Source organism: Castor canadensis, chromosome 5 (genome assembly GCF_047511655.1).
Source record: "Castor canadensis chromosome 5, mCasCan1.hap1v2, whole genome shotgun sequence".
Taxonomy (NCBI): Eukaryota; Metazoa; Chordata; class Mammalia; order Rodentia; family Castoridae; genus Castor; species Castor canadensis.
In genome coordinates this window covers 98,830,272-99,118,629 of record NC_133390.1, presented here as the reverse complement: position 1 = coordinate 99,118,629, position 288,358 = coordinate 98,830,272, and the positions used below count along the sequence as shown (strand labels likewise).

General features: G+C 38.8%; 4 protein-coding genes, 1 long non-coding RNA gene, 1 other non-coding gene and 1 pseudogene across 15 annotated transcripts; 5 read left to right on the top strand and 2 right to left on the bottom strand.

Moving 5' to 3' along the window:
• The first annotated feature begins 47,005 nt into the window (after window positions 1-47,005).
• Samd7 (sterile alpha motif domain containing 7) lies at window positions 47,006-60,494 on the top strand. Its single transcript, XM_020167690.1, has 7 exons — window positions 47,006-47,106; window positions 48,444-48,568; window positions 52,991-53,069; window positions 54,343-54,971; window positions 56,127-56,248; window positions 58,239-58,349; window positions 60,318-60,494. The coding sequence occupies exons 1-7, from the start codon at window positions 47,006-47,008 to the stop codon at window positions 60,492-60,494; spliced, it is 1,344 nt and encodes a 447-aa protein (XP_020023279.1).
• Window positions 60,495-64,173: 3,679 nt separating this feature from the next.
• On the top strand, window positions 64,174-64,875 carry LOC109689034 (phosphatidylinositol-glycan biosynthesis class F protein pseudogene; annotated as a pseudogene).
• Window positions 64,876-99,883: 35,008 nt separating this feature from the next.
• On the top strand, window positions 99,884-123,969 carry Sec62 (SEC62 homolog, preprotein translocation factor). 2 transcript variants are annotated; one of them, XM_074073811.1, is made up of 9 exons: window positions 99,884-100,029; window positions 106,998-107,106; window positions 107,898-108,003; window positions 113,181-113,385; window positions 113,632-113,724; window positions 116,269-116,329; window positions 118,447-118,566; window positions 121,026-121,463; window positions 122,084-123,969. In XM_074073811.1, exons 1-9 carry the CDS (start codon window positions 99,994-99,996, stop codon window positions 122,164-122,166), a joined length of 1,251 nt encoding a protein of 416 aa, XP_073929912.1. In that variant the 5' UTR covers window positions 99,884-99,993; the 3' UTR covers window positions 122,167-123,969. The 2 variants fall into 2 exon arrangements, with proteins under 2 accessions (XP_073929912.1, XP_020023278.1); XM_020167689.2 differs by having other exon boundaries at window positions 121,026-123,969.
• A 36,940-nt stretch (window positions 123,970-160,909) lies between these two features.
• Window positions 160,910-208,688, top strand: Gpr160 (G protein-coupled receptor 160). Of its 3 annotated transcripts, none has more exons than XM_020186655.2 (3): window positions 160,910-161,305; window positions 199,732-199,837; window positions 202,638-208,688. In XM_020186655.2, exon 3 carries the CDS (start codon window positions 202,711-202,713, stop codon window positions 203,722-203,724), a length of 1,014 nt encoding a protein of 337 aa, XP_020042244.1. In that variant the 5' UTR covers window positions 160,910-161,305; window positions 199,732-199,837; window positions 202,638-202,710; the 3' UTR covers window positions 203,725-208,688. The 3 variants fall into 3 exon arrangements, with proteins under 3 accessions (XP_020042244.1, XP_073929910.1, XP_073929911.1); XM_074073809.1 differs by lacking the exon at window positions 160,910-161,305 and adding an exon at window positions 161,376-161,539; XM_074073810.1 differs by lacking the exons at window positions 160,910-161,305; window positions 199,732-199,837 and adding an exon at window positions 199,855-199,992.
• On the bottom strand, window positions 163,222-180,459 carry LOC141423299 (uncharacterized). The gene is made up of 3 exons (XR_012448045.1): window positions 179,826-180,459; window positions 165,293-165,377; window positions 163,222-164,566 (listed from the first exon to the last, which is right to left on the bottom strand). It is a non-coding gene; the product is annotated as an uncharacterized lncRNA (long non-coding RNA).
• A 288-nt stretch (window positions 208,689-208,976) lies between the features above and the next one.
• Phc3 (polyhomeotic homolog 3) lies at window positions 208,977-282,811 on the bottom strand. Of its 7 annotated transcripts, XR_012448043.1 has the most exons (18): window positions 282,769-282,811; window positions 280,206-280,368; window positions 273,840-273,995; window positions 272,553-272,630; window positions 256,046-256,204; window positions 253,032-253,130; window positions 247,829-248,075; window positions 242,107-242,978; window positions 241,762-241,809; window positions 237,357-237,510; window positions 232,721-232,971; window positions 229,094-229,253; window positions 224,913-225,027; window positions 222,644-222,776; window positions 222,321-222,552; window positions 222,015-222,145; window positions 218,797-219,117; window positions 216,592-216,725 (listed from the first exon to the last, which is right to left on the bottom strand). XR_012448043.1 is itself a non-coding variant. In XM_074073803.1 (16 exons), the coding sequence occupies exons 1-16, from the start codon at window positions 282,780-282,782 to the stop codon at window positions 216,571-216,573; spliced, it is 3,036 nt and encodes a 1,011-aa protein (XP_073929904.1). In that variant the 5' UTR covers window positions 282,783-282,811; the 3' UTR covers window positions 208,977-216,570. The 7 variants fall into 7 exon arrangements, 5 of the variants coding, with proteins under 5 accessions (XP_073929904.1, XP_073929905.1, XP_073929906.1 ...); XR_012448044.1 differs by lacking the exon at window positions 218,797-219,117 and having other exon boundaries at window positions 216,588-216,725; XM_074073803.1 differs by lacking the exons at window positions 218,797-219,117; window positions 222,015-222,145 and having other exon boundaries at window positions 208,977-216,725.
• A 1,687-nt stretch (window positions 282,812-284,498) lies between these two features.
• LOC141423792 (small nucleolar RNA U13) lies at window positions 284,499-284,602 on the top strand. Its single transcript, XR_012448599.1, has one exon. It is a non-coding gene; the product is annotated as a small nucleolar RNA U13 (small nucleolar RNA).
• The last annotated feature ends 3,756 nt before the right edge of the window (window positions 284,603-288,358 follow it).

The window sequence follows — 288,358 nt, the reverse complement described above, 5'->3', positions numbered from 1 at the left end:
TCAACAAAGCAATTAAAAGAAAAAAGTTCCCAATCAAGAAATTGCAATGGCCTGAATGTCTATATCCCTCTACAATTTATATGTTCAAAACCTCACCCCTGTGGTGATGGGAATTTGGGGGTGGGAATTTTGAGAGATGCTTTCGTCATGAGAGTGGAACCTTCATGGATGGGGTTCATTCCCTTATACAAGAGACCCCAGAAAGGTCATCTGGGCCTTCCGCACTTCTTCTCTATGTTTCAAGACACAGAACATCTGCTGTTTGTAATTCTAAGGAAGAGGTACTATGTCTTCACTTTTATTTATGTATGCATATTTACATATGAAAAATATAGTTACATTGATGGCTTTTGAGGAGGGAGGTGAAGAACATGGAGAGAGGAAAATCACTGGAATTTTGACCCTGTGACTATATTAATGTTTACTCAAAGTATAAAATAAAATTTAAATTTAAAAAAACTAGGAATACTTACTTTATTTTATGGAATGAAGAGTTGCCCAATTCTAGAATTGCAAATAAAGCCAATTAAGATCTTTAAATTTCTTTTTTTTAATTAAAATTTTTTTTTAATTTAAAAAACAATACAAGTCCAATTTTCTTTCAAAATACCTCCCAGATATTTGGTTCCAGATCCAGAGCCTAACAACTGAGATTTGATTGTTGCTTTTTTTTTTTTTTTGGTGGTACAGGGTGTTGCTTTTTTTTTTAATAATTCATTTTTCTCTACCAGATAATAAATTCCTCGAACAAAATGACCACCTGTAGTACTTACAAGCAACGTCTTGGAGTGCCCTGCAATACTCAAGACAGTGCTAGGCAAAAGCAAATCCTCAATAAAAATGTGTTCATTAACTGGTAAGTCTGTTCCCAAGGAACTCAAATGATATCACTGAGCCTACTTTCTGTAGCAAGTTGCTTTTTGTGATGAAAATGCATAGGACTGGACCAGTAGGGTGGTCCAGTGGTGGTCAGCAAAGAAATATCAAAACAAACTTTTAAAAGATTTGGTATTTTACATTAAAAATGATTGAAATAGTCATCACGGGAAATATAAGTCTTTTGCTGGATTCCCTACAAGTATTTTCTGGTTTTGAATTGTTTTTACTTGTTTTTATAACACTGTCATCTTTTCAAGGCTGGGGTTTCTAAAAATTGAATCCAGTTGGAAAATCAAATGACATGGGAGATGTACTGTGATGATGTTATCTGCTTGTCTCTATTTTTGGATAAATCAGTGAAGCTGAGTGCTGGTAGAAAAACCATTCAGAATCCCAGTAAAGGCATTGGTTCAATATCATATAATTGAAGATCTAACCAACCCTCCTTTCAACTAAAGGACTATAATTTAGAAAAAGAAAAAGAAAAAAAGGCCTCCCACTCTTCCGTGGTGCTGGGGATGGAACCCAGGGTCTTGAACATACTAAGCAAGTGATCCACCACTGAGCCACACCCTCAGCCCCTACATAAAGGCTTTGGGGCTCCTCCTTTCCAATTTTTATCTCTAAACTAAAGTTTAGATCTTAAAATTGATCAAGTTTTACTTTCAGCAAGAGGTGGTTGACATTACAAAAGCAGGGGTTAAGTATTAGAACAGGAAAAAAAATTCAGTAGCAAAAATGATTTCCCATCATTTGAAGAGGCTATCACCCAAAAGTTTCAGAAGAAAAAAATTTATTTTATTCAAATTTGCTTTCAAACTTTTACAAGAGAGATAGGGAGTTGTGATCATTTAAAAACCAAGTGCAATTCTGAGTTTTGGTTGTTTTAGTGAACAGAAGACAGTTATTTTGTCGGAAACATCAGAGTTAATTTTTATTTCCAGATACATTGACAACAGGTTCAAGGCATAAGCCACTGCTACTTCCTACACCACCCTACTTCCTGATGTTCCATAATTTTCTTAATATGTTTCAGAGTTACCGACAACCACAGAAGTTTTTTAGATAGTTATTAGAACAATTTGATAATTTTCCTTATGTTTTAAACTGAATGTCACAAACACACAGCAGAAGAGCTCTGCTACTTGTGATGGGGCAAAGTCTTCCCTTGAGTCTCTGTGAGTTTGTCTCAACCAGATAAACAAATCTTTCTTGTAGTATCCCATGTCATAAACATTTGTTTATCCTTTAGCTTTATCAGCCTAGAAAGACAAGGAGAAAGTACTTTTTCTTCGTAATCTGCTTTATCAATTCTTTCTAAATAAAGTGACTCCCTTCTTGAAGAGAGTTGAACTTTTCTAATTTCAAATGTTTCCTTCTCAGAGAGAAGATAAATATGATCCTGTTTCTACATCTATGAAGCCAGCCTCATTTGACTTCTCTTCTGAACAGTTTCCCAACTTGGGTCTGCTCACCAGATTGCTGGATGCGTTGAGGACCTGGTTAGGGGCCAGAACACTTTAGGAATCTCGGCTGTTCTCAGGCCAAACTCTTGGCAGGAAACCAGGCCTTGTGTTCCAGGTCCCAGTGCCAGCGGCCAGCAGCCTAGTCTCTTTTATGATGGCTGGCTCCTCACCAGAAAGGTGGGGCTCTCTGCCATGGCCAAGATTCCTCCTTCTGCTCTGTTGTGTTGGCTGAGAGAGCTGTATCCAGTGACCTCCTAAGAGGCTATCATTTCAAAAACATTTTTTATTTCATCTTGGTCTTATTATTTAAAATTTCTATTTGGGGGTATTTTATTATGTACATAGCCTATTAAATCATAGGACATACATGTAACATAACTAGGTGAACATAGAGAGGAAATTCATACTTGAGAATATTTCTGGATGGAGTTTTCCAGTCAAAAAAGTTTGCATGCTGCTGGCATAGGAGCTAAAGTTCAAGAAAGGGTCTCTGTACCCTTTTCCTAAAAGCATTTTAAAAGCTTACATCCAAGACTGCAGAACCAACTTGAAATATCTCCAGGTAGAGATATTTGAGTATTAATATAAGATTAAGACATTAAATACATTTAAAATCCATGAATTCATAATGAAATTTTAAAAATAAATTCATTTGTCATCTTTGAAGAATGTTAGTGAACCAACTAATTATTCTGAAAAGAATCAAGCATTGAATTGACTTTTCTGTGTGAATTGTCCCATAGGATACTGTTGTGGTTTGAATGTGTCTCCCAAAGTTCATGTGTTGAAAACTTAATCCTTAAATTCATATGTCAACAGATTTGGAGGTGAGGGCTTTGAGAGGTAATGGGGTAAAATGAGGAATGACACACTCATCCCATTAGTGACTCAGGTCTCCCCTCCCTGTTGCCACGTGATGTCTTCTGCATGGGCTCCAACAAGAAGGAGCCCACAGCAGAACGTAGGTCCTCGATATTGTACTTCTCAGCCTCCAGAACTATAAGTAATAAATTTTTCTTTATAAATTTTCCAGTCTGTGGTATTATCATAGTAGCAGAAAATACGTGAATACTTGATGAAGGAAGATTTCTCTCTCCTCATACGCACACACATACTCAAGCAATAATAGAAGTACACTGTCAGCATTTGGCAACCTCAAGTGAAATAAGATCTAGCTGTGACCATCGATAACTACTAGCAGGGCAGAAGAAAGATAACTGGTGTGCCTCCTGATGGAAGATCTGACACTACCTTCAAAGCAGTCTTGCCCAGAACTCAAACCTGATTCAGATCAAAAATCTAACTCTATTAACCAGGTTTGGGAAAAGAGGAAAGGCTGGGGCATATGTTAGCAACACCACAGGAATACAGTAAGCCAAACCAGACTGTGGAGAGGACTGACAAGAAAAATGATCTGCTTTCTTTTCTCTATTTCAAGGAAAAAGAAGAAGGAGGAACCTATAGCTTAAAACAAACTCAGGACACATTAACAACATGCAGCTCATAGACCTTTTTCGATTCTCATTCAAACTAACTTTATGAAAAAGTAAGAGACAATCAGGCAATTTGAATACTTACTAGACAACAGATGGTAGCAAGCATTGTTAAGGCTTTTGGTGTGCTCATGGCTTCACGGTAATATGAAATACTTTAGGTGAAATAATATCTTAGCTGGAATCCAGTGTGGGGGAAGGAAAAGTCACATGTATAAACGAAACAAGAGCAGTCATGAGCTTGTGATTGTTGTCACTACATAATTTGTGCTTTCAAGTTCATTGTTCTAGTCTGTCTCCTTTAGTATATGTTTGAAATTATCCATAATAAAAAGGTTTTTTTGGTTTTGTTTTGCTTTGCTTTGGTCATACTGGAGCTGTGAACTCAGGGCCTCACACTTTCTAGGCAAGCACTCCACCACTTGAATTATATCTCCAACCCTTTTGCTTTTGTTATTTTTAGAATAGGGTCTCACGTTTTTGCCAGAGGTGGCCTGGACCTTGATCCTTCTGTTTATGCCTCCTGCTTAGCTGGGATTGTTAGGACCCGGAATCCTATTCCCCCAAGAGACAGAGAGCCAGGCGTGAATGCAATCTACAAAGCAGAGTTTATTGGGCTGGCTAGCCAGGGTCGAGCTCCCACACGGACACGCAGGACCAGTTAGGAAAAACACGACCCTGACCCTCTTTAGGGGAAATCTTATATAGACCGCGGTGGCGTGCATATTTTCGTTATCAACATTGGGCAAGCAGGCAGAGCACATCTTGCGCGTACCTCACATCTTGCACGTACTTCACATCTTGCACGTACCTCCCGCTCACATTCCCCACATTCTATATGCCCTAACCGAGCCCTGCCGCATTGCTTATCTTATCTACATGGGGTGTTTGGTACTGGTTTCTCCAACAAGGGGGTTGGGGCCCGCTGAGACCTCCTATTCCTTTCATTCCCCCCTTTTCTTACGGCCTAAATTGAGGAATCATTCTCAAGGGGATGAAGAGCCTGATATTGTTGGCAGAGGACCAGAAGTTGGATAGTATTAATTCGACTTTTGACAAAAGTCATAAGTCGGTTTAGAATCCAGGGTCCTATGGTAACAAGTAATAGGATGATTATTATTGGCCCTGCCAGTGCAGATAAAAGGGTAGCCAACCATGGGGACTGGTTAAACCAAGACTCGAACCAGCTTTCCCCGGCCTCTTTTTCTCGTTTTCTTTGTTCCAGGCTCTTTCGAAGTTTAGACATGGAGTCACGAACAACTGAGGTATGGTCAGCGTAAAAACAACATTCTTCCCCTAGAGCAACACATAGTCCCCCCTTTTGGAGGAACAACAAGTCCAAACCTCGTCAGTTTTGAAGTACTACCTCAGACAGAGAAGTGAGGGATTTTTCTAGGTGGCTAATGGAGGTTTCTATTCTCTCTATATCTTCGTCTATGGCTGCACGCAGCGAAGACATCCCTTTCTGCTGGGTGGCCAAAGAAGCTATGCCGGTTCCTGCTCCCGCTAACCCTAGGCTGAGTAGGGTAGCAATAGTTACTGCGGAAATAGGCTCTCTCTTTTTCCTTTTCTCAACCATTTTTGTATTCCAGTATGAATATAGACTCTCTTTTGAATGATAGAGGATGCGGGGCAGCACAGCCACTATAACACAGAATTCTTTAGAGCTGTTAAACACCTTAGTTGATAGGCATGGGGTGAGTCCAGACCGCGAGCATAGCCACCACCCATTGTCCTTTGGAATTACCCATTTAATAGCATTTTCCCAGGTAGAACTGGCGTTAATAACAGTACATAAGTCCCGTCTGTTCTTTGGCACTTTTCCTAAGCAGGTTCCTTGGCCGCTTACCTGCTGTATGGTCAGACCTCTCTTACGGTCTCCCCAGGAACATTGAGTAGGGTTTTCTTCAGATGAGGTATCGTGAGTGGTGTTTAGCCCTATTGCCTCATAGAATGGGGGCCTCACATCATAACATAACCAACAGGAGTTAGTCATGTTAGGGTTGGTGTGGTTTAACGTCAGGAAGGCAGCACCCACTAGCTCCCAGAGGGGGTCTTTAGATCCGGTCATGAGACTGGGCCTCACCAGGGGAGGGCTGGTTTCTGATGGTCTTGGAGTTGTAACATTAGCCCGGGCTATGGTTGAGGGAAGGTGATGAGCTGTGGAAGGTCGGGGAGGTGGCTTTACATAGGGTGGCCTAAGTACCTTATTAGGGCCTATTGTTAGAGTAGAGACTGGTTGTCGCACACACCGCAAGGTAAAAAGGGCTCCTGGATGATTTGTTTTGTAGAGTCTGACTCCCCAGGATTTACCCAATTCCCAATTCGTTGCCTTTTTTCCTAAATCAGTGAAATTTATCATAATGGGATTACAATTGGGGGGAGTTGGGCATCCCTTATTTATAGGTCTAGGTTGGTGGTATGTAATGCCAGATTGAGAGACTCTACTTAATTGAATAAGGTCCCCCTGTTTGGGGGGTGGCCACCATATATCCCCTGAGCTCTCACAACCCCATGACTTACAATAATAGTCTGCGATTCCTCCACATTTTTTTCTGTGGTTGGGTTGGAGAGCGGGGCAGACATAGAAGTAACTTTGGCGCAAATCCCATTGTCCCCTGCCAGTGAATAAGGCCCTTAAGTCAAAGTATAATTCTGGGAACCAGGTGCTGGGAGGGGTCACCTTGGAGGTCTGGTTAAGAATGTCTCCTGTGGATACATCTACAATCATCCAGGTCAGGTTAAAAGGTTGATGTGGATTTGTATGCCCCCAGCAAGTGGTGGACAGGGTTAGAAAAAGGAATAAAGTTACCGAGGTCCAGTATGAAGTTTGAGTTTGAAAAAATTTTCCTTGTGGTGGGACACCCTTCTTGTTGGCAGGAAGCCTTTCTTCATAGCTACCAGATCTGCCGGTCTGATGTGGGTGTAGTGGACCCAGGTGATAATCCCATTCTAGGAGGGCTGTGGAGCATCTGGAGTGTTCTCGTTTTTCGGAGCATCCCGTATCAGCCGGAGCTTGAGTGGGTTTGTTGGATGCTTCTGTGCAGACCAATTTTCCTGTTTTTTCTCCGGAGGGTGAGCCCGTCTTACATGGGAATGGTGTACCCATGCTGCAATCCCGTCGACCTTGAGGGTGGTAGGGGTAGTAAACAGTACAACATAAGGTCCTTTCCATCTAGGCTCTAGGGTTTTGGACTGATGTCTCTTAACCCATACCATATCCCCCGGGACTATGCCATGCTCCATGTTCGGGGTCCTCTCTGCAGTATGGTACGCTTGAATTAGGGGCCATATTTGTTGTTGTACTTTAGCTAAAGCCTGTAGAGTAACACGATAATTTGGGGCCAGATCACCTAGTCTCGGGCTTAAGGTCCTCTGAATGATGGGGGGTGGAGCCCCATACAGGATCTCAAAGGGAGTTAGCCCGTGGACATATGGAGAGTTCCGGACCTGGAAGATGGCTAAGGGAAGGAGCGTCACCCAATCACCGCCAGTCTCCAGGGCCAATTTGGCTAAGGTCTCCTTTAGTGTCCTATTCATCCTTTCCACTTGCCCTGAGCTCTGGGGGTTATATTCACAATGTAGCTTCCAATTGGCCCCCATAGTCTGGGCTAGTCCCTGCAGGACTTTACTAACAAAAGCCGGACCGTTATCTGACCCAATTGCCTCGGGCACCCCATATCTGGGTATGATTTCCTCTAGCAAAGCCTTTGCCACTACCTGACTCGTCTCCTTCTTTGTAGGAAAAGCCTCCACCCAGCCTGAAAAGGTATCTATGAATACCAGCAAATATTTGTACCCAAACTTTCCCGGTTTTACCTCAGTAAAATCCACTTCCCAACTTCTTCCCGGAGCCCCCCCCCCCCCGTTCCCGAGTACCTGTATGGTGCCCCTCCCTTCGTCCTGGTTTCATGATTGTGCAGCTGGCACAATCTTCCACAATTTGGCGGACTGCTATGGTCTGGTTCGGAAATCGGAGCTGCGCAGATGTCAACAAGTCTAGTAATTTTCTCCGCCCCAAATGGGTGGACTTATGTAAGTTAGCCAACAGGAATCATCCGAGTTTTTCAGGCAGAATTAACTTGCCTTCCAAGTCGCTTTTCCATCCGTCTTCCCCTTCTCTAAAGGGGGAGTGGGCTCTCATCCAAGTGAAATCCTCTGTGGAGTATTCTGGTCGGGGGGGTAGCGGAGGGAGCTCTGGGACCGGCACGTCTATCGCCGCAACCGTGGAAGGTTGCCCTGTCTCCATGGGAGGACTCACCATTGCTACTCTCTTTGCTTCTTGATCTGCTCTGTTGTTACCGACAGCTTCCGGCGTCTTGGCAGACTGGTGGCCTGGGACATACATCACTGCCACTGCCTTCGGTTTTTCCACTGCCATTAATAGACGCTGGACTTCGGCTAGGTTCTTTAGATGTTTTCTTTCTGCTGTGCGGAATCCTCTTTCGCGATAGATGGCCCCGTGGACATGGATGGTACCGAAAGCATAGCGGCTATCGGTGTAGATATTGACTCGCTTTCCTTTTGCCCTCTCCAGGGCCTCTGCCAAGGCAATTAATTCCACTTTTTGGGCTGATGTTCCGGGTGGGAGGGCGCTGCTCCATACCGTATTTCCTTCTTGGTCGACTACAGCTGCCCCTGCCCTTCGGGCTCCATCTTGGAAAAAACTGCTTCCATCCGTGTACCAGTTTAATTTGCAGCCGGACAGGGGGGTATCCTTTAGGTCAGCCCGTACCTGTGTAACTTCAGAGAGGAATTCTTTGCAGTTATGGACAGGTGTCTGCAGTTCCGGGTTAGGCAACAAGGTGGAGGGTTCAGGATTACGGGATCTGTGAATGTGATCCGAGGGGAATCCAACAAGAGCCCCTGGTAGTGGGTGAGCCTGGCATTCGTCATCCATTTCCCAGGGGGTTGTTTAAGGATTCCCTCCACCGGGTGAGGGGCCGTTACCCAGAGGGCCTGTCCAAAGGTTAGTTTATCGGCTTCTCTCACCAGCACGGCAATGGCCGCTATGATGCGGAGGCAGGGGGGCCATCCTGCCGCTACTGCGTCTAATTTCTTGGAAAAGTATGCCACTGGTCTCTTCCAGGGACCTAGCTGTTGGGTCAAGACTCCTTTGGCTACCCCCTTTTTCTCATCTACAAACAGAGTGAATGGTCTTGTAGGATCTGGCAAGGCTAAGGCAGGGGCCTGCAAAAGAGCGTCTTTTAGCTGATCAAAGGCCTGTTGTTCTCTCTCTCCCCAACTCCAATCTGGAGCTTCTTTGGTGGCCTCATATAGGGGTCTGGCTATTTCCGCAAATCCTGGAATCCAGAGTCTACAGAACCCCGCGGAGCCCAGGAATTCTCTCACCCCCCTAGTGGATGTCGGGGATGGGATAGCCAGAATAGTCTGTTTCATGGCATCAGTCAGCCATCTTGCCCCATCTGCAATCCGATAACCCAAATATGTCACTGACCTTTTACAGATGTGAGTTTTCTTGGCACTTGCCCGATACCCCAGCTCACCTAATTCCATTAGCAGGTGTTCAGTAGCCTTGATGCACTCCTCTCGGGTTTCTGCCACTAACAGTAAGTCATCAACATACTGTAATAGAGTGACTCGTGGGTGGCTCCAACGAAAAGGTTCCAGGTCCTGGCTCAGGGCCTCATTAAACAGGGTGGGAGAGTTTTTAAATCCTTGCGGCAGTCTGGTCCAAGTGAGCTGTCCGGATTGGCCCCCATCTTCTTGCCATTCGAAAGCAAATAGCGGCTGACTAATTTCTGACAATGGAATGCTGAAGAAAGCATCTTTCAAATCAAGGGTTGTATACCATACTTGCGAGGGGGGTAGGTGGCTGAGCAAGGTATAGGGATTCGGAACGGTGGGATGAATGTCCTCCGTCCGCTCGTTTACCTTTCGTAGGTCTTGCACAGGCCTATAGTCCCCGCTTCCCGGCTTTCGGACGGGGAGCAGAGGAGTATTCCAGGCAGACTGACAAGGCCGCAGTACTCCTTCCTTTATTAGCCTGTGGATATGAGGGGCTATGCCTCTTCGGGCCTCCTCAGGCATAGGATACTGTTTCACCCGAATGGGGAGAGCAGAAGCCTTCAATTGTATAACTACGGGCGGGAGGTGTTTGGCGAGGCCGGTTCCCGCAGTCTCTGCCCAGGCCGTGGGAAATCTTTTTACCCAATGAGTCATGTCCCCTCCTGGTTCCTGTTGACTCTCAAACAGACGATGCTCGTCAGCCAATGATAGGGACAAGACATGAATCGGGCTCCCTTCTCGATCAGTCACAATTATTCCATCTGGTTCAAAATGGATATGGGCCCCTATTTTGGTGAGTAGGTCCCGTCCGAGCAGGGGAGCGGGGCTCTCAGGGACAACCAGGAAGGAGTGTGTGACCTAGTGTTTTCCTAAGTTCACCTTTCTTTTGGTAGTCCATGTACATAACTGTGTACCGGTGGCCCCCTGAACAACACTTGTTCGTGCCTTGTTCAAAGGTCCATGTGCCTTGTTTAAAACCGAATACTGGGCGCCGGTATCCACCATGAACCCCATCGGCTTCCCCTCCACATGTATTGTTACCCAGGACTCGGGGAGGGGGTCTGAGCCCCGTCTCCTTCAGTCCTCTTCTCCGGCTAGGAGGACTCTGGCCTGCTCTACTGCTCGTTCCCTTTCCCTGTTTTCCCCCGGTCTCCTTCCAAACCCTCTTCTTCCCTTTAACTTAGGACATTCTCTCTTCCAATGCCCAGTTTCCTTACAGTAAAAACAGTGTTCCTTATCCGGGGTCCTGGCGTGGCCCCCTCCCCTGGGTTGGTCCCGGACACCCGCTAGGAAAATACGGGCCATTTCTCTCTGTTGCTTTCGGTTTTCCTTAGCCTGGAACTCCCGGTCCTCCTTTCTCAATTTCTCCTGGGCCTCCCTGTCTTCCTTTCTCCGTCTTTCCTCCCTTTCTTCTGGAGTTTCCCTAGCGGTAAAGACCTTTTCCGCTACCTGTAGCATTTCCCTTATAGTCATCTCCCCTAAGTTTTCCTGTTTATTGAGTTTTCTCCTAATGTCTGGAGCTGCCTGATTAATGAATGAGAGTACCACAGCAGACCGGTGGAGGTCCGCCTCAGGGTCAATAGGGGTGTACTGACGGTATGCCTCATAGAGGTGCTCTAAGAAACCGGCCGGGCTTTCGTTTTCCCTTTGAACGACTGCTTTCACTTTTGCAAAATTGGTGGGCCTTCTAGCGGCCACTCGGAGACCGGCCATAAGAGTCTGGCAGTAGATCCGAAGACGCTCCCTACCTTCTGCGGTCCCGAAATCCCAATCAGGGCGGCGTAGGGGAAAAGCCTCGTCTATGGCCGGTTGGAGAGTTGTGGTTCTCCCATTATCCCCCAAGACGTTCTTCCTCGCTTCGTTGAGGATGCGCTCTCATTCCTCTGTCGTAAAAAGAGTATTGAGCAGCTGATGACAGTCATCCCAAGTGGGACGGTGTGTATGCATGATGGACTCCAAGAGATCTATGAGACACTTGGGGTCTTCAGAAAAGGGCAGGTTCTGCATCCTCCAGTTATATAGATCACTGGAGGAGAAGGGCCAGTACTGAAACTGTTGCCCTCCTCCCGGTCCCCCTTGGCCCACCGTCCGGACTGGAAGTGTAGGGACAGTTTCCTCCCCCTGTGTTGATGAGGAGGGCCCGTCTTCCCCTTCCCTTTCCTGGATCCCTCGGGGGCGAAGTCTTCGACCCATTCCTCCTCCTGCTGCCAGTCCTGTTGAGGAGGATGAGGAAATTTCCTCCTCCAGGGCACTGGCTTGGCTAGGGGGAGTCATATATGGAGGCGGCCGATCTTCCTCTGCCCCTGAGAGGGATGGGTAAAGGGGGGAACTCTCTGGTAAGACCGGAGATGGTGAAGGAGATGCCCTAATTTGAGGACCAGTCAAGGTGGGAAGAGGAAGTTTTTCCTCCTCCTTTATGACCAAGGCGGGCGTGACTGGGGTTTTAGCCCCGGGGGCCGAACTGAAGGGGTGGGTCAGAAAACCTGTTAACCAAGGGGGAGGGTTCCTCACCAGATCCTCCCAAGCCAAAATGTAAGGAACTTGGTCTGGATGGCCTCAATTGTCTGGCTGAAAAATGACTGCTTTAACCTTAGTGATCATGTCTAGGGAGAGGGAACCTTGAATGGGCCACCCGACTCCAAAGGTGGGCCACTCTGTAGAACAAAAGGTGTCGAACTTACCTTTCTTGATGACCAGACCTGCATTTAAGGCCCTTTCTTTAACTTCTGAAAAGTGAGAAAGGATCAAAGACTTTGGGGTTGTTTGTCCCTGTCCCATTGTGGAAGGAGAATCAAACACCAAGACAGAGAGAACAAAAAGGGTGAAGACAACAATAATTCCACACACACAAAACACTCTCCAGCACTCGCTCGGACCGGTCCTTCTCTCACACTGGTGCGCACCCCATTCAACCTCCTCACCATCCAACTGGGATATCAGGCCGAAAGGCGTCCACTTGACAGGTGGTCGGTCGACTAGTTCAATTAGTTCTTCACCTGGCGCCAGGGTTCCTAAAATGCTCGAGCCCAAATGAGAGGAAAGCCTCTCCCAATAGGACCCTGTGGTCCTCCTTGCGAGATTCCCAGAATGAATCTCCCTGGGGATTGGCCGAATCCCCGCCGCGGCCCAAATGGAACACTCAAGTTCCTCCAAATGAGGGTCTGGGATCCCCTCCCAACGCCTAGGACTTGGGACCGCCCCTGCTTTCTCGCAGGCAGGTTCTGTCTCTCGAGAAAATGGAATCTCGGTGGAACCTCCAAATGTTAGGACCCGGAATCCTATTCCCCCGAGAGACAGAGAGCCAGGCGTGAATGCAATCTACAAAGCAGAGTTTATTGGGCTGGCTAGCCAGGGTCGAGCTCCCACACGGACACGCAGGACCGGTTAGGAAAAACACGACCCTGAGCCTCTTTAGGGGAAATCTTATATAGACCGCGGTGGCGTGCATATTTTCGTTATCAACATTGGGCAAGCAGGCAGAGCACATCTTGCGCGTACCTCACATCTTGCACGTACTTCACATCTTGCATGTACCTCCCGCTCACATTCCCCACATTCTATATGCCCTAACCGAGCCCTGCTGCATTGCTTATCTTATCTACATGGGGTGTTTGGTACTGGTTTCTCCAACAAGGGGGTTGGGGCCCGCTGAGACCTCCTATTCCTTTCAGGATGACAGGTACATCACCATGGCTAGTTTGTTTGAGATGAGATCTCCCTAACTTTAAAAAGGTATTTTTAAAGGCTCATGCCTAGCCACTTTCCTCCAAAACCATACACCAGAGAATATATTCTTCAGAAATAAGAGTTTGAAATCCTCTGGTGGACCCAGCAACAAAACTAGATCACGTGGACCTGTGAACCTCAGCTGTAGTCTCACCTCTGAGGAAAAGCAGAAAAAAGGAGAGGCAGTGTGGTAGTCTTGGTCATTGCCTTCTGCAGGACTTCCATTCTAGAAAGGGAAATCCCACAGTGCTTAGTGCTTTAGATTAAATATTTCATGCAGGAGCCATCAAGTGTCCTGTGTCTAGTTTCCTGGCATCTGCTAAGGCCCGTTCTCCTTCTCACCCCACTTGACCTCTGTAGGACTGGCCAGGGAAGTTGGTTGGAATTGGGTTCAGTGGGTGCCATGATTAAAATAGATTTAAAAGGAGATGACCAAGTTAAAACCCAATTTTATGGGTCATGTTGTTTAAATCTTAAAGGTTGCTAGGCAAATATTCATCAAATGAATATATGTACATGAAGTGTTTTATAGGATTTGGGGAGAAGGGGAAGACATCACTTGAACACAGCTCAGACACAGAATACCATGTAAGGGCATAGCCTCATCATAATCATGGGAATTGCCATTCCTTTGGTTTTCTGATATTAAACTAAATTTTTTCCAATACCTTATGATCTGAGAGATTTGGTCTACCATAACAAAGTACTACAAACTAAGTGCTTTAACAATGGAAATTTATTGTCTGTTCTGGAGGCTTAGAGTTCAAGGTTAAGGTTGTGTCTGGGTTGGTTCCTTCCAAGGCCTGTGTCCCATGCCTCTCTAGCTTGTAGTGGTTTCCTGGCAATCTTCAGTGTCCCTTGCCTTGTAGATGAATCACGAAGATTGCTTTCTGCATGATCACATGGTGCTCTCCTATTTGCGTGGCTATCTCCAAATGTCCCCTTTTCATAAGGTCACCAGTCATATCAGATTAGAACCCTCTAATAAACTTATCTAACTTGATTACTTTTATACAAACACTCTATCACCAAGTGACGTCACATTCTGGGGTGCTGGGTATTCAGGTTTAACATACAAAAGGGAGCGGGCACAATTCAACCATGACACTGACCTCCCTGACCTTGAGGACAACTGCTCTAGTTTAAACTTCCATTTTTCCAAGCAAGTTACTTGGCTGTGAGGCCCCAAGCTCTCCTCCTTTACCTGCAGCCTCCAAAATAGCTTTTGTGCTCTTGCTCCTGAAGTTTTCTCACCACTGCTGGGTTAACGTCACCTGTTCTGGCCCTGGGGAGCCAAATTTGTGATTGTTACTATCCTATTACTATAATTTTGTTCTCAGCTTTGTCTTCTTTTCACTGCATAATCTGTGAACCTGAAGAAGAATACCTCCCTGACAGCCTACAGTGTTTAGCTTATACTGGCTCCTGCATTCCTTGGGCCTTCTTCCACAGGTAGCCTGCTCCTTTCAGGAACATGGGATGTGTTTCCCTGCTCTAGGAAGATGTGGACAGGTATCAGAGTAATTCTCTATTGCCCTGAACTCTTCTGCTAGGATGGGTTCAGTTTTTCTTCTTTCTTTTAAGTCATGTTATAACTCTCATTTCAAGGTAACTTGGTCCCCTTAAATTGGATATAGCCTTCATCACATTTTCACTTAGCATTCATCTCAATGCCCTAAGAGTTTGTAATTTCACCCAAATTACTACCCTCTTTTTCCAAGAAATGAAGTCCTGGTAACCTACCATTGTTAATGGCAAAAGGTATTTCCAGCAGATCTTGGTTCTTACACTCTAGCATGGAAGACTCCAAGCAGGACACAAGTGTAAATGGGGTTTATTAAATGTTAGGGAAATACAAAAGGGAGCATGGTGGACACGGGTAGAGTCTGCCAGCAGAGAGAGTGTGTTTTTCTTTTTCAGGTGTTTTTGAAATTTACACTAATCTTTGGGAAGGGAGGAACCAGGAGAGTCCCATCCAATAATCGATGAGTGGGGGGGAGTGTTGGTGGGTCCCAGCCAGGTTAGGGTGGTCTAAGCCCTCCCTGGGCAACCTGCATATGAGTCCTGAACTTTCCCTACTTTTAGCCTCCCTCACCATGATATTCAAGATTTTTTTTTCCCCATGGCTGGCATGCAACCAGGTGTCCACTAGTCCTCAGTATATGAGAGTCACCAACACCTAACCTTCATCCCTGCTGTCTGGACTCTGTGACCTGAGCCTGCATTCTTAATCACAGTGTCGCCAATATTCCAGCCAGTGAGATGACAGCTACAGGCTCCCATTCCTTTAGCTAAAGAGTACCAGGCACTGCTAGCATTGAACAGGTATACTCCAGGTCACAGACAGTAGTAACAGAAATAATTACATGCTGAGAACTCAAATGCAAAAAATGTAACGAGGGGAGATAGGGCTAGGGACAGAGAACCAAGAAAAGGCCTAGACGTTCCAAAGGCGCAGACCTGGGATGGGAGAGTGGGATGGACTAGAAGGTGAATGGAGTGAGTTCTGCTCTAATCCACTCAATACCAATCTATGAATGGAGTGAGTTCTGCTCTAATCCACTCAATACCAATCTAAGGCAGTGTGAGAACAGTGAGAAGCTTATGAAGCCAACCAGATATAGGTTCAAATCCCAGTTTGAACTGGGATTTTCCTAGCTCTGTAAGTCTAACTATATCTTTGCCTCAGCATCACAATAGACCTAATGAAAGCAATAAGTCTGTTGTGATAAATACATGAGATAATGTACAACAGGTACCTGGCATGGGATTTAATACAGAGTAAGCACCCAATCAATGTTAATTATCATTATCATTAATATTAACATTAAATCCAAGGGGCCTTCTGCTCTGTTGAAGGAACAAAGATAACCCCTTTGCCTTAGCCATCTGCATGTACGGACAAAGAATTTCTTCTCTCTAAACTCAGATTAGCATCTTCAGGCCAATGTTATTATGCCAACACACTTCTCCCAAAGGCTACAACAGATCTCTTGAATTTCTTCAGCATTTGGTAAGATGGGGGTACATTTTCCAATTATTACATTTCTTAATCACCCTCTCTTTACACTTTAACAATTCAATGTAATATGACTCGCTCATCAATTTCACCAAAGCAAAACATCCACAATACTAGAATTCTGTCTCAGAAGCCATGCTGGGAAGGACTGGAATCAGAAGCACTTTCCCTGATGGAGGGCCTTTCCCTAAGCAGCCTGGTCCTCAGTGAGTAACAAAGGTGAAACTCTAGCTGCAGCCTCTTGGTGGAAAGGCTGTTGCCATGGTTTCTGAAGCAGGGGTGAGGCAGAAATACCATCGTACATGGAAAAACATAAGACTTCCTCCTCTGTTTGTCTTCATGCATTTTTAGAGGGCTAACAAGGACATAGAAAATAGGAAAAGCCAGTGACACGAAAAATTGAAAAGCTATTTCTCTTTTGTCCAAACAGAAAAACTATTTATTTTTCTGTTGTGCTTAAAGAATTCATAATTGACCCAGAAAATCAGGTGCTATACCAATAGTTGCTTATATTTTCGATTGAGTGCTATTTTCTTGACACATTGGTTTAGGCTCATGCACTTGGGGCCAGGTTGGCCCAGATCTTGGGGTTCTCCCTGGATGTGTGTGTGTTGTGGGAGGGACTTAAGGAAGTCATGCTCCTTGGTTAATTATCATAGTGACCAGCTACAGCTTGGTTTTTCCCTCTGCAGCGTGTTTCTTTTGCCAACAGAAAGAGCCTGGGTTTATGGCCACAGGGTGTGGCACAAAGCACATGACTGTGACCAGGGCTTGTTCCTGTTACGTTAAGAGGTGGGGATACCTTATCACTTTTTGTGAATCTTGGCTGCATTTTTTTTTTTCAGTAGAGACCCAAGAGGGAGACACTACAAAAAAAGGAAAGAAGACTCATAGAAAGGTGACTCACCTGTTCCAGTGTGTGTGTGCTGGAGGATAGGATATGTTATGTGCGCCAGACTGCTTTTCTTTCAACACATCCCAGATATGTTTTCAAGCACTTCATCTCTTCATGGTTTCCTCAACCTTGACTCATAATCATGCAGCGTTTAGAACACGTTCCTTTAGGGGATGAGTTTTAAAACCTCCATTCTGAACATAACTCTGACATGAAGTAGACAGGAAAGGAGGCACTAAAATTTTGCTCAATCCCCCTGGCGTCTCAACTCCAGTTCTTGGGACTAACCTCAAAGACATGATTTGTTTTTCATTATTATCTTTTCCAGAGAATATCACTGGGTAACTTTAAAATTCCCCTCTAAGCCACATGTAAGGCAAGCACTGCCCTTCATTGCTAGACCATTCTATTGCATTTTGCAGTCACCATTATTTCAGCATCATTTCATCTCTTGCAGTGCTAAGTGACTTCAGTGTGCCTGTACTCTAGGCTGGCACCTAGGGATTCAAGAGGACATACACCCTGCCCTATGGACAAAATGCTCTCAAGGAAGGCAGGAAGGCCAACCAAAGAACCACTGCAATGATGCAAAGGTTGTAATAGAGGCAAAAACACTGATTTCAGGTCAGGCTTGATCCCACGGCAATGATTCTCACTCAATTGAGACCCAGCACTCCGTTCCTGGAACGAAGGTTTTCCAGTACCCACTTAACATCCTAAAGTGAATTCATAAAAAACATAATCTACCACATACTTCCAAAACTCAGAGAACTTGAAGTTCAGTGAAAATATCTATATGATAGTATAATGGTAGATACATGTCAGTAGATGTTTGTCCAAACCTGCAGATTGTATGAAAATGGAAACATGATACCTATTGAAATGATTCTAAGGAGGGGGTGAGTAAGGAGGATAATGGAGGGGGTGAATTTAACTAAAATATATTGTGAGCACTTTTATAAATGTCACAATGTACCCCCAATGCAACAATAATATGATAATAAAAGTAAAGAAACAAAAGAGTGAACTTTAATGTAAATCACAGACTTTGGATGTGTCATTGCAGGTACATTAATTATAATAAATATCACTCTGGTGGGGGATGCTGGTAAAGAAGGTAGCTATGCATGTGCAAAAGATAAATGGGAAGTTTCCATACCTTTCATCAATTTTGTCATGAACCTATAACTACTCTAAAAAAATAGTATTAAAAAAATTAAGGTGTGGGGGGTGTGTAACTGAAGGACTGAAGGACAGACTACAGGAAGTCCCAAAAGGGCGATAAGTGGTTAAGGAGACACTTCTCCTTCCCTAGGAAACGCCTGTTTGCATTTGAAAGGCATCTCCACCCTCAGGCAATGCAAACTAGGCTATAAAACCCCACTCCCCACCCTGGCCCAGGGGATCACCGGTTTCTGGGTCCCCCTGCATTCTCCAATATGCAGTCTTTCTCTTCTCTTTTCTCCAACTAAATTCTCTGCAAATAAAATCTTTTCGACCTCTGCTGTTGGAGTCTGCCTGTGCTTTCATTCTCAGAGCAGGCTCAAGAACCCTGAGCATCTGAAATTCCTGTGCTTGTCATCCGTGCATCATAACAAGAGGTAGAATGCTTGCCTAGCAAGTGAGAGGCCCTGAATTCAATTCCCAGTACCACCAAAAAGGAAAGAGAAGAAGGAGAAAAGATGGTAAATCTAAAAAAGGGACCAGGTGTGGTGTCCCTTGCCTGTAATCCCAGCAACACAGAAGTCTCAGAGGTGAAAGAATCACAGTTTGAGGCCAGCCTTGGCAAAGTTAGTGTGAGACCTTATCTGCAAAACAAACTAAAAAATTGAAAAAGACTGGAGCCATGGCTCAAGTAATAGAACATTGCTTAGCAAGCAAGAGGCTCTGATTTCAATCCCTAGTACTGCAAAAATAAAGAATAAACAGATTTAAAAATCACAATAATGCTCTAAGTGTAATACAAAAGAGAAAAACAAGAAAGGTAATCTAAAAATAATCATATGCATTTTAATATAAAAACTCCAGCACAACAAACTAAAGATAGGTGAAAGTCAGCCACCCATCCTACTTGTGTTGAATGTTTCTTTAAAAATTGTTTATATTACTTTATAAATTTTTAATATATTTCAATTCAATCAATGGAACTTTTAAACTTTTTTTTGGTGGTATTGGAGTTTGAACTCAGGACTTTTCATTTGCTAGGAAGCCACTCTACCACCTGAGCCATGCCAACAGCTCATTTTACACTGGTTATTTTAGAGATAGGGCCCTACTTTTTGCCTAGACCAGTCTAGTCTAAGCTTGTAGGCCAAAAAACAATTTAAAGTCTATGCTGCATTGACTTCAAATTATTTAAATAATTAAAGAGGATTATTTAAATAATAATAGGAGGATTGTTAACTTGCTATTTTAGTCTTCCTGCTGTAGCTGTAATGATGGGTGTGCTGCACCTCACTCACCTTTTTTCTCTTGAGATGGGGTTCCATGAACTATTTTGCCTTGGCTTACCTGGAACCATGATCTTCCCCATCTCACCCTCCCATTGCCACAGTTCCCAGCTATTAGCTGAGATGGGGACTCACAAACTTTTTCCCCAGGCTGACCTTGAACTGCAATCTTCCCCATCTCAGCCTCCCAAGTAGCTAGGATTACAGTGCTATGAGCCAGTAGCACCAGGCCTTTTTTTTTTACTTTAAAAACAAATTGACATTTTTTAGAACTGGACCAGATTAATTTATTTTTCACGGTAGTATACAATGAAATTTTAGATAGACAAGACAGAATATAGGTATATAGGTGACAGATAGATCTAAATAGCTAGATCATTCAGTATAAGAACCAATAACAAAAACTGACACATGCTGATTTGATGACTCAAATAGTATGAAAGGCATTGTCCCTGATGAGGTGATTGCTTTTGTAATAGTACAACTCTTAATAAGGTTTTGATACACAGATGACACACACAGGAATTTCAGGTGCTCAGGGTTCTTGAGCCTGCTCTGAGAATGAAAGCACAGACAGACTCTAACAGCAGAGGTCAGAAAGATTTTATTTGTAGAGAATTTAGTTGGAGAAAAGAGAAGAGAATGACTGCATATTGGGGAATGCAGGGGGACCCAGAAACCGGTGATCCCGTGGGCCAGGGTGGGGAATGGATTTTATAGTTTATTTTTGCATTGCCTGAGGGCAGAGATGCCTTTCAGATGCAGACAGGCGTTTCCTAAGGAGGAGAAGTGTCTCCTTGACCTCCTGCAGTCTGTCCTTCAGTTTGGGACAGAAGAAAGCAATTTTCCTTCAATTTGTATCAAAGTCAAATACCTGGAAAACTCATTGTATACCAAAACCACACAAAAGAAGGCTTTGTGTTTCATGTAGAGTTCTGTTTAATCTGTGTTAATTATAATTCATCTTCATGAATTCCCAGAGAAACACCTTAAAATCATGTGTGAGGCAATACAGTTCTTTGCTGAGCAGGACAGTGCACACATTGCAGGCTGTGCCCTATCTGTGGAACCATCCCTTAAAGCCCATAACATTCTCTAAACAATCAACCAACTAAAATTCTTTGTAGGTTTCTAAAACACCTAGGAAGGAACCATCATCCTCCAGTGAGGACTCCTGGTCTTAAATTTCAAGTCAAATAACCCGGGTTCAAGCTTGACTTTCCACATGCAAAATGGAGCAAGACCAGTGGCTACTATGAATGATGTTATGATGATAATATAATGCGGAATGTTTAGAGAGTAATGACCATTTGACTACTGATTGATGGCCACAAGTAATGCTAGGTTAGGGAGGGAAAGAGGCCCCCAGGAGTGATTCCCAATATACTTCTTTAAATATTTGAAACTCACAGTACTGCCGTTTTCAGGGGACAATGATTAAGGAAAATTCTTTGTCATGGCATGATTTTTCTGTCTCATTTTTTGAATTTAGTGTTTGTTAGTATTTCTTTCATTGATTTCAAAAAAATAAAGTATTTACAAGAATTATTTTCAATAAATTTCAAAGGCTGTGGAACACTACTGCATGATATGGAAAATATAATACTATTCCTCTGCTGTGCAGGTGGAAGAACACTTTTATAAAGGGGAGAGCTCTTCAATTTATTTGTTCCAAATCTTTACAAATATTGATAAGTCGGTGTATACAAAAGTTGAATGAATATAAGAATTAGCAGAATACTTGCTTTAAAATATTCTCAGGCTCCTTCCCAGGAGTCTTGTTCTGGCAGTCTTTTTGCTAAGTCAATTTCAAAATTCAGTGATAACAGCAAATTTTTCTGAGTGCCTACTATGCCCCAGGCAAGCCTTTTTTTTTAATGTTTAAATTCAGTTAAATTAGAGCATCTGTTTAGCAAGCACAGGGCCCTGAGTTCCACCCTCATCCCCATAAAACAACAACAGCAAACAAAAAAAGAAACCATATCAGATCATTGCCATAATTCTTAGAGGCTGCTACTAATGTCATCTTTATATTAAAGATGAGTATCTAACCAGAGAAAGGCTAAGATGGCAGAGCTAGAGAATAAAGGAACCAGATGTGAGCCATGCAGCCTGGCTGCAGAGACATGTTTTTATTACATTTCCTGCTCTACATTATATACAGATACCTTAGGCTGTGACTTGAACAACTTCTTCATATCACCAAAAGCAGATGAAGATGATGCTCAGTTTTGCACATTTGGTACTATGTTTAAGATATCATTTTAAAAAAAAAGTATGACTAAAACAATATGAGAGGAAAAAAGTGTTGCTATTTTTTTTAAAGACCAGAACATTGGCCAGCTGTGAGACAATTTCAACTGACCCAATATACATGTAATTAGAATATCCTAATGAAAAGGGGAAAATAAACAGTAGTTGAGGAAGTAATGACTGAAACATTTTCCAAAACTGAGGAAAATTACAAACCCAACAAGCTGTGCTCACATTAGCAGCACACACACCAAAAATTAGAACCTAGAAACCTAATGAGCCCCAAATACAAAAAGAATGGACAAAATTAAGCCAAGGCATATTATAATCAAATTGCCTCACATGAATGGTGAATAGAAAAAAATTTTAAAAGTCAACCAGAGGAATAAAAAGACATTATATACATATTATACACGGAGGAACACAGATAAGATTGACAGCAGACATCTCACTGGAAACAATGCAAGCAAGAAACAGTGGAATGATACATTTAAAGTATGAAAAAAGAACAAAACCGTCAATTTAGATGGTTAAATTTGTCTATAAATTGTTCAAATTAAATTGTCAATATATTCAGTGAAAAAATATCTTTCAAAAATTAAGGCTAAGTAGAGAATTTATTCAGACAAACAAAAGCTGAAAAAATTCATCACCAACAGACATGCATTATAAGAATTATTAAAGGAATTCCTTCAAGCAGAAAAAAAGAGCCTTAGAAATTCAGGTCTCTCAAAGGAATGAAGGTCACCTAAGAAGTTTTCATGAGTGAGGGTGATGACTCACGTCTCCTTGACCTTATTGAGATCCTCGAGCATTGTACTACTTTGTATATGGAGGTAATAATAAATCTGCCAATGATGACTAATGCGTGTGTTCTCCAGCTATCTCAAATTCAATTTTGCCAATTTTAGTAAGGCTGATCTTAAATCATCCCTGAAAGGTGTAGGTGACCAGCTTGGAAAAAGCCCAGTAATAGACTGCCACTTTGAAGTGAGCTCAAATCTTCTCTTTTTGATGTCAATGAAGACAAACTTTTGACTTGAATGAAGGCAAATATCACTGAACAAACATTGCCAGAAGAGGCATATTTCAATACCAGTGTAGGTTCAACCATTTTCACAAGCTCAGCTTCATCACCAGCATCTTTATACTTAGGCTTTGAGTGTTCTAACTACACCAGTGTGACCCTACATGTTATAGTGGTACTATGTTTGGATAAGTATCTCCCAAAGTTCATATGCAGAGGCTTCACCCTCAGGGTGGTGGTTTTGGGAGACGGTGGAACCTTTAGGAGGTAGAACCCTAAGTGGAGGTCCTTATGTCAGTGGAGGTAGACTATCAAAAGGGATGTGGGACCCCACTCATCTCCTCTCTGTCTGCTTTGTGGCCCAAGATGTGACTACTCACTCTGACACACTCTGGCACCATGATGTATCACCCATACCAAAGGCCTGAACCAATTTGGCTGCCTAGTCTTAGTCTTGAACCTCCAGAACTGTGAACCAAAATAAACCTCTCTTTACTTCATAAGTAGACTGTATCAGGTATCTTATTGCAGTGACAGAAAGCTAATACAACCGATGACACACAGGCCTTTTGGAGCTTTATTTTCAAGAAATACAGTAGATATACAATGTGATAGCATATGGAAATCAGTGTTCCCAGCCAGAATCTGCTTCACAGCAGTCACAGTAGTGTTCCTGGTCAGATATACTATTATAGTCTATTTTATGTTGTTTAACAGAATACCTGAGACTGGTGTGTTTATGTAGAAATGAAGCTTGTTTTGGCTCATGATTCTGGATGTTGATATCTGCTTAGCTTCTAGGGCAGGACTTTACTGCTTCATCACATAGAACGGCAAACAGGCTCATGCAAAAGAGATGAAACAGGAGGGGCAGCCTTGCTACTAGCCCACTTTCATGCAACTATTCAGTCTCATGAAAGCAAGAACTCACTCACATGAGAAAGACATTAATTCCTTCATGAGGACCAGCCCTCATGATCCAAACACCTCCCAACACTGCCACATTGAAGAATTAAGTTTCTAACATGAACTTTGGGGTGACAAACTCAAACATATGGATATAGTTAGTTGGTTCATTTGGTAATCAGCCTTCTATGATGACTTTTAATAATGTAGAGATATCTCAATTCACATAAAAGTGTGGTGGGTAAGCAGTCCCAACAAATGGGAGTGGGGAGCTTCTGGCTCATAAACAGACTTCTAATGGCAACCCTTTACCTGGTACCTATAGCTCCAGTCCAATAGCATAGCCTGACTGCAGACAATCTGTTAGTCCAAATTTTCAAACATTTTTACCTACTCATATAATCATCCTATAAAGTGGTCTTACACCAAATTCAAATAAAGTTCCACTAATATCCATGAAAAGTCTACCCAGCAAAATATATTCACTGTGAGCAAGCAGGATGTACAGTTACACTTTACAAGACAAAGACTCTTTCTTGCATTTCCAAACTCACTTCAGTGCTTAGCAGTTAGTCCATAAATTTTGTGAACAATATGAGTTGACAGACACAAGAAAATCAGGCAGTGAGCAAAGCTAGGGGCACTGTCGTTCATTCTCCCAGGGCCCAGTGAAATCCTTATTCTTAGACACGTTTCCATCAACTCCAGATTAGTACACTACAGTCAAACCATAAATGGACAACTTCTTCAGACTTTACCCACTGCAACTCTTTTCAGAATATAGCTTTTGAACTGAAATGCTTCCAACATGTTCAAGACCAACCAACCATATTCTAGACAAATGCAATCAGAATTCCACCTTCCATTTACATTTTGGGCTGTTGTTTGCTACCTGTGGTAGCCAGTAATTATCTACCATACTTCATCTGATTGTTAGTGGGCAGGTGTCTTTGAATCACCCCTCTCCATTCTTACTTCCATTTTCCTGGCACAGCAGCACCTCTCAAGGAAAAACTGGCATCACCTTTGTGGCCTTACTGCTTAGCATGTCAGGGACCAGCTGACTCTCTGCTATCAGTTCACACAGCTCTACTGTCCATCCTAGGCTTAGGTCTGTGGTTCTGTCTCCCACATTGGGATCAAACTTTACCAGATAGTAGCTGACCCAGTGAAACAGCACTGCAGTGCCAGCCAAAGTATCTCATTGTTTCAGGTTTCTTCTTTAAAATCTACCAGCACCTTCCACAGCACACTTGGTGTAGAAACCCAGCAATATTCTGTCAAATACTATTCCATTTATCAAATAAATATTGAAATGATTACAGAATAAAATATATATCTAGTGGAATATAATTTTCATACTATGCTCTCCCAATTTATTAACATGATTTTTGGTTTATGAGTGCCTTTTTGTTAATTAAAATTTTATATTCAGAGCACACACACACACACAAACATAAGAAAGACACATAATTCAAAGCAAGATGGTCAACATATTCCTCTGTATCTAATATTCCCCATTGTTTTAATTTTTACTGCTAATGTCATGGATTTCTTCATGAGCTTTATCTACACAAATCTGTTCTGCTTCATTCCTTCAGGAGTGAAGAGCTTGTTTCCTCTTTATATTTTACAGAGCTACTGCTATAGCTCCCTGGCTGTTTGAATAAAGGATGATGACTGGAGATTCCAGGCACTATATTGTCATAATTTTCATCTGAGAAGATGTCATAGCTCAGATTCAAAGTTCCTAAGCACTATCCTGATTTAAAAGCACCAAGATAAAATTTAAAAGACCTTTAAAGTCTGTTCAAAATATCATGTTGGGAAAAATGAATATTCACATGCAAAAAGTATAGATGGACCCTTGATTTACACCAGACAGAAATTAATGCAAAATTAATCAAAGATATAAATATAAGAACTAAAACTATATAACCATCAGAAGAAAACATCAAGAGAAAGGTTTATGACATTGGATTTAGCAATGATTTCTTATATATGACTCCAAAAGCACAGGCAAAAAAAGTGAAAAGAGATAAATTGGGCTACATCAAAATTTAAAACAACTGTGTGTCAAAAAAATGAAAGGACATCCCATGGAATGAGAGAAAGCAAATGTTTTCTAAAATTATATATTTGATAAGGGATTAATATCCAGAACATAAATATGTATATATAAAATTCTTACTATACAACAACGAAATAGTTAGAGAGCTTGAAAGAGATTTTTTCCAGAGAAAATATGAACATGCTCAGTAAGTCCATTAAAAGATTCTCAAAATCACTAATCAATGTGGGTCAAACCTACAATAACATACCACCTTGCACACAACAGGATTGCTATTGTTTAAAAAAAGGGGGGAAGCAGAGGGCAAGGGACAGAGGGAAGAAATGGCCCAAACAATGTATGTACATATGAATAAATAAAAAAATAAATAAAGAGGAAGCAACCCTAAAACAGAAAATAACAAGAGTTGGTGATGATGTAGAGAAATTGGGAGACTTGTGCCAAGTCTCCCAATTCTTTAGCAAGAATGTAAAAGGATGCAGCTGCTGTAGAAAGCATTAAGGAAGTTCCTCAAAAGTTAAAACTGGAATTCCATATGATCCAGCAATCCTACTTCTCAGTTTTACCCAAAAGAATTGAAAGCAGGGTCTCAAAGAGGTATTTGTGCATTCATAACAGCGTTACTCACAATAAAGGTAGAAGGGACCTAAATGCCCATCTATGAATGATATGAATGGAAAAACAAATGTGATATATGCACACAATGGAATCCAGCTTTAAAAAGAAACTTCTGGCATGTCCCACCCAACATAGATGAACTGTGAGGGCATTATGCTAAATGAAATAAGTAGTTACAAAAGGAAAAATACTGCATGATTCTATTTATATGTGGTAGCTACAGTAGTCAAGCTCATAGATAAAAACTAGAACAGTGGTTTCCAGGGATTGGTGGGAAGGGGGATATGGGGAGGTGTTGTCTAATGGGTATAGAGTTTCAGATATCTGAAATATTCCAGATAGCTGATGAACAACTATGTGAATGTGCTTATTACTGAACAGTTCAACCGAAAGTAGTTAAGATGGCAAATTGATGTTATTTTGCCACAATTAAAAAAAATATTTCATGCCATGTGGCCCGCAATAAAATGGTTCATCATTTAGTAATAAAACATTGGCATCTGAGGTGCTTTGAAACAGGACACACAGCTCAAGCCAAGAGTCAGAGCACTCAGCTGGAGAAACAAGAGATCCCAGGGGCCACCTCAGATTTCATCGGTGATCCACCATACAGGAAATGCAATTATCTTACCTTCTCAGGATTTGATCAAATGCTATTACCACCTTCTAAGAAAAACCAGCTGTGAGTGGGGTAGTAGTTATAAAACTGCAGAGGCCCTTTACCAAAGAGAAGGTTTCAAGTAAAGAAAAAAATATTACCATTAGTGTCATTATGCTACTTCTATAAACATGGTCACACTGTTAAAAGGAAATCTGCTTAACCTGCCTGGGTTACTTATCTATTAAGGATAAGCCTTTTGTCACAGCAAGTAATATTTAGTTTCCAGAAACCATCTTTAAAAGCCTGCTTTGTACAACTGTTGAAGTCTATCATTACAAGGATTTATTTTTGGCACTGGATCCTGGAACTTTGGCTAATAGCAGTCAACTGAGGTAATTCTAGCTTAATTTTGCAAACGTTCTAATGGCAGTAAAATATGTAACTCATAAATTGCAATGACAACTCAGTCAAAGAGTTCAACTGTCTGTGGAGACATAAGATCATGGCAGCTGAGGTTCCTATTTTTCATAATCATCATTTGTGGGAAATATTTTTATTGTTTAGAGAAATGCAAGTTCTTTTTGGAAACAAATCCCTTTACAGTTACTATCTACATTACAAATATGTATTCAATTCCAGAAGCTCAATTTCAGATGCCTAGATTCAAATTCCCTGGAGGATATTTTATGCTGTGATATTTTTCACCAATAAGCCACTTTTACTAGATGTTATTTTGTATTAACACAGCACTTTCTTCAAAAAAAGGCAGCATTTCTATCAGTCTCCACAAAAACCCTATGAGGTTAGTATTATTCCCATTTTACAAGACAGAGAGACCAAAGTACAGAGAGGTTAAGTGACTTATCTGGGGTCACAAATTTGTAGTGAAAAGTATCTTTAAAAGAAAATGTCAAGAGAAGTATGAATTCTTTCTACTGCCATCAAGGGAAGAAAAAAACCTACACTGATGGTTGAGGCCACAAGACCCATCTGGTATATTTCTTTCCTGCCCTTTTCCTAAAGCATCTTGGTTCTTGTCTTAAGTAATCTTCTAAAGGTAAAACTTCTGATATAGATGTCATGTGATTTAGAAATGATTTACAATCTTTACTTTGAGTTATAATAATTCATAAAAAGTTTTATTCTGACGTACAAACTATGGGATGGCCATCCAAACAAACACGCACATAGGTAAACAACAATCCACCCCACTGATAACTTGAACTTGCTCGTCATTTTAATCACAGCTTCCTCTTTCTAGATAAGTCACTTTTCTTACTATACCTGTATTTTTTCCCTAAACCTAACCTTATGCTTTTTATAGAGAGTTTCTAATGAACTTCAAAATGTTTGGCTTAGATCAACCTGAAGTAAGAGTAAGAAGTAAATTTTGAACCCTCCTTCCCCTGACAATCATACCATGAAATGTGACGTGCATGTGACTGCCATGGAACTCAATACCAATGCTAGACCTTGCTCTAATATAAAATTCATCTTGGCTTTTCCTGCACGTTTTTAAAATTATGCTGTGATCTTGATGCCAAAGAAAAGATTATCAACAGTTTTAATGATATTTTTATGATGCTTTTAAATGATTTTTAATGATGCTTTTAAATTAATTTGTCTGTTTGAGAATAAAATATCACTTCTTCCTGTTTCCTAACCAAGTTTCTTTTTTACACTTTGTTAATTATTGCTCATGCTTTCCTTTTATGTTGCATCAGTAGTAAACAAGGTAGAGTGGGAGAATCAAGCAGCAGAAATAAGGGGACTGTGCAAAAAGAAAAGATACAAATTATAAACTAGAAGCAAGAACAGTGTGCAACATTCATGGTATGTATGCAGCATTTTACGGCCATTTAAAGGCATTAGTTAAAATTAAATATTTTAAAGTAATTTTGAGTACTAATTTCATTACTGCAAGTCCATGACTTCCTAAATCTTAGTGATTATTTTTAATGGGGCTATTAAAGAAAGTGAGAAAGATTAAAGAAAGTGAGACAAGCTCTGGAGATTCCAAAATTACAGCTAGAGGGAGGAAGCAGAAAGTGAGCCTACTATAGTGACATCTTGGACAGACACTGGAGACACACTTTGCAGGCAAAATCACCAAGAAGAGACAAAACTTTGACCCCTCCACACCTCTAGCCAGCGCAGAGAATCTCCACTTCACATTAAACGGAGAAACAAGGAGGGCCCACAGGCTGCCAGTCGCCTGTGCCCACATGGCTTGGGAAGATGTGGACAAGGTGAGCTTTGCGGTACCATGGTACTCCCACAGACAAGCCTGGGTCAGAGCAGCATAGACCCCTGGACAGACTGACCTCCACCCGAGGAAAAAAGAGAAACTGACTAATAAGCAATAAGAACAATAAAGACATGCAGGAAAGATGGTGGGGAACACTGAGCGCTGAAGATTGGGGGAAGGGAATCCTTCCCAGGACTGTAAATAAACAAGCCGGGTGGCCGGAGATGCTCTGGCGGGAGCAGGGCACGCGCCCAGCAACTAGGAGAGGGAAAGCTTGAGAGGGAGGAAAACTCCACAGGAGACAGGGGCAGACCCACTTCCCAGGTGAACTGTAAACAAACATGGAGGCTGGCAGGAGCAGCAGCACCACCCAGTAATCAGGAGCAGGAAAGCTTGTAAAAGTGGCGGTAGGAGGAAAACTGCACAGGAGAGGGGGGAAGACCCACTTCCCACATGAACTGTAAATAAACACACAGGCCTGAGAAAGTGGCTGCAGTGTCACCTTCCCCAGTGTGCTTGGAAAGGGGAAAGCTTGTAGCAGAGGCTCACGCACAGCAGAACTCCAAGTAAACAAAGCCTGCAGGGCCAGGTGAGTGCTAAGCTCACCCCTGAGATCTGCATAAATAACGCCTCCAGCAACAGCAGGCTGACAGCAGCGGACAGGCAAGCCACAGCCGCAGATACCATTCTCAGAACTGTCTACAGACTCTTTTTTTTTCTCTTTTTCTCCCTACCTTTCATGAGAGAACAACCAAATTACACCTGCATGCTGAAAAACTTACTGAAACTGTATTGCATTTGAACTTGGGACACTTGGTGGGGTTTTTTGGGTGTGTGTGTGTGTAGTTTTGTTCTATTTTATGCGCCCCCTTTGATGAGACAACTACAGAACAACATCTGAGGCACCATCTCCAGAAATGTAGACTGACACAGACACCCAAATTATTAAGACTGAAACTTCATTGCATTTGAACATGGAGGTTTTTTTGTGGTTTTTTTGGTTTTTTGGTTTTTTTTTTTAAATTTTCTATTTTTCATTTTATTTTACTTTATTTATATATATATATATTTCTTTCATTTACTTATTTTTATTTTCATTCTTATCTTTTTTTTTTTTTTCAATCCTCTCTGTCTCTCTAATGCCTGTTCAGCTTACGGTCGATTAGTACACTAACACTCCCTGTTCATACCTTTGAAACTTTCTTGTTTGATTCCTTGTTCTGTTTTCTCCTTCTTGTCTGTTTATTTGTTTTTCCCTTTTCTTTAACTTCTTGCTTTCCATCTCCACTCACCCTTCCATTCTAAATATCACCATTGTTATTATTACAAGCTAGAAAATACTTAACTGCACACAGTAGAGGGACAGTAACAACACCAAAGACAATGATGGGAAGACAGAAAAAACAAGGAAACCAGTTTCCCCACAGCAAAAAATTAGTACAGGAACCAGAGGGGAATGAAGAAAACAGATACTCAGATCCAGACTCCAATAAAATGAAGATAAACTATGCCAAAGGACCCAATGAAGCCCACAAGAATAATTTAAAAGAAGACATACTACAGGTACTCAATGAGAATTTTATAGAGATGATACTGGATAGGGTCAACCAAAATGTACAGGAGACACTTAAAAAATTCCAAGACAACAAAAATAGAGAATTTGAAAAAGCAAAAGAAGAAATAAAGGAAACCGTAGAAGCACTGTATAAACACCAAAGTGAAAGAGAGAACATGATGAATAAATGGATAAATGAACTCAGGAAAAAAATAGACAACATTAAAGAGGAAACCACCCAGGATATGGAAAACCTCAGAAAAAAGAACGAAACAGAACTGCAAAACAAAACGGAAGGCCAATCCAGCAGAATAGAACAAACAGAAGACAGAATCTCAGAACTTGAAGATGAAATGGTAATTAAAGGAAAAACTGAAGAACTACTAATTAAACAACTCAAGACCTGTGAAAAGAAAATGCAAGAACTCACCGACTCCATCAAAAGACCAAACTTGAGAATCATGGGCATCGAAGAAGGAGAAGAGGTGCAAGCGAAGGGAATGCGTAATATATTCAACAAAATAATAACGGAAAATTTCCCAAATCTAGAGAAAGATATTCCCATACAAATGCAAGAGGCCTCCAGGACACCAAACAGACCAGATCAAAATAGAACTACCCCACGACATATCATCATTAAAACAACAAGTTCAGAAACTAAGGAAAGAATATTGAAGGCTGCAAGAGAGAAAAAACAAGTAACATACAAAGGTAAACCCATCAAAATCACAGCAGACTTCTCAACAGAAACATTAAAAGCAAGAAGAGCGTGGGGTGAGATCTTCCGGGCACTGAATGAAAATAACTTCAACCCCAGGATACTCTACCCAGCAAAGCTATCATTCAAAATAGATGGAGCAATAAAAGTCTTCCATGATAAGCAGAAACTAAAACAATATGTGACCACAAAGCCACCATTACAAAAGATTCTTCAAGGGATTCTGCACACAGAAAGTGAAACCCAACTTAACCATGAAAAGACAGTCAGCACAAAACCACAGGAAAAGAAAAAGCAAGACAGTAGAGAGTAACCTCAACTTAGGTACACACAATCAAACCTTCAAACAACTAAGACAAATAAATGACAGGAATCATCACATACCTATCAGTACTAACGCTTAATGTTAACAGACTTAATTCACCCATCAAAAGGCACCCCTTGACGAAACGGATTAAAATGGAAGATCCATTTTATATTTTATATAAAGAATGTATTTTATATAATTTTTATATATTTACATATATTTATATATATTTATAATTTATATAAATTTATATATATATGTAAATATATAAAATATATATAATTTATATAAATTTATATATATAAATATATTAAAAATATATAATTTATAAAAATTTATATATATAAATATATCAAATATATATAAATATATATAAAATATATATAAAATATAATATATTTATATTTTATTTATATTTATATATTTTATATTTTTATATTTTATGTAATATAAAATATATATTATAATATAATATAATATATAATATGATATATTATATATATTTATATATAATATGTATATTTATATATAATATATTTATATTTATATATATATTTTATATATTTTATATAATTTTATATAAGAATGTATTTTATACATTCTTCTCAGCAGCCCATGGAACCTTCTCCAAAATAGATCATATCCTAGGGCACAAAGCAAGTCTCAGCAAATATAAGAAAATAGAAATTATACCATGCATACTATCTGATCACAATGCAGTAAAAGTAGAACTCAACAACAAAAGTAAAGACAAAAAACATGCAAACAGCTGGAAACTAAATAACTCATTATTTAATGAAGATGGATCATCGATGAAATAAAAGATGAAATTAAAAAGTTCCTGGAAGTCAATGAATATGAAAACACAACCTACCGGAACCTATGGGACACAGCTAAGACAGTCCTGAGAGGAAAGTTTATAGCCATGAGTGCATATATTAAAAAGACTGAAAGACCCCAAATCAATGACCTAATGATACATCTCAAACTCCTAGAAAAACAAGAACAAGCAAATCCCAAAACAAATAGAAAGAGAGAATAATAAAAATAAGAGCTGAAATCAACGAAATAGAAACCAAAAAACCATACAAAGAAGTAATGAAACAAAAAGTTGGTTCTTTGAAAAAATAAACAAGATCAATAGACCCCTGGCAAACCTCACTAAAATGAGGAGAGAAAAAACCCAAATTAGTAGAATCAGGAATGCAAAAGGGGAGATAACAACAAACACCATGGAAGTCCAGGAAATCATCAGAGACTACTTTGAGAACCTATATTCAAATAAATTTGAAAATCTTAAAGAAATGGACAGATTTCTAGATACATATGATCATCCAAAACTGAACCAAGAGGAAATTAATCACCTGAATAGATCTATAACACAAAATGAAATTGAAGCAGCAATCAAGAGTCTCCCCAAAAAGAAAAATCCAGGACCTGATGGATTCTCTGCTGAATTCTATCAGACCTTTAAAGAAGAACTGACACCAACCCTCCTTAAACTGTTCCACAAAATAGAAAGGGAAGGAAAACTGCCTAACACATTTTATGAAGCCAGTATTACACTTATCCCAAAACCAGGCAGACACCTCCAAAAAGGAGAACTATAGACCAATCTCCTTAATGAACATTGATGCAAAAATCCTCAACAAAATAATGGCAAACCGAATTCAGCAACACATCAAAAAGATTATTCACCACTACCAAGTAGGCTTCATCCCAGGGATGCAGGGGTGGTTCAACATACGAAAATCAATAAACGTAATAAACCACATTAACAGAAGCAAGGACAAAAACCACTTGATCATCTCAATAGATGAAGAAAAAGCCTTTGATAAGATCCAACACCATTTCATGATAAAAGCTGTAAGAAAACTAGGAATAGAAGGAAAGTTCCTCAACATTATAAAAGCTATATATGACAAACCTACAGCCAGCATTATACTTAATGGAGAAAAACTGAAACCATTCCCTCTAAAATCAGGAACCAGACAAGAATGCCCACTATCTCCACTCCTATTCAACATAGTACTGGAATTCATAGCCAGAGCAATTGGGCAACAAGAAGGAATAAAAGGAATAGAAATAGGTAAAGAAACTGTCAAAATATCCCTATTTGCAGATGACATGATCCTATACCTTAAAGACCCAAAAAACTCAACTCAGAAGCTCCTAGACATCATCAATAGCTATAGCAAGGTAGCAGGATATAAAATCAACATAGAAAAATCATTAGCATTTTTACACACTAACAATGAGCAAACTGAAAAAGAATGTATGAAAACAATTCCATTTGCAATAGCTTCAAAAAAATCAAATACCTAGGTGTAAACCTAACAAAAGATGTGAAAGACCTCTACAAGGAAAACTATACACTTCTGAAGAAGGAGATTGAGGAAGACTATAGAAAGTGGACAGATCTCCCATGCTCATGGATTGGTAGAATCAACATAGTAAAAATGTCGATACTTCCAAAAGTAATCTACATGTTTAATGCAATTCCCATCAAAATTCCAATGACACTCATTAAAGAGATTGAAAAATCTACCGTGAAATTTATATGGAAACACAGGAGGCCACGAATAGCCAAGGCAATACTCAGTCAAAAGAACAATGCAGGAGGTATCACAATACCTGACTTCAAACTATATTACAAAGCAGTAGCAATAAAAACAGCATCGTACTGGCACAAAAACAGACATGAAGACCAGTGAAACAGAATACAGGACCCAGATATGAAGCCACACAACTATAACCAACTTGTCTTTGACAAAGGAACTAAAAATATATGATGGAGAAATAGCAGCCTCTTCAACAAAAACTGCTAGGAAAACTGGTTAGCAGTCTGCAAAAAACTGACACTAGATCCATGTATATCACCCTATACCAAGATTAACTCAAAATGGATCAAGGACCTTAATATCAGACCCCAAACTCTAAAGTTGATACAGGAAAGAGTAGGAAATACTCTGGAGTTAGTAGGTATAGGCAAGAACTTTCTCAACGAAACCCCAGCAGCACAGCAACTAAGAGATAGCATAGATAAATGGGACCTCATAAAACTAAAAAGCTCCTGTTCATCAAAAGAAATGGTCTCTAAACTGAAGAGAACACCCACAGAGTGGGAGAAAATATTTGCCAGCTACACATCAGACAAAGGACTGATAACCAGAATATATAGGGAACTTAAAAAACTAAATTCTCCCAAAACTAATGAACCAATAAAGAAATGGGCAAGTGAACTAAACACAACTTTCTCAAAAGAAGAAATTCAAATGGCCAAAAAACACATGAAAAAATGCTCACCATCTCTAGCAATAAAGGAAATGCAAATTAAAACCACACTAAGATTCCACCTCACCCCTGTTAGAATAGCCATCATCAGCAACACCACCAACAACAGGTGTTGTTGCGAGGATGCAGGGAAAAAGGAACCCTCTTAAACTCTTGGTGGGAATGTAAACTAGTACATCCACTCTGGAAAAAAATTTGGAGGCTACTTAAAACACTAAACATTGATCTACCATTTGATCCAGCAATACCACTCTTGGGGATATACCCAAAAGACTGTGACACAGGTTACTCCAGAGGCACCTGCACACCCATGTTTATTGCGGCACTATTCACAATAGCCAAGTTATGGAACAGCCAAGATGCCCCACCACTGACAAATGGATTAAGAAAATGTGGTATCTATACACAATGGAATTTTATGCAGCCATGAAGAAGAATGAAATGTTATCATTCGCTGGTAAATGGATGGAATTGGAGAACATCATTCTGAGTGAGGTTGTTAGCCTGACCCAAAAGACCAAAAATCGTATGTTCTCTCTCATATGTGGACATTAGATCAAGGGCAAACACAACAAGGGAATTGGACTTTGAGCACATGATAAAAGAGAGAGCACATAAGGGAGGGCTAAGGATAGGAAATACACCTAAAAAACTAGCTAGCATTTGTTGCCCTTAATGCAGAGAAACTAAAGCAGGTACCTTAATAGCAACTGAGGCCAATAGGGAAAGGGGACCAGGAACTAGAGAAAAGGTGAGATCAAAAAGAATTAACCTAGAAGGCAACACACACACACAGGAAATTAATGTGAGTCAACTCCCTGTATAGCTATCCTTATCTCAACCAGCAAAAACATTTGTTCCTTCCTATTATTGCTTATACTCTGTCTACAACAAAATTATAGATAAGGGCAAAACAGTTTCTGCTGAGTATTGAGGGGGTAGGAGGGAGAGGGAGGGGGTGGAGTGGGTGGTAAGGGAGGGGGTGGGAGCAGGGGGGAGAAATGACCCAAGCCTTGTATGCACATATGAATAATAAAACAATAAAATAAAAAAGAAAGTGAGACGATTTTAAATTAAGGAGGTTAAGGAAAGCGACAGTGAAAACCTCTGTTTATTTCCTTTCTCACATTTAATTTCCATATTATTCTGCACTTGTACAATTGTATGAGCAAGAGATGAACCAACGTTCACTGATGTAATAGAACTTCCATTATAGCAATAGTATTTTTCATAGATATGTTGATATAAAGTATGGTTATTATTTCAAAGTAAATTATTTCTATAAGCAAACACCCTCATCAAAACAAGGGTTATACCAAATACAGTCTTATGTTGATTGTTGGAAGCATTATAAAATTGCATATGACAATTTCAGTACAATATATTTAATGCTACTATATTTTTAAAAAGTGAATCACAATCTCATTGAGCTAAAGATTTCAATTTTTATTATTTATTTTTGTCATTTCTTGAGACAGGGTCTCACTATGTACCCCAGGCTGGATGGAACTTGTCCTCCTGTCTCAGACTACCAAGTACTGGGATTGTAGGCAGATGTCACCATGGCTGAAGATTTCAATTTCTTACAATTTGAGTAGATTTCCATGTTCCTATGTTTCTTTGGATCATGAATAATCACCACTTGCATCTAGACAATGACAGGTACAAAGGCAGAAGGGATGTTTCCTAGTTTTTCTTTGGAAGACTTTTGTTTACATAGAAAAAAGTGTCCTTGGAATCAACTCTGTTACACTCTATTTTCATATTTCCATGCTTATGTTCTAGAAAAAGAGCTCTCAACAGTATAGCAAAAAGTAATTTCAATTACATGTTGGGTCATATATGTGTATGTATCAAAACAAATGATAATATAAAATAGTTATGAAGCAATCTTGATTTTTTAGGGTATCCTTATCACATTTAGAGAAGTCACCGATGGTAAATCAGAAAGAATTTTAGCAATAAATAAAATAGGTGGCGATGATATAAAGATGTGAAGGGAAGAAAAAAGCCTTTTCTTCTACCTCTGATGGCTCAGAGGTAGAGCCAGGAAGCTATTGTTCCAAGAAGGAAGAGGGTAAGAAATGCAGTCATGAAAGGAGCTGGGCAGGACTGGCTTTGAGTCTCATATTTCCTTTTTTGCCTGGTTGATTAAGATATTTGTGTTTAAAAGTAGACTTTGTGAAGAGACAATAGGTAACTTGATTCCAGATCATTCCCTTTGGTTAACAAATCAGATGCTAGCACTAGAGGTCTCATCACAGCTGCACATAAGCCTTAGCATGTCTGGAGGACAGTAGCCAGCCCTCAAAATCCAGAGGAGCCAAAGGTTCTAGAATGCAGGAGAGGGGAGCTGTGTTAGGTGAGCAGAGGGGAAAGCTTAGCCTAGGATGACTCTTGCCCCCCATCTCATGTGGTTTCCTGGAGGAAAACATCCCAGCACTGTGTCCTGGAATAGCCTCCAGTTGCTGAGGCCAGGCAGAGAGTCAGCCTGGCATGGCTTTCTGGAGTGACTCTGAGTAGTGTGGCAGAACTTGGGCAACATAAAAGCAGCAAAGACTACCTGCGAATCTTGCTAGGGTGGTCACCAAGGTCAAGAAAAGAGTAGCCCTGTGGTCAAAAATTATAGTGAGGTCCACAAAAAACCAGGAGATGAACATGTATCAAGGCCAGACCAATGTCCTCAACACAGCATGACACTGAATTAGCAGAGCGAATCTCCTGATGACCAGACAGAGTCTCCAGCCTGAGGCACCACCAGGAGAGCCAAAGGGAAGACATGGTCCCTCCGCAGTCTCTCATAGTCCTCTTCTCACCACCCCACCATAAGGACTTGCAGGTTCTTCCCTAACTCATGTGCCACCTTGGGGAAGAAAGGGAGATGGAAAAGTTCCAAAGGAGACAATATAATCCTGGAAGAGACTAAGTTATCTGAGAAATGCTGTCTCTTTCTATTATTAGATAGGTTTGAATTTACTTAGAATAGATTAACCATAGTTTCCACACCTCTTTTATCCCAGAGAGTAAGACTTTTGAGGGATACTAGATCTGTGACAAGAAAGTATAAAGACTTTTCTTTGTACTGATTATGCAGTGCAAATTTTTCAGCATTCCTGAATGGTTACAAGTAATTCCCAAGGTCATTGCTGGTAATCCCCAAGGATAAATCGTCTCTGGTGGTTGATCCTTACCTGTTTCTCTCTTCTTGTGGAGCTTTCTACAAAATAGCCAGGGCCCGTGATCTCCCCTTCTCCTTTTGGCAATCATCACTTTTAGAGAACCTACTTCCTGTGGGGAGGGGTGTCTGAGAGAGACTGGAACAACTGAGGTTGAGGAACAGTAGGGGTTCGTGGCACTGATTATCTTGCAACCACTGTGGGAGAATTTCAGTATTTTAACAGTCATAGCATAGCCAGACTAGCATGTACTAACTGAACAGTAGAAGCTCCCAACTCTTCTCTCACACTTCTAATCACAGGCTTAGCCCCTCTGGAAGCTACTGTTTCTCCAAGAATAGATTAACCATAGTTTCCACACCTCTTTTATCCCAGAGAGTAAGACTTTTGAGGGATACTAGATCTGTGACAAGAAAGTCCCTCCATTCCACCTGCCAGACTTCCTTCCTCATAGCTCTACCCTTATAGCAGGAGCTGGTGTGGGGAGTAAGAGAAGTAACACCTACAAGTGGGGATCTTGGGAAGAAGATGAAGCCATAGATACTTTCTGGTTTTAAAATATTTGTTTGAAGGAAGGCCACAAATTTGGTCCTGAGTTTCTTACTAAACAATGCAAAGAAGATTTTGTTTTGGCTTTTTTTCCCCTCAGGAGAAAGCTCAATTATCTTTACAATGACAGACCAGGAAAGATCTCTCCCATGGGGCCTCAACAGGAACAGCTGAAGGACAAAAAGTCTTTGGATGGTTTCTCCCATCAGCAATGTCAAAAAAAAGTTTTTTCTTGTCTAATAGCTAACATTTAAAAGTAATCCAAGTACTTTGTCTGCATTGTTGCTTTCTCTTCTCAAAAAACAGGCAAATAAGCAAACAAACAAAAAAAACTCTGTGAGGCTCTTCTGAGATGAAGACACTGAGGCTCAATAACCTTTCCGGGTCACACAGCTAATAAATGGGGCTGGGACTTGACTGCTAGTCACCCCAGTCCCTGCTGTTGAACGCTGCTTTATGAACAATGACCCTACCATGAATACAGCGAGTTCTTATTATGAACTTAACAGCCAGTGGTAAAAATCTGTGTAATCAAAGGAGCATGTTTTCTTCAAACTAGAAGCCTAAAGCATTACTGAGCATTACTTGCAATGCAACTTCAATTTTTGATATTAAATTCTAATTTTGTAGATATCCCTTATTTTGTGCTAGTATCTAACTAGGAACCAAAAACTATGGATGTTCTTTTTTGAAGGATGCAAATGTGTGTCTAGAAAATAAAACAGGCCATATTTTCAAAATTCTCTTTCCTATAGGTCACAGCTCTCACACAGACTATGAAGGGTTTTCTCACTGTCTGTGAGAATTAAAGCAGTTGTTAGTTCTAAAAGTTGCTACCTTAAATAGACTATTTTTTTGTTAAATTCTGCAACTCTGTGGAAAATAACTTAGATCTTTTTTTCCCTACCTGACAGTGGAATTTTTCCACTCAAAGCCTAGTGGAAATATGAAATCGGTTGTAGCTCTACCAAAGAAAAGCATGTTACTTATTCACATAGTATTCTCCTTTTGTGTCAAATTGAACAGAGGTATTAAGTGAAGGCCCACAAAGCATCTTAAAGGCTAAGGAAGGATTATGCCCGAGGCTAAACTCTGAGACAGGTTTACTACCCTGCAGTGCACTTTCCTTGGGCTTAACATCTTTTAGCCTATCTGGAGAGGATATCTGAGGAAAAGTTTTTGTCATGAAATAGAACTAATCAACTTATTTGAATTCGTATTTAAGGCAAGGTTAACCTTCATTTCGCAGTTTAGGAAACAGTGGTCAGCTGTGGTTCCAACCTGCTCCTGAGAAGTGTCTGCAGGTGAAGTACAGCCGCGCCCAAACCAACCTTTATAGAAATGTAAGTATACAAATCTACACGTTGATTAGTCCAAAATTAAGGTTACTTGCTCTTGGTAAAATGTTACACATATAAAATGACATTTTCATCTTGAAAAAGGATTAAGTATCTATAAATTTTATGGACTCCATTACAAACAACACGTTAACACTTAAGTGATTCCTTGGCTGAAGTTGCTAAAGAGTAAGATGATATACCTCTCCTGCCAAATAAATACTGCCTGACCTTAACTTTTGGTGTTTTTTTTTTTTTAAAGTGAAAGTAAAAGGAATTTTGTTTAAGATAAAGTCAGTTCAAAATTATGTGTAACTTTTTGAAGTGTTTTATTATCTTCCTGCCTCAGAGTGTTACTACTATACTGTTTTGTTTTGTTTTGTTTTGTTTGAGACAGGGTCTCATTATACAGCTTAGGCTGACCTAGAACTCGCCATCCTCCTTGCCTCTGCCTCCTGAGTGCTGGGATTACAGGCATGGACCACCACACCTTGCTATGCATTATTATTTTATTGGCTTCCCGTTACTGTAGATAACTACATTCTGAAAATGTCATATGGACCATGAAATAGCAGACTAGAAAATTTCAGAGAAACATTGAGGTGCAATCAATAATAATCATGAAAAAAATCTAGGTTGATATTTCTTAATTCATTCTCTAAAACTATCTACCTAAAATAGCTAATATTCAGTTCAATTATGAGTACTTCTAGAATTGCACTTTATGTACAAATTTAGGTATACTTGACTTTGCTTCTTCAATCTTTTGAAGAAAGTGAACATAATCTACACAAACTGTAGTGGCACATTAATATATTAAATCCGAGTAGAAAAAAATTTTAATTTCTACTTGCATAAGATGACAAAGTTTTACCTTTTTTCATCACGTTATGCATGTACCTGGAACTTAACACTTTAAGAAGGCATGGATGTGTGTAATGACAAAGAGCTTTCCAGAGTGAAAGAACCAGGAGGTAAGGGCACAGCACACACATAACCATCTGTCTTCAATAACACTTTCCAGGGTATGTGCTGAGGTGAGATGCATTCAGAAAGGTGCTAAAGCATATGGCTTTAGTAAAAGTAAAATATAGTTTAGGGTTATTGCCACGTGCTTCAGTATTCACCGCCTTTGTTGCCATGGCCTTTGTTGATAATACCACTTATCACTGGAGTGACAACTCTTTTGCATTTATACTGTGCTACTTTAACAAGAAAGACCTATTGTTATTTAAAAGCGAAATTAAGTCCTAGCTGCCTTCTAAAGAAGACTGCTAGTGGCATAATTCTAGCCAATAGAAAAAAAAAAAAAATCTCTAAACTTATTCGTGCCAGAGATGGGTAGGGTAAGAAGATGTGTGGAGTCCCAGAGCAGAAGGCCCCTTCAGGTGGTGCTCCTCGGAGTAGACTCTGGGGAGAGAAGCTAAAGAGTGGGAGGAATTTTTAGGGGGTTCTTTACCATCTAATCTAGGAGAAGGTCAAGAAAGTGGACAAAAAGTCAAAGCCTGAATTGTTGAAATTGCTCAAGAGACTGTTTAACAATGAAGTCTAATGTTGTTTTGATAACCTCCTCCTCCATCAGCCAAGACCTTAACAAAGTGGGCTATGCACTTGTGCAAGTGGTTTTAGTGACTGTTGGGGAAATGGCCTTCATTCTGAATTCATATAGAGCAAAGAGGAGGGAAGTGAGCTATGGGGTAGACCAGAAACCCCACAAGAGCAAACCCTTAGAGCCAGGGTGCTCATAAGATGGGTAAGTATGGGCAAACGCCTTGCTGAGCATGTCACATGTGTGCTGAAAGTGACCTCAGTCACTCAGATTTTAAGAAACAATGCAATTTGTCCTACTACAACTGACCATAATACACATTTGGTTTGAAGAGATCTTAAACGTATAATTTCATCTACTTGAAATAAGTATGTGGGCTGATTTTAGAATTTCCTTGTAATCTTCTCAGGAAATACATGCATTCACAGTTAGATATAGTCAAATATTTTATGCCAACTTATCCATCTAGTCTTACCTCAAACTCCACTTCAATTAACAAATGCACTTTGGGTGATAATATAATTGTTCTTATTTTATATAATTATCTTGACATGATTTCCTTGTTGGATATAAAACTAGACTTTTCATATTTTAGCTATAGCTCTGAAAAGTTAGCATGATCTCTATTCTCCTAGCTTAATTTCTCTCCTAAAAGTATTTAATAATGTAATGCTTTTAGGCAGCTATCTTAGCTTTCCTATTTTTAAAATGATTTTCCTTTTATTGTTTTTAAAAACTGAAAATACAATTAAGGAAGTATGAATTACATTTAGCATCAATATGCTTTTCAGAACTCACAGTTTGCTTAGAATAATGAATATGTGAAGTTACTGAGGATTATTTCATACCTTGAATAAAAAATCCTTCAAGGATATCTAGCACTAATTTTAATTTAAGGATTTGTATTTATTTTTCTCAGAATCATGAAAGCAGTTAATTCTACTGATCTATTTCTCACATATAAAAACTTAGTAGATACAGAAGTTATTAAAAAATTAATTCAGTGTATATAATCATACATGCAATGTACACATGCATGCCCATCTATCTATATACAATCACAGGATTTGTCAATGCAAATGGCAATGATTTTAATGAGTGATTTATATTACAATCAATGGGAGACAAGTATAGTCAAATTGGCACCTGGCTTCTGTGTACTGGGCAGGCATTGAGCAAATTGCTGATGTGGCAAGGGCTTTAGTTCATGAAGTGCATATCTGACCGCCACTGCCCTAATCAGTGGAGACAGAATTAGTGCTAGCTAAGTCGTCTATGTGCTGTGGGAAGGGTTTGTTGAGGGTAAGAGTCTGAAGACAGAGATTAAGGAGTCTTCATCCTCCTAATGTGCTGGGCATCCAGGATTACAGCTCTGGGTCAGGAAAATCCACCTGAGTGCAGACCTAAGCACCAGCACACTCCTGCCCTGGGATTACCAGACACGCTCTGCACTTAAGACTCATGCCCCAAGCTACCCTTTCACTCAAGAGCTTCTCCTCTGCTGCAGCAAAGTGACCAGAGCTCACAAGTTGTCAACATGTGCCTAAAATAGACAGAATATGCTGAAAACGTGAACTTTATTATTTAAAGAGTCACAGGCTGATCATATGTATTAGCATCACCAAAATGATGGTTTGGGAGCAACAGAGAGAGTTGTATGTATCTAACTAGATGACGAAAGGAAAGAACATTTCTTTGCAAGGGCTCTGGCTGTATTTGCTCTAAAATAAAATTTGGTTTAGGGTAATGTAATTACTATGTTTGATACACGACATTATACTTTTCATGGTGAATATATGACATTACACTTCTGCCAAAATCCAGAGACTATACACCAAGCAGGAGCCCTGATGTAATCTACAAACATGGCTGATAATAATGTCAGTGTCAGCTCATTGATTGTAATAGATATATACTCGAGTCCAGGATGTTGATAATAGGGTAGGCTGGCCATAGGTGTGTAGGAAGAGGAATGTATAAGAACTCTATTCTGTCCACTCAGTTTTGCTGTGAATGTAAAATTGCATTAAAAACATATATATATATATATATATATATATATGCACATAGCTTGGAGCATACAAATGATAACAGGAATAACATGAAAAAAAGATGATGCTTTTCTTTTTTAAAGGAAGTCTGGGCACCAATAGATGTGATAGTGATAAGTAAATAGGTACTTGTTCACAAGTGCGAGGATGAAAAGGCACTGGGGAAGCCAAGTGGAGCTCAGAACAGTAACACACAGGCATTGCAGGTGTCAAGGACTTACTGTCATTCCCAGGATTTCCATGATATAGTGACATTTCCATAAGCACTGGGAATAGTTTGCATTCTAGATAAAAAATAGATAACTGATTAAGAAAGAATAAACACCACATCAGAAACATAGCAAAAATTTATAGATGAGGTGTGACTCAAAGGGTAGATCCCCTGCCTAGCCAGTGCAAAGCCCTGAGTTCAAATCCTATTACCACCAAAAAAAAAAAAAACTGGGTGGAGGGCACTGGAACTGTGGCTCACTGGTAGAACACTCGCCTAGCATATGTGCTATTGCAGCCAATGGACTTTTCAGAGCCTCATAGAAATATGCCTATGCCTGACGAACCTAGCACTTCAGAACAGAGGCATTTGTGGTTATCTAGTAGAATGACATTAGAAGGTAATGACATCACCTCATCAGCACTGGACACTTGCTGCCCATCCCTGACACCTCCTTGGGCCCCTTCTGAGTTTACCTGCAACTGAGGTCACCTTGCTTCTTGAGGTGCTTCTCTCTGCTTCTCAGCCTGAAGGTTTCTTCCTGTATCACAAGAGTTCCTTGCATCCAGCACAGGCATAGCTAGATGTGATAAAAAATTGTGCCCTCAGCCAATAGCCAACAGAAATCAATGGGTACATGATCACCTTTCTGTCCTTCTTTGGGACAGTTCTGAGGCATCTACCAGAAAATTTCTTACAGGGTCTTCAGCAAGGCTGAACCCTGGATGTCTACGGTGGTGACATCACCTCTCCCTGGCTCTTCCCTTCCTGCCTCAGATCCCTAACTCACTCTCATCAGCTTCCTCAGACTTGGGCTCAAAACCTGCTTTCGGGGGAGTCCCAAAGAAAGACTGCCTCCTTTGCTTGTAGTGACTCCTCTCCGTGGAATTCCACAAAGGTGACAAGCTGAGATGGGGTGGTCAGCTTCCAAGAAACTCTTGCTCCTCTCCCTTTCTTCCTTCTCCATTTTCTTCCCTCTTCCCTATAATTTGTCTTCCCTATAATATAAGCGGAGCACTATATTTTTAAAACAGCTTTATTAGGAATAATTGATACAAAAAGACTAGACATATTTCAAGTGTACAATTTGGGGCATTTAGATGTATATGTGCACCTGTGAAACCATCATCATAATTGTGATGATATTGAGACACATCCAACACCTCTCAAAGTTTCTTTGTGTCCCTTTGCTTTTGTTTCTTTATTTTTCTTGTAAGAACCTTAACATGAAAACTGCTCTTTCAATTTCTTTTATTACTTTTTTAATTTTTATTTTGGTGGGACTGGGGCTTGGAGTCATGGTTTCATGTTTGCAAAGCAGGAACTCCTCTGCTTGAGCCACTCCTCCAGTCCACTTTTGCTCTAGCTATTATGGAGATCAGGTCCATAAACTATTTGCCTGGGCTGGCCTTCCTTCCTTTTTTTTTTTTTTTTTTTTTTTGTGGTACTCAGGGCTAGTGCTTGAACCTTGAGACCTTATGCTAAGTGATACAAGCCAGTCACCACAGGACAAACACAGCACTTGTGAAACGTTCCCAGACAGCCCAACTTACAGAAGCAGAGACTGTAACAGTGGTCACCAGAGGCTAAAGGATGGGGAAATGGAAAGTTGCTAGCCACTGGTATAAAGTTCATTTGTGCTACATGCATAGATTCTGTTTTTTGCTACACAACACAGTTCTTATAGGATTACATTATAACAACGTTACAAATTCTATCTCACTCATGGATGAGTTCATACATCCTCTAGAGACCATTAATTCATGACACAAAGCAGAGATCAACAAATGAACAAATAATGTTTCAAAGTGAAACACCATTTGTGTGCCACATTTTTCTGTCAGGAGGAGGGTTGAAGGGCACCAAAGCTCCTCTGAACTCAAGAGATTTCCAGTTGCAGGGCAGTGTCCTCACCAGAGTCCAACCCCACAACCAACCCAGCCTGCCTTCTCCAGTGGCATTCTCACAACAATTTGCAGGCACCTGGCAGATGTTTTTATTCTAATCATGGCTGTGCTATCCCTAAACACTCTGAGGCCACTATCAGAGAGGCCAGGTCTCACAGAAATACAGTAACAATAAATGACAAAAAAAACCTTTACAAAAATAAGTGAATGGCTGAAGCCAGTGTTTGCCAATGCAGCCCACGGACTTAAACTTCCCATTTGGTCAGTAGGTTTAAATGACCTGAAGCAGAAGTTAAAGAAGTAAATACTGTTATATTTTTAGTTTTTTGAACCGTATGAATGAATTAAATATTTTAAAAATTAAATCGAATGACACAAGAAAGGAAAGATCACTACAATGTAAAGTAGAACATTTCCTTCCAGTTTCCTCGCTTCACAGATTTTTTAAGTGACAATTGTAGAAAAAGGAAAAGCTAAAATGACCTGTTTGACTAGTACTTGTTCAATATTTAAAGTTGTTCAAAGAATATTAATAATTAACAAGAAAATATAAGGCAAACATTACCCCTTTAACAATACTCCCTTTTTTCCGATCACTAGGTTAAGAAGATACAGTGTATGAATACTGCATTTACAAAAGCTTGTATATAATTTGGCCACTTGTTCTGATTAAGTAGTCTCCTGCAGTCAGCCTGAATCTGCCCTAATTAGATATGTTTTAAGCCATTAAGAAGATTCTTCCTCCCCATTTTTTCTAATCTTATCAACTATATAGGAATAGTTTCCCAAAGATGAACATATGGGAGAATTTACTCATTTGTAACTCTGGAAATATAAGAGTCAAAGTGAGTTATAAGAAAGGAAACTGGTGTTCTGTTCCTGGAATCTTGGAGGCTGGTTTAACTGTGGCCTGGGACTGCCAGTGGACTGCAACAAATTCCAAGGGCATATTATAAAACTCTGAGTTCTACAGCTGTACGTGAGCACTTTCTATGGAGGAGCTCTTTCTATAATTGAAAACTTGGTGTAGCTAGACTTCCAAGTGTTGTGAAAATACAAGAAGTTTTCACTGTGTTCAAGAAGAATTTAAATAACGTACAAAAAGTAGAGTTACTTGTTAATGTACCTATCTGGTTCTTTTTAGAACTTCATCAGAGGCAAGCAATATCGATGGCAAATCCGATGATGTCTATGAACCCTTTATTGACAGCATCAGGGCAGCAGAGGATCCCTCTGGTACCCTCGTCATTTGGACTTCCAGTTGTGGACAGGTATTTCTCTCAATACAATAGCGCACTCAGAGTCCACCGAGGGTACAGATAATGGATAATCATTAAACTTTGGAATGCTGTTAACCCCAGTGTTGTTCTATTGTCTAAAGTTATCTCAGTGAACTATGACGCAGTAATTCAAGACACTGCTGGCCTCACCTTCAGGACTTCTGTTACCACTTTCCCTTTGAGGCCTGCTTGACTTGCTCACTCAGAAAATAACCAGAGAGCATTTCTGATGTGACAAACACTGTCAGGTGCAAACACTTGTGTATTAGTCTCCTGGGAGACTAATAATAAAACTAATAATAAAACAGCACAGACTGGATGACTTAAATAACAGATATTTATTTTTCTAGTTCTATAGGGAGGAAATCCAAGATCAAGGTGCTGCCCAGCTGGTTTCTAATGGGGTCTCGCTTTCTTTCTTAAAGACACGCACCTTCTTATGGCCTTTCCTCTTTGTGCATATGCAGCAAGATCTCTGGAGTTTCTTCCTCTTTTTAAAAGGACACCAGATTAGAGCCCCACTCTTCTGATCTCATTTAACCTTAGACTTCAGAAGGGCTTACCTCTAAATACAGTCATAATGGAAGTTAAAGATTAAGCATATGAACTTAGGGAGAAATAATTAAGTCTATAACATTTGAGTGCCCTGGAATTCCTATGATCAAACACTTCTCTCCTTTCACTGACAGTGAAATTATAAGTATTTTGATTGCATACTCTGGCAGTATTTTATCTTCTCTCCTTCGGAACATTTTTCTTCTTCTTTTTTTTTTTTTTTTGAGATACTGGGGTTTGAACTCAGAGCCTTGTACTTGCTAGGCAGGAGCTCTTCCACTTGAGCCACACCTCCAGCCCCCAAATATTTTAGCATTCTGAGGACAAAATGAGATCCACTATTTATTCCTGTTCATGGAGGGTGAACCATAAAGTTGAACTCTGTGAGAACATGGAAATTATGCCAAATAAATAAAATTATTCATCATTACGTTCATTAAATAAGAACAGAGTTTGTGGTCAGAAGGAACGCTGGTTTGAAAAATCAGAAAATGGTTTTGATTTGATTAGATCTTTTTTTTCCCCCAGATATCCCTAAAACTTTCCTTTTCTGCTTTCTTTATTTTGTTACTAACTGGCCCAATCCTTCCTCCTAATCTTTCTCACCATATTTCTACCCAAACCAATGAAGACTGCAAGACATTTGTACTTCAGTTTGGAAAGAGATAATTGAATTCCATATGGCAATTTTAAAAAATCTTACTGCCTGAGCAATGGAACTTGTATAATCTCCATCCTCATTTTACTTTATTTTGTATCTTTTTTTCTTCTAGAGATGCCTTGTCTTCCACGATAGCTTCAACTGACCCAAGGCAGTTTTGTGCTTCTTCCCAGTTTGGATCCTCAGTTCTACCAAATGCAAATATGTCACATCTGTTATCCGGTCACATCTACTCAGGTATGAGTAATAGATGTTTGGCTTTCATCTATGCAGCCATGAGATTAGGATGACTGTGTTAGGCTTCCCATGGTTCTACTGCTAAATGCAGCAGAACGGTGTGGTGGTTATGCTTGTAATTTCAAGTTGCAACCTTGGTTCAAATCATGGTGCTACCAATGTGTAGCCATGTGTTAATTGCTTAACTCCTTTAAATATCAATTATTCATGAATAAATGAAGAATTGCAATATTAGCATCTGTCTTATCTTATTCATAAGGAGTTGATGAGGTTATGAGGACAGGAGATCTGAGAGTTACAGGGTTTGGAACAGTTACCATTTGGTCTGGATTGGGGATATAGCTCAGTGGTAGGACATTGCCTATCATGTGTGAGGCCCTGGGTTCCATCCTCAGCACTGCAAGAACAAAACAAACAAGATTTTAAAAATATGGCCTAATAGGAAACGTGGCTTTTATACTGACTAAAAGGGGAAGATTTCTAGGAATTTAAACAAAAGAGTGTCATGGTCTGATTTAAAGTTTATTAGGATCATTCTGGCTTCTGAGATGGGATCAAACTTGATAAGATCAAAATTCTAAGGATAAAACGATGGGAATTGATGGGATATTAGGATAACTAAAAAATTATGATGGCAAAGCCTTGGGTGGCAGTAGGAATACCAAGTGTTTGGATTCTGAAATTGCCTTGATAATAGAAACAACAGGATTTTCCCATTGTTTGGATGTAGAAAGTAAAAGAAAAAGAACCTTCGAGAAGGACACCAGAAGTTTTGATCTGAGTAATCAGAGGTGGAGTTAGTATTCTTTTTTTGAGGAAGATTGTGAGAGGGGCAGAGTTCTTAAGGAGGGAGAACTACCAGAGCTCAGTGTGCTCACATTATATTCGAGATGACTAATGGACAACCAAGTAGAGATGTCAAGAAGAACCTGAAGATCAGGGAGGACTTCTGAGAAAATTTAAAGATATACTCTAGGAAGTCTTCAGCATAAATGAGATTGGGTAAGACAACCCAGAGCTTAGTATTCAAAGGAGGATAACTGGGACACACCAACAAAGTCCAGAAGATAAGGAAGAAGGAATAAAGGAGAAATAGATGGCAAACCCAGCAAGGTAGGAGGAAACCTAGGAAGTAAACTGGCCTGGAAGCCAAGGGAAAGAAGTGTTCTAAGGAGAGAGTGAGCAGCTATGTCAAAAATACCACTCAGAGAGCAACTGAGATGAGGGTTAGAACATTGTTAGGTTTAGCAGTATGCAAAGGGCATCCATGATTTGTGCGTGTTCTGGGGATCGAACCTCACATGTGCTAGCAGTGCTCTACCACTGAGCCACATCCCCAGCTTTATCAGTGAATCTTGAAAAGAGCAGTTTCAGTGGAGTCATGTCAGTGGAAATGACTGCTGGAGTGACTAGGAGGTGAGAATTTCCTCACTACATTAAAGATCAAGCTGGTGCATCTGATCTCCCCAAAACCACTTCACAGTTCCATCAACTTCTAATAGAGAGAAACAATGTGAGTGGAAAAACCCAACACAAAAAGAAACATGATTTGTGTTTGGACCAGCGAAATGACTGGCCAGCCTGGATTTGAGCATGTTCCCTCCCACAGGACATGGATCCATTTAACCACACTGGGGGTGGAATCCATGCAAGGGTCAGATCCAAAATTAGACTCACCCAAAGGAGTGAGGACTGAAGGAAACTGTGCCTACAACAGATTCTGGATGGAAGCCCGATCTGGCAGGCAGACCCCAGTAATCTGTGACCCAGGATTTTAGATAACAGGTTCTCAGACTAATGAAACAGCTCCATTACTGACTCAGAGTATCACTTGTGGTGACTGGGAACCCAGAAATTGACAATATTTGGATATATAAATAGGCAGGCTGCCTACCTGTCCTGGAGGCATTGTTCTGGTGTCCCTTCTCATGGCTGAAATGCAAGCAATAGCAAAGGCAGGATAAGATCTCAGACCTACAGAAACAGCTACTAAGTTAGCAAAGTAGAAATTAATACAGAGATCTATTTAAAAATTGGTAGCGAGTGGATTAGTAGTTGAACCAGCATTTAAGTTGATGTTTGCGTATTTGGGAAATAGAAAGAACCCGGAACATGTTTGGTGAGTCCATATTGCAGCGGGCCCTAAAATCCAGGCAATTAGTATTGTGCCCTCTCCCTGGGATTTCCCACTTGGACTTTTTCTGTATCCATGGGCAGCATGCCGTGGGTTGGGATTTCATGCACATCTAAAAGGGAATGTCTTGAAGTCACTGAACTATAAAAACAAGACCTTTAGCGTTAGAGGATTTCTAGAGGTCATCTCATCTAACCTCTTGAATTTTATAAGCAACAACAAGCCTCATTTAAAAACAATATTGTATGGTTTATTTCAAGCTAGGTTACTAATAGGAAGGTACAAAGTGAGTGTAAGAAACAGGTGTTACTCACATGATGCTTACTCTCTTATCAGGAAGAACAATTTACACAAACAAAACTGTCCTTGAACAAAACTATGCTCGATAAGTACAATGTGTGTGTTTATCCCCGTTATAGCCTGTAAACCTAGGATAGTCTGTGAGGCATTTGTGCAAATAAGAGAAGGTAAGGGCTTAGAAATTTTTACAGTAATTTGATGGGGTAATTTTATACCTGCTAATCTAATAATTTTTAAATTGTGCTTGTATTTGTCCCTGTTTTCATTTCAATTTCATACAAACTTATTTTTTACATTTTTATAAAGTATTGGCTCATGTTGAATTGGCAATATAAAAAGAAAAAGAATTTAAAACTAGTCCTTCACCATGATGGTTTTAAAAACACCAGGATAGACTGTAAGCACATTTGGGGTCAGAGAATGAGTAAATCAATATAGCATGAAGTTACCAGGTAAGAAAGTGTCTTGAAGTCAGGTGTGGTGGCCCATTGGAGGCAAGAGGATCTAAGTTTGAGCCACTTGGACTAATAGTGAATTCGAGGCTGGCCTGGACTACATAGCAAGACCCTGTCTCAAAAAAAGAAAATAAAGAATAGAGCCTTGAAATCTGGTGATGCTGCTGCTGTTATTTCAAGACATCCTGGACTATCAACATGAGCAAGGATGTACTTGCTGCCCAATTCCATCACTCTGGAAAATGTGTTTTACCACAGACATTACTGTATAGTTTACATAGAGAACTTTATAGAACTCTACTTTGTTCACTTAAATCCTCATTGCATTAATTTCCTGGGAATTCAGTAAATAAAGAACCATTCTTTTTTTTTTTTTTCTGGCAGTACTGGGGTTTGAACTCAGGCCTTTGCACTTGCTAGGCAGGCACTACCACTCAAGCTACACCTCCAGCCCTTTTTGTTCTGGTTATTTTGAAATAGTTTCTCATTTTTTACCCAAGCCAACATGGACCACAATCCTATTTTACACTTCCCACTATAGCTGGGATAATATGTGCAAGCCACCACAGCTTTTTTCCATTAAGATGAGGTCTCACAAGCTTTTTTTTTTTTTTTTTTTGTGGTACTGGGGCTTGAACTCAGGGCCTTCACCTTGAGCCACTCCACCAGCCCTTTTTGGTTAGGTATTTTCGAGATGGGGGCTTGTGAACTATTTTCCCAGGCTGACTTCGAACCGTGATCCTCCTGATCTCTGCCTCCTGAGTAGCTAGGATTATAGGCATGGGCCACCAGCACCCAGCTTCACAGGCTTTTTTGCCTGGGTTGGCAGGGAACCTTGATCTTCCCAATCTCAGCCTCCCAAGGAAGTATTCTGTTTTAAGAGAGTCAATTAATTTTTGTACAAAAAAAACCTATCAATTTTTATCCTCAAAATCAAAAAGTCAAAATGGGGTAGATGCTGGTTAAAGAGTAGAAGGTTTTAAGTTAGGAGAAGCAAGTTCTGGAAATCTATTATATAATATAACTGCAGTTTGTAACAATGTACAGTATACTTGAAAATTGCTAAGGAGTAGATTTCAAATGGCTTAGCCACAAAAAAAGATAATATGTGAAGTGTCAGATATGTTAATTAGCTTGATTCAATCATTGCACAATGTATACATATATCAATATACTACATTGTACCCCACAAATATGAATAATTATGTAAGACAGAAAAAAGACAGACCAAAGATTCACACAGGTCATCTTTATCCTTTTGAATTATGGTAGGAAAATGTCACCAATCATGATACCCACAATTAAAGAAAAGAACCAGGACTGGAGGTGTGTCTTAAGTAGTAGAGCGCCAGCTTTGCAAATGTGAAACTCTGAGTTCAAACCCCAGTCCCACCAAAATAAACAATAACAAATTCAGTCTAAGACACTGTGCTCTTCTTATTTTTCGCAGATACTTTAAAAAATACTTTTACAATGTTCAAATGCATGCTTTTAATTTGTTTGTGGGCTGGAATGGTGGTTTTGTTTTTTAAGGTTGGGGCATTTTACCACCTGAGTCCATAAAGGCAGTGACCAGAAGAAATGAAATGATTCAGAGGCATCATACTGCCAGGTAACTTAGCAATGCTGTTGTATTTATTTTCTATTCATTCACTTGTCCAGTTATTAATTTGTTTTATATATAAATGGAAATATAGCATATATTTATAATTATATATCATATAATTACATTAATATTCTACTTATATATGTTTATATTATATATTTATAAATTATGTATAACTATATGTACATATATATGAATATATATTTATTCTATAAATATATTTATATTTGTATGTATTTATTATATAAATATATTTGTTTTTATCTAAATATAAATGAATAGATTATATAAACATATAAATAATATGAATATATATAACAAATTAATAAAAGAACATATGTGACAAATGGATGCACACACACACACACACACACATACCTGATTATTTACAGAATGCATTTCAGGTAGATAACAAAAAGAAAATATACAAATATGTATACAGGTTAGTTAATGATAAAAGCAAGATTGAAAACCACATAGTGAAACTAACAATGGTATTAGTCTACACTGTAATAGTTTTTCAAGGTCCCATAATTGTAATACCTAGCTGTGATTCCTCTGAAATTCATATTGTCATATCTGTCTTAAATGACTTCAGTTCTGCCCAATGAATAGGACCCAAGTTTGCCAACCCCAGTTTAGACTACATCGTCAGAGCCCAGACAACCCCACATCAGCTCAACAGTAGCCTTCAGCTATAGCAAACAACCAACAGAAAGAAATGGATAACAATAATGACGGGGGTATGGCTCCAGGGAGAGAGAGGACACAGTCACTTGTCCTATCCCTGAATCCTAATGGAGTTCATGTGGTGACCAATAAGCAAGAAAGGTGAGAGAAACTCTAGCAAATCTTCCCCTTCAGCCACTTGGATTGATTTATAACCATTTAGACTGTCACTGACTACTGTCATTGACTACTTGAGTCTCACTAAAATCAGGATGATGGGATTAAAAACCTCCTCCTAGTGATTGAATTTCTTTGAGAATTAATCTCTGGCAAGAAACTACGCTGTGCCTCATTACTCCCATTCCTCCCATATTTGCCTTAGTGACTATCCTTGGACTTCCATTATGAATTGTAGCCAAACCCTTCACCTACAGATCTTCCTCCAGTCTCCTTCCCTCTGGCTTTCTGGGATTTCCTATTTCCACCAAACAAACTTGAGATTATCAGTGTGAGGACACAGGAAAAGCAGAGGTGCTCTCTTAAGGAAAGCATTAAAATTATGTTTTGAGTGGTTTTCTTGTGTTCATTAAGCAGATTGTTTTGGCTTTAGGGCAGAAATGGAGCTGTATGCTGTTTACCATCAGAGGAGAATGGAAAAAGTTAATCCCGAGGGAATAGCCAGCCTAAGGGGACCATTCCTCCATGGTTTCAGTGGCCCAGCTGGCCCAGCAGCCTACCATGGCAGGACCCTGCTCCCAGCCCGTGACCTGCATTTGCACAGAAGCACCATGAGAAACCTTCAGGGAAACCCCATGCTGGTGGCAACCAGACCACCCTTTATAGAGAGCTGGGGGCAGAAGTATCACCATCTCAGAAGAGGCACAGGGAATCAGAAACCTCTCGAAAGTGATACAGAGAGCTCCAAAAGTCAAGCAGAAGAAGAAGTCTTAGGCCAGATGCATGCAATTCCCTATGAAGAGGAGGAGTATGCAAAAGAACCAGAAATTGAAATATGCAGCAATCAGAAGTCAGGTGAAACCAATGGAAAGTCAGCCACAGCACTGGACGATCCCTGTGGAGAGCTCCAGCCCCTCCATAGAAAACCCTGGGGAGTCCCAGCCATTCCTCTGGAGGCAAAGGCCTGGGATGATGGGAAGGAGAAGCCTTCAGAGCAAGGTTTTGAAGACTATGGTGAAAAGAATGGGGTTTGCCCTCCAGTTTCCCACCCACCTCTGTCAGGTGGGTGTCCAGAGGCCAAGGGCCAACTTCACTGATGGCAGATTGCCAAATTCTTACCTTATTATGTAGGGAACTATAACCACCTTCCTGCTTTTTATCCTTCTTTTTCTTAATCTTGTTTAAAATGACCTGTTCTTGAAGTCACTTTATTATTCCAGTTCTAATAAGCCTTATCAGTGATACTAGTCACTATTTAGAGACCTTTCAACAAAGGCTGAGCAGATATGAGGAAGTATAAGGAAACTGCCAGATTTTTTAACTAAAATTTTAATTTTATTTACTGTTAATTTAACACAAAACCAAGGGGATTTTTCTCCTTAAAAATATGAATTACATGTCCTTTATATTTAAGTGCAGAAAAATAAGCAATTAAACAAAAGCATTACCTTTCAGGGTCCATTACTGTTGTGTTATTGTCTAATCTAAAACTATTAACAAAACCCACCCTCTGAATAATGTCCTAGAACTTCCTTAGAAAAAACTATTTTAAAACACAGAGATTAGGGTACACCTAATCTAGTCACTTTATCAACTGCTTCCCTACAAAGTGTTGGCCATTTTGATGAAGTACCTATAAGCCAGGTGCCAGTGGTTCACACCCATAATCCTTGCTACTTGGGAGACTGAGATCAGGAGGATTGAAGTTCTAGGTCAGTGGGGGCAAATGGTTTGTGAGACCCCATTTCCAAAATAAGCAGAGCAAAATGGACTGGAGGTGTGGCTCAAGTGGCAGAGTGCCTGCTTTGCAAGCATGAAGCCCTGAATGCAAACCCCAGTCCCACACACACACACACAAAAGATGTAGCTATATTCTTACCTCACCTAGAGAGCATGACCATCACAGAATATCACAGACCATGTAAGCATTAATGAGCAGAGTGAAATCCACAGGGCTGTTGGAATCTGGGAGATGGAGTGAATCTGGAACTTCTTTGTTCACTACTAATAATGCCAAGGATCCTGTCAGAGGAAGAAAAGAAAGATGGTGGATAAACTTTTAGAAAATACCTCCCTGTGACTCTGAATGTCTTACAAATTGGCTTTAGAAAAGGACCACTCTGAACATTCACATAACCGAACATAAATCTATGCTCTTAGTTCCCCCATTTTCCTGGAAATTTTGTACAACAAAATAATTGCCTTTCCATCTTAAAGGAACACATGCACTGGTTGCAAGAAGGGAAAATCTTTCTTTGGATGAAGATATTCAGAAATGGAGCGTGGACGATGTGCACACCTTCATTAGAAGCCTTCCAGGTTGTTCAGACTATGCCCAGGTGACTTAAGAATTTCATAAAATTAAAACAGCTTGAAACATTGCATATTGAAATTAATTGCATAATGAATTTTGTGAAAATTTCATTTTGACCCCAGAGAGAATTCCTACTAATTTCTCCTTTTTATGTCATTGTCTCCCCTGAGACAGGTGCCTCTGGTGAGCGTGGGTCATGTACCCACACCTCAGTGTCAGGGGAGGCAGGGAAAGCCAGTGTCTGGCTTTAGTTTCTGTCCCATCAAGACCCTTGAAAAGTGGAAGTTCTTTCAAGTTGCAAGGAGGATCTGGGGCTAAATATCCACAAAGAATGAGAAAAGTCTACTCTGTTCCCTTTCATGTGTGTAGCAAACTTTTTTGTAAGATTCTTCTTTTTTTTTGGTTGGACTGGGTTTGAACTTAGTAAACTTTTTTGGAGCACATACTCTGTATCAAAAGTTTGAGGCTATTCATCCTAAATAATGGAAATGTATACTTCATTCTAAAAAGAACACAGAGTCACTAGATCTGACAATAAGAACTTGTTTATTAATTTATTTACTTATTTATCTACCTTGTGGTACTGGGGGTTATGTGTGCTAGGCAAGTGCTCTCCCACTGAACCACATCCCCAGCCCTTAATTATTTTCAAATTCTACTTTTATGCTGTAACAATGTATATAAAAATGTGTGTGCACATACACATAATTCAATCTGGTAAATGCACACTACTTTTAAAAATTAGGATGAACTGTTAAGACTGTTGGAAAGAAAATTATCCTCACTCATATTAAAATTGGTGACAAAAATCATAGGTTGTAAGTTTTTGAAGTTTATGTCAATGACACATTTTCACATACATAGGTCATTTGTTGAGTGATTGCATAACAATTCTAATCAACAAAATGCTTACTAAATCTGGTATCATCTTTGATTTACTTCATAAAGGAAAAGAAACCAAGCAAAGAGCATCATGGGTAAAATATATCATAATTGGTTTTTTTCAGGTTCTAGTTTTGTGAGATGTTTCTCTATACTTTAATGCTGTTAATTTTTTTCCTTTTTTTTTCGGTCTGTTTATGAGAACCAGGGAAAAACTGTACAGAGTACTAAGAGACTGGCTTCTGATGCCAGAAAGTACAAATTCAAATCCTGGCATTTTCATTTTCTGCATGTGCTAATTGGACAATTTGCTCCTCTTATCTTTATGCCTCATTTTTTTTACCTGAAAAATGAAAATAATAGAAATGATATATTTTCATATGATTGTTTTGAGCATGCCATAAGAAAGGGATAGAAGGCACAGTAGGAACACTTCGGTGAAAATCACGGCCCCTGAGGAAGAGGTCTCTGAAGTGAGACCTGACAGTGAGGAGAGAGGGGGGCAGGAGGGAGGTAAAGGAGGAACTTCTAGGTGAGGGCAGAAGTCAGACAGAACTCAGCCCAGCTGGATTTTGAGGGTAGTTCCCAGTGACGCAGAGGGCCAGGGCCAAGGTGGGAGGAATGAGGACAGGAGACAGGTTCCTGCAGTGATAGAAGGGGCCAGGTCCCAGGGAGCCTTGGAGACCCAGGGACCGACTGTGGATTGTGTGTTTATCCTGGAGGCGGTGGAGGATAATATGCAGGCAAGGCATGATTTAAATGTCTTATATTCAGAAACAACGTCACTCAGGTTGCTTTGTGAAAATGAGCCAAATCTGGAGACCATATCTGAAAAACAAACTACAGCAAAAAGGGCTGGGAGGCTGGCTCAAATGGTAGATTGCCTGCTTAGCAATTGTAAGGTCCTGAGTTCAAACTTCAGTACTGCCAAAAAGAAAAAAAAAAGGCACAATGCGCCACTGGAGCACAGAAAAGTGGGAAACTAAAGTTTTGAAGTTTTGTAAATTCCTATGTCATCCTCAAGCAGTCTTAATGCTTCCTCCAAAACTAAACTATTATAGAACAAGAACTTTAAAAAAAAAAAGAAAAGGACATTTGGAGAAAGGTAACTAACACCTTTCATGTTTCATAAGGTGTTTAAAGATCATGCAATTGATGGAGAAACTTTGCCATTACTCACAGAGGAGCATCTTCGAGGCACCATGGGACTGAAGCTAGGGCCAGCACTAAAAATTCAGTCACAGGTATGGTGAGTACACATTAGTGGTATGAAGCTTAAGAGAATTATGTTACTTGTAGCTGCATAAATGTAAATAATTCTTAGCCTCTTTGTTGAACTTTTCCCCGCTGTAACTGGGAGCATGATAGAAGTAAGGGAACTTCCTTCCAAGTGCAAGGCCCTGAGTTCAAACTCTAGTACAGGAAAAAAAAAAAGGTGAAAACATTGGATCAGATGTTGGAAGGGAAGTGGTACACATACTAGGTGTAGCAGGAAAGGTGTGGTGTGCTGGCAAATGTTCAGAAATTAGATCTCTGTTCATAACAACAAAATGCACCCCAATTAGTAGTATTTGCTAATTTCTATGATGTCAATTATTCCCACCATGACTGACAAACTTCTAATGTCACTGAATACAGAATTAGGAAGGGACCCACATTTATTGCTGATTTCCCTCTATCCCCACTAGAAAGCAAACTCCATGACAGAAGGGACTTTTATCTGTTCTGTGGTCTGATGCATCCTTAAACATGCAAGACCCATAATAGGTCAATAATTATTTTTTTTAAAGAATGAGTTTCCTAAAAGTGAAACCAAAAAGCCACAACTAATTTGTCCCAGAATTTATACAGAACTGTACCTATTTGCCAGAAACTAAGATTTCAGAACATCCTTCAAAAACCATCTTATTTGTCTGAGAATTTTAAGGTTAAAAAGATTCTCTCTAATGTAAATACTGTTTCCATTGGTCTTTTTTTTTTTTCACCTTTTCATTTTGGAATAATTTTACAGACAGTAAAGTTGCAAAAATGGTACAAAGAGTTTATCCAGCTTTTCCCATGTTAAGATTTTACTTAACATGGTACATTTGTTAAAACTAAGAAATTAATATTAATGAATTCATTTTTAAATGATTTCTTTTTCTTTAGTGAGGATACTATATCTCTTGTCAGACTTACAAGGACAGTTTGTGGATTTTTTGTTTTCAAATCGAGTTTTCTTTGGCTTCAGTTTGTCGCTCGTTTTGGGCTCCTTCACAAAGCCCAACTGAACTATTACACAGCAGGCACCATCTCCAGCATAAAAGGACAAGGCTCACAGAGGGTGGGGGAAGGCCCAGTTGATGACAGTCATCAAACAGGACAGTTAGAGTCTTTGGGATTGGAAATGGAAGCAACAGTTTTGGAAGGCTCTGAGTAATGTCTGAAAGTTCCAGAAGGTGAATAGGTAAGAGTTCATCACTGGATAAGATAATAAGGTCTCAACCTCCAAAATGGAGACTGAGGACAAAACCACATGATTTTGGGCATGGTCAAGAAGAAGGAAACCCATGCTCCAGGACCGAGACTCAGAAAATGGATCTGAACTGGGGGCGTGTAAGGAAAGGGGAGAAGAATGAACATTCCTGGGAGTTGGGGACTCATATATATTATTAGAATGGAGGCAGCTTTGGATTTGAGCTATAAAAAATACGGCCTAGATTCCATGCAGGGTCAAGTTTGTAGCAAGGGCAACTGAAGCCCAAGTGGTTAGAGTCAGGACACCAAGTTCTAGATCAGCCTTACTTATGTCTTACTGGTGATTATCTATATGCTGAAGTTACTTGGTGAATTCTGGCCTCAGCCAGGAGAAGGACTGGTTAGCTGTTGGTGGAGGTGTGGTGGGGTGTCTGTGGAACCTCTCGTGAGACCACTGGAGAAGGGCAAGGTGAGGTGAACCTGGAGTTTACACAGCAAAGGCAGATGAACAACAGCAGACCCAGGAAAGGCAACCGGAAAGTCAGAGCCACACTAACAACCAGGTTCACAGCTCTAAGCACCACCTGACAGTGAGAGAAAGAAAAAGCCCACCACATGCTAGAGTTGTGACCCCCCCCCACAGGTATATAGATGCTTTATATCTGAAATCACCTCAGCCTCCTCACCTTCTGTGGTTAACACTGGGTTATTGAAGAATTCACAAATTAGTTACAGCGATTATTTTGTCTTCAAAGGTATCTCAGCATGTGGGAAATACGTTCCACAAGAAAATTCCTTCACTTCCTACCCACACAAGACAAGCATGTGATCAACCAGAAGACACATCCCCACTTTTGGATTTTGATTCCTGGAATGATACATTGAGCACTTCTTGCTCCCAGGATATAATAATTCCTAAAATAATTAATTGAGAGGGCATGAAAAATTTTAAACCCTCAAGGAGCAAGAACAGTCATCATCAGTTTTCCAAAGAGTCTACTATATTACCAAGGGCTTGTGAGAGCTTCCCAGAACCAGAAGGAGTAGGCCTCACCCCTATCAGGGCTGAAGTGACCTAGCACTGAGGGGCTGGAGGATTGTACTTGGAAGAAAACAAAGGAGAAAATTTGCAAACAGTAAGAAAGCTACAGAAGAATGTTTTTGTAAGGAATTTTCTGAAGAAGCCAGAGCTTACAATGAAAAAATAGCTTCTTACTTCTCTTCACTCATTTCCCATGCCCCAACCCTGCTGGAGACAAAGGCTGACATCTGAGAAGCTGAAGAAAAAGGTGGAGAAGCACACAGTGCAGAAGGGACAGGCTGACCACAAGGTCTCCTCCTTCTTTTATGACAGGCAACCTCTAGCCTGAAGTAGACTAGGAAAGAAGAGAAGTAAGTTCCAAGTGAGATTCTGTGTTACCCAGGACTAGGTATTTTGTTTCTAAAATGAAACTATGCTATGACTGAAGATGACTGGAGGGCTCTTTATTTGACACGGAGATGAAAAACCTCAGATTTTACCCAGGGGGTTGGGAAGCACGTTTTCTCTGCATAACAGGTTTGAACTGGCAGAAGGGAGGGGAAGATTAAAATGGCTTTTGCATGCACTCTATGGAGCCCCACTCTTCCAAATTAATGTTTGACAGAATGTCTCTGAAACAACATAAAAGAAAATGATACCAATTTGCTCAAGATGGGGACAGGCTGACATGGGTATGAGGAAGACTTCTTGCTACATACCTTCTTGAACGTTTTGAAATTTTAACTATGAGAACGTGTTTCAGTTTTTTAAATTTACATTTAAAGTGAACAAACTGTAGCAAGCAGTCTCTCAGGTAGCCACAACAATCCCTCTTCCTGTTATTCTTATCCTGTGTAGTCCCTACCCCCACCATGGACTTACTGAACCTTTTCCGAGTGGAGTACAGAAGACATGGTGTGTAGGGGGTCACTTCTGTGGCCCCTGTTTGATGTTCTCTGGTACTCTCTTTGGATTGCTCCATCTTGGAGAAACCAACTTCTGTGTCTCCAGGCAATCCTGTAGAAAGCCCACATAATTAAACTTGGCAGTGGCTCTTTGGAAACCTGTCAACAGTCACAAACTGTTCAGGTACATGAAGGAGCTATAGCTCCAGCTCACAGCATGGCAGCAGCTCATGAAAGACCCTGAGCCTAGGGCTCCCTGCTGAGGCATTACTCCTAGATCCGACCCACAGAAACCGAGGCAATAAAAGGCCAGAAATGTGTGGTGCTTTCAGTCATGAAGATTTGGAGTAATCTGGTTCACAGCAATGAAGGACTAACACAAACAAATAAATTGCACTTACTGAACACAAATAGCACGCTACGTTCACTGTTTGATCTGGAAGGTGGGCTTTTGAAGTCATTTCCCCACAAGCCATGCTTGCTTAGTGGAGCTTTCCTTTCCTGTCTTCTATGATGAAGACAACAGGTTTTTTGTTTTTTTTTTTCTAACATACAACTATACTGTACATCAACTGTGCTTGTAAATTGGTACTTCACTCTCTTGGTACCTTTGCTGAGAGACAGGAGAAAAATAATCCTCCTAGACTTCAAATTGTATTACTTTTGTTTAAGATGATAATAAAATAATGAATAACATGTGTCAGGATTTTAATAAGAATAATGTGAAATATACCTCACTGTCTCTTTTCCTCTTTTTATTCCTCCAATCCTCAGTGTACAGAAGAACTATTCTGCCACATGAAATTTTACCTGCTATAATTCTTAGCTTTCAGAAGTTTCATAAAATGTCCACTGCAAGTTAGCAGATGCTATGGTGAGGAAAAAAGAGTAAAGCCTAATTAATATTTTTAGTGGGAAAGGGATCATATGGTTCAACCCATATGATGACTTTTCAATTCCTTATTTCTGCTAAATAAATCAATAGAGCTGGTAAGTAAATCATTTGAACAGACGTATCTCAATGTTGCTTTGAGGAAACCGTTCTGATATGTCATCCTAACATGTTATTACCACCATAAAAAGCACTATGCTTAATTTTAGTTCCTGCATTTAAAAAAGGAATCAGAAGACAGTAACGGAGGCTCTCCACAGCTCTCAGAACTCCTCCCAGAAACAAGAGGAGACTGAAATTTCTTGTTCATACCAACATCACTTACCTTCCAGGTTAAAAACTTTTTTGAACAAAAGAGGCAATTCAGTAAAAAGGATGATTTTGTAGGGTGAAATTTTTACTTACATCTTCATATAGAAAAAGGTTTTAACTCTTTCTCACATTCGAGACTACTTTACTCTCGAATATGCTCTGTAAGAGTACAAGAGGCTGAGAATATGGTTCAGTGATACAGGGCTTGCCTAGCATCCACAAGGCTCTGGGTTCAATCCCTAGCACAACATAAAAAGAAAAAAAGAATAAAAGAAAATTGTAACAATTTCAGAAAACCTCTCTTTTGTTTGAAAAACCAATCACAGTACAACTGCTTGACAAATAGGGTATTGTGACTTACGAAATATTCTGTTTTCACCGATTGAGTAACATTCACATGATGGAACACTGTGCAGCTGTTTCCTCTGTGGAAGGATTACAGCTACTGAAAAGAAAAAATAGAATTTGAATATCTTTCTCTGGTCCCCCTAAAACATAAAGGACTTAGGCAATGATCATAAATGGCTGCTAACATCATAAAAAGAGAAACAACCAGACACCATGTGCCTCCTGATGGAAGTCCATGAAAACCCATGTGAATTGTCTTACTCCACTCTTCCAATATTTTAACCTAAATTTAATTAAACCTCTAGACCCAAAAAACGATTTAGAGAAAATACAGGGAACAGAGGAACATGTTAAGCATTACCAAGTTTGTGAAAATAGCAAAATCAAGATTGTGGAAAAACACAGAGTAGAAATGATCCAATTTCCTTCAATGAATAAACTGCAAGTAAAAGCAGAGAAGGGAAAGAAAAACGTATAGATTAAAAAATTCTTAAGATTCAAATCATACAGATGTAAATGTTTTGGAAAAAGTGGTATCAGTCACAGAACACTGTGAATATGATTGATACTACTGAATTGTATATTTGGAATTGGTTGAAATTACGAATTTTGTGTTATGTATTTTATTACTATCAAAAAGGTTTGCTGAGCATAGTACTACATATCTGCAATCCCAGCAATCAAGATGCTAAGGCAGGAGAAGCAGGAGTTCGAGGACAGCCTGGGCTATACCTAGTCTCTGGTCCTTTCTTCTCTCTCTATTTCCTATCTACCATGAGGAGAGTACCCTCTGCCAATGTTCCTGCCTCTATAATATTCTGTTTCACCATGGACCCAGAATCAACAGCGTGCCAAAGACTATGGAATGAAACCTCTGAAACCATGAGCCAAAATGAATGATACCTTCAAGTTGTTCTCACAGGCTTTTTGGTCACAGCTACAGAAAGGTAACTAACACGAAGCCAGCCAGCCTGGACTGGTCTTTTTTTAAAGACCCTCTCTTTAAAAAAAGTTTTAGACTGGGCATGCGCCTGCGCGAGGACCATGGCAGCCGGGAGCGCCTGATGGTGAGAGGCAGTAGCCACGCCCTTCCCTTCCGTGAGTGGGAAAGTTAGATAGCCATTGAAAACACCATGAAAGATGCAGATAACAAGAGGCTTCTGTGCACTCATCTTTTATGCTTATTTTCAGTTATCCTAAGCATCTTCATTCCGTCATTCTTCTTGGAGAACTTCTCAATATTGGAAACACATTTGGTGTGGTTGTGCATCTGCTCTGTTTTTGTAACCACTGTCAATCTCCTGTTGTGTTTAGTAGTGAAACCAAATGTATCCTCTAGAAGAAGTTCATTATCATATAAGGTAACCAGATTTTTGAAATGCTATATCTACTTTTTTATGTCTTGTGTCTCCCTTCATGTGATTTTTGTTCTATATGGAGCACCACTAATAGAGTTGGCATTGGAAACCTTTTTATTTGCAGTTATTTTGTGTACTTTCACTACTGTACCTTGTTTATGTTTGTTAGGACCAAACCTCAAAGCATGACTAAGAGTTTGCAGTAGAATGGAGTTACATCGATTTGGGAGAACAGTCTCTAGATCACAACCATTTCTAGTTTTGTAGGAGCATGGCTTGGAGCATTTCCTATTCCACTGGATTGGGAAAGACCATGGCAGGTATGGCCCATCTCCTGTACACTCAGAGCGACCTTTGGCTACGTTGCTGGACTTGTTATTTCACCACTCTGGATATACTGGAATAGAAAGCAACTTACATACAAGAACAATTAAGAGGAAGCAAAGGGAGAAGATATTCTTTGTGCAGATTCCATAAGGACTTGTGCAGAAATGTATATGGTCAAAGCCAAGCAGTTCCATTTACAGCACTGGTTTTTTTTAATGTAGTTTAAACATGATGTGATTGTAGCTTTTTAAGTTATGAAACCCCTGAGAGATTGTACCTTCTAGTCGAAATAAAGTATTTATAATAGAAAAAAAATTTTAAAAAGTTTTAATTCAAATCACCCAATGCAATTATAGAACTTATTTGGATCCTTACTAAAATGTAATGTAAAAAAAATGAAACAATTGGGAAATCTTGAACACAGCCTTGGATATTCAAGGATAGTTAAAATTTATTGTTATTTTTAAAGAGATGATAATAGTATTATAGATTTTTTAATTCTAATTTTTTAGAATTATATGCCGAAATATGTACTGATACTATATTATATATTGGGTCTGGGATTTGATTTGATCCTGCCTACAATCTAAGAACTTAGCCTGTTATTACTTTATGGAGATGTGCAGAATGCATGAGACTCAGATTAGAGACAATTAACGTTATCACTCATGACACAGTAAGTAACACGGACATCACTATATGTGTGTTGGTCCTTCTTACCCTCAGATGCTACAGGGACAACCCAGATGGGCACAGAGGATGCCTACACATAGAGGGAGTTTGCTTCACAGGTGAAGAACACTGAACTTTAGGAACCCACCATTTTTACAGCAAGCAATAAGCAAGCCTGCTCTTTGTCTTGGGGTGCAGGTAGGGGTGGAAGAGAAGGGAAAATATTTTACCTCCTCTCTTATGATTACTAACTGTATAACCAACTCTGAGAAATGTCCCTGGTAGAAGAACAGCCAGGACCTTCCAGTCTTGGTCCACCCAGCAAGGGTGTGGGAACAAAAAAAGACCCTAGGAAGAGTGTCTTTCCCAATCATAACCAATTTGCTTCCAAAATTCCATCAAGAATGGAGACTGTAGGTAGGTCCTTAGAAGTATGGGTGAAACAAATTTGGTCATGAGTCTATACTTGTAGGAGCTGGGCTTTTTGTTTATTTGTTTGTTTTTGTTTTTTTGAAGCCAAATCCATTTATTCAGCCAAGCAGTTAGTTACAAAAATATCTGTACAAAGCATTCACAGCCTGCAGAACCATTTAACCATGGGGTCCTCCATTTCAAGCTGATCAAGTGGCCTCTGGTTGGCTGTCATCCAGTTTGGAGAACTTCTAACTTCTAGATGCTGCTGTCACTAACTCCTAGCATGTCCTGTTCCCACAAGACTTGGGCAGCATATAGGCTGCTATGTGACCAGAAGTAGTTCACTCCAGTGCTTCAGCACCCTCCTCACCACCATCTGAAAACTCCTCGCTCAACTCTTCCTCTAGGAAGCAGCTTCTTGTGACAGACTTCTGGATAGCTTCCCACTCCCCTTCATCAGTGCAGTTCTGCAACAACATCAACAGTTGTCTCCTGTTGTACTGATTCAAGAAATTCTGACTTGTTCTAATTGTACCTCCCCCATGTCATGTGTTAAAGAAAAACAAGGATAGCAGCGTCCTTTGTTCGCCAAATATGTAATGAAGGGAAAAGCTAACCACACAAGCTGATAGAATCCCTTTCGGCATCGGAGCAGCACTATCCCAGAGTAGGCACTGAGGTATCGAACTGTGCTTGAACCAAACTGTGGCCAGCCTGCAACCAGGAGGAGCCAGGTTCTGCATACATGGGGTTTACTATCCTTTTCACTCTGCGTTTCTATGTGTTTGAAATTTTCCATAATAAAATTTGTAAAATTTACTTACTAAAGAGTGATCAGGCTAGGGATGTAGCTCAGTGGTAGAGCACTAGCCTAATATGCAAGGGGCCCTGGATTTGATCCCCAGTGCCACACACACACACACACACACACACACACACACACACACACACACTAGATAGATAGATAGATAGATATCATATAAAATATGTATGGATACAAACATTTTAAGTAGAATATTTTAAAATACATATTTGATGTTTAAAATACATTTTAAGGAATATTTTACTCTGATCACTAATACTAAAAATATACTTTAAGCAAATGCAATTTTCTGTTTTGTTTTATTGAGACAATATTTCCCTATGTTGCCCAGTCTGGCCTGGAACTCATGATTGTCCTGCCTCAGCCCCTTGAGTGCTGGGATTACAAGTATGTGCCATCACGCCCAGCTGCAGTTTCTCTTTATGGCAAATATGCACACGGTTTTCATTACACGTATAAGAGAGATCTGTTTTGTAGGCAGCTGTAGTCAATTCATTATACTTGTCTTGCCCCTTTTCTGGAAGATGAACCCCTCTTTACATAAATCAACACAAGGTCCCAGGTCTTTGATGTGTCTGATAACCAGCCACAAGATGTCATTGTGAAGCTGTGAGAAGTTAATCTCCCCAGTAAAAGGAACAGTTTACTTAAACATCACTGGTGCTTGTCTGAAAAAACTCTGAATGCTTGCCAGCTATGCATATATTTTTTGAAACTGCTTTTCTAATATATTTCACCTCCCTCTTAGGCTTATTCCCCAATAGGTGATTTTTATTTTACTAGCTGGAATTTTTTTTTAAAGTTTACTAACCTGACCACCGAGCTTAATTAAATTACTTATTTCATAGTATTAAGAAGTTAACTCATTAAAACAAAATGAAAACCAGGGCCTCAAATATCTTGTTACTATTTTAAAATCTCATTACCTTCTCAGTATAGATTAGCCCTTATTACTTGGTGGGGAATAGAGAGATAAGCTATAACTTGTAAGTTTTTAATTATTTTCAAACCATTTTGGGGAAAATTAAGCAACTCAGACTGGGAATATAGCCCAGTGGTAGAGCACCTATCTAGAATGTTTGAGGCCTTGGGTTCCATTCCAGAACTAAAAAAAATACTATAATTAAGTTCAACATTCTGGAGTTCTTAGACTAACCTTTACCCTTTTAACACATACATTAGCCCAGGTCTCCTTTTCAGTAATTATAGATTGTCAGAAATAATTAGAAAACTGTCAGCTCTTCAGTAATGCTGCTCAAAAATCTGTCCACCCAATAGACATGTGCTAAGAGCCTATGTGCCGGGCTTGGTGCTGCCAGCTAGGGATGAAAGGTGAACAGTGCAGATCCTATCTTTGCATTTATGGCCCAGGAGTAGAACATTTATTGTAATTACATGTTAAGCCAAGTTTGAAGAAAAGGGGTATCTGATGATACTCAAATCTTGTATCAGTCTACTTCCTGTCAATCCAATCCCTCTCAACATTCTTAGGTCTTTGATAAATAACAAAATGTATTCAGTCATCTCAGACACCCTTCTGTGTTCTTATTTGGGAACAGCTAGGTTTCCACACTTTTTTTTTCCACAGTTGCATTCTATATAAATAGCCTATTTCACTTAAAAAGGGTGAGAAAGTTCCAGAGAAGGTGATGAGCCAGCTGTTATAAGAATCCAAAAACCCTGTTACTTAACTGTATCTCACCTGGCTCCCGCCTAAGAACATACCTTGGGAAGCACAAAAAGAAATATGTCTCTCTCTGGGAATCAGCAGCCCACTTTAGATGGTCCTGCTCTGCAGCCTCAAATCTCCATAATCATCACAGATCCCATCATCCCACTGCCCTTGCAGAGACTGCTCTTCACTGAATATCAGACATGTGACCTGGGGGGCTGTGGCCCACACAGGAGCCCATGTATCTGTGTCAGAAGAGGACCCTCCAAGCAAAGCAGCATGTGCAATACATTCTGCTTAAAACAAAAGCAACCTGGGAAATTTTCCCTCCCAGAACCAATAACCCAAAACCGAAGTATAGCCTAACCAAAAGTACCCAGGAGAGAGGACTGTCAAAGAAAAAGAAAAAGAACCAAGAGAATGGAAAGCAAAGGAGATGTGGTCCTAACCTACTGGTGTTCAGCTTCTTACCACCTGTGGTGGTAAGAGTCAGGGATATTACATTACCTATCTACCACCCAAAGACAGGAGTCTTTTGAATTAATTCTAACCACCAAAAGGAAAAATAACACTGACTCACCCTTACCATATAATCCGTTCTGGAATAGACATTCTACCTTGGCTCTTAGGAAAAGAGGGAAGTTTTTTATTGTATGCCAGTGAAGGTGAAGAGACTGTGCTTTGGATTCACCCTTTCTAGTCACACCCCCAGAAGGTCTCTTGGCAGATGGAAACATGTCTTTGGCTAATGGTCCCTCCCTTTTTCCAGCCATGTTTTCCTAAAGAACCCATCTTTCAAATCTCCTAAATGAGGGCTCTGAGTTCTTGCTATCTTTCCCAAGCAAGTAAAGTCATCCCAAAGACTCTTACCCAAGGTCAATCAATTCTATTCTTGGAAGTCTCACCAATCTCACTGAGTAGATGGATATTCCTCCTTATTCCAATGACCTGCTCAACAGTGGATATAGCTACATCCTTCCTCCTGCCTCTTGACACCAAAACCATTTGGCCTTTACATTCTAAATTCATAGTACATCACTTCCTAAGCACTTCTATAAGATACCTGCCCTTTCTCTTAAATCATTCAGTTTTCTTATAATGGTCCCAAAGTCTAGGGGAAAATATACAAATGACTCCTCCTCTTTCCTCAAGGTCAAGGCCTCTTCAGATATACACAAGCTATGAATTAAATTTAAAACATGGTAATGAAATAGACTTTATTTTACATCTGTAATCCTCTTGGCTTCTTCTATCTGACTTAACCTTATTCCTCAAATTCTCTTTTTTTAGGCATTTCTAAATTTTTATTCCGTACTGTTGTAAAGTTATTTAATTAACCTAACTCAACACATTGCCCAATATCCCCATAAGACAGAGTTCAGTCTTATCATAAACCAAAAATCTGTTTCTCTCCTGAGATAGCTTGGGTCTTCAGTGCTTTGGATCATAGACTAGAAATCATTTGACTTCTGTCTGAAATGTCTGTCCTTTTCTATGGGTTAGGCTGATAATTTGCTAAACGGTTGACCTGTTTTTTGACATTTATGTTTATGAGTAATCCAACGAGTTCTGTACAGGAAGTACTCTGTTTGCTGGAGTTATTTCAAATACAGAGCTGTGCTTTGCTTTGATAATAGAACTCATTGCAGTTTTATTTCACCTGCAAAACAGAGATTACAAGTGTTTACAGAAAGCACTGGTACAATTTGACAAACAGTAGTCAAGAACAGTCCCCGATATTTTCAGGACTTCAATTGAGGTCCTCTCCTTTAGCAATTCTTTCTTTTCAAACATACACATGTGTTTGTAGGTCCCCAAACACTAAAAAAAAAAAAAAAGGAAATAGTTTCCTCCAGAACTTTTGATCTGTGGTAGTTTTTTTCTTGTGAATGAGATGATGACCAGGTAGTTAACTGCTGTATGAAATAACTGTCCTAGTTTAATAATGGGCTTTAATACTCAGGGTTTCCCACAAGGCCAAGCTGACTGTGCTTTCTGTTAACACCAATGGCTTGTCACTGAACCACTCATTTAATTCAGCAAGCAAATAAATAAAGATTCACAGCAAGGGGAACAGAATAAATCAGAGAACTTCTAATTGTATAGGTCACCTGAGAAGGTTATCGGCAATTACAAAGGACAATTTTAAATGGAGCTAAATGACAACATTTTTAGTCCTTGAAGCATAAGGAAAGAATCTTTTTTCCAGGCTTCAGGATTGTTCTCATACTAAAGACATAAGAAAAAAATCATTATTTACTAGTCTTTGCCTATATCCACCAACTTTTTGGGCAAATGGCATCCACAATAAGTATCCTAAACACTGCTTTCTTTACAGAGAACTTTCCTTTTGTTTGTTTGTGGGTACTGGGGATCAAAACAAGGCCTCATGCATGCTTGGCACACTACCACTGAGCTCCACCCTCAGTCCTAAGATTGTTCCAAAGTGAGTGGTTTAATTGGGCTACTTCTTATGAAATATTAGCACTGAAATCTTTGAGTCATAAATTAGGGTTTTATTTTAAAATGACAAAGGGTAATAAGAGCTTTAAAAAAAGCCTTGCCAGTATTAGTATATAAAAGAGGTGACTGAGTCTTGGTAGATGCTGTGAAATATGCCCATTTTTATGAAGATTCAAACATTTTTCATTAACATTGAAATCTTTGCTCTAATAACTAGGTATTTAGCCCTTGGTATTGAAGGGGAATTGGTTCTCATGGTATCCATCAAGGTGCTCAAGTTCCTTATATAAAATGGCACGGTATTTGCATATAACCTACACTTCCTCCTATATACTTTAAATCATCTCTAGATTACACATAATACCTAATACATTACAAATTGTCTTGTAAATTGTTAGTGTAGTGTATTGTTTGGAGACTAATAATAAGAAAAAAGTCTGTACATGTTCAATGTAAAGACAAATTTTGTGAATATTTTTGAGCCACTGTATGTTGAATCCTCAGAGGGCTGCCTGTAGTTTGTTCGATTATCTTGTTTTAGGGTGGTGCATCAGTAAGAATGTTCTACCATGAAAATGACAGAAAAAACCCTATTCAAACTGGCTTAAACCATAAAGAAAACTTATTGTAAGTGGTAACCAAAAAGTCTGGATGTTTAACTGCAGGCAAGACTTAATCTAGTAGCTTAAATGATGTCACCAAGGGAATCCAGTTTCTCTTTATGCTGTGTTCCTTGTCTTCATCTTCAAGTTTTATAGGAGTGACTTCTAAGCAGACTCTCAGGGTAATAAATGTAGCAGTCCAAACCAAACATTCTCAAATTGCAAAATAGAAAGGAAGAGCACATGTCTCTTCCAACACACTCAGAGTCCTAGGAGTCAGTCTGATTCACCGGTTCTTTTGGCCCTGTGCCCAATCTTTTGGCTCTCCTATAGTCAGGAGGGCTAGATAGACTGATTGGTCCATCCCTGAAAACTGAATTTTCTAGAAAAAAATTTAGAGCCATAATTTTGATTTTCATTTATGCCATCTTATCTTTTGATTGAGGGCAGAAACTATGACTCCTAAATTCTCTGCATTATTTCAAAGCATCCCCAAGAACAAATGCTCAAATTTAATTGAGTGATTAAACAATTTAAGGTAATCATTACATGTGGTAATGATTGATCATGGTAGTGACTTATTTATTTGTGAACTGTTATCTTGTGTGCCCTTTGTGAGATACTGAATTAGGATCATAAGATGATAACTGTTATCCATGGCTTTTCCTGGTCCTTTTCCTACTTCTCCATCATGCTCAGTGTCCAAGAGACTGACTTCACTGGACTGCGTCAGATAGCCCCCTTCCTCTGGCTTCCACTCAGATTCAGCTCTGAACTTGTGGGAGTCAACAAGTGGAGACCTTGGAAGCAGGAAGAAAGAAAGAGGGAATACTTATTCTTTGGTTCCCTCCCTGCTTTCCAAGGGTGGCTTTCCTCATGATGGCCACAGCTCCTATCAGTGTTGGCCCTCTCCTGCAACAACAGCTATACTCTCCCAAGTCCTGGATTCTGGGAGACCAGTTCCTCTCCTAATCCTTTCAGGCCTAGATATAAGATGGCTCTTGCCATTGCTAGTACTTGTTGGTTTTCCTTAATCCTCCCCATACCTGTGTCTAGATGTCCTTCACTATCTCCTCAAATACTTCATTTAAGTGTGGCATTTGTGCCCTGCTGGAATCATATGCACACTATTAGAAAGTCAGCTCAAACAGGCTTAAATCACAAATGGAGTTTATTGAATCATGCAACTGAAAAATATAGACATCTGGCTTCAGGCCAATACAGTGGCTCAAAAGATGTCATCAAGGCTGTTAGAACTACAAGGGATTTCATTAATCAGATTGTCACCTTGATTATAGTCTAATTAATTGTGGATAGATGAGATAAGAGGAAGTTTTCTTCCATCCCATTTAGCAGAATTAGGTACATTAAAGAAAGAGAAAGGTAGTTTCTGAATCCTATCTTGGCATCTGTAAACACTTGAGACAAGTGAATGAGAACTTTCTGAGACCAAAAGCAAAAACTAACTCCATTGGAAGAATCTAAAGAAAAAAAAATGGTCCATCATTTACATCTCTGCACATCACTAACTTCATTTCTCACGGTAGGTAAGGCAATCTGCACCAAGTAGACATTTAGTAAATTGACAAATGATAGAGTTTTGGTTTTTTGGTGGTGGTGGTGATGGTATTGGTTGGATCAGGGCCTCACACTTGTTAAGCAGGCACTCTACCACTTGAGCCATTCTACCAGATCGCAGAAAATAGAAAGTCCAAACAAGCTCCTTTTTTTCTTTATTTCCCTTTTCTTTTCTTTATTCAGTACTAGGGTTGAACTCAGGTCCCCCAACTTGCTAGGCAGTAGGTGTACTACCACTTGAGCCATGCCCCCACCCCTTTTTACTTTAGTTATTTTTCTGATAAGGTCTGCATTTTTGCTAGGGGCAGACCTTGGACCACCATCCTTCTACTTAAGCCTCCAAAATACCTGGGACCATGGGAATGTGCAACCATTCCCAGCAGGACTTTGCAAGTACAAAACCCTTCAACTTGGAGCCAGATCAAGGTTTGAATTCCAATTGGATAATTTTATTTCCTTAAACCCCCACTTTCTAATCTGTAAAATGAAAATATTGACCTACGATCTATGAAACCCCTAGCAGTTAATATTCTATGATAAATTTATCTTCACACATACACCTGTGCATATATGTGTGTTTTGTGTGTGTGTGTGGTTTTTTTAAGTGAAGAAAGAGACAGGAACTTTGTCTTGAAGTGCTGGTGTGCCAAAGTCTGGTTTGGTTTGCTTATGTCTAAGCAGTGAATATCTTATAGGATATCTGTGTCTAAGTTGGGAAAACTGAAATCAGGAAACTCAATAAGGAACAACAGAAAAACTGAAAACAGTCCTGGATGGGTGTGCTTTTATTACTCTTCAGTTAGACTCTCAAATGATTGTTGTAATTCTGTCTGACATTCCCTTTCATGTTTCATGACTTTATGCTTTGTTCTGTCATTTCCCAAACAATCCCCCATTTTCAAGGTTATAAGCAGAGAATGGCTCTTTGCTCACTTGTGAAAAGTGACTTGTTAGGAGAACTTAACAACTGCAGCAAAAGAAATCCTGGCAGCAAAACATTTGAATGGGAAAATGGCCGACAGCTCGAGCATCTGGGTGGAATGGAGCAGGACTCACGCCATCCACCCACTCTGCCCACAAAGCTCAGACACACTTTGAACCCCACCCGGATTCCTTGAGAGCATTTAGAAATGAGATGCTTCCCTCCACTCTGTCTCAGCGGAGGGCACCTCAGGGAGCCAACTTGGGAAAAGCCTGCTCCTAGGAATCTTGTCTACTCAAGGGCAAGAAGGCTTTAGAGGTCCCCACACCCAGAGTATCTGCTTTTCCCAAGTGACCAAACAGGACAGGTTTGTTCCTTTCTGTTAAGGGTGACATGCCCCCACTCTTACTCATTTCTCTGGTTTGGGACACTTTGTGCCTATGCTAGGACATCCCTGTGCCAGGCCTGGCTGGAAGTGCTGTCTTTCTTTCCTCAAGTGGAGGCCAGTCTTCTGACCCAGTTGTCACTGCTGTGACTACCAGTTGAATATGTGCCAAACTTTGAGCCCTCCGGTTCCTGCAGTCAATGGGCTGACTACTGTTCACACCGTGGTTGATAAAGAAGCCCTCTTGTCTTCAGTGGTCCTGGCTGCTGTTCCTGCTGTTCCTCACACTATGTTTTATATTTAAACTTTATAGTACCAAAAAATTAGGGCATATGGTTATATGCCTCAGAAAGGAACACAGCAAAAACCCTCTGTTCTAACCCAGTCCTGTAGCCACTAAATGCCCTCCTATAAAAAGCAAGAAATGTACATCTCTTCTTTTTCAATTCCCTTTTATGCTAGTCAGCTTTCTGTCACTGTAACAAAATACCTGACACAGATTACTTATGAAGGACCTTGGAGGTTCAAGGTTCAAGAAGGGGAGTGGGGGAGCCCCTGGCGAGGTGGGTGGCAGCACATCACGGCAGGATGACATGTCAGAGTGAGCAGTTACTTCTCAAACTGGAGCAGAAAGACCTAAGTTCCTCAGTACCCTTGGCAGGCATCCCCCCAGTAATCTAAGGACCTTCCACTAGGCCTCACCACTCAAGGTCTACAGCATCTCCTAATGCTACCACCCTGGGAGATGTTGCCATGAGCCTTCAACATGTGGCTCTCTGGGGGACATTCATCCAAACCATAGCACCCTTTTAAGTAAATGTTAGCATACTACACTTAGGATTTTTTCACCGAGCAAAATATCTAGAGGTTATTTCACACCACTATAGTGTAGCAGGGAGGAGAATCAGAAGAAAACAGACTAGGACTGAGTTCTGACAAAGTAGCAGGGAGGTAGGGATGGCATAACAGAGAGATAAAACCTGAGGAATCTGAGTGTGGAGAGGGTCATGTAGCACTGAGGAGGGGGAAAGTTACATAGCACTGGGGTAAAGTAGCCTATAGAATTGAATACAACCAGGTATGGATTAGACCTTGCTTTTTGCTTCTGTAACCTGCTTGCAAGGGTATATAAGGGGAGACCCTTTATTCTCAGGGCTCTGCCTCTGGACACAAGTCTGCTGGGTCTGTGCTGGCACAATAGAACATTGCTTCCTGCTAAACTGCCTCAGTGTCCCGTAACTCAGTTTGAGATTCCCACAACATTTCCTGGGGGCTTGTTTGCCAGGATTTTGGAGATGGTGATTTGTCACCTCCCTTGTTGCTGGTGAGCATCACCCCCACTTTACACCCTCCTCCCCCTTGTGGGAGGAGATACCACCAGGCGCCAATGGACAGTTTGATACAGAGACGGGACTCATCCTCCCACTAAGTTGGATGAAGGACTTGGATATGCAACAGAATTGGTGAAGCACAGGAACCAGTGAGGGTAGGGGAGCAGTGCTCATCAGATTAGTAAGAACCCTGGTTTGAATTCAGGCCTGTCTCAGGTGGCATAAGGGGAAACTGATCACCTCCCAGGGACCCTCCAGTAACCCTATGTGGGGTGAAACCAGGTGTCTCAGGTTAAGGGAGCAGGGCAAAAGTGTGTGAGACACCTCCGAGAGTTAGGGGGGTTCAGCTTTTCCCAGGAAATAGCCATAACTGAGGTTAAGGGGTGGGTAACAAAATATTCAGTTCCAAAGAAGGAAACTCACAGGAGAACAGATGCATTATCTACCATTCCATCAGATAGCCCTCTGGGTAAAATTTAAAAGTTTTTTCTTTTTTTGAGAGTACACTCCAATTTTGTTTGTGTATGTGTCAATTTGTTTAAAGCACTGGGCAAAATTTAATTTGCTCCTGGAAGTTCAGTTCATCTTATGTGCACTTAAGTTGACATTTTTTCTGGCATGCTTAATTTATAAAACGTGTGTGTGTATATATGTGGAAGCATTTTTAAAATGGTTCTTAAACTGCTGTTATATGGATAATGTGATACTCAAGGTAACAAAAAACCAGGGTGTTCATTTTAAAGATCTCTGTTATAAATTGTTTAGGCTTTTTACACATAAATACATAAACATCTTGAGAATAGTTCATATTCTAGAGTCAATGTAAAAAAAATATTATCCTGTTCTACTGCTACTTTTAAGAAAACGGGAGCTGGGATGTAGCTCTGTGGTACAGCACTTGCCTATTATGCACGAGGCCTTGGGTTTGGTCCCAGCACCAAAAAAGAAAAGACAAAAAAAAGAAAATGAGTTTTCAAACTTATTTCAATCAGGTCTCACTAGGATATAGGCATTCAGTGGTTAGCACTTTGGCTCAGACTAGAAAGAAAAAGGGTGCCAAAGTCTGTAGCAGGAATGTTAAAATTTGGGTAATTAAAAATTGACCTTAGCCTGTTTCATTCTGTCATAAATAAAATCTGGGATTTAATTCTCTCTTATAATATATGGGTCTATTAACAAATGGGCTTTCTATGAATTGTTTTTATACAAAAAATAATTTTAAGGTTACTTTTTTTAATACAAATATAAGGTTCTAAGTTAAAAAGGTTTATGAGTTATTTTCAACAAATAAAAAATATATATAGTGTATTAAGGATATGGTTTTTTAAAAAATAAAAGATTAAAAAATACTTTTAAACAAAAAAATAAAAATAAAAACAAGCTCCTCCAGAAGATACAAAATAAGTTGTCACAATGGTACAGAGTAAGTTGTCATAAAAAGATGGAGCTTATAAATGCTTATGTAAGTGATTAAGTTAACTAAAATCCAGTTACATTAAAGGTTTTGTAAGGTCAAAATTTAATGTACTGATGTTAAACTAAAACTTCATTCTATAAGCTCATAACAACAAGTTTATCTTAAAAGTATTATATTGTTCTTGATAACATTTACAAAAAGACTGTCTTAAAAATGGTTTTTGATTTGTCAAGACAACTGTCAAGTTTTTGGTGCTAAAGGTTAATCCACAAATTTGTCAAGACAGCAAGAGTTTATTAAAGCACAGAGAGGCAAGAGGCAGCAGAGGACAGGGAGTGCTGCTGCACTGATATGAGGATTGAGACAGATTGACTTATGAAAAAAAAAAAAAAAAAGCCAAAGTGCACCATCCAGATAAGGTTAAAAAAAAACAACAACAACTCAAAAAGGAGCACTACACTGGAGGTCAAGACCGCCAGTCTTTATTGGAGTCAACAGAGTGGAGATGTTAGTTCTACTCCTTCTGGATGGCAGGCCGAGGAAATTTTTTGGCCTGAGATGTCCACATTGGGCCTGTTATTTTAGGGGGTCTCCATTGACTACAGGTTGGTGGGATCCTGCTGTATGCCATGAGCCATCTGTTAATGTTAACAATCTGGGATGTGATCCCTTATCAACATTCGAGCCATGATTCTTGGTCAATAGGTTGCCTAACTCCACACTCAGTTTCCATAAATATTTACCTGATTTTTGTCAGGGTTTTGACTACTAAGGTAACCGAGTCATGTTCATTTAAAAGTTGGTTTATGTAAAATTTTCTAGATGACCTCATGGTTAAACTGTTGTCTTGGGTAATTCTAAAGCAGTCGATACCCTATATGCATCTGTGACTGGACTATTTGGGGTCACTGACACTGTTCCCTCCCCCCCACTTGATGAGAAAACCGAAGGTTTTAACTTCAAGAACAACTAAACTAATATGTATATACAACTTCTATAGAGCTGTGATGCTGTTGCTGGTTCCTCTATACTAAATATATTTATGTTTTTCAAGTATATCAAGCTTTCTAAAATATAAAATTCAGATAAACACGGTAAAAAAAAGTTACTGATACTGATATACTGTTCTGTTTGTTACTAAATTGCCCATCAAAATTTTAACCATGGCTCCTTTAAGTTTTTGTCATTACAGTTTACAATGAAGTCCATAAAAAAATGACTCTAATAGCTACTTATGTGCAACCAGGTTAACTTTTAAGACATCTGCTTTTGTTGGATTTTATTTTGTTTTGTCCTTGTATAGAAGCCCACTGCCTAAGAGCCACTTCTTCTCAGCCTCTTTGTAGCTTAAATTTGGCCAAAAGGGTCTAGTTGGCACTGACTCCCACACGATCTGCTCATTACATTCCACCCCCTCAACATGGGACCAAAACCAACCAGACAAACAAAATCTAGGAAAGATCAAATCCTCACAATGAAGAAAGAAAATGACCAATTGAGAAAGATCTTCAGTTACTGCCATACCACCCACCCTGAATGTGGCTGATCTTGTCTCATCTCAGAAGCTAAGCAGGGTTGGGCCTGGTTGTTAGTACTTGTATAGGAGACAGATCTTCAGAGGAGACTGCTCAGAGACAAGCAGTTTGGAGACAGGGGGGAATGCCATCAAATGGAGTCACTCGTGACAGACCTCTCAAAATAACCAAGGCTGAGAGGATTGAGGAATGGTTCTTATATATGTGTGGCTATCTGGCAATAAAGTCCTTCCAGACACAAACTCATATTTTTAGACAGGGTATTCTACTTAAATAGAGATAAAATAACTATTTCTACTGGCTCTAGACATGTCCTTTGATACTTAAAGATGGTAGTTTTTACTTTTTTTAAACAATGTGTTTTCTTAGACATATGTACTGATAATATATTGCTGCTATGGTAATTCTACTCAGTTTAAAAAAAAAAACCAAAAGACATTGTCTGGGTAAAAAAACAAAATGTCCAACCATTAAAACCTGATTGGAGGGGCCCTTTTGTTATTATCTTGTCTACTCCCACTGCAGTTAAAATAGCAGAGATTGCTCCTTGGATCCACCAGTCAAGTCAAGCTAGCTTCTCTCAAATGGGAGTGCATCCCTGATCCGGCTTCACCGTGTAGGATCACCCTCCGGAACCTGTTCACCTTCCCTCGGCAAGACTCCATTTCCCAGGAAACAACAGGGGACCATGAATAATGGGACAACAGCCTTGTTCTAGACACCCCCGGATGCTGACTAGTCAATGCATGGCAAAAGTTTGAGGAATCAACTCTCCAATGGGACAAACAGACTGTTTTCCATACTAGTTATTTCACTGTAATGCATTGTCACCCCTTGGCTGTATCTGCTGCTGTAGTTCTCACCCAAGTCATCACCATAGGTTTGGCAGAAACCACCCTTGCTGTTTGGACTCATGAAGAAAAGTTTTTATTAGCTCTCTTCTATCTCTTTTGGGCAAGATGCATAGCTACTGTTTATTGTTACTGATATGGTTTCTCTTCATGGTCCCAGAGCCCTCAACCTGTGACCTATGTATTGCATACTACTTGGGCAGGAAGTGTTGTCACCAGGACTTTGCTCTTCCATACTTACTATTCCTGTGCAGGCTCTGTCATCATGCACTCACAACCATACCACCTATCTAGTGTGCTCCCATGGGAATCAGCAGATCTGCTTCAACTCCTCTTTACTGCCCTTGGGAGCAATGGTTAGAGATCAGGAACATCCGCAACCCTGGGAACCTTGTCAGCTGCACGCAGGTGTTTAGCCCTGATGAACCAGTGTCAATGTTCTTTGATGCATGTGCGGCCATAGACCAAAGTGGATGTGGAGGTGTAGGCTGTGGCTGTAGGGATCTAGCTTGGGAGAGAGCCTATATGTCAAATGATAAGTATATGTGCCGGGGAGAGAACTCTTGGTCATTGTGATGATGTGTGTTCTTATTGTTGTCCTTACTGGGGTTGTGTTTCATGGGCCACATGGCAAAGGGCAAAATAAGCAGCCCTCCTTCACAAAGGGATAGCTACCCCTGACTGCACCCCTAGCACCTGTAACTCCATAAATTTCACTATACTTAAGCCATCTGATTGGACACAGGGACATTTAATTAGCATAAAGATAGATGGAAAGGGCCTTAACCCTGAGACTCTGATGCACCTCAAATTAGTAACTGTTACCCATGACAATTCCTCATACCAAGTTTTTCACTTCTTTTATGAGGAGATGAGGAGTGAATTTTCTGTCTCTAACAAAGCTAAAAGTTTGTTCCTCTCACTGGCTGAGTCTATAGCCCAGACACTGAATGTCACTTCATGCTATGTTTGTGTGGGGACCAACATGGGAGACCATTGGCCTTGGGAAACAAGGGAGCTGGACCCATGGGAACCTTTTAATGAGACTGCTTTCCCAAAACACAGGAAAGGCATCTGGCTGCTAAAGACTTCCATCATCAGGAATTACTGTATCTCCTACCTAGAAGGCCAGCTCTCCACCCCAGTGGGAGATTTAACTTGTTTAAGACAGCAGTTTTACAATGACACTGCCCAAGAGACACAATGGTGGGGAGCTCCAAACCACACAGAACCCCAGCCCCACCCACTGACCAGCTTTTCTAATTTCAGGAAAGCTTGGGCAATCTTACCGCAAACATAGATTGACGGGCACCCAGGGGGCTATATTGGATCTGTGGGAAGCAAGCTTATAAGGTGTTAGCTAGCAGCTGGTTTGGGTCTTGCATGCTAGGCTCAATCAGGCCATCCTTTTTCTTGCTTTTCCTCCAAGAAGGTAAAAAAAAACTGGGAGTCCCCATATATAAAGAAAGATTAAATAGACAAAAAAACGGGGTGCCTTACAAATTGATAATTTAAAAGATGATGAATGGCCTCCTGAGCAAATCATCCAGTACTATGGTCCTGCCACTTGGGCAGAAGATGGGCCCTGGGGCTATCACACCCCTATATATACACTCAACTGTATCATCAGGCTGCAGGCTGTTGTTGAAGTTATAACTAATGAAATGGCCAGAGCTCTCAATTTGCTGGCAAAGCAAAGTACTACAATGTGCAATGCCATCTATCAAAACTGCTTGGCTTTAAACTATTTACTTGCTTCTGAGGGAGGAGTTTGTGAAAAATTTAACCTGAGCAACTGCTGCTTACAGATTGACGATAAAGGAAAGGTCATAAAAAAATCACAGACAGAATGAGGAAGCTTACCCATGTCCCCATCCAGACTTGGAGAGAATGATCTGTTTGGAGGGTTTGGAGGATGGTTTTCTGCCTTAGGTGGATTCAAAACCCTGATAGGGGCAATGGGCCTGATCCTAGAAGCATGCTTAATACTGCTCTGCCTGGTTCCCCTCGTGCCATGGTCTACCAGTACTACTATGGAGGCCATTATAGAAAGAAAAACGGCTACACATGTAATGATGCTTTGGAAATGTAAACCCCTGGATCAAGATGATGCACTTTGACCCTAGGTGGGTCCAAGCATCAAAGGGGGGAATAATGTAGCAGGAAGGAGGGCCAGAAGAGAATCAGACAGGCTGTGTTCTGATAATGAGGCAGGGGGAAGGGATGGCATGGCAGAGAAAAAACCTGAGGAATCTGAACATGGAGAGGGTCACGTAGCACTGGAGAGGTAGAAAGTTACATAGCACTAAGGTATAGTAGCCTATAGAATTGAATATAACCATATATGGATTAGACCTTGCTTTTTGTTTCTGTAACCTGCTTGCAAGGGTATATAAGGTGAGATGCCTTTCTTCTTGGGGTTCAGCTTTTGGACACGAGTCCACTGGGTCTGTGTCGGCACAGACCTTCCTGCTAAACGCCTCAGTACCCTGTATCTCAATTTGAGATTCTTGCAACAATAGCACTTCCTCACTCCTTTTAAAAGCTGTATAATGTTTTATGTATGTCCTTACCATGATTTAACCAGTCCTCTGTTGATAGATTTTATTGCCCTAACTCTAGAAACACAGTATTACACAATGCTAAGACAATGAGTAAGAATGAAGCTCCCTTATTGTTAAATATAAATGTAGACTTGTTAAAATTTTAAAGAGTTTCTTTGAGCAAAGAACAATTCATGAATTGGGCAGCACTGAAGCAGAAGAGTTTCCGAGATCTTTGCTACTGTGGTGCAGGCAGTGAGTTCAATAAACTGAAGCAGAAGACAAAAAAAATGTTTTCCTGGTTAAATACAAAGACCCCCCCCCCCTTAGAAGTCAGGGCAGCTGCTGACTGGTAGTTTTATTTTACAGTTACATTGGTTTCCTTACATAGAAACTTCAAGCTCTGGAGCCTCTTGACTAGCCTCCCAATGAAACATTGTAAACATGACATTGTTATCTAAACCACAATAGTAAGTCATTCTCACTTGCTCAATATGTATAAAAGGCCCAGTTTTTAATAGTGTCCCTATTTGTAGAAATTCACTAGAATCTTTGAGGATCTTATATGTGCCCATGAGTGAGTCACAGTAATTATTTGTCATTATTTGGGGTGAACTGGACTAGCTCCAGAAAGAGCTGAAGTGAAAAGTTATCCCAGAAGCCAGTGGTCTAAACAATTCACCCAGCAAGTGAGAGGCAGAACACTTGTTCTGAGGTACACTGGGGTGCAGCACCACAGGGCCCATGGCAAGGTTGCTTAGACTTGAAGTGTTATACCATTTATTCATTAACACATTAAGCAACTTTTGCAGAAGGTCACATGTGCTGCCGAAGGCCACATTGAGGTAAGATACTTTTCTTCTTCTTCTCTTTCTTCTTCTTTTCTTCTTCTTCTTCTTCTTCTTCTTCTTCTTCTTCTTCTTCTTCTTCTTCTTCTTCTTCTTCTTCTTCTTCTTCTTCCTTCTTCCTTCTTCCTTCTTCCTTCTTCCTTCTTTCTCCTTCCTTCTTCTTCAGCACCAGGGCTTAAACTCAGGGCCTACACCTTGAGCCACTGCACCAGCCCTTTTTTGTATTAGGTATTTTCAAGATAGGGTCTCACAAACTATTTGCCTGGGCTGGCTTCGAACCGCCATCATCCTGATCTCTGCTTCCTGAGTAGCTAGGATTACAGGTGTGAGCACCAGGCTGATAAGATCCTTCTTGCTGTCATGTCCCACACTGTTCTTTCCAAAATTCTGGCCTCCACAAGACCACCCCAGTCCATCAAATATGCTGTTTATGCCCTCACAGAAGGCAATGTCTTTTTCTTAGAAATATGTTCACCTGTCATGTAAGGCAGTGGAGGCAAACAAATCATTATAGAAAGATGTTTCCTAAGCTCTCTCCACAAGGATACACAAGCTCTTTACCAGATCCCTGAAAAAGGAAAAAAGAAAATAACTCTGCTACAGAGATGTCACAAAAGGGAGCTGTTCTCATTCCATGGGGTGGAAATGCCTTACACAAAGGTCACCATGGTGATGCTCATCCACAAAACATTCCTAAGTGATAGTCTCTAGGAGGTTAAGCCCAGTTGAAAATTTAATTTAATAAATAAATAAAACTCTTCCCTGCATTAATGAATGTGAAAGGAATGATGGAAGTAGAAAAATCACTATTTGGCAAACACTGCAGTAATAATTATTTAGGCAGAGATGATTAATGGGTGTTAAAATTAATAGGCAAACGTATAATGAAAAAGCAGACCATTGACATAGTTTCGAAGCATCGTAAGATGCTTAATCATTTCAAAGGACAGAACAGTAGTTTGACACTGGTGAATTCTGGCCGCTAAGTGATCAAACCTGATCTTCCTGACAGGACACACAGAAAAGCACAGTGCTACCTCTATGATATTCTTGCCAAAATGCATAACCTGAATACAATTATGAGGAAATAGCATACAAACCCAAATTGAGCAACATTCTAGAAAATAACTGGCTAATAAACTTCAAAGACTCCAAGTCATGAAAGACAAAGAAAAACTGAGGAACCATCCCAGAATGAAGGAGACCAAGGAACCAAGACAATTACAAACAATTCCTGAGTTTGAACTGGATTCTGAACAGAAAAAGGACAGAAGGGATGGGGGCATGTCTAAAGTGGTAGATCACTCACCTAGAAAAAGGACATTAGTAGGGCAACTGACAAAATTTTTACTTAATAATTTTGTGTCAACGATAATTTCCTGTTCTGGAAATGGTGCTGTAGTTATATCAAACAGTAACACTTGTACAAGCTGGGTGAAGAGCATATGGGAATTCAGCTATATATTTTTTGCAACTTTCTAAGTAAGTCCAAAAATATTTCAGAAGGAAAAGTTGGAAACAATTAAAATTTAATTTTAAAATCTGCAGCTGAGCAGAACTCTTATTACTGCAATATTGGTATGTATAGAGAATGAAATCCATATAATTAAAAGAAATACGTTGAGATGGAGGTGTGGCTCAAGTAGAGAGTATCTCCCCAGAAAGTGTGAGGCCCTGAGTTCAAACTCCAGCACCACCAAAAACCAAAACTTAATTCAAAAGAAATAGCTTTCTCTTGAATTTAAGACCAACTTCTTTGGTTAATCACATGTAGGATTATTTGGGCATTTTTTAAAATCACATTTGAAACTTCCAGCATTTATTTTATTAAAAAATAAAAATCAAAGGCAGGAGTAACAACTATATGTGAAAGTAATCCTGGTCTGGCTTGGTAACAATGTGAATAGGTCTCTTCTGGAGACTGTTTTATTATGACAACTGAGCACTAAATATGTACTCCTTTACATTGCCAATTTGACATGGGGTAGAAGAAGAATTTGCCATTAGGCAGATGAAAACTCAAGACCCCCAAATCCTTTTCCAAAAGAGGGATAGCTTAGGAAATGAATCTAATACTATTTTTGCTGTTTGCCCTGATATAAAGTATTTCAAATGCATTGTATTAATTTGCCAGGGAAGCTAAAACAACTGCACACCTCAGAAGTAACATATGGAACAAAAACAAAGAACAAAGAAATCTTACATGTCACATAGGTACATAAAATGTTATATTTTAGCATTTTCTTATGTAGATCCTCAAGTAAAAATAATTGAATAACTAGTAACTTTAATTTGATGGTAGACCCATAATTACACTCATACCAGCCTCCAACAAATGATTTGGATAACTATCTAAAAATTAAAACATCCAATATATGCATTTACTGGCCTATTATTCATTTCAGAGACCTATCATTACTGGATACCAGATAAGTACCAGCACATGAACCCAAGAGCTGCTAGAAAAACCACATGAAGCCTCTGGAAGAAGGAAACGATGTTAGGGTTTTTCTGCCAATCTGCATGTGAGGTCCAGTTCTCTAGAAGGCTAATTGCAATTTTCTCATTCTCCACCTCTGGAGTAGCTGGGACTACAGGCCTGAGGCACTGTGCCTGGCATCAGAGAGGTTTTCATTTTAGAGATCTAGCTTTGACAAACCTGCTCATTTGCTCTCAAGTTGCTGGATGAGAGGTCAGTCGGGAGAATGGATCTTCACATGTCTCTGTTCCCAGTAAGTCAGGAAATCAGGCAAAATAACTGATTCGTATAAGCTCTCTTCTTGCACAGGCAGTGCCTCCTTAACCAAATCTAAGAGTCACTTGTTAAATTGGTTGTCTAAAATTCCATAGAGGACTATATAGATAATAGAGGCTTTGGGATATAATGAAAGCATCCCTACAGAATTTTGTCTGTCTGTAATTTTGTATGTTTTGTTTATTCTATAAGTATTTTATCTCACTAAAGTTCCAGAAGATGAGGACCATACCATTTTCATCAACTGCTATTCAGTCATCAACACTCATTTACTCTGAGCCAGGCACTGGTAGACATTGAGTCTGTGCTGCATATGATGGAAATAAGGAGCCTATCAAAACAGGACTTCACACATCACATAGCTTATTGCCACACAAAGAGAATTTTCTTGGATTTACAATGCATAAAGTGAGGGAGAATAACCTGAATAAACCTCTCACAGAGTGCACTGGGTAGATGAGATGTATAAACCACAGAGTGGGTGAGTTCCATAATTATTTAAATCCAGTGGCTCAATTAAGATGAAAGCAGGTCTCTGTGGAAAGTCAAGTCAAATTAAAGTTTAAGATGTACCTTTGTATTTGCCATTCTTGAAAGAAGCTGGCTTGACCAAGGCAGCAGAGATCTTATGTCCTTCATGCTTAAGGGCAGTCATGGTGTTAGTAGCTGAGCCTCTGAAGTTCTAAGGTCTGTCATAGCTTGAGTTCACCATCTTCAGAGAAGCAGCCAGTGGGGTGTAGCCCTGTCATGGCCTAAGTTCTCAAAATGTGAGTCAAACACTTGTGTGTTTGTATTTTGAAGTTTGATAACATTCTCGAGCAGAGTAGAAGGTCTCTACAAGTCCTAATATACAGGATCCAAAAGGATGTCTACTCTTAAAATGTAAAAACAGAACAAAACACCAAATCCAAAACAAAAATATCATGTAGCAAACCATGTGAGGGTTTGGAATCATTTCAAAGCTACACAAGAGACTGATAAAAAAAAAAAAAAACCAGACTCGGGCATGGTGGCAGTTGGGAGGCTGAGGCAGGAGGATCACAAGTTTGAGGCCAGCCTGGGCTACATAATGAGACCCTGTCTCAAAAAAAAGAACAGAAAAATAACTAATTATAATGTAAACTTTATAAACCATCACAAAAATTTGTACAAAATGTTGTAGGGACAATTGAATCTGCTGAAGAAAGAGTTCAGACAGCATTTCACTGTGGAGGTGACATGTTACCTGCCCCCTTAAAAGATAGGCCAGGTACAAAAAAGAAAGGAAAAAAAAAAAATCAGGAAACATGTGGGCATGAAAGCACGTGATGAGACAAGAGAGTGGGGGTGGAGAAGGGTGGCCTCAGGTGTCAAATGTATGGTTCCCTATAAGGGTGGAAAGATATGAGTGCAGGAGATTACTCCAAGGAAAACATAATGAAGTTGAGTCTGGTCACCTGGCTCACAGAAGACGGAATCCTAGAGCTTCCTTTCCCTGCTTCCTTCCCTTCCCTTGAGTTCTGTCTGGTTCTAGTCAGATGCACCAGTAGGATATCAAGAGGATGCACGTGATGAAGAGGCCACCTTCCTGCTGCTACTGGCTGTCAAGGTCACAGAGACTGGATTTTCCTATAGCATTGTTGATTTTTGTGTCCATCTGTCCATTCTTGATCTTTGTGAAATGAGAGCAACAGTGACCATGCTGCCAACAGCTTTCTGATCCTGGCTTCCTGGCAGTTGAATCAAAGCTCTCCTAGCAGTTTCCTGAACTCCCTGTTTCTGTGAACTCCTGACTCCCCAAAGATAGAAGTGTTTTGGCTGTTCCGCGCTACAGAGTCTGGCGGTCATTCACGCAGGCCCAGCCTGAGCCTGCTCCTCCAACCTCTTGGCAGTTTTGGAATTATCTCATTCCCCTAACTAAGCCCCTTCCTTATGAAAATGTCTTATTAGCTTCTCCTTTTTTGCACTGAATCCTAACTAATATAGAATAAAACTAAGGAAATCATGAGAACCCTATATGTGAATAAGAATGCTATTGCTAACATTTCTGTTTGAAATGACAAAATAATTACCATTTCATTTAAGAAGACAGTGATTTGTATATGTTCTTAGTGTTTTCATATATGTATTAGTATGTTAAAATTTATGTTATAGTTTTTCAAAAAAACTGTCGTGCAATGGTACATAATCACTGTGTTTTACGTCATTTCTTGAATGTTAGACTAAGAATCAACTTATTTTAAAATGTTAATTCAATTTACAAGTAAAATTAGGTTTATTATAACTTATATTAAATATATTCTGTATTGAATTTATTTTCTTTTGTGACAATAAGACTAAATCACTAACATTATTAACCACGTATTTTTAAATATTTTTATTAAAAACCATGTTAAAGAGAACCAGGCATGGAGGTACATGCCTGCAATCCTAGCACTTGGAAGGCTGAGTCAGGGGGATTATGAATTGAAGGCAAGCTTGGACTACATAGCAAGAAGAGATCTTGCTATATTAAAAAAAAAAAAAATACACAGCCAGGTGCTGGTGGCTCACACCTGTAATCCTAGCTACTCAGGAGACAGAGATCAGGAAGATCACGGTTTGAAACCAACCCAGGCAAATAGTTTCCATGACCCTGTCTTGAAAAAATGCATTACACACACACAAAAAGGACTGGTGGAGTGGCTCGAGGTGTAGGCCCTAAGTTAAAAAAAAAAAAATCCTGGCATAAAAAGGTTAGTCCATTTCTTTAGCTCCCTATAATTTTTTTCTTTTTGATTTTTGTCACACACATACATTGAACATGTAAAATGGACCCAGAGAAGTATTGTTCAAAACAAAAAACTGAGTGTATCAGCTTCCATATTGCATAGATCTGCTCAGTGTGAACATATTTCTGTTACCTACTTGCACCTGAGACAGCAGACCCTGCAAACTGAATTTTTTAAGTCCCCTGTCCCATTCTTCAGTTCTTTGTTTAGCACAGCATGGTAATGATCTTTTAATTTACAAAACTATTTCCAAAGGAATCTAGGATAAAGAGTTTAATTCTGTACTCTATAAAAGAAGGAAATGATGAGTTTTAGAGGCAGCCATAAGAGAAGTGACAGAGCTCAGAGACAAAGAGAGAGATTCGAAAAGGTGGGGAATGTTCTAGAAAGAGGAAAGGGGGCATGCAAGTAGGCAGAGGTGAAGTATGGGGAAGGCCTACAGGGAACTCTGCTAGCAATAGCTACCATGGGGTACTCCGACTTGGCCACCATTGAGAAGAGGAGTAGAAGGACCAGAATCCAGCAAAGGAAACTGAGAAGACAGGAGGTAGGAAGAAAAGCGAAAAGCTGTGAGGTGTCATGAGAGTAAAGAAGAAATACCCTAAGTTCTCGGATTTAAATATCATTTACACACTGGTGACTCTGTAGGAGAAGGAAAGCATTTCCCATACCTGCTGAGGTTGTTAAACAGAGACCTGTGACTTACACTGACAGAAGACAGATTAACTGAAGAAAATCACACGAATTTTATTTGACATTATATATTTACTGTTATGGTTTGAATATGAAATGTCCCCCACAGGCTCACATGTTGAATTCTTAGTCCTCAGCTGGTAGCACTGTTTTGAGGAGGTTCTAGAAGCTTTCCAAAGTGGGGCCTAGTGGAAGGAAGTAGGTCACTGTGGTGAGACTTTGAAGGTTATACCTGGTCCCCACTCCCTTTCTCACTGTCTGCTTCTCCTTTGCCACTCTCCCTCTTCCATGATGTTCTGCCCAGGTGCGTGGAGCCCAGTGACCACGGACTGAGCCCTCTGAAACCACAACAGCCTTTGACTTTTTTCCTGTTCATAGTGACAAGAAATCTGACACAGAAAATGACCCCAGAGAAGTGGGGTCATTCTGAACCATGTGGTTCAGAAACCTTCATAACTAGTTTACAGAGGAATTTGGAAGAGTTTGGCAATATGGGTTAGAGAAGCCCTAGAATGCTGTAAGCAGTGCTTACTGAGCAATTCTGGTAGGAGCTCAGAAAAACAGAATGACTACAGGAATGTGAAAAATGAAGGTTAAGCCAGGAGGTTTAAGATGGGAGCAAGGACTCTGTCCAGAATTGAACTAGAGGCCATTCATGTGACATTCTGGCAAGGAATTTGTCTACATTTTGTCTGTGTCCTGAGTCTTTCAGTGAGAATGAATTTAAATGTAACTGACTGTAGTAAGCCCACTTTATTCACAGATTTATTATGCATAGTCCTGACCAAGAACAGTCAAAAACATGATAAATAAAAAAATCAAATTTCAAAAACAAAAATTTTTAATTCCTGCATTCATCACGTAGCTCGGTTGATAGGGAAAAGCTCTCAGTCAGTTTCACAGTATTATCTGGTATGTTTAAATTGTTGTGTGATCTGCTGAGTGTTTCCCTGCTCTGAATTTTGTGAAAATCTGCTTCCCCAAAAAAGCAAATGGTATCCAAAAAGCAAGGTAAAATATGTGCTTAGTTTAAATAAAGTGAAAATTTTAGATTTGTTGAAAGGGAGCATTGAAACCAGAGTTTAAAGCCCTGCTCCCAAGGTTGCACATATTGGGTCTGGCCACTTGCCCTGATACACCAAATAAAGAGCAATGGTGAAGGGCAGAGAAAGGAGGTGAATTATGTGGTGGGCACAAGCACACTCTGGGAAAAAAGGAAAAGTAGGCACTTTATCCCATCAGGGGTATAGACGTGAGCTTTCAGTTTAAACAAAGAAAGAATTAGGAGTGAGATGTATGCACACTTAAACTGTCCAGTCACTGTGTGGCCTGGTTGATCATATTTCAGTGCTGGTTCCAGGAGGGGTTCTGGAAAGGTTGTTCTCGGGAGAAGCTGTAATGCTGTCATCATTTGAGAGGAACAATCTGATCAGGATATGCAAGTCATTGTTACTCTGTCCTGCAGACCAGGGTTCTGCTATTCCCTTCCTTGGGGATAGTTTCCTCCATCCCTCATTACAAAGATGTTGTAATCCATCAGTCCAGTCCTTCCTGGATTCCAAGGTGATTGCAAAGTGATTGCAGTAGAGAATGGCTCAGAGCAAAAGTCATAGACGCAAAATGAGGACAGAGATGCCAAGCTTTTCTCCTGTTTTTAGTTATTCCTGGGACCAAGTAAGGAGTCAGTGTTTTTCAGCAAAAACAATTTCTAAGTATCTGTTTTAGCATGTTTTAGCAGAAGTTGGGTAGCATTATGGAAAAAAAAATTAATCAAGCATCCACAGTGTAGTATTGAACGCTATATAATTTGAGCATTTGCTGATTTTCTTCAGTGGTAGTCTTCTTGGAACAATGTGCCCACGGATACCAAGGGGCAACTGTAATTAATTTGGTGAGGAATTCATGGTATTCAGGCTTGGCATGGATATTGCTGGCTACTTTTAACCAGAGAGAATCAGCAGCAAATAGCAGAGCACAAAGTCTTGAAAACCTTACAGTTTGGTCAGAAAAGCCTGTGTGAAGTTGGAGCTAAGGAAGAAAAGATTTCTGCAGATATTTGTACCCATAAAAAGAAGTCAACTACTTTGCATTGGGACAATAGAACAGATGCCTTGAGGGCATCTCAGGAATAGGCTAGCTTCCATTTTTAGGTTCAAGTGTAGGAAAGAGTAAAATAATTTGAAAGACCTTCCCCTAAGAGGAGAGTGCCATTGGGTAGGGTACCCTGCTTGCAAAGAACAAGCTAGGAAAGTGTTTCCAGAGGATTCCTTTCATTGTGCTCAGCATCCAGGCACTCAGATGCTGCCGCCGCTTGGTCCAAGTGGGTCCGGTTACTGCTCGAGCTGGCAGTAGACTTTGGCATCATCCACATGATGCTGGCTTTGCAGGCATGCAGAATCCAAGAGTTACCGGTCACGTAGGCTTTACCCAGATCTTAAAGGCAGGCTTAGCAGGCCAGGAAAAGTATGGCATGGTCAGAGTCCCTTTACAAAGCACATGAGAGGGTGATGCACGAAGCTGTGAAGGTGAAGCCTAAGCTGCAATGGAGATCCCAGGATGTTGGAGATGCCGGGAATGTGGACCATCTGCCAAGAAAATCCACAGCAAGGAATGGAGCCAGCCCAGGAGAGAGGCCATGTGGGTTGCAGACAGCAAGACCATGGGCTGTCTGAACCTGTTGGAGCTCACATCTTGATGCCATTGCCCTAGATGCAGGACATAGAACTACAGGATTTAGTGTTTGCTTTGCTAGGTTTGGGTTTGATTTGGTCCCTCCCTTTCTCCTATGCCACATTCATCCCATTTGTAATGGAATGTTTGTTCAGTGCTGTTGTGTATTAGAAGTATTTAGCTTGTTTTTTACTTTTACAGGGCCTCACAGCTAAGAGTTGCCTTGAGTCTCAGGGGAGACTTTGAATTTTGACTTTTGAACAATGTTGGAACTGTTAAGACTATAGGGACTCTTGAAGAAAGGCTGAATATATTTCGCATTATGATATGACACAAGCCTTTTGGGGGCTAGGAGTGGAATGTTGTGGTTTGGATATGAAATGTCCCCCACAGCCATTTGCTGGTGGGTCACACCTGAAATTCCAGCTACTTGGGAGGCTGAGATCAGGAGGACTGTGATTTGAGTTTAGACCAAGCATAGTTCTCAAGACTCCATCTCCAAACTAACCAGGGCAAAATTCGCTGGAGGCATGGTGCAAGTGGTAGAGTGCCTGCTTTGCCAGTGCAAAGCCCTGCGTTCAAACCCCAGTCCCACCCCCCCAAAAAATAATGTCCTCCTTAGGCTTATGTATTTAATGCCTGACCTCCAGATGATGATGCTATTTTGGGAAAGAGTGAAAACTTTGGAAGGTAGGGCCTAGTTGGAGGAAGTAGGTCACAGTTGTGGGGGGTGGGGGGAGCTTGAAGGTTATACCTAGTTCCCAGTCCCTTCTTTGTTCTCTGTTTCCCGTCCACCATAAGGTCAACAGTCTCCCCTGCCACATACTCCTGCCACCATGATATTCTACCCAAGCTCATGGGGCCAAGTACCATAGCTCCTCTTAAACCGTGAACCAAAACAAATCTTTCTTCCTTTACGTTGTTTCTGACAGGTATTTGGTCACAGTAATGAAAGAAGTAATATGGTGGTTTCACAGAAAAGAAGTGAAAACAGTGCCCTCATTCAAACCCAAGCATCAAAATAAATAATATTTATTTGTTGAAATATGAAAAAACAAAGAAGTAGTCTATTTGGAGGCTTATATATCACCTTAACAAAGAGTGATAAATTATGGAGAAATGACTAAATAGAGGAAAGGGGCTTCTAAGAGCAGCAGGCAAATTGTAGGGAGGTAAATATATGAGGTTAGACAGTTATTCAGTGAGGTTTGTTTATACAAGCTCATCTCGGTGGTGCCTCATAACTGATTGTAAGGGTTGTTTTCCTGGTTTAGGGGAAGGGAAGAGAAGGAGACACCTTCTGAAAGAAAATTTATATCCTGCTTTTGTAAGCAGATAAGAGGAAGGCAAACAGCTCTTCCAATCTCTGCCTTTTCTCAACTGCTTTTAGGTCAAAACATTTATTGTGTCACATGGCGTATTATGGGGTGACATTCTGACCCTCTTCAACTCCCAAATTTCTGTCTCTAACCTAAACCTCTCCCTGAACTCCACTTATCATGTAGCCAGTCACACATTCAACATCTCCACTTAAAGTGTTCATTAGATTTTTCAACATTAACACATCAAAATCCAAATTCCTGTTTCTCCCATACTAAAACTTTCCCAATCTTACCTTTCCCATTTTAGTAAAGTTGCAAATCCATTCTTCCACCTAGTCAAGTCAAAAATCTTAGAGTCATCCTTGATTTCTCTCACATTCATAGTCCCATTGGCTCTAGTTTCAGAATATATCCAGAATCCAAGCTCTTCTTACAGCCTCTACAGAAACCTCCTCCCACATCTAAGCCACCATCATCTCTCATTTATTTGCTGCTAACAACCTACTAACTGAATTTCCTTCCTTCTAACCCTGCACCTCTTCCCATGACTTATTTCCAATGCAGAATTAGAATTATTTTTATTTTTTATTATCATATGGTTGTACTGGGGTAGTACTAGTTTAAAATATAAGCCATATCATGCCACTCCTCTATCCCTAATCCATCTTGACACACCTTTTAATAGCCCCATTTTACTCAGAGTGAAAGCCAAAGTCATTACATGGCCTACAAAACTCTGTAAATCAGCCTCATTTCTTTTCTGAACTTAACCCCTAATTTCCTCCCTCTGTTAAATCTTCTTCAGCCACTGACTATTCCTAAAGTACACCCTGACTTTCTCACATCTGGATTTTTGTAAATGTTATTCATCCCTCCAGAAGTGCAGTCCCCTCAGTTACCCACTGGGCTTATTTTCTGTCCTGCATGCCTTTTGGGGTCAATACCCCTTCAAAGAGGAGCTGTTCTGATTATTTCAGTTATAATTATACCCTTCATCCAACTGCAAGCAATTCTTCTACCTTGCTTTGTGTCTCTCCTAAGCTTTTTAATATACTATATAACTTGTTTCCTGTATTTTATTGTCTGTTCCCTTTCCCTAAAACATAAGCCCAATGACAGCAGAGATGTTAGCCTCTGAATCACTAGTATATTGCCAGTGTCTTCAACAAGAACTGGTAGTAGGCCCTCAATGAACAACGAAGATATCATTTTTAATTTTTTTTTTTTGGGTGGCACTGCAGTTTGAATTTAGGGCCTCACACTTGCCAGGCAGGTGATCTTACCACTTGAGCCATTCTACCGGCCCCCTCAAAGAACAATGAATGAATAAATGTAACTCCTCTTTTTCTTAAAAACCTTGAGTAGAGTCTCCTATAAGTGATAAATTATTTTGGCAAAGAAAAGGAAGAGAGACCAGGTGTGGTAGCTTATTCCTATAATCCAAGTTAATAAGGAGGTCAAGATCAGGAGGGTCGAGGTTTGAGGCCCTTCACCAAAAATTAGCAAGAGCTCATCTCAACAAAATTATCTGGGTATTGTGGCTGTGGTCACAGTTACACCAGAGGCTGCAAGTTGGAGGATCCTGGTCTGAGGCTGGTCCTGAACAAAAACACAAGACCCTGTGTGAAAAACAAGTCTAAAGGGCTGGGGGTATGGTTCCAGTAGCTGAGTGCCTGACTACCAAGCACAGGCTCTGAGTTCAAACCCACATCCCAAATAAAAAGGAAAGGAAGAAAGTCAGATCTCCTCATTTGAGAGAGAGCTAACAGTCAAGTGATAGCAATGAAGTTGCAAATTCAGAAGGAAATCAGAGCAAGGGGTGGCTAGGAGAAATTCCCCACTGCCACCATCAAACATATAGATGGGGTGGTGGGAAAGGGTTTTTAAGGAGTCCAGAAATGTGGCAGCTTATATGTGCAAACATTACCCATCACTCATAGTGCTGTGCACATTAGGGAGTCATGAGAGGGTTTTAAACACGGGAGTAGAAGATGATCTGGAGTATACAGAGGGTAGAGCTGAGAACAATTAGGAGGCTGTTGCAGTAATTGTTTGTGTAAGTAATAAAGACCTATTGAAGACAATGGCAATAGAAATGAGGAAGGGAAGAATTCCAAACATCTGAGTTGCCTAATCAATAGGACTGGTGATTGATGTTTGGGATATTTCCAAGGTTTCTAGCATTAGTAACTGAATAATAAAGTAGTTATCAGAGTTTTTTTTTTTTTTAATGTAGTGGGACATTGATGGCTCATCCACTGAGAGTGGGAGGATTGAGGTTCGAGGCCAGCCCAGGCAAATAGTTCTCAAGAGCCCATCTCCAAAAATAACCAGAGCAAAATGGACAGAAGGCATGGGTCAAATATTAGAGTTCCTGCTTTGCAAGTTCAAAGCCCTGAGTTCAAAGCCTAGTCCCACCAAATAAATAAGTAGTAAAAAGGGGAAGGTTTTGCTAGGGAAATGGGTGATTTTTAGTTGGTATCTAATGGAGATATTTAGAAGAGAGCTGGAAATAAACACTTATATAGTATTTTGGAATTAAACTATACGGACTTTTCTGTTTTTGGTGGCACTGGGGTTTGAACTCAGGGCCTCATGCTTGCTAGGCAGGTGCTCCACCACTTGAGCCACTTCGCCAGCCCAGGAATTAAACTATAAGCATGAATGAAATTCCCACAATGAACAAAGAAAATAAGCTGAGTATGGAAGCATGGTCACCAGGCACATTTGAGAGCTAGGCACATGAAGAGAAGCCAAAAATCAGAAGGAAGAAGTGACTACAAGTTGAGTATCCCTTATCCAAAATGCCATAAATGTTTCAAATTTTGGATATTTTTGAAAAATAGAATATTTGAAAAAAGAAAAGAAAAATAGAATATTTGCATATTGGTTTCAAATACTCCTTGTGCACACAGCCTGAAGTTTTTTTATATAATAATTTTAAGTGTGCCTGCATTTTTTCCACATTTTATTAGTACTTATTAATTATACAATATGGGGGGCTTTACCATGATATTTACATACGTGCATATAATGTACTTTTGATCATATTTATTCCCTGTTGCTAGTTTTTTTTTCTGGTGGAATTGGGGTTTGAATTCAGAGCTTTGAGCTTGCAAAGCAGGTGCTCTATTAGTTGAGCTACGCCTCTAGTCCATTTTGGTCTGGTTCTTTTGGAGATGGGGTTTCATGAACTATTTCCTCTTGGGTTGGCCTTGAACCTTCTTCCTCTCAAGTAGCTAAGATTACTGACATGAGCCACCAGCCCTGGGTGGTTTTTTTATTATTTTTTACCATCCCCCCACCCTCCTCTTATCTTTCTTGCAATTTTTAAAATCGGCTTCATTGTAACTTGTTCATACATATATATGTACAATGTACTTTGATTATATTCTTTCCCAGTCATTCTCTTTCTCCCTCCCATTGGTTCCCACCCCCCAAAGACTCCCCCATTTACACTCATATTCATTTTTTCTTTACATGTAGCTTCTACATGTGAGAGAAAATGTGTATTGTGTGTGTCTTTACAGCAACTCATCACATGAAATCGGGTGTGGAATTTTTCATTTATATCATCATGTTAGTGCTCAAAAGGTTTCAGATTTTGGAACATTTTAGATTTCTGGATTTTTGGATTAAGGATGCTCAACTTGTAATTCCAAAGCCATTTTGGCATGCAGAGCCCAGTGAGCAGGCCCTGCAAAGCCCAGAGGTAGGAGGTGGGCAAGGCAGCAAGATCAGGGGCTTAGCCCTCTGTGCAGCTTCCCCTCTGTCCAACATCTGCTTAGAAGAGATATGGTTAAAACAAGTGCAATTTTAAAGCCAAACAACAGAAGGTGTTTCATAAGAGGTATAGACAGGTGAGGAGGTTCCATCCAGGCAGCTTCTCTTCTATATATGAATCTTTAGGGTTTAATCTTCTGCTATTTACATTTTGCCCTAGCCCTGTCATTCTTGCACTCTGAATTTTTTTTCTAGATTGACTCTTGAAATGCTTTTTTAAAAATAAGAAACTAATTATCACAACTGAAATATTGGTATCGATTTTCACAGATATTAGACTGTTGCCTGCTGAAGTCTTTGAGGAGAGGTTTGGCCTCTGTTAGAAAAAGATGAGAGGGGCTAAAGGCATACTGTATACTGTAAATGCCAAAGATGGAGAGAAAGTCAAGAAGCGAATGATCAATATTGCCAAAAACTACTTAAGATGTTAGCTGAAAAGAAGGATGTGGAGGGAGGTAGGAACCAAATTACTGTAGTCTACACAGTGAACAGCAGTGAGAAAATGGGGACAGTAATCAAAGCTCTTCTGAAGATTAGGTAAGGCAGCACCTTGAGAGGGACCCATTGTCCACAAAGGATTTCCATTCCTCACCATAGTACTAACCTAACACTTTCCATCTAGTAGCATTCAGAATCTACTAAATGAAATAGTATTTTCATCTACAGATTAGCTGTCCTATGAAACAGTCCAGTGTTTCCCAAATAAAACAACATGAACCAGATTCATCATCATCTTTTTTTTTTCATTTTTCTTTTATTATTCATATGTGCATACAAGGCTTGGTTCATTTCTCCCCCCTTCCCCCACCCCCTCCCTTACCACCCACTCCGCCCCCTCCCTTTCCCCCTCCTCAATACCCAGTAGAAACTATTTTGCCCTTATTTCTAATTTTGTTGTAGAGAGAGTATAAGCAATAATAGGAAGGAACAAGGGTTTTTGCTGGTTGAGATAAGGATAGCTATACAGGGCATTGACTCACATTGATTTCCTGTGCGTGGGTGTTACCTTCTAGGTTAATTCTTTTTGATCTAACCTTTTCTCTAGTACCTGTTCCCCTTTTCCTATTGGCCTCAGTTGCTTTAAGGTATCTGCTTTAGTTTCTCTGCGTTAAGGGCAACAAATGCTAGCTAATTTTTTAGGTGTCTTACCTATCCTCACCCCTCCCTTGTGTGCTCTCGCTTTTATCATGTGCTCATAGTCCAATCCCCTTGTTGTGTTTGCCCTTGCTCTAATGTCCACATATGAGGGAGAACATACGATTTTTGTTTTTTTGAGCCAGGCTAACCTCACTCAGAATGATGTTCTACAATTCCATCCATTTACCAGCAAATGATAACATTTCGTTCTTCTTCATGGCTGCATAAAATTCCATTGGGTATAGATACCACATTTTCTTAATCCATTCATCAGTGCTGGGGCATCTTGGCTGTTTCCATAACTTGGCTATTGTGAATAGTGCCACAATAAACATGGGTGTGCAGGTGCCTCTGGAGTAACAGTCTTTTGGGTATATCCCCAAGAGTGGTATTGCTGGATCAAATGGTAGATCGATGTCCAGCTTTTTAAGTAGCCTCCAAATTTTTTTTCAGAGTGGTTGTACTAGTCTACATTCCCACCAACAGTGTAAGAGGGTTCCTTTTTCCCCGCATCCTCGCCAACACCTGTTGTTGGTGGTGTTGCTGATGATGGCTATTCTAACAGGGGTGAGGTGGAATCTTAGCGTGGTTTTAATTTGCATTTCCTTTATTGCTAGGGATGGTGAGCATTTTTTCATGTGTTTTTTGGCCATTTGAATTTCTTCTTCATCTTGGGTGGGGAGAAAGTTTAGAGGAAATAAAGACATTTCATGTTCTACATTATATTTTGGGTTAATTGATAAGAATCATTACTTCTTTCTTTCTGACCACACACATCCAAATTACAGATCACAGAGGGGGAGGAAACTAAAAAGCTCCCTGAGAGCAGAATAGCTTAGTCAAGAAACATCCAAAGCTTAGCTTTCTTACTTTATAAAAAGATGCTACAATTTTCCATAATTACATATTCAATTGCTATTAGGTTAGATATATAGGAAACTTGAAGAATTTCAAAATGATGTATTGACAACATAACATTAAGTGATCACTATATTGTGTGATCTCAGTTTGGGGAAAAGGGAAATATGTGAATTTAATATACATATGTGTACACACACTCAAAGTAGGAATAAATACTAGATGAAAACTGAAGTTATTAACAGATCGAAGTGTTAGAAATGAACTTTTTTTTTTCCTGCCTCTTACTTTTCTGTATCTTCCACAACTAAAAATGTTTTAAAATCCCTACAAACTCATGGGCATTTGTATTTAAGCACTTATTAGCCATTTAAACGCCTACCCTTTGGTCTAGGAGACTCTTAACAGTAATCCTAACGCTCATTCCCCAGACTTGAGTTGCTGCGGTCTCTTTCATCCCAACTATTCAGAATCCTTCTCCTTTTCATCTTACTTACAACTTTCCTGGATTCTCCCTGAATTCTGGATTCTAAAGGTGACTTTTGAGGCGCCATCTGGGAAATGAAAAAAGTTTTGTTTTTTAAATGAGTATTGTACATTGTCTGAGAGAAGACCATTGACTTGGCTCTCTGCATTGGATGAGTCCGTTTTTAGCTCTTCCCCTGAGCTGCCTCGGTCCTCCTATCTAATATTCTTATTACTATTATTATTATTGGTGGTTCTGGGGTTTGACTCAGGCCCCTAGGAAGGCGCTCTGGCACTTGAGCCATGCCCCCAGCCCCGGCTTTCACATCCTTTAGGTGGAATTTCATGAAATTGAAATAAGGTGAGGAGGGACTCGGGGGTTCGTTACAGAACTGCCACAGGTGGAGATTTCTCGGACTCCTCGGGCCTCAGTCACCCCTGCGGGAGCGGCCGCACCCCAACCGGCCCACTGACTCTGCGGGGCGGGGCGGGGCCGGAGTGTGTATTTCGGCGTCCCGGGTGACTCAGATGCTCGGTCAGGCTTGCGAACCGTGGGCTCTGCCCAGAGCCCGGCTCCGTGAACCACTTCTCGGCCTTCTCGGAGTCGTGGCGATTCTCCAGCTGCCGCAGCGCCCGGGGCGCGCGGAAGCGCGAAGGGCCAGCACCGCAGGGCCAGCGCCGCGGGCTGGTTACATAACGGGCCGCGAGACGCGCTCTCGCGAGGTTTCCGCCGCCCCCTCCTCGCTCCACGTCAGGAGGAACCGGGCGGAGCGGCCAACATGGCGGAACGCAGGCGACACAAGAAGCGGATCCAGGTAGCGAAGTCGAGCCCCGGGGTAGGGGGCTTCAGCACGCTGGAAAGTGGGAGAAGCGGGGAAGGCCCGCTGAGAGAGGGAGCCGGGGGGGAGGCGGGCTGGGGTTCTGCAGCGAGGCCGCGGGCTGCGGCGCCGTGAGGGGCCTGAGGGGGGGCGGTGTTGGCGACGGCGGAGGTGTTGGTGGGGCAGCCGGGGAAGGAAGGAGGCGCGGCGCTCGGAACCCCGCCGGGGCCTGCGCTGGGGGGTTGGACGTGGACCCTCGCTCTTGTCAGCCGTCCCTCCGCCTTAGCTGTCCCGAAATCCGGGCCACCGCCATCGGGGTAGGAGGAGGCGGAGGACGGACCCCGAGCCGCCCGTTCTTTGTGCGCTCTGATGGCAGCAGGGGTGGGATCGCGATGTGGTCAGCTGCCCCGGGGCCCAGGCTGCGGTCTCGGGTCCATCTGATGTTCCGTGGCGGTCGCCTTCCTTTTTCCCCTTCGCGTTTTTAACGAGCGTCCAACTTAGAGCTCGCCGGCTCCCTTCCAGGCGACACGGTGTAAACAAACACAAGCCCTCTGGTGCTGCAGGAAGCCCGTGGCGCCCAGAAACCTTTCGCACGCCGAGTGTCACCCTCGCAACCCGCACCACACCCCTCCCTCGTCCGCATGACTGTCACTCGTGCATTTCTTCCCGGCGGTTTTCTCCCGGTTGTCATGTTCGCTGCCCAGAGGATGAAGTATGCGAAAGGTTTTTTCCCTCCGCATGTTTATCAGTGGCCTCATCAGGTCATGAGCCGAGAAACCCCAGGCGGCCCAAGTTAGTAGCATGTAGTGCGTTGTCACACATACGAGTCACACGTTGTTGCACCCAGCGGTGCCCTTCTGTTCCTCCCTTGGAATGGGTTTTTTCTACTTCCGTCTCTCCATTTTTTTTTTTAAATGTTTATGTGTTTTTGAGCTCTCCACGTTAAAGTTGGAAACTTTTAACTACTGTGAGAGAGATACCAGTGATCAGTAAATTTGCAGTTTGGCAAAGTAACAAAACAATTGTGAACAGGGTACAGAAGGGAATTAGAAAGAAGCAAATTCCACGTTCAGGCAGGTCTTAAAACTGGGGTTAAGATCAGAAGTTTTAATTATACGAGTCTTAATTTTTCTAGGCAGTGTTGGTTTGACATGCAGGGTCAGTATTTTATTAGGATTCATCTTGAAATCATATTTGTACTTACTGCCGCCCCTTATTTACACTTAACAGTACAATTTTGTACCCCTTCATACACAATACAGTTTCAAATGCCCTTTAATATTGCTGTAAAACACAGTTCACTTTTGGAGTAGCTGCTTATCTTTCATTAAACAGAAAGGTAGGGACTCCAGTGGTAGTGGCCTCAGTACTCCAGCTGAGGAATTTTGAGCAAGTTACTTTTTGCTTCAGTTTCTGTATCTGTAAGAGGAGGTGTTTACTTTAAAAAAAGAAAAACTCTTAGGGCTGTACAGTTGCTCTGAGAACAGTAGGTGAGGTTAATGACATTAAAGTTATTAAAATTATTGAAAGTGCCTGGCACATAGCCTTTTCTTTGTCCTCCTCCCCCAGGATAAAGGATTTAGTTTGGATTATTTTGGTTTTTGTTTAACACTGTTTGATAAGCTAGTGAATTGTTAACAGCTCTCTATTCAGTAAATAAATCTTTGGATTGTAATATGAGGAATGGCTATTTACTTTCTATTTATTTGAAGATCTGATTGTTAAAAATCAACTTGCCAAACTGCAAAATGAAAATAAATTATTTTCCCATCCTCAAAGTTTTCTGTAGGGCTTTGCAAAATATTTGTAGGAAATTTTACACTGCTCCTTTTATGCAGTGTAACAAATTTACAAAAATACACTGTCCTAGGGAATTTCTCACTTTTTTTTTTCCTCCAGAAGGATCAGAAACTACTATATTGGCATCACTTGAAGTAAAAAGATCAAATGTTCACAGTTTGTTACAGAAAGGATTCTGTTGTAGTAGGCCTTTAAGGCAAAAGGCTTTACTGAGTTTCCTGTCATTTTGCTTGATGTTTCATGTTTAGAAAAGTTTTTTTTTTGTTTTTTTTGTTTTTTTTGTTTTTGAGATACTGGGGTTTGGACTAAGGGTCTCATGCTTGCCAGGCAGGCTCTCTACCACTTGAACCACTCTGCCAGCCCTTATTTGTGTTGGATAGTTATTTTTGTTTTTTTGTTTTTTGAGGTACTGGGGTTTGAACTCAGGGCCTACACCTCGAGCCACTCCACCAGCCCTTTTTTGTGACAGGTTTTTTTGAGATAGGGTCTCACAAGCTATTTTCCCTGGTCTGGCTTGGAACCACAGTCCTTCTGATTTCTGCCTCCTGAGTAGTATTACAGGTGTGAGCTACTGGCTTAGAAATGATTTTTATGTTAAATAGATTCAGTAACCTTACAGTTTGTACATTGGGGAAAACTGTTTGGTACAAACAAATAAACGTAAGTAACTAACTCATTTGCTTTTTCTAGTACAGCATAATTTCAGATCTGGTGTTACGTCAAAGTTTGAAGCAAAGGAATTATTGTCACATTACTTTCTTGGACTCAAATTACTGGTGACTGAAAACCTGAAGTTTTATGACAGGTTTTCAATTGAGACTAATGAAACATTTGAAAATAAAGACTTTTAAGTTATTCAAGAAATGCAGTTTTGCATATCTTTAAGGAAATGTAACTTTGTAGATTAACAGTGTGCTGCTTACTATGCATTGATTTAAAATCCTGGTATCATGAAATTTTGAGAATTGAAAAGGATCTGGTAGAATTTGTTTGGACTTGTTTTTCACAAATTCAGTCTGATATAAAAGTAGAATGGTGGGCCTAGAACTTACTGATCTCACTCAATACCCTATTACATTCCTGAAAAACCAAGGTCCAGTGAGGCTATGTGACTTGACCTAGGAATACTCATTAAAATAATAAAACTAGGTTTCCACCAGTCTTCTAATTCCCAATTAAATATTGTTCCCACCTCACTACTCATTAAAAAAAAAAGGTTGTTCTGAAATACTTTAATCCTAAATTCTTTATATTAATACAGACTTAATAAAGATGACTTGTCCCTGCTAAAGGGAATCATCCCATCTTGTATTCTGCTTATGTGTACAATAACCAGTTTTGAGTTTGGGGACATTTAATTTACTATATTTTAGAACTTTTATAACCTCCATCAGTTATTTTTGTTACATCTATCTGTCTCCCTGGCAGTAAAATCCTGACATATCACAGGGCTTAGGTGCTTAATTTTAGGAAAGGAAAGAAAAGAGAAAGTTTAGGGCTATTCATCAAGATTAAGTCTGACTTCTTTTCTGAGGAAAAGAAAAGGAACCGACGAAACCAGTGCTAAATTGGGAGCCCACTCCCACCCCTGTGCCCCAAGCTTCAAGGAGGGCTTTGTAGTTACCTGGCAAACCTACCACTACATAGAGAATACAGTAGAAGTGAATTGAAGGTATTACAGAAGGATACTGCTGTAGTCAAGATACAAAACTGTGTGACTTTGAGCAAATGATTTATCTGAGGTCCTCTTCCTCTTTCAGATCTTACTCTGTTAATCTAAAAATGTTTTATACTGCTTGTTTGTATCTTTGTGTACAAATTCACAACTTACAAACTAAGACTTTTTCTTTTTTGTTCAACAATTAGTATATCAACTCATCTTTTTTTATTGTATATAGTTTTTTAATTCTTTATCAGAAAGATAAATTTTCTGTAAAATTGAAACCCATGGCTTAGTCTGGATCTAATACTTTTTTCTCAAAAAAGTAATGGCTAAAATAATAGAAATTGTAGCCTCTATTTCATCAGAGTAATGGAGTGTTGACACATTTTTAAGTAAAATATTAAATAAATTTGTTCTAACCAAAATTTTAATTTTAAAAATTTTGTATTGTGATTTGCAGCAGCCAGTATAGTATTTGAGCAAAGAAAAGCAGTCCAACCTAAACTTTTGGTCCTTAGCATCCTCATTTGAAGACAGTTGTACTCATTTATTGAGCTAAAAAGTTCTTTCATTTGTTTCAAAGTTGACAGACTAGTTTGACTTCATTAGTTGTAGATGCTATTATTCTCTTGTTAGAAGTCTAGGAAAGTTAGGAAAATATTACATTCACATTAAGAGGGAACAAAGAAGGGAAGTACTACAGTCCCAAATATAAATAAGAAGGTAACACTGAGTTATGCCCTCGTTAGGCTGCAGCAGGGGCGCTATAAAAATGGAAAAAGACATTATGCAGGATCTCCTGTATATATATTTGCAGGTACTGTTCTATAATGGCCTTTCTGATCCCAAAACTTCAGCAGACAATACTAATTATTTCATTTTCATTAAAGACAGTCTACAATATGGGTAACTATTATAAGTTACCCATACTTTTAAGAAAGTACTAATGGACAAGTAATTCTGTGTCTAGTTGGAAAAGATTCTTCAAATTCCATGACTCCTGAGCTCATCTTCTGTTCATTGTTGCTCATTACTGTCTTTGCTAAGGAGGGTATGTGGTTGTGGAAAAGTTGGTTAACTTGAAGGTAATTGTCAAAGTAAGATTTAAAGTTTTTGCAAAAAATAATGGTATCACATTTCCTATTCTATAATGTAGAATCAACTTTCTGTTTTTTATGTATTCTGATATTTAACCAGATTTACATGTGATGCCTTGATCAGATTAGTAATTCATCTGTGACCAGTAAATGGTTTAATTGAGCATTAGTATGAATGTTGCCTAAAATTACAATTGTTCTCCAGATTCATCTTCCTCCCAAATAACCTTTTCTGGTTATTGAAAGACTGTCCTTTCTATTGGCCAACTTAGAAATCTGACTTCTTTTACCTAACCATTTCCTACCCTTTATCGTTGAATACTATCTATTCTGCATTTGAAGTGTTTCAGATACCTACATTTCCTTCCTGTTCTTAGTCCAGTATCACATCATATTTATTGTAAATATGTCTTCTAAATAGTTTCCCTGCTATATGTGGGAGGTATTCCCAATTTGTCCTATATACAGACACCAAAATCATGTTTAAATCTTTGTTCTGTTCTATTGAAAAGTCACTAATGGTCTTTCTGCTATTTACAGGATAAAGTCAGAACTTCTCAGCCTGCCTTTAAGATTCTTTATTCTACTTATACATATTCAAATTCCTTCTGCTTTGTAACTGGTCTTTATTGGAGTAAAAATTTCACCCTCATTCTCAATCACAGTGTTCTTCATTCAAGTTATTCAAACTTGTTTATCTTTCATAATCCAGCTCCTTCCTTTCTAGCTGTTCCTGTCCACATGATAACCTCATCCCTACTTTGAGTACTTATAAAATATTTTTTCTACCATTCCTTTGGGAAAAGAACAGTTGTTGCTTTAGATAGTTACATAACAAAGTATATGTATCATGCCTAACAGGTGTTGGTATTATAGCACCCAAAGGTTATAGGATAAACACTTAGGAAGTATGTCTTTGATTAAATGGTTTACATTTATTCTGACTTGTCTCCCACAATTTTCATTCAAGCCCATTCAATAACAGTTAATTAGATAAAAAACATTTAAATTGACAACAGATGTATCAAGTGAGGAAAAAATTAAACATATATGTATATGATTATAAAATAGAGTTGGTTTCTATAAGCCATTGTAGTAGTATTCTCAACTGTTGTTACTTTTTCAGCTGTACGAATATATAGGATATTTACTAATAGATGAAGCTCCTTAGAAGTGCAGTATATTACACAGATGCGGTTAAATACTAGCATTTAACATAAAATATCAACATATATTAATATATTTTAGCATGGTTTTAAAAATTTGTAATAAGAGAACTTGTAGAGTGGCTCAAGTGGTAGAGCACCTGCCTAGCAAGTGTGAGAACCTGAGTTCAAACCCCAGTACCACAAAAAAAAAGAAAAAAAAATTGGTACTTTTCACTTACTAGCTGTGTGGAAACAAATTTTTAATGTGAAATTTTCACTTTTCATTATGTTAAGTATATTTTGTAGCTAGGCCTCAGATCAAATCATGAGGAATCTTGCAGATGTTAGTGAACTTGAAGTTTTAAATTTTGCATTTGCAATTTTTTAAGATTGTTTTTCTTTGGTACATATTTTTATAAATGAAAATCCAGATACATAAATATTTGGATTTTACAATTGTCTTCAGGTTGAGTAGTTTTAATTTTTATTGCTAAAAATAACCTACAGGTGATAGTAGCAGAGTATATAAGAGAAAAATTGGGAACAGATACAGAAGGAAAGTGGAAGAATTCAAGCAGCCTTTCCAAAACTACTCTGTCAGTGCACTTCCATTAATGACAATAATAATCTTTAAACGACATAGTAATGTCTTGGTTTCTGCATTTCTTTTGTTTTCTTTCTTTTTTTGCCTGAGTCTTACTGAGGAAGAGAAAGTGGCCAAGTGGGAAAGGTGTCCCAGAACAGTATATAGTATCTGCAACCATAGGGGAAAGAGAGGGGAGTAAATAACATTCATCAGCATCTCAGTAGTTCTTGTGACTATCACATTGAGATAGCTGCCTTTGGTTAATTTGAGAACGCTCATAGTCTCTTGTCCATTGATCAGGGCATATATCTTTGGTTGTTGTTATAACATTTATTTATGGCACCTGTTTCTACTTACTTTGACATTTAGGCAACATCTTTTAAAGTATTGCTTTGTGTCTGTTAAAAAGCAGTGATGGTAAACTTGTTCAAAGTAGTTACACTGGACAGACAGCTCAAATACCATATAGTTGAGGCCAAGAAGCCGGCAGATTTTGGCTCTATCAGTTTGTATTTGATTTCATTTTGTCCTTTGTGTATGTTACTGAGTCTACTCCAGAGAAGGCCTATACTTCACTTGAAAAGATTTACAGAACAGATTTGTAAATTATTCTTCAGTGCATGAATTTCTCAAATAAATGATCACACTAAATTAATATTCTTACATTGCAGGAAGTTGGCGAACCATCTAAAGAAGAGAAGGCTGTAGCCAAGTATCTTCGATTCAACTGTCCAACAAAATCCACCAATATGATGGGTCACCGGGTTGATTATTTTATTGGTAGGAATACATCAGTAAAATCATATTAGTGTATATATTAAGGACTCCCAGGTGTGATTTTTGAAGCTGGGCAATGGGCATACAGCAGTTTATTGTCCAATTTTAAGATTGAAAATGTCTGGAATAAAAAGATAAAGTGCTTTCTAATTGCATTAGTTGGAAAGTTTTAAATAAGATTTATTTCCAGTGTTCAAAAGTACTATCTTTTGTTCTGATAGTATATGTACTTGGAACTAACTAAGAGCTCTAATTCTTCACATCATCCACACAACCTCATTATAAGTTGATGTCATCTACAATATTGCCCCAGAGTTTAGGAATAGGGGTTGCATTTTCCTATCTCATTAATTAAATTTGAGCTGCCATTATCAAGAAGAAATTCCTTATCAAAAGTAACTTTCTTTAGTTTATTATGATTTTGATGTTCATTATAAGTTTAGAAAAAATAGATATATGAATCTATTCAAGTATAATATATTTTGCTGCTTAGTGACAAAAGTAGATTGTTCACAGCTATTCCTCAGTGAGTTACAGTAAAACTTGAGAATTTTCATTACTCTGAGGGGAAAAGGAAAGTTTTGCTTTGCTTATCTTGATTATTTGATGAACACAAACATTTTGAATTTTTTGTTAAGAACATTTCTCCATTAATCTTTAATTCATATTTTTGAATGCCATTTATTTCCAGCATTAGACTTTGTGTTGTCAGATGTTGAAATTTACTTTATTAATACTATTTAGACATAAATTCCCATGTATACTAAATTTAAAATAATAAATTTCCTCCTTAGCTTCAAAAGCAGTGGACTGCCTTTTGGATTCAAAGTGGGCAAAGGCCAAGAAAGGAGAAGAAGCTTTATTTACAACCAGGGAGTCTGTGGTTGACTATTGCAACAGGTAGGATTTCTTAGCCAAGGATAACATAATAATTTAATTTCCTCATAGTCCTGAAGCTCTTTACCTGTTTTCATCGTGACATGTATTAATGCTACAACAGAGCTCCAACATAGCTTTCAATGTAACCTGGATTGCATCAATATCAATGGAAATGTGTTTGCTTAATTAGACTAATATTTCTTAACCATGTAATTTTTGTTTTACTACTCTTGTATATTTGCCAGTGGTACTGAACTGAAGGATCAGCAGTAAAAATCATATACCAGTATATACAGTGACAATAAGTTCTTCTGTAGAGCAAATAATCAAGGAGTTTTTTCCCATGACTTTTGCAGAGATTCCTGTTAGCCCTATATACCTGGTATTTTAGTGCCTAGGCTCTGAACCAGAAACCAGACTCCCCCATTTTTAATGATTGCTAATGTTGTAGCCCTTATAAAATTCAGGCAGCTGCACCATCTGCCTTGACTGTTTCTGAGGGTTTCAAGATGAAGTACTGATAATTTGGGAACGTACACATGAACTTTTCTTTGCAAAACAAACTTTTGACAGTGAATGGTGTACCTAAAACAAAAATAACCTTCCACTTAGCAAGAAATGTGCTGGGTTTTCTTTCCATTTTTTCCTTTGGTTTACTTAACATTTGTTAAGCATACTTGTTAGTAGGTGTTAACTAAATTTCGTTTTCATGACATTAAATTTGAGATTTTAGATTATGTGTTTGACAGGAAGGCACACTAATACTGTGTTTAATAGCACTTAAAGGATCAGCCATCTGAGAATTCTTTTAAAAACCACTATTTTACAACCTGAGTTCTTAATCTGTCAGGTTAAAGAATTATCAGATACTTCTTAAAACTCTTAGTTGCCCAAAGACTAGAGATGACTCATGGCCAATTCAGAAAGAATAAGTTTCGTTACTGGGTTGGGAATGAGCTAATAGTGGTGCAATTGTTTCTTGCCATTTATAACAATTTATCTAATTAGAATTAACTCCAAAGCTCAAACTTCCCTGCCTGCCTCAAAATAGGTTCAGTTTTTTACATGTGTAAAAATCAAGAGGTACTACCTACAAATGCAGAAACTGAGATGTGGAGAACCTTGTTCGAGGTAACAGTGAAATTTGAGGTTCTAATTACAATAGTCTGGCTCCATAGTCCACACTCTTTGACACTGCAGTACAACTATCTCCTCCAATAATATAATGAAGCATTTGATGAAGTGAAAATTAAAATTGAGTCACCTGGCAGTACTATTATTTGGAATATTAAATCTATGAGCCCAAATCTCTGGGGAGAACAGCCAGTGTTAGACAATATTTTGTGGCCTTTCAGGAGCCTTGTTAATGAAAAGCTCAAAAGACCTGCATACAGAGAATGTCCTAGAAACACACTTGTTTTTCATTGTATATGTTATTTCTGTTCATGTCAGGTTGTTTGTGTCTTCTCCTTTCTGCACTAAAATAAAGGAGCAAAGGCTACCTAAAGGTTTTCACGGCCTCTTCGAAAAAAAATTTTTGATGGCAGTGGGTTTGAACTCAGGGCTTCATGGTTGCCTATTCTAGGCAGGTACTCTACTGCTTGAGCCATACCTCCTCCAGCCCTTCTCAGCCACTTTTGATACAACCATAAGTCCTCATCATACCCAATCCTTGTGATTCCTGCCCAATCATAGAGAAAACCACAGTAAGACTCTTAACCCAGTTTCATTTGCTAAAACAACTAAGTAAACATGATGGAGTCTAGGGGAAAATGTGAGAGGAAAATACAGAATAGTAACAACAATATTTTCTAATGTGATCTATATCTTTTATGGCAATTTCACATGAACTCTTCAACCTGTGTCCATGAGACTTTGCATCACCAACTCCCAGTAGTAATGTCCTCCTCACTGTTGTACATATGCTACACTTACTCTCTCTTCTGGTCCGTGATCTTAACCTTTTACTCTCCCTGAATGGTTCTTCTGCCTCTAACCTACCTATCTCTCATTACAAACATATCCCTCAAGTTCTACCATGTAGTCCCCAGATCCTCCAACCCATTTAATCTCTATATCTAAAGTTCTGACTTGTCAGGTTAGTATCATCCAGTTTGTCCCTTAATGATTTTAGAATTCTTATATTCAGCCAAATCTGAAAACAATTGTAGGACTCTTTATACTTTATTGTAACTCCATAGAAATTAGGACGGTGTGGATTCATAAACTCACCATTGCTAAAAGTCCCTAACACATGTTGGGCATTCAGTAAATGTTTTTTAAATCTAAAACAAAAAATTAGGAAAAATACAAAAGCAATATAAAGGCTTCTCACAAGCTGTTTTTAAGCCATTTATTCAACATATATTTCTCAAATGCTTATTATGTTACCAAGCCCCAGAAATAGAAGGATTACTGTAACTTGCTCCCTACCTCAAAACACATTCTAATCTATTAGGGAAGATTTATAACTAATAACAATAGTTGGTGACGCTGTCAAAGATGATTTCATAGGGAAAGTGTTTTAATCAAATTTTGAACTATAAATAGATAATTACCCAACAAATGAGAGGAAAGGGCATTTTCCCCGGAAAAGGCACAGCACATACTAAGAAAGGGAAGTGTGAATAGTTCTGTGCAAATGTCACAGGGCTTTGTACTATGATTTGTCCTGTAGCACACATTTAAAACTAAGTAGAGGCTTTGATTTTTATTACAAAAGTTAATGTTATTGTCACTTTTCTGGGCATAAAGTAGACAGTCTCTAAAGACTCATCTTCAGGAACAGGTCAATGGTTCTACATATTACCAATATGTTTGTGTTTCATAACTACTAAATGAAATTGAAGATTTTGCCATAGAGATTATTAACATTTATTGAGTACATGTGTGCCGGGAACTATGCTTAACAATCTGATTTTCATTTAATACTAAAAACCCCTGTGTTACGGACACCCTATCTTGGAGTACCTATCTGAAATTAGGCAACTTGCCCAATATCACCTAGCTAATTAAGTGGTAGAGGTGATATTTAATCTAATTATCTACCTAATTTGATTAGAAGTTAATAATCAAAAAAAAGTTAATAATCTACTTTTCTTTCATGAGTGTGGAACAGCTGTGCAGGAAGAGTCATAGAACGAAGATGTCCTACTGGTTCTATCCCCTTCTGTATCTACTGATCTGGGAAAAGATTTTTTCTACTTAAGTTCAGTGGGGGTTTTTTCCTTAAATTATTTCTTTATTAAGAACAGTTTTTTCCACTAAAGTAAATTTAAGAAAATTGAAGATAAAGACATTCTAAAGTAAAAAATGTAAAGCTCCCCTTCAAATTTAGACACTCCACTATTAAGGCCTTCTATTCATAAGTAGTTAAGTCATTAAAGTCTCATTTCATGTTTTTATTTGTTTACATATGTATAAATACATGTGAGTGTATCAGGTATTAATGTGGTAGCATTTCGGGGGGCCATTTGAACAGTTGCACAATTCTGTGCTAAATAGATCTGAGCAAATGTCACAGACATTCCTCATTTGGATCTATGAGGAAGAGACCAAATGAGGAAGAGTAAACTAGAAGTTTGCTCATGGGGCTTGAACTAACTGGGCAGCAGAAGGAAACCTGGCCAGGCAGGTGAAGTATAAATGCTCCAGAAGACACACACAATGACCAGGAAGAACTGGTCATCTGGACAGGAAGGAAGCATGTAGTTAACAAGTGATACTATTTGCTAGAGCAAAGCATAAGTAGAAAGATTGATGATCACCATTAGTAGACACAGATCATGGCAGTAAGACCTGGCTTCTAGATTGTGTTGTAGTGGTTGTACATTATCAAGGCAGGAGTGAAGAGTCAAAATAAGAACCTTGAAACTGGAGCATGAGATTCAAGTGGCTTACAAATGACAAAGGTAAGGGCAGGCCAGTTCCTTGGGTAGGATTGTAAGGCTAGAGAGGAATTAGCAGCAGCACAGTTGACTTAATTTGAGATCAGCTGAACTTCTGAACTTATCAGACAAATGAATAAAACAAGAATCTTGCTCTTAAGGAGTTTACAGTCTATTGAAAGAACAAACATCTAAATTATGTAGTAAGCTACAGTCTAGGAAAGAGCAAACAGATATAATAAATTGTATAGTAAGCTAGGAAATAAGTGCTGTGAAGAGGAAACAGGAGAAAGGATAGGGGAGGTTAGGTTATGTGAAGGAATAAAACACAAATTTGGAGAAAGGACATTCCAGGTGAAAGGAACAGCCTTTGTGATTGTCCAGATGCTGGGCACAGTATCTCATGCTTATAATTGTAGCTGCTCAGGAGGCAAAGATCCAAAGAGTTACAGTGTCAGGCCAGCTGAGGAAGAAAGTTCTCAAGACCGCATCTCAACCAATAAATTCCAGGCATGGTGGTGCCCATCAGTTATCCCAACTAAATGGAGAATCATAGTCTCAGCCAGCCTGAGACTGGTATAAATGTGAGATCCTGTTTGAAAAATAAAGAGGGTTAGCGTGTGGCTCAAATGGTAGTCTGCTTAACAAGCACACAAGCTCACCAGTACCACCAGAAAATTTTTAAATAACTGTTTAAAAGAAGGAAGAATGGTATATTTAGAGAGAAATTAGTGAAATTAGGAATACATAGTGTTTTGCTAAATAAGTTGTACAGTCTTCAGATTGATCTTTTGTGAGAATCCTTAGAGGTCAGTGTATTTAATTATGCTTTACTTAATTTAACATACTCCATTATAGTTGGCAGGCTAAATAGTTGAAGTACATAGAGAAAAAAATATCCTAAAAGACATGAGTAGGATCAATCAGATTATGGACACACTTAATCTGTGAATATTTCCTAAACTTTTTCTCTCTACCTAATGCTAAATGTGGCTGAGTCTTAATTATTAATTACTCTTAATGACCCTCAAGAGAAGCTTCATGTGGATAATCCCAAACATGAATTAAATAAATTGAAATTTGCTGTTAAATCTCACAGTTTTGACAACTTTTATATAATCTAATTAGCTATAATGTTTTCTTGACTTACTGGAATTGATTTTTCCATAGGCTTACTAGTTGTAATTTTCTGTGAATTGCCAGTTTATCTCTTCCTTTGCTATTTTATTTGAGTCTTGATATTTTTGGTTTTTATTCTATTTCTGTATAATTGGTGAATAATGTAATGTTATGCTTTTTTTTTTCACCAAGGCTTTTAAAGAAGCAATTTTTTCATCGAGCTCTAAAGGTAATGAAAATGAAATATGAAAAAGACATCAAGAAAGATAAAGATAAAGGAAAAGCCGAAAGTGGAAAAGAAGAAGATAAAAAGAGCAAGAAAGAAAATATGAAGGAAGAAAAGACAAAAAAAGAAAAAGAGAAAAAAAAAGATGGTGAAAAGGAAGAATCCAAAAAGGTAAATTCAATTAAAATTAAGTAAAAATTTAAAAACCAATGTATTCACATGTTCTCTGCCAGCATATGAACATATTTAAAATTTTAATCAAGAATCATTTGAGATAACCTTGTTAGGATTATTATCAGTACCACAGTTGAGAATTTTTACTTGTATTACAAATAGAAAAATTTGACTATGTGAGTTTCATACTAATTTTGCTTTGTTATAAGTGTTATTTCTTCTACTCAACTTATGTTTTTATAGGAGGAAACTCCAGGAACTCCCAAAAAGAAAGAAACTAAGAAAAAATTCAAACTTGAACCACATGATGATCAAGTTTTTCTGGATGGAAATGAGGTAAGATTATATTAGATTAGAGTAGATTATGACTAAAAATCCAGTTTTTTTATAGAAAATTTTAGAAATATGTTTGATGCCCTCATTAAGAAATTATTTAGGTAAATCTAATCATGCACTTAAGTGTATAAAAGCTACTCTTTTAAAAAGTCATTTTCTCTGAATTTGTACTTGTAAAAAATCAAAATTAGATTTGAATGTGTATGCGTTATAGGAAACCTGAAATAGGAGTGGCTATTTATAAAATAGATGCTTTTTCTGTTTTGTTTTGTTTTGTTTGTAAAATGCTCATAACTAAAGTTGTCTCATGGTCCAAAATAACTACCAATCTTATATGTACATTCAAAAAAGGAAGAGAGTGAGGAACAATACTTCCTTTTTAAGGACCCCCATTTGTAGACACTGTCCAGGAGTCTGGCAATTTCATTTCTGTTTGGAGGTTCCTGGCCAGAATCTAGTTACATTGTCAGGCTTATCTAAAGACTTAGAAATGCACTTTTTATACTGGGTGGTTATTTTCCCAGCTAAAATGCAACGTTTCCATTACTATCAAAGAAAAAAGAGCAGAATATTTAATGGGGAGCATTAACTGATCTCTGCCTCTTAAGGGGCATGAAATTTTCAAAATTACATGATGCTTTGCTCAAGGAAAGCATTCTTTCTTTTTCTGACAGCATTCTTTCTGAAAGAAGGAGAGCTTTCTTTGTACCTTCTTTTGTAACTGGAGATTTGTGTGGTGGTAGCCTTCCATGAAGACTGCTTAATATAGTCACTTAACCAACACAAACACATTAGCTATATACTAGCTATTGAACTACTACGAATTTCAAGACATACTTTCTTGCTGTACCTATGCTAAAGTACTGGCTTCTAGAGTTATGTGTTTCAAATTCTGGGAAAGCTTTTAAAAACAGTATGTACTATAGACTCTTTCAGATGCAGTTGTACGAGAATCTCTAGAGTAGAAGTCCAGGGTGGGAGGTGTGTATCTGTGTGAAGTATCCTCAGGTCATTCTAATAGTTAGTAACTTTGGTTAAGAACCACTGCAATCAATAGAAGACAATAGTTCTTTCTTAAAGTGAGAGCTCAGATACCTTCAGATAAGCATTGTCTATCAGCTGTATGCCAGACATTTGTATAGATGCTAGGAATAGCATGATAAATACAAAATTCTCCACAAAGAAGTTCTTACAATCTATCAAAGACACAAGCATTTAAAGATGTTACTGTATTACATTATGGTGAGCACCAATGGTGCAAGAACACCAGTTACACATGTCTAATTTAATCAGGTAGGATGAGGAGGATCTGGAGACTGGATAGTTAAGCCTTAAAGGCGCAGTGTACCAGGAAAGTCTTATTAGGAGAGGAAGTAGGCTGAACAGTAGCTTAGGTGCTTGCCATCCTGAAAAGGCTCAAGTTTATTCTATAGAAAGCACCATGTATTCCAAAACTTGTAAAGATGGGAAGTGTCTTTTTAATGTGTTTTTTTAGAATAGCAACTAGCAGAAGTAATGTGTGTACATGATTCCCAGGGAGAGTGTGTAGCACAAAATCAGGATTGAAGTGGGAACCCCAGGTGTTACGAATAGAAAGACCAAGTTAGAAAGATGTTAAAGAGTTCTAGTCAAAATAGAACTAGAAAATGAAAGAGTACTGTTATTTATAGAAACTAAGACAAAACTAAGAGCTTTATGGATGATGACTGAGCATAGTTCTAATCTGAATGTTGTAGTAAAATTCTGTTGTTGTAAAGTTATAGCCTGATAAAAGTAAATCAAGGTTTTTTTGTTTTTGTTTTTGTTTTTTTTTTTGCAGTACCAGTGCTTGAACTCAGGGCCTACACCTTGAGCCACTCCACCACCACTTTTTGTGTTAGGTATTTTCGAGATAGGGTCTCATGAACTATTTGCCAGAGGTGGCTTTGAACTGCAGTCCTCCTGATCTCTGCCTCCTGAGTAGCTAGGATTACAGACCGGCGTGAGCCACTGGCACCTGGCCTAAGACAAGTTTTGAAGCAGTAGCTTCCTGCTTAAGAGTTGTAAAGCCTCCATAGAGGAGTGAACAATGAAATTATATTTTATAATGTTCACCAAGCATGACCTTTAATAATGGTTCTTTATGTGTTGTCAGTCAGAGGGAAAAGGGCAGAGTTCCTGGGTCTCCAGTATGGCTTGGCTGGAATGTATCTTAACCATGTTCTTAACTCAAGCTAGTTTGTCATTACATTAGGAACAAAAGGGTTGAAGATTGCTGGTGTTTAGATTTGTTCACACATGAACAAATTGTTGAATGCATATAAGTGCATATTAAGTACATTACAGAATTTATAATTTTTTATAATCATTTTATAACCAAATGGTTGCCAAAACAACCACTATTACAAAGGAACAGTATTTGGAATTTGTTTATCTTACTTTGAAAATAGTTCTCATATGTTAAGAGGTTGGTGACTGCTTTAGAGGACCTAAAATATAGAATTAAACTTTACTTTCTTATATGACTTTAGAACTTTTAAATACTGAGGTTCTTGATTCTTCTAGGTTTATGTGTGGATCTATGACCCAGTTCACATTAAAACATTTGTCATGGGATTAATTCTTGGTAAGTAGCAGGATATAAATAGTTTTAAAGTACAGTCTGATCACTTCTCACTCTCTGGGCTAAGATCAAATGTAAAGTACAGTCTAAAGTCAGAATATAAATGATAAACTAAGAAAAATATTTGCAACATTTTTAAAGATCTATAAGAGATTAACAACCTGATAGGAAAGTGGTAAACGTAGCTCATAGGTAAAGAAATACAATGACTAATTATCATGAATGATAATCATAATAAAGTAAAACAATGATTAATAGGATTACAAAGTTTGCATTATCTTTTTTTAAATGCATATACCCAGCAGTTCTACTTTTAGGAATTTATTCCATATTTATCCATTTTGTGCATAGAGTTCACAAAGTGTATGCATTTACATGTTACCTACTTTAATCTCAGTCCTTCAGATTATATTGAAGAGGGTAATATAGCTGATAGCTTTCAGATTTTTAAATAATTACAGCTTGTGGTCCATTATTTCCACTTAAAAGAAGTCATTCTATTACGCTTTTTATTTGTTTTGGAGATCAGACCCTGAGCCTTGTGCATATTAGACAAGCCCTCTACCACTGAACTATGTCTGTAATCACACTTATACAAATGTACATGTACAGGGATATTGGCACTATTACTGTCTTTTATAGGTTAGAAAAACTTATTTAGAAAAAAATTCTTTGTAGTTAGTTTTAATTATATATAGGCAGTCTCTGGAAATACAAATAAGCTTAATAGTATTTAACTTCTAAAGAATGGAACAGAATTTGGATGAAGACTTGACTATACCTTTTGGTTCAGTTTCTTTTGTTTTGTTTGGTTTTACTGGGTATTGAATTCAGGGCCTTGTGAAGCTAAGCAAGTGCTCTTATCACTTGAACCACACCCCTAGCCTTTTTATTTATTTTTCTTTTAGGAGCACTGTCGTTTGAACTCAGGTCCTCACACTTGCTAAGCAGGCACTGTACCACTTGAGACATTCTCCAGCCCTTTTTTGCTTCAGTTATTTTTCATCTAGAGTTTTGTGTTTTTGCCTGAGGCTAACCTCAAAAACACAGTCCTCCTACCTATACCCAGCTGTATAGCTGAGATTATAGACATGAATCACCATGCCCAGCTCTATTTTGTTTTTGAGTCTTCAGCTACCTTTAGCTAAACTGGCCTCAAACTCGAGATGCTACTACGTCCTCTTTCTAATTAGCTGAAATTATAGATGTACACCAATATGCCTGACTTTTGGTTTGTTTTTTATTTGGATTTTTGAATATTGGTATGTATTTCTCTAAGTTCAGGAGGGGCTGGAAAAGAATGATTTAACAAATAGGAAAAAAGATACTAGTTAAAATAAGCTTGGTCAGTATGATAGAATCCCATTCAAAATAACTTTTTTTTTGGTGGGACTGGGGTTTGAACCTCAGGGCTTTGTGCATGCAACATAGACACTCTGCTACTTTAGCTACACTTCTAGTCCATTTTGATCTGGTTATTTTGGAGATGAGGATCTTCTGAACTATTTCCCCTAGGCTGGCCTTTAAATTTAATCCTCCAGATCTCAGCCTCCCAGGTAGCTAGGATTACTGGTGTGAGTCACTGGTGCCCAGCTCAAAATAACTTTTATGATAAGAGTTGAAACTCAGTTAAATCCAAATTGCTCATGTCTATCAATACTTACAATGTACTAGTCACTTTACTAGATATTTTACATACAGTGTCTCCTTTCATCCTCACAACATTTAAGAACAGACACTTATTAAATACAGGTAACTTAGCTTCGAAGGGGTTAATAAATTGCCCACTGTTATTTAGCATATACATAATAGACCTAAAATTTGAATCCTGTTCTTACTCTAAAGACCTAATAATCATACTTCTAGACAATTCTTTTTCCTAATTAAATGTAATTTAGACTGAAAATTCTATCCTAGTTTAAGAATAGTATGAAATGTTAGTATTCAATGTTAGGTTGAATAATATGAAATTGTTCATAATTGGTTGTTTTTTACTTACAAATGGCAATTTTTTGTTCCACAGTCATCTCCCTCAAAAACATGCTTACTTTTATTGCAACCAAGCCATTTAAATTTTCATTATAAAAGTTTTCTGTATAACTTTGTCATCTTTGTTTCAGTGATTGCAGTAATAGCAGCCACCCTGTTCCCTCTGTGGCCAGCAGAAATGAGAGTAGGTGTTTATTACCTCAGTGTGGGCGCAGGCTGTTTTGTAGCCAGCATTCTTCTTCTTGCTGTTGGTAAGTATCATCATTTGTAATACTGACCTTAGTAAGGTAGGTTTCAAGCAGATGGACTGTAATCTGGAGCATCAGTAAAGCTTAATAGCAAAATTAATATAAGTAAATTAAGAAAAAATATAGGTAAATTAAGAAGACTCCTAATTTCTGGGTCAAATTCCCAAACCTCAGACTAAATTAGATTTGATCTATTCTGAAAAAGAATTTTCCATTTTTAAATTTATTTTTTATTGATATTATGTTTGATTACCAAATCATAATTGTATATAGAGAGGGTACAATGTGATATTTCCATACATGTATACTATGTAGATTGTTCAAATCAAGTTAATTACCATAAACTTCACCTTTCTTACCTGCCATTTTTTATGGTGAGATATTTGAAATTTGCTCTCTTAACTTATTTTGAAATAAGTTACGTCCTTATTATATCTTAATCCGAAAATAGGTGTGTATGCTTTAAAAATCAGCTACAGTGTGGACTTGTGGCATGACTCAAGCAGTAGAGTGCCTTCCTAGTAACCCTGAGGACATAAGTTCATACCCCACTACCACCACACAAAAAAAAGTTAGCTACAACGTGGATTTAATATTTTCGTAGTGGTGAATCATGTACTACATACATATAAAACTTTAAAGCATTTTTGTATTTGACTTAAAGCAAATTCAACTTGTATTAAATATTTAAAATCTACAAATGTACCCAGTAAATGATTCTAAACAATTGATTTGCTGCTTTAGGGAAAATCAGTAATTTTCATTCAGGTATCAAAGTAAATCCTAGGTACATTAATGATTTAAATTTTTTAAGACTCAAATGGGAAAATATAAGTGAATTTTTTTCTTTTGTTATATCTCTAGATTATTGGAATCTTTCATAATTAAAAAGCAGTGTAAAACTAATAATCAAAAAAAGAGCTGGGTAATCTCAGCACTGAGGAAGCTAAGGCAGGAGGATCGCCATTTCAAGGCTCCATAGCAATTTCCAGTCTGGCCTGGGCTAGATCCTCAAAAAACAGCAAGAATAACAACAGAAAAAAGACTAAAAGATTTGGATCACATAAGAATTTAAAAACCCTTTTCACATCAGACAAAATTGAGTTTTAAGAACAAGCAACAAAAGAACCAGGTTCTATTGCTTAGGCCTGTAATCTCAGCTACCTGGAAGGGTTAAGTAGAAGGATCATGGTCTGAGGCTACCCTAAACAAAAAGCATAAGACCCATCTAAAAAGTAACTAAAGCAAAAAGGGCTGAGGATATGGCTCAAGTGGTAGAGAGCCCTCAGTTCAATCCCCAGTACTGCCAAAAACTAAATAAAAAATAAAAAAATTTATCTCTACTCTTAGAAATATATGAGAAACTGAATGTTAAATATAGGCGAAGATGTGAGTGCTCTTTCATCTCTAGAAGAGAGTTTAAAAAAACGATTAATACAAAAATGCTCATATTTGTGAACAATAAATCATGATGAGATTTTTTTTTTTTTGCCTATTAAGGAGATTTTTTTGAAATGTTAATACTTAAACAACAGGAGAATTTGACTAGATGGAAATGCATCCACATGTGAAGAGTGGGATACTTATGATTTTAATTTTCTTATTTATACTTATCTTTTTTCCAGAAGAAAACATGTTACTTAATGGGGAGGGGGGAGGAATAATTATCTTTTTCACCAAGTCTTAAGAATACTTCCTTATAAAAGAAAAAAACAGCACACATGCTATTGGCTTAACATGTGTTATTAGAGAACATAATTAATTGACTAAGATTTATCTGAACAGTGTGCATGTTATTCTCAGATTCTATAATAGATAATAGATTTTAATTTTTATAAAATGTTACTCCTATAGACCTAAATAATTTCTCTTTGTACATCCTTCATTCTGGGCATCAAGATTTCCTTAGTTGGTGCCACCATCCACGGACCCATGAGTTCATCCAGCATCTTTCAGTTCATCTTCATTATGGATCTCCTTTTGTCTCTGTAATCGCTAAGTGAGGGTATAAGTACCCTACAAAAGCAAAAATATCCAGAGTGTAGGAAAGCAATGGTGCAGCTCTGCTCTTTTCTTTTTAAAAGGCTTCCTTATTCTTCACATTTTTTTCTTTTCTTATACCATGATCTTATGAATGCTTAAGTTTCCAGCTGATTGCGAGTTTAACATCTCAGAATGTATAAATTACAAGTCTGTATCCATGAAGCAGCAACCAAATGAAAAGAATGGAAGTAATGTTTTTTTGAGAGTGCCGTTAACAGTATGCTCTTAAGTTCAGAGGAGAATGCTGTATTCGTAAAACATTGTTATGGCTACTACACTAGTCAGGATTTAAATATTCATATTTGACTTACATGAAATGTGCAAGTAAAGCTAAATGTTTTCCCTTGCTTTGTATTAGCAATATTCTCTGCTATCTGAGTCAGTGCTTGTATTCCATTAGAGAATTTTTCTTCCCACAGCTCGTTGTATTCTGTTCCTCATCATTTGGCTCATAACTGGAGGAAGGCACCACTTCTGGTTCTTGCCAAATCTGACTGCAGACGTGGGCTTCATTGACTCCTTCAGGCCTCTGTACACTCATGAATACAAAGGACCAAAAGCAGACTTAAAGAAAGATGAGAAATCTGAAACCAAAAAGCATCAGAAGTCCGACAGTGAGGAAAAGTCAGACAGTGAGAAAAAGGAAGATGAGGAGGGAAAAGTAGGACCAGGAAATCATGGAACAGAAGGCTCAGGTGGTGAACGACATTCAGACACAGACAGTGACAGGAGGGAAGATGACCGATCCCAACACAGTAGTGGAAATGGGAATGATTTTGAAATGATCACAAAAGAGGAACTAGAACAGCAAACAGATGGGGATTGTGAAGAGGAGGAGGAAGAAGACAATGATGGAGAAACACCTAAATCTTCACATGAAAAATCATAACCTGGCTAATTTTGGGACTGAATAAATGCAAGAGGTTGGATTTTCTATGTTGGCTGATCATCATAATGTATACATGGCATTTGTAGCATCCTTTAAATCCATTTACTGAAGTGCATTTGACATGCAAGCAGTTAGAGTCAGTCGTTCATTTTATAGAATATTGGTACTATTCTTGGTACAGTCTAAAGCCATTAATAAGTTTTATCCGTTTGATAATTTTCTAGTAAGTAGGTCTCATTCATTTTGATAGATGTCAAAGATGCATTTTCCACATGACATTTAGATTAAGGGCATTTTTGATAGTTATACGGCTTTTTACTGTTAGACTAATCAAAATAACTTTAAAAAGAATAAAGAAACTCCCAGCATTTGAGATTATGCATAGGTATGTAGCCATTTCACAGTTTCTTTAGAATGAAATGCTTCAACTCATTATTCTCGATAGTTATGCCTTTGTTTTTCTTTATAAAATTATACCAGGAAATTTTAAGATTATGGGTTAGCAGTGATCAAAAGCATTTTGTGGAAACAAACCAACTAGTAGCAGTGCAGTAGCACTTTTAATTTAGCTACAAATTCTCCTTTTCCAACTTAGGAAATCCAAACTGAATTGTATGTTTTATTCTGAGAAAGATGGTCATCTCCAGCAGAGAGTAAACAGCATTGATTGAAAGGTGATGGCTCTTCTTCTTTTTCCCATCTCCTTACCGTAACGTAAAGTGTATTCTGTACATAATTTACAAATAAAATAAACATTTTATTTTAATTGTTACTTATTATTTAGACATTTCTCAACACTTAAATTTGTACAATTAAGACCATGTAAGGGTATGTTTTTTAGAGAAATGGAAGTTTCAGTAATCCACAGAAGATCTGTGATCTTTCTACAGCAGCTTCAGTTTTGTGCCAACATTCCATGTATTTGAATATGAGTAAAAACTGATCCTTATTAAATAGGAGCAGACTTTAAAGTAGCTATTTGTATGCCTTAATGTTCATTTTGATTTATTTTAAATCTTCACATTCAGAAATGGGGTCCTGTATTATCACACCAGGAAGTACTGCTGTGAAAGGCAATTTACTGTTCTAAAATAAATTTAAAATAAAGGCTATAAAAGAAAACATAGAGAACCATTAGACTCTAATTGTTTGAAACTAGTTTTACTGTTTGATTTTGTCTGCATACCTTAGTTGCAAATCTTAGAAAAATCTTGTTTACTGATGAGCATAATCATTCCTTGGCATTATATTCTTGCAAACTGGTAATAAATGTTAAAGGGCTTTCCTTCAGTCACAGTGAGAGCATTTTTTTTGTAGAAGAAATAGGTGGAGTATATCAGACTTTGTCTTTCTTTAGGCTTTTTTCCATCTAAGTGTTTCACTAAAGATGTTAATTCTTCTAATTGTGAAAAAAATACATATTCTGTATATTGATGCATCTGATTAACCATGGCTCAACTGCTGCTTTGGAGTATTCCCTGTAAGTGGACAGAAGTGTGGCTATTTGATGTTAATTCAGTACTATCCAGGCTGCAGTCATTTTAAGAGTTTTCTCTTAGCAGATACTCACTGATTTTAGTGCCTGGGTATTTTCCCCTCACATATGGAGAGCTTTACGGCTTTATTTCCACAGTTAGGATAAGTACAATTGTAGCTTCTGAGTTTCTAAATCATCAGTAACATTAATAACTACTTTAGGGTTATGAAAATGGTACTGAAAGTGTTTTTGGAGAAATAAACTGGGTTTTCTTGACCTTTACTACTATGGCAATACCCAGGCACTCAATATTTATCTGAAAGTTCTTTATAACATATGTGTCTAGTTTTAAAGATGTGGTGAACACAGATAGGAAAGAAAGTCAGCTTCTTATTGATGTATGTGGATTCTTACAGAATGTTAGTACAAACTATAAATATTTGGTGATCCCTGAGGGGAAATGTCTTACTGTGGTTAGAAATTGAGTTAAAAATTTCAATTTAGTTTCTGTTGTACTCTTCAAGGTTAGATACTTTAAACAAATAAAAAATCAAAAGGCTGCCTCTGTTACAGTCCTCAGAAGAGTAGATGGCTGTCTTTGTTGGCTAACATAAATGTCCTCATGCCAGAATATGGAGAGTTGTTTACAATAGTGAGATTTTTAACACAGGAGAGAACTTTAGTTTGGTATACTGTTATAAGTAGGAGCACAAAGCTTTTTAGAAAATGTAGGATTGATTGTGGAGTGAGTATAAATTCGTCTCCTGAAGCAGGATTGATTTACCAAAAGTTTAAGTCCAGGTGATAAGAAAAATTCTTATGTGAATGTTCTTAAAGTGAATGTATTAAATAGGGTGCTTTTTCCTTTTCCCTCCCACTGAAATCTTTGATTTTCAAATTATAAGGCCTTCAAGGTGATGTTAATTGAATAGATTGATTACTTACGAATTATCACTTCAGAAAGTAATAAATTTTAATATATATTACATTGAAATTATATGGTGGTGATGAACTTTGGTGTTTTCTCCCTTTGTGGTTTTACATCGTGAGTACTAGTTAGCTGCTAATTTGAAAAGATCATGTCTTCTGTAAATTGAATTATCTTTTTTTAATCTTTATTATGAATTGAAAAACAGCATATACAGTTGATTCTCGTTGTTCACTGTCATCATGTTTTGTGAAGTCACTGTGAACATTAGCCAGTACTGAACAGTTGCTTCTAGGGGGAATACAGAGCTAGGTTTCTGCAAGCTTCTGGTCACATTTTCATCAATCTATATGTAAATGTAGCTTTCCACTTTAAAGATATTTATATTATTGATTCACTAACATACTAATTACCAGCCAATATCACTGTAATTCATGCCTAAATGAATTTTTTTTTGTGGCAGTACTGGGCTTTGAACTTGGGGCTTCTTGGTTTCTATACAGGCCCTCTACCATATGAGCCACACCTCCTGCCTTTTTTTTTTTATCTCTGGTTACTTTTGGGGATAGGGTCTTTTTGCCCAGGCCAACCTGGACTGAGATCTTCCTATTCTAGGCTTCACACCACTGGAATGACAGGCACACACCATCATACCCAACTTCTTTCCCTTAAGATGGAGTTTTGTGAACTTGCTCAGGCTGGCCTGGAACTGTGATCCTCCCAAACTCAGCCTTCCGTGTAGTTTGGAATGACAGGCTTGTGCCACTGTACCTAGCTATTGGTTGAGATAGGGTCCTGTGAAGTTTTTGTCCCCACTGGCCTGGAAGCACCATCCTCCCAATCTCAGCCTCCCAAGTAGCTAGGATTACAGGCATGAGCCTCTGACACCTGGTTCTGAATGAACCTTTTCTAACATGTTATCCATAAGGCAAATCATATTTTTGCACTTTGGCAACACAACAACGCTTCAGTACTACTGTTTAGGACCATTTTAAATAATAAATATACCAGCAAAAGTGAAAAAACATGGTATTAAATAGACAAAAAGACACTTAAAGTAAGAGATCTGGAACCAGAAGACCCCAGGTGAGAATGTGTGTATTGGGAAAGTCATTGTGTGCTGCTCTGCACAAGGCCTCAAAAGCAATGCAGAAATTTTAGGCAAATTTCTAAGTATGGAATCCAAGAATATAAAATCCACAAAAATAATGAAGTTCCAACATATATGTATTCTACAGAATATTGGATTTATTGCTCAAGAAGTGCCAGAATTTGAGTAATATTTTAAATACCCACTCTCTCTGCAGGTAAGTAATTCTTAATTATTGTGTAGTAGCTAAGTCAGCTTTTATTCTGTTACAGCAATATTTTGGATCTTTGTTCATTCATTCAGTAATACGAACTTTATTAGGCACAGCCATGAATAAAAATCATTTTGTAATCTTATACTATCAAATAGTGTGGTCAGTCCTGTGGCAGGATTTCCCAAATATGTTAAAAGTCCCTTAATTTTCCCCCTCCAGCTACCCTCTGTTCTTTGCCCCCTGAGGCTGTCCTGAATGGACCACAGGAGTGGACTCCTATGCCCCCTGACTTCTGAGTGGATTTGGCTCAGGGATGTTCTAGCCAGAGATCTGATGATGATCATGGGGTTTTCTTGCCCCCCTTTGCTGCCTCCACAGTCCAAAGTCACCATTTCTCCCAAATTTCCTTTTCCCACTGAGTTGCTATGCCTGTACTCTTTCTGGTCAAGGGTAATGTTAATTACGCTACTAGCATGGCATTTCTGCATTACATTTCTTCCACTACATGTCCCCATTCCTACACTTTTGTATAGTATTGATTGTCAAAGTATCATCTGTTCCTGTTTGGAACCAACAAACCACAGGGAAACAAAGGAGGAATTTATCTCGCCAGATCCTTGTCATCAAACATTAGGAAGGAACATATAACCTTACAAAGCATGCCCTAAGAGTTTTGATAACTGGAATCCTATTCTACTGGATATCTATGCAGATAACTGCACAAGGAAATGAATTTACATCTGCCTTGCAGGCCCTTAAAACAGTGTCTGCAGCACACGTTTGGAAGTTTTTGAGCAGGTCCAAGTGCACTTACTCCACATTTCAAACTGAGCCCCAAGACCCTCTGAGACTTTAATGATAGAGCTTTTCCACTTAACCGTAAAATTGCAACATGAGTACATCTCTTCTCAGGTTGTAGTTTTAGGATTGTGGGGAAGGCCTGTGATCTCTTAGCATGACAGAAAGGGCGGGTGGGCGCCATTTGCCTAGAATCAAATCATCACATTCGAGTCTCATTCATTTCAACTTCTTTGTGCCATGGACCTTAGATTAATGTTTTTAAATGCAAAAAATGAAATGTGTGAGATTACAAAAGAAAACAATTCCACAGACTTATAACCTATCAGAATATATTAAATTCTGATAGAGCAATATATGTGTCTAGAATCTAAGAGCTGCCATGACACTGAAGTAGCATAAACAACATTACTGATATCTCTACACCAATTGAGAAGTGATAGGGAAATACCTGATTTCTAATAGTGACAAAGTATGACTTTTATTACTACAGCTATAGCTGAGGATTGTTGTCTGCACTTATAACTGAAGAAAAAAACTACATTTCAAAATCCTTTTTCCCATCCATGTTCACATACTGTTTAACTTCCATCCTTAAACCACTTAGAGTCTATGGACTACAGGTTCACAATCTCTTACCTAACTAATTAGATCCACCAACATTTCAAAGAGGACTATAACACTATACTCAAAAGCCAATAACACTTAATTTACATAATTTAATATTTAATACCCACATCTCATGCCTACTTCATTAGCACAAATCAGCAAGCTATGCATGCTTTGTAAGGTTTTGTTTAAAATATCTTCTAGATAGAAGGGGAAGACTTTCGTAAAAACTTTTAAATGGGAGACGCAGGGCAGGATCTTACCCAGAGGGAAATTATTTCTGTCACTCAGCAACATTTGTGAAGCAATTACTATGTGCCAAGCATTGTGCAACCACAGAACCCAAAGAGCTAGTTCAGTGAGAGACACAAGTACTCATGCAAACAGTTGCAACAGAGTGTTGTGTTAAAAGCATTGATTACATGCTTCCTCGATCCCATAAATAAGTGCTCAGCCTAGACTGGTACGGTCCAGAAAGGCATTCTGTAGAAGTCTCATGATGTGGAAGGATGAGTTGATGTTGGCCAGGAAAGAATAGAGCCAATGTAGCAAAATGTGCAAAATAAGAACATATGAGCCTGGCATGTTCCTGGAACTAAAAATAGTTCAGGTGCAGCTGGAAAAGAGGAGTGTGGTGAACAAGACAGTGGCAGGTCAACACCTAGAATTCCTTCCTTTGGAAAACACTCCTTCTGTAGCTGTCCTCATACGTTCTTGACTGGCCTCAAGAAAGAGTGCCAGTTCAAGCCAGGCCAATCCAAGTCCTCCCACAAGTCTGAAGTCCTAAGGACCACATAGGCCTAAAGATGCCAGCAGCTAGGTTGCTGTCACATGAACAGAGCCAGTCTAGAAACAAAGCTGACAAAAAAAGAGAACCAAGGGATGGATCAGGAGGATAAGGCCATCAATGCCATGACCTAACGCCACCTTTGAATTTCTAAATCTAGCCCTGCTGAAGGCCACTCTGGGCTTTTCAGTTCCAGGAGCCAACAAATTCCTCACTTTCACTTATGGTATTTTCAGTGACATTTCCGGTGTTAGGTTAGGAATGAGCGATGACTGACTAGCACACACAAAAATAAGTAGAACAGTGACACTGAAATACCTTTGGAGGGTATTGACTCAAAGCAGGAAAGTGACACTCAGATGTGCATCTTAGGCTACACCAACCAGATGGAGCGTGGTGGGCTGGTCTTGTTTTATTTTTTGTGATTGTAGTCCTCCTGCCTCAGTCTCAGTCTGATCATTAAGTCCCCTGAATATTTCCAATCATTTTTAGTTTTATGCATTCTAACCACAATTCCCCTCTTGTTTTTTCTTTATTTCAGAAAAACCAGAAAATGCTTATAAGCAAAAATAAAACCGAGCTCTGTCCTCCAGAGACAACCACCAATGGTATCCAATAACCTCCACTGTGTGGCACATGGACGTGCGTGTTCACTGAGGTGGGAAGACAGATTAAATAGGCTCACAACACAGGAACCTCACTCTTCGAATATTCAGAAGTTGGTGATCTGGAAAAAGAACATTATGCATAAAGCCAAAGACTAACTTTTTCCAGAAGAACAAACCATTGGCCAGCTAATACTTTTATATTATATTTCTGCTCTATAACTTCAAGCTCTGAAACAGGAGCTTAAATTAACCTTGGACTAAGCATATGACAAATCTATGGTGCAGACTATGCGTTTCCCATTACAAAGTGCTCAATGATCTACACAGGGGATTGGAAGAGAGGATTTCATGATTAACTTGTATCTTCCCTTTTGCAATTATGGCATATCACACTGTAAAGAAAACATAAAGCTCAGTAACAAGCAAATTCATCTACAGCTGAGGACGAGAGCAATAAGTACAGAAACGGTCTGCACTGATATAGTCTGGGCGCTGTCTGCTGGATGTCATGGCTGAAAAGAGCTGTGGGATGTTACAAAAAGCCAGGCAGACTGCCTCTCCATCCCTGCTCTCTAGTGGTAAATTCTCTGCAACTTTTGCAAAATTGAAATTTTGATTCTTAAAAACTTTTTTCTCATTGGCTTTTTTGGAGGGTGGCACTGGGGTTTGAACTCAGGGCTTCATGCTAGCCAGGCAGGAACTTTACCTCTTGAACCATGGCCCCAGCCCTATATTTTCTTCTAACCTCACCCTCCATACCACCCCCAACTCAGTCTTCTTCCAAAAGACTGATGCAAACGTGACTTAAAGTACATATGCAAAAGCCGGGTGTGGAGGTTCATGCCTATAGTTCCAGCTACTTAGGAGACTGAGGCAGAAGGATCACCTGAGTCCAGGAGTTCAAGGCCAGCCTGGGTAACAGAACAAGACTTTGATTCAAAAATACACACACACAAACTCACATACGCTCTGAAGATGTCTAGTGCTTCCCTCAGCTTCCAACCAAAGCTGTCAAATAGCCCTGGGGAGGAACGGGGAGTTTTTGTTTTAAGGGTTCCATCAATGCCAGACCACAGGTATATGCAGCTAATTTCCTGATTGAAGAAACCATCTCCCAGCAAGTCAGTGCACAATTTCAGCCCTTCACCACCTCACCTTCTTATTCCACGCCATACCCAAGGGATGGCATGATCAGTAGGGACAATGAGATGCCATTGAGAGCCCCAGTGTAAACCACAGTGCTTTTTTCTCTGCAGCACTCAGTAGGCAACTCATCCTGAAGCTGGGAGATGTGACCCCATCCGTCCTTTCTTCATTCAGCCAATGTGTATTGGCAGTGATCTAAACAATGAAAACACAACCTCGAGGAGCCCCTAGTCCCTACCTCCACACAGCCCACAGTCCAGGGAAGACCCAGGTCCTGTACTCTGCCACAGAGGGACATGAAGCAGGGAGAGATCATCCTCTATCCCCATGGCTGTCACCCCTGCCCCTGAACGCTGGCAGCCTCTGAGCTTAAATAAGCCCAGTGCAACTCAGAACCCTGCAGGTGCTAGAGACACGGCCTCTGAGAGACAGCGTGAGGGAGGAGTGGGTGGACATATAGCCACATCTGCTATGGCGTCTCTTCCCCATGTGATAGGAAGGCCTTTCTGGAGTGAGCAAACCCAATGAAATAGAACTGTTACTTATTGGAGTGGCCAGGAAAGGGACACAATAACTCCTTGGCCTTCTTTATTTTAGAGGCAGTCAGCACAGAGTCCTAACATCCGGGACAGTATCAACTAAGTATTCCATTTATGTCTTAAATACCTTGTGTTTATCACAGTGAAAGTTAAGCCAGTGTAAAATAAAATTATAATTTCAGGATACTTATTTTATTTACTCTCTCTCCACCTGCCACATTGCAAAGAGGAAGCAACATAAGACATTGTTCCGTGTAGTCAAGAACAAGTCTGTTTCTTTCCTGTTGGCTTTTTTTTTTTTTTTTTGGGTGGGACTGAGGTTTGAACTCAGGGTTTTGCACTTGCAAAACAGGTGCTCTATCATCTGAGCCACACCTCCAGTTCATTTTGCTCTGGTTATTTTGGAGATGGAGGTCTCACAGACTATTTGCCAGGGCTGGCCTCCCAAGTAGCTAGGGTTACAAGTCTGAGCCGCTGGTACCCACTGGCTCTTCGCTCTTGCTACAACATGCAATTGTGGGAATTGTTTTTATTTCTGATATATTTGTGCTGTAAAGCTCACGCCCTCCTGCAGTAACACTGCTTCTCCCTGCAGATTAAGGCAGCCAGAGACCAGAGGGTGTTTGGCTTCAATGTCATGTGCAACTAACTTCCTGTTATTTTCTAATGTTTGGCACCTAGCATGGCGTAATTGGGTAATTACCTAAGAAATATTAATGTTTGTGTGGTGCTGATTTTGTTTCATTAAAACATTTGCAGAAGTTCAAACATATAGAAGCGCTAATTGATTTTGTTTCCATTGTAATTGTTTTTGGGTACAACACACGCACAGCTAATTTTTTTAAATAAACTTTAAAAAATTAGAGGTGGAGATTGGGAGGATTGTGAGTGGCTCAAAGCCACCCCAAGCAAAAAGTGAGTGACACCCCTATTTCAACCAACAAACCAGGTATGGTGGTGAGTACTTGTAATCCCAGCTATGCAAAAGGTGTAAGTAGGAGGATCGTGGTCTGAGGCCAGTTCCAGGTGAAAAACATGAGACCCTATATGAAAAATAACTAAAGCAAAGAAAGGACTGGGACATGGCTCAAGTGATAGAAACCTGCCTAGCAAGTGTGAGGCCCTGAGTTCAAAACCCAGTACCACCACCACCACCCAAAAAAAAAAAAAAAGTGTAACATACCTAAAAACATGTGCACAGATAATAATTGTAAAGTCAGTGAAAAAAAACCACAGTAACCATCGGTCAGACCCAGAAGCCCCCATATCCTTCCCAGACTCCCACTGTCCCCTTGCTACCATGCCCATTTTTGCCACCAAGGGTTAGATTTGCCTGTATTGAACTGCACTGTAAATTAATCATATTAAGAACTTTTTTGTATATTTTTGGTTTTGCAGGGCTGAGGCCTGGACCCAAGTCCTCATGCATGCGAGGCAGGCATTCTATTTCCGAGCTATATTCCCAGCCCTTCTCTTGCATACTTTTGAACAGTGTGACTTTCAGCATTGTGAGACCCGTAGTGTGTATGGCAGCAGTTCCTTCATGATCTTGGGACCGATGACTAATCGGTCTCTGGATGGCCGTGAGGGTCCCCACAGACTGGGGCTCCCAGTTCACCTACATTTCCTACCCGCCTCATCTACAGGGGATTCTCAAGGCCACTGTTGTCCAGGAGGGTATACCTTGCCTAGAAAAATAACTTCCGTCGTTAGCCATCGTCCCTCCTTCACTGTAGGTTCAACCAACCTGCTGAGCGCCTTTCCTGTTTGGGTCCTTGTGCCATGTTGATGTGTCAGGGAAAACAGTCCCAGCCATGGAGCAGCTCATAGCAAAAAGTAGTAGAAGACTGGTTCACAGATGACACAATCCAAGGACGTAACCTAAGTAGAAACAGGAAGAAAGATACAAGGTGCTTTGGGAATTTTGAAGTCACAGAAAATCACCCTCATTTGAGGAAGGAACCAGAAAAAGGCTTTGAGATAGCGTTGAACCTTGAAGGACCAGGCAATCAACAGGATGATCTGAGAGCAATTCCAGGCCAAAGCATATCCTGAGAAGAAACGAATAGAGTTGGGTGCAGTCATACACCCCTGTAATCCCAAAAGCTATCGAGAAGCTGAGACAGGAGGATCATGAGTGTGAGGCCAAACAATAGAATTAGGACACTTGTGGCTTAACCATAGGGGATGCTGGGGACTGAATCTAGTAAGCCAGGCGAGAATCATACTGCAAGTACCTTAAATGTCACAGTAAGGAAGAAGTTTACTCCAGTGCTGTTTCCACTGGTTTTTAAAACATGTTCAGAACTCCCCTTTCCAACAACTCACTTCTGTCCACCCTGCTTCTCTCTTAAGTGTCTTTCTCCCTTCACTGCTAGTCCCTTTTAAGAATTCTTCTTGTCACTATAATTAACCCCTGGCATGCAGGCTTCTCTACCCAGTGTTCTGCTGAAGTCACTGTACATCTCAGAGTTCTTGATTGCAACAAACTGACCCAGTTCCGGCAAGAGGAAACAGAACTGGGACTTACTGGGAAGGATGTTGAATGACTCCCAAGACTGAAGAAGAGGTTGGAAAAGTAAGCTTTGAAATTGGGAAGGAAGGGAGAAACATGGCGCTGTGAGGGCGGTGTGCACTGAGTCCTCCCAGCACCCTGCCCGGCTGGACCTGAGCCTTTCACAGTCAAGGTCTCCAGCGGGAGCATCCTTCCGGCTGAGCTGAGTCATGGCTCTGCCTCATCTGGAGTCAGGAAGAACTGTGTGTCCGATTCTCAGATTTTTAGTGAGGTAAGGTCCCCCAAATCGAAAGGCTTCAGAGCAAGTCCAAACTCTCCAGCCTCCAAGCCAAGCAGCCTCTTTCTTGCCTCCACCCCACTTTCTCCATTGTCCTATTGTCCCTCCCCAACAGCCACCAAATCCCTTACCTCCCACCCTCTTAAAGTCTCTTCTTCCCCCAGCTTCTGGGAAATGGCTTTCTGCTGCTTCTTTCCTTTGTCCTTCTCTATTTGCTTCTTAGTGTTGGGGCTCTCCAATACCTCCGTTGGTCTGTGCTCATTTTTTACACTACCTCGGGTGACTACAGTCCTGTCCTTGGTTTCAAATGGGACCTTAAATCTTCATGAGCCTAAGTTCCATGGTGCCTCAATATCAGCCTGTCCCAAACAGAACTTTAGTCTCCATCTCTGAAGTCACAAAGACCTTCTAGAAAGTCAGTCATCTTCAGTTACTATGTACATCAGTCACCAAATTCTAGCCATTCTCCCTCAAAATGATCCCTTTCGTTGCTGAAGTTTTTAAAGTCTCTTGGCTCTGCATTCTGCTTCCTGGTAAGCTCAAGCCTTTGCAGGCTCAGGAGGAGGGTGGTGGCAGGGGCACTGAAGTGGGGTAGATGTGGGGAGACTGAGGAAAAGGAGGCTAAGGTGGGTGGTGTATGCAGGACAGAGTTGAAAACAATTCCAGATTTCTGGCCTGAGCAAGCAAATAAGCCAACAGAAAACTGTGGGCTCTAGAAAGGGATCTAGTTTTGAAATCTAGAGCCAAAAAGTGTTCCATTTTGAACATGTTGTATTTGAAATGAGACATCCAGGTGGAAATTTCCAGAAAGTCATTGACACAATAATGTACAGTTGAGGGGAAAGGAGACAATTAGAGCCAACAGTGTTGGAGTGACAGATGAAACGTCAGCTGATGGATAAAAATTAGGAAACTGGTTGAGATTAACAGCCAGGAGATAGAGAGAGAGGACCAGTAAGCCAAGAGTGGATCCTGGAACCCCGCCATTTTCTTGTGGACACAGAGCCAAGGAAGGCAGACTCACTGGGAGGCTACAAGTGAACAGTGGGGTTGGTGCAGCAGCCAGCGCCTTGACCTTGACAGTTTTGCAGGTGTCACCTGAATAGCACACTGAGAAAACTCCAGGGATCACAGGTACATTTTGGCACAGCAGGGGGTGGCAATGGGAAATCACAGGCCACAGTGAACCAGGGTGCGTTCAGAAAGGTGGATACCAGGGAAATTTTCGGAGGCAAAGTGAGGAGGATTACAGTTATGTGATTTTCAGTTTAATAATAATTTGCAATTTATATAAAGTATTTGGACACAATGATCCTTGGCCACAGGGATGGAACAATGTGTGTTAGCACTCAGAGACCGGCTCCTGGACAGACGCCATGGCTGAAGTTTTCTTTGTGCCAGGCTGTGGTTGTGGCCGGTTCTTGTTGCCAGGCATACAAGCAAGCATCTGAGGTTCCCTCGAAGCCTCCTGCCATTATTGTCATTTTTGTTGTCATGAGAGCTGGACACAGCAGTTTCATTTTGATTCTGACAACTGTCACAGAGGTCAGTGTAGTGCTGGCAGGAGCATTTCACAAAGCTGGGAAGAGTCAGACAAGACTCGGTCAGACAAGAGTCAGGCCAAGGACAACTGGACAGGAAGTGGCCAGGTGTGAATGCTGGCTGTCACAACGCTGGCTGAGAAGAGAAAGAAGGAATGGGGCTCAGCTGAGGGAGAGCAGGACAGCGGCCTTTCTCTCAAAGATAGGAGAATTTGAATTTGTTCAGAGTGAGATGGAGAGCATGCGTGCATGAAAGAGAGGGAGGCCTGAGGGAGAAACTGGAGACACAGGAAGGAGATGGAGTGGGTTTGACCAGTGGACCTTGTCAGAAGATACAAGAGGGAACCTAGAGTTCTATTCACTGATGTCTCCATTGCAAGGATCTTTAAAAGCATTTTCTTTTTTCTTTCTCTTTTTTAAGTTTAATGTTTCTATGTATTCACATGCTTCAAAAATTATAAAAGGTGGAAAATCTCCCTTTTGGCTGGGTACAGTGGCTCATGTCTATATCTCAGTTGCTTGGAAGGTGGAGATTGTGATTCAAGGTCAGCCTGGGCAAAAAGTTAGCAAGATCCCATCTCTACCAAACAGCCAGGCTCAGTGGTACACATCTGTAATCCCAGCTGTATGGAAGACATAGGGAAGAGGATCATAGTCCAAGGCTGGTCTGGGCAAAAACACAAGATCCTATCTGAAAAATAGCCTAACACAAAAAGGGCTGGGAGCATGGCTCAAGTAATAGAGTGCTTGCCTAACAAGTGTGAGACCCTGAGTTCAAATCCCAGTACTACCAAAAAAATCTCCTTTCTCTCCTGTCTGCCTAAGTTTTTCCTCTCATTTTAGCCTCCCATAGGCATTCTTCTAGAGTTTCTTTATGCATGTATAATAAAGTAGAAATACAGGTGCTTATTTTCACTGAATCCCTTTCCCACTCCCTGCTACCTTTTTTAAAACCCAAGAGCACATATCATGCCCTCTGTGCTGAATATCACGTTTGTCACTGTATGTTTCCCTGCCTATAATCTGGTTCAACTGCCTGCTCACTATCGTAATTTCCAGGCATTTCATCATTTAAGAGCAGTAGGCTGGACAATAATTGGTTGGAACTATTAGCCAGTTCTGGTCTTTTGTAGATTCCAAATTGGCTGTAAGAAGGACAGCAATGCAAACCAGCGTCATGAGAAGGCAGGAAGCAACCTCATTCTGCAGCGAGTGCCTGGTTGAGGGGTGGTGTGGGGAAAGTGTGAAGAAGTGTGTCTTCGGGCAGAAAATGGGCAGGGCTACAAAGCTGAGAGTGTCAGGAACTTGGGAACCTGGAGGACCAGGGTGGGAGAAGAAAATGTCCCCATCAGCCAAGGGCCACTGCGAGGTAGACCACGGGATCTGCAGCAGAGATGTCAAACGTCTTAAATGTCTCTCTCCCACTCTCAGGACTGCCTTGAAATAGAACAAACAAAAGCATCAGCTGCCTATGTGGAAATGTTTGGGTGGGGAAAGATTTACTTGAATTGAATTTGGGGCTCTGAATAAGTTTAAAGGATGAAGTATTCATTTTAGTCTTTGTAACAATAATACCCACCATTCAGGGCTTTCAAAAAAACCAGCCTTGACCTCAGATTTGGAGATGAATTTTTAGATGAAATCCTAAAAGTGCAAGCCATGAAAGAAAAAAACTGGTAAGGTGGACCTCATTTATAGGAAAAACTTCTGCTCTGTCAAAAGACACTGTTAATAACATGAAAACACAAACCACAGACTGGGAGAAAATATTCCCAGAGCACCATCTGATAAAGGACTTGTATCCAAAATATGCAAAGGACCCTAAAACTAGAAGAAAAGAAAAAAAGAAAACTAGTAAGAAAAGAAAAAACCCAATTTAAAAATGGGCAAAATGCAGACACCTCAGCAAAGAAGACATACAGACGTGGCAAAAAAAAAAAAAAAGCATAGGAAAAGATGGTGCCTGCCTTGTCATTAACTAAATTCTCCCAAACTAATGAACCAATAAAGAAATGGGCAGGTGAACTAAACACAACTTTCTCAAAAGAAGAAATTCAAATGGCCAGAAAACACATGAAAAATGCTCACCATCTCTAGCAATAAAGGAAATGCAAATTAAAACCACGCTAAGATTCCACCTCACCCCTGTTAGAATAGCCATCATCAGCAACACCACCAACAACAGGTGTTGGCGAGGATGCGGGGAAAAAGGAACCCTCTTACACTGTTGGTGGGAATGTAGACTAGTACAACCACTCTGGAAAAAAATTTGGAGGCTACTTAAAAAGCTAACTCATAACGACAAAGGTTTGCTTTAGCTTGTGCTCCTGGAGGGTCCAGGCCATTACCAGCTAGTCCCACTGCTCCAAGTCCGTGGCCAGTGTCTTCCTGGACAGAATGGGGGTCCCTGCACATGGATGAAGAGCACTGAAAATGGTGCAGCCCAAGAGCTCCTGCTTATCCCTTTCCAGGCTGTCTGCTAAGTTATTTTCCTAACAGTGCTGCGGAGTTAGTGCCTTTCACTCTTCTCTCAAGAGAGGAGCTTTCCAGTGAAATATGGCCACAGTTTGAATGCAGAGGCAGATGGGAGACTCCAGCTTCCCTCTATTAAGCCAGTCAACAGATCTTTTTATAAATAGTACACTTGTCTCACAGAATTTTTACCTTGAAAAAGTTTCCAAAAAGACATTTATGTTAACATGTAATGTCTTTTATTGTTCTGTTTAAAGCTCTGTTTTTTATTTTCAGTTTTAATTTTTGAATGAGATTAATATTGATCTAATTAATTCATCTAAACAGAGCTCTTTGACATTCTAATTTTTAAGAGAAGTTAAGGGGTCCTGATGCCAAAAAGTGAGAGCTGCTTTTCTGGAGCAGCTTAATATTAAGAGGTCTTCACTAAAAACAAACAGAAAAACAAAAAAAAGTTCTTTGCTAAAACTCACTGACGGCAGACCACTGTAGCTCATGCCTGTAATCCTAGGTACTTGGGAGGCTAAGATTGGACAGATCACGGTTTGAGGCCAGCCCAGGCAAATCATTTGCAAAACCCCCATCTCCAAAATAACCAGAGCAAAATTGACTGCAGGTGTGGTTTAAGTGCTAGAGAGCCTGCTTTGCAAGTGCAAAGCCCTGAGTTCAAACCCCAGTCGTACCCAAAATAAAAAGCTGACTAGAACCTTTGTGGTAAAACAAAGGAAGGAAAAAAAAAACAAAAACAAAGGAAGGTTTCAGAAATGGAGGCAGGATAAGTAGGACCAGAAAATGCCAGCAGGAGATTAGACCACAAAGGAGGAGGGCTGGGGTTTGAGAGTTTGGCTCTGGAGTGTAAATCATTCACCTGCTCAGCGTGGACCCGTTGACCCTGGCAAACAGAATTGCCTGGAAACTTTGATTAGTAATTTGAAACCCAGATAGGATTGCAGATTACAGTTACATTTAATAAGAGGCCACTTAAATTGCATCTGGCACTCAGAGACACAGTCCAAACCCTTTGTGGCATCATTTGTCACAGTTACTTTTCTGCCATCGTGTGTCTATTTTGCTTCTAAAGAAACTGCAAACTTACAGAAGAGAGAGTGTAAGTTTGGACTCGGGAGCCCTGGAAGCAAAGTCCTGCCTCACCCACCTCCAGGCAGAAATTGCTGTGTGAGAGAGCTCACCCATGTTAAGCCTGCCCAACAGGCGGAGCTGGCCTTAGAAGCAGCTGTGTGCTGGACAAGCAGCTCCTGTACTGTGACTTTGAGATCGGCTCTCACTGTGTGACTCCCCTTTATTAATTCCTGGTTCTCCAGCTTTTGCACAAGTCATGGAACCACTCAAACTTTTATAGTAAACTTCTTTTCATCTTCCAAAAATGGCTAAGGGTTCCAATTTCTCTACATTCTCACTAACGCTTGCTGTTCATTCCTTTTAATATAATTTTTATCTATTTTGTTTTTTAAATTGAGATTTAATTCAATTATAAAGTTTCCCCATTATTACCAAAATAATAACTCAGTTTTTTTTAATGTATTCACATAGTTTATATTCCTATTTTATTCCAGAACATCACTTTAAAAAAAAAATCTACCCGGGTAATCCTATTTACTCAGGAGGTAGAGATCAGAAGGACCAAGGTTCAAAGCCAGCCCCAGGCAAATAGTTGGAGAAACCTTAGCTCGAAAACACCTATCACAAAAAAAAAAAAGGTGGGGGGGGGAAGGGAATGGGGGGTTGTGGAGTGGCTCAAGGTATAGGCCCTGAGTTCAAGCCCCAGTACCACTAAATAAATAAATAAAATATTGAAAAAATCTATACCCATCCGCCCCTACTCTGTCTACATGAATTTGCTTATCTAGAAGTTTCATATAAATGGAATCATTTAAGATGTGGTCTTTTGGTTATTTTGCTTACCATGTTTTCAATATGCATTCATGCTATAAGCAGAATCATAATTCATGCCTTTGTATTTTGTTTATTTATTCATCAATTGATGAACATTTGGATTTTTCACACTTGTGGTTACTCTTTTTTGTTTTTTTGGTAGGACTGGAGTTTGAACTCAGTACTTCCAGCTTGCAAAGCAGCAAAGCAGGTGCTCTACCACTTGAGCCATGCCTCCAGTCTATTTTGCTCTGATTATTTTGCAGATGGGGTCTCAAGGCCCAGCCTGGCCTTGAATCATGATCTTCCTGATCTCAGTTTTCCAAGTAGTTGAGATTACAGGCAGGAGCTACTGGCACCTGGGACCACTTTTGGTTATTCTGAATATTGCTATGAGCATCCTTGTGCAAGTTTTTGTGTGAACATAGCTTTGTGATTCTACCTAGGAGCAGAATTTTTGGGTCACAGGGTGACACTATGTATAACTTTCTGAGAACTGGAAGACTGTTTTCCAAGACAGCTGCACATTTTTTTTTCACTACCACCAGAGATGAATAAAAGTTCCTGTTCATCCACATTCTCACCAACACTTGTTATCATATTTTTTTCCCTGCCTTGGGACTGGGGTTTGAAGTCAAGGCTTCTCACTTGCAAAGCAGGTGCTCTTCCACTTGATCCACACCTCAGTCCATTTTGCTCTGGTTATTTTTGAAGATGGGAGCCTCTTATTTCTCCAGGCTGGCCTTGAAGCTTGATCCTCTTGATCACAGCCTCCCAGGTAGATAAAATTACTGGCATGAGCCACCAGCACTCAGTTATTATCACCTTTAAATTATTTTTTCATTATAGCCATCCTAATGGGCATGAAGTGATATCCGATTGTGGTTTTGATTTGCATTTCCCGAAGGATGAATGCTGCTGAGCATCTTTTGTTGCACTTACTAGCCATTTGTGTTTGGGGATTGTTGTTGTTTTTTTGGTTTGTTTTTTTTTTTTTTTTGCTTTGCTTTATTTTATTCTGTGATACTGGGGATTGAACCCAGGGCCTTACACACACTATAGGCAAGTGCTATACCACACAAGCTATGTATCCAGCTCTTTTGTTTGTATTTTGTTTTTGAGATAAAGTCTTGCTGACTTTGCCAGGACTAACCTACAACTTGCAATCCTCTGGTTCCTGCCTTCTGAGTAGCTAGGGTTGCAGGCATGCTGTAGCATGTCTGGCTCCATTTGTGTATCTTCTTTGGAGAAATGTCTATTCAAATCTCTACTCATTGTTACACTGTGTTACTTTTTATATGATTGGGTCATTTGCCAGTGTTCTCTGGTGGGATTAATATCCATTTGTTCACGCTGGTAGCTTGCTTGATAACACATTCTTTACTGGCACTTCCCCTTCTGTCTTAGTTTGGTAAGGCTGCAGTAACAAAGTGCCACAGGTCAGGTGATGTAAAGCACAGAAGTTTATTGTCTTACAGTTTTGAAGGATGGAAGTCTGAGGTCAGGATGTCAGCAGGATGGGCTCTGGGGGCCTTGAGGGAGGGATCCATTCCGTGCCTCTCTCTAACTTCTGTTGTTTTCTGGAAATCTGTGGCATTTCTTGGCTTATAGTGTAGCAAGAAAGAGGAGGCCAGAAAAGAAACAGGCAGACTGTGTTCAGACAGGGGGAGGGGTGGCAAAGCAGAGAGATAAAACTTAAAGAATTGAAACATGAAGGTCACATAGCACTGGGGAAATGAAATAGCCAATGGAGTCACATGCAGCCATATGTGGGGTGAGCTTTGCTTTTTGCTTCTGTAACCTGCTTGCAAGGGTAAATAAGGTGAGATCTCCTTGTTCCCGGGGCTCAGCCTTTGGATATGAGTCCTCTGAGTCTGGACCAGCACAATAAAACATTGCTGCCTGCTAATCTGCCTCAGAGACTCCTATCTCCGCTCATAATTTCTGGCAACATTACTTGGGGGCTTCTCTGGAATTACAGGAGACAGTGAGTTCCCACCTCCCTTGTCACCAGGGTGCATCCCCAGGACTGCTGGGAGGAGATCCCACCAGGAGCCAGCAGACACCTTGATCCCCAGAGGGGATTCATCCTCCTGGCGAGTCAGGGCAAGGGCCTTGGGTTCACATAGGACCCCACTGAGGTGCAGGAACCAACTTAGGATCACTGCTCTTCATACTGGTAAGAACCTGGGTTCAAATTCCAGCCTGCCTCAGGAGGCAGAAGGGGAGATTGATCACCTCCCAGAGACTGCTAGTAATGCCTGTTGGGGTGAAGCCATGTCTCTCAGGTTTAGAAAGCAAAACAGAAGTGTTGTGCCATGTGAGAGTGTATGAAAATGTGAGCCTGAGACACAGCCCAGCTGCAAAGTGAGTGAGGAATCCCAATCCTCGGTTCCATGGTGAACTCATAAGGTCAAGGGTGAGCCCCGACAGGGCCTCCAGTCTGGGGTTTATACAGACTCACTAAGGTCAAAGAGTTGCCTAAGTCCCCAGGAGGCGAGAGGCAGGAGACAGAAGAAGGGAGTGCTTTTCCAAAACCCCTCCCCCATGTGTCTATCTTGCCATCTGGTAATGGGAGGAGATGGGTGGAAATCAGAGTAAAAAACACTCCCTTGGAGTGTGTGGTTAAAAACTTTAAAAAGGGATTTTAGTGGAGGCTATGGAGTTAACACCTAACAAACTCAAAGTTCTTTGTAAAATAGATTGGCCTGCTCTTGGTGTAGGATGGTCCCCCGAAAAGGTCACTAGATAAAACTATGGTTAATGAAGTTTACAGAGTAATTGTTAAAAAAAAAAAAAATCCTAACACCCAGGAGAATGGGAAAAGCAAAGAGGCTAAAATTGATCTTCAAAAACCAGACTCTGTTGTTTATTTAAATTCAGATGGCAATTTATTGGGCAGACTGAGGAGAAATCAGAGTCTTCCAGTCTTGATGGTACCTTTGGTGCCCCAGTTTGCACATCTCCACCCAAAATGGGCATCCTGAAGGAGGACTGAGGCTCAGTACTAACTGAGCTCTTACAAACATTGGCACATGAAGGATGGACTTGCACTGATACATAAGATCTGGTCAGACTTAAAAGAAAAGGAACATTGCAGAAGGGTTGTGAATGTAGAAAGGGGGAAGTGGAGAAATAGAAACAAAATTGGGATGAGGTCTTCATGGATAAAGTGAAGAGAGAGAGAAAGGAGAGGGAGAGGGAAAAGAGAGAGAAAAAAAGGAAGTGTCATAAAATGTTTGGAGACAGAAAAGGATGAAAGGTTTAATACACTCCTTCAGTTGAGTTTTTATGTCTTAAAAGTAAATAGAAAACAATTTAGGATTATTAAAATATGCCAGAAATACTGAGCTTGCTGGCACCTTTACTTCTAAGGAGCATACACAGGGAGAACTTACCTAAAAGGGTTAAAAAAAAAAAAAAAGAGCAACTTTGACTATTGCTGGTAAAAAAAAAAAACTGTTCCAAAAAATTGGTATAATAAGCTTGGTTTGATATTGAGACGGTCATGAGATGTTTATGTTTCCCTTGGTAATGGCTGGTCAGATTATGCATCCATCTAATGGTGTGCTCACAGTGTGTGTGTATGTGTAAGCATCTTCAAAATGGTTCTTAAACTGCTGCTGTAAGTTAATATGATACTCAAGGTAACCAAAAACCAGGGTATTTGTTTTAAAGATCGCCGTTATAAACAGCTTAGGCTTTTTACACATAAATATGTAAACATCTTGAGAACAGTTCTTATTATAGAGTTAATGTAAAAATTATTACTCTGTTCTATTGCTACTTTTAAGAAAACAGGTTATTAAACTTATTTCAATCTGGCCTCACTAAGATTCAGACATTCAGGGGTTAACACTCTGGTGTAGACCAAAAGAAAAAAAATTTAAAAAGAAAAGGGGGGGCCACAGCCTGCAGCAGGAATATTGGAATTTGGGTAGTTAAAGAAATGACCTTTACATATTTCATTCTGTCATAAATACAGTCTGGAATTTAATCATCTCTTATGATACATGGGTTTGTTAACAAATGGGCTTTCTATAAATTGCTTTTATACAAAAATAATTTCAAGGTTGCTTTCTTGTTTTTTCATACAAATGTAAGGCTCTATAGTTAAAAGATTTTATGAGTTATTTTCAACAAATAACAAAAATATATAAAAGGTATTAAGGATATAGTTTTTAAAAATAAAAGATAAAAAAATACTTCTGGATAAAAAAGATTATATATTTAAAAAAAGGATAAAGACAAGCTCCCCCAGAGGGTACATATTAAGTTGTCACAAAGATACAAAATAAGTTGTCATAAAAATATGGAGCTTATAGATGCTTATGTGAGTGATTAAGTTGACTAAAATCTAAGAGTTACATTCAAGGTTTTAATGTACTAATGTTAAACTAAAACTTAATTCTCTAAGCTCATAACAAGGCTATCTTTAAAATATTGTATTGTTCATGATAACATTTGCAAAAAAAAATTGTCTTAAAATGGTTTTTGTTTTATCAAGATTACTGTCAGGAATTTTTAGTGCAACAGGTTAATTTACAAATTTCGCAAGACAACAAGTTTATTAAAACACACACAAAAAAACAAGAGGCAGCTGAGCACCGGGAGAATTACCGCACTGATATGAGGGTTAAGATAGATTTTCTTATGTAAAACCAAAGTATACCCTCCAGATAAGATTTTTTAAAAATCTCAAAAAGGAACACTACAAATTTGGAGGCTACTTAAAAAGCTGGACATCGATCTACCATTTGATCCAGCAATACCACTCTTGGGGATATACCCAAAAGACTGTGACACAGGTTACTCCAGAGGCACCTGCACACCCATGTTTATTGCAGCACTATTCACAATAGCCAAGTTATGGAAACAGCCAAGATGCCCCACCACTGACGAATGGATTAAGAAAATGTGGTATCTATACACAATGGAATTTTATGCAGCCATGAAGAAGAACGAAATGTTACCATTTGCTGGTAAATGGATGGAATTGGAGAACATCATTCTGAGTGAGGTTAGCCTGGCCCAAAAGACCAAAAATCGTATGTTCTCCCCCATATGTGGACATTAGATCAAGGGCAAACACAACAAGGGGATTGGACTTTGATCACATGATAAAGCGAGAGCACACAAGGGAGGGGTGAGGATAGGTAAGACACCTAAAAAACTAGCTAGCATTTGTTGCCCTTAACGCAGAGAAACTAAAGCAGATACCTTAAAGCAACTGAGGCCAATAGGAAAAGGGGACCAGGAACTAGAGAAAAGGTTAGATCAAAAAGAATTAACCTAGAAGGTAACACCCACACACAGGAAATCAATGTGAGTCAACTCCCTGTATAGCTATCCTTATCTCAACCAGCAAAAACCCTTGTCCTTCCTATTATTGCTTATACTCTCTCTTCAACAAAATTAGAGATAAGGGCAAAATAGTTTCTGCTGGGTATTGAGGCGGGGAGAGGGAGGGGGTGGAGTGGGTGGTAAAGGAGGAGGTGGGGGCAGGGGGGAGAAATGACCCAAGCCTTGTATGCACATATGAATAATAAAAGAAAAATGAAAAAAAAAAGGAGCACTACACTAAAAGTCAAGACCTCCAGTTTTTATTGGACTCAACAGAGTGGAGGTGTTAGTCCTACTCCTTCCACGTGTTGAATGGAGGGAATTTTTGCCCTGGTATAGCCAGATTGGGCCTATTATTTTAGGGGGGCTCCACTGATTATAGGTTGGTGGGATCCTGCTGTATGTCATGAACCATCTGTTAATGTTAGCAATCTGGGATATGATCGCTTATCAACATCTGAGCCATGATTCTTGGCCACTATGTTTCCTAACTCCACACTTAATCCCCATAAATATTTACCTGTGTTTTCTGGTGATTTTTGTCGATGTTTTGACTACTAAGGTAACTGAGTCATGTTCATTTAAGAGTTGGTTTTATGTTGGGGTTAACAATGAGGACAGCCATGTTAGGACTAGGCACCCTCCCCCCCAGCAGATGGCTTACTTTTATCTCCTTGGATAGATGCCAAGGGCAGTTGGGCAGACAGTAACCTAACTACAACTTATCTTTCTTGGTTGCCCAGCAACAATATCCCTTAGTGACCTTTCTGGTACTATATCTAGCCCAAGCCTGTGTATGGTAATGGGCTCTAGTTCTCTTGCTGGGGTCTCCCTCCATGGGGCTCCTGCCTAAACAATAAACCCTGTACTAGTGTTTGAGCCATCTCTCTGCCTCTTCCATGCCTCTTATTTTCTAACACTTTATACAAAACTTTCTAGATGACCTCATGGTTAAACAACTGTTGTCTTGGGTGATTCTAATGTAGTTGGTACCCTATATATGTCTGTGACTGGGCTATTTGGGTTTACTAAAACTATTCTTTCCCCCAGCTGATGAAAAGATCTAAGGTTTTATTTCAAGAGAGCAACAACTAAACTAATATGTATATATAACCTCTATAGAGCTGTGATGCTGTTCCTATATATTAAATATATTTATGTTTTTCAAGTATATCAAGCCTTCTAAAATACAAAATTTAGATAAATGGTAACAAAATACTGTTCTGTTAGTTGCTAAACTGTCCATCAAAGTTTAAACCATGACTCTTAAGTTTTTGTCATTACAGTTCTGATCCTTCTGGGGCATTTACAATCAAGTCCATAAAAAAAAGACTCTAATAACTACTTACATGCTAACCAGATTTGCTTTTTAGACATCTGCTTTTGTTAGATTTTGTTTTGTATTTTCCTTGCCTAGAAGCCCACTGCCTAAGAGCCACTCCTTCTCAGCCTCTTTGTTGCTTAAATTTGGACAGAAGGGTCTAGTTGGCACTGACTCCTACCTGATCTGCTCATTATTCCCCCCACCCCGCAAAGTGAGACCAAAACCACCAACCAAACGAAATCCAGGAAAAAGCAACCAATCAAGAAAGATCTTCAGTCTACGGCCATACATCCTGAATGCACCCAATCTCTTCTGATCTCAGAAGTTAAGCAGGGTTGGGCCTGGTTAGTACTTGGATGGGAGACAGATCTTCAGAAGAGACTGCTCAGAGACAAGCAGTTTGGAGACAAGATAAGAATGCCATCAAAGTTCAAATGGAGTCACTGGTGCCAGACCTCTCAAAAATAACCAAGGCCGAGAGGATTGAAGAAATGGTTCTTATACGTGTGTGGCTATCTGGCATTAAAGCCCTTCTAGACACAAACTTGTATTTTTAGACAGGGTCTTCTACTTAAATAGAGACAAAGTACTATTTTTACTGGCTCTAGACATGTCCTTTGATATTTAAATATGGTGGTTTTAACTTTTTTAAACAATGAGTTTTCTTGGAGATATATATATAGTTACCAAGGTGATTCTACTCAGTTAAAAAAAATACTGTCTGGATAAAAAATAAAATAAAATATCCAACCATTAAAACCCATTGGAGGGGCCCTTTTGTTGTTATTTTCTTTACTCCTTCTGCAGTTAAAGTAGCAAAGTTTGCTTCTTGGATCCACCACAGTTTCTCTTGAGTGGGAGTACATCCTTAATCCAGTTTCACCGTGTAGGATCACCCTGAAGAACCTGAGTATCCTCCCTGGGCAGGACGCCTCTTCCCAGGAAACAACAGGGGACCAAGAATGGTGGGATGACAGTCCTACTCTAGTCACTCCCCAGAAGCTGACTAGTTAACGCATGGCAGAAGCTTGAGCAGTTGACTCTCCAATGGGACAACCAGACTGTTTTTACACTAGTTATCTCACTGTAATGCATTGTCACCCCTAGTTTATATCTGTTGTTGTAATTCTCACCATAATCTTTGCCATAGGTTTGGCAGAAACCGTCCCTGCTGATTGGACTCATGATGAAAAGTTTTTATTTGCTTTCTTCTATCTCTTTTGGAAAGGATGCATAATTACTGTTTATTGTTACTGATTTGGTTTCCCTTTGTGGCCTCAGAGCCCTCCTCCTGTGACCTATGAATGCATACTACTCGAGCAGAAAATGTTGTCACTAGGATTTTGCTATTCCATACTTACTATTCTTGTGCAGGCACTGTCATTGGGTCATGCACTCACAACCATACCATCTATTCAATGTGTTTCCACAGTAATCAGCATATCTGCTTCAACCCCACTTACCACCCTCAGGAACAGTGGAAAGAGATCAGGAACATCCAAAATCCTGGGAACCTTGTCAGACTCACCCAAGAGTTTAGCCCTGATAAACCAATGTCAATGCTCTTTAATGCATGTATAGCCATAGACAAGGGTGGATATGTACGTATAGGCTGTGGCTACGGGGGCCTAACTTGGGAAAGAGTCTATACATCAGATGATAAGTATATGTGCAGGAGAGACAACTCTCGGTCATGTGATGATGTAGGTTCTTATTATTGTTCTTATTGGAATTGTATTTCATGGGCCACATGGCAGAGGGCCCTCCTTCACAGGGGGAAAGCTGCCCCTGACTGCATCCATGGCACCTGTAACCCTGTAAATTTCACTGTACTTAAGCCATCTGATTGGACACAGGGACATGTAATTGACATAAGGATAGATTAAAAAAGGCCTTGACCCTGGAAGTCTGATGCACCTCAAATTAATAACTGTTATAATTTAATCTAAATATCTGCTGTTTACAGATTAATGACTTTAAAAAAAAAGGTTGTAAAAGAGATCACAGACAGATTAAAAAGCTTGCCCATGTCTTTGTTCAGACTTGGAGAGAATAGAATCCCAGTGACCTGTTTGAAGGATGGTTTTTTGCTTTAGGTGAATTCAAAACTCTGAAAGGGGCAATAGGCCTAATCCTAGGAGTACGCTTATATTGACCTGTCTGGCTCCCTTCGTGCTATGGTCTATCAGGACTATTATGGAGGCCATTACAGAAAGAAAAACAGCCGTGCATGTAATGATGCAATGGAAATACAAACCCCTAGATCAAAATGATGCTCTTTGACCCTGGGTGGGTCTGAGCATCAAAGGGGGGAATACTACAGCAGGAAAGGGGGGGGCCAGGAAAGAAACAGACTGTGTTCTGATGATGAGACAGGGAGGGGTGGCAAAGCAGAGAGATAAAACTTAAAGAATTGAAACATGAAGGTCACATAGCACTGGGAAAATGAAATAGCCCTTGGAGTCAAATGCATCCATATGTGGGGTGAACTTTGCTTTTTGCTTCTGTAACCTGCTTGCAAGGGTATATAAGGTGAGACCCCTTTGTTCTCAGGGCTCAGCCTTTGGACATGAGTCCTCTGAGTCTGTGCCAGCACAATAAAACATTTCCTGCTAATCTGCCTCAGCATCCCCTATCTCAGCTCATAATTTCCCACAACGGTAGGCGTATCACCCCAATCTCTGCCTTCATCTTCACAGCATTCTCTCTTGTGTGAATGTCTGCACCAAAACTTCCCCTTTTGGTAATGACACCAATCACATTGGATTAGGAACCCATCCTACTCCAATATGGCCTTATCTCAGCTTAATTAAATCTGCAACGACCCTATTGCCAAATAAGGTCACATTCTGGGTTGGGGGGAAGGGCTTCAACATATGAATTTGGGGAAGGAGAACACAATTTAATTTATTGAGATCACTGCTTAATAAATTACATGCACTCAAATCCTTATTTCAGAGCCTGCTTCTAGGAGAACCAAAGACAAAACAGAGAGGAACAATCAGAGCTTTCAGATTTAAATGCCATCGGTATTTCCACATCCTCTGGCTGCCATCTTCTGACAGAGTGGACACCCCAGTGACAGTCACTCTTCTTAAAAGCGCCAAGGATTTGGACTGGAATTTTTACTTGCTTGGCTACTTTTCCCAAGAGTTTAATATAGCTTGATAAATCTGGGAATGAGTTTCTTTCAATCAAGCTTTTCAGTCTATGTGGTAACATTTTCAACTCACAAAGAAGCACTACAGATAAGATAGGTAGTTTAGGAAGAACGAGTTTTGCAAAACTATGTAGATTGGCTATGAATGCTGTGTAAAATTCTAGGCGGAAGTTGGACACACCACCAATGTCAACCACACAAATTAGTTTTGGACTTCCCCAAATATGCCAAGCTCTCGCAAGTCTTTATGCCTTGGCCGGGGGAGTTTTCTGTCCCATCTATGATTCACAAACTCTCATGCTTCCTTTAAGTCCCAGATCAAATGTCACTTTTTTTTTTTTTGGCAGTACTTGGGAGTTGAACTCAGGGCCTCACACTTCCTAGGAAGGCATGCTACTGCTTGAGCAACATCACGAGCCCTTTTTGCTTTATTTTTCAGATAGGGTATCGCTATGTGCCCAGGCTGGCCTGAGCCTCAATCCTCCTATTTATGCTTCCAGCATGGCTGGGATGACAGGTGTACACCACCACACCCAGTCAGTGGTTGAGATGGGAATCTCACAAACATTTTGCCCAGGTTGGCCTCAAACTGCAATCCTTCTAATCTTGGCCTCCCAAGTTGATAGGATTACAGATTTGAGCCACCGCACTTTTTATTTTGAGTCATTCCCAAATTATTCCACTAAGAGTGAGTTCATGGACAGGCATGAGAGTTATCAGCCCAGAAAGCATGGGGGCCTCTGCTTCCTGGTAGCCATCTTGCCACATGGTAGAGCTGAGAGTAAAGCCAACATGGAGATGGGCAGAGGCGAGAGGGAGAGAAGCAAAGTCCCGGAAACATCCTCCAAATCTCTGGATCAAATTACGCCAGTTCTTTCATAGCTCAGTGGCACGTGTAGACGACAGGATTGCCTTGACAATATTCTTACCACTTTCAATAGACATTTCTATCCCTTGGTATGTCATGGCTTCATCACTTACCAGCTACGCCTGTAGTCCTAGATACTCAGGAGGCAGAGATCAGGGTAATCATGGTTCAAAGCCAGCCCAGACAAATAGTTATCAAGGCCTTATCTGGAAAAAAAAACAAACCTTCACAAAAAGGGGTTGGTGGAATAGCTCAAGGTGTAGGCCCTAAGTTCAAACCCCTATGCCACAAAAAAAAAAAAAAAAAGAAAGAAAAGAAATTAAAATGAGACCCTTCAAACCCTCTGTGTCAGTTTTCTATGGCTGCTATAACAAATTACCACCAGATCAGTGGCTTTAAAAAAAAATTATCCTCTTACAGTACCAGGGAAGCCAGAAGTCTGAATGTACCTCGTGGGACTAAGATCCTGATGTCAGCTGAACTGACTTCTCGAGATTGTGGAGGAGAATCGATTTCCTTTTCCAGTTTCTAGAGGCTTCTACATTCCCTGGCTCATGTCCCCTTTCTTCTATCTTCAAGGCCGCCCCAGCATCACGACAAATACTGCTTCCATCACAGTCTACTTCTCAGACTCTCCGGCCACCCTCTGTCACTTACAGGGACCTGTGGTTAGAATGAGTCCCCCTGGGTAACGCAGGGTACCTCCTCATCATAAGGTCCTTCATTTTTCATACCCACTCACATCCTTTTGCCATGAAAAGTGACATATTGGAGGGTTTGGAGATCGAACATGGACCTCTTTGGGTAGGAGCGTTGTCCTGCCTCTTCATTTTTTTCCTTGCTGTCCTGTCTATGGTGCCATTTAACAATGTCTAAAACCCTGTCCTGAATTCAATTAGTTTTTCTTCTTTCTTTTTCCCTTCCTTCATTTAGCAACCATTTTCTTATCACCAACCAGGGGCTGAGCACTATGCAGGGAACATGGGATACAACACTGTATCCAAACTCTACCCTCAGGGTTCTAGCAGTTTCCTTGAATCACCTTGTTACCGGTCCAAATTAAATGAACTGGCTTTTAAGAACATTGCAAGCAAGGAAATCATAAAAAAGATAGTTCCCACAATCCACCTGTGCTGAGTTTCTACCTTAAACATTCCTTAAAACATTCTCAGACTCAGCAAGAAGAGTCACCAAACATGGAACGCTAACAATGAAGAGTGGCCCAAGATTTGAAGTGGTTTTACAGAGAGTAAGACTGCCTTTCCCTAAGTGGGCACTGTGGAGGTCAATTATACCTTCACCCAGAGGCTCCCACTGTGGACTTCACCTTCACCTTTGACCTCAATCCCCCCTCTCCTTCCCTCTCCCTTTCAAGGAGAACAGCAGCTTTCTGCAAAACATCTGAACTGTTTCTTGGCAATCATTCCTGTCAGCCAGCCTCAGGAAATGCTTAACAAAACTCTTGATCCCCAAAGAGTCCTTATCTTTTAGAGATACACACTGAAATATCTCCCAGTGGTATGATACGATGTCTGGGATTTGCTTCAGAACAAAATATGTGAGAGAAGTGGGTTGGGCACAGGTGAAACAAGACTGTGGCGAGCTAATAATTGTTGAAGCTGGGTGATAGGAACACAGGGGCTTGTTATCTTAGTCTCTCTTTTTTGCACATGTAAATTTTTCCATAATAAAAAAAGTTAAAAGGGAAAACGTTTCACCATATGGCACTGAGACACACTCAGCATTTGGATATATTTTTCTGCTGAAATACTTGTCTAGATTTTTAATACATAAATACATACTGGCAGTCATTTTCTATAGTCACTCCAGTCAAAGCAAAGAGGACTAGGTATCTTATCTTCGGTTGTTTTAAAACAATAGTGGCTGGTCCTGTCCTCCAGGGAAGAAATGCATAACACTCTGGGCCATCATTCTAGTAGCTGGATTTAAAGAGCTAAAGACACCATCTGGGGAAAGATATCTTAATTTGATTAGGAGATAATTGTGACTCTTTGCATGGAGGTGACGAACCGGACTAACCTGTCTCAGAATTTTCATGTGTTCATTTCCTGGCAGAATATTAGCATTAGCTTGGTCTCATGAAACTGGTTTTCAGCCTCATTGCAAACCTGAGAGAACATTGTGAAATGGGTAGAATTTTGTTGAAAGGTCTTCAGCTGAAAAGTACTCCTCTAATATTTTTTTCTTTTGGTGGCACTAGGATTTGAGCTCAGGGCCTGATGCTAGCAAAGTAGATGCTAGACCACTTGAGCTACATTTCCAGTCCCCTTTGTTCAATATTATGTAAGAAAGACCACAAGCATTAGAGCCAACAATTTGACTTGACTTTCATCTCAATATAAAATAACACCTACTTTGCAGGGATACTGTTATAGCTTGAATGTGAAATGTCCTGCACAGACAGACTTATTCCCCAGCTGGTGGTGCTATTTTGGGAGGTGGTAGAAACCTTCCTTAGGAGGTGGGGCCTAGTTGAAAGAAGCAGATCACTGGGGAAGTGCCTAAAACCTATACCTGATACCCAGGCTCTTTCTCACGTTCTCTGCTTCCTGTTCACCATCAGGCAAAGAAACTTCTCTGCCACAGACTCCCATGGCCACCATCATGTTCTGCCCAAGCTAGGGAGTCCAGTATCCAAGGACTGAACCCTCTGAAACTGTGAGCCAAAGTAAATCTTTCCGCCCTTGTTTTTCTTAGTTATTTTGGTCATGACTGTGCAAAAGAAACTACTGCAGACACTCTGAGGGTTATTGATGACATGTAAAATGCTTCTCTCATAACCCAATTCATGTGAGCCTCTTGTATTTATAATTGATTTTTCCTGTTCACTCTGCCCACCTCTCCCACACAGTGATTAGTACACAGTAAGAATGCAACAAATGCTTGTTGAATTAAATTAAACCTTAGATGGTAGATAGAGTTAGTGAGACTATTCCAGGCTCCTCTCTTGGTAGGTCACTTGGAACCTATTCATGACATCCCCATCTTCCTCTTCTCACATTTAATCAATGACCAAGTGTTGGGGGGGGGGAGGCATTCTGTGATCAGCAGACTCCCAAAGGCAGAATATGTGGGTGTAAATGGAATTTATTAAAAGTTAGGGAAGGGAACTACAAAAGGGAGCATGATGGGCACAGGTGACATCTGGAGGCAGATAGAATGTGCTTCTCCTCTCCAGGTGCTTTAAAAACCTATGCTAACCTATGGAAGTGAGGAACCAGGTGATTCCCATCCAATAATCAATGAATGGGGAGGGACATAGTTGGTTCCTGGCCCAGGTGAGGGTGGTCCCTGAGCCAAAGCATGGTTAATCTGAAATGCAGTATTTTTCTATGAGTCCTGAATTTTCCCTAATTTTAGCCAGGCTCACAATTGCTACCTATTCAAGTTCCCAGCATCACTAGAATCCATTCACTTTCCTTAAATTTTGCTTCTACCCCAGTTCCAGATGTCATCTTCTCTCTGACCCCATCTGTAGCAAAGGCTGGTCTTCTCACATCTCTGCCTATCTGTGCCTTTTCCCCTACAGCCCATTCTGTAGGGGAGATACAGTACTGGGGTTTGAACTCTGGACCTTGTGGTTGCTGCCACTTTAGCCATATCACCAACCTTTTTGTTTTGGTTATTTTTCAAAGACAGACTCATTTTTAATACCTGGGCCAGCCTCCTATTTATGCTTCCTGAATAGCTGGCTTGACAGGATCACACTACTGTGCTCAGCTTTGCATTGGTTGAGAATGGGGTCTTGTGAACTTTTTGAATATTATGCTACATACGTACATATGTACAACCTGCTCTCAAGAGGTAGGTCTAGAAGAAAGGACAATCACATATTTAAAGATCAATCGTGCTATACATAGAAGCTAGAATGTTTAATTGGCCTGAGAAACTGTGGACAGTTGAACTACTAAGAATATGTTTTGGTTTTGCTATCAAAACTAAAATAAAACAGCACCTAATGTTTACTGGCTTCTTACATTGGGCCAGGTTTGGTGCAAAGCATTCTTTACATATGATTTCATCCTTACAACACCCTTTGAGATGTGCCTACTGTTCCCACTTTACATGTCAAAGAAAAACTATTATGGCATTAAAACTCTGAAGGGACTCTTTTTAAGTCCCCCAGTATCTGAAACCAGGAAGTCTGACTCCAAAGAAAGGATTCCTCCCCTCAGTGCTGCATAGTGTGCTTTGAATAGGAACGGTCACCCACAGACTAATGCAAAGCCTTAGTGCCCAGCTGCTGGTGCTATTTTGGGAGGTGGTGGAAACTTTAGACGGTAGGGCCTAGCTGGAGGAAGTAGGTCACTGGGTTATAGCTTGTTTCTGGCCACTTCCTCCTGTCTCTCTTTGCTTCCTGACTACCATGAGGAGAGGAACTTTGTTCTGCCACACACTCTTGCCACCATGATGTTCAGCCTCCCCACAGTTCCACAACAATGGAATAAGCCCACCATGGACTGAGTTCTGAAACCAGGAATCAAAATAAATCTTCCCTCTTTTAAATTTTTCTCTCAGGTATTTGTCATAGCAACAACAACAACAACAACAAAAAACTAGCACACAGACTAACAATCTTTAAGTACTACTTCAAGGAAAAAATAAAACAAAGGACACTCTTTGATTCATTGTGTTTCTCAGTTGCCATCCTGGTTTCAGAAATATGTGTTCACACTTTCACAAGAAAACAGCAAATGTTGAGAAACCTGTTACTGATAAGGTTAGGGGCCTACAGACCCAATGCACTGATCATTCAGTTTAGATGTTGTACCAACTCTTTCTATTCAGAGAACTAAACTAGAAATTCTCAAGTGGCAAAGGTACTACCACCCATGAACTCTACTGTGCTTTTCTCATTGTTCAGTGCATCTTGTCTGCTTACCTCCTACACATGGATTCCTTCAAGAGGAAATTTATCATATTTTATAAGGGAGAAGTTGTGAGGGTAAGTTATATGTATAGAACTTAAATCACAAAAAGAGTCTAGCCAGGTGCCAGCAGCTCATACCTGTCATCCTAGCCTCTTGGGAGGCTGAGATCAGGACTGTAGTTTGGCCAGTCAGAGGAAGTAGTTCAAGAGACCTCAACTCCAAAATAACCAGAACAAAATGGACTGGAGGTGTGATTCAAGTGGTAGAGAGCCGGCTTTGCAAGCACAAAGCCCTGAGTTCAAACTTCAGCCTCACCAAGAAAAAAAAGAGTCTATACTAGTTATGCATATTTGGAAGTTTGCTTTAACTTTTTATTTAAAAACTTCAACCATATACAAAAGTATATCAACTAGTATAAGAAGTTTCCATGTACTCAATTCTCTGCTTCAATAATTATCAACAAATAGCCAATATGTTTCATTTACATTACCACTGACATGTTTGGGAATAATTTGAATGTTATGTGCTGTAAGTTAAAAGTAAATATATGGGATCAACAGAATAAAAAAAAAACATAACTTGATCAGAGAGAAGACAGGAGGACTGGGGTAGATACTGGAGATTTTATCCAGGCAGACAGTAACATGCCATATGATTGTGGACAAGGGGAGCAGAGTGGTGGTACATCCTTGCGTATACCAGCTCTCTGTATAGTTCTTTCCACACCTGTTCTCTCCCACCACAATGGAGACATTTGTTTGTGGCTCCACATGGCTTCCCTATCTTACATAATCCAACAGAATGCCCTGGAGCAGTACCACTCAGCTGAAATGTGATTTTACATTTTCCTTTCCTTTTTTCTTTTTTTGAGATAGGGTCTCAATGTAGCCCAGGCTGGCCTGGAACTTGCAATCCTCCTCTCCCAGCCTCCTGAGTGTTGGGATTACAGGCATGTGCCACCACTCTAGAGTGATTTTACATTTTCTAGTGCCACATTTTTAAAAGTACAAATGAAATTAATTTTAATGATATATTTTATTCCACCTAATTTGTCCAAAATCTGATTCGAATGTCATCACTATAAAAACTGTTGTCAAAATATTTTACATTCTTTCTTTTGCACAAAGTCTTTAACATGCAACATGCTTGTTATATTTACAGCATATGGTCTAGTCTTTATGTGGACTTAATGATGATTTGTAATTCCTGGTTACTCTACTGGGCAAAATAGTCCTACAGCAGCCAGGACAAGGGAGTCAACTGCTACTTTGCAATATGTCTGAAAATATGCAACTAAAGACTATTGGCAAAAGGTGAAAAAGAGTGCTTATGTACTGGGTTTCTTCAGCAAATCTACTAACATGAACAAGGGATGCCAATAATAAAAAGGTTAGACAAATTCATCTGCAAACAAGGAAATAGCTATAGCCTCCAAAACCCAGGCTGCAAGAAATGTGGCTGTTCAGATCTGGACTAAGGTCACAGTGAGGAGAAAGTATGTTGGTGGTTCCTCAGAGGTTCTTGATGTAAGCATGGTAGAGTACGGTGGCTCTAGGCATTCATATCCTGGTCCTATTATTTGCAAGCTGTGTGACTTGGGCAAGTTATTTAAGCTCTCTGTACCTTAGGTTCCCCATCTACAAAATGGTGATCATAAATCCAGGATGGGTCTAAGGACTGAGTGAAGTGAGACATGTCAAACACTAAGAACCATGTTAACCTTCCATAAATGTTAACCATTAAAAACAAAATCCAAACAGACTCAGCAGCTGCAGAATTGTGGAAGGATCGGGAGGAAAGTGGGAACTGAAGAGAAGGAAGATAAGGTTGGTAACACAAATGAACTTATGAATCATTTTTATTTTCTCTGAGGTCTAGAGTCCAACTTAGAGAAGGTGCTTGGAGGAAGAAGGAAACGAAAAAATTAAACCAAAACTGGCCTTGCAAGTGCCAACTGGAGTCCTTTAAGCAAAGTTAACCACAAAATCACTAGACCAAACACCCATGATCTTGGAGTCTACAGTGGCTACCACCATCTCCTATGTGGGCAACTTGCCCTCCTGGAGGAATCTGTCCTGTGGAGAAAAGGCCAACACAGATGATTTGGGGACAGTGGTCTGAGGCAGTATCCTCATGTTGAAGCTGCCAGTTACTTCAGCTCATTCCATTGAGCCTTTCCAAATAGTTTTTGAACAAAAAAATCCAAAGGAACTAGACATACTGTGAGTGTTCATATAGAGAGAACAGTCAGCTTCAAGAATGCAACATGAATCATGTACAACTAAACAAATGACACTTCTATAAGAGTGTTTAAGAAAAATATTTCATTCATAAAAAACTTAAAAGGAACCTATACTTTCTTTGCAAAAGAACTTCAGGAGGAAAAATTACAGAGCAGAGAGGAAGTTAGCCAGCATCAGCCAGGAAAGAAATATTGTACAACAGTAAAACCACTTTCAAAACCACAATAGAGGCAATCAGAAGTATAGATATATGTGAGGAAAGAGTCATGACATAGCAGATCAGCTTGAGAAACTATAGGAAGCAGAGCTAAAGACAAAAGGGTGACTATTTTTAATAATAAATTATATTAGAGTAATGCATAATTTGATAGATATGAAGCAAGAAAGAACTTAGAGAAAGGGGTACTCTCTAAATTACTTGCAAAATCTGGACAATTAAGGGACAATTCAAGATAAAAAAATTAAAGAATGGGAAAGATGTTGCCTTAAGGGATTATTGTTGAGTGCTGACTCAAACTAAGTAAACAACAGCAAGAACTATAGCTAAGAGCAGAATGAGTTGCAGGATGGACACTGCCAGTGTAAGCAATGAATGGATGGTCTACCAGGGCAAGCTGAATGGGTGGCCCAAAGTCACCAGCCAGACAATTTCACTGGAGCAGCCATGGAGGTGTGACTGTACATTGTTCCTATCTGCAAAGGCATATCTGGCTCTCTGGTTTGCCCAGAGAGTCTATGAACTTCCCTCTTTATAATTTACTGTTTTGCTTAAACTAGCTAGAATAGATTCTTTTGTTGATCATTGAGGCTGACTGACCAACTGCTCAAATAAAACATAGGAAGAATGCCTGTGGTCAAAGTGTTAAATGTACGATGCTCATCCACAGTTGGTAGGAATGTTGTCTCAAGCTTTTCAAAGGGCAATTGGGCAGTTCTAAAAGCTTATCTAAACGCACTTTGGTCCGCAGCAAGTATTTAAATATTGTGTTGGGTGCTAGAGACATTACAATAAACAAAACAACCAAAAATCACTACCCTGTTGAATCTCACAGACTGGGATGGTAATTATACATATAAGAGACAGTAGATTAGAAAGTGCAAATTGAAAGGAGAAAGCAAGGAAGGGGACAAGGAAGTTCCCTTTCTAGGCACTTTGTAATCTTGAGAACAGAGGTCAGGGAAGACTCCTGTAAGAACTGAAAAAGGGAAGGGATTAAATTATGTGTTATACAGAAGAGAGCGCCCTTCTCAGAAGGAAGTAACAAGTGCAAAGGCCTTGAGGCAAGTGAGAAGGCATTGAAAGGCTTTGAGCAGAGAGGGGATGTCATATGATCCACATTTTCATCTGACTGTTCCAGCAACTACATTGCAAATGTGTTGAAGGAGGACAAGGGCAAACATAGGAGCCATTTGGAAGGGCATTCCAATAATCCAGTCAAGAGAGAGATAATGGCTTGGACCAGAGGGGAAGCAGGGGAGTGAGGAGATTATGTAAGGGGGCAAAAGCATAGGGACAGAGATGTTCAAGGCATGTAGTTTGCAATCAAGAGAAACCACACATGCCTAAATGTCCAATAATAGAAGATAGGTTAAATATACTACAGTATGTCTACTTTTTAATTTTTTTACTTAAAAGCTTCTGTACTGACTGAAAGCATGTATCAAAAAGCTAGGTGAAGGCTGAAGCTGTAGCTTAGTGGTAGAATGTATGCTTAGCATGCACAAAGCTCTAGGTTAATCCTTAGCACCAAAAACAGACCCCCCTAAAAAAACCCTCTAAAATAACAATAAAAAACTAAGTGAAGAATATTATTTTTAATGCTATTTAACTCCCACAAAAACATGTTTCTAGACCACTAAAATACCTTCTTTGGCAATTAAAAATACAAAGCTAGAATCACTGACATTAGAATTTTCTCACTTAAAAAGGAACTATGAGCCAAATAGAAATATACAACTTTACCTGTCAAACTAATATACTGTAATAATTCGTGACTGGTGGAAACAAAGCATGTGCCTCTGTCCTTTTCCTTTTTTTAAAAATGTTCTGGGAGAGCAAATACAGTCAATGAAATGAAGAAACAGTATGCCAAGCAAAGGGTGGTTTTTAATGAAAAAAGACTGAGTTTGCTGTTACAAAGAATCTAAAATCTGAACAGGCAAAAAGATTTGTCCAAGGAGTGAAACTGGAAAATGAATATGTGATTTTCAATCTACATTTTTGCCAGGGAACCTTTTGGTGGAGGCTGCAAGCTGATAGATTAGAATTAAATCATCATTTATTAATCATTCTCCATATGCCAGGCACTACATGTTGTGTTTTGAGGATAGCTTCTACTTTTACAACACATAATCCAATTTCACCAATTTGCTCACAACCACTAGCTAACACAAACAGAAGAGCTGAAAGCCAAACCAGGGTTGTCTGGTACCAAAAATCATCCTCTTTCTGCTAAAACACCTGTATTAGATGGGTGGCTAGATTGGTTTTTAGGCTTTTCTTTGGAAAGAATAGTGAATTTACTAGGGTTACATTCAGTTGCATGTAATAAATCTTGACCATGAATATCTTAAACAAGAGGGTTATTTTCTCATATAATGAAAAAATCTGAAGCTAGGCAAGTCAGAGTGAGTGCTTTTCCTACTCTCCTGTTTTTTTCCTGTGGCCTAAGATTACTGCGCCACCTCCAGCTTCACAGTAGGAAGAAAACAGAAGAAACAGGGCATTGCCTTCATGTGCCAGCCCAGGACTTCCCCTTACAGCTTATTGGCCAGAATGGTGTCACGTGACACTTGTTTCTGCATCTCATTGGTCAGAATCATGTGCGTGTCCACTCCAGCAATGACCTCTGGGAAAGCCAGCACATTAGCTTGGCAACCTGAAGGAAAGCTGGGTTCTCTTACAAGTTAAGATGCTGAGATTACTGAGGTGGCGTTAGTAGGGTCCACCCCATAAGGACATCTGAGAAATCATAGATGTGGCAGGAAAAGCATAGTCTCAGAAGTGCTACTGCATCGTGGATTTCCAAGGGCTTTGGGCGCCACGGCGATTGATGAATTTTGCTGCAAGGGAGGCAGGGAAATGTAGTGCGGTCCAAGAAGCCGTGGGTTCAGCCTCAGTTCTAATATTATAGAAGGGCAGAATGGATATTGGGAAGCGATGAGGGTCTCTGCCACAATCCCTGCTGCAGCTCCCGAGATGGGTTTCCTCTGGGGACGATCCCGCTGTGCACAGCCATCCGCACAGCTCTAGGCGGGAGAGGTCTAGGCAGCTGTTGCTAGAGGATTTGAGGATGGAGGGAGAGTAGGGGGCACATGGAGATACTTGGGGGAGCTGCCAGCATTTGAAGACAATTCAGCGTTTTGGATTATACTGGAGAAAAAAGGCATTGAGAGTGCAGGCTGGCTCCTCAGTCACTTCATCCCAGCCCTGTCACTGGCAAGGAACCTCTCCTTCCATCCCGGACCTCATTTTCCCCTTCTGTAAAGGGGAGGAATAACACCACCTCGCAGGATTGCCGCGACCCTAGTTTGAAGGATGGATGTCCAACTCCTGTTTTACAGTATACACTGCACGGATGGCGGCTGTTTTAGGATTCTGATCTGCACTATCTCTTCTCCCGTACGCTCTCTCTCTGCAACACAGATCAATCTGCCATTCGTCTGTGACAACATGCACTCTGCATGGCTCTCTGCCTCTTGCTTTGCCCAAGGCGGACTCTAGGCTGGAGCACCTCGGGTCCTGGTGAGCTTTGTAGTCTTTCATGGTTCAGCTGATCTCCCCCTCCTCCAGGATGGCTCCTCTGACCTGGGGCGAGGTGGGGTGTGAGGCCACTATTCATTCCCCTGGCAGCCACCCTGACTTCCATCAGGCTTCTTACTGCCACCTCCGGCCATTTCTGAGTTTCTGGCAAGGCCAGTTCAGACTTTCTGGGCGGGAAGACAGGCCCTGGTCACCCTTTGCTCAGGGCTCTGCTTGGAGAAGAGGATGAAGAAATTGTGCTATATTTTAAAGTTTAAGTGTCTAACAAGACGTAGATGCTCAATACTTGTTGAATTAGCACTGTGAACACAAAAAATGCATTGCAATATGAAGGTGTTATTTGCGTATTTTTATTTAAAAAATCAGACTTGATGGTGCACCACTCTCGGTTACTCAGTGGCACACAACTTTCAAGTTCTGTCACCCTGTGTGTATCCTCCTCTGGACACAACTGCCGAGTGTCAACTTGGGAAACTGGTTAGGGAAGAGAAGACTCCCTGTTTGCTAGGGACCTGGAGAGCTCGTCGGGCTGGGGCAGGGTCCTCAAGGCCTGGCACGACGGGGAGAGGGTCTCAGTAAGCCCCTCTTGCCAGCCTGAGTTCGCTCAACCCAGTCGCTTTCTAGTCGTCTAGGGATGGCGGCCTCCGTCACCTCTCCACACTTAACCGGCAGGGGGCGCCCATGGCCTGACTCCAGCCAGGGGCCCAGACGGGGCGTGCGCACTCGAGGGCACTCGACGGCTTTTGCCGTCCGGAGCCAGCTAAGCCGCGGCGGGGCCCCCCGCGGGGTCTCCGGCGTGGTGCACTCGGGGCGGAGCGAAGGTGGGCGGGGCGGACGCGCGACCCCGCCCCTCTCGGACAGCCACGGGGGCGGGGCGCGGCAGGTGTCCGGGCGGCGACCTCGCGGTGTCGGGCGGGGCGCGGGGCGCTGCAGACGTTGAGTGCGAGCTGCGGTTAGTAAGGACCGGGTGGAGGCCGCCGGCGTGCCCGCCGCGGCTGAGCGGTCCACGGCCACCGCCCCGCGACTGGCTTCCCCGACCCGGCGCTGGGCGCGACGGGAGAGGGTATCCATGACAGGAGTTGGGGTCGCTGCTACTCAAGGCGCCAACGAGTGCGGCCACGGACGCGCGAGCCTCCCTGCTTGAGGGTGGGAGCCCGAGGAGCCCTGGCGACAGTCCGCGGTGGTCTGGGGGCAGCAGATCCGAATGGGGTGCACACTCACCACGCCCTCTCCTTCCCGGGAAGCCGGTGTTTAAGCAGTGAGAACCCGTGGCGGTACAGAAACGCCCGTGTGTGATTCCTCGCTCTCCTTCCCCGCACACAGGTGATTGTCACGTGCACACGCGCGCGCGGTCGTGGGGATCGATTTTGCGTCCCCAGTTCTGACCTGGGGCCATGGCGATGGCGCACACGCGTGGCAGCGCTGCTGGTTCTGGAGGTGCTGGTGGTTCCTCCTGGACCAGCCCAGCTGACTCGAAATTCGCTCTAGATGACCTGGGCCCGCCCTCGGGAGCTCGGTGGTTGAAGCAACTTTTCTCACCTGCGCAGGTGGTGGCAGGTGGGCCCCAGCATCCGGGAGGCATCCACACAGATAAGGCGGCGCCGGGGTGGGGGGGGGAAGGGAGCGCACCCGCTGGGTTCCTCGCTTGTGCAAACGATGGGGTAAGGGGCGTGTTGCGCAAATCCCAGATAACTCGCACTGCCTCTAAGGACTCGTAAGTGATTGCTTGCCTGTCTCGTGTTTGGCAAGGGCAGACTGGACTTTGTTTGTGGCATCCCCAGGAAAGAGTTATTAGTTATTGGGAATTGCCAGTGGGGATCGGCTTGGCTGCTATGAGACTCCAGGACTGGTAACCCGTGATATAAAAGCGATTTAAGAGATACAATTTGTGGACGCTTTGGAAAAATCGAGATTACGGAGGAAATTTGTACTTGTTTGATGAATATTACCTTTGTGTTAGTGACTGTAGTCTTTAAAAAAAAAAACCTTTTGGTTACTGACGGAAATTGAAATTAAGTTGGTGGCTTGCTTCAAAATAATACAGTGTGTGGAGCTCTGCTAACAGAGCAATGAGGGAGCAAGATGAGAAACTGGCCATGGATTAATAGTCGAAGCTAGATGATGCGTTTGCCAGTCCTTACCCTGTTGGGCATATTCTTTTAAAAGTAGCAACACTGCAGCTTTTTGTGCAGAAGGTAGGTTTGGCACACTAGGTGAGTCTAGACTTCAGGCCTTCCACAGAGCCTCGGTTTTTGTAAATTGGGTGTCAAGGCCACCTCTCCAGAGGGAGAAAAAGATGACTTTTTATCCCTGAGTACTGACTGATTTTGCTCAAAGTGCAGAAGGTGTTTGCTGAGGGTGTCAGAGCTGAGTGGATCAAGTTGATGCAGGTGGATGCTGGGTCAGCTTTTTCCACACAAAGGGTATTAGCAAGCCTGTGGGTTATGCTGCCTCCAGCCAGGCCGGTTGGGTTGTATGAATCGTGTTAGCAGTTTTCCCCAGTTGTCCAAATCCCTTCCAAGTTACACTCATCAAAAAGCAGGAGCCATGCCTGGGGGCTCAGCTCAGCGGTAGAGCACCTAGCTCCAGGCCCTGGGTTCAATCCCCAACACTGAACAACACCAAAAAAGTAGCAAGCAGATGTGTACACTTCTGGATCTATTGTATATGTTGAAAGGTTTACCTAACAGCAGAGGATAAGTGGAGATCTACTTAATGTTCAAAAAAAGATTTGTGTTGTTTGTTTTCATATCTACTTCAGGGATTGTATAATTAATTAGCAAAGAACTGACTCCTAAAATTTTTTGTGTGGTGCAGACCATTCTTTTCCAAGAACTCTGCTTGGGGGAGGGGTAATATTTATCTACTCCAATTAATTTTTTCTCATGATTTATCTTATAATTCCTACTCCATCTGTCATGCTTTGTTAATTATTTGTAAAAGTGTTCTGAGACAGGACGCCTTTGAAGTTCAATGCAGAGGAAGGGGAGGCGTACTCCTGAAAGATAAACCCACAGTTTTAGTAGCTTCATTGCAACTGAATCTAATGCCTCTTTGATTCCAAAAGAGACTATCTTTTTTTTTTTGGTGGTTACTGGGTTGAGCTCAGGGCCTCACGCTTAGTAGGCAGGCACTCTACCACATGAGCCACTCCACCAGTCCAATTTGAAAAGAAAACAAGCCAAATAAATTATAGCTGTGACAGGTAAAAGTTGAAGTGTGAGATGAATCCACTCATCCTAGACCTTGCTCATGTAGGTTCACTAGTGTAAAAAAAGTTGTAAAGATTTTTTTTTTCTTTTTGCACTACTGGGAATTGAATTCTAGCCTGGCCTCAGGTTTGCTAGCACTCTACTACTTGAGCCACACCCTAACCCTTTCTGCTTTAAGTTTTTCAGATAGGATCTCTCCATAACTGTGCTCCTGCTGGCCTCGGATCCTCCTACCTCTGTCTCCTGTATAGCTGGGATTACAGGCTTGCACCACCAGCTAGAAGTTGTAAAGATGTTTTAAGATTCAGTTGAGGAATACTCCACAGCATGTCCTACTTCCCCAGTTTCACAGCAGTGTGTGGGAAAAATATTTTCAACTTTCATGGTTGAAAATATCATGAGGAATTCATGGTAGTCCTTCAGTGAAAATGTTTGGCTTATGGTTCATTTGTCTTTATAGGCATAAAAGAAATATGCAACTGTTAAGTGAATTTATTTTCTACCTCGGTTTTCTCTCTAGTTCCCTAAAATAAGAGTATGGAGAAACTTGCAGGCTCTTAAGTGACCAGGCAGGAACCTAATGTTGCTTCCTCTCTTGGATGATGGAGTTGTACTCTGGAGAGTTAATTGCTAAAAGCCATTTTAAGGAATTAGCACAAATGTGACACTATCTTCTCCCCACTTTGTGTTATTGAAGGGGGTAAACACATTAGAAAAGCAAATTGTTCTTTTTTTGACCTAGAAAGAGAGGAATGGGTGTTGGTATTCTACATTTGTAAGCACTCTGCTTTCTGCATCACCTCACTCCTTCTGTGATGTGGAGTGGTAGTAAGGCTAGTTATTTTGGCTTTTAGCAGATGGGAACATTGAAGTCTAAGGAGGCTAAAATTTAAGTCATTTCTTTAGCGGTATGGCAGGAAATTTAACATTTATTGTGTTTACAATAGTCTTCACGTGTTTTTTTTCCAGGGGAGGGGAGTTGAGATAGGGTCTCAATTTACAATCCTACCTCAATCTCCCTAGTGCCAGGATTACAGGTGTGCACCACCACACCAAGTCACATATTTTTAATGCTCACAAATCTCTCTTGAATTAGGTATTCCAGCCTTTTTTTCCGATGGGAATTGTGATCGGTTACTAGTTTGTTTGAGGGCTTGCAGCTAGTAAAAACAAAGCCAAGATTCAACTTAGCTTTGCAGGACTCTGCAGTACTTTGAGCATCTTCAGTTGTATACCTTCAGTAGGCACCAGGGCTGCACACCCAAGAGCTAGTTAGTGCAGGCAAACTCTTTCACCACATCCTGACTGGTGACTCTGGAGGCGTGGGCCACATCCAACCAACTGAAACACGTGTGATCAGGCCAGAGTAGAACTGAAAAGAAAAAGAAAAAGAAAACAGCCTGTGTTGAAAGTCAAATATTCTGCCCCTAAGAATTCTGGAGGGCAATATTGGAACTGTGTCCTTTAGGGAAGGGTGATGCAGTCCAATTCCCTCTCATCTCCACTGCTCCCTAAAATCTCCCCTAGTGTATCCAAAAATGGGATAACCAAAGATAGGTTGAGAGTCACTTGTCCTTTGAGGAAATTTTGATTTGCTACCCTTGTAGTACAACAAAAATGGAGTCCATGATGGGCAGGCCTCAATAAGGAAAAGGAATGCTTCCAAAATCTGCACCATGAACTCTTTGTAGGTGGATCTTGTGCACTTTGAGGGTTTCCCAGGATGTCCCATAGGGATGGGATCCCAAGAAGTCCACCCTCTTTAAGCAGCCTGACTCTGTGAGCCCCAGGATTCTAAGGTTGTGCTTCATCTCTCTGGAGCTACTCTGAGCTGAGTCACAGCCACCTCAAGAGTCTCCTGTACTTATAAAGGTGCATTGTTCCCGTTCCTTCTCTGCCCGCCAGCTACTGCTTATGATAAGTCTCCTTCTTCCACACTGCTTATGCTTAGCCCTTCAAAAGCTCCGTGGAGATAAGTAACTGAAGTGCCCCTGTACAGAGCCCACCCTGCAGGGGTTTCTGCAATGGAAGTGCAAGGTGGCCTCATTTCCTCATCTTGAAACTTTCTGGTAAGGGTCACAGGGCACATTTGCCTCACCTCTGTATGTGTCTGGAGTTTCATCACAGTTGAAGTTCTGTTTAGACATTCATTTCCTTCCCCTGAGTCCTCAGTGTTCACAGCCCTGTGTTGTTGTTGCAGGGAGGGGGATGAAAGGAAGAAAAAACAGAAAAATTAACCTGTGGAATAGTTTTGAGGAAAGGTTGTTTTGAGAACCTTGGTACTAGAATTGTCAGTATTGGTATGTATATGCCCCAGTGTGATGAGAACCAGCAAGGGCTGTCAGTGGAATGCCTTGTTTAGGTGAAAAAAGTAAGTTGGTAGGCAAGTGTGTTTACACAACACCAGAAAAGCCAGTTGATTGGATAGTTTCAGTATAACTCTGGGATTTAAATTTGTGGTGTAAAGTGGAGGTAATAATAATGCCTGGCTCAATTATTTAATGCCGTGAGGCTTGAATAACATATCAGGAGCCTCTCACAGTGCCTGTGGACTAAGATTTCCTGTGACTTCACTGGTGACAGGGACATTCCCCTCATGATGCTAGAAAGGAAAGGACAGGGTGAAAGTGCTTTCCAGCACTGACCACTGACCTCTGTGTTTTGAGTGAGCTGTGTGCTGCCATGTGGTCTTTGGTAAATGTTCTTCTCCGTGACAAATGCTAACATGTTTGTTTGTGCATCAGCAGCCTTGGAATTGATGAGAACTGTGCCTGAGCCCTTTGCTTTGAACGCAGGGCTCTGACTCTGTTGTTTCAGGATTAAATCCTCTCTGACTATGAAGGCAGCAGAATCCTGTGGCATTCGTGTGGATATAAACTCCACTCTATTGTGGAAGAGGAGGCTGGTGTCTGCATGGAATAAGAGTTAGGCACAGGAACCCCAGATGGGCCACCAGCTGGCAGGGGTTTAGGGCAGGGTCCTCTAGGCATCCAGTACCTTTGGTGTCCACTAGGGATAAACCTACCTCATAAGAATGTTGAGAGGTACCACAAGAGTTTTATGAAATCCTGACACAGGCACAGTGAAGGACTTATCTGACTTGCCCTGCAGTGGTAAACTCAGTACACATGCACTGGAGGGTTTACTTTTCAACTTAGAAAAATAATATTGATGCTATTAACTGATATTTACTTTTTAAATATTTAAAATGCTTTACAGTTTTTACAAGGGCTATCTAGCCAGATATAGTGGCTCAGGCCTGTACTTCTAGATACTCAGGAGATGGAGGATTAGGGTTCAAGGCCAGCCCAGGCAAAAAGTTCTAGAGACCGCATCTCAGCCAAAGAAAGCTGAGCATGGTGGCATACACCTGTCATCCCAAGTACATGGGAAGTGTAAATAGGAGGATCACGGTCCAGATTGGCCCAGGTATAAATGCTAGATCCGCATTTGAAAAATACCAAATGCAATAAAGGGGTGAGGGTGTGGCTCGAGTGGTAAGTGCCTGCCTGGCAAGCACAAGGCCCTGAGTTCAAACCCCAGTACTCCCCTCCTCACCCCCAAAGCCTGTCTAATTGATGTAGCTTTCTATTTGTCATCATTTGTTTCTGTTGCCTTTTGCTGCCTATAAGGAGAGGTATAAGGGTCAGGCCAGAAATGAGCCCAAAAATGCAAACATGGAATGGCTTTATTCTATATCATCAAAGAGGTAACATGAGTTCTTATTCCTTATGCTTCTAAGTAACTATAAGAAGTGGTTGTCTTCTGGGGAGGGAAAGAGAGAGATTGATAGCTGAGGCGTTTTGTGGAAGCTGCAGCATCCATTGTGTCCAGGGAAGCTGAACAGAGAGGTAGTAAGTCCCCCTCCTCTCCAAACAGCTGAGCAGAGGTTGATAGCTCCTGCCTTGTTTACAGCTGTTTCCCAGACCTATTCAGCAAGGGGTCAGGGAGGAGGAGAGGTAGTAGACTTTGAATTCTCTTTCCTCCTCCTGGCCAGGTGGTCTAGAGAGAAATCCTATGGTTCCTCCCCCACCCCCCACAAGCCTACTTCTTTCTCCCCAAGTCTTGATTGGTCTTCTCTTTTCTTTCCTTCATCTGCCCCTTTCCATTGGTATCCTTGCTTACTAGTCCTAAAACTGCCCTCCTTCAACTTTATTGTATCCTAGAAAGTTTAAAGGGGAAAGAAATCTTTTAACCCTATATGATGGTTAATCTTGATGGAATTGAGAGGTACCTAGGAGATTGGTAAAGCACACTTCTAGGTGTGTATGTGAGGGTGTCTCCATAGAGACAGTTGGCACATGGGACACCAACTAAAGGGAGAATACCTGCCCCACTGGTGGGCAACACCATCTAATAGACTCAGGGCCCAGATAGAACAAAAGCTGAAGGAGGAAGCTCACCAGTGCTGGCATTCTGTCTTTGCGGTCTCTTTGTTTCATGTCCATCGTAAGGTGACCATGGCCTTCCTCCCTCAGCCAACCCTACCACCATGATGGTTCTGCCTTGCCACAAGCCTAACAGCAATGGAGCCAGCCAACCACTGATTAAAACCTCTGAAGCTGTGAGTTAAAATAAATCCTTTCTTTAAGTTGATGTTTCCAGGTATTTAACACAGCAACAAAACCTGACTAATATCCCCCATCATCCAAGGATTCAAAGGCATGAACACTTTGGCATATTTCTTTCCTGTTTTTTTTTTATAAACTTAATAAGTTTAGCATTTTATAAGCATTTAATTCATTTTATATTAGCATTTTAAAATACTTTAAAATTTATCATTGTATTTTCCTGTGTCTTTAATAAACATTTTTAATGACTAGATGTCATTTCAGCCTTTTTCAGCTGTTCTCTTAAAATGAGAGGACTGGTATTGCAGCACAGTGGTAGAAGCCCTGGGTTCAATTCCCAGCCCTGTAAACAATCAGAAGAAGAAAATAACAAAATAAGAGAACAAGGTGGATTCATGTTTTTAGTATTATGAATCATTTTAGGTTGAATTATAATAAACTTTTGAACCCATTTCACATTATTCAAGATAGAATCCTGTAGTCTAGCCTCCTTCACCAGAAGAATAGGTAGAGTCAAATATAATAGAGTAAAAAGTTTGCTTTCCTATAAAAATAATCAGTTTTCCTTATGCAAAATATAAGACAGTATACAAAGTAAATACACACCCATATTCCCACCAACCAGAGATGGTCGCTGTTGGTGTAGCTTAGTTCTGTCCCTCTGGGATGCCATCTATTGTCTTGCTTTTCTGTATATGGACCAGCAGCAGGGGTGTTATCTGGGAGCCTACTAGAATGCAGAATCTCAGGCCCATTTCAACATATTGACCAAGATCCATTTTCTTATGACATCCATGTTCAAGGTTGAATGTACTGGTGTGCAAGGCCATGACTTTACCAGTCACATGTAGCATGGCATTAATTACCTCTCATTTTTTCTACTTACCTGATGTTGGGGTAATAGTGTAGGCACCACTGGTTTTCAACTGCCCTTTTGTATCATCAACTATGAGGATAAGCACAGGCTGCCCTCAGTAACCCTGATTCAGGAATCAGCAGACTCTGGGAGGCTGGGGGAATTCCATCATTTCTGCCTTTGAGAGGCTCTGCTTTACATGACTTTATCTTGCTTCTGTCATGGAATATCAGTGTTTTCCTGTACTTTAATTTTTCCCAGAGCTTCTCTCTCATGGCCACATGTAGTTCAGCTACTGACTGTGTCATAATTCATTTGACTCATTTCCTATTGTTAGTTGTTTTGATTCTTTTGGGGGAAAGGTGTTTTGTAGACAGTTACAAGTCTGCTAAAATGAGCTGCTCCAGCAGTGGTTCCTTCCTTCATGTCTGATTAGTTCCTTGAAATGGATTCCTGAAATGCTGATCTTGGATCAAAAGGTGCAAACATTTTAAACACTCTTTAAAATGTAGAAAGTACTGTAGCACAGTACCCTCCTAGCCCTGGGGAGTATAGTTTATAGACAAACTCTGGGAGCAGGGCTTATTCTTCAATCACCATCACACCTGCAGATCTGGCTTAGAGCAGACTCTGAGGTGGCAGCCTAGGGGGTGGGAAGGGAAGGGGAGTGATGGAGAGATGGACAGCCTGTGGCGGCAGAATTCTTTCCTCCTAGGCTGGGCCCTGAGTCATAATAGATGCCATGGACCGGGTAGAGGCCTCCTTCTGGGTGTGTCCCACAGTTTAGCCTTTCCTCCCAGTGCCCATTTTCTTGTAGGAAATGGAGCAAATGGGCCTGCAGTGGATGGAAGCTAGAAATGACTGACGTTTAAATCCCAAATCCACAGAACACAGTTGCCATCAAACTTGCTTTTGCTTCTTAGGTAGGAGACTGTTTAGTTATCTAAACTTTTTTTTCCTCAGGAGAAGATCAGGAACCTTGTGTTAACTATATTCTGGAAGTTATGTTCAGATTCTTTCATAAAGAAAAAGTGAACTATCATCACTGCATCTGTGATTTAAGTGTGGTTTGAATTTGAATACCTGGAATATATTCTTGGTTCTCCATAAATATTCTTGGGATAAATGAGTAAATGAATTTACAGAAAATAAGTGAGTTTGTGTTTCATAACATACATATTAAATATATTTTATGTATGCCACATGACATAGTTAAAACATTTAAAACTGAGTATTAAATAAATTGTTTGACATACTGTGATGACCAGATAGTCACACAGATAGCAGACACACATACCTTGTAAGTGTGATTAATTGGTATTGTGTTTGTCTTGTAGTGTGTCTCATTTTGGGGGTAGGCATTTAAAAATGTATTGAGGGGCTTGAAGCATGGCTCAGGTGGAAGAGCACTTACCAAGCAAGTATGAGGCCCCGAGTTCAAATCCCAATACTGCCCAAAAAAATATATTGAGGTACATATTGGATAAATTCACAGATTGTAAATATTGAGTTTTGATAAATCTATGTACCATGTGATACATCCCTGTCAAGATACAGAATGTTTTACTCAGCCAGAGGGAATAATGACGTGGTTTGAAGGCAAATGAATGCAATTGGAGAACATGATGTTAAGTGAAGTAAGTCAGGCTCAAGAAAGACAAAGGCTGTATGTTTTCTCTCATACATGGAAGATAGAGCCAAAAGATAAACATAAAAACAAGCATGATCATATCTAGAACATATGTAGAACATGTTTGTAACAGTGGAACTACTCTATGAAACTTGGGAACAGAGGGGAAGGAAAAGAGAATGATAGAGCATCAGTAATATTGCATAAGATGTGAAGGTAGAAGATACAAGGATGTGTACAGAAAGCTTTTGAAAAATGGGGGGGTGGAGGTAAAGGGGTAAGGGAGAATAATGGAAAGGGTTCAATAGACAAGGTAAAGTATACCCACAAAGGGGATACATTGAGAAACCCCTTTGAACATCAACTTAAATGTTAATAACAAAAGACAGGACTGTAAAATAGGTACAGTGTGGGAGCGGTACCAGTGGAAAAGGGAGAACAAATGAAGGAGATTAAGGTGAGAGTATATGGTGGATGGACTTCATATACTTATATGAAACAGAACAAACAAACCTCTTGGAGTTGCTTTAAGTGGGGTGTGGAGGAGGTTGAGGGGGAATGACGGTGGAGTGATCTAACCAATATAGATCAATATAAGCCTAATTAGAATTGTCACTATGAATCCCCATCTGTATAATGAATATATCCTAATAAAAAATCTTATAATAAAAAAGCAAAGAGGAAAAAGAAAGATACAGAATGTTTTTGGCTATTGAAAGTTCTCTCTTGCCCCTCTGTAGTCAATCTGCCTGCCTCAGAGACACTTGCTGTTCTGGTTTCTAGCACCAAAAACGAGCTTTGCCTATTTTGAGCTTCATATAAGTGTGGAATACAATATACAGAGAAGAACAAAAGTGGCTTCCTTTGTTCGACATGTTTTAGGTATCATTCCTGTGATTGTGTGTTTCATTCTTTGAATATATTTTAATTTATCCATTCTCCTTGGACCATTTGAGTTGTTTCTAAGTTTTAGCTCTTATTAAGAAAGCTATAAACATTCCTGTATGCATCTTTTTAAATAAACTGTTTTATTAAGATACCATAAAATCCATATATTGTAAATTCATAATCCTGAGATTTTTTAATTTATAGATATGTAGAGCAATCACCACAGTTATTTTTTAGAACAAGGATTTTATTCATTCATTCACCAATTGATGGGCTTTCAGATTGTTTCTGGTTTTTGGTTACTATGAATAATGATGCTGTGGACAACATAATGTTGCTATGTATAAGTGTTTGTATGGACTTTATATCTTTTGGATAAATTTGTAAGAGTGTAGTTATGGAATCATATAACTTCTTAAGAACCTGCCAAGCTATTTTCCAAGAGTGGCTGTACAATGTCAGAATCCTAGCAACAGTGCATAAGGGCTTTGATTTCTCCACATTCTTACCAACATTCAATAAATTCTATGAGTTGTTTTTATTGCACCCATTCTAATGGATGTGTATTGGTATCACACTGCAGTTTTAATTTGCATTTCCCTAATGACTACTGATGCTGAGTACCTTTCCATGTGCTTATTAGTCATTCATACATCTTCTTTGATGAAATGGCTAGTTAAATCTTTTGCTGGTTTTTAAATTGGATTGTTTCAAGAATTTAAAAATATATAGTCTGGATATAAATCTTTTATTAGATGTATGCTTTTTACATCTGTTCTCTAATGTGTGGCTTGACTTTTTATTTTCTTAATGCCTTTTAAAGAAAAGTGTCTACCTTAAATTTTGATGGTTTAAGTTATTGTTTTCTTTTATGGTTTATGTTATTAATATCATATCTAAGAAATAGTTGCCTAACTCATACAGTCCTTTCATGGACATGTACTTTAGTTTCTCCTGGATAAATATAACTAGGAGTAGAGGCACTGAATTGTAGGATAGGGGTATATTTAAATGTCATACTTCTTCCAGAGATTGTGCTATTTTACATGCCCAACAGAGGAGGTAAGGGTATATTAGTCAGACTTCTCATTGCTGCGATAAAATACCCAAAAAAACAAAGAGGAAAGATTTATTTTAGTCCATGATTTCGGAGGTTCCAGTCCTCAAGTCACTGGCTCCATTGTTTCTGGGGTATAGGGAGCGAGTACATGACGATTGAAGGGAATGGTGAAGCAAAGCTGTCACCTCAGGGTAACCAGGAAATAGAGACAGAGAAAGTATGAGGCCAGGAACAAGACATACCCTTCAAAGGCACACCATTAATGACCTACTTCCTCCAACCAGGCCCCACCTTTCACAGTGTCCATCATCTCCATGTAGCACATGAAATTGTGACTCTGTCAATGGATTAGTCCACTGATAAAGTTGGAGCCATCATGATCCAGTCACTTCCCGAAAGACCCATCAGCTGACAACCAAGCCTTTAACACATGAGTCTTCAGGGGATATTTCAAATTCAAACCAAAACAGAGTTCCAGTTGTACATCTTTTCCAGTAGTTAGTATTGTTTTTAAAATTGTAACCATTCTGATGGATGTGAAATTGCATGTCAATGTAGTTTTAATTAGCTTTTTCCTAATGATGAGTGATATCAAGCACATTTTTGGGTGCTATTGACTATTTGTACATTTTCTTTTTGAAGTGTCTTTTAAAATATTTTGCCCTCCCCCCCTTTTTTTTGGTGGCACTGGGGTTTGAACTCGGGCCTCACACTTGGTTGGCAGGTGCTTTTACTGCTTACTCCATTCTGCCAGCCCCTGCCCCCATTTTTGTTTTGAGTAATCTTTTTACTATCATCTTTGTATATATAGTCTGGTAGTCTGGACACAGTTACTTGTTAGGCATATGTGTTGGTAATATTTTCTCCCTGTTTCTCACCTTTTCATTTTCTTATGATGAATGGGAGATTTTAATATTAATGAGTCATCTTTATCAGTTTTTTTCTTTTATGTTTTGTGCTTTTGGGGACTTGTGCTTAAGAATTCTTTACCTACTCTAAGGTTGCAAAGATACCCTTCTAGCTTAGCAGTAAGATGTTTAATTAGAGCTACCTATCACTCAGCAACTCTTCCACAAACAAGAACCAAAGTAACAGAAGTGAGTGACCATGGGAGAACAACACTGGAAATTAGCCAGACAGAGACTAGAACTTTATAAGATTCTGAAGCCTAGGATATCATGATAAAAGAAGCAAAAGTATCCTGGCATCTGCCACTCCAGCTTCACAGCTGGAGGATGGAGAGATGCCCCTTTGCAAGGGTAAGAGTAATAGACTCCCAGAAACTCTCTCTATGAGAATGCTGGCAATCCTTGCTACTGGAAAGTTTGACTGTCCTCACAAGATTGCATCCCACTTACATAAGTAACCTGAAATCTGCCCAGTAGCCTTGTTTTGGTAAAGGATCTCACATCTCCCATTGAACCACCCCTTTTCCCGGATGCTGTCATCAGGTGCTATCTTGAGAAGCAAGTTATTGCTTGAATGTGGACTGGTCTGAGGATCAGAAACACTTGCATATTACCATCTCTGGGACTTCATAGACATCCCATGGCACTGGCTAGGGGTACCTACCTCATAAACCTAAGTTGATTGAGCAGAGTGACTATAACATAAGCCACTGACTGCCCTGCACTATGGGGGACAGTGTTGCAACATGGTGGAAAACAGAGGGGTCACCCTCAAGAACCAGGAAATTGGGATACTTTCCCTCTGAGGGTAGCTGGCCACCAAGAGTGTGGCCAGCCAAATGTGGACTTGCACAAGTACCAGGACCAAACGCAGGTGATCACATGCTTCCTGCCACCCTTCCCTGCTGCGATACACAGTTCCCAGTTACTGACAGAGTGAAGAGGGAACATCGTAGTTACCACTGCTGTCCTACCTATGCACACACTTAGGGGACCTCAAGCAACTCCACGGATCTATCTGTGACCTGTCCCTAGGTCCACACAGCCAAAGGGACCCCTTAGAGGAAATTTTCCCAGCTCTAGCTGTAGTCTTGCTCCTAGATGTGCACTGCCACTGAAAAGGCAGAGAGGAACACCAGTGTTCCTAGTACCTCCTGAATCAAAGAGGTTCTTGCTGCTGCCCTATCCATGTACCTTATCTGACCATGCACTGCTGTCAGGAATGGGTATGAGTACCACAGACTGGGTGCTGTGGTTCCTACTACTGCCTCCCCCTGTGCAGAGTCTGGGTCCATACCACTGACTGGTCAAAGGATAAGTACTTCCAGCCCATCACCACTGCTGGGGACACCAATGGCAGAGATCCTTCTAGAAGCAAAGATAGCATTAACAGGGCCTGAGAAAATCTTCGTTGCCTGAAAAGGCCACTGCTCCCATTGTAGTAGTAGCCATACAGTAAGCATGCCATAACCACTGCTGTCTACAATCATACCTGCGTGAATTGCTAGAATGTCCCCATTCTTGTGTGGCCCATAGAGACAGTGGGTTTCTTCAGCTCTGCTGCAATAGACACTGTACCAAAAGTATTAATCACAGACAAAGGAGCTAAGGTGCCCAGCTAGAAACAAAGCCAACATTGCACCAGTACCTCAAGACACATCGTAAGGAGAAAGCTGCTTATTAAGAAGACCACCCTATCAAAGGAATAGAGATATCTGAGCCACCAAATTCACAAATCTCAATGTAAGAGTACAAAAAATATGAAAAAGTGATTTGATGTTTCCAAAAGAACATAACTCTCTAGTAACACAGAGTCCAAAGAAACGAAAAAGGGATAAAATGACTGATAAAGAATGATTATTTAAAAAAAAAAAAAAACCTCAGTGGGAGAGAACACAGACAAATAGTTAAGGAGATAATGCAGGGTATGGATGAGAAATTCAGGAGAGATTTTGAAAAAGAACCAAACAGAATGGGAATGAAGAGCTCCATGAATATAAGACAAAAAAAACTTGAAATCATATCCTGTATCTCTACTGATCATAGTGAAATAAAACTATAAGTGAACAACAAAAGGAATTTTAGAAACTATACAAATAAATTCCTGGAGACCAAACAACACACTCTGAACATTGGGTCATCAAGAAAGTTAGAAGGGTGACTGAGTTTTTCATCCTGACAATCCTGTCCAATGGTATTTAACATAAAAAAATAAAACTTCTCAAACAAAATTTCTTGAAACAAATGAAAATGGAAACAAAACTTCTGGGATGCAGCAAAAGCAGTACTTGGAGGGAAGTTTATAGCAAGCATCCCACTGATGCTTCTCAAGAACTTAGAAAAGCAAAAACAAACCAAGCCCAAAATCAGTAGAATGAAAGAAATCACAAAGATGAGAAATAAATGAAATTGAAGCATATGAAAACCAATAAGTAAAATTGACAAAACGTTAGCTAGACTAATCAAGAAAAAGGCCCAACTAACAATGAAGAGATGTTTCAACCAATATTACAAAAACCAAATGATCATAGTGATTATTATTAAAAAATACATAGTAGACCCTTAGTAGACCATGGGTATATGATTCCCAGGAGACAGCTGTTGAGGAAAAACTGCAGATGCTTAGGATGCATAGAGCTCAGTGCTGTACTGGGGATGCTTGATTCATTTTTCCCATAATACCACCCAGCTTCCACTAAAGACATGCTGCCTTTCAACAAATCTAAAATATTTCACTTTATTGCTTAAATTAAGCATTGTGCCCCTTGTTGCTTAAGAGGATGGTCATAACTTTTACTGTGATTTTGGGTACCATTTGCTTCTTGGTAGCTACATTTTCACAAAATTAAGGGCAGGAAAACACCAAGCAGATCACATAATGATTTAAACTCAACTGATGGTACCACTGGAGTGACTTAGAACTTCTCAGCATCACTTGTGTTGCATAATATGTGTGTGGCAATTTTTGTTTTGGGGATTTTTATTTTTAAGAATTATTTTGACTGCACATAGTCAAAACCACATGTAATAAACCCACCAATAAGATAGGCTCACTGTAGCTAACAAATTGGAAAACCTAGAAGAAATAAATATATTTCTAGGATACATATGACCTACCAAACTAAACCAAGAGGATATAAAAAACTTGGATAGACCAATAACAAGTAATAAAATTGAGTCTGGTAAAATGTCTTCCAACAGCAACAAAAAAATCCAGGACCACATGGCTTCACTATTGAATTGTATCAAACTTTAAAAGAAGAACTAATACCATTTCCTCTCAAACAATTCCGCAACATTGAAAGGGAGGGAACCCTTCCAAACTCATTCTATGAGGCTGCCATTAATTACCCTGTCATGAAAACTATAGACCAATATCCCTGATGAGTATACATATAGAATTCCTCAACAAAACACTATCAAATTCTACAGAACATCAAAAAGATCATTCACTGTAGTCAAGTCTTTTTATCCCAGGGATGCAAGAATGGTTCAACATACAATAATAAATGTGTCAACACAATGATGAATAAAAATCATATGATCATATCAAGAGATGTCCAAGAAACATTTGATAAAATTTGGCATCCCTTCATGATAAAAACCCTGAACATATTAGGTAGAGAAGGATCATAACTCAGCATAATAAAGACTATATATAACAGACTGACAGCAAACATCATATGTGGGAAAATTCTGAAAATATTTCCTGTAAGATTAGAGACAAGAGTGTCCACTCTCACAGTTTTTACTCAGTATAATACTGGACATTTTAGCTAGAGCAGGTAGGCAAGAGAAAGAAAAGGTATACAAGTAAGAGAGGAGGAAATCAAATTATCTCCATGTGCATGTGTAGATGATATAATTTGATACATAGAAAAACATAGAAGACTACTAAAAGACTATTAGAAGTAATAAATTCAGTAACGTATCAGGACACAAAATCAACATTCAAAATCAAGGCCAGGAGTGGTGGTGCACGCTTATAATCCCAGTACTCCAGAGGCTGAGGCAAGGAGCATCTTGAGTTTGAGTCTAGCCTGGGCTACATAGTGAATTCGAAGCCACCTTGGGTTTCTAGATCTTTTTGTTCTGTATTTCATCCTTGACCCTGGTTCCTAAGACCTTTCTAATTTCCTGTGTAATAGTAGTATCTGACAGAGCTCCGAAATCCTTTGGATTCTTTTTGTTCTGAGATGACTCTTTGTGGGCACCTGAATGGGAGCTGGTTGTCAAGGTAGCTAAGTATGTGATTAGATGATTAGAACTTTCAGCCTTACTTCTGACCTTCAAGGAGGGGAGAGGCTAAAGAAGGAGTTGATCACTGGTGTCCAATGGTGCAATCTGTCATGCTTATGTAGTGAAGCCTCCATAAAACCAAAAAGGAGAGGGTTCAGAGAGCTTCCACACTGCTAAACACGAGATGAATGGAGGGTAGCGTGGCCACAGTAGGCATAGAAACTTTGCACCTCTTCCTGCGTGCCTTGCCCTATGTATCCCTTCATTTGGCTGTTCTGTGTGTGCTCACAGCGATAATCATAAGTAAAGTGTCTGAGTTTTGTGAGCTGCTCTAGCAAATTAATTGAACCTGAGGAGTGAGACATGAGAACTCCTGATTTACAACTGATTGGTCAAGACTTGTGCATGCAGTTTGCCTCTGGAAGGTGGGGGACAGTCTCATGGGACTCAACACTCAACCTGTGGCATCTGCAGCTGTCTCCAGGCAAAATTGAATTAGAGGACACCCAGTTGACCACTGAAGAACTGCTTACCCTGTGGGGAAAAACTCCAATGCATCTAGTGTTAGAAGTCTTGAGTGGAGCACAAGAAGAGGGGAAAAAAGTTTTTTCTTTAGAAATTCCCTTCGTTATGGGCATGATGGTACACACCCGTAAACTCAGCAGTTGGGAGGCTACGGTGGGAAGGTCATGAGTTTGCAGCCAGCCTCCACCATGTGGCAAGGCTCTGTCTCAGAAAACAAGGCAAGACAAAAAGAAAGAAAGGAAAGCCTCTTCCTTTCCGTAAGACTAAAGGAGATGATAGCAATTGAGAACCAGAAGGCAACTCTAAATTTGGACAGGCTTTGGAAGGCAACCTCTTCTGTACACGTTTGTTAAGTAGTAAAGCCATGTGTATTTGAACAGTTCTGGTGATGTTCAGTCACTAGCTCCCAAACTAACACTTCTGGTTTTAAACAACTCCCATTGTTATAATCCTTTCACTATCTCTTAGGATTCCTTTTCCCATATTTGTTGACTTCTTTATATATATTTCGATTTAATGCTTCAGTCTTAAATTCTGCTACCTGAATGACTAGTTGTAGGTAATGAACTCCTATCTCCTTAATTGAGAACATGGTTTGATTGCATTAAATATGTCTTCCCACCAAAGTTAGGCAGGGTGAAAACATGCATAGAATTTTCAGTAAATAGGACAGTCACTTTGTAAAGGAGGGTCATGTGAAAAGATACATCACTGTAATATTACTTGCAAGGAAACCTAAGGCATTGTCTGAAAATTAATGGTAGCACTATGGAAAAATAAATATCAGTGTGACCTAGTTTCTTTTTTATTTAAAGAAATTTTAAGGATTTGGAGGAAGCAAGGCACATATATCTTAAATTTCTTCATGCCATTGACTAAATTATGAGCACCTTGTCATTAACCCCAGGGAAATATAGTTTAGCTCAGATGATATCATAGGTGGTGAGAAGGTCATACAGAGACATTATCAAGGGTATGGTGCCACTGTGAAGTAACTCATCACTTAATCTTTCAGGTCAGTCTGGGGCCCACTTAATCTATTTTAATCCATGGTTGGTAATGTGTTAGTGTATATGCTTTTTTGTGTGCCAGAAACAGAAGTCTAAATTCTAGAAACAGATGTCAAAATTACCCAGATAAAATGGGTATTTCTAAATTGGACAGAAGCAAATAAAGGTAAATTAATTTTTTAAGTAGGAAGTTCAAAGTGAAGAATGATTACCTTTGTACCTATTCCTGGTGGAAAAACCCCTGGGCCATTGTACATCACAGGGAGTTGCACCATCACAACAGCTCAATGTAGGTATGTGCAGAATGCTACAGTTTATAATCAGTGCTCCGCTTAAGAATATATGAGGCCAGCCAAATGATGCAATGAAGTCATCTTATAAATTGCAATATTAAGACTTACAAGAACTGTGTTTAGGTTAATGACATGTTACATAAAGAAGACATAAAACTTATGCAGGGAGCTTCGGGAGAGAGCAAGACAAATATTTAAATTTAGTTATCTAGTCAATATAGTACAGAAGTTCAGACTTAGACACCTAGCAAAGGTGTTTGTACCAGTCAGCTAAGTTTGGTCTTTTGCTCTGTAGACATGGGAATTACAAATAGGCAAAGAGCAGCTCCTTAATGCTGGCAGCCCTGAGCCTTTGATTGCCAGAGGCTTATAAACTAGCCTTTTAAAGCCAGAGGTTTACAGCTGTCAGCCCTGAGAACCAGAGAACTCCAACTCTAGAATTCAAAAGCAAGAGGCTTATTGCTCTGGGCCTGAGTGCCAGTGGCCAGCACCCTGCAGCCAGTGTTGCAGCTTTGAACTTCTCATGTCGGGAACCTTAGCTCATACCCACTCTAGCTGATTCAGTGGCTCCCTGGAACTTTTCCAGTGAGGGTTTGCAGCTTCTTCCCAGCCTCTTGCCTTCTGCAGCTTTGGCTCCCCATTGTCTCTCACCTTCTTAGCATTTCCAAAATCCTTTGTAGTCTCCAGGGGCTCTGACCTGGCCACTCTGGAACTCTTCAGTTGCCCTCTAGCTGCTGCTGCTGGGCATGCCTGAGGCTGGCAGCCCAGGAATGTCTGTTCTTTTGTGCAACCAGCTCAACCCACTCCACAAGATAAAGAGCAGGAGCAGGCAAAAAAAAGAACTACTCGGAGAGGCTCTGTTGGGCCTGGTGTTGAGATACACTGGGGAGTAGTGCGCAGGATTAAAGTCTGCCAGACTGACCTGAGGAGAATGAGGCCAGCACTGCTTAATAGCTGTTATGGGTTGAGGAGGTGCTCCTCCCCAAACTGGAGCTGGGGACTGCTGCCATGAGGTCCAGCTCAAGCTAGGCAGGGTCATCTAAAGGTCATCTGAAGCTGTCAAAGGTGAAGCAATGGCCGCCACAGGGCACTTGGAGCTGTGGTGACTAAAGTAGAGTCTCCTGAAGTAAAGTTTGGTTGGATTGGTGGCCATGACAGCAGTGGCAGTTTCTGGGACTAGAATAATCTCCTCCAGGGGACTGAATTGAAGTTTCCTCTGGGAATCTAGGCTAGATTGGCATTTCCTGAGCAGCTATGGTGGTGACAGCTGCCACACTGTCCATGAAAATGGCAGCGCTGGAGTTGTGGTTGGTTGCTGCTGGACCGCAGGAGTTTTAGCACTACTGGTCGTAGTCCTATTGTATCTGGCAGGCAGCGACAGTGGTTCTGATCTGTCCTCCATCTCAGCACAGCATGGGCAACTGTGGTGCATAAGGTGGGAGGGCTCTGAAAGCTGAAAGAAGTTAATCAAACGTCTGCAGTTAAGCTGCCTGCTGGAAGTCGAGTAGTCCAGTACTGCACCCTCCTCCCAGTCAAACTCAAGAAAAAGACTAGGAAGGATGGATTCTGGAATTTGTGGGGACAGTAGTAGAGCTTGAGGGACAAAAAGCTGAGTCAAGCTGCTTTCCTGACTCGGGACTGGGTGTGCAGTATCACCAAGCTACCACAGCTGAACAGCACACAACACCATTTTAAGATCAGGAGAAAGAACTGAAAACTACCTGGGCGTGGGAGACAGGAAAAAAAGCAGTCTGAAACGCTTACTCAAAATGAGCTTGCAAACCAAAACTTTATGTGAAGAAATGTAGTTTAAAGGTTGTTCAATGAGCTAGACATGAATTTAGTGTAAGTGAAATAAATAGTTAGAACCGTGAGCCAAATTAAATCTTTCTTCAAGTTGTTTATATCAGGTATTTTGCCACAGTGATGAAAAAGTTAGCAGAAAATTGGTACTGAGAAATGGAGTCACTGCTCTAACTATATTCTAGGGCTTTCTAGCTCGCATCTCCAGACTTTTCCAAATTCCTCCCACAATCCAGTTCCCAAGACTTCTGAACATGTGGTCAGGTAGTGAACAGTAACTGGGCATCCGTGTGACTGGGCACAGTGTCATAGTATGTTAACACTGAATACTGAATGAGTTAGTAGACTTTTTATCACTGTACCAACTACTTGAGAGAAACCTTTTAAAGGAAGGAAGGGCTTTGTTTTGACTTATAGTTTCAGAGGTTTCAGTTTTGACTTATAGTTTCAGAGGTTTCAGTCCATGGTAGGTTGGTTGCATGTTCTGGAGATGTGGTTAGACAGTATCTGACCATGTAGTTCAGAAACCTTTGGAAGTAGTTTGTGGGAGGAATTTGGAAAAGTTTGGAAATGCAGATTACAGAGTCCTAAAATCTTGTAAGCAAAGCTTAATGGATGATTATGATGGGAACTTAGAAGACTAGAATGCTAATAATAATGTAGACAGAAAAAGACTGATCATGAGATTTCAGATGAAAACAAGGACTTTATTGGGAATTGGACTAGAAGCCATTTGTGTTACTCACTATGGCAAAGAACTTGTCTACATGTTGTCCGTGTCCCAAGACTTTGTGGGAGGCTGAATTTAAAGGTGATGAACTAGTTAATATGTGGAAGGAATTCCAAGGCAGCCCAGCGTTCAGGCTATGGCATGGTTAGTGCTGGCTGCTTTCAGCCAAGTTTACAGTGAGAATTGTGAGTAAAAAGAAGAGCAGAAAGGCTTGAAAAACTTGAAATTTTCTGTATAATTGGGGCCAAGGAGAGCATGGCTGCTGAAGAGACTAAAAAGAAGCTAAGTACTTTTTGTACTGGGACAACAGGAAAGGTGCCTTGAGGGTGGCTCAGGAATCAGAAAGACTCCACCCATCTCAGACTCAATGGTATAAAGGTATAAACTCATTTGGAAGATTTTCCCTCAAAAAAGAGAGCAGGGTCCACACAGAGCTACCTAGGAAGTTGTTTTCCCAGAATTTATTTCAACCTCTTAGGCACTTGGAGGCCAATGTGGCCAGCCCTTGGTATCATCCATGTGATCTTGGTTTGTACACACAGAGAATGCAAATGTTAATGTGTCTTGGAAGCTTCCACCCAGATATCAAAAGAAAGTCTGAGAGGCCAGGCAATTTGCAACATCTGAGCACTTGTAGGCAGTCCCTGAGAGGGTAATGTGTGAGTGTAAAGTCGAAGCTGTAAAGGAGACTCCAGGAAGTTAGCAATGCCAGGAATGAGGAACATCTGCCAAGAGCAACTGCAGCAATGAGCAGAGTGAGACCAGGAGAGAGGCTATGTGGGCTCCAATTGACTGCAAGCCGTATGCATGTGTGGCTGCAAGGGTGTAGGACCGGGGCTTCCCTAGCCCTTTGGAGCTCACATCATGGAGCCTGAGAGTCTGTGTCCATGGCAGTCTCAATGGTAGTGCTTATTCTTCTGCTCTCTGGACCACATTTTGTGTAGCAAAATGTTAAGTCATTTACCATTTATCCAGCTTCTATGTTTTTGTCCTCGGAGGTTCATGCCTTTAAAACAAAGTGAGGAAAATTTTCAAACATCCATACAAATAGAATAACCATTCACTGATGGCCCATCCTGCCTCATCTACACTTAACTGTACCCCAACATACACACTGTATTATTTTGAAGCAAATTCCAGAGGACGTCTCACCCGTAAATATTTTAGAATATATTTTTTAAATAATGACCTTATTAGTGTCTTTAAAGGTCTTAATCTCCAAATATAGTCACATTCTGAGGAATTCAGAGCTTCAACATCTGAATTTGAAGGGAAGAGTTCAGCCCATCACATCACAGTACCATTATCACACCAGAATTAAAATTTCTTAATATCCTAAAATTTCTAATTAATATTCGAATTGTCTTATCATACTTTGTTTCAGTGAATTCAAATAAGTTCCATACATTGTACCTAGCTGATATAGCTTAAGTTCTTTAATCTTTGTGGTGTTAGAATGTATTGAAGAAACACATTGTCCTGTACAGTTTACTTCACCCAGTGGGATGATTTAACACTTTCTTCCCTTCCTCTGTCTCTATGGTAAATCTTTAGATTTCATTGGGTTCAAATTTCTTGGCAAGTCTGCTTCATACTTTGTACATATTGGTATTCCATCTCCCTTGGATGTTACTATGTTAGTGTTGGTGAACATTGGCTAACTCCTTCAGAACGTCAAAGGTTGAAAACACTGACTTTTTAATTTTATCATTCCTTATTTACTTATTAGCTAGAGTACTTGTATAAAAGTAAATATCCCCTCACTATTTTGTCTCCAAGTGGTACAGGTAGTACAAGAAAGTTAGGAATTTTTTTGTGGGGGGGGTAAGGGGGTAGGAGGTCACTAGGATTAGACTCAGGACCTTGTGGTTGCTAGATAAGTGCTCTAATACTTGAGCCACACCCCCTAGTACTTTTTTTGCTTTTAGTTTGTTTTGCAGATAGGGTCTTGTTCTTTTGCCTCTGGCCAGCCATGGACCACAATCCTTCTACCACTGTCTATTGAGTAGCTGGGACCACAAGCATGAACCAATATGCTTGGCTTTCTGAGATAGGGTCTTGTTAACTTTTGCCCAGGCTGGCCTCAAACTGCAATCCTCCTAGCTCTGCCTTCCAAGTATCTGGGAAGGAAAAATATTTCTTTTCCCAGTATTGTCCTGTTTAAAATAGTGAGTTGGTTCCTCCAGTGGCACAAATTAGGTTTGCTTATTCATTTTAGAATCAGGTAAAAACTCAATTTTACTGTTATTTTATGGAGTTGTGAAAGAGAACAGAGATAAATGTATTTGTTTTTTAAAAAGCCACCTGTCACTGGAAGTTATATCCTAATTTATGTAGCTAATTTCCTATTATCTATCGAACACTTAATACTAGGTTTTCACTTTTATACCTAATACTATGAGGTAAACATTCTTAATTTAGTAAAACACTCATTTTCCGTGTGCAGTCTGATTGGGTTGGTCTGTTGAACTACCAACCCAGTCCAAATAGAGAACATTTTCATCTCTGCAAAAAGTTCCCTGCTGTCAGCCTGCTCCCAGCCTGGCACCAGACTCCACTGAAGGGCTTCATGGTCTTGTGGATTAGCTTTGCCCGTTTTGACTCCCTTACGATCACAGTCTCCGAGACTGTGTACTCTGCTGTGTCACGCTCTTTTGGCTCAGTGTTTGAGATTTATTCCTGTGTGGCATGTGTCAGTCCTTTATGATGAGAAGTCTTCCCCTGTGTGGACATATTACAATTTGTTTATCCATTTGCCTATTAATGGATATTTGGAATTTCTCCAGTTTGGGACCATAGTGAATAAAGTTCCTACATGTTTGTGTACAGGCTTTTTTGTAGATAAATATTTTCATCTCTTCTTGGAAAAATAACTAGGAGTTGGGACCATTGGGTGAAATGGTAATTGAATGATAAACGTAGGAAACTGCCAAACTGTTTTCCTAAGTAGTTGTGCTGTTTTAAGGAATGACTGAGAGCTCTAGTTGACTTCCTTGCCAACAGATGTATTGCCAGTTTTTGTTTTTGTTTTTGTTTTTTGGTGACACTGGGGTTTGAACTCAGGGCTTCATGCTTGTTAGGCAGGCGCTCTACTACTTGAGCCACTCCACCAGCCCTATTGCCAGTCTTTGTAATTTTAGTTTTTCTAGTGGGTATGCATAGATACCGCATTGTGATTTTTTTTATTATTGTTGGCTGGGGGTACATTGTGGCATTTACAAAAGTTCTTACAACATATCAAATACATCATACTTGAATTCCCCACCCCCATCATTCTCCTTTATCTCCCCTCCCCTCATTCCTGGAATAGTTTCAACAGGTCTCATTGTCCATTTACATACATGTGACACAGTATTTACACTATATTCACCCTCCTTCACCATTTCCCAACCTCTTCCCTCCTCTCACTGGTACTACCCTCTCCAGGCAGAACCTGTTCTGCCCTCCTGTTCTCCAAGTTTGTAAAAGAAAAAAAAGTGTCATTTTTTGTTTCTTTAAGATAGCCATACAGGGAGTTTTCTTGTGATATTCCCATGTATATAAATATTATAACCCGAATTGGTTCATCTCATGTATTTTTCTCCTTTCTACTTTAGTCCCCTTCATATAGTGATCAACAGGTTTAAAAATTCTATATTCATTCTTGTAGAGAGAGTACATCAACCATATTCATCTTCTTAACTTCCTTCTTTAACCTTCCCTCTCTCATATGTGACCTCCCCTTAGCGTGACTTGTTTTTTACAATATTGCTGTATTTATATTAGGTCTATATTCCACATATCTCATTATGATTTTCATTTTCATTCCCCTAATGTGTCTGTTCAAATATTTTTATCATTTTCCTTATGGTCTAATTGTCTTATTATTGAGTTGTAAGAGACCTTTTATATTCTGGCTCAGCCATTTATCAAATATTTATTGTATTTTCCCCCAGTCTGTAGCTTTCCATTTCATTTTCTTAACTGTTCTTTCAAAGAGAAGTGTGTCTTTTATGAAGACAAATTAATCAGTTTGTATATGTGCATGCACATGTGTATACTAAGAAATCTTTGCCTACTGAGGTGGTTTATTTTAACTAGTGTCCCCCTCAAAGTGCCTGTCCTCTCAGAACCTGAGAAGGTTTGGAAAAATCTGTAAAATTTGGGTTTTTGCAGTTGAAACTAAGACCAGATCATACTGGGTTAGGGTGAACTATAAATACAATGATTTATACAACAATTTGAGACACACAGGAAAAAGGCCATATAAAGATGGAGGCAGAAATCTGCTTTATCTTCCATAAGCGAAGGAGTGTTAGGAGCCACCTGAGGCTGGAAGAGACCAGGAAGGATTCTCCTCTAGGGACTTCCAAGGAAGGATGGCTCTGCTTACATCTTAATTTTAGACTTCTGGTTTCCAGAACTGTGAGTGATTACATTTTTGTTGTTTTAAACCATGTAGTTTAAATTATACCCAGTGGTAATCTGTTATACTATACTAGGAAGCTAGTATACCTAACCAGGATCACAAAGATTTTCTCCTGTTTTCTGGAAATTTCAGTCTTTACTTCTATATTCAGTCCTATGATCCCTTTTAAGTGTATTTTTGTGTATGGCGTAAGGTAAGGGTCAACGTTCATTTTTTTACTCCATATGGTTAGCTACTTTCCAGCATTATTTTTAGAAAAGACTATTCTTTCCCCTATTGAATTGCCTTGCACTTTTGTTGAAAATCAATTGACCATAAATTTGTGGGTCTATTTCTGAACTCTCTTCTGTTCTGATGATTTATAGGCTACTATAAAAATGGAATGCTAATACTGTCCTCTGTATTTTTATCGTAAGTCTTAAAATCAGGTTGTATAAATATTCCAAATTTATTGTTCTAAAAAATTATTTTTGCTCTGCTAAGACCTTTGCCTTTCATGTGAGCTGTAAACCAGTCTGCCAGTTTCTACAAAATAAGCTTGCCAAGTCTTCCAGACCATGGCTTTTCTCTTCGTTAATTTAAGTCTTCTGAAATATTTTTAAGTTTTCAGAATACTGTGCTTAAATGTACTGTGTCAGTACAGTTTTATCCCTAAAGCGCTTCTTATTTTTGATGCTATCGTACATTTGTTTCCTTTTCCAGTTGTTTCTGGTAGTTTACAGAAATTTGATTTCTGTTAACCTACACCTTGCTAAATTCACTTGTTAGGATTAGTACCCTTTATTGAGGATTCCTTAGATTTTCTAAGTACATGATCATGTCACCCACGAATAAAGACAGTTTTACTTCTTCCCCGAATGTGCCTTTGATTTCTTGTTCTTTCCTATTGCACAGGGTAGGACCTCTAATGAAATATTGAGTAGGTGTAGAGAGTAAATATCCGTATTCCTGACCTTGGGGAAAATGTCTCCTCTTCCATCACTCAGCATGAGACATTAGACGTAGGTGTTTCAAAGACGCTTCTTATCTGGTTGGGAAAGTTTCCTTTCATTGCTTGTTTGTGAGCTTTTATACTGCTGGATTTTGTTAAATGCTTCTTCTGCATTTATTCAGATGATCACATAGTTTTTCTCCTTCATTCTGTTAAAATGATAACTTACATGAATTTTCTGATGCTAAACTAAGCTTGTACTGGCTATGATGGATTACTCCTTTTATATATTGATAGATTCAATTTCCTAATATTTTCTTAAGGATTTTTGCCACCATCATAGGGATGTTGATTGATTGAGATTCTTTGAGATAGGATCTCACTATATAGCCCAGGCCAGCCTGGAACTTGCCATCCTTATGCCTCAGCCTTCCAAGTGCAGGAATATTGATTTAATAGGATAGTTTGCAGGAAATTTCCTTAGGTTTGGTGTCAGGGTAATTCTAATCTTGTGTAATGAGCTGGGAGCTGTTTCCCTCATCTGTTCTCTTTAAGTTTGGTCCTTCTTCCTAAAATGTTTGGTAGAACCAATCAATGGAGACATCTGAGTCTAGGCATTTTCTTCAAGGGAATATTTTAAATATAACACTACTTTCTTTTTTAAAAAAAATTTATTCTTGTGCCAGGTGGGGGTACATTGTGGCAATTATAAAAGTTCTTAAAATAAATCAACTATATCATATTTGAATTCACCCCTCTATTATTCTCCTTTATCCCCTCCCCCCATCCTGAAATAGTATCATTTTTCCATTTACATACATTTGTACACAGTATTTGCACTATATTCACCCTCCCACACACTTTCTCCACTTCCTACCCCCTCCCACTGGTATCAACTCCCCAGACAGGACCTGTTCTGCCCTCCTATTCTCCAATTTTGTAAAAGAAAAAAAAGTGACATTTTTGTTTCTTTAAGATAGCTATACAGGGAGTTTTCTTATGACATTTCCATGTATATATGAATTATAACCCAAATTAGTTTATCTCTATTTTTCTAATATCTTGGTCCCCTTCTTATGGTGGTTTCAACAGGTTTAAAAATTCTATATTCATTCTTGTATAGAAAATGCATCAATTGATACTACTACAGGGTGACAGACATGTATCTAGTTTCAATTTCTTGCAGACGGGTAACCACTTTTCCCAGCAACATTTGTTGAAAAGGCTGTCTTTTCTCCATCATATATTTTTGGCACCTTTGTCAAAAATGAGGTGGGTGTAGTTGTGTGGATTCATATCTGGGTCCTCTATTCTGTTCCACTGGTCTTCATATCTATTTTTGTACCAGTACCATGCTGTTTTTATTGCTATTGCTTTGTAATAGAGTTTGAAGTCAGGTATTGTGATACCTCCAGCATTGTTCTTTTTGCTAAGTATTGCCTTGGCTATTTGTGGTCTCTTGTGTTTCCAAATGAACTTTAGGGTAGATTTTTCAATCTCTGTGATGAAAGTCATTGGGATTTTGATGGGAATTACATTAAATATGTAGATTGCTTTCGGTAGTATAGCCATTTTTACTATGTTGATTCTACCAAGCCATGAGCACGGGAGACCTTTCCACCTTCTGTAGTCTTCCTCGAGCTCTTTCTTCAGGGGTTTGTAATTCTCCTTGTAGAGGTCATTCACATCCTTTGTTAAATTTACTCCTAGGTATTTGATTTTTTTTTTGAGGCTGTTGTGAATGGAATTGTTTCCATGTGTTCCTTCTCAGTTTGTTCATTGTTGGTGTATAGAAAAGCTAATGATTTTTGTAAGTTGATTTTGTATCCTGCCACCTTACTGTGTCTATCACCCTGTACTAGTATCAACTCAAAATGGATCAAGGACCTAAATATCAGACCTGAAACTCTGAAGTTACTACAGGAAGGAGCAGGAAATACTCTGGAACAAATAGGTATAGGCAAAGACTTCCTCAGTAGAACCCCAGCAGCCCAGCAACTAAGAGAAAGGGTGAATAAATAGGACTTCATAAAATTAAAAAGCTTCTGTACAACAAAAGAAATGGTCTCTAAACTGAAAAGACCACCCACAGAGTGGAAGAAAATATTTGCCAACTATACATCAGACAAGGGACCAGAACATACAGGGAACTTAAGAAATGAAACTCTCCTAAAATCAATGAACCAATTAAGAAATGGGCAACTGAACTAAATAGAACTTTTTCAAAAGAAGAAATTCAAATGGCCAAAACACACATGAAAAAATGCTCACCATCGCTGGCCATAAAGGAAATGCAAATCAAAACCACACTAAGATTCCACCCCACCCCGTTAGAATAGCCATCATCAAAAGCACAATTAACAACAGGTGTTGGCAAGGATGTGGAGGAAAAAGGAACCCTAATCCACTGCTGGTGGGAATGCAAGCTGGTACAACCATGCTGGAAAAAAAATTTGGAGACTTCTTAAAAATCTAAACATAGACCTGCCATATGATCCAGCAATCCCACTCCTGGGGATATACCCAAAGAATGTGACACAGGTTATTCCAGAGGCACCTGCACACCCATGTTTATTGCAGCACTATTCACAATAGCCAAGTATGGAAACAACCAAGATGCCCCACTGTTGATGAATGGATCAAGAAAATGTGGTATTTATACACAATGGAATTTTACTCAGCCATAAAGAAGAATGAAATCTTATCATTTGCAGGTAAATGGATGGAACTGGAGAACATCATTCTGAGAGAGGTCAGCCAGGCTCAGAAGACCAAAAATCATATGTTCTCCCTCATATGCGGACTTTAGATCTAGGGCAAATGCAGCAATGTGGTTGGACTTGGATCACATGACAAGGGGAGAGCACATACAGGAGATATAGGAATAGGTAGAAAACCCAAAACATGAAAACATTTGATGTCCCCACTCCAGAGGAACTAATACAGAAACCTTAAAACGACAGAGGTTACCATGAGCAGGGGATCAGGAACCAAGGTAAAGATCTGTTAGCGTTGAATCAACATGGGTTGTAACACATGGGTACACAAAAGCAATGTTAGGAATCTCTCTGTATAGCTATCCTTAACTCAACTAGCAAAAATGCTTTGTCTTCCTTATTATGCTTATGTCAATTCTTCAACAAAATTAGTGTTAAGGGCAGAACAGGACCTGCCTGGAACTGAGGGGGGTGGGAGACAGGGTGGAGAAATGACCCAAACAATGTATGCACATGTGAATAAATGAAAATAAAAGAAAATAAAAAAGAAAATGCATCAGCCATGTTCACCTTCTTAATTTTCTTCTTTTACCCTCCCCCTCTCATATGTGACCTCCCCTCATTGTGACCTGTTTTTCATGATATTGCTATATTTGTATTGGGTCTGTATTTCACATATGAGAAAAAACGTGGCTTTGGCCTTGTGAACCTGGCTAACTTCACTTAAGACGATGTTCTCACGTTCCATTCATTTACTTGCAAATGACAAAATTTCATTCTTCTTTGTGGCTGAGTAAAATTCCATGGTGTATAAATACCACATTTTGTTAATTCATTCATCAGTAGTGGGTCATCTTGGCTGTTTCCATAACTTGGCTATTGTGAATAGTGCTGCAATAAAGATGGGTGTGCAGGTGCCTTTAAAATAACCTGAGTCACATTCCTTTGGGTATATCCCTAGGAGTGGTATGGCTGGATCATATGGCAGTTCTATTTTTAGTTTTTTGAGGTGCCTCCATACTGTTTTCCATAGTGATTGTACTAATTTAATTCCCACCAACTAATTTACAACCACCAAAGGCTTCTTCCTCCACCATCCTCACCAACATTTGTTGTTGGTGTTTTGATGATGGCTGTTCTAACAGGAGTGAGGTAGAATGTTAATGTGGTTTTGATTTGCATTTCCTTTACGGCCAGGGATGGTGAGCATTTTTTCATGTGTTTTTCGGCCCTTTGGATTTCTTCCTTTGAAAAGGCTGTGTAAGGTTCTTTTGCCTATTTCTTCATTGGGTCATTGATTTGGGGGGAGTTTAGTTTTTTGAGCTCCCTGTATATTCTGGTTATTAATCCCATTCTCTTATTCTGTGAGCGGCCTCTTCAATTTAGGGACCATTTCTTTCATTGTGCAGAGGTTTTTTAATTTCATGTAGTCCCATTTGTTGATCCTTTCTCTTAGTTGCTGAACCACTTGAGTTCTACTGAGGAAGTCACTGCCTATGCCTATTGCTTCCAGTCAGGAAGCAGGCCTGCTCTTTCCTGTACTAGCTTCAAGATTTCAGGTCTTACATTAAGGTCCTTAATCCACTTTAAGTATCAATTTAAGGGGTGTACAGGGTGAAAGACATAGATATACTTTTAGTTTTCTGCATGCAGATATTAAGTTTTCCCAGCAACATTTATTTAAGAGGCTGTCTTTTCCCCATCAAATGTTTTTGTTGCCTTTGTCACAAATCAGGTGGGCCTAGCTGTGTGGATTCCTATCCAGATCGCCTGTTCTGTTCCGCTGGTGCTCACATTCATTTTTGTGCCAGCGCCACTGGCTTCTTTATAGAGGCATTTCACAGCCTTTTCTGAGTTAGTTTTGGCAGTGGCCAGAAGCTTGTGCTTCATCACAGTTACCCCAGCTACTGGAAAAAGATGCTCAAAGCAGTTGTTACCCTTTCAGTGTTTGTAAGATTTGTACTGAGGTCCTATTTTTCCTAATGTTTATAGTTTCTTTCTTAGATTGGCTAGAAGTTTTTCACTTTATTGTCTTCTTCCCACCCAAAAGAACCAGGTTTGCTTCACTAATTTTTTTTTTGGCAGTCCTGGGATTTGAACTCACAGCCTACACCTTGGGCCACTCTGACAGACTGTTTTTTGTGATGGGTTTTTTCAAGATAGGGTCTCACAAACTCTTTGCTCAGGCTGTCTTTGAACCACGATCCTCCTGAACTCTGCCTCCTATATAGCTAGGATTACAGGCTTGAGCCACCAGCACTCAGCTTTTCTGTTTTGTTTTTAATTTCACTCATTTCTGCTCTGTATTTTATTGCTCCTTCAGCTTACTTTGTGTTTAATTTACTCTTAAGGTTTAAATTTAGGTCATTGAGGGACCTTTGCAGATTACACTGGTCCCTCTTTCCTGGCTTTCCTCTGCTTCCTGACTATCAAGAAGTGAAGAATAGCTGGTGGAGTGGCTCAGGCTCTAAGAGTGCCTGCCTAGCAAGTGTGAGGCCTTGAGTTCAAACCCCAGTGCCGCCAGAAAAAAAAAAGTGAAGAATGGACTCCACCACGTGCTTCTGCAGCCATGATATTCTACTCAAGGCCATTGGGCCAAGAAACCATGGATTGAGCCCTCTGAAACTAGTGAAGAAAATGCCAGATTCTTGCCTGGAGTATTGTCTTATATCAGTCGATGTCTGAGAGCAGTAAGGAGCCACATTATCCAGGAGAAATCTACAAAGCGTTCAGTACCATTCTAATCTTAACTTGGCAGGGAGGGAAGGAAAGCATTTTTTAAATAAGGTCTAGATTTCCATAACTTGTCACCTTGAGATCCAAGCCCATTTGGGTAACATTTACACATTTGTAGTGCTTCCCCTTGGTCAACGTGTATAGCATCTCATGTTTCACTTTTAAAAGTGAGATTCTGATTTTCTGCATTGTTTATAATGTACCCACCTAACACCAGCAAATACATTGACCTAAGATTATAGTAATAAAGAATAAATCTACGGACTTGCAGCTGGTTTTAACCAACATTCTCACAATTTTTATAAGCTCTGGTGCTGATCCTTTCATAACAAGAATATACCCGCTTACTGTGTGAGAGGCTCAGTAACTCTTTCAAGACCCAAGGACATCATTTAGTAAATGACTTTTGTTTCTTTTTCTTTTTTTATTATATTCATATGTGCATACAATGTTTGGGTCATTTCTCCCCCCTTCCCCCTCCCTCTCCCCCATTCTTCCCCCCTTCCTTGCCCCCCCCCCCCCGCCCTTCGCTACCTGGCAGAAACTATTTTGCCCTTATCTCTAATTTTGTTGAAGAGAGAGTTCCAGTTTTTTTGGAAATAATTTCTATTTTCTTATATTTGCTGAGGCTTGCTTTGTGCCCTAGGATATGATCTATTTTGGAGAAGGTTCCGTGGGCTGCTGAGAAGAATGTATATTGTGTAGAAGTTGGATGAAATGTTCTGTAGACATCAAGTAGGTCCATTTGATCTATTGTATATTTTAGATCTAGGATTTCTTCATTGATTTTTTGTTTGGATGACCTATCTATTGATGATATTGGGGTGTTAAAGTCTCCCACAACCACTGTGTTGGAGTTAATATATGCTTTTAGGTCCTTCAGGATATGTTTGATGAAATTGGGTGCATTGACATTGGGTGCATACAGGTTGATGATTATTATTTCCTTTTGGTCTATTTCCCCTTTTATTAGTATGGAATGTCCTTCTTTATCTCTTTTGATCAATGTAGGTTTGAAGTCTACTTTGTCAGAGATAAGTATGGCTACTCCTGCCCGTTTTGGGGGGCCATTGGCTTGGTAAATCTTCTTCCAGCCTTTCATCCTAAGCCTAAGCTTATTTCTGTTGGTGAGATGGGTCTCCTGTAAGCAACAAATTGTTGGATCTTCCTTTTTAATTTTGATGGGGGAATTAAGTCCGTTAACATTGTGTTAGTACTGATAGGTATGTGGTGATTCCTGTCATTTAGTTGTCTTAGTTGTTTGAAGGTTTGATTGTATGTACCTAAATCGATGTTACTCTCTACTTTCTTGCTTTTTCTTTTCCTATAGTTTGGTACTGCCTGCCCTTTCATGGTTATGTTGGGTTTCAACATAACCCTTAAAGAATCTTTTGTAGTGGTGCCTTTGTGGTCACATATTGTTTTAGTTTCCGTTTATCATGGAAGACTTTTATTGCTCCATCTATTTTGAATGATAGTTTTGCTGGGTAGAGTATCCTAGGGTTGAAGTTATTTTCATTCAGTGCCCGAAGACCTCACCCCAAGCTCTTCTTGCTTTTAATGTTTCTGTTGAGAAGTCTGCTGTGATTTTGATGGGTTTACCTTTGTATGTTATTTTTTTTCTCTCTTACAACCTTCAATATTCTTTCTCCAGTCTCTGTACTTGTTGTTTTAATGATAATATGCTGTGGGGTAGTTCTGTTTTGGTCAGGTCTGTTTGGTGTTCTGGAGACCTCGTGCACCTGTATGGGCATAGATGTCTCTAGATTTGGGAGACTTTCTGTAATTATTTTGTTGAATATATTACACATTCCTTTTGCTTGCACCTCTTCTCCTTCTTCAATGCCCATGATTCTCAGGTTTGGTCTTTTGATGGAGTCGGTGAGTTCTTGCATTTTCTTTTCACAGGTCTTGAGTTGTTTTATTAATAGTTCTTCGGGTTTTCCTTTAATTATCATTTCATCTTCGAGTTCTGAGATTCTGTCTTCTGCTTGTTCTATTCTGCTGGAGTGGCCTTCCGTTTTGTTTTGCATTTCTGTTTCGTTCTTTTTTCTGAGGTTTTCCATATCCTGAGTCGCTTCCTCTTTAATGTTGTCTATTTTCATCTTGAGTTCATTTATCTCTTTATTAATCATGTTCTTTGTTTCACTTTGGTGTTTATACAGGGCTTCTATAGTTTCTTTTATTTGTTCTTGTGCTTTCTCAAATTCTCTATTTTTGTTGTCTTGGAATTTCTTGAGTGTTCCCTGTACATTTTGGTTGACTATATCCAGTATCATCTCTATAAAATTCTCATTGATTACTTGCAGGATTTCTTCTTTCAGGTTGTGCTTGTGGGCTTCATTGGGTTCTTTGGCATAGTTTATCTTCATTTTGTTGGAGTCTGGATCTGAGTATCTGTTTTATTCATTTCCCTCTGCTTCCTATACTAATTTATTTCTGGGGGGATTCTGGTTTCCCTCTTTTTTCCATCTTCCCATTATTGCCCTTGCTATTGTTACTGTCCCTGTACTGTGTGCAATTAAGTATTTTCTAGCTTGTAATAGTAACAATGGTGATATCTAGAATGGAAGGGTGAGAGGAGAGGGAAAGCAAAGAAGATAAAGAAAAAGGGAAAAACAAACAAGTAAAAAAAAAAAACCAAAACAAACAACAACAAAAAAAAAAACCAGTGTCAAAGAAATAAACAGGGAGAGATAGTGTACTGATCAACAGTAAGCTAAACAGGCATTAGAGAGACAGAGAGAGGATTGAAAAAAATCCCCAAGTTCAGATGCAATAAAGTTTCAGTCTTAATAATTTTGGTGTTCATCCTCAGCCTCCAATCCTGGAGATGGTGTCTCAGAAGAAGTTCTGTCATTGTCTCATCAAAGGGGAAAAAACCAAAAAACAAAATATCCCAAGTTGAAATGCAGTACAGTTTCAGTAAGTCTTTCAGCATGAGGTTGTAGTTCATTCATTGTCTCATCAAAGAAAGAGAAAAGGAAAAAAGAAAAAAAAAAGGTTCTAGAGACAGCTCTGTGAATGTCTATCTGAGGCTGTGGCTCACCTGCCTGCTGCTGTCAGCCTGCTGTTGCTGGAGGCTTTACTGACTGCAGATCTCAGGAGTGAGCTTAGCACTCACCTAGCCCCTCAGGCTTTGTTTACTTAGAGTTCTCCTGGGTGGGAATGCCACTGTTACAAGTTTTCCCCTCTCCAAGCACACTGGGGGAGATGGCGCTATACCCGCCTTCTGTGGCTGGTGTGTTTATTTACAGTGCACATGGGAAGTGACCCTTCTCCCCTCTCCTGTGGAGTTTTCCTCACACAGTCACTTTTACAAGCTTTCCCGCTCTTGGTTTCTGGGCAGGAGCTGCCACTCCTGCCTTCTCCACCCAGCGTGTTTATTTACAGTTCTGTGAGGGATTGCCCCTCCCCCCCCTTCAGCACACAGGGTGCCCCACCCTTTTTGCTATGTGTCCTTTTTTGTTGTTGTTTATTCAGTTTGATTTTTCTCTCTTTTTTTCCCTGGGTAGGGGGTCAGTCTGTCCAGGGGGCTATGCTGATCTGGCCCAGGGTTGTTTTTGGGAGCACCATGTGCCACTTAGCTCACCTTGTGGTCTGCATCTTCCCAAGCCATCTGGGCGCTGGTGTCTGGCGGCCCGGGAGCCCTCCTGGTTTCTCCATTTAACGTGAAGTGGAGATGCTATGTGTGGGCTGGGGGTGTGGAGGAGTCGGAGTTTTGCCTCTTCTTGGTGGTTTTTCCTGTAAGGTGTATCTCCAGTGTCTCTCCAAGATTTTACTTTAGGAGGCACGCTTTCTGCCTCCTCCCTCTAGTCGCCATCTTGAAGGACCAAATGACTTCTTTAGTGCTCTAAATTTACCTTAGTGCCCTGAAAGACATACATTAATCTTTAGAACATCCATGAATACATACATCAGAAATAAAATTTCCTTAGAATTCTTGGCTCAGAACCTTATGAAGCTTACATTATTACACAGAAATTTCTCACTGGATTTTATTTCCCTAATTCCTAAGTATTGCCCAGATTCAAGGCCTGAAAAAGAAAGAATTGAATTCCTAGAGCAAGAGTAAAGAGAAACCCTAATTCATAAATCTAATTGCATCATCAGAATCATTCCAAACGATTTACTACAGAAACAGCATCCTTTAATCATTCAAGGAAAATGCAGATAATAGTGACCATCAACATTATGGTTGGGATTTGTTGACTGCTGGCCAAAAGAATAACCATCCATGACTTAGCAACCTAAGAGGAAAGAAAATTTCATCAATTTAGTCTGTAGAGCACAAGATGACATGCTCTAGGAAGTCCAAAGAAACCAAGAAGCAATCTCATATGAGCACAGATCAAATGTGATAATGAAAGACAATGAATATGGTAATGAAATGCTATTGAAGGCAAGAAAAGGATCAGTAGAAATAAACTATTTTCCTTGGCCTAATGCTACCTAACAGAAACAAACTCAAGTCTGGAGGAGCCATCTTTTCTCCTTGTCCTGTAAAGCTAGTAGACCTTAATATATTCTGGGCACATAGGCTGAGCTTAATATTTGTGAGACTCAAACAATTAGGTCATTAAATTCAGATGACTGTAGATGATAAATATATGAAAATCAGAAGAAAGTACAAAAAGCAACTAATTTTTGCCAGTTTTCTTATATTAGTACTATTGCTTTTCAAAGTTATTTTTCTCCTATCGTTTTTTATTCTGATATTATAACTAATACAAGAGGTTAAAAAAACATTTCAAAGGATACAGAGAGTAATATGGTGTTATGTTAATCAGGATAGGCTATAAATAATGATCACAAAAACCTCAGTAGCTTAATGCAATGATTTTTTCTCATTCTTTTTTAAATTTTTTATTAGGATATATTCATTGTACAGGGAAATACATTGTGACAATTCCAAATAGGCTTATATTGTACATTGGTTAGCTCACTCCCACCATCTCTCCAGACTCCCTCCTCGCCCCACCTAAAGCAATTGCAAGAGATTTCTTTGTTCTATTTCATATAAGCATATGAAGTCCATCCACCATATACCTTCATTCACCTTCTCCCCTCCAGTAAGTACCCCACATGCACACCCACACTGTACTTATTTTACAGTCCTGTCTTTCGTTATTAATATTTAAGTTGATGTTCCAAGGAGTTTCTCAACATGTCCCTGCTGTGGGTGTACTTTACTTTGGTACATTCAGCCCCTTCCACTGCTCTCTCTTACCCTTTTACCTCCCACCCCTCATTTTCAACAGCTGTCAGTACACATCAGTTTATCCTCGACTTGCACAGATGTAATATATTTTGATACTGTTAACTCTATCATTCTGTTTTCCTTTCCCTCTCTGCCTGAGTTCCATAGAGTAGTTCCACTGTTATAAACATGTTCTACCTCTGAGTTTGTATACGATCATGCTTGGTTTGTGTATGTGTTTATCTTTTGGATCTATCTTCTACATATGAGAGAAAACATGTGGCCTTTGTCTTTCTGAGCATGGCTAACTTCACTTGACATGATGTCCTCCACGTGCATCCATTTACCCTCAAACCACAAGTCATTATTCCTTATGGCTGAGTAATACTCCATTGTGTATTTATAACACACATTCATTGTGTGATGAATGGATGATGATCCATTCATCAGTTGTAGGGCACCTCTGTTGTTTCCATAGCTTGGTATTGTGAATAGTGTTGTGATGGACATCAGTATACAGGTGTCTCTATTGTATCCTGACTTACATTTTTTTGTTGTTTTTTTTTTCTTTTTTTTTTTTTTGCAGTAGTGGGGCTTGAACTCAGGGCTTTCACCTTGAGCCCTTCCACCAGCCCTGTTTTTGCTTTAAAATATCTCTGGGAAGATACACAGGTAGCTGGTTGCAGTGTATCTGGGGATGTGGTCTGGACTAGATAGCAGTCTGCAGGGTAGGGTACTGAAGGATAGAGAAGGATGAGTAACTTCCACTGTACCTGCTTCAGTAACTCGTTTTCATCACAGAACTTATATAACCTCTTGCTAAAATGTTTGTTTTCTGTGCATTTGGGTTTTTTGTGGGTGTGTGTGAAAGTGGGGTTGAAGGGCTTCATGCTTGTTAAGCAGACACTCTACTACTTGAGCCACTCAGCCAGCCCCAAATCTTTGCTTTCTGTATTAATTTTCTATATGGAATCTATTATGTGAATGAATACAAAGCATCTATTATCAGAAAGTGACATTTTTCACTGAATTTGGATACATATCATCAAGCAAGAACTATATGTCTCAAGAATTTGTATTTACCTTTTGGAGGAGTAAAAATTTATTACCAATTAAGCAGCTAGTCATGGTCTCTTGTGGGGATTAGTAATCAACATAGTTACTCTAATTTCTGTGGTGTTTTAAAAAGCTCTTTCATACATAAATTGGGTCCCTTTCTACATTGCCAGTTGTGAGTTGAGCCATAATTAAATAACATATATTTTTCGTGACTATTGTTAGAACTAAGTAAGAGGTCTGTAAAACCCTGACAAGGCTCAATTAATCGTGTCTCCTAGGCTCCTTCCATTCACAAGGCTCACAGACAGAGCTGCAGCACTAATTCCATTTTCTCCACAACAACAAATCAGAGGTTAATATTGACCGTGCTTACCTTCCCACCCTACTGCTCAATGCACATGGTCTCACTTGACCTTCCTACGATTGCACATGACATAATACTTGCAGTTATTAACCCAGTTTATTCTCCATTTCATGAATGCAGAGAGACCTTCCCAGAAGCCACATGATGCTGTGGCAGGCACCTCAAAGGATTCAATATAAATGAAAATCGGGTTGTCTGCTGTTAAGCCAGACACTGAAGCAATTTGGGAAATGTGAAACAATGACAGTTTACTCAATAGTATCTTTGTTTGGGAAAATATAGTAATTTTTTCATTTTAAAAATGTTATTTTTAGCATACAAGTGTCAAAGGATCCTAAAGTAAAGCCACTTTGAGAACTGCTGGTTTAAGACACTGAAGCCTGTGGGTGAAACTTCTGTGAAAAGCAAGATTTCTTTAAACATGCACCATGTCATGTGTGCCCTTCTCTCAGCATCTTTGGTGGAGTTTCAGTCCAGACCTCCTCCTCCTCCCTGTGATCCCACAGAAAGTTAGTTTTTCTCAGCAGTGATCTGGAGACAGTTAGCTATATGGGCTCTGCTTATTAAGATGGCTATTGATGATGGTTATTTTTGTTTTCTTTCACACAGAGGGAGCTCACGTGGTATTCTGGCATGGTAAAATGAAATGCAAAGAAGCAACAGTAAAACTGCAAAAAAAATAGAAAGTTCACTGGTGAAGAAGACCTACTGGAGAGTAAGTGTGTGCTTAAGAACTGTGTTATAAACCGTGTTTTGTTTCCTCCAGGCCCTGCTCATGCTTCCAAACTGGGCCAGATCACAAAGCAAGCCCATGACAAGATTGATGTCTTGAAAAGTACTTCCAGAATTAACTTTTAAGTCACATATGAGGTGTGTGGGTTGATTCATAAGTAGTTAAAAATTATGCAGGAAAAAGACCATATTTTATAAATCTCTGAATTCCTGTAACTACTGTGAACATTTTTCAAGGGAACATTTAAGACAGGTAGCTTACCAAAGGATTTTTGTCTTATCCTGGGAGCCAATTTAAAGAACAAAATATTGGAATTTTGAGTATTTGTAGTGGTGTGTGGCTGGAGGTGTGGCTCAAGCAGGACAGTGCCTGCCTTGCAAGTACAAAGCCCTGAGTTCAAACCCCAGTACTAACAAAAAAAAGAGTGAAACCAAAATGTAGTGGTGTATGGGAGTTGTGGGGTACATATATAAAATTCCCTCATGTAAGAATATCTAAAAATAGTTAAGAAAGTGTTGGTTTTCACAACCATAGTATTCAGGAACCAAAAATGACCATAAATCTGATTTTCCATCGTGCTCCCTTTTAACTGCTTGTTCTTGCCGCCGGTTGTATGTCTTCCAGCACTGTGATTGTCTCACTACTCCATTTCCGCTGTTCTTTCACCCAGTCCTCTTCTGAAGAGGTTCTTGGTTAGGCCTTGGTGGCTGCAGCTGAGCCCCCTACCTCCTCTTCAGAACACCTGTGGCGATCAGTGATGAAACAGGAATTTGGGGACCATTCTTTGGATGGTGCCTACTTAGCTTTTAATTTGAGTATGGATAAAAGTTATAAAGGATAATGTTAGATACAGAGAATTTTCTCTTGCTTCTCTTATCCTAAATACTCATTTTTTTAAAATGACCCCCTCATTCCCATTTTAAACCAGCATTTGCTGGTTTAAAACTAAGCCTGTTTTTTTTCTTGGCCCAAGGAGAACTTTGTGTGGTCTGATTCCATCTTGGCTTCCTTATCTAAGCAACACCACTTATGTGGCCAGAGGCATTTGTTAAGTTGACAGCTATGTTTCTTTGTCCTTGTATGTTGAATCTGGATTGGAACTTCTTCAGATAGGGTCAAGTTAAACTGTAGCATATCCAAGTATAAAAAGAAAACCTTGAGCATAGGAAAGTGCTTGCTTGGCTGGTTCTTTTGTACCTATAGTTATGAAAATAAATACTGTTATTTTTAAAACTCTCTTTACATATGTGTGTACAAATAGATTATATCTTAGTGAGTTTATAACCCAATATATTTATGGCCCTGAGATAGAATTTAATCTGTCATCAGCACTGATAACTTCTCTCACTCTTTTTTTAATCTTCAGTCTCTTCACCATTCATCCTTGAAATTGTTCAGTCATCAGTGATCTGCTTTTAGGGAAATTCACTTCTTTCACCTTTCAGACATAATAGTCCCTTATTTTATTCCTTAATGCTTAGGAAATATAGAAGACCCAACAAGTACAGTTCTACCATATTGATAACTTGATGGGTACCATTTTAATCTTTTTATGCATGTGTAATTTCTTATAAAAATTATTGGATACATAATTTTATAACCTATGTTTAACATATTGTAGAAATTTGACTTTTTTATTGTGACATTTTAACAGGTAAAAAAATTCACAAGGCTTAAAATTTAATGAGTATAAAAAAGTTACAGTTTTCACTAGAAAACTGAAACTTCCTCCTACATTGACAAACATCTTTAATGACTACATACACCTTTATAACTTCTATATGATGTTCCATATCATTATGGAACCCTTTTAACCCATCTCAATTGACATTTGTGGGTGGGTTTGTTGTTCTTTGTTGTTTGGGCTTGATTTTGTTTCTTGGGGGTTTTGATTGCTTATTTGTCAGGTTTTGGGGTTTTTTTTCAGTGCTGAGGATCTAACCCACATAGCCTTGCATGCATGCTAGGAAATCATTCTATCACTGAACTACAACCCAAGCTTTTTTTAAAGGATAAATTTCTGGAATTTCCTTCCCTTCCATTCTTTCCTGATTTCTTCCTCTGTTGTCTTCTTCCATTTATCCTCTTTTTCCTGCTTTTCCATGCATTTATCACCTAAGCCTCAACTTTGCTTCTTTACCACCTTCTTGGTTGTTTTTGGTCGTGGGGAGCAAGCCCCGGGCTGTCATGCTAAGGTTCCTAGGAGTCCTTCCCTGTGTTCTTTCTGAAAGACATTACCCAGAAGATCCATCTCTTCCTTCCTTCCACTGTGTTCCCATTATTTCCAGCTGAACCATCAAGTTTTCTAGCTTCAGCAAAAGATACCTAGACCAAAAAACGTGAAAAGTGCTATTCTAAATTTCACTGCCAAAGGAGTCACAGCAGGACTAAGATAAAAGCAATCAGTGACTGTTCTCAGTGTTACCATCTGACTGATATTTTAGACATGTGTTTTGGCTCCAGTAGATATAAGTATTTATATCTTTTACAAGTTGTTCAGCGTTGTATTTAATATAGCAGTCATTTACGTATATAACATTTTGATTTAAAGACCTCAGAGTTCTGGACCACTGGGTCTCAGAACTAATTCTTCATCATTCTTGATCATATTGATCTGTATTCTATTAAGTGTTATGAGAAATGTAATTCCTATTTATATATTCATTATTTGGGGAAATGATTGAATTAAATTAGATTTTTTTGAGAATGTTTGCTGTGTAAAGTTTTAAAATAGGGATAGCATGAAGATAACATCAAGGTTTTCTTTTCACTTTTTTTGCAGGGATGGAAAATAAAGTGAAGCAGCGTTTTATCATACATGTTTCAGCAGGTTGGCTTGAAGTTGAACTGAAAATATGACAGCTCTTTCTTCAGAGAACTGTTCTTTACAATACCAGTTCCACCCATCAAATCAGCCTCTAGATGTTAACTGCATGTTATTCTTGATCATACTTGGGAAAATATTTTTAAATATCCTCACACTAGGAATGAGAAGAAAAAAAACCTATCAAAGTTTTATGGAATATTTTTGCATTTCACTAGCATTGGTCGATCTTTTACTTTTGGTAAACATTTCCATTATATCCTGTTTCAGGGATTTTGTACTTTTAGGCATTAGGTTTACTAAATACCATATCTGCCTATTTACTCAAATTATTTCCTTTACTTACGGTTTTTTGCATTATCCAGTTTTCCTAATAGCTTGTGTAGATTATTGCTTGAATTTCTCAAAAACCACAAAGCTTTCATCTAAGGGTCAAAAGTTATTTTATTTCTTTACAGTAATTTTAATTTGGATTTCAGTCCTTGCTTATGTTTTGGGAGATCCATCTATCTACCAAAGTCTGAAGGCACAGAATGGTTTTTACCAATGTCCTTCCTATGTCAGCATTCAGAGTTACTGGCTCTCACTTTCTATGATGGTGATTTTATTTGTGGCTTTTATAACCTCTTGGTCAGAAGTTATTACCTTGATACGGGCTATGAGGATAACTTCCTATGTGAATGAGACTATCCTGTATTTTCCTTTTTCATCCCACTGTAGTTATACTGTGAACTCTAAAAAAACACTCTTACCCAAGCTCATTGTCTGTTTTCTTGGTACCTGGTTACCATTTGTACTACTTCAGATAGTCATCCTTTTGCTGAAAGTACAGATTCCAGCATATGTTGAGATGAACATTCCTTGGCTCTACTTTGGCAATAGTTTTCTCATTGCTGCAGTTTACTGGTTTAATTGTGATAAGCTTTATTTAAGAGATACTGTGTTACTTATTGATCCATTTGTCAACTGGAAATGCTGCTTCATTCCACTTATAATTCAAAATGTTGAGCAAACTGAAAAGCCTGTATCAATAATAATTTGTTAAAACAGTGCCATGTTTAAACTAATTAAAACTACAGCAAGAATTATAATTGTACAAATGGGAAAGAATGGCAACTCAGGGCATACCAAAAAATGTCTCCCTAGCTTTTATAACCATGTGTCTTCTAGGACTTTATTATTTACTAAATAGTCCTAAAACAATGATGCCAAGAAACTTTTCTGCCTGTTTAGGAATACTGTATTAATAATATTTGTTGTTAATACAAAAGTGAAATAATTGTGTTAACATTTGGCCATACTGATGTTTGCTTTACCCAAAAAAACTACTGGATGCAAAATGTCAAGTAACTGAGATTTCACTTCCACCTTTAAAATATGAACTTAAACATTTTATCAAAGAAAATCAAGAGCATTTTCTTGAAATACTTGGTATAAATTTAGCTAGTTTTTGAATGTGTGTGTGTGTGTGTGGCGATACTGGGGTTTAATTCAGGGCTTCACATTTGTAGGCAGTTGCTCTAACTTGCGCCACACCTCCAGCCCTTTTTTTTTTGCTTTAGTTACTTTTCAGGTAGGGTAGACTGCCCAGGGGCAGACTCACACCACAATTCTTCTACCTATGGTCTCCCACAAAGCTGAGATAACAAGCATGTACCACCAGGTCCAGCTTGGTTGAGATGGGGTCTTGTTAACTTTTTACTCAGGCTGGCCTTGAACAAGGTTCCTCCTTGGAGGATCTTCACCTCCTGAGTTGCTGGGATTACAGGAGTGACCCACCATGCCTGGTTTCTCTGTTCTTAATACAAATATTCCTGGCAGAATAGTTTCAATAGTTGCTCACCTTATGGAATTGAGAGTAATGACCTAATCTCTTTCCATGGAATACCAGCTTCATTTTCAGTTATCACTTATGCATCACATATTTGCATGTCAAATCATCATTACATTAGCAACATTAATTATCTCAAGGTAAAGTAAAAGCTTCAGCACTGCTGAGGGTTTGGATTGGACTGTTGTTTGTTGTAGGAGGCTGCTCTGTGCACTGGAGGATGTTTATCAGAATCCCTACCCTCTGCCCATTGGATGCCAGTAGCACCTCCTTCCCCAGCAGTGACAACCAGAAGCATCTACACAGCCAACTGCCCCTGTGGGTGGCCACAGTTGCCTCCAGTTAAGAAACACTGACATAAAGCAATGTGAGTGGCAGAATGATCTGAAGTTGCTTTATGAATTAAGCTCCATAGATACTTTGTTCACCATTTACATTCATTTTCATTCATGTTGCATGAATCCAAACAAAATTTTCAAAACTGGTGGCTTTTACTTATTTTTACATCATGACCTATGTACTTATTCATTTATGTATGTACTTAAGTGTATATGTCATACTACTTAGCCTTACATGTTATATAGATTACTTTATTTATAGTGTCAGTTTTTAAAGTACTAGTTGTGGCACTAACAGTAACAATGACTTGAGAAGTGCTTTCTGTGTGCCTGGCTGTTTTAAGAATTTTACATGGAGCAACTGATATTTAATCCTCTCACAACTCTCTGATACTGTTATCCCTGCCTTACAGATGAGGAAAGTAAAACATGAAGATTAAGAAATCCATTTAAGAGCACAGAGCTAGTGATTGGGGGAGGTGAGATTCAAATCCAGAAGTCTGGCTCCACCCAGAGTTCATGCTCTTTACCACTAACTATGCTGCACACACACTTAGTCCCACTCATTGTTTCTCAAAAGAATGCTTTCAGAGTCAAATGGGAAGAAAGTTGATTCCTAATTGTTTTTCACTTGAAAATGTACAATGTCTGTGGCCACTTACTTGAGCACTAATCACCAAAAAGGATGAGCTAGAAAATGCTGCTGGATAATTAGGAATTCTTTGAGTTGCAAGTACAGGTGAAGCATCCCTAAGTTGAGATGCTCCAAATTCCAAAATACTCTGAAATCTAAAACTTTAAAAGTTTCAGATCTTTGGATTAGGGTTGCTCAGTAAAATCTATGCAAATATTCCAAAATCAAAAAAACCTCTGAATTCTAAAAAGCTTCTAGTTTCAAGTATTTCAGATAATACACTATCTATAATAACAATCCAGCCTGAGCCATTCTAGGAAAAAGCTGGACATCGGACAGATGACATAGTAAAATCTCTCTGGGATATCCGTCTTCATTTGCTCACACAGTGGCATTCTGTCTGCCAATAGCCCAGGACTTTCATTATTCCCATTTACAGCACCTTCTAGCTTCAGATATAAAAATTTTAGGAAATGACTAGCCTAACGCAAATCATACACCCATTCCTGTGATCAGGATCTGTTAACAGAAGACTGCAAGGAGGGGAACTAATTACTACATTGCATGGTGCAATACACCTGTGATCCCAGGTAGGCAGGAGGCATAGATAGGCTCTTGGGGCAAGACCCTATCTGAAGAAAAACTGAAAGCAAAGAAGGGTTGAGGGTGTGGCTCAAGTGGTAAAGCATCTGCCTAGCAAGCATGAGGCTCTACGTTCAAAAACAAGAAGCCAGGTTCTGGTGGCTCATGCCTGTAATCCTAGCTACTCAGGAGGCAGAGACCAGGAGGATCGCCATTCGAAACCAGCCTGGGGGGCTGGGATGTAGCTTGGTGGTACAGCGCTTGCCTAGCATGTGCGAGGCCCTGGGTTTGATCCCAGCACCAAAAAAGAAAAGGCAGAAAAGAAAACGAAGCCAGCCTGGGCAAGTAAGTTGTGAGACCCTATCTCGAAAATACCTAACACAAAAAGGACTGGTGGAGTGGCTCAAGGTGTAGGCCCTGAGTTCAAGCTCTAGTGCTGTTAAAAAAAAAAAAAAAAGTTTGTGAAAATAGGAATAAATCACATTGTTGTATTAAAAAAAAATGTAAACAGAGATCCAACTGTATCCAAAGTTTATAGAAATAATACTTGGTTCAAGTGAATAGGGTGTCTAAACATTTTTGAATGTCCACAGCTGGCCCCTTCACTTCAGTTTTCCCTCTGAATGTACTGCCTGCCAACTGGCCATACAGTGGAAACAAAAAGTAATATATATATATATATATATAATATAATATATATATATATATATAATATAATATATATATATATATTTATATTTATTTATGCAGTACTGGGGTTTGCACTCAGGGTCTTCACCTTGAGACACTCCACCAACCCTATTTTTGTGACAGGTTTTTTCGAGATAGGGTCTTGCAAACTATTTGCCTGGCCTGGCTTCGAATTTTGTGATCCTTCTGATCTCTGCCTCCTGAGTAGCTAGGATTACAGGAGTGAGCCACTGGTGCCTGGCTTATTTCGAACCCCTCATTAAGCATTTTATTTTACTTAGAAAGATTTCCCATATCTCATAAGCTTAAAAAATTTCAATAACCAGCCAAAATAAAACCCAGGCTTTTATTTGTAAAGAAATGAACTTACAACTGGTCTACAATATATTATTGTAATATAAACAATATAAATAAATGAGCCTACAGGCCCACTAATCTTCCATCCAGACCCACAAGAAGCAATGTTACAACAATATTCTATGTGAAAATGTGCAGGTAACAAAGGTGCAATTACAAGCAAGTTTAAGCAGCAGAGTATAAGGTGCTTTCATTTAATAGTTAACGTTGCCATCAACAAACATTTTCTCATTTTATTTCACCGAATAGACACAACAAATAGAAAAATCTAAAATTCATACACATGCTACTTGTCAATATGAAAGTGCTTTCTCTTTTTTAAAAAAATACACCAAATGAACACTTTTTTACATAGATCATGATGTGCTCTTATAATGTAAAGATAACTTCATTTTCAGGTTATACATTTTAAACTGTAGCTATGGAGACCAGTTGAGGAATTCTAATGCTAAGAGCACTAAAACTACTTCATTTGCTATTAGGACTCTCATACAATACTCAATGTAAAGAATACCTCTATGTATAATTTGAACCTTTTTTATGTAAAGATAAATTTTTTCTTTCCCCTTGGTGACACTCCATTCACCCTCAGTGGGTCACCAGTGAGGTGTTAATAATACGAAAATCCTACTTTAGAACAATGGGAGGGACAAAAGAAAGAATTAAAAATGTGCTTAAGGCATAAAAATTAAAGTTATCGCAACCATTCACCTTTATTAAATTAACAAAAATTTAATAAGCACAAAGTAGTACTAATTAAAACGCCTTTTCAGTACTGGCAGTAGCTATCCTTGTACACCAATTTGCTGTCTATAACATTCAGCCTACACTACAAGTGTAATCCTTACTTCGAGGATAGTTTTTGGAACTTTCACTCCCCTTACCATGGGAAAAACAGAAACACCAAGCTTTTGAATGAGGTGACTGGGAATCTTGTCACATTAAATATCCAAAATTACGCCATCTGTGCACACTCAGTTGACTTTTAAAATTTTAAGAATACAGGGCTAGGTGTGTGGCTCAACTGTTAGAGCGCCTGCCTAGCAAGCATGAGGCCCTGAGTTCAAACCCCAGTACCACCCGCCCCCCAAAAGGTAGTTATGCAATAAATATTTTAACAGCGTAAAATATTTTAAAAATTAGGTATCCTTAAAAATTAAAACACTTTAAATAATTTTTAATTATAACCATGGAACAATTTATAAAACCCAGACTATCTGGCTACTTAGATGTTAGTGGTCCTTTTTTTTTGAACAACTTGAGTTTAATGTAGAGTGTAATCCAACACTTGTACATTTTTTCTGCTTTAAGAAGTTGAAACTGATGCATGAAAAAATTTAAAATATCTATTTTCAGTTTGTATCTTTATGGAGAATGTTAGTATCAAACATTAGGACTTAAAACTAGAATTACAATCTGATTCACAGACTCTCAGAGTGACAAGGGAATTTTACCAATTAGTAACTGGTTATCCCATTCAATGTTTACTTTCCCAGATACTTGTCAATTCAAGCAGGGAAATGTTTCATTTTTACCAATTCTGCATTTTAAATGGCAACCTTTTATTATGAAACACATACCCTTTTAAAAAATTCTTTCCATGGTGGTACTGGGGATTGAACCCAGGATTTCTGCATGCTGGGCAAAGGTTTTACCACTGAGCTATATCCCAGTCCTTGGGATTTTTAGACAGGGTCCCACAATATAGTGTAGGCTAGCCTAGAACTTGAGATTCTCTTGCCTGCCTCTCAAGTTCTTGGATTTACAGCCATGTAATGCCACACACCCAGCAACACATCTGCTTTCTATTACTGATTCTCACGTATCTTTAAAAAACAGCTATCTATAATACTCCTAAAGTATAGTAATATTTATTACATGTAATCTTTCTTGCTTTTTTTTTTTTAAGAAGCTTATTTTGGTGGTCTTTTAGATTTTTTACTTTTGGGAAAATGCTACACTGCTAATACTGGTTATAAAGTTGTTGCAATTAAAAATGCAAAATAAACATCACCTTCTTTTGTACTGCCAAGCACCAGGTACAGCAACGAACTGATAATACCTATCACAATGGTCTCAAAATGTAAGTCTTTAACGTTAATTTCATGACCTATCAGGGGTATCATTGATGGATGTGCAGTATGTGATAAGGCTCAGACCCTTTGGATATCATCAACCTAACCCTTTACCCAATGCATATAAAATCCCCTCTTAGTTCCAAGTTCCAGTCAGAACATTAAGTAGTAGTAATTATGCCCATATTTATTTAAGCCACAATGAGTTTTGTTTGGGAAGATTCTGCTTACTAGTTTCTCAGTCATAAACACCATACACTAAGTGTACAGATGGTTTGCTAAATGAATTAAGTGCATGAATGACAATATTCACATGTGTTCAAATGTTCAGTGGTTAACCAATGGTAGCATTTAGAAAAAGGTCCTCATTTGCTTGTCTAGAAATTTTCTAAATCCTTAGGAGAACAAATACTGTAAGTAAGCCAGGAAATGGATTCTTAATAATTAACTTTTAGCAAAAGTCGTAATTATAAAATAAACCATTAAAAAGCAGGAGAATTAATTAGAAACTTTAAAAAAAAAACTATTATGCAGTCTAACATAACTTTAGAACTGGGAGGTACTTTAAGATGACTTAAGCCAAAATAAACACTTTGAGTAGTATAGGCACCCTAATGTACATTCAGAAGAGGTTAAAAAGCAGTTGATTGCTGAGGTGTCACATGCAGCTAATTAACCAACTGGAAGTAACAACTCAAGTCTCCAGGCCAGTGTGTTTTAGCTTCACTCACCCAGGTGGATTCAATGAATATATTTATCTGTGATTTACTCCTGAAGCTGATCCTGCTCATTTTTTAATACTACCCAAACAAAATTACCTTTTTTTTTTTTTTTTGGTGTGTGTGTGCTTGCTAGGCAGATGCTCTATCACCTGAGCCACATTCCCAGTCCCTAAAAGATACTTTTAAGGACTATAAACAAGGGTTTTAACCACTGGCTACATCTGGCTTACTATAAGCCCCACCACTCATAAACACCAACTTCTTCACAGCTGTAAGTTAAAGCGCCACAAAACATGGGTTGAACACTGACAATAGTCCATAAAGTATAAATTTTTAAGCCAATAAATCATGGCTACTGTCAATCCTTAGAATGATTATTGTAGTTATATGTGGTTTAAAAGGGCCTACTATATTACTCTTATACTTAAAACAGGAAGTGGTGAAGAGGTCTGGTAGAGATGAACCAACGTGGGTTGTAACACACATGTGCATGGAAACAATGCTAGGAATCTCCCTTATCTCAAACCAGTGAAAACACTGTCTTTCTTACTATCTCTTATATTTTCTCTTCAACAAAATCAGAGAATAGGAGGGTGGAACAGGTTCTGCCCAGAAGTGGGGTGGGAGGAGGGTGGCCCAAACAATGTATACACATGTAAGTAAATGTAAAAACAATAAAATTTTTAAAAATAAAAGTGTTTTAAAAATTATACTTATTTTTTCCAAATTAAATTACTTTTCAAGAATACATTTTCTTCATTTTCGGGGTATGGGGTCTCATGTATACAAGGGTGGCCTCAAAATGGTAATTCTCCTGCTTCAGTTTCCCTAGTGCTGGTATTACAGATATGTACCACCATGCCTGGCTAATTTATTTTCTTTCTATGGATTCATACTGAACACAAGCAATATTACTGAGAACAAAGCTGCCATCTGAGAGGCAATAGAAAAAAATGTTTCTAAAGTATAAAGCTAGAAATTCATGTTTGTACCTGTTCTCTAACATTTGATTAAAATGTCATTTCGAAATAAAATGAAAACATCCACAAGCTATAAAAAGGGGGAAAAAAGCATTTGTGGAAAACATTTCCCAAAAGGTTCCATATTCATGGCACTTGTAAGGGGTTTATGTGCAGGTACCTGGAATGGTTAAGGTCGCTGAAGAGAAGCTGGGCTGCAGATCCAAAAAGAACGTGTGGACTCCCCACAAGTTTTTCTCTAGAATATGATGGTAACAATTACATTTGTATTAGGGACTTACAAATTTTTGGGGGAGTAGAGGAGAGTACTAGGTTTGAACTCAGAGCCTCACACTTGCTAGGCAGATGCTGTACCACTTGAGAACTACCCCAGCAGGGCCTTACAACTTTCAAAAAAGCTTTCTCCAGGTACAATTTTAAAACAGATCAAACAAGCTCTACAATAATATGCAAAACTTTGAAAATTCTTTAACAATTTTAGGGAACTTTTCCCAAAGAAGGTAATATAATTTTAAACATTTATAGAAAAAGTGGCTTGTATTGCTGGCTTGAGGAAAACTATATGGTGATACATTACTTAAACTTCTAACAAAAGAATAAGAGTATCTTCCCAAAGAATTTTTTTAAAATATACAGCTTACTGGGTTAAAATTAAATTTTAGTAAGATTACATATTTACTTTTCCTAATACTGTATTTATACTTATCTAAATCCCGATCTTAGAAATGAAATAAAATATTCTAAATAAATGTATAAAATATCAATATTGATGAACGTGGGTCAAACAGTTCAAGTCATCATTCTTACAGCTTTACACCGAAGAAATATAGGTAGGCACATGCTCACTGAAATCCAGACTAGTAAAGAAAAACCTTAGTCACATAATTCTTAGACATAACCTAACAGATAAAAATGCCTTTCTTTATAACTATCTATAAGGTTGCTTCAGCTGCGGTATCTGAACTTGGAAACTCTCAAATTCTGGCCACTCAATTATAACAATCTTTATTTTTGACAAATATTCACCAACTATAATAGTTATCACCATACAGAATCAAAACCACTGACTATGTGTCCTTGGTACTATTACTGTCTGTGCTCCTAAGGGCTTGTCAGCTGATAAAGAGAAGAATTGATTACAGGTAAAATCTTAACATACAAAAAACCACAGGGGCTTGGGATATAGCTCAGAGGTAGAATATGAAGTACCAAAAAAATAAAAAAAACTATTATCTTTATATTGCTATAATGGGAGTCTAACAATTTTAATTTATTTTTGAACTTCTGATGAAGGCCATAGCTGTATCAAATGACTTCACTAGTTAACCCTAGTATCCTCTTTCATCTGCAATGTTTTTTGTTCTATCCATCTCTTCCATATCCCTCTTGCTCCCCACCCCCCAGAAAACCTTCCTCAGGGCACAGCTGGTTACACATATGATACACAAAACATAGACTAGAAAACAATTTGCATAGATGGGCAAGTGTTCACTGCCCAAAGGTTTCACTGAAATATGACTGTTAGGTATCAGAAAGGCCTGCCCAAGCTGCCTCCCTCCTCAAAATTAGCCCTACTACAAAATCCTGCCTAAGGATTTCCAGGCAAAGGACTTTCTTAGACGTTTTCATGCAATTTTGGAGAGGCTGGAGGTTTTAGGAGGGGAAGGAAGCGAGGCCTTTTCATGCTATTAGTTATGCTAAATGCCAGCGCACAGCAGGCATTCTTGCCATTCACCAAGGGTGAGAGTCCTTAAGCCACAAGGTATAATCAGCCTCTTCTGGCTGAAAACGTATCTTTGAAAGATTTTCAGTCAGGGATTTCATCCACTGGACATAGCTGTAAGGGTGACTTCATTCACATCCCTAATAATTTATTCTTGCCAAAATTGGATAAATACATAAAAATAAAGCCTCAGACTATATGACTCTTATTTCATTCCTCCCATACTTATGCCATGGTGGTAAAAAACTATGCAAATGTAAACAATGGGCTCTAAGATTAACTGAGCAAGCTAGTGAGAAACAGAGCACTATGACAGATTTCAATCTAAAACCTTACACTTGTAAGCAGATGTCTGATTATAATTTTACACCTAATATCTGAAGATTAGCTATGTCAAAAATTATTTGAAGGTATAGTCACAATAACACGTGTTCATAACAGTTAAGTGTTTCAACACACCAGGAAACTGGGATATCTAAAAAAGTCTACTCTGTTTTAAGCCAGGTAAAACAAGACTATTAACTTCAAAAGTACAAACATTTTTCAATGTTTTAGTAGGCTAAACTAACAAAAATGGGAGATTTTCTTGTCTGCCTTTCCTATTCCTAAGCGTGTTCACTAACATTCCCTTCCTCCGTTCTACCTTTTCTACTTCTAGGGACTTAAACTGGAACTCAACAAAACAAATTCTGTTTAGAAGATTCCACAGCAAATGAGAAGTACCATCACAGAGCTGCAGCCACTAAGAGAATGACAGGTTTTAGGACAGCACTGTCTCATACTATGCTGATTATATCAAAGCTCCATAGCTGTATCTAACACATGTCTACACAAAGCTTGATGAATATTGTCATATAAAAATAATTTTTACAAACCATCTGTTTATTTTCCTAGGAACACAAAACTTAAAACAAGTAAAACTTCAAAAGTATGTTTTCCCCCCTCAACAGGAAAAGAGCGCAAGAGTTTAAAGTCAGAAAATGTGAACTTATGTAGCAAATATAGGAAGAACCTCCCATGTTCCCTGTCTGTCATCTCTTCTCCCAAAGCAAATTCCTAAAACACTTAGTAACATGAGAGAAAAAGAGACTAGTTCTCTTCCCACTTACATCATACTGAAACTGCTTTAAAGCTCAAGAGAGAAGTGGACACCCGATGGTTTTGTGTAAATATATAACTGAAGCTGTTGAGAGCAGGATGATTGAATTGTCTAGAAGGAAATAACTACATCAGTGGAAGAATTACCAGTTGATAGTACATGAGCCATTTCTAAATAAACAAGTGACCTGGGGAAAAAAGCAAATGTATTCTCTGGGTATGTCTGAGTGAGACAACAGAAGATATGGACTTGAAGATTTAGAATTATAAGGTATTCTCCAGTAGAAAACTCTCTCTTAAGCCCATTCTGGTTATTTAAAGGCTTTCCATAAGTATAGAAGGACTGACACGAGTAGAGACAGTAAATAAAAGAATTCATACCCCAGTGCTGGTGGCTCAGGCTTATAATCCTAGTTACTTGGGAGGCTGAGATGGGGAGGATCAAGATTCGAAGCCAGCCCAGGCAAATAGTTTCCAAGACCCCATCTCCAAAATAACCAGAGCAAAATAGACTGGAGGTGTGGCTCAAGTGGTAAAGCACCTGCTTTGCAAGCCTGAAGCCCTGAGTTCAAACCCCAAGACCACAAAAAAAAAAAATTATACAGTTCAAAGTTAGTACTTTGAGCTGTATATAAAATAGTTATAGGGAACAATCATTATTGCTAAGGGAGTCTGTTCCTGAATAATCAATTTTGTATTAAATGTGGATTACTTACAACACAGTTTTAATTCCAGGGGAGAAACTCCTTTGTGCCTCCCTCTCTCATGCAATAAATCTCGTACTACTGCTCAGCCTGTACTTATGCTCTGAAATTGCAAGATGAGGAGACAGCATATGCTAACTGTCATGATCATTATCTACTAATACATGAAAATTGATTGTAGAGCACCTGCCTTTTCTTGAAACTTTAATTCAATAATTAAAAATGTGATGTAAAGAAATATGTAACAAAAACTACAAGCTAGTGTAGGTCTGGAACATGAGCCTTACTTTACATTACACATTTTAATCCTACACATGACTATCAGTAAACATCTTTTTTTAAAACTACTACACAAAGAATCCCACAAAGCATACATTCAAACGAGAGGCATCTAGAGATTAAAAAAATTACCCGCTATATTTTTGTATAAAAATAACCAACATTTTCTAATGTACACAAAGCCAAAAGTTAAATATCTGTCATGTCTTTAATGACATCTTTAGTTTTCTACTAGCTCAACATAATCTTTTTGAAAGGAGCAGTGAAAATGACTGAAACTCGCAGGCTCTATCTTCACCTGGACAAATATCTGAATAGGTTCTTTCAGTTATTAAAATATCTCAAGATGTGGTAAAGACATAGGAAGTGATTAAACAAAACTTTCAAAATGTTCTCAAATAAAATGCTAATGAAGAAGCTATAAATCCCTCAGGGCGCTCACAGAAAGTTTTGTTTTGGTGTCATAATTCTATAGAAAAGGATAACTGGTGAAAAGTTTTGCCTTAAAACTATTTGATATTAGATTTGATCATCCAAATCTAATCACTTCATAAGTGCTTTGCAGGAAGCATGCAAGGATTTAATAAAGGAAAAAAGGAATGTGCATTTTAGCTAGACTCAGCATGTCCAGCATAAGAAAACATGCAAAAAGCAATCACAAATCTACTACAAACTTCCCGTGCCTTTAGAAAAGGTACACTGGTTCACAGGTGTGATTACATCTTCATCAGGGCAGAGGAGCGCACATATGAAAGGTAATTAATATGAACACTAGTTATGGGTCAAATAATTTTAAGGTAGTCTTTATATTATAGTCCAATTTTATGGAATTTTTTTTTCCTTTTTCTACTATGCATAATAAAACTGGAAAAAATATTTTTTCCAGAACATTAATGTTTCACTACTGTCAGTGGTGAAACTACTATTCATTATCATGCCTTATGTTTTTAAAATATCCCTTTGGGTGAAAAAGAGCAACATTTATCACTCCTTCCTGATAAGAGTTTCTCAATCTTGGCATTATTAGCATTTGGGACCAGATAATCCTTGGTGGTGGAGGGAGGGATGTTCTGTGCATTATAGAATATTTAGCAACATCTCCAGCTTCCTCCCACGAGTTGGCCATGGTAACTATCCGCCAACTCAACCCCAAGGTGTGACAACCAAAAGGTGTCTAGATACTGCCAAATGTTCCCCAAGAAGCAAAAGTGACTTCCATTGAGAACCACTGCTCTAAGTATACAAAAACTGAGGAAAAAACCTTAATTTTGTCAGTCAAGTCAAATTGCTGATCAAATCTGAATATAAACCACCTCTTCTGACCTCCACATCAATACTGCTTATGCTAGAATACAATCTTTCCTTATAAGACAAAGTGTTGTCTAAAAGGTATGATTTTTTAAATGCACCAATATTTCATTGCATATGATTCCATCACTGAACTCCTAAATTATTCCGTATCTCTACAACAACCTTTTAGAAAACTAATAGGGTAGAAAATGTGTAAGAAAACCGAATCAAAAGAGAAGTGTAAATCATTAAATTATTTTAAAAAGGATTCTTTATATTAATGATAAACATCACCTTTAAAAAATTATTTAGTATAACATGTTTCTTTGAAAAATATGGCCATCTATAACAAGTCTTTCAATGTTGCATGTAACCTGTAAAATTAATTTCACCAATACTATCTAATTATGAAATGTATGATGAATTACTGAATCTGTAGAACAAATGTCAAATGTTTGATGTGGAGATCCCAATGTGCTTGGCTTTCCACCATAGTAAGTGTAATATTCTAGGCCAACTTAGGCCTTTACCTTACAAATGTGTTTAAGAACAATAAAACTGGTGTTACATCAAAGCCTCGTATTCCTGTTAAGATTCCTTCAGAGAGTTGATGCGTGCACAGATCTTAAGAGCAGGACCTAGCTTGATATTCATTGCACTCATGAGATGGTCTTCTTTTAGCAAAAGAAGGGCCTGTCCATCAATCTCTTGTGCTCTGAACTCATCTGCAATATCCTGGCAACCTGGAATTTGATAAGAAGAAAATTAGATTAAATTAAATACACAATTAGACATTACTCATGAGAGTCACAGTTATGTTCTCACTAGGTCTGAGAATCTGAAATATAGACTGATAAGTAAAATTTATTTATAGTAGTATGGAGTTCACCCTTGAGGAACAGAATATTTGCTGGCATTCTGAAAATAAGAATTAATTAAAAATCCAGGTAAAGCAATTTACTTGGAATTCTGGCTACAAATATGATACAGAAGTAATTAGTAAGAGGTAAAAGTATAGAGTGATTAGTCACTTCAAAGCATGCCACATATAAACCTCATGAACTCATCTTTGTGTATCTTTGTATAATATATTCTGCACATATAGGTACAAAAGAATAAAATATGATGTCTTGCCATGAATGATGATAATCTGGAAATATTTTCTCAAGTATCAGAGTACCACTTTCATTATCATTTGTACCTTATCCTAACTTACAACCTTTGTTGCCAAGTACATCTAAAAATATTTTTATTATTCCAAGTGCCAGTGGCTCCTACATACTAGCTACTTGGGAAGCTCAAATTGAGAGGATCGTGGTTCGAGGCCAGCCTGGGCAAATAGTTCATGAGACCTCCCATCTCCAAAATCACCAGACCAAAATGGACTGGAGGCATGGCTCAAGAGGCAGAGCACCTACTTTGCAAGTGTGAAGCCCTGAGTTCAAACCCTAGTCCCACCAACAAAAAAATTATAAAAATGTTTTTATTGTCCACTCAGGATAGAACAAATCCCTTAAGACTGAGGTATCAATGTATTGCAATGCTGATGAATTGTTTTATGCTGCTCAATTTATCATTTCAATTTCAAATCTTTATTTTTTATTTTTTGGTAGCACTGGGATTTGAACTCAAGGTCTCATGTTTGATAGGCAGGTACTCTACCACTTGAACCACTCTACCAGCCCTCAATTTCAAATGTTAACATCACTGGACTTATCTCTATTTTTGTTTTGTTTTTTGAAACAGGGTCTCCCTATGTAGCCTAGACTGGCCTTGAATTCACAATCCTCCTGCCTCAGCCTTCCACTTGCTAAGTTTACAGGCATGTACCACCATGCCCAGTACACCTCCATTTTTGGTTAAAAAAAATCCTCATTGAAATTATGAGTTTTTAAACTAATCTCCTGCCAATAACCAGTATTTTAGCTCTCGGTCTAAACCAGGTACTTTAGTAGGTAACAGTGCCACTATCTACATGAGCCAAGGTTTTTACTACAAAAATATTTGCACATTCAGGTTATTCAATAACTTCCATATGAAGATAAAGAAACCAGTGGGTTAAGTAATAAATCAAGGGACCAAGAGAGGAAAGAATTCAAAAGCATGAAGGATTACTTATAAATATAGTATATATAAATGAACATATATAAAAATGAACCTAAGAATAAAAACTAACAGCTCTAAAATCTTTTGTTTTATTCACATCAGTATACTGAGGGAAAACACAAAGGATGAAAAATAGAAATGGTTGTATCTCTGGATACCACAATTTTACTAGAGTAATTATACTTTCTACTGCAAGGAGATCATCCTCTTATTTGTATTATGATAATGATGTCTCCCTGGTAACCCCAGCACCAACCACAAGCACTCTAGGTGTGGAACACATATTATTTATGAATAAGTGAAGGACCAAGTAAGTGAATAAATGATAAACAAGAAACATAAAATCCACTATAGAAGAACCAAGACAGTGTAAGAGTAATACGTTTTTTTCTGCGTTCAGCTGACGTGGCCATCTTTTCTCATAGTTATTTATCTTCCCATGTCCTCTATTGTGTTTGCTGTTTCCTATCTAGCATGTAGCTTTTCAATTTCTCTATTTTAATAATTTCGCAAAGCTTAAAAGTTGACCTTTCAAAATCCTCTACTGTATGCACATATGTATCACAATGAACCCCGCCCTTCCCACACAACTAATACATGCTAATAAAAATGTAAAAAATATTTCTTTTAAATCCTCTACAAAATTTTTATGGTTTTGCCCGTTTTACCATATAAAAGAAACTATATTGATGAAATGGGATTACTCACCATAGAAAAGCCCCTTTTCTTTTCCCAGAGGTAGCTCTCAACAAAACTGGGCAGACAAAACTGACCAATCTTGCATCTAGTTGTGACTTCATCCTTCTTTTTATGAAAGAACTAATGTTCTTCTCTCTTCAGTCTTACTTACAAGAACACAGGAAAGGAAAGAAGAGAGAAAGATAGGCAGGACTTATTTAGATTCAGAAAACAGAAGCAAGGAGAATGAGGACCATAAGAGCTACATTTGGGAATAGAAATAAGGAGTTTCTCTATGAAGAAAATATATAGCATGCTTTCTTCTGTATTGTGAGATTCTTCTTCAGATGTCTTCTTGTAGGTGAACAGCAAATGTATTGGCAAAATAATAAAGAACAAAAAGTATATTGGGAAATAGCATGATTAGAAATTCATTAGTTTCAGAATTTTAGATCATCACAAAAAGTAGTTACACTAGTATAGAAATGTAACACAAAGTAAGTTTTTAAAAAGGAAGCAAAAAGCCCAAGTATGCTTCTAGAAACTTATTAGAGAAAACCAAATTAAAAAAAAAAAGTGTAAGTGCTCAAGGAACACTGAGCTAACACTGTGAATATCTGACATCTACTTCTGTAAAATCCCTGAAGCCCAGCAATGTGTAGCAAACATACCAACTGAAGCAACCAGTCAGCTCAGCTAGCGTAACTCACCAGAACCAAGTGTGCAGCTCTCAGTATGAGCTTGGGCAGAGGCACAGAGTCACTCAGTAGAATGAGCAAGTACCAAAACTAGTGTTACAAAAATATTAAATGTTTATACTTTTAAGAAATGAGCTGGGGGCCTGGCTCAAGTGGCAGAGTGCCTGCCCAGCAAGCACAAGACCAAGCTCAAATTCAGTACTGTCCCCTTCCCCCCAAAAACGGAAAGAAAAAGAAAATGTTCCTAATTTATATGCCTGCAGAGAAATTAAGCCCATAGATTAGTAAATGCAGAATTAACTAATCTTTTCAAAAGGCAGTTTACCATATCAAGGAAGAGTTAAATAAAATAAACTGCAATTAATTAAAAATAATTATTGTAGAGAGGTTTTTAATGCACAAAAGGCTTTTTGCTCATAACAGCTGAGATGTAGTTGTACTTTACATAAATCCCAACTTAATCCCAACAGGATGATACATGAAGAAAACAAAAACCTTAAGAGTACATTTAGGTTCCCTTATTGCAGAGGGAAGGAAGTCTAACTGGCAAGAAAATACAAGAGATTACTAAAGTTACAAGTTTGTTAATACTTTGAGAAAAAGACTACTCAGAGAAAACAAACAGCCATGAATGAGCTGCAAGAGTCTCATAAGGAAATTTGTAAAGGCCAGAGAAGCAGGAAGAAATAAAGATAAAGGCATTTTCTGGTATAAGATTGGCCTTAAGCTACAAGGCCTTATACAGAGAAAAACTTTGAGAAAGGCAGTATAACTGACCACACAAATACCTACTAAGGTATATTTGTCCAGTCAAAGCAGTGTGGAAACACTCTCATTTCATTAGTAAAGAAAAAGTTATATAGACTCAAAGAGTACCAAGCCAATTCTAAATTATAAATCTTCTTTTAATGACATGTAATGTTCTCTAGACAACTTGTAACATAATTAGTGTCCAGATTAATTCAATAAACAAGCATCTGAAGTTTAGCAATAATAAGTTGAGGAAGTTTTTGTTTGTTTTTTAATTCAAATGAAGGAAGAATGACACAAAGAAATTAGCCTTTGTTCTAATAAAGCAGTTAAGAGTAGCCACTGGACAATGGATGCTAGGGGAAATTAACCCTGAAAAACCCACAGGAAATAAAAGAAGAATCAATAGTATGTATTACTTATTAATTATTGGGAAAACTAGTTTTCTCAGAATACAACCAATTCTCCTGCCCAAAGGAAAAACAGTATCTCCCCAAAATAAGAACTCAGACTCACAAACAGATCACATTCCCCATTTGGGAAAGTGAGATTAGGATATGACAGAATCAAAGTACAGCCCCAGGAGATCAGTTCAGATTCCAATGTTAATTCTCAAGACAGCTATCCTGGTCTAAAAAGTAAAATTCATTTCATTGAATATTAAAACCATAACCAGTGAAGACTCATCATCCTCTAATATACCAAGCTTTAAGCAGATTCTACATGCCACACAGTCAGCAATTAACTCAGACCTTACTTAAGTCTTACATGAAGAAACCATACTTTCTTTAAGCAATTCCATCTTCCTTTAAAAGTGACCATGTCTGTTTGTTTTAATTTAGGACTTATAAAATTTATTGACAAAATAATTTAATAAAACTTCAGAGAGGTCTGTATATGAGTTTAAATGGGGGCAATTTTTTTTGATGGTCCTGGGATTTGAACTCAGGGCCTCACACTTGCTAGACAGGCATTCTACCACTTGAGCCATTCTGCCTGCCCAAAGCAATTTTTTAAAACTAGTATTTCTAAACATATTTCTTGTAAAACACGCTAGCTCTAAGTTTTGCTTATAAGACTTTGGTAACCTTCATAGAAAGAGCAACAATAGCTAGAGAATACTAGGTCATTAACTTAATTTTGAAAAACCAGACAGATAACTCAAATAGGATGCATTCTTCTGGAAAACATGAATCAAGAGAAATGATACGATTCATATTAAAACCTAAAGAGAACTAATTTTTTAAATCTCATTTTCCATATTCATAAGGTCAAAGTGAGTAAGATTTGCTAATTTAAAAGAAAGATATTGTCTGAACACGTAACCAGTGTGGGTCTCACCATGAGCAAAGGTACTTTAGTTGCCAGTCCCTTACAGAAAGTGAACATAAAGATTATTGCTGTTTTTAAGAAAAAAGAGGCTTTAGGTTGATGGAAAAAGTATCAAAATGGGAGTTAGAACAGGAAAATATAAATAAGAAGGTTACCCTCAAAATAAGAATGAACATAACTGAATTTTAGCTGTTCACTTGAAAATTTTTTCAAGCATGCTCTTGATGTTTATTTATTGAAAAGAATCAAAGAGTGCAACTTTCTTTAAAAGAACCAACTTGATTTTTTTAAAAGAATCCAAAATTTTACCATATCTTTTCCAGTCTTGATTAACTTTCAAAAATGTAAAAAAATAAAAGATAGTCTCTCTTATTTAAAAAAAAAAAAAAAAGTTAGGAAACAAAGAGGAACTAGGATAGAAAAAGAGAAAAGCAGAAGGGAAGTGTCTGATTCAATCTCTCTACTGACCTCTCTTGAGAGAAATCAGACTGAAGAGAAGAGAGCACCTTAATATTTCTTCACCGGCTGGGGTATCACAGCAGAAGCAGGACTAGTCAGTTTTTATCGACTTGTGGGGTATAAAAAAATACCCAGTTGTGCTGAGGGAATAAGCAAGAGGAAATAGATCACATTTCAATTGAAAATGCCATTTAATTTACACATCCATGTAGTACTCCTCTAGCCCTTTTGTGCAAAACATATGGATGGATCTAACATCATTCCCAAGTGTGAATGTACAAGAAAACATTAGGGCCAAAGTGATGAATTACATACCAGGCAAAGAATGGATGAAGGCCCAGACATCATCAACTGTCCATATAGAGGGCTCTGTCTGTGAAGCTGGTAGCAAGTCACTGTTCTCAGGCATTTTCCTAATTCTCACATCTCGAAGCTCACGTTCTCTTTCCCGCTCACTCTGCCTGCGTAGACGAGTTGTCATAGCAGCTGGCACAGAATCTCCATGAGAAGCCAAGTCTTCTTCTGCAGATGGATAAGTAATTGGAAGCTGGAAAATGTAGTACAAGTAAAATACAGCATTGCACTTTCCTTGCATTTCTGAAAAGGGTATTGTACATTGAAGCAAGGTTTCTACAGACCTGCCTGAGGATATGTTCTCTTGCTGCCCCTTCAGGGCCACTTGGACGACGGCCACGATGCCCAAGACTTTGATTATCAGGCTTACGATTCCAACGACTAAGTGCAAATTTTTTAGAACAGCTAACGTTGTACCTAAGAAATTCAAGTACAAAAAAATTATTAAAGGATATACAAGACATTCCATTTAGTATCTAAGTATGAATTTAAAGTCCAATTGTGAATCAGTAAGTGCCATATATGAAGATGAAGTATGTTTCACTAAGGACTATAATACCTCATAAAGAAAATTTACATTATTCAGTGGATTTATTTACATTAGAAGTCAAACAATGGCCTCTGCATACATATGTCTTTTAATATAATACTGACACCTATAACAAGATATTAGTATTTCCTAATTACAGCATGATAGTGAGAAACTTTCTGCAAAATACAGAGTACTATTCTAGGACTAATGGGCAAAAATAAAAATTAATTTTCCTTACCTATGCTTTATGAAAACATCAGGAAGTAGAAATAATTAATACTATGGAGAATTAACAAATTATTTGTCCCCTAAAAATATAAAAGTGTCCTGCTGCTACTTCATTTTACTCTAGGACAATCCAACAAGTTCCTGCTATGTTGATTACACATTTATTTGAAGGCTCAGCAATGTAGATTTTTGGTTTCTAATTACAACTGACAAAACTTCTTTACTATTGAGAGAAGAACAGGGACGACTAGATTTGTGCTTGATATTTAATTCCCTAAATATTTAGTTCTCCAAGCCTGACAGCTAAGCAGATGTGTTGATAGCAGTGGTGCTTTTCTGATCTAATTTATGCTCTTTTCCTTGCTTTTTCATCACAGTTCCCTGTGTTAGGGTCCCTAGTCCTCTAAAGAGACTCGCCTAAAGGCATAACAACATGACTTCTCAGCAATCATCTCTAGGAAAGCACTAAATGTCCTAAAATATTTCTAAATAGTCAAAAGGTTTAAAATAGCTTGAAAGTCCATTTCCTAAGGTTTCGAGTTTTTTGTCACTGCATCAAGGAATCACTATTCTTTCTTGTGATACATGCAAACTGAAACTAAAATTAAACATGAGTTCAACATAATTTTACTATAGGCCTACCAGTAATATGAACGAACATTTTAGTAACAGATTAACAAATGAAACAATGAGCCACTTTTGGAGGAAATTTACTTTTATTACTTATTTAACTTAAGGTTACCAAGTATATTTTGGTGACATCCATACAAAATGAAATGTCCAATCAAGAAATTCCCTGGCCAGGTACCAGTGGCTCATGACTGTAATTCTAACTACCTGGGAGGCTGGAATTGGGAAGATCACAGTTTGAAGCCAGCCCTGGGAAACAGTTCATAAGGCCCCATCTCTAAAATAAACAGAGCAAAATGGACTAAATGTGTGGCTCAAGCCGTACAGCCCTGAGTTCAAACCCTAGTCTCACAAAAAGAAAGAAAAAAAATGAAAAAAGAAAGCAAGCAGGAAAGAAATTCCCTGGATGTTTACAACAGATCTTAAATTTTTTGAGAGAAAACCAAAGTAGCTCCAGTGCTTTTCTGAACTGGGAATAAATTTCAAAATAATTAGCCCGTGTATGCACTTAGCCCAGTATGTACTTCAAGTCTAATGGTAAATATCTATACCACTGGACTTTATTAGAACCAAAATAGGTTTTTTAAATGTAAACTAAATCTAGAAAATGTAAGCTTCATGAAGACACTTAACATTTCTTTTGCTTCTAATACTTTTGGCTTATAATTACTATTAAAAATATTAATTTGGAAGAAATACGTATTTTGCTACCTGATATTAGTATTATGGTGAACTTAATGCTATAAGCTGTCCCATATGGAAACCCAAAGTACACAGGATATAATTCAAACAAATGAAAAGACTTTAAAACAAAGTAAATCCAGGTATTTCAATACTGATACCTTAAAGACTAGTATTCTATATAGCATTCTATTAAATATACTGGTGCTTTTACAGGAAGGACTCTCCTAAGCACAGTGCGACCATCAAGGAGATTGCTACTTCAATAATAGATTACATTGTAAAATTGATTGTGCTACAAATAGGTAATTTCATAGAGCAAAACCTAGCTACCAAATACCAAAGTAAGTAGCTCCAGATAATGTCTGTTGCTCCTCTGTACTGCAACACCTAGGTTGGACTTTAGTAAACTATACTAGAGTTTTTTAGTTCTCCAGGGATAGTTGGTTTGTCCCTTGGGAAATTCAAGAGCATAGAAATACCTTTTGGCACATGACATAGTGCAGAATCGTTTTGACCGTAAAAATTCATTAGCATATCCCATTTTCCCACAGAATTCACACTTGAGCAACTCGCTGTCCATTTCTTCTAATGTCTCTAAAAAAAGGACACAAAAGAAAAACATTCAAAAACTGTAATTGTGGCAAATCTTCTTTTAGCCTCTACTTTGGTTTCAGTCAATAGTTACCCTGGCACACAAAGCCTTCAAAATCAGCCACCTCTACTCATTCCCTCTTGCTTCTGTATTGAAATTGTATGTTTTATTCTATGTAAAGTAAGTATAACATTTCTAAAGGTTTGTTTTGCTAAGAATTCAGCAAGTCTAAAATATGCAAGTAACTTTACAAACACTGAGAAATGAAGATGAACCACATAGAATCGCTGCCTTCCAGAACAAACACTTTCAAAGAGCACAGTACAAGACATGAATTTTGGTACATTATGCCAAGCAAGAAAGACTTTCCATTATAATAGGAAAGAATGAGGATGACTTCAAAATGGTGAAAATTTGAAACTTCTGGTATTTTTAAAAAGAGCAATTAACTCTCTAAAAGATCTGCAATGTAAGATAGAATACATACAGATGTATCTATCTTTATAATAAATAATAAACTAGTTCCTTTTAGTTATACTGGGTTAAACTGGAATTCATTTAGTTTTATACTAATTTTTTAACTTCCAACTGCTAAATAATGCTTTTTCAGAGTGTTCCCTATGAAGTTAGAATGTCCTTCTTCTGGCCACAGCACAGTACCCAAAGAACTTTCCAAAATAAATCTTCAAATACTTAGCAGCAATCACTTATAAGCAAGAAAGTTAAGTCTATATAATGCACCATTTTCTCATCTGTAACATGAGATTTATGATACCTCTTTCCCAGAGAACTGAAGTGACAAATGAGTGCCCAATAGGTATAAAAAAGTAACAGTTCCATTTCCCATTTTCCATATAAGAACTAAGAGTACTTAGTCATGTAATAAATGCTCAAGAAGTACGTCAGTATTTAGGAGGTCAGGTACTGTGGCTCTTGCCTGTAATCACAGCTACTCAGGAGGTGGAGACTGGGAGGCAGAGATCAGGAGAATTTCAGTTCAAGTAAGTGAGATCCCATCTCAACAAACAAATAGGGCATGGGGATGCATATCTGTAATCCCGGCTAAGTGGGAAGCATAGGAGGAGAATCGTGGTCTGAAGCTAGCCATGGATGAAAATGCAAGACCCTATCCGAAAAAATGACTAAAGCAGAAAAGGGTTGAGAACCTGGCTCAAGTGGTGGAGTACCTCCCTTGAGAGCTTGAGGCCCTAAATTCAATGCTTGTACTACCAAAAGGAAAGGGGAGTGTGGAGATTTTATGGTAGATAAACCTAACAATGCTCCAGGATTTGTTCTTCGCTTTTCCCCACAGAAACAAAACCCAGAATAAAACTAGTTTGTGTGATATGTATGGCTTATTTCTGACGATTAGGATGAGAGCAGAAATACTGGCAAATTCCAAAAGGTGCTTTTCCATCACTGGTTAGAATGTGATCATGAAGCTCAGCTATATCAGAAATGAGGGAGACATTCACTGGAGTGAGGGCCCCCACCACCACCAAGGCCTTGGACTCTTAGCTTTTGAACTATGTCAGAGAAAACCAACCTTCTATCTTATGTAACTGAATATTGGAGCAGCCAAACCTAATTCTAATTAATATAGTTCTTAATTTCTTTGTGTGAAAATTACTTAAGTTCTCCCAAAGACTTGAAATCACATGAAGATCAACAACAAAACAAGGCAATGAGACAGCTGTTCTATGTATCAGACGGCAGTAAAACAAAGCCATCCCTTCCATTGTCAGTTTTTGCTGAAACCAGCTGAATCTCCATTAAGAGCAAAGACACACATAAATATATAACTTAATGCACATAAATATATAACTTTCCCAGAGTCTGATTTTGTCTGTGCCTTATGTCATCTGAGCCTGCAGTCACCTGTTACTTTAACACTAAGTGGCGCTCTAAGCTCAGGTTTTCATCAACTCTGCACACTTAGAGCTAGCCATATAGAATAGGAGCTTGTGTTTGATGCAAGGTGGGTAGGGAACAGACTTAGTCATCCACTGCTCCGTAAGTAACCCCCTAATAAACTCATCAAGCAGGACTTGTATGAGTCATTGTTTAGGCTGTCAGTACCAACCAATTCAGAGGCAGATAGATGTTCCCTTTACGTCTCCCTCGGAAATTCACACAACACATTTATGTAAGAAAATGCAAATTTTTTCACTGGTATACATACTGTGCCAGTAAAATAAAATAGGATTATGATTTTCAGGAAAGGAGGGGAGGAAGGAGAAAGGGAGGAAGAGAGTGAGCCAAGGAAGGCAGGAAGGAGGGAGGGATGAAGCTAATATGGCAAAATAATGTTGAAACTGGATCATAATGTTGACTCTGGGTACTGGGATTTAGCATTTCTTTCTTTTTTTTCTTTTATTTTAATCATATAACTCTAATTGCATATGTTTGAAATTTCATAGGTTTCAATCTTTTAAATTAAAAAAACCAAATTGAACTCAATGTAAGTTAAGAGTAAAAATCAAATTTTACACTATTATACTCTTTGCTATTTAAATAAGAAGTAAAACAGTGACAAATACACTGAAACTGTTTATAAAACAGCAACAATGACAGAAGTGGCATTCTTTTTAAGAGGCGGAAAAAAGAGCTGGGTGTAAGTGGTACACCTATAATCCCAGCTACCTGGGAGGTGGAGACAGGACAATTCAGAGTTACAGCCCAACCTATGCCACATGAAGTTACTAAGACCCTGTCTCAGAAACAAAAAAGTTGGCAGTGTAGCTCAGCTCAGTGTCAGAGCACTTGCGTGGCAAGGTACTGGTTTCATTCCCCAATACAAAAAAGTTAGAAAAAAAACTGTGTGGGCATTTGTTTGTTAGCATGTTTTCCTTTTGCTTAATTTAACAATGCACAGGCGCACAGCATATGAATATGGGCTCCATAAGTATTTGCAAAATTAATAAATTAATTTTATATGAAACATACTAATATACTGAGGGAAATTACTTACAGATCACATAGATCATAATTCAGACTACAGAACCCTGACTATAGTAAATGCTGAACTCTATCAACTGCAGAGCCCAGATCAGAATCAATCAGGGATAGTCTCATGAAGATATTCCTACATAACATGGCTACTTCTTTTTTTCTAAATCAGATATTCAGAATCTCATCTAAAAAATAGTATAAGCACTTACTGATTTAAAAATCACAAACTCAGGTATAAAATATTTCATTTTGGAGTTTATTTGTGTATGCTTTCCTTCAGCCATTTTAAATACCATTTTGACTTCTGAGGAATATTCATTATTAGAAAAAAGTATATTATTTAAAAAGAATTCTTTGACATAAAAGAGATTTAGTGCTATTTTTCTCTTTGAACAAACATAATCACCTGTTGCCTAAAGAGTACATCACTAATATAACTGTAAGACCCCCCTGGTATCACAGATCAGAATATGTTTACATAAAACGAAACAAACCAGAATCCCCTGCATGAGCTACCTAGCTATCTATCTTTTGTTTTTGTTTTTGTTTTGGTGGTACTGGAGTTTTGAACTCAGAGTGTCACACTTGCTAGGCAGATGCTCTACCACTTAAGCCACTCCACCAGTTCTGTTTTTGTGTTGGTTTCTTCAAGACAGGGTCTCATGAACTATTTGCCTGGGCTGGCCTCAAACCACGATCCTCCTGATCACTGCCTCATGAGTAGCTAGGATTCAGGCCAACAGCACCCAGCAAAGTGCTATATTTTTAAGAAACAGTAAAATACTCATCTGTTAACTTAAGTTTACTTCAAAATCAGAGAGCTGGTTGTCTTGGTGCAAAAATTATGAATTGCTTTCTCTCACATATGGTGGAACTTTTTCTACCCACAGTCCTTCAAACGTCAAACTGACATTGCACAAATTAGCACCAACCTTGCTATTTTTGTTATTTAGTCACTAAGAGTCTGGTTAGCTTTCCCATTATTTTCATCAAACAATGCACTGTAAGAGAATATGAGTGAATATTTCCAAGTAAAAATATGTGAAGAATAAAAATCCATGTCTATCTAGCAGTAAAAGCCAAAGTTAAAGGGTATGATAAGTGAAATCCACAAACCTTCAGCAATCATGTCTTCCATCTCTGTGTCAGATGAATTGTCTGCATGTTTTGTATTATTCTGTAGCTCTGGCTGACTACACACAGAATTTATCACTGGATTATCCAAAAGAGGCCTTTTTTTTACAGGTTGTTCTATTAGCAAAGATGAACGACTCACCTTTAAAAGGGAGAGAGAATGAAATGAAATAATCTCTAAAAGACATTCAGAAACAATTTGTTTAAAATATGTGTTGAAATGAATGGTATCTGTGATCATTTACTTGTCCAGTGGTCAAACCCATTCATTAGGTGTTTTATCTTCAAATAAAGGTCACAGTCTGGACATCAACACTCTATTTAGTCACCAGCAAAATGGATGCTTCAAAGCTTCTATCAAATACAATCTAGTGTCCTAGTTTAGGCAAGTAGTTAGAAAAAAATGTTCTAAGTTTCAGTGATTCTTTATGAATGTTTCAGTAGTTCAGTGTAACACTGGAAAGCAAAGGCTGTAACTATCAGTGTATTTAGATGGTGGGTTTTTTTCTTTACTTTTTTAGTACTAGGGATCAAACTCAGGACCTTGCACTGAGCTACACCCCCACCCCTTTAAAAAAAAAAAAAAAAGATGAGATAGGGTCTTGCTGTGTAGCCCAAGCTAGCCTTATGTAGTCCTGATTGACCTGTGAACTCATGATGGTCCTGCCTCAGCCTCGTGAGTGCTGGGATTACAAGTGTGTACTGCCACTCAGCTTAACTTTTAAAAATACAACTCAACTAAGCAATTCTTTCTCAAGTTCTATGTGGTGTGTAATCTTTATACGTTGAGAAACTTTAGTTTTCCATATGAATGTGACATAAATAAAAGATGAACAATATTTCTGTAGTTCTGGGAGAAACCAGGGCCTTGCGAATGCTAGGCAAGTGCTCTGTCACTAAGCTATACTCCCCAACAAATACTGTATATATTTTATAGATAAGGATACTTACGTGCTCAAAGTGCTTAGGTTATTTCTTTACAAAGAAAACTTAGAACTAGAACTCAAATTTCCCAACCACTAGTTCAGTAACGTAATTCACTGTAATCACAAAAGAAATGGAAAATTCTTTTTTTTTTCTTTTATTCATATGTGCATACAATGTTTGGGTCATTTCTTCCCCCTTTCCCCTCCCTCCTTATCCCCTCAATACCCGGCAGAAACTATTTTGCCCTTATTTCTAATTTTGTTGAAGAGAGAGTATAAGCAATAATAGGAAGGAACAAGGGTTTTTGCTAGTTGAGATAAGGATAGCTATAGAGGGAGTTGACTCGCATTGCTTTCCTGTGCATGTGTGTTACCTTCTAAATTAATTCTTCTTAAATTAACCTTTTCTCTAGTTCCTGGTCCCCTTCTCCTATTGGTCTCTGTCGCTTTAAAGTATCTGCTTTAGTTTCTCTGCGTTGAGAGCAACAAATGCTATCTAGTTTTTTGGGTGTCTTACCTATCCTCATACCTTCCTTGTGTGCTCTCGCTTTATCATGTGATCAAAGTCCAATCCCCTTGTTGTGTTTGGAAAATTCTTAAACACTGCTAACATTAACAACAAACTATTCACTAGGTTCAGTATACATGTTTGTCACGAATACTTACTTTAGGAATACTTTCAGAAAATATAACTTAAATTGAAAATATTTACTGATTCTTTAAGTAAGAACTCAACTAATTTGAAAAGGATGATGATTAGGACACTTATTCCTCATGAATGCTGAGTAAGTCTTCAGTATCTGCTACACATGGGGAATCACAGCTTATTGGAAATTTCTACATTTAGCCTCAGAGTACAAGAGTACAAAGTTTTAAATGAAACAAGATTAAAGCATGTATTTTATTTTGTTTGTCTTAGTAAGATATTTATTATGCATGAAGTAAAATTTATAGAACTTATTCCTGGGGAAAAAACTAATATTCAATGCTGGTATAGGAATATACTTCTGGTAGATGAATTTCATAAATTTTATGATTTTTCCATAAAATAATCTGATGATATATATATATCAAGTTTTATGAATAAGTATATATGATTCAACATCCCTACTTCTAGGAATTTATATCAAAAATTCTTTAAAATGTGAACCATTTACATACAAAAAATATTCCTTTCAGAACACTGTATGTGTGTGTATATATGTTTGTGTAGTGCTGAGGACTGAATCCAGGGACTTTACCAGGGAATTACATTTCCAGCCCCTCAAAACTACTTGAAGAGTGAAAAAAATGAAAATAATATCCAACCATAACAGGAGGATTATATATATTATGGCTGTCCACAAAGTAGAATATTATGTAATCTTTCAAAATACTCCGAACATGCTATTAATTATATAGAAGAATAAGTGCTAAAACTTATAAAGTAAGAAAGTTGACCTATACAATAAAAATTTCAAGTATATGAACACACATATACACACAGATCATGCTATTATTGGGAATTATTTGTTCTCTACAATTTCCAAGTTTTCATTCAGACCATGTATTACTTTTGTAATCTGAAAAACCAAAGTTCTAATTATCACTAATAGTAAGGGTAATAATAACTATGCCTATTGAATGTCAGGAACAGCACAAAGTAACATATGCACATTTAATTCTCACAACAACCCTAAAAGCATCTCCATCTGCCAGATGAGCAAAATGAAGATCAGAAAGGTTGAGAGACAAGTTACCCAGTCAGTACACACCACAGCCAGGATTCAAACACTTAGACATACTGTATTATCTGAGAAATGAGCAAAGACAGTTTTACTGTATCAGCCTTTTTATAGGAAATCCAAGTTCAGTACATACACACAAAAAACTGAACACAAAGACAAGTGATTGTGTAACTATCAAACTATAAGATTTCCATTCATGAATCTCAAAATTCAGGTGATTCAAAGAACTTGAAGAGAAGTATTTTATGTTTTATATGTATTTATCTTCAATACATTTTCTAAGGGAAAATGTTCAAATTTTGGATAGTAGAATATAAATTATTCATGGCTATGGATAGTCTCAAATTGTATGACTTGTGGTTACAGGGTACTTCCATTCTAAGGTGAATAATTTAAAGCATTTTAAAAATCTGATTGAAGGCTGAAATTCAGGAATAATGAGAAAATCTATTTGGTAATTATAAGCACCAAGATGTATTAGGGCACTAAAAAGTTAATATATTCTGCACTTCATTTAAAGTTCACAAAGTGTAACATACAATAAATACCATTTTTAAAATAATATACTTTGCATGTCATTTCAATCCTCTTAAAAAGAAAAAAACAAACTGAGGCAGGGGGGTAATTATGAGTGCAAGGCCAGCCTGGGCTACATAGCAAGACCTTGTCTCAAAAAAAAATTTATTTCATTGAAGTAAACTTCCAATTAGCTTTTTCTAAAAATTACAAAATTGGCGGCCCTATACTCAAACTCTTTTCCATTTTTTCTTTCACTGTAAATGGCTAGCATGAAATTTTAGAAATATATAAAAGATATAGAGTTAAAATTCTAGGCAAAAATCAATAAATTTTTTAAATAAAATTAAAAGCTTTTTCTTAGAGAACAAGACTGTTGTAAACCTCTATCTAGATAATAATAATTTTAAAAACACAAAGTGCTTCCCACTTATACTTACAGGGAATGGCTCCAATCCCTCCTGAATCACAAAGCCTTCAATAACGTGGGTCAAGATCTGTGGCTTCACGATAGCCTGGGGAGGCCTGTTTTCCATGTTGGGGATGCTACTAGGCACAGATGTACTATTACTCCTTGTGGTGGCAGCGGGAAGTAAGAGTGGAGGTGGAGGAACAGAAACGTGTGAGGGATCAGATGGGGATTTAATTACTGAAGCACTGACTGACGCCACAGCAGGTAATTCCACTTGCTCTGAAAGAAAAGTTATTTTTTGATCTTTAACATGTTGGCCATGCAAACATGAAAGAGTATTCAAGAATAAACATAAATTTTCAAAAACTATTCTAAGAACTTTATCTTTATTATCAGAAGAAAAGGGTAAGTTGCTCAAAGTTGTCATTCAAACATGGTTAAAACAACTGTCTTCTGTTCATTCTGGTTCTCACTCTAGAGATGACCCACTTTCAGTCTGTTGAAAGGTGATTAGCCTCCCTTAGAGGCTAACCATGACTAGATTAATCTTATCTCAGGAGAGGGTCCATTATGAGTTTGAACCCCCTTGTGCTCACACCGTTACCCAGGGGATACCTACTGCCATGTTATGACTCAGCAAGAAAGCCCTTCCCTTAGTAGACTTGGGAGCATAGCTCACATCTAAAATCCCAGCTACTCAGGAGGCAGATTGGGAGGATCCTTCAAAGCCAGAGCAGCAATAAGTCAATGAGACTCCATCTTAATCAATAAACCAGATATGGTGGCATGCAGCTGTGATCCCAACTACCAGTAGGAGTACTGAGGATTGAGGTCTAAGGCCAGTGCAGGCAAAAAACATGAGACCCCACCTGAAAAATAACTAAAGCAAAAGGGACTGGTGGTCATGGTTGTCAGAGAACACCTGCCCCAGCAAGCTTGATGCTTTCCAGTAGGGAAAGAGGGGTAAAGAAAAGAAAAAAGGCGGCTCTCATTAGCTGTAACCCCTTGATCCCAGAATTCCCAGACTCCAGAATCATCATAGACATATGTGTGTGTGTGCGTATGTGTGTGTGAATATATATATATATATATATTTTTTTTTTTTTTAAGACAGAATCTTGCTATATATAGCCCAATTTGGCTTCAAACTTGTGAACCTTCTACCTCAGCCTCCTCAGTCTAGGATCATGACTAGCCTAAGTCTATGGTATTCTGTTATGAAAACACAAAAAAAAGACTAAAAAACTAGCATTAAGTATAATTAAATACATTTTGATTTGTTCAGAAAACACTACTTTGGTATATATTCTAATTTAATTCATATGTAAAAATCTTACCTAGTCCTAAAGTTTTATTAAAAGTAGATCTGTAAGAAATTTTTTTTTTCAAAAATGAAGGGCACAAAGGTAAAATGGGTCCTATTGGGGGGCTGGTACCAATGGGAGAGGGGAAGATATAAGAAAAGGGCAAAGGTGGGTGAATGTGGTGGAAATACTATGTACTCATGCATGAAAATGGAAAAATGAGACCTGTCGAAACTATTCTAAGAAGAGGAGAAGAGGGAATAAAGGAGAACCATGGAGGGGGTAAATTTGACTAAGTAAGATATACTGCAAGCAAGTTTGTAAATATCACAATGTATCCAAGTACAACAATATAACAAAAAATTTTACATAAATTAAAAAATAAAAAGAAGCTAATACCTATTATTTTCCAGTTTATAACAAGTTGCCAAAAAACATCAGAAACATTGACATTATAATACAACAGAAACATATTATAGACAAGTATGAGAGAAAATTTGTTAACTTACATGAAGTTACTGTATGAATTCAGTTTCATTTTCTACACAAGGGCTATGAAGCTTTTTGATCTCTGCACAGATGCTTTTAAAGAATTTTTACATATTTATAAAAACTAAACCTGGATGGAAATGTCTATTTTTAAAAATGACTCCATTTTACTAGCTAGCTTATTTTGGTAAGAGTTACTCTAAACATCAACCTGTACCTCCCCTTTCTATATATTATACAACAGTGGTAAGAATAAAGTAACTCACAGGAAGATTAAAATGCCTATGTTGCAGTTGACAACTTAGCCAATGGGATGTGCTTGACAGGACCTCAGACTATTTCCTACAGAAAAAAATGCAAAGATATTCTTGTGTCCCAGCATTTGAAAATGTTTGTATTTGGTGTCAGTGTCATTAGTAATGTTTATTTTATAATAACATTACAGTCACAATGAAAGCTTATTGCTCAAACTTTTTTTTTTTTGGGCAGGGGAGTAAACTGTATTTTATTTAAACATTTTGCTATAATTGAAACCTTATTTAAATTGTTTGCCTTTGCATTTGCTAGGTCTTTTATTATTTTCAGCCATTCTTTTTTGTTTTGGACCATACCAGAGTTTGAATTCAAGGCTTCACGCTTCCTAGGCAAGTGCTCTACCACTTGAGTCATTCAGCCAACCCTTTTTTGTGCTAGGTATTTTTGAGAACAGGATCTCTCTACTACTTGCCCAGGCTAGACTCCTGATCTCTGCCTCCTGAGTAGCTAGGATTACAGGTGTGAGCCACCGGTGCCCAGCAGCCATTCTTTTTTTAACTAGCATATACTAGTCATTGTGAGATTTACATATGTGCTTACAATATATCTTAATTATACTCATCGTCTCCATCATTCTCCCTCATCCTTCCTCACCTTTCAAACTATTTTTGCTATTAAATCAAAACTTCAGAAATCTGTAGCACCGTAAATCCACTTTCAGTATAAAGAAACCACAACTATTGATACTATAGTTAAGACTTTCTTAAATCTGTTTTTTGAGGTGTTATTTTGAATAACCAAAGGCAATAATATTAATTTGTCTTCATTTATATGATTTTAGTGACTAAATGTTTTCTATTTTCAGGAGGGGGGAAAAGTAAGAAGAAAAGTGCTTTTCTTCTTCAGTGCTTTCCAGAAATTCACACTGTGCATAAGGTAGTAAGAGCTTGAGAGAAGGGAAAGCAGGAGGACATGACATGCTGAAGAAAACATAGGGCAAATCACTTTGTTATCAGAGAGGGTCAGTGTCCTATTAGTTGGTTTCCATACCTATTATAGTGGCTCTTTCTTAACTGAAAATAATCACGATGGCCATAAGCTATCCAACAGAACAGAATATATACAACAAAGCCTGAGCCAACCTTAGTATTATTCAGATCAGAAGTTAGCAAACTTTCAGTAAAGGGCCATGTGTCCTCTGCAATTACTCAACTTTGTGGATAATAGAACAAAAGCAGCCATAGATAATATTTGAACAAATGAGCAAGGCTATGTTTTATATAACTTTATTTATGGACAATAAAATTTGTGTTTGTTTTTGTTTGGGCAGTACTGGGGTTTGAACTCAGGGCCTCGTAGCAAGTATTCCATCTCTAGTCATGCCACAGTCTTTTCTGCTTTTGTTACTTTTCAGATATGGTCTGACTTTTGCCTAGAATCAATCTCAGATCTAGATCTTCCTACCTCTGCCAATCTTGTAGGTGGGATTACAGATGTGCACCACTATGCCCAATTTGTTCTTTGAGCTAGGACCTTGCTAACTTTCTGCTTGGACTGGCCAAGAACCACAATCCTCCTATCTCCATCTCCCAAATAGCTGGGATTACAGATGTGAACCAATGTGCCTGTCCATTTTTTGTTGTTTTTCTGAGATGCAATTTGTAGCACAGGCTGCAAACTGGAGATCCTCTGCCTCATTCTCCAAGTGCTAGAATTATAGGCATGTGTCCCCATACCCATCTTAAAACTTGTATTTCACATAACTGTCCCATGGCAAGAACTACTCTCCTTTTTTCCCAACTATTCAAAAATGTAAAATTGATCCTTTACTTGCACCACAGAAAAGATTTGAATAGTGAGCTATAGTTCACCAACTCCTGGCCTAAATAAAATACTCATAAAATTTTAAAGATAACATTCATTATATCTTTCTTTAGGACCTACACCTGGATCTGTAAGTTAAACTAAAGTTTTAGTAAAATACCTAAGGTTCATAGTAACTTTGATATTACAAGGAAGAGCAGAAAGAAGTTTTACCTGATTTTCTAAGGAGCACTGAAGTAGTGAATAAGTATTTGAATGCAAGTTTAAGAACTTTAAAAGCCCAGGTCTCATGAGAGAATTAGGCCAAAGTTAAGTATTAAAAGCAACTTTTTAAAGCACTTAGTCTGAATCACAGCAATTGTGAGGAATATGAGAGATGACTTAGAATGCTTTTTCAATTTTTAGAAAGTATAATTTAAATCTTTTGATAGAACTGTGACTTATTCTCATTTTTTTAACTAACATGCTACTCATGGATGTTCTCATATTTAAGCTAAATATATTTTAACACATGAATCAGAATAAGCATATGAAACCCATCTGTACAAACCACTGAAAATGTATGTTTTTCGTCTGGTTACTACTGAACAATTTACAAACTACTGAGCTCCTCTGCTATTACAGAATTTTCCAAGACAAGTCATTCTTACTTACTCTTTAATAAAATGTTCCTCATAAATTTTCTAAAATTTAAATTATATCTCTTGCTGTAGTTAACTATAGTAACAAGCTAATATAATACTTCCTACTATTAACATTATTAACTTCGACTATATTTTGGTATTTCCTTACCTAGCAAAGGATGTTCAGAGGTCAAATCCTCTCCTCTCCCCACAGTTATAGCTGCTGGAGACAAAGTGGGTGGTGGTGGGGTTCTATCCATCCGGACACATTCATCTGACTCTTCTGGCATTTCTTCTTCACACATGTCTTCTACTTGATAAACCTGCAAGGACAAATCATGTTGCCTTAAAGTGTTTTTGAAAATACATTTCATGAGCTATTTTTAATTTTAAAGTTAAATTCTAAGTGTATTAAATTTCAAACAAGGCAAAATGACTATTCTGATAAATTGAAAAGTAAACTTTAGTACCGCTCAAATGAAATTTTTCATAATACTTGATCATATTTCACTGAAAGCAATCTGTGGATCAGTTTCTAGGCCAAGAATCACTAAGGTTTCCAAAATGATAATATTTTTAAATTTTAGAATTATTTAAAAGAGAATTATTTTTAAAGCTTTGATTTTACACAATCAAATAACTATTACAAGTATTATACTGCCGTTTGTTAATTTTTCACTTGTCATAAATCAAAATAGATACTAGTAATTTCCACTAAGTAAATTTCCAAAATAATGCATAATACATCAGGAGATGTGTTGCCAGGAGGACTATATCCCAGGCTCTTTGTTATTATTATTATTACATGAATTAAAGATTAAATTATAAAAAGTAATGTCCAAGTATCTATGAAAAGGAGCTTCCTTTTCTGTTCAACTCAAGAATCAAATGAATGCTTATAAGCTAATATCACATGTATGGAAAATATCTTTTGTTGAAACAATACATTACACATGCACACACTCTCACACTTACACATCCTAAGTCATTTGAATGTACTTCTTAGTTTTTTAATATTGTTCCATACTAATGGGGCGAAGGTTTAAAGTCCTTAACTACCTGGTTACCCAACTGTAAAGATTATACTTAAGAAGGAACACAGAATCAAAAGCACTCTGAGAAAGCTATAGATATAACTAACTTATTAATATTTTATTAAACTTAAGGCTTAATTTCAAGGTACACTTCTAGAAATTGACAGATATTTTCATGGGTCATTTATTATTTATTTAACCATTGTTTATGAGATGCTAAGTTACTAAAAACAAAGCCACAAAACAATTCACTTCTTTTATATGGAAAGCTTTTACTTAAATTTAGAAAGATTATGTGTTTTTAAGATTACTAATTAACATTCCAATAAATATTAACAAAGTAAAAATTGTTTCAGTCACAAAATAACTTAAAGTAACATCTAATGTTATACTGTTGAAAAAGTTTCATAATTTGAAGTTTATAAAATTAAATATGAAAGTAATCAAGATTTCTGAATAGCATAAACCATATGCTATAAAGGGGAGTAGGAAGTTTTATTTATAAAAGTATACAATAGTAATAAGCAGTAGAGTTTTTTAAAATCTTAGGTTAGAGGCATGGATCATGCAGTAGAGCGATCGTTTGGCAAGGGCCTGACTTCAAATCCCAATACTGCCATAGTCATCATCACCATCACCATCACCATCTTTCCAAGACTGTTCCAAAAATAAAACATCTTTTTTTCTTTCTAAAAAAAAATCCCATTACTGGGAATTTTATATAAAATATAATATCCTGAATGTGATTAAAACCAGCTATTAGGTAGGAAACATTTTTAAAGATAACAATCCTGCATCTCTAGAACTGTTTCACCAAGAGAGACTCCTTTCCTCCTATCTGGAGCTCAGAAGTGAAAGCAGTCATTCATTAATGTACAGTCCAACAGTAATAGCGGCTAGCATCTCTTCAAATGATCATCATGCCCAGTACAGGGAAAGCCACCCACAAAAATGGCTGGTGGGTGACAAACAACAAAACACCTTTCTAGTACCCAGAGGCATCTACTAGTGTTGTGATTAATTTGCCTGAGTGGTGGGGGAGTTAACTCAGAGTAATAATATAAGAATGGATTTATTAGGCTCCATTTTATCTATACAGCATTTCCTTTAGTAGATATTATTTTTCTTCCAAAAAACATTATCTTTTCTTAAAATCCCAAAGCTCTCTTTAATTTTAATACTTTCAAGTTATCCAAGCATCTGCTAGGTTTTTTTTTATAATGTGTGTAGCTCTGTGCTCAATTTTTTTTTCTTGACCATGCATAGAATTCTGATTTTAAAAAATTATGTGTTTCATTCAAAAGATGGAAAAATTCCTAACACAAAAAACTGTTCTTTCTTTATAGTTAAGGCTAACTATACCCATTTCCTTCCAAATATCCTGTGTAAAGGCAAAACAAATCTGTCACAGACATCTGGCACGATCAGCACAAAGAAATCTAGATGCAACAACTAAAATATTGAAAAAAGCAAAGAAGTGGAGGTTTTGCTCACAAGATCATTATGAACTGCACATCACAATTCTGTTTAGCTCAAAACTATAACTATTCTAAAAATAACAAAGACTGCCAAACTTACCTCAATAAAGTCCATTATTCCCATCTGTCTCCCTTTCCTAAATAAACTGAGGAACATTTGTTTATTAGTTCTAAATTATCTAACCTCAACATATCTTATTTATACCCAAATGTCAATAAAAACTCTAATTTGTTTATAAATGTAAATTTAAAAAACATACTAATTTTACTTTGAGAATTAACTTAGCTTTCAAATTTTCACACCTCTTAAGAAATAAATACTTCTCTCTACCTTTAAGTATGTAAAACATCCAAGAAAGATAATTTGTGAAAAAATGTGTTTTAATAAAAAAAATACATTTAGTCAAAGATAATAAGAAAAATGCAGCAATTTAATAAACAGAGCTGTTATTCAAAGAAAGATGAAAGATAAGAAAAGGCAGAGGGAACATCTATAGCAAGCATAATGACCATATCAGTGATAGTAGTGAAAGTTAGTAATTTCTTAGGGAGAAGAAATTGTTCAAAAATGAGATAATTTTTTTTTTTAAAAATCTTAAAACAGAGGCAGGCAAGAACTAACAAAATAGAACCATAAATATTTTGGGCTTTAATTAGTTTTTTAAAGTGTTAATATGTTTGATATTTCTATCCAAACCCCATGCTGGAGGTGTGGCTCAAATGATAGAGCACTTGCCCTGAGTTCAAACTCCAGGAAAGCAAAAAAAAACCTCACCAGGTACGTTCCTCTGAAGTTTCCCCTGACAAAAAACATTAGAAAAATATAAAGAATATAGAGGTTTTACTTTTTACTTGTTAAATTCAGGTCACTGAACTAAATACTGAAAGTTAAATTTAAATTAAATGTAGTATCTTTAAAGGTACTGTATACTTCCTAAACCTGTGGTTTTGGTTTTGGTTTTCTCTGAGGTGCTGAGGATTGAACCCAGGGCTACACATGCTCGGCCAGCGCTCTAGAAGTGAGCTACATACATCTCCAGCCCAAACCTGGGTTTTTGTTACAATACCCATTGTAAGCTCTTCAAAAATCTTAAAAGAAAATGTAGAGACATGATGATTAAATGACAAACATTTCTAGTACTGATATCTTTGTCAAGTTCTGGTTTTTAAAAATGGAATAGGAATTGGAATTTAATCTCTCTCCCTTTTTTTTTTTTTATTTAATGAGACAGGTCTCACTATATAGCCCTTCTGCCTATGTCTCTACAGGTCTCACCACCACACCTGGCTCAGAATTCAATCTCTTTATGCCTATTAAGATTACTCAGAATAATAAGAAAAAAGTAACTTCAAATTTGCATCTGGAGATCCAAAGTGTTTCCCATTAAAAAGGAGACTTTGAATTTCCTTTCCTTTCTGAGCTAAGTTATTAGCTTTTAAGTGACAAAATCTCTTCAGTGCAGTTGATATAAAACCTGCCTTTAAGAAGTTTCCTCTCAGTTAGAAAGTGAGAATTTGATCTGACTAAACATTTGGAGACCTTATTTCAATTTTATTGTAAATTTTTTTATAAATTTTAAAAAATCCTTTAGAGAACATTTAAAAACTACTTTAAAAGACAGTTTTGCTTTCTAGGTAACATGTAATCATTTTTAAAGGTTTACTCTGATAAATTCCTCTACAATCTCAATTATTTAAAACTTCTGCTCCTCCCAGTGCATGTTTTTTCATTCTCAGTATCAAAGTCATCTAAAATTTTATGCTTTTTAAGTGAGAAATATCGTAAGCATATATTTTTCCCTTAGCAGAGGTTTTAAAAAATCAGTTAATATTTTTTGCAAAGTTGGACTCTTTCCTAGAATAAAATTTTTTTACTAACTTTTAATTACAAAACATAATTTTACCAAAAAATTACTTCATACAAGCATACCTCCTCCACCTTGAAACAAAAGCCCGTCAAGGCCCAGGACGTCAGGATGCATGCAACCAAAAAGGCTAGCTGGAGAAAGCATACGTTTAAGAGCATACAAGCCAACAGAAGGGATCTATGAAGGATAATCACCTTAAGAGAAAAAACTTTGTGCAGATGACACTGGCTCAAATGCATTCCCTTGGGGAAAAAAAATCAACTCTGTAAAGATAGCAGATGGATTTGTTTAAATAGTAATAAAATTAACGAGGGACTTTAATAACCATCACAAATTATCAAGCATGCAACCATACTACAACAAACAACTGCATTTTTTTTTTTTTGCCCATATAGTATGTTTGTCAGAATAATGACATAATGGAAATTCTAAGCTTTTTAAATTCATAGGCATTTAGATTTAGCAAATAACATAGTGTGGGAGAAAACAGTTTTTACTTTCAGTTCAGCAAGAAAGTCAAAGAGCTTCCAAGGGCTTACCACTGGTGGATCAACAGGTGCTGGAGGTTGTACTTGGAGGTTTACCGCAACAGTCTGTGGAGGAGGAAGAGTCTGAAATGGCAACTGGACCAAAGCTTCTGCAGCTGGAAGATCCTCTTCTGACACCAAAGCATTCTGCACCAAAACCTGGCCCTGGGACAGAATTTCAGGCTGCACTTGTAAAGATTGCATAGACTGCAAGGGCAGTGGTGGAATCTGAGCTGGAGGAGATGTCGACATCTGTGGTGGGGTTGCAATTGGAATTGGAGAGGACTGTAGGGTTGAATATTGCTGGTGTGATGTTGGAGACACAATCTGTTGACCCGGGGACACCAAGGCAGACTGTTGAACTGGGCCAATGTGTACGACAGGGGAAGGGGGAAGTGGAAGATGGGATGGAAGATTCAGCTGGGCTGTAGGTTGCACCTGATTAGCAGTAGACTGCTGCAGACTTGGCCCTGGTTGAAGAGCTGATGACACAAGAGGGTGTGGCTGAATCAGTGCTTGTGGATGAATAATAATAGCAGGAGACTGACTTGGTGAGTGAGCTGGTGGAGGAGATACCACTACAGACTGCTGTGCTGATTGGGAATGATTAGGAGACACAGCTACAGGAGGGGGGTGGCTCTGAATTGGTGAACAGTGCTGTGGCTGGGCATTACTGGGAGGTGGAGGAAGGCTATGGTTTTGGAGAGGGATACAGTGTTGGGATGGGGGTATATCTTGAGTTGGATTCTGAAGTGTGATTGGCTGAATTTGCTGCTGTTGCTGTTGTAATATCAGCTGATGATGGGAAACCTTGGGAGGTGGTGAATGAAGAGGAATCTGTTGATGTTTTATTAGAGAATGAGGCTGAATTGGAGAATATGAAGCTGTGAGAGAAAAAAATGACAATTAGTACTGATTTCAAAAATATAGAAAGTTTTAAATAAATCTAAAGAAGAAATCAGAAGGTCATAATCCCTTGAATTCTGTTATAAATCTTTTAAATAAGAGTGATTTCAAATTTTATGACAGATTTCCTTGGAAGGCTAAAAAAAACTGCATACAATAACATGTACTCTGAAAAGTTCTGAAAGGAAACTGCCTAAAACAATCTATGCCATATCTGAAATCTATACATAATTTATTCTTATTAAGTTTTATAGATCACCAAAATAGCTATAATAACTTAAATGAAAGTCCATCCCCTTTAATTTCTTCCTTTGAGGGAGATGGGAAGTATCATCTCTGAGTCAGCATAGTATATATAAAGGTAACTTCAAAATCATAAAAATTGATATGAAAATTTTTATGTCAAGACATGCTTCCATTCCCATCCAGGTCAAAAAAAAAGAAATTAGGTCCAAAATTTCATCTAACAAAATACTTTTCACCTAGTAACTAGACTAGTACTTCAAACTAAGAAGTACTAGCCCTTTATAAATGTGTTGCTATAAATGTGTTGCTATAAACATTAGACAATATCAAAAAAAAAAAGGAGAATTAATAAAATCTCCAATTTCCTATACAGTAGCTTTCTGCCAAGGGGGCTTAAGGTACTTTCCCATCTCTCATTTATATTTATAAAATGCCCTCTTTTAGTTAAAAAAAAAAAAAAAGACAATCTTTAATTCAATTTTTAAAGTTATAATTTAAATTTACCATATTCTTGAAGTGCCATGGATATTATATCTACCAGAATAATTCTTTTTGTGCTCTGGCAAGTTAAGTAATCTTTTTATATTCTAGAGCTGAAAACTCTAAAAATTAAAAGTCTATCCTTTAATTTAAATTAAATTTTTCTTGGATCATAAGTCAAAGCAACTAATATTTTATATTAGTCCCTAAGTCCATAAAACAAGCATATACATTACAAATTATTTATGAGGATATTTGAAACAGAAAAAAGTCCTAGACATTTTAACTTCTCTGGTTTTAAGAAGCACTTTATTACTGTCAAAGTGGTCTAATACTTGGAGGATTTATAATTGCCATCATTTCTCATATTATTTACACTAACATATAGTTACAATGACCCCATGAGGTAGGCATGGTATTATACCACTTAAACGTATTACAGATTAACAAATTAAATAGTTTAAATGACTTTCCTGAAATCACTATTAAGGGACAGGAGTAAAACTAAAAGAAACAATAATGTTGAGTACAGGACTTTTGTATGGATTATTTATGCCTCTCCCCAAAATTCTTATGTTGAAGCTCTAACGCCCCAATTTGACTTTATTTAGAGATAGAGCCTTTAAGGAATTAAGGTCAAATGAGGTCAGAAGAGTAGGTCCCTTACATGATAGGATTTGTGTATTTATAAGAGGAGATATCAGAGAGTTCCTCTCTACCACTGTGCACTCAGAGCAAAGGCCAAGTGAGGATACAGCAAGAAAGTGTCTACAAGCCAAGAAGAGAGCCTTCACCAGAAACTGGGTATCAATGGACCTTAATCTTGGGACTTTCCAGCTACCCAATCTATGATAAATTTGTTATGGCAGCTAGAGCAAGCTAAAATAGGACTTTTTCACTACACATTGAATTCATGCCTGCAGAAAAAAAAAAAAAAAAGTACGTATTTTTTCCAACTAGAACATTTTCATAATAGCTCCAAAAACTGCTTTAAAAAAAAAAAGACAAAACTTCAATTCTAATACAGTTCATGATTGCTAGACACCTTTATTACTAAAAATAGAATTACTGGGCTGGATGTAGCTCAGTGGTTTAGTGTTTGCCTAGCCTGCATGAGACCCTAGGTTCAATCCCCAGTACTGCTAAAAAAAAAAAATTACTAACAAGTGGGAACTCCACATTCAAGGAGATATGGTTGGTAAAGAATATCAAATTATTTTAGTACCCTAAAAAGACATGTAAGGAAACAATAACCATGTCCACCACACTAATTATAGGTTATACTACATTAGAACATAAACAGGTCTTTTTTCTATTTAAAATGACCAATAGACATGGTTCTGAGGGAAAGAACAAGTTACCAATTCTAAAATCTCTTAAAATATAGTCATTTCAGATTAATTTACCATCAATAAAACAGAAACTAAAAGTGAAACACACTGTTGCCTTGCCAGAAGACAATGAATTGCTATGAGTCACTGCAGCTTAACCCAACTTAACCCAACTTAACCCAACTTGTAAGTTTGATATCTGCAAAGGATTACGTGTTCCGTGGGATTCTGTTTCTAATAAACTATATCACGGAAAAGTGGAGTTTGGTTAATACACCAAACTGACATTCAATCTGAATTTCTAAGTGAAATTATCCTGAGACTGGTGGTTTTTGGTTACTGGTCTCCTTCATACTTATAATATACTGCCCATAAGAGGAGGCAAACAATGAGGAGCTTGCCACATTATCAAAAAAAAGGGAAGAGTGAACTGCAACTTGGAACTAAATATTGGTCAAATATTGCTCAAGATCCAACTAAGCCTCAAAGAGGGCTAGGGGCAGAGTTCAAGTGGTATAGCACTTACCTAGCAAGTACAGACCTCAGTTCAATCCCTAGTAACAAAAGAAACAAAACTAAACCTTAAAGAGTTTCCAGCTTTCTCTAAAGGTAGAATTCTTGCTGCGAAGAAATTAATCTACCTTTCGTTATAATCTATCAAGGTGGCAGGATATTGTCCTGAGATAAGTCATTTCAAGCACAGTCATCATTGCTGCTCCACACTGACTGTCAACTAGCCAGATGTTGGGTAAGCAAGCTAGGTGTGGTGGTGCACATCTGTAATCCCAGCTACTCAGAAGGTAAAGGTAGGAAGATTGAAGTTCAAGGTCTGCTTGGGCAAAAGTGCAAGACCCTATCTGGAAAAAGCACTAAAAAGGAAAAGCACTCGAGGGCATGGCTCAAGTGGTAGAGTGCATGCCTAGCAAGAGCAAGGCCCTGAGTTCAAGTCCCAGTACCCCCCCACACACACAAAAGAAATCATAGATATAGCAGATACTGGGAAACAAAAACTTATAAAAATAGACATAAATAATGGATTTATTATCAAAGTCTACAGTATTATCAAAGACTCAACTATAACAATTCTAAGCAGAAAGAGACCTAATTAATGCTAATGGAAGACTGTGCTATAATTTCCAAACTCCAAATGGAAAAGAAATTAACCACTAATCCATGAATTATACATCACCCACATATTAGACAAATATATAGAAAGCATGACTTAGTGCTGTCAAGATAAGAGTGAAAAGACAAACCTGCAATAGGATTTAAAAAAAATCCTTTTGTAAAAGTACAGGCTGGGCAAGGGGCTCAAGTGGTAAAGAGCCCACCTAGCGAGTACAAAGCTTGAGTTCAAACCCAGTATTGTCAAAAAAAAAAAAAAAGAAAGAAAAACTAAAAGTGCTAAAATAGTACCTGATACATACAGAAGTGCTAAATATTATCATCCTACCCTCGAGAGCTCATAAGATCAGTAAGTATATTATAATCATAACAGAAAAAAGAACTATAAGGGAGCATAAAAAATGCGGCAAAAGTTCAGAGTGAGGAGAAATTTCTAACTACAGAAATTAGACGATGCTGAGATTTTGAGATTCAGTGAAGCAAAAAATGTTGGAAACATTAACAGAGAAGAAACATGATAAGAGACGTAGATACAAGTGGAGGGAAAAGAACAGATTTCAGTAGTATAAAACAAATCTATATTTAAGAAAGTTATAAAAGAATAGAAAGAAGATCCTTACCTGATGAAATGGTTGGAACAAAGGAAGATTTTTCTTAATGAAGTATATGTGAGATACCTAGTTCCATCCAGCTCTCTCTTACACACATACTCATACGCCAGGTATGTAGATGCATGAAGAATAAGCGGAGACTAAGTATACTTGAGGAGACAAAAGATGCTACAACTACTGAACTAAATCAGAAGCAGGTTATAAAGATGGAATCGATGACATAGCAAATGGTGCACTGACTTTAAAACAGCTGGGTCTGGTGGCCTATGCCTGTGGTCCCAGTACTCAGAAGACTGAGGCAGACAGATGGAGAGTCTGAGGTCAGCCTGGGCTACACAAGACCCCTGAAAGCAGATAATACTTTAAAGATCTTATTAGAAGTGAGGAAAGCTCAATCCTGAGAAATTCTGAGATGAATACAGAGATACTTAAGAAGCTCACTCTGGATGACCCCAACATTTTCAGTGTAAGAATCTTGACCTGGTTAGTTATAGAAAGCAGACAGCACAGGTGCAACTTCAAAGCTTGCTGAAAATGAAAATGACTTAGTTGATTCCCTGACATCTTCCTCTCAGATGAAATTTTAAAAATGGAAAAAAGCAACATAGTAACGAACATAAATTTCCTTATTTGCATAATACTTACTTTTGGAAAAGTGACAAACTGTCCCGTGGTTGATTTTAAGCACTTGCTTTTTACAAGCTTTTAAATATGTCCTACTAAAGCACATTTTAAAAAACTACTTGCGAATCTTTTTTAAAAGCTAGGTTTTATTGCTATAAAGAGAAACCAATACATCATGAAAATGTTAATCAAATGTCAATTAACAAAAAAAGCATCTATTTTATTGCTATTATTTGTTTTAGCTACTGGGCTTTTTAAATTTTTTTCCAGCTACATGGTGAAATGTTCTTCTTTGACTAATGAAATTCACATTTTAAAATGTCATTCTTCTTGAAGTAGCAGACGCCCTTGTTTTGCTGCTTATAAAGAAAATGAATAATACAACTATTTTCAACAAAAATCTTATCCCACCTGGTGCTATTAACTGATGAATACTTGATGTCCGGGTGACAGCTGTGCTTCGTGATTCCAGACTTGGACTTTCTCCTTTCTTATTACTTTCTGGAGAAGGATCGCGTTGGCTGATTTTAGAACTGGTCACTGTAGTTTTGTTATGACAAATTGTCAATGACTGAGTTTGACTAGTGCTTTTTGGTGGACCATTCTGTGAGCTAGATAATACACCCAACTTCTGGCTGCGTAATGTTAAATTCTGAACCTATGAACCACATAATAGAAAATAAAGATGAAAACAGATAGTTTTAACTGATTTGGTAATCAATACAATTATAATACAACATATTAACATAACATTTTCACATATAGAAATCCAAGCAACTGATTAATCCTGAAAGAAAGAAGAATTATTATTCTAAATAATCACATCTTAAATATTATGTGGCAATTTAAAAAAAAGTAAGGGAGGAATAGGACAGCAGCAAGGGGAGAGGAAGGAAAGGGCAGGGAGGAAAGAGAAGGGAAAGAAGGATTAATCATGAGGAACTAAATGAAAACAGAATGAATCAATGTATGTGTGTGGAGAAAAGGAGAAAGGGAGAAAAAGAGAAAGAAAATTCACAAATGAACTATGAATATAAGGAAACTGCATTGTGACATACTGCATCAAAACTGACTAGTTCTAACTATGAAGATTATAAAGAGACACTAATCTTATAAGAAAAAATTAATTCATCAAATCACCTACTCCATTGTGATATTTATGAAAAACATTTTCAGAAAATTAAATTTTTTGTTGTTGTTAATGAACACTTACTTTCTTTGAGAACCAGTTTTCACAAGATAGTGCAGGACCCCTGAAATGGGTTTGTGTGATGGCTCCTGTCTACACCTGGGGTTACTGCAAACATTCTCTTGAGTAGATAATGACAAGGATTATCCCAAACTCTCACCTCAGATTTATAAAATTTCCAAACAGCAAGGCAGAAAATGCCTCATCAAAAACTACCTAACATCTTGCCTGTCTGGAATAAGTGCATGAAATATATTTAGTGATACCACTGGCTATGGGAGGGAAATTCAAGTAAAAGAGACTCCAAAGTGACAAAACAAATGGTATGCTGCTACTTTATAAAAGTTCTTCAGTTCCATGCATGTTCTTTCTCCACAGCTGCATCATTATCTGATGCTCAAAGGCATCTTTTGACTTTCTCTGTCCAAGTGCTAAATGCAGTGTTCAGTCACTAGCAGGTACTAAGTGTTCATGTCAGGCAAATTCTATTCTATTCTAAGGAACTATTATGTTTGGAAATGAAGTCTCCCCCCTAAAAGGCTCATGTGCTGAAGGCTTAGTCCCTGATTCTAGCAGTGTTCAGTGCTGTTGGGAATTGACTGCATTATGAGGGCTCTACCTTCAGCAAGGATTTAATTTCATTCATGGATTCAAAATATGAATAGACTATTAGGAGGTAATGGAACTGTGGAAGGTAGGACAAAATTACAAGAAGTGAGTCACTGAGGGACTATCTTTGAAGAGTATTTTGGAATCCTTGTCCCTTCCTCTGTTACTATCTCTGCCTCCTGTCTGCAATGAAGTGAGTCACTTTTCTCACCACATGAAGTACTGCCTCACCACAGTCCAGAAATAACAGAACCAGTTAACCATGGACTGAAACCTCTGAAACCATGAGCCAAAATAAATCTTTCCCCCATTTAAACTGTTTCTCTCTGATATTTTTTCATAGTGACCAAAAGACTTATGAATACAGACAATTGGAACCAGAGAAGTGGGGTCACTGCTGTAAGTAAACCTGACTGTGTGGTTCTTAAACCTTTGTAACTGGTTTGCAGTAGGAATTTGGAAATTTGGATATATAGGCTAGAGAAGGCCTATAATGCTGTACGCAAAGTTTAACGGATGATTCTGGTAGAAGCTCAGAAGACAAGGATACTGATAGGAATGTGGACAAAAAAAGACTGTACTCATGAAGTTTCAGATAGGAACAAAGACTCTATTGAGAATTGGAGCAGACGTCATTCATATCACATTGTAGCAAAAAAAAAAAAAAAAAAACCTCATTTATATTTTGTCCAAGCCCTGAGACTTTGTGGGAGGCTGAGTTTAAATGTGATGGACTAGTTAATCTGGCAAAGGGAAATTTGAAGCAGCCCAGCAGTCATGCTATGGCATAGACGTTGCTAGCTGCTTTTAACTATATTTACAGTGAGATGTGGAAGCAAAAAACCAGAGTGGGAAGATTTGAAAAAGTAGTAGTTTGGCAGAAAAGGAGGTTATTTAAAGTTGCAGGCAAGGAAGGTGTGGTTGTTAAAGAGATTAGCACTATTATAAAGAAGTATTTTGCACTGGAAAAGTAGGAAAGATGCCTTGAGGATGTGTCAAGAATCAGTGAGAACTCACCCCTGGCAGAGTCAAGGGTGTAAAAGTGCAAACTTGTTTGAAAGACTATCTCTTGAGAAGAGAGCACTGCCAGTATTCCCTGCTTGCACAGGGCTACCTAAGAAAGTGTTTCCTTGCCTTCAATCACCCAGGTCTCAAAGGCCGCTGCAGCCACGGTCCAAGAGAGTCTAGCTATCACTTGAGCTGGCAGCAGACCTTGGCATGCAGAATGCAAGCGTTACAGGGTCATAGAGGCTTCTACCCTGCATGACTTTCCACATTTCAAAGGAAAGCCTGTGAGGTCAAGCAGTGTGTAGTGGGGTCAGACTTCCTGCAGGCATCCTGAGAGGGTGATACATAAGCTGTGAGGATGAAGCAAAAGCTTCAATGGAAACCCCAAGAAGCTATGAGATGCCAGGAATGTGGACCATCTGCCAAGGAAAGCTACAGGTAGTAAACTGAACCAAACCAAGAGACAGGCCATGTGGGCTGCAAATGGCAAGGCTTTAAGAGCAGGGCTGCCCACAACCTTTGCCCTAACCCACCACATGGCCCAGATACTACACATGGACAGGAGTTAGTCTTTGCCCTGATGGGCTTTTACGGTATTGCTTTTGTCCATTGCTCCTTTCTATGTTCCTATTCCTCTTTTGGAATGGGGATATTTAACCTAGTATCAAATGTTGGAAATATGCCGTTTTTAAAAATTATTTTATAGGGGCTCACAGCTAAGACGTGCCTTGAGTCTCAAGGAGAGTTTGAACTTGGACTTTTGAATAATGTTGGAACTGTTAAGACTGTGAGGACTTTTGGAGATGGACTGAATGCATTTTGCATTTTGAGATAGTCATGAGCCTTTTGAGAGCCAAGAGCAGAATGTTATGGTTTGGATACAAAATGTTCCCCAGAAAGGTCTAAAATGTAAACAGTGAAAGCTAGGCCTGTATCAAAATTATAATTCCTGGACAGATTCAAAATGTACATAGATCACTGGGAAGTAGTAGAACTGTGGAAAATGCAGCAGAGTTGAAGGAAATGGGTTGTTTAGGGGTGTCCTTAAAGGGTGCTCTGCCACTTTGCTGCACCACATGTCCCCCACCCTGAAACAATAGTGCCAGCAAATCACAAACTGAAACCTCTGAAACCATGAGCCTAAATAAATCTTTCCTTCTTTTTAATTGATTCTCTCAGGTATTTGTCACACAGACAAAAATTGACTATCAAAGCTACTGAATGAGTTTTCTAAGTGAGACCATATGGAACATCTCCTCTGACTTTTCTCAAATATTTCATAACAATATCAACATAAATAGACAAAAAGCCACTGTATTATTTAGTACAAAAATAGGATGTACTAAAACACAAATTTTTCAAGTTGCCACTTAAGGCCCAAACCATTTTCAGCCCCACTTTTTAATCCTACGTCCAAATTCTCACAAACTGTTCTGTCCATCCTTCTTCTATATACCTTGCATTTCCTTCATTTGGTGCCCTTGCTCAGGCTCTTCTTGCCTAAATGCATTCTTCCTCAAAACGATCTCCTGAACTCCAACACATTATTCCAAGCCCAGTAAAATCCCACCTTCCTTCCCAGAGAAATATTCTGCCTTCGGTAACATTAATCTGATTTGTTTTTTAATTATGAAGTCTTGCCTATTCTAGAATTTCAAATAAATGGAATACCAGAGGATGTACCCCATTTATGCCTATCTTCTTTTGCTAATAACATAATGGTTCTAAGATGCATTAGTAGTTTGTTCCTTTTTATTTCTGAGTAGTACTCCAATGTATGACTATACCACAATTTGTTTACCCATTCATTCAGCATTTAAAGGACATTTGCTTGTTTCCAGTGTAGGGCTATTCTGAACTGAGCTGCCATGAACATTTATTTACATGTCTTTATCTGGCTAATATGTTATCACATCATTAGCATAAATATCTAGCAGCAGATATCTGAAAGTAGAGCAGCTGGGTAATGTGTTAAGTATATATTTAACTCTATAAGGAAATACTAAACTGTTTTTCAAAGTGGTTGTACTACTTTTAATCTCTCACTAGAAATGCATGAGAGCCTGGCTGTTCCACACTCTCACCAACACACAGTATTAGCAATCTTGTTCATTCCAGCCATTCTAGTGGCTGTGTGGTGATGTTCATGGTTTGACTTGCATTATCTATGATTTATGATACTGAGCCCATCTTCAGATGCATAATGACCTTTGTATACTGCCACTATTTTCTTTTATGATTAGTGTTTTTTGTGTCTTATCTAAGAAAGCTTTGCCTACCCTAGACTTACAAAGATAGTATCCTATGTTTTCTTCTAGACATTTAATAGTTTTTGCTTTTACCTTTAGGTCAACATTCTACTTCTAGTTTCTACTTATTAATGTGTAAGAAAAAGTTTAGGTTCACTTTTCAATAGTGTCAAATAACATAATATTCTACTTAATTTTTTTATTTTAAAATTTTCCCAATATAACTCTTTGCAAATATGATTGCAAAGAAATCTACAAAAAAAGAACACATCTCACATAGAAAGAGAAATAAATCTGTTATACAAAAAAACCTAACATTATTAACAAAACTCTCATTAACCCTGACTAATGTCAAGTAACCTAAATATCTATGTTTAGTTATAATTTCTACAAAACAAAACCATTTTCTGGAAGTTCTCATTGTATTTTATTAAATTTTGATCTGAAATGCCTAACAAAGAGCTCTGGAACCGTAGTTGCTGGAACACAAATGTAATGTTTATCTTCAACCTGAAGATCCAGATCTCAAGTAACACTTTATGGGGCTAGACAAGCTCACCTGAGTAGCTGCAGACTGACAGGAAGATGACGATGACGACGAGACAACAGGAATGTCAGACTGTACAGCAGCCACAGTGGTAGCGGGTGTGAAAATCAGCTGTTCAGACAGAAAACCGAAAAAATACCCTAAGACAAAAGAACATGTCCCACACACAATGTATAGCAGGCAAGAAAGACTGAAATTTGTGACAGAAAGACAATACAATTTAGGATTATTCCCTAAGCAAAAGGTTTTACAAGACAAATAGAAGTTTCTCCTTAAAAAAGAACTCCAAAAAGAAAAAGCTCACACCTGTAATCCTAACTACTTGTGAGGCTAAGATGGGGAGGACTGCGGTTCAAGCACAGCCCAGGCAAATAGTTCCTGAGACCCCCATCTCCAAAAATAACCAGAGCAAAATGGACTGGAGGTGTAGCTCAAGTGGTAGAGCACCTGCTTTGTAAGTATGAAGCCTTAAATTCAAACCTCAGTCCCATCTAAAAAAAAAAAAAAAAAAACTTAAAAAAAAAAAATCATAAACAGTTTTGAAACAGCTCATGATTCTGATGAGTACAAAAATAAATCAGTGCTCAAGGAAGAAAATAAATTTTGGTGATATGAAGTCCTCAAACCAAATCTTATCCCAAATAAGCTATAATACTTAATTTTTCCCCAGATCAAAACTGGGCTTCCCACTGGGCACCAGTGGCTCACACCTGTAATCCTAGCTATTCAGGAGGCAGAGATCAGGAGGATCGTGGTTTGAAGCCAGCCCAGGAAAATAGTTCAGGAGACCCTATATCGAGTATATAAAAAAAAAAAAAAAAAAATCACAAAAAAGGGCTGGTGGAATGTCTCAAGGCGTAGGTCCTGAGTTCAAACCCCAATACTGACCAAAAAAAAAAAAAAACCTACACTTTCTAAAATAGAAAACTACAGTCACTATCTTGGAGTACAAATTAAATTTCAGAGAGAAACATGAAAAGAAACACCAAAAAGATTCTTCAGTCCTCTATACTACAAGGATAACTGCACCACACACTAAACTACTATGTTCCTTTCAGTACAAAGGAGTTACGGAATAAACCTAGGATAGCTCTTGATTTTAAAACTATTTATAAAGATATTGCCTATTCAGTCTAAATATAAATGCCACAATATGCTAAACAGAACAACAAAAGAGCTTCACATCAAAACAAAAAAGAACATGATTCTTTTGTTTACTGTACCATTTGTTTTCAAATTTTTTATGAAAACTTTTTTTAATTAAAGAATTGCCATTAATTTCTAAGGCAACGATATCTACTCAATCTAACTCAACTTAGCAATAAATTATGACAGGATTTCAAAGAATATGTAAATAGTCTATTTCAAAGTTATTTCAAGAATTTTTCAGTTCCTCATTGCTGTTTAAATTGAAATGACCAATTAAGGAATCTTTTTATCTGGAATTTTTATTAGCATATATTAACTATACAAAATAATGGTTTTCATTGTGACATTTTCGCACACATGTGACATATTTTGATCATATCTGCCTCCCTACTGGCCTCTTTTATCCCCTCAATCCCTCTCCCTTGACCCCTCTCATCTTTCCTTAAGGGATCTTTTTATTTACTTTTTTTTTTTTTTTTTTTAGTGGTACTGGGGCTTGAACTCAGGGCCTAAGGCTTGCTAGGCTTGCTAGGCAGGCACTCTACCACTTGAGCTACTCGAGACAGCCCTGTTTTGTATTGGGTTTTTCAGTATAGGGTCTCACAAACTATTTGCCTCTGGCTGACTTCAAATTGCGATCCTCCTGATCTCTGCCTCCTGAGTAGCTAGGATTACAGGCATGAACCACCAGTACCCAGCCCCTTAAGGGATCCTTGAAATTTTAGTTCTTTAGTATTTTACTAAACTTAAATGAATGCAACAACAATGAAGTCTAACTTTCACAAAAAGGTAATTTTCAGTACAGTGTAAAAGCACTAAACCTAAAGTGATGATATTCCATTTATTTTGAACCATATGACTTGCCAATTTCAGAGGCTAAAGATAGTCAAATAACAACCATTTCAAACAGCCAACCTGATTTTAAAGCACAGTATTAAAAATGTCATGGCAGAAAAAAAATCCAGAAATAATGGTAATGTCTATTAAATAAGCTGAGAGTAAAAGGTGAGTCACATCACTATTTCCTATTAGAAGTATAACTGGAAACCTTCCAGTTTTAGGTGGAAAACTGGGGAGATTTTATATACATGCATACATACATATATTCGGATCAAGGGCAAAAGACAAAAAAAACCCCAAAAAGTCAAAGCTTTTGTCTAGCTTCCTGTAAAATAAATATCAGCTAATTTCTACATTCCTTAAAGAAGCCCAACAATTATTGGTAGGTACTCAAATACAGAACAACCAGATTAACATCCTATAGTAATAAAAGCCAAAGTGTATGTAAGAACACAACCTTACACAATTTGAGATGGGAATAACTAAAACTAAGAATCATCTGATGAAATTTCAGACACTCCAATTCAGATTTCCAAAAGTCCTAGGATACGAATCCTTACTTATAATTAATGTTTTGTTTTTTTTAATATTTCTAGCTATTTCATCAAATCTAAGGTGTCAAAGTATACAATGATTTAATATATATATATATATAAAAATAATAACTATGAGATGACATCAGTTATAAAATCCACTGCGATTCCAGAGATATTAAGATATGAAAAAGTTTTGAAATAGTGGAAACTTAATATTAAAAAATAATCATTCTTATGTTACAGAATCTATTAGCTTCCCAAGGTTGGTAATCTAATTAGCTTCCCAAGGTTGGTAATCTAATTAGCTTCCCATGAAGGCCTACTAATTCAAAGTAGAATTTTCTGTGACACTTATAAATGCACAAAAGCTGAGCAAACAAACACAAAAAAAATTGTCGAACATTTTTATATATTAAAAATGCCTCATTGCATCAAATCAAGAAACATTTTGATCTCTCAAGTCCTTAAGACACTGAAAAACTTTGGTAGCTCTTATCTTACCATTTGAGCTCGGAGATACATTTGAGCTTGGCTTGCCGTTAAGGTAGGGGAGGTACTCCCCAGTAACATAGTCTGTTGGGTAATACTGCCACTGGTAGAACTGGAAGCCTGGGAACGGCCTATTAACTGTGCAGGTGTAGGAGAAGTGGAGAGGTTGATCTAAGGAAGAAAACATATCAGGTCATAGGCTTCCATTTCTTGCCTCCATGTTCCCAAATTTCACCAAGCTGCAGTTAGCCAATCACTGGTATAAACTGTTGCTGAGGAACCCAAAAGGGAGGTATTTACCTTTGACAAACCTCACTCTGGGCAATTTATTTGCAGATGAACAGCAGCAGGGGATGGTTAGTAAGCAGTATACTCTTTAAGGATATCCACAATGTGTTTCAGTAAGATTTCCTATATCTCAAGATGTCATTTCTACTACCACCCCAAAATTAGGGCTATGCTGCATCATTGTAATATTCTACCTAACAATTTAAAACATTCTAATCAGTAGTACACCCTGTTTTATCATCTTGTCACATTTTGAGGAGTTTCTAAAGTGAGAATTAAAACATAGATAATCCATTCACATATATAAAAACATACAGGTAACATAGTATTAGTGCAATGGTCTAACTTAAAAGTTCTAGAGCAGAAAAAAATACAATTGTTACTTGTCAAGCAGCTGGGAAAATTCTAAATATTGGCTACAAAATTAAACTATAAACACTAAAGTTCAAAACTGCGCTTAAGAATAAACTAGTGTATAGTCAATCTCTAGAAAAATATGTAAGAAACTGGTAGCTGATGAATCTGTGAAGGGAAACTAGGCTGAAGTGCATAGGGGAACAGAGCAAAAGGACGTATGTGTACTCTATTTTAATCTTTCCAACTTCAGATCACATGCATGTATCACCCATTTTTTTTTTTAAAAAATAGTATTTTCTGCAAGACAAAGCAGAAAATCAATTTACTTAATTTGACTTAGTTTATTAAGTTCAGGTACAGTGGCTCATAGCTATTATCTCAGCTACTTATGTGGTAAAGATCAGAAAGATTGTGTTCAAAGCCAGCCAGGCAAAAAAATAAACTCCATTTCAATAAAAATAAGCCAGGCATGGTGGTACATACTTATAATCCCTGCTAAGCAGGAGGCCATGGTACTTAATTCATACATAGTTTTCATGTGATAGTTAAGCCCATCACAGAGACAGACAGAGAGAAAGGAGGTGGGGGGGGGTGGGAATGGGCAGAGAAAGAAGGAGAGAGAGAGAGAGAGAGAGAGAGAGAGAGAGAGAGAGAGAGAGAGAGAATATGAAAGAGAAAAAATTGGAGGCTTAGCATCTAAGAAAGCAAAGAAAATGTGGAAATAATGCGGTAGTATTAGTTCAACTCAACTTTCAATACACTAGATAAAAGATTATTATAGTACGGAATTCTTTTTCCATACTACTCTACATGTAGGCATTTTGCTAGGCAGGTGTTGTACCACTTGAGCCACTCCACCAGACTACATGTAGGCATTTTGGATAAAGCTTTGCTCCAAAGATTAAACCACTTGGCAGGGAAGAACTGGACCTGGGTTTTCTGACTCATGTATTTTAGCAATCAAGGACCTTTTAGGGGGTCACATTCTGATCTCTCTCTAATTTGTCACTTACAATAACAATGCCTTTGCACATTTTTTCAGGTGGTGATTCTTTTTTAAAGCAAGGGAGACAGGAAAAAAGGGAGAGAGAAAGAGGGAATCTTAATAAGGATAGCTATACACTCTAATAAAGAAAAGTGTAATAAAAAATTTTTTTTAATTTTTTTCAGTACTGGAGGTATTGTGTATGCTAGGAAATCATGCTACCACTGAACTACATCCCCAAACCACACTATCTGGCCTCAAACCTCCTAAGTAGATGAGATTACAGTTGTGTACCACCAAAGTCTTTAAAAACAAATGACTGGTTGATAGCTAAACAGCCTGAGTGCTTTTTAAGAACTAGAACACAAAATATAAACAGAATATTTTTCCTTTTTCTTAAAATAGAAGAAGTAAGAAAAACTAAGTAGTATCTTCCTAACCACTAGTATTATACTTTGTTTAAATTTGGAGATCAAAAAATAAGTATCTCGTCTACTTTTCAGTTCCACACAGTTCAGGCAGCTATATACTAATAAACACCCTTCCTGTGAAGTCAATAGTTCAGTAACCATCTCTGCAAGAAATCTATCTTCCTAGCTCCCCTAGAACTAAAAAAAAAATACTTCCCTCCTTTTCTACAAGCAATAAGGCTCTATTTTCTGCTTTGCTCTGCTGAACTAAACCAGATGCTCTTACCAGTTTCCAATATTTTCTGTCAATTCCATTCCAACTTCCTAATTCTCTTAAAGCCGTGGACAATCTTGTCATCTCTTACCTCAAACCCTAAATTCTACAAAGGAACTCATTCCCTGAGCCTTATTACTATAAGCTCTCTCCCCCCCTGGTGCTAATTCTGGAAATCACCAAAGAAAACTAAGTCTGCCAGGAAAAGACAATTACCAACCACCTTTTGGTGTCTTCAAAAAAAGGTTCCATAAAGACTCTAGCCCACAATGCTCCCTATTGCTAAAGCCCATTTGAAAGAAACCTGTGACATTTGACTCAGGTATATCTTACATACAAAACCTAACCGACATTAAAAGGATGTATATCTATGTGTATATCTATATTCTATGCCCACCAGAGTGAAAAATATGTAAAACATGTAGAGTATAACCCCACTTATGAATTATATGCAAACATTTGTGTGCCTAAGTGAAAAACACTGACAAAGATGACACACTGTATATATGCACAATAAAGCATAATCATGAAACTACAGGAGCTACATTCAATACAGAAACATATGCACATACTCACTGCTATCTAGAAAATAGTCACTAAAATGTAAGGGGTGGATAATACTGCCAATTTGGGATGATTTGTATTTTCTCTTTATAAGTTTTTTATCTTTCAATGTAGATATTAACATTAGAATAAGGGAAGAAATACCATTATTCCTTTTTTTTCAAATGTTTACCTTAATATATTGATTTGCTCTTATCACCTTAAAGCATCTTATAAATTTTACTCAGTAGGAACTTCTCTATATATTAAAATATCTCTAAGTATAGAATGCTGCATAGAAATTTTAAGTAATAATATATTCACAAAGGACTCTCTTAAGCTACTGAAGGATTTTAATAAAGAAATTAAGGGCTGGAGACGACTTAAGTGGTGCAGCACCTCCCTAGCAAGCATGAGGTCCTGAGTTCAAATCCCAGTATGTAAAAAAAAAAAAAAAGAATCAAATAGTGGCTAGGGGTGCAGTTCACTGGTAGAGTATTTACACACAAGGCCTTCAGTTAGATCTCCAGCACTACAAAAAAAAAATTTTTTTTAAAGAAAGCAAAGTAAAGAAAAATAAGAGTCAAATATGGAGGTGCATTTCTGTAATTACAGCATTCAGGAATCTCAGTCAGGAGGACCACAAGTTCAGGTTTAGCCCGGGCTACAAAGCAAAATCCTGTCTCAAAAAAATAAATAAAAGAGCCAGGCTAGGCACCAGTGGCTCACACCTGCAATCCTAGCTACTCAGGAGGCAGAGATCAGAGGGATCACAGTTTGAAGCCAGCCCAGACAAACAGGTTCACGAAACCCTATCTCAAAAAAAAAAAACGTCACAAAAAAGTGCTGGTGGAATGGCTCAAGGTGTAGCCCCAGTGCTACAAAAAAAAAAGAGCCAGGTGCCATGCCTGTAATCCTAGCTACTCAGAAGGTAGAGAACAGGAGGGTATTGGTTCGAAGCCAACCAGGGCAAGATGTTTGAGAGACCCTATCTCAAAGAAAAAAAAAAAAAACCCATCACAAAAAAAGGGCTGATGGAGTAGCTCAAGGTGTAGGCCCTGAGTTCAAACCCCAGTACTGCAAAAATAAATAAATAAATATAAGTAAAAATAAAAAAATAAAGGAAATCAAATAAAATGCCTCTCCTATTTACAAGAGAAAAACATTACTTCTACTTTTTGTGATACAAGCAGACAAAAAGGGAAAAAACAAAATACTGGTAACATGTCCAGCAATAGGCATGGTTAGGTAAAGTCTATAATTCTGTGCAACAGTATATAGCAGCTATGTAAGACTGATCTACATTTTGTTTTTTAAGAAAATCTCTTGAGACAGGGTCTTGCTATGTAGCCCACACTGGCCTCAAACTCATAATTCTCCTGCTTCTACCTCTGAAGTACAGGTATGAGCCCATGCCTGGCTGAGCTCAAGACTGATCTCTGCATGCTAATATAATATAGAAAGAGCTTAAGACACACTTTGAAGTGAAAAAACAAAATGCAGAATAACTATCTCTGTTTACAATGTGTTTAAAAAAGAAAGAAAGAAAGGAAGAAAACTTTACATATATACACACATTTCTTTATGAAATCCATGCCTATAATACACAGGAAAAGATCTGGAGGGGTACACAGCAAACTGAGGAGACAGAAAAAATAACAAGGACAGGGAACTGAGGGGACTTAACACTTTATTACTCTTTTTCCACGGCTGGAATATTTTACAAGAATGCAATAAAGCTGTTCATGCTCATACAAATATTCAGGCCACACTTCTATTGTAGACTAACACACTGGATGAGGCTTCTATACCTGACCACTTGAAATTAATGTCTTTTTTCAGAATCCTTGGAAACAATGATTTTTGTAACTCACAGAAATACTTTGCAAAAATAGACAATAAGACATTAGGAATAAACTGAGAATGATTAGGTATAATCACATAATTTTCTCTGACATAATGGATTCACTTGGTAAGAGGTTAATCTGATTTAGAGATATTTCAGAGAAAGCAGGACATTTTTAAGATTCTCTCTTTTTTTTTTTTGTTTTTTATGGTGGTACTAGGTTTGAACACAGGGTCTCAAGCTTGCTAGGCAGGAATTCTATCACTTGAGCCACTCCACCAGCCCTTACGATTCTTGATCTAAAGAAAATCTTGGCTGGAAGCAAGGCTTAGCAGTATAGTGCCTGCCCAGTAATTGCAAAACCCTGAGTTTAAACCCCAGTAGGGCCAAAAAAAATCAATCTCATTAATGCAATAAGCACAAATGTATATACAAAGATATGTATCAGGATACTCAATGAAGGTTTACTTACTTTTTTTAAAAAAAGGGAAAATTAGAACTGCCAATAAGAGAAAAATAGTTTTTTCTAAAAAAAGACAGAATACAATGTAGCCAGTGAAAATCATATTTATGAAAATGATGGTCTGAAGCATACTATTTACTTCTTCCTCCCAAAACTCACTGAAATAGCAATAAGGTAACAAAAAAGTATTGAAGAAAAAAATCTAGACCCTAGGACATTTCATAAGTGAACCAAGCTCTTCAAATGTTACTTACAAAAAAAAAAAAAAAAAAAAGGCAAGGAGACTATGCTATATTAAAAGAAAAAGGGGAAAAAAATAGACCCAAGATCCAAATCAGTATGTGGTCTTTAATTAAATCCTAAATGGAGAGATAAATTATAAAAAGTTTTTGGGAAACTAGTTAAGGGAATTTGAACATAGACCACACACTAGATATTGTGGATAATGGTGTCATTATATAGGAGAATCTTAGGATTTCAGGGTTGTGATATCTACAACTTATTTTCAAATAGTCAGGAAAACAGTAATATAGTAAGGAAGATGAAGCAAATATGGCAAACAATTAGTATATTAGGATTCACTACTTACTCTTTCCATTTTTCTATGGGTTTAGATGTTTTCAAAAAAAAAAAACTGGAAGAGCTGGAGTGCCAGTGATTAACGCATATAATCCTAGCTACTTGGGAGGCTGAGATCAAAAGGATGGAGGTTCGAGGCCAGCCTGAGCAGCAAGTTCATGAGACTCCCCCCAGCTCCAAAATAACCAAAGTAAAATGGATTGGAGGTGTGGCTCAAGCGTAACATACCTGCTTTCCAAGCGTGAGGCCCAAGTTCAAACTTCAGTTTCCCTCCCCCCGCAAAAAAAAAAAAAAAACAAAACCTAAAAGACAAAAAACCAACATGAAACAAAAAGCCTACTTCATAAAACAAAAATAAAGAGGAAGAAACCACCTGTATCAAGATAATTTTATCACATTTCTATAAGACCTAAAGAAAACTGATCGAGAAAACAAGAGAAGGAAGCTATAACCCAGAATATATGAAAGAAAAGATTAGGATGGATTTAGACCCAGAGTGTACAGGCATGAAGGGCTCAGGTAAGAAGGCTGAAAATAGGATTATCTAAACATCTATCCACAAAACAGACTCACCAGTCAAATTCTCACATTACTACAACAAGCATCTAGACCTTCCAGAAAGGACTTTTCTCTGAATAATCTTAAAGAATTGCAAAGGAAAAGTTCAGTTTCACATGAAGAAAGGCTCACCATCCCTAGCCATAAAGGAAATGCAAATCAAAACCACATTAAGATTTCATGTCATTCCTGTTAGAATAGCTATCATCCAGAACATTAACAACAACAAATGTTGGCAGGATGTGGGGAAAAAGGAGCCCTCAAATATTGCTGGTGGGAATGTAAATTAGTGCAGCCATTGTGGAAAACATTATGGAGGCTCCTAAAAAACTAAATATAGAACTTCCACATGATCCAGCAATTCCACTCCTAAGAATATACCCAAAGGAATGGAAGTCAGGTTACAACAAAGACACCTTCCTACACACCCACGTTTATTGCAGTGCTATTCACAATAACTAAGCTATGGAAACAGCCAAGATGCTCCACTAGTAATGAATGATTAAGAAAATGTGGTATTTATATACAATGGAATTTTATTCAATCACAAAGAAGAATGAAATTTTGTCATTTGCAGGTAAATGAATGGAACTGGAGAACATTATCTTAAGTGAGGTTGGCCAGATTCATAAAGCCAAAAGCCGTTTTCTCTCATATGCAGAATATAGACCTAATACAAATACAGCAATATTATGAAAAACAGGTCACGCTAAGGAGAGTCACATACAAGAAGGGGAGGGTAAAAGGAGGAAATTAGGAAGGTGAATATGGTTGATGCACTCTCTACACAGAAACAAATATAGAATTTTTAAACTGATTAAAATCACCATAAGAAAGAGACTAAGGTAGAAAGAAGAAAAACATAGGAGATGAACCAAATTGGGCTATAAGAGATACATACATGGAAGTGCCAGCAAGTTCCATAAATGGAACAAGCAAAAATGTCACTTTATTTTCTTTTACAAAATCAGAGAACAGGAAGGTGGAACAAGGTCCTGTCTGGAAGGCTGGTACCAGTGGGAAGAGGGAAGAGAGGGAGAAAAGGTATAGAAGGGTGCATATGATACAAACACTGTGTACACGTGTGTAAATGGAAAACTGAGACCTGTTGAAACTATTCCAGGAATAGGGGGGAAAGGGAGATAAAGGAGAATGATGGAGGGGGTGAATTCAAGTATGATATATTTGATATACTGTTAAGAACTTTTGTAAATGTTACAACGTAGCCCTACCCCACACAATAAACAACAAAAACGGGGGAGGAAAAAAAAGAAAAGAAAAACTGGGTTTCTACAGTAAGTACTGGTATGATGAAGTAAGACCCTCCTTATTCTGTTACTGCCACTCCACAACCTTACGGCATCTCCCTACCTGCACACCTTCAACTCCAATCAAAGATACAGCAGCAGTCATCATCACTGCTATCCCCACATACAAACACAGATGTTCCTAACAGCCTTTCACAGCAGCAGAGGAAACTCACCTTAAGCTATATAATTAGTCCTCTTAAATATAAGCAGAAAACTAAGAATTTCAAGAGGAAATGGCTTTCTCTTACAAGAGAAAAACTAGTATCACAAAAAAAGTAAGATAGTTACCAGGAAAACAAAATTATTCAGGAAACAGAGAAAAACTTGTTTTAATATCTGATAAATGCAGCTAGGGGTAGAGTGCTTGCCTAGCAAGTGCAGGGCTTCAGGTTCTCAAACAAAAAACAAAATGAAAATCTGATATGTCATAAGAGATTGAAACTATTTCATCCATTACAGAAAAATAGGATACTATGAAGAAAGAAAAATGAGAAAACAAGAAAATACTCCTAGAAATTGGAATTAGAAGGCAAAAAGTTAGCAAGAACCCATCTCAACAATAGCTGACATCCCCAGCTACATGGAAGGCTAGGATCAGAAAGATCATACTTCCAGGCTAGCCCATGCAAAAAAGTTGACAAGACCCCACGTAAATGGAGAAAAGTTAGGCATGGTGGCGCATGCCTATCATCTCAACAGCTGCAGCTTAAAAAAGAGGATCACAGTTCAGACCAGCTTGGCAACAAGTAATACCCTAAACAACCACAACAAAAAAGGGCTGGAGTTGTAGCTCAAGAAGTACAGCACCTTCCTAAGAAGCACAAAGCCCTAAGTACAAACCCCAGCACTGCAAAAATAAAAAGTTGGTGGGGGGGGTGGCACATAGACAGTAAGAAGTAAGTAATTTTTTAAAAAAATACTGTTGTGCTAGGGGTATATTGTGAGATTTACCAAAGTTCTTACAATATATCATAGTTGAACTCACACACCGCCTCTCCCATCATTCTCCTTTATTCCCCTCTCTCCTGGAATAGTTTCAAGAGATCTCATTTTTCCATTTTCATACATGAGTACATAGTATTTCCACCACATTCACCTCCTACATCTTTTCCCTCATCCTCTCCTCTCCCACTGGTGCCAACCCCCAGACAGGACCTGTTTTAACTTCCTGTTCTCCATTTTTGAAAAAAAGACATTTGTTTGTATAAGATAACTGTACAATGAGTTTCACTGTGACATTCCATGTATATATGTATTATAACCTGAACTGGTTCAGCACCTCTATTTTTCTCCTTTCTACCTTAGTCCCCTTCTTATGGTGAGTTCAATAGATTTAAAAATTCTTTTTGTTTGTTTTGTTTTGTTTTGGGCAGCACTGGGATTTCAACTCGGGGCCTCAAGCTAACAGGTTTAAAAATTCTGTATTCTTACACAGAGAGTTCATCAACCATATTCACCTTCTTAACTTCCTTCTTTTACCCTCCCTCCTGTTAGTGACATCCATAGTGTGATTTGTTTTTTATAAAACTGCCTATAGTTGTATTGGGCCTATATTCCACATATGAGAGAAAACATGTGGCCTTTGGCTTTCTGAACCTGGCTAACTTCACTTAAGATGTTCTCCGGTTCTGTCCATTTACATGCAAACAACAAAATTTCATTCTTTTTTATAGCTGAATAAAATTCCATTGTATATAAATACATTTATATACACATTTATACCACATTTACATATACATTTATATTAGTAGTGGGGCATTAGGCTGTTTTCATAGCTTAGTTATTGTGAATAATGTTGCAGTAAACATGGTGTGCAAGTGTCTTTATTGTAACCCGACTTAGAAGGAAGTAAATTTTTATAATTTCACATATATGGACATTAAACACCTACCTAGTTCTTACCCTGAGAGGGTCCAATGACTTCCAGACCTGTCCTCACAAAACTTAAAAAAAAAACCAAAAAAAAAAAAAAAAACTAAAGACAATAGGCAAATCTAAAAGATTCCAGAGAAAAAGAACTAAAGGAAAGACAATGAAATGTATTAATAACAGCCTTTCTTCAGCAATAACTAAAATTTTAGTCAGACATCAGTGGCTCATGCCTGCAATCCTAGCTACTTGGGAGGCTGAGATCAGGGAAATAGAGGTTTGGGGCCAGTGCTGGCAAATAGTTATAGAGACCCCATCTCCAAAATAACCATAACAAGGACTAGAGCTATGGCTCAAGTGGCACAGTGCTTGCCTGGCAAGTGTGAAACTTTGAGTTTAAACTCTAGTACAGCCAAAAAAAAAAAAAAAGAAATAGATCAAAATAACCAGAGCAAAATGAACTGGAGGTGTGGTTCAAGCAGTCAGATCACCTGCTTTGCAAGTGTGAAGCCCTGACTTCAAACCGCAGAACCACCACCATCAAAAAAAAAAAAAAGGGATAGTGTGAGTCTCTACTAATTATGCATATTTAGGCGTTTAACTTTTTATGAAAAAAGGTTTCAACCATATACAAAAGTAGATCAATGAATGTAATCAGTCCCAGGTACTCACCTCTCTGCTTCAACAATTACCAGCTCATAGCCAATGTTTCATTTATACTGAGCACCTGCTTTATGATGCCCCGAATCCAAACTTCAGTCCCTTAAAATTAATTTATTTATTCAAATAATTAAAATTTTGACTTTTTTGGTTGTTTGGCGGGGGGGTTGGTTTTTTGAGGTTTGAAATCAAACCTAGGGCCTTACACATGGCAGGCAAGCACTCTACCAACTGAGCTACACTCCCCCAGCCCCAATAACTAAAATTCTGAAAGCAAATGATTCTTATTTTCAGTAAGCCTAGAAAAATTACTTTCAGTATAGAATTCATATAAAAATAGTTTGTTTTTTTTTTTTAAAAAAAGAAGTACAGGGAGAGAATTTTCAGGCCCACAAAGAGTTCAGAGTTTATTTTCTATGTACTCTTTAAAAGTAAGTTACTAGAAGATACTCTACCAAAACAAAATTCTTATATGTCTTTTTTTTTTTTGTCTGGACTGGGTTGTTTCATACTGGCAAAACAGGTGCTCTACCACTCAGTTATACTTCCAGTCCATTTCTCTCTGGTTATTTTGGAGATGGGGTCCTGGGAACTATTTGCCTGGTCTTGCCTCAAACCATGATTCTAGATCTCAACCTCCAAAGTAGCTAGGATTACTGGCGTGAGCCACCAGGCCTGGTTAATAATATCTTTAGACTATTTGTCTATATCCTCAGTGTGCTCTAAAACCTGTTTCACTTTGAATCCTTAGTACCTAACGCTGTGCCTGAAACTATGTAGGCATTCAAAAGTACTGAAACAGATTTTCCTCATGAGCATGGAAGACTGACAGCATTCCACATAGTAATGAATCACTGACACTGGACTCTGCTGTTTCAGGATTATGAGCCCATGAGTCCTCTTTTCTATAAATTCTACCTATTTTCTAAAAAGTAGAAGTCCACAGGAGACTAACTACTTCTACAATCCCCCCACTCTCTTTTCTGATTACTCCTATGTTGTTTATCATTTGTTTATATGATACTACATGATGAAGTTATATACTTACTATGTGATGTGGCTAGGCATAGTACTGGCAAATGAATATTACTGTCCCTGAGGAAAGGATCTTTAACTCATGTGTGCCTTTCAGGACAACTAGCACAGTGTTAGACAACAGACATACCTGCTAATTGGCTGCCTTCCCATAACTGGCAACCAAGACTCTCATCACTAGGCAGGAAAAGACCCTCTTCTACAACCCAATTTCAGGCCATGAGAATATATCTTAAAATGATGCTGAGTTGCAGATAATGCACTTACAGTAATCAAAAGCTTACATTAAAATTATGTGTTACATATTCTAAATTATGTTTATAACTCCTACCATTCACCTTTCAATAAGTATTAACTAACATGCCTACTATGAGACAAGCACATGTATTTTATAATGCATATAACTATTTAAGAAATTCTGATCAAATCTTAAATTATCATCTAGAACATTGGTTCTCAAATTTTTTAAAAATAAAACCTTTCTTCAAAGACAACCTTAGTCAGAGCCAGGCGCCAGTGGCTCACACCTGTAATCCTAGCTACTCAGGAGGCAGAGATCAGGAGGATTGTAGTTCAAAGCCCCCCCAGGCAAAGAGTTTGGCAAGACCCTATCTCAAAGAACCCTTCATAAAAATATGGCTGGTGGAGTGTCTTGAGGTGAAGGCCCTGAGTTCAAGCCCCAGAACTGCAAAGACAATCTTATTCAGAACTCAAGATGCAAATAAACCACAGAACTGCTGTCTGGTTAAAACTTTAAGACAAGACCTAAAGCCCAATTTGTCTTAGTCTACCATAACAAAATACGATGCACAAGTTCCTGGATTCAATCTCAAGCACCACACACACACAAAAAAAAGAAGTTTATTTCTCACAGTTGTGGAAACTGGAAAATCCAAATCAAGGTGCCAACCAAGTAAGTTTCCAGTAAGGGATCTCTTCCTACTTAGTGGCCTGCCACTTTCTCACTATATCCTCCAGGGTGGAAAGATCACTGGTAACACTTCCTCTTTTATAGAGAAACCAGTTCTATCAGATCAGAGCTCCACCCTTACGACCTCATTTAACTTTAAATCACCTTTTTTAAGGCCCTATTTCCAATCCAGTAACATGGGATAGGGTTTCAATAAACGAATTTTGGGGAGACACAATTCAGTCCATAGCACCATTTATTGAATCGCCTCCTTGATCCAGATCTGGGGATATCTGGATGCAAAATCTTAAGTCTAATCATACAACTTAACTGTACAAAAAAACTGGAGGGCAGGGACATTAAATGACTGGCCTCAAGTCACCCACTAGTCAGTTGCAGACTTTTAACATTTGAACTCAGGTCCCTCGTCTTATTCATTCCGCCAAACTTTCTCTTATGATACAACACAAACAGTAGTGAAGTCATCAAGTACTTTAATTTTCGAAGAGCTGCACGAGAATCAGTAATTACTAGACCTTTCATGTGCACTCCAAGGTCACATATGCAATGCCTACTCAACACCTTTAAGTGTGTGTCTGAAACATATTACAAACTTAACATATCTAAAACCTAACTCCTGATTTTCTTCTCTTATACCTACTTGATTACTCCATCCTTCCAGATGCTCAGCCCTACTCCTCACCTTTCCTCATTTTTTTTTACTAAACCCACCAGCATATCTGACTAGCTCTACTTTCAAATTATATGTAAACTGCTACAATAAAATGTTCAGAAAAAAATATTCAGAATGTGCCTCATTATCTTTCATCACCTCTATTATTACCATCATGACCCAAGATGACAATTATCTGCCACTTGGACTATAACAAGAACCATTTAACTGACCTCCATGCTTCCATTTTTGCCTCCAAGAGCCTGCATTCAACATTACAGTAAAGCTAAATCTGGTGTAAGGTCCTATGACTTCCCCCACTGAAACAGCTCTTCAATAGCTTCCCAACTCATGCTGAGTAAAGCCCAAAGGTTTGATGGTCTTCTCAAGACTAGGATTATAATTACATCTCTGATGTCACAAGAGCTATAATATTACACTGTATGAATTCACTATCACTAATAAACTGATCCATCATTAATGGACATTTACACTGTCCATAATTTTTCAATATCATACACCATACATACACACATAATTATCTATGTGGATTTTTTTGCAGTGCTGGGAATCTAACCCAGAGCCTCACCCGTGCTAAGCACAGCTCTACCACTAAGCTACAACCCCAGCCCTAATGTCATTTTTAATGACATCACTAATTTTAAGACTGCTATATGAAAGGGCATTCATTTTATATTTTCATACATACTGCCAAATAACTCTCCAGAAAAGATGTACCAACTTACATTCCCATGAACAGTGTATGAGTATACCTACGTTTTCACATTCTTGCCTGCAATGAGTACTGTCTAAATGTTTTTCCTTGTTTTCTAATTTGACAGGTGAAAATAGTATGTCATTGCTATTTTTACATATATTTCTTTAATATTAATATGGTAAAGATGTTTTTATCAGCCAAAACAGTCTTTTTTTTTTTTTAAATGCTAGGAATTAAAAGCAGGGCCTCAAGCATACTAGGCAAGTGTTCTAAAACTGAGCTAAATCACCAACCCAGTCTTTCTTTTAAAACCCCCTTATTAAGATCTTTTGTGAAAGCTCATTGCTTATCTTACTAATATAAAAGATTTTTTTTTTTGTATTTTACAAATAGAAGCCATTTGACATAGATGGTGCCAATATATTTTCTTCCATTTTGTTGTTTTTAACTTTTCTTCTGTTTTAGGGAGCAGCAGTACTTTTAATTTCATTTTAGCTGTGTTCAATTGAATTGCTGAAGACACCACCTCAAGGCTCAATCCCAAGTAGTTTTACAGCCAAACAGACATAAAATCACCACCATCAAAGCTAATAAAACTCCTTTTCCAATCAGGGAAAAGAATGTTGGTACCTGCTAGGTAACTATACTTTCAATTAATGATAGTCTATTCCTCAAACCACATCCTCCAGGTTGTATGACTCAATTTTTATATTATATTCATTTCTCCACTGAGATCCCATTCCTACTCTATGCCCCCGTCTTAGCTGATTACTTGATGGCCTATTTTGAAGCTCTTTTTTTCTCCTGGAGGGTGAGCCCCTCCCCATGATTTCACTATTACCAGGAAACCCCCCCTGAAGATAACCAAACTTCTGAAATCTACTAGACTGTCACCTAATGGATCAGTATTATCACTATCTAGAAATGTCTGTTACCATGATCTGTCTTGGATATTGACTTAAATTTACCAAGCTATGCTGGCCATTATAATATACTGCTAGTCAACTCACTTGAAGAATAGCTACATGGAATAGTAAGCAAACAAAAATGGTGTGCTGTTTCTTTTGTTACTGGGATATATTCTCCCTTAATACTTCTTTTTCCCAACCAGTCATTCACAAGTTCTGGCATACTTCATGGTACGAAGCAGTCTGGTTTATGACAAGTAGCATAATAATATCATAAAACAAATAAGCATACTCAATGAAAGTGCAATTTTTTGTTAACGTCACACACACAAAAATCATAATGAGGAAACAGTCTAGAAGGATACCCTTTAATTACATGAAAAAAAGCATTCAAAATATGTATCTATAGATCTGGTATTTCACAGAATATAGAATTTTGTCTAACTAGCCCACAAATATTTACCTTTTTTTTTTTTCTTGCGATACTGGGGTTTGAACTCAGGACACAGCCCTTTTTTGTGATGGGTTTTTTTGAGATAGGGTCTCCTGGAAATATTTGCCCAAACCGGGCAAATATTTGAACCTCAATCCTCCTAATCTCTGCCTCCTGAGTAGCTATGATTGCCTGTGCAGGTGTGAGCCACCAGAACCCACCTCTACCACTACTCCATTTCTTAACTACAACTGTATTAAGTAAAGACAGCAACATCAATAATAGTATCTATGTTTAGAGCTAGATTGCACTGCTTAATTTTTTTTCTTCAGTCTAACATCTTCTAACCTTTAACTAATTTTGTTCGTACTCCAAGATACTTTCATGCTAAAAAATAAATTTTTAAATGTAAATATTAGACCAATAGCAAGGAAAATAACTATATGCTGACCATAGCACATACTTAGTGAAATCATACCCTTAACTAAAGAAATACTGCCCAAGTTCATCTTCAGTTCCTTAAAATCTACAAACTACATTCCATTGGAGCCAATTTTACAAAGTACCAAAGTAATACCATCCTGGACCAGTAAAGGATATCTAAAAAGGACATTATCAGGATAAATCAATTGCTTTCAACCAGAAGCAGTTCTGCCTCCCAAGAGACATTTTTGGTTGTCATACTGGGAAAAGGAAGAAGGCCACAGCCCATTGTTGATACCTAGCCCCCCCACACACACACACAACAAACTATCTGGCCCATAATGTCTTCAGTTACAAAGGTGAGAAACCTAAGACAATGGATGAAATTTGAATCTAAACTGCACTGTAACAGTTAAATTTCCAGAATCTAAAAATTTCCCTGTGGTTTCCAAGCAGAATGACTTTGTTCTTAGAAAATACATACCAAAGTATTTAGGAGCATGACTCACAAATGGTTCAGAAGAAAACATGCAAAGAGAAAGAATGAAAGACAAAATAATACAGCCAAATGATAGTAACAGGTGAATTGAAGACAGTATATAAAAATTTTTATTATTATTATAATTTAAAATCATATCAAAATACAAAGTTAAACACATATTAACATGCCTATAATTTGTTTTATCTAAGAAACTTTGCACAATTTCCCTACATATACAATATAGCAAAACAGCTTTCATTTACACTTTCTCAAAGTAAGTTACTCTACCTTGAATGGATATTTGCAAATTTGATTCAAATTACTCAAGTAAGGTAAAAAGCATAATTTTTAATTTGTTTGTGGTGCTGGGGATCAAACCCAGGGCCTCTCACCTGCTAAAAAGCCCAACTTCCAAAATGTGAACAGCACAAAGCTAGAAATGTTTAGATGTCGATCAAAGTCATACTTTATTATATCACAGTATATACATGGCCAATATCCCCACATTGTTTAATTCAACCTTTCAAGATTTACGGAAAACAATTTGGAATCACATGAGATCTGAACATAAAAAAGATGTATAAGAAATAATACAAAAGGTTTTTTAAGACTCAGATTTTTATAAGTTTAACACTAGTTTCAAATTCTCAAACCTTATCATTCCTATTTTTTAAGCACTCATTACTGAAACAGCATGCAACATATCTACAATAACAGCTTCATGAAAAACTACAGTTTATTTTAGGAAAACAACAATTAAAATTTTTTAACCCAAGAAAAAATTTAGGGTACTTACAGATGTCTGGGACATACTTGACTGCTGTGTGACACTTCCTGTAGGGGATGTAGATGGTCTTCCACTGGATAAACTTGCCTAAAATGATATGACCACTATAATATGTCTCTAAAAACAATGAGGTTAAAAACTTTCTGGTATCAGGATAATGTAAAACCACAACAAAGCTAAAAGACATAGAAACAAATTTTCTAGTCAATATGACTTATCCCTGGCCATCAGATTCTTCAAAACAGAAAGAAAAAACTGACTGGTAAAAACAGGACCCAACAGTTAATCTAATTTTATTAGCTGTACTTACTGTCAGTTTAAGTCTATGGGTCTCTGTCATCTTTGGAGTAGAATCACAACTCCAACATTATGAAAAAGAAATGTGCTACATCAAGAGCCAGTGGGTTTGTGTGCTAACTTGTATTATAAACATAATGCTGTTTAAAATTTTACTATTGAAAAGAAGCCACAGCTGGTATATGTTGATAACAGAAATAAACCTTCTTTAGGTTCAGTCAACTGAGATAACTCCTCTGGTGAGGAGAGTTAAGATTATATCTCATAGACAGTGCAACATTAATGAAAATCTTTTCTAAAACATAAACATTTAATCATAAAATTATTGTTATTTGCAGGAATAATATAACTGAATTTTAGAAAAGTGCATATAGGTATTTTTATACGGAAAATTTCTGGAGGGATATATGTTAAACTGTTTTAACGGCCATCTGTAAAGAATAGGAACCAGTGGTAGATGCAGAAAGGAACATCTCTACTTCACTTGCCTCTTACTATTTTATACTGCTTGATTTTTGTTTGGTTTATTTTATTTTTTGGTGGTACTGGGGCTTGAACTCAGGGCCTCACCCATACTAGGCAGGCACTCTACCACTTGAGCCACTCCACCAACACAAGCTGCTTGATGTTTTTTAATGACTATAAATTACCTACAAAAAAAAAAACAACAAAAAACCTACTTTTGGTTCAAAAGAAATGTAATTCATATAACTTTAAGTATTCACTGTTGCATGGAAAATTTTAACATAGTATTTCTCCAATTTGCATAAAAAGTAGCGAGATAAAAGCTAGCAACAGAACAGAGTACCATATAAAATGTGTCCGTTTTTCCCCCAATTAACTTCTACTTGTTAGCCTACTGACATATTTCCTTCAGGAAAAATAAATCACAAGACATTTGAGAACTCTGAAATAATACCCAGAATATGTATTTTCAGTAATTATCTGAAGATAATGCAAACTTTGGCCTCATAAATTATTAACTCTTTTCAGTCTCACCTGAACAGCAGCAAGGCTCTGGAGCTGGGAGCTGCTTAAATGCTGCTGCTGAAGAGCTGCAGTGTGCAACATCAGGTGCTGCTGCTGTGCGGCATACATTTGTTGAAGGTACTGAGCAGCTGAACTGGGGGGCCGATGCAAGGCCTGCTGAATTACCTGTGATAGATAAGTCAAATGAACCAATGTCAGACCATAATCTCAACCGTCCATCTTTTTTTCAACCTTGGTGCTAGGGATCTAACCCATATCCTTGTGCATGCTAGCTCATGCTCCACTACTGAGCTACCGCTGAGCTAGATCCCCAGCTCAACCTTTATTTTAACATAAAATGGAAGCATTTTTTTAAATGGCAGTTTAAATTTACTTTTTTTAATCAGTGGCACTTAAGTTTGAACTCAGGGCTTTACACTTGCTAAGCAGGCTCTCTACCACTTGAACCATGCTTCCAGTCTTTCACCACTTTTTTGGTGGTACTGGGGCTTGAACTCAGGGGCTACACCTTAAGCCACTCTACCAGTCCTTTTTTGTGATGGGTTTTTTTGAGATAGGGTCTTGCGAACTATTTGACCAGGCTGGCTTCGAACCATGATCCTCCTGATCTCTACCTCCTGAGTAGCCAGGATTACAGGCATGAGTCACCATCACCTGGCCCCTTCACCACTTTTAATAATCAATGTCGTCAAGCTTTGTAACATGTTTCTCCCCTAGTTATACTGCAATAGGATTTTAGGATTCACTGGTTGTACAAGTAAATTACCAGTATAACTTAAAAGAGAAAGGGCCAAATAGGCATTTGAAGAAATCTTCAATCTTCCTACTAGTCAAAAACTTACAAATTAAAACAAAATACCATTTTCCAAATTGAAAGTTAGACAGTTGAAGATGGATATTCAAAAGAATACTTCTAAAATCAAATACCTAGGTGTAAACCTAACAAAAGATGTGAAAGACCTCTACAAGGAAAACTATACACTTCTGAAGAAAGAGATTGAGGAAGACTATAGAAAGTGGAGAGATCTCCCATGCTCATGGATTGGTAGAATCAACATAGTAAAAATGTCGATACTCTCCAAAGTAATCTACATGTTTAATGCAATTCCCATCAAAATTCCAATGACATTCATTAAAGAGATTGAAAAATCTACTGTTAAATTTATATGGAAACACAAGAGGCCCATGAATAGCCAAGGCAATACTCAGTCAAAAGAACAATGCAGGAGGTATCACAATACCTGACTTCAAACTATATTACAAAGCAATAACAATAAAAACAGCATGGTACTGGCACAAAAACAGACATGAAGACCAGTGGAACAGAATAGAGGATCCAGATATGAAGCCACACAACTATGAGCAACTTATCTTTGACAAAGGAGCTAAAAATATACGATGGAGAAATAGCAGCCTCTTCAACAAAAACTGCTGGGAAAACTGGTTAGCAGTCTGCAAAAAACTGAAACTAGATCCATGTACATCACCCTATACCAAGATTAACTCAAAATGGATCAAGGATCTTAATATCAGACCCCAAACTCTTAAGTTGATACAAGAAAGAGTAGGAAATACTCTGGAGTTAGTAGGTATAGGTAAGAACTTTCTCAATGAAACCCCAGCAGCACAGCAACTAAGAGATAGCATAGATAAATGGGACCTCATAAAACTAAAAAGCTTCTGTTCATCAAAAGAAATGGTCTCTAAACTGAAGAGAACACCCACAGAGTGGGAGAAAATATTTGCCAATTATACATCAGACAAAGGACTGATAACCAGAATATACAGGGAACTTAAAAAACTAAATTCTCCCAAAACTAATGAACCAATAAAGAAATGGGCAAGTGAACTAAACAGAACTTTCTCAAAAGAAGAAATTCAAATGGCCAGAAAACACAAGAAAAAATGCTCACCATCTCTAGCAATAAAGGAAATGCAAATTAAAACCACACTAAGATTCCACCTCACCCCTGTTAGAATAGCCATCATCAGCAACACCACCAACAACAGGTGTTGGCGAGGATGTGGGGAAAAAGGAACCCTCTTACACTGTTGGTGGGAATGTAGACTAGTACAACCACTCTGGAAAAAAATTTGGAGGCTACTTAAAAAGCTGGACATCGATCTACCATTTGATCCAGCAATACCACTCTTGGGGATATACCCAAAAGACTGTTACTCCAGAGGCACCTGCACATCCATGTTTATTGCGGCACTATTCACAATAGCCAAGTTATGGAAACAGCCAAGATGCCCCACCACTGACGAATGGATTAAGAAAATGTGGTATCTATACACAATGGAATTTTATGCAGCCATGAAGAAGAACGAAATGTTATCATTCGCTGGTAAATGGATGGAATTGGAGAACATCATTCTGAGTGAGGTTAGCCTGGCTCAAAAGACCAAAAATCGTATGTTCTCCCTCATATGTGGACATTAGATCAAGGGCAAACACAACAAGAGGATTGGACTATGAGCACATGATAAAAGCGAGAGCACACAAGGGAGGGGTGAGGATAGGTAAGACACCTAAAAAACTAGCTAGCATTTGTTGCCCTTAATGCAGAGAAACTAAAACAGATACCTTAAAGCAACTGAGGCCAATAGGAAAAGGGGACCAAGAACTAGAGAAAAGGTCAGATCAAAAAGAATTAACCTAGAAGGTAACACCCACGCACAGGAAATCAATGTGAGTCAATGCCCTGTATAGCTATCCTTATCTCAACCAGCAAAACCCCTTGTTCCTTCCTATTATTGCTTATACTCTCTCTACAACAAAATTAGAGATAAGGGCAAAATAGTTTCTGCTGGGTATTGAGGGGGGGGAGCGGGAGGGGGTGGAGTGGGTGGTAAGGGAGGGGGTGGGGGCAGGGGGGAAAAATGAACCAAGCCTTGTATGCACATATGAATAATAAAAGAAAAATGAAGAAAAAATAAATAAATAAAAATAAAAATACCATTAAGGGTTTTAAAAAAAAAAAAACAAAACAAAAGAATACTTCTATGTAGGAAACTAAATCCTCCTATACTATACTGTTCATCAGAATTTAAGCTGGTATAACCTTTTAGGTTAAAACTTGCTAAAATTCAGGGTATAGGTATGAAGGGGAATACTTTTCCCACACAGCCATTACAAACAGAATGCAGATCAGCATTGTCCACCACAGTAGCCACTACCCACATGGGTCTACTGAGCACTTAAAACTTGGTTAGAGTAATGAAGGGCCAAGGTTTTAACTTTAAATTTTAATTAATTTTAACTTTAATGTAAATAGCTACATGCATAAGTACTGGCTTCTACATTGCACGACAAAGATGTAGATCTACATTTACTAAAAACAGTAACAAAAAATTTCCAAATATATCATTAGGTAAAAAAGGCAGGCTACAGCTGGGTGGTGGTGGCTCACATCTAATTCTAGTTGCTCAGGAAGCTGAGATCAGGAGGATTGTGGTTCAAAGAAAGTCCAGGCAAATAGCTTGGAAGGCCCTATCTCAAATATATCCAACACAAAAAAGGACTGGTGGAGTGGCTCAAGGATAGGCCCTGAGTTCAACCCCAGTACCACAAAAAGAAAAAGGGGGAGAGGGGCAGCTTACCAAAGTTTTAAGTAACATACCATTTTTATATTAAAATATTTGAAAGAACACTCAGGAAAACATTATAAGACTACTGGTAAGTAGCTAGATTAGAGATGCTTTTTTAGCTTCTGGTTTGTACTTCTCTATAAATGTCTGAAAATCCTACAATGAGCATGTATTGTATTAATAAACATATAAAATGAGTAAGCCATTTCTTTAAAAGTTATCTTTACATGTTTTTTAAACATCAGATTCCTTGATTTAATTGTTTACAAATAGGAATAAAAATATTCTTACTAAGAAAAAAAAAAAAAAAAACCCTGAAAAAATGTTAATGACAGTGAATATTAGTAAAATGTAAAATCTGAACCCAAAACTTCCTAAGTAGAGAAATAGAGCAGTCAAATATTTTAATAAAACCAGAGAATAATTCTGTATCTGTCTAAAAGGTAATATGTCCATCCTCTGCAGTCATACCCCTAAGTCTCATCATGCCCATTGTGACTTTGAAACACAGAACCCTTATCTCAGCATCAAACCAGCCTCAAAATGCTAAGGGAATAACAACCATAATTCTATAGCTTGAGAGTGGAAGTCAAGAACCATAAAAGCCATGAATCCCTTTATACAAATTTCAAGAAAGCGTATTTCCTTGAGTTATTGTTTACTTGCATGCCTTCCTATCTCATCTCTTCAACTATAGATTGCTCTTGCCACAGACACCTGTCACAAAATCAATGTAGGCTTTTGATCCCTAGTTGCAGAGAACTGTAGACCAATCATTAAGTGATTCAGAATTACAATATTTCTTTTTTAGTCAGATCAATCTAGTATGTTCTTCTAATTCCATAATAAAATTCTAAAAAATCAAACTGAAATAACAAATAATCTATTCGACATGTATTTTTGTCAGAATACATTTTCTGTAGTCAGCAGTCTCTCATATCATTCAATATTATGTTCCTGACATTGAATAAATGTAAGTTAAAGGCACAGCATATTGTTCTTATTTTGTTTCTCTACAGGAACAAGGAGGGTGAAGAAAATGCACAGTACTGAAGAAGAAAGCTGAAGATTAAAAAAATTACTTAGGTAGTTCAATAAATATTGGTTTGATTGCATTTTAGGAGAAGAATTTCAATGATCTCATAAAAACTGAAATTACAGCTACTTGTGAGATGTATTTATATCTACATATCTCCAGTAACACTTTATTTTTTATTAATACATCCAGCTTAAATAAAAACTAGAGAACAAAGTGGCATATTAAAATATCACACCATCTGTATGCTCAAAGACCTACCTACTCTTCTCTATATTACTTGCCTCAAAGAAAGATGAAGAACATTAAAAGCACTCAGCATTCCAGTTTTAATTTCTGCTCATCTGGCTGAGTACCCAACCACTGTGTTTCTACTCTACAGTGCCTTCAAAAACTAAATCCTAAACCACAGAACAGTTAAACACTCATTATACTGGGATGTCTACCATTGAAAATGGAGCAGAGGAAAGACTATCACCAAAGGTTAAGAATGCAAGTATGTGAGGCTGGAGATATACCTCAGTGGTAGAGCACTTGCCTAGCACACACACACAAAGACCTGGGCTCCATTTCCAGCACTGAAAAAAAAAAATTTAAAGAATGCAATTATGAAGATTCTAAAGAAAGCAACCAAATATAATAGAGGGAAAAAAAAAAAAAGAACTCACAGAATGGTTAAGGACACAAACTCAGAAGTCAGAAAATCTACTATGTGAGTTTAGGAAAGTTATTTAGCCTATATAAAACACTGATTTTTCTCATTTGTAAAATGGCAATAATAATCATGTCTACTTTATAGAGGTGCAGTGAGGATTATACAAAATAATCCACATAAAGAATTTATCAAATGCTTGGTACATAGCAACTATTTAATAGATATTAGCTATTATTTTTTATCAAGTATCTATAGTATACATCACACAGTTCTAGATGCTTTGTTTCATCCACATACTAACTAAAGAAGTAAACAGTCTTATCCTCATTTTACCGTTTCCTGAGATTCAAGATTATGTCTTTCATCCAAGGTCACAAATACTAATAACAAAAAGGGAATTCGAAAAAGAGTATATAAGGTCACAAATACTAATAACAAAAAGGGAATTCGAAAAAGAGTATATCAGACCAGAATGCTATGCCCTTTTTATACAGTACCAGGTTGCCTCCATTATTACGAAGTTCAACTAAGTAAACTTCACTTTCTCCACTAAGTGACCAAGCTTACTCTTCCCCCTCTGTCCTCCTTACAGTTCTTAGTCTACCTGGGTTTACAACGAGCCTCTGAACAAATCTACAGATCTGAAAAGATCTCCATAAGTGTGTATTTTGGGCTCAACTATAAAATAGCCCAGAAAAGCCTAGAGTCATTCTGCATTAGAGCCATTGGGCTCTAGGCTGAGTATCTTCACTTTTGTAGCAGCACCTAAGGACCTTCAATTTTAAGTTTCCTGATACATGATCTTATAAGCTACATGCTAACAAATGAAACCTTCTCAGTAGTATGATTATTGCATATCTTAGGTTATCTCCAACATTAACATTTTTTTTTCTTTTTTTGATAGTCCTGGAGGTTAAAGTCAGGAATTTGCATATATTAGGAAAACACTCTTCCAGTGAGCTACATCCCCAGCCCAAACATTAACATTTCTAACTCTGTATTTCAAGATAAGAATCAATACATGCATCTGCCTTAAGCAATAAATAATACAACATCGCAAGTTTTAGCCTATCCATCATTACAGCTGAAATACCTGTACAGCATGTCGGTCTGAACCACTGTAGACAGAGATCTGTGGCTGCTGCATTCGAGAGGAGGAAGTGGTGATGGTAGTGGTGGTGGTGCTACTGGCTGTCGTTGACACAGATGTTCCAGGGTTTGGCTCACTATCCATAGCTGTACTGTGGTCCTTAAATCTGGCAGATAACACAAAGAATTTATATTGGCAAAAGCACTATCTCATGAGCTTTAAAGAAAACCCATTCCAAAGAAACAACTGGAAAGTTTAAATTTCTTTTAAAAAGTCCTTCATAAAACACAGCACACAGTCACCAAGAACACTGAGATGGGAAAAATACCTCACATATATGGAGACTATTTAGTAGTTAATGTCTACCAAACTTGAATTCAAATGATTCAGCTTACATAACTCAGACCAAGCCTAGCTTACAGTTTATCTTTGCATCATTGAAAAATGAATCTGAAACTAAAACACGTGGAAATAAATCAGAGTATTGGGGAGAGGGGAGCTCGAGACAGGGTCTCACTATGCAGTCCAGGGTAGCCTCAAACTGGCATTCCTTCTGCCTCAGCCTCCAGAGTACTGGGATTACAGGCATACACCACCATACCCAACTCAGAGTACTGTAAAACAATTCTTTACATTGTTTTGATCAAACTAATAATCACAGAGAAGTGTTTTTTTTTTCTTTAAGCCTAGTCTACATAGTAAGACTCTGTCTTAAACAAACAAAAACCTTAAAAAAGTTAATAAAAAAAATTTTAACTCACACTGGCTTTTCCTCTAATTAGTCTATAACATTATCCTTAACTACTTCTAATAACTGAATTTACTTACTAGCAGGTTAGTCTGACTGGGGAAATATAGGAGCAGTTGAAGGCAACTTCCCACATCCTTACAAAAATCTCTTTTCACAAAGAATTGCTTTAAAATTTGAAAACAGCATAATTGAGTCACTTTCATCATACAAAGACAGTAAGGTACAAACTTTCTTATCTTTCTCCAATACTGTAACCTCACTTCACCTCACTAACGTTGTGGCACAAAATTCTGCCCAGTTCAGAATCTGTATTTCAGTAAATTCAAACACTTCAAGTCAATTTTTACAGGCTTCAATACTGTTAGAACCTATACTATAGTAGTTTTGGAAGGGTAGGAAATGCACACTTTAGATTGCACTATTTACACCTTTTTTGATGGGCGTTTTCTCCTGAGAAACAAAATCTGATCCACCTCTTTTTCGCACTAATTAGACACTCAAAGACTATTCCCAAAGGGCTTCTTTTATGTTTTTATGTACAAATTTTCTTTGTTGTATATCACCATATGTAAACAGTATTTGTGGGCTCTGGGAAACAACCAAATGTAAAAACATCTTTTTTTTCCTGGAGACAGGGTTTCACTAGGAAGCCAATGCTGGTCTCAAAAGAGCCTCCAGCCTCAGCCTCCAAAGTACTGGAATTACAAGCACGCACCACCATGGCTGGCTTAACTCTCCAATTTATAAGAAAAGTGAAAGGAAAAATGGAGGGGGCGGATTCTCGCTAACTTTTATTAGAAAATGAATCATACATTTTTATGCTTCTTTGCTGGTTTTTTCAAACTGTCTTCCAATCACCAAATCACAATATCGTATGTATACAATATTATACAGGCCCAGTAGTAGATACGGCAAACTTTTTACCAAACTGCGACCTGTCACTGGCACTATGTACCAGTGATATACAAAATGCCAGCACTTAAAGTGCATTTCTGCTCAACCGTGCCCGCAAGGCCAAACAGGATGGTAAGCAGCTCTAACCACGCACCAAAAATGGTCAGAGATTCCAAATTCTAGGCATTCTGTATAAACGCTGGTGGTTTACTGGCCAACCCATCGCGTTACAACCCGCGGCCTGGCACAAAAAGATGATTTTGGTAACTCCACGGTCTGTGCACACAAGTACCTGCAAGAGACAGCCGGCCGTCCTGGTGCACCAGAGGCCTACCTAGGAAGCCTAAGTTTCAGAGTCGCATACCGTCACACCGCCACACAGGCATGCGGCACGCGAGGGGGGCGCAGCGGCGGGCAGCAGCGCTTTCCCCGCTGGGTCTCCGCCCCACGGCCGCGCGGGACACCTCCCTTCCCTGCGGCAGCCCCGCAGGGCTGTGGCGGGGCGGCGCCGGCCGGGAAGCCGGGGCGCGAGGGAGGCCTGGCAGTGCCCGCCCGGCCCTGACCAGCCTCCGCGGGCCCGGCGCAGGCACCCGCTAGGCCCACTGGCAGGGATGACAGCACCCGAGGGGACATCGGGGCGGCTTTCCTGGGAGAGCCCAAGGGCCGAGGTCCCAGAGAGGACAGAGCGCGCTGGGCCCGGCCGATCCCTCACCAGACAGGGAAAGGGGCACTCCAGGGAACCGGACCCTCACAGTTCGCCCCCCCCACCAGGGCCAAGCGGGCACCTCCACGCTAAAACAGCTCTTGGGGCTCCCCTTCCCTGCAATGCCCGCGAACAACCCTGAGTTCTCCTCCTGGGGGACGTGTCACTACCCCCACTCGCCCCCCGGTTACGACATTAGTCACCAGCAAGTCACTCACTCCGCTTCCGCCATCTTCTCTCCTCCATCACTAATGCGGGCTGCGCATGCGCCCCCGAGCGGCGAGCGGAGGGGCGGGGTCCGCTAAGCCCGGGCCCCTGAGGTCACGTGGGGCCGCCGGCTGCCAAGCCCCGCTCCCACCCCAGTCCTCACACTGAGAAATAACCAACCTTCCCAGCCCACGCCTCCGCAAGCCCTCGCTCTCTATCGTCCACGATCTTCTTTTGGGAGGGATTCTAGCAATGATATGAAAAGTTCTGCTTAGACTATTAAATAGTTGAAGAACATCTAAAATATGCCAAAGCCTATGCAAACTGCAAAAAGTGGCTTAAAAGAAAATGCCCACAGCGATTTCCTGCTGAGGGCCCCGAGGGGAAAGAATTGCCAGGCTGTGCTGCCCTGGGAGCTTGGGCGCACTGGATTTTGGTGGTCTCTCTTCCCGGCTTGGAGATAGTGTTCTGATGCTCAAAGCTAATGTGTGGTTAAGGAGTCACTCAAGTCTTCCACATGAATTTACTGGATACTTAGTAGGGACTGTAAATTTGAATACCACAAGGAACAACCAGGAACAGCCACCAGTTTGCTAATGCAGTTTACTATTTGCTGGCCCTCTGCAGTGAGATGAGGCAAGCATAAAGACGAATAAAATATTAAGTATAACTTATAGTAAAAATGTGACTCTGGAGAGGTCATATATTGCAGGCAATATAAATATCTGCATCAGATCCATTAAAACAATGATTCTGTCTCAAAAAACCACTAAAAATGAAATAAAAATTTTTGTTACAACTAACATTTGTACAGCCTTTTATTAAGTGCACAGAATTTCCACCTAAATCCTTTGTTGTGATATGGTTATTATCATTCTCATTTACCAAGAAGTATAGTAAGGATCAAGGTAATGAAGTGACTTTGCTGACTGCTAGCCTGTACAGAAGTGAGGTCCTCCTAATCTAAGCTTTACATGTTGAAAGCCAAGTTTTCTTTACTACATCATTCAGCAAGCTACTATGCACAACGTGAGAGGAGACCAAGTATGATGGACCACTTTCAAGAAACTAAGCATCACAAATCTGATCAAACAAGAGGAAAATATTTTACTCTTTGTCATTTCCTAAGGAAACTGTTTATATGGCACGATAGCAGGTTGAACTTCCTGAAGTTTTCAGGAATCCTATCTGCTACAATCCTGTTTGATTTTAGAAAAATCCCCTTAGCTTTGTGAAGGATGGATTGGAAGAAAGTGAAACAGGACCAGAGAGACTAGTTGGAAAACTGCATTAATCCTTAGAGAAATGATAAGGGCAACAGGAATGGAAAGACGGGTTTATTGAAATTGTTAATTCAGAGCTGGACACAGTGATGTGCGGCTATAGACCCAGCTACTTGGGAGCCTGAGGATCAGTCACGCTCTGGAGTTGAAAGGCAGCCTGGGCAACATTAATGAGACCCCATCTCAAAAACAAAACTTCCAATTCTTAGTTGCGCTGCGTAATTCAAGAGTTCAAAAGCTGTCTGTGGCTACCAGTTACTTTATTAGACAATAAAAATTAGAGCATTTCCACTATCACAGAAAGTCCTGTTGACTAGTACAGTTCTGGACTCAAAATCAGGGCCTGGAAACTACAGCCCATAGGGCAAGTCTAGCCTGCTGCCTGTTTTTGAAAAGCCATCAAGACAAGAAAGGCTTTTACAGTTTCTAATGATTCAAAACATCAAAAGAAAAATAAGATCCTTTTTTGGTTCGTGAGCATGATGATTGGGTGTTCACGCCTGTGCGTGACATGTGCCGCCCTCAAATCTTGTTACAACGTGGGCACATTACCCTTCTGACGTGAGAAAAAAGAAAAAAAAAAAGAAAAATAATATTTTGTGACAACTGTGAAAATTACAGGAAATTTAGGTTTCAGTGTCCATAAATAAAATCCTTTTAGCATCTAACCATGCTGATTCCTTCAAGTATTGTCTGTGGCTGCTTTTGGGCTACAAGGGCAGAGCAGTTATGACAGACACTGTAAGTGCATAAAGCTAACTTGTGTACTATCTGGTCTTTTACACAAAGTATGCTAACCCTCTCCTAGATCACCTTGCCCTGGGTTCTTTCAGAGTAATTAGTACAGCACACACACACTTTTGTCCCACCTAAACCTTGATTACTGTCATAGGATCCCATCTGGTGAATCTAGCAGATACAGATTTGAACACTGGGCTCACTACTTCATCAAATGAACCATCTTGGTCAAGCTATTTAACCACTTCAAGTTTAATTTCGTAATGTGAAAAAGAGGGAGATGATACCTTGCAAGATCATTTAAAGTCTTAAAAGGTCAAATGTAAAGTTGATAAAGTCCTCTTTGTCTTTTTTTTTTTTTAACTTTTTATCAGGGTCCTCCCCTTAGATTTGCTCAATAAATATGATTAAATATGCCTAATAGTCCACAGGCTTTATTTATTTATTTATTTATTTATTGGTGGTAATGGGGTTTGAATTTGGGGCCTCACTTTTGCTAGATAAGTGTACTTACTGCTTGAGTCATTCTGCTAGCCCTCCATAGGTTTTAAATGTTTGTTGAATACCTGGACATTGGGATGAATGAGGCATAAAATTGCAATATATCCTATAAGTTGGAATGACATCATATATAGACTCTCTTTTCCCTGAAAGAAATATACTGTAACCAAATGCTTTTACTATATTGAGTAGAATTGAAACTGAAAACATAACTTACCACCTCTCGCCTACTCTTGCAGTGATTGGTGTGTTAATCTTATGCTTATCAGTCGTTTCTCCCTTTTATCTGTGGGTGGCACTGATCACAGTTGGCTGTATCTCCCCAGGTGCTGCATAGTAGCAACACAGAGCACTAAAGTTGGAAGGGCCCTTAAAAATCATGTGACCTAACCTGAGGAAGAATCCATGACAAATGCAGAATATGGACTCTGACCTCTTATCCACCTAGTCTAGTAGTTTTTTGCCATGTGCCACAGGGCCTTAGTGCAAGTATGTATGTCCTCAAGAAACACTTGAAGATGCTGTGTGCTTTATTGCTTATACTCTCTCTACAACAAAATTAGAAATAAGGGCAAAATAGTTTCTGCTGGGTATTGGGGGGGGAGAGGGAGGGGGCGGAGTGGGTGGTAAGGGAGGGAGTGGAGGCAGGGGGGAGAAATGAACCAAGCCTTGTATGCACATATGAATAATAAAAGAAAAAGGAAAAAAAATAAAGTCAAATAGATTAAGTTAAAAAAAATTTTAAAAAAAACCTTATTATGCATAAAAAAAAAAAAAAGATGCTGTGTGCTTTCATTTCCATTCTCCCTTTATGCTTAGCATCATGGCAGCCTACAAGAATTGTAAGTAGAGTTTTAGAGTCAGATAAAAAGATCTGAATCCTCACTCTGCCAGTGATAACTCTATGACCTCTTGTAGTCCTTTCAGCTCCAGCTTCAAAAAATAAGCTCATCTCTGGCCATACCACCATAAGCACACATGAACTCATCAAAAACAGATCAGGTTGGGTGCTGGTGGTTCATGCCTATAATTCTAGCTACTCAGGAGGCAGAGATCAGGAGGATCACAGTTCAAGGCCAGCCTAAGCAAACAGTTTGCAAGACCCTATTTTATTTTTTTTTCTTTTCAATACTGGGGCTTGAACTCAGGGCCTTTACATTGAGTCACTCCACCAGCCCTATCTTTGAGAAGGATTTTTTTTCAAGACAGGGTCTCACGAACTGTTTGCCAGGGCTATCTTCAAACTGCAATCCTCCTGATCTCTGCCTCCTGAGCTTTGCCAGGGCTATCTTCAAACTGCAATCCTCCTGAGCAGCTAGGATTACAGGTGTGAGCCACCAGCGCCCGCTGGGAGACCCTATCTTGAAAATACCCAACACAAAAATGGGCTGGCAGAGTGGTTCAAGTGGTAAAGTGCCTGTGTGGAAGGTGTGAGTTCCTGAGTTAAAATCCCAGTACCACTGAAAAAGAAAGAAAGAAATACAGTCCTTACCACTTCTACTGTTACCAGTCTAGACTAAGCTGCCATTATCCCTTCTGGACCACAACAATGTGCCCCTGACAAGTCACCCTGCTTGGATTCTTGTTCCTCTACAGCCAGTTCTCTAAGCAACAGCTCAAAGAAGACAGAATGTGCCACTGTGTTGTTAAAATCCTTCAGTGGCTTCTCTTGGACTTAGCCCAGAGCCCGAGTTTTCACCATAGGCTTATGAGACCCATGTGATTTTTCTTGCTTAGTCCCCTCCAGACACACTGGCTTCCTTTCTTTTCCTCCTTAGTTCTTGATATCTCCCAGCCAAGAATGCCTTTCACACAGACTTCATTTCCTCATTTCACTTCATCTTGGCCCCTGTTCAAACATCTTAGAGTGCTCTCCCTGACCACTGGACCTAGTATGATCCCCTCATTGCTTTCCTTCCCTATCCTACAAGCTTATCTTTACAGCACATCGCTGTGACAGACATTGTTTTATACTTAGTTTTTTATTTATTTTTCCCACCAATCTCCAGGTTGGAAGCACCATTCTTTGCTCACTGCTGTGTTCCTAGTTCCTTAACACATTAAGTGCTCAATATATATGCATTGAATGAGTAAAGTTACATAAATTCTGTGAAGGCCACATGACTTATGATTCCATTTATAATGTCAAGGAAACAGGCAAATCTTCAGGAACAGAAAGCAGATTAGTTGTTGTCAGGGGATGTAAAGAAGGTGGAATGGGGAATGACTGTAAATTGGGCATGGGTGTTTTGGGGGGTGACGAAAATGTGCTGAAATTAGGCAGGGGTGACAGTTGCACAATAATGCGAATATACTAAAAACCATTGAATTGTATACTTTAAATAGATTGATTTTGTCATATTAATTATAATTATGTATTATACACTACATGTTTATACAAAGCATAGTATGATATACATTGATTTCAGAATTGTTTCCTCTGTGATGATTTAATATATTTTTATATGTTTTATTCAAATAATTTGTGTAATATTGGCATACTTATTTTGAGGAGTATTTGTATTATTTACTTGAAGTAGTTCTATAGAAATAAACTCAAACATTAAAAAGCTGATCATTTTCTCTTTGTCAGTGCTATATGTTATGGTTTGAGCCTGAAATGTTCCCCCCAAGCTTATGTGTTGACGGCTTGGTACCCAAGGCAGTAGTGTTTAGAAGTGGGGCTTTTCTGAGGTAAATGGATGATGAGGGCTCTGACCTCATCGTCGGCTTAGTTTATTGATGGATTCAAAACTTAATGGATTGTTGAGAGGTGGTGGAAGCTGTAGTAGGTGGGGCATGCCCCTGGTATATCCTCTCCCTCTCCTTCTCCCTCTCTTTCTCTCTCTCTTGTCCCCCACCTCTCTCTCTTTTCCCAGGCCACAATAACAGAGCAGCCTTCCACCATGATGTTCTGCATCACCATAGGCCTAAAGCAACCTGGCTAAGTGACATAGACTGAAATCATGAAACAAAATAAAACATTTTCTCTTTTTGAGTTGTTTATTTCAGGTATTTTTTCATCATAACAGAAAATTGACTAACACACTATATTATTTAATCTACAATAAATTACCTG

Excerpts from the sequence above, each read along its gene's own strand:
- Sec62 (XM_074073811.1), top strand. The coding sequence starts at position 99,994 with ATGGCGGAACGCAGGCGACACAAGAAGCGGATCCAG. Across the intron at positions 107,107-107,897 it reads CCGGGTTGATTATTTTATTG|CTTCAAAAGCAGTGGACTGC; the intron begins GTAGGAATACAT and ends TTTCCTCCTTAG. Across the intron at positions 116,330-118,446 it reads TGTCATGGGATTAATTCTTG|TGATTGCAGTAATAGCAGCC; the intron begins GTAAGTAGCAGG and ends TCTTTGTTTCAG.
- Phc3 (XM_074073803.1), bottom strand. Across the intron at positions 242,979-247,828 it reads TCATCAGTTAATAGCACCAG|CTTCATATTCTCCAATTCAG; the intron begins GTGGGATAAGAT and ends TTTCTCTCACAG. Across the intron at positions 237,511-241,761 it reads ACAAAGTTTTTTCTCTTAAG|GTTTATCAAGTAGAAGACAT; the intron begins GTGATTATCCTT and ends TTGTCCTTGCAG.
- Gpr160 (XM_020186655.2), top strand. The coding sequence starts at position 202,711 with ATGACAGCTCTTTCTTCAGAGAACTGTTCTTTACAATACCAGTTCCAC.
- Samd7 (XM_020167690.1), top strand. The coding sequence starts at position 47,006 with ATGGCAAATCCGATGATGTCTATGAACCCTTTATTGACAGCATCAGGG. Across the intron at positions 54,972-56,126 it reads TTCCCACCCACCTCTGTCAG|GAACACATGCACTGGTTGCA; the intron begins GTGGGTGTCCAG and ends TCCATCTTAAAG. Across the intron at positions 58,350-60,317 it reads CACTAAAAATTCAGTCACAG|GTATCTCAGCATGTGGGAAA; the intron begins GTATGGTGAGTA and ends TTGTCTTCAAAG.